This window comes from Schistocerca nitens, chromosome 4 (genome assembly GCF_023898315.1).
Source record: "Schistocerca nitens isolate TAMUIC-IGC-003100 chromosome 4, iqSchNite1.1, whole genome shotgun sequence".
Classification (NCBI taxonomy): Eukaryota; Metazoa; Arthropoda; class Insecta; order Orthoptera; family Acrididae; genus Schistocerca; species Schistocerca nitens.
The window spans coordinates 384,575,131-384,826,341 of record NC_064617.1 but is presented as its reverse complement, the minus strand read 5'-3'; the positions used below and the strand labels follow the sequence as shown (position 1 = coordinate 384,826,341).

At 42.0% G+C, this 251,211-nt stretch overlaps 2 protein-coding genes and 1 long non-coding RNA gene across 4 annotated transcripts in view; 2 read left to right on the top strand and 1 right to left on the bottom strand.

Moving 5' to 3' along the window:
• LOC126251582 (cleavage and polyadenylation specificity factor subunit 4) overlaps window positions 1-13,023 on the top strand; it is a 22,681-nt gene extending 9,658 nt beyond the window's left edge. The window contains exon 5 of the mRNA XM_049952113.1: window positions 12,054-13,023. Within this exon, the coding sequence (XP_049808070.1) occupies window positions 12,054-12,251 (198 nt within the window). The 3' untranslated portion in view covers window positions 12,252-13,023. The remainder of the gene's footprint in view (window positions 1-12,053) is intronic.
• Window positions 13,024-22,231: 9,208 nt separating this feature from the next.
• LOC126251944 (UBA-like domain-containing protein 1) lies at window positions 22,232-181,038 on the bottom strand. Of its 2 annotated transcripts, none has more exons than XM_049952704.1 (4): window positions 180,845-181,038; window positions 97,264-97,338; window positions 23,430-23,538; window positions 22,232-23,273 (listed from the first exon to the last, which is right to left on the bottom strand). In XM_049952704.1, the coding sequence occupies exons 1-4, from the start codon at window positions 180,950-180,952 to the stop codon at window positions 23,098-23,100; spliced, it is 468 nt and encodes a 155-aa protein (XP_049808661.1). In that variant the 5' UTR covers window positions 180,953-181,038; the 3' UTR covers window positions 22,232-23,097. The 2 variants fall into 2 exon arrangements, with proteins under 2 accessions (XP_049808661.1, XP_049808663.1); XM_049952706.1 differs by having other exon boundaries at window positions 22,233-23,273; window positions 23,430-23,535.
• Window positions 181,039-181,063: 25 nt separating this feature from the next.
• On the top strand, window positions 181,064-221,188 carry LOC126251945 (uncharacterized). The gene is made up of 3 exons (XR_007545808.1): window positions 181,064-181,380; window positions 220,277-220,488; window positions 220,941-221,188. It is a non-coding gene; the product is annotated as an uncharacterized LOC126251945 (long non-coding RNA).
• Window positions 221,189-251,211: the final 30,023 nt, after the last annotated feature.

The following is a 251,211-nucleotide window of genomic DNA, read 5'->3' as shown; positions in this document are numbered from 1 at the left end:
GCTATTGTATCCTGTGCAAGCTTTTTCATCTCCAAGTAACTACTGCAACCTGCATCCTTCGGAATCTGCTTAGTGTATTCATCTCTTGGTCTTCCTCTATAATTTTTACCGAGCAAGGTGGCGCAGTGGTTAGACATTGGACGGTTCAATCCAGCGTCCGGCCATCCTGATTTAGGTTTTCCGTGATTTCCCTAAGTTGCTCTAGGCAAATGCCAGGATGGTTCCTTTCGAAGGGCACGGCTGACTTCCTTCCCCGTGCTTCCCTAATCCGATGACCTCGCTGTCTGGTCTCCTTCCCCAAACAACCCAACCCCTCTATGATTTTTACCCTCCACCTTGCCCTCCAATACTAAACTGGTGATCCCTTGATGCCTCAGAACATGTCCTGCCAACCGATCCCTTCTTCTAGTCAAGTTGTACCACAAATTCCTCCTCTCCCAAATTCTATTCAGTACCTCCCCATTAGTTACATGATTTACCCATCTAATCTTCAGCATTCTGTAGCACCACATTTCAAAAGCTTCTATTCTCTTCTTGTCTAAACTATTTATCATCCACATTTCACTTCCATACATGGCTACACTCCATACAAATACTTTCAGAATAAATTTCCTTACACTTAAATCTATACTTGATGTTCACAAATTTCTCTTCTTCAGAAACGCTTTCCTTGCCATAGCTAGTCTGCTTTTTATGTCCTCTCTGCTTCGACCATCATCAGTTTATTTTGCTCCCCAAATGGCAAAACTGAACTACTACTGATCTCCTAATCTAGTTCCCTCAGCATCACCTGATTTAAATCAACTACATTCCATTATCCTTGTTTTGCATTTGTTGATGTTCATCTTATATCCTCCTTTAAAGACATTGTCCATTCCGTTCAGCTGTTCTTCCAGGTCCTTTGCTGTCTCTGACAGAATTACAGTGTCGTCAGCAAACCTCAAAGTTTTTATTTCTTCTCCTACTCCAAATTTTTCTTTTGTTTCCTTTACTGCTTGCCCAATATACAGATTGAATAACATTGGGGATAGGCTACAATCCTGTCTCACTCCCTCCCCAACCACTGCTTCCCTTTCATGCCCCTCGACTCTTATAACTGCCATCTGGTTTCTGTACAAATTGTAAATAGCCTTTCGCTCCCTGTATTTTACCCCTGCCACCTTCAGAATTTGAAAGAGAGTATTCCAGTCAACATTGTCAAAAGCTTTCTCTAAGTCTACAAATGCTAGGAACGTAGGTTTGCCTTTCCTTAATCTATCTTCTAAGATAAGTCATAGGGTCAGTATTGCCTCACGTGTCCCAACATTTCTACGGAATCCAAACTGATCTTCCTCTAGGTCGGCTTCTACCAGTTTTTCCATTTCTCTGAAAAGAATTCCGTTAGTATTTTTTCCATTCGTCTGTAAACAATTCGTGTTAGTATTTTGCAACTGTGACTTATTAAACTGATAGTTCAGTAATTTTCACACCTGTCATCACCTGCTTTCTTTGGTATTGGAATTACTGTATTTTTCTTGAAGTCTGAGGGTATTTCGCCTGTCTCATACATCTTGCTCACCAGATGGTAGAGTTTTGCCAGGGCTGGCTCTCCCAAGGCTATCAGTAGTTCTAATAGAATGTTGTCTACTCCCAGTGTTTTGAGTTAGGTCTTTGAGTGCTCTGCCAAATTCTTCATGCAGTATCATATCTCCCTTTTCAACTTCATCTGCTGCGTGTGGGTCCAGGGGTTAGAATAGGCTCAAGGTATTCCTGCCTGTTGTAAGAGGCGACTAAAAGGAGTTTCACACGTTTCAGCCTTTATGTGATGGTCCCCTGTAGTGTTTGACCTCCATTCTTCAAAATTTTCCTGAAGGTCGAGCCAGTTGGGGAAGGGTGCCTTACATGGTGCATTGTGTCCATCGTGCATTGAGATCTTTAGCCCACTTTCTCGTCAACGCATTGCAGTCCCACCCATTCTCCATCTCTTGGGTGGGGACACCTTTCTGGGTGTGTTTTCCACCATGCACTATGCAGTGTCGCTTCCTGCATCGACAATGACCATGGACCAATTTTGCACCTGATGTCCAGCATGGTAGCCAGTCCGTTTTGGTGGGGCCGCCATGTACCCTGCTGATGCCTGCACCGTTAACTCCTCACATGTGCCAAGGGGTAGATACCCATCCCCCTGGGGCATCGGGACTCCTGGCAATGGCCGTCCTGCCAGGTGGCCTTTGTTGCGTCTGGGTGGCACCTGTGGGGAGGGCACCTGGTCAGAGTGGGTGGCATCTTGCCGGATGACAAGTGATGAAGTGTAGTCCATCATCTCTTGCTAGTGGTGGAACACCAGCAGTCTCTAAGCTTTCACAAGCTCAATTCAACGCACAGAAGTACCACCCCAAATCGTTTTCCTCCTTGGCCACACCATGGGAGGAACGTCAGGTTAAGGATGACAGGGGATCTTATTCGCCCTGGTCTCTTGTATGTTTGAGGGCTGATGGGGAATCTTCCATGACAATGAAACCTCAGTTTTTTGTTGAGCATTTAGAGGACAAGTTTGGGGAGGTGGAGGGCTTGTCCACAATGTATCATGTTTCACAGGGACCTTCTTTTGCAGTCTGGTGATGAGCTGTGCACCTATTTAGAGCAACGAGGTGTACATTTTGTCCGGTGTATCCACCAGGGTCTGAGGGATTATCAAGTTGCCACCGGTGCCTTCATCTTGGCCTTTGAGGGTGATACATTGCCCGAGGTCAAGGTGATGGTCTACCGCTGTGATGTAAAGCCCTATATCCCTCCCCCAATGCAGTGCTTTAAGTGCTGGAAGTTCGGCCATATGTCTCTCCACTGTACTTCCAGCATCACATGTCGAGATTGCAGACGCCCATCACATCCCAATACTCCACGTGCCCTGCCTCCCATCTGTGTCAACTTTGGAGGGCACCATTCGCCTTGCTCGCCAGACTGCAGGATTCTCCAGAAAGAAAGGAAAATCATGGAGTACAAGATCCTGAGCTGACTGACCTACACTGAGCCTAAGAGGAAATAAGAACAACTCCATCCTGTGCGAATGACTTCCTCTTATGCCGCTGCTACAACAGTTCTGGCACCATCAGCTCTGCCAACCCAAGAGCCGGAAGACTACACCTGCCCCCTTTATGGTGGGGGGCATTTCCCTCCCTGTTGCTCCTGCACCACGTACTTAGGGGGCAACGTCCCCTAACCATCGGGGACGTAAGTCTTCTTCGGCTTCTCTCGCTAGGAAGGGGTCCCTTGGGTCACTCCCTTCCCAGGTTTATGCTACTGGGAAAGATGACACCTTCCAGCAGGTGAAGAGCCCAAAAGCAGCTGGTCGTAGGCCATCACGATCATCTTCAGTCCTGGAGACTGAGCCAGCAAAGTCCTCCCAGCCAGGGAAACCCAAGGAGCAGTGAGAGAAATCCAAAAAGAAAACCCCTAAAACCATGGAAATTGCGGTGGCATCCACACCACGGCAACCTACCAGCTGTGTGTCTGAGGATGGGGTGGAGATTTTGGCGTCCACTGAGGACCTAGATCTCACCAGACCCTCAGACACAATGGTTATAGACTGCTCAGGCAATAAGTCGGTGGCAGCAGGAGGTGTAAACTACCTCATTGAATGTTCCATGCCTTCCCAGTCTCAAGATGACGTCATCCTCCAGTGGAATTGAGGCAGGTTTTCCACCGCCTGGCTGAGCTACGGCAACTGTTAAGCTTTATATCTGCTGTCTGCTTTGCTCTCCAGGAAACCTAGTTCGCAGCAATGCGGACCCCTGCCCTCCGCGGCTATAAGGGGCATTACAGGAACCTTTAGTGACTATAATTGAGTGTCAGGTGGAGTTTGTGTTTATGTCCTAAGTTCAGTCTGTAGTGAACCTGTGCCCCTTCAAATCTCTCTTGAAGCTGTGGCTGTCAGAATAAGGACGACACAGGAAATAACTGTCTGCAGTGTATATTTTCCTCCAGATGGTGCAGTACCCCTGAATGTATTAGCTGCACTGATTGATCAATTCCCTAAACCTTTCCTACTTTTGGGAGATTTTAACGCCCATTACCCCTTGTGGGGTGGCACTGCTCGCCAGTTACGTAGCACACATTCGTAGTTCTCCTCAGCATCCGAATTACTGTCTCCTTTTCCCGCCTGTGGCATTCCATCTCCCCCATCGGCAGCCCCGGTTGGGGCTAACGATTGCAGTTCACGTGCGATCGCTTCTGTCTGAACTGGAGTCCTTGCCTGTACCACCTCTCCTCGAGGTCCATTCATGTACACCTCCATGGTGTACACCTGAGCCGCAGCTTCGTCTGGACCTTTTGCGTGGCCCTAAGGACTGTGTTAACTCTGCGGCTCTCTGCTGTCACTTCCTCTCGATTCTTGACGTGTTCCGGGGCTCTGAAGTGGTTTACACTGATGGCTCGATGGCTGATGGTCTTGTTGGCTTTGCCTACATTCACGGTGGCCACATTGAACAGCATTCCTTACCTGATGGCTGCAGTGTATTCACTACAGAGCTGGTGGCCATTTTTTGTGCACTTCAGTATCTCCGTTCATGCCCAGGAGAGTCTTTTCTTTTATGTACTGACTCCTTGAGCAGCCTGAAAACTTATCAACCAGTCCTCCTCATCCTTTGGCAGCATCCATCCAGGAGTCCATCTATGCCCTGGAACGGTCCAGTCGTTCAATGAAGTTCGTCTGGACCCCTGGTCATGTCGGAATCCCAGGAAATGAACTTGCTGACAGGCTGGCCAAACATCCTACATGGAAACCACTTCTGGAGATGGGCATCCCCGCAACTGACCTGTGTTTGTTATTACGCCCCAAAGTTTTTCAGCTTTGGGAGATGGAATGGCAAAATTTCAGTACGCACAACAAACTGCCAGTCATTAAGGGGTCCACGAATGTGTGGAAGTACTCGAAGAGGGCCTCTCGTAGGGACTCCATGGTTCTCTGCCAGCTCCGCATTGGCCATGGCTGGGCAACCCACGGATACCTCTGGCACCCTGAAGACCCACCTCAGTATCGGTGTGGTGTGCGGTTTGACAGTGGTCCATATTCTTTAGCTCTGTCCTCTTTTGGCTGCCCTGCAACTTCGTCTTCGGTTGCTGGACTCTCGCTATCACTGATTTTAGCAGACAGCGCCTCATTGGATGGTTTGGTTGTACATTTCATCTGTGAGGGTGGGTTTTATCATTCGATCTGAATTTTAGCGCATGTCCTTTGTCTCTCTGTGTCCTCCACCCTAGTGCTTTTAGGGTGGAGGTTTTAATGTATTGCAGAGTGGCTGGCTTTTCCTTTTTATTTCCGTGGTCGGCCAACCACTGTAATCTGCTTCCTTGTTTTACTCTCTTCTCACTGTTTCTTGCACCTCTCTGTTGTTTGCTTGTCATCTTTTGTTCATTTTAGTGTTCATTGCCTTTCCTTCGTTCTTGTGGTCATCCTTTCTTTGTGTTTTGTGTTATATGTCTCGTCTGTTTTATTCTCACACTTGTGGCATTGTTTTATTAGGAACCAGGGACCGATGACCTCGTAGTTTGGTCCATTCCCCCTTTTTAAACCAACCAACCATCTTCATCTACATCCTCTTCCATTTCCATAATGTTGCCCTCAAGTACATAGCCATTGTATAGACCCTCTATATACTCCTGCAACCTTTCTGCTTTCCCTTCTTTACTTAGAACTGGTTTTCGGCCTGAGCTCTTGATATTCATACAATTCGATCTCTTTCTCCAAAGCTCTCTTTAATTTTCCAGTAGGCAGTATCTATCTTACTCCTCATGATACATGCCTCTACATCCTTACATTTGTCCTCATGGCATCCCTGCTTAGCCATTTTGCACTTCCTGTCAATCTCATTTTTGAGACGTTTGTATTCCTTTTTGCCTGCTTCATTTACTGCATTTTTATATTTCCTCCTTTGATCAATTAAATTCAATATCTCTTCTGTTACCCAAGGATTTATACTAGCCCTCGTCTTTTTACCTACTTGATCCTCTGCTGCCTTCACTATTTCATCTCTCAAAGCTACCCATTCTTTTTCTATTGTATTTCTTTCCTCCGTTCTTGTCAATTGTTCCCTAATGCTCTCTCTGAAACTCTCCACAGTCTCTGGTTCTTTCAGTTTATCCAGGCCCCATCTCTTTAAACTGATCAACACATTTATTAAAGGCTGCATATAAATTTCCACTCTATAAGCTAACCTTGGGGAAGATCAGTTTGGATTCCGAAAAAATGTAGAAACATGAGAGGCAAGATTGACACTCTGACTTATCTGAGAAGATACGTTAAGGAAAAGGAAACATACGTTTACAGCATTTATAGACTTTTGACAATGTTGACAGAACACTCTCTTTGAAATTCTGAAGGTAGCAGGGGTAAAATATAGGTAGCAAAATCTCGTTTACAATGTGTACAGAAACCAGGTGGCAGTTACGAGTCGAGTAGCATAAAGGGAAGCAATGGTTGAGAATGGAGTCAATCTGTACATTGGACAAGCAGTAAAGGAAACTAAAGAAAAATTTTGATAGGAATAGTTCAGGGAGAATAAATAAAAACGTAGAGGTTTGCCAGTTTTGCTGTAATTCTGTCAGAGACAGCAAAAGACAAAAGAGCAGTTGAAAGGAATGGGCAGTGTCTTAAAGAGGAGGATATAAAATGAATGTCAACAAAAGCAAAACAAGAATAATGGAATGTAGTCAGATTAAATCAGGTGATGATAAGGGAATCGGATTAGGAAATGAGACACTTGAAGTAATAGATGAGATTTACCAGTTGGACAACAAAAGAACTGTTGATGGCTGAAATAGAGGGGATATAAAATGCAGACTGGGAATGGCAAGAAAAGTGTTTCTGAACAAGAAAAATTTGTTAATGTGTTAGGAAGTCATTTCTGAAAGTATTTGTCTGTAATGTAGCCATGTATGGAAGTAAAACATTGATGATAAACAGTTTAGACAAAAAGAGAATAGAAGCTTGTGAAATGTGGTGCTACAGAAGAATGTTGAAGATTAGATCAGTAGATCACATAACTAATGAGGTGGTACTTAGTAGAACTGGGGAGACAAGAAATTTGTGGCACAACTTGACAAAAAGAAGGGATCAGTTGATAAGACATATTCTCGTAGTAGAACTGGGGAGACAAGAAATTTGTGGCACAACTTGACAAAAAGAAGGGATCAGTTGATAAGACATATTCTCGGATAGCAAGAGATCACCACTTTAGCATTGCAGGGAAGTGTGGGAAGAGGGGGTTGGGTGAAGTAAAAAAGTAAAAATGTAGGAGGAGATCAAGCAGAGTCTGGAAGATGTAGGTTGCAGTAGTTATTTGGAGAGGATAGAGTAGCATGGAGGGCTGCATCAACCCATCTTCAGACTGCAGATGGCAACAACAATAATTCTTTCAGCACTGTTGTGGATACTGCATGTAATAGCCTTTCTAAAGTAATGTTGCAAGTGTATGAAATGAAATGTCTGATTTCGATACTGTCACGATGTAAAAGCAGTATCGTCTTCAACAATATTGTGAAAATGAAAGCTTGCTACTTATTGTAAAGATAACATGTTGAGTTGCAGACAGGTGCCGGCCGCTGGTGGCCGAGCGGTTCTGGCGCTACAGTCTGGAACCGCGCGACCGCTACGGTCACAGGTTCGAATCCTGCCTCGGGCATGGATGTTTGTGTTGTCCTTAGGTTAGTTAGGTTTAAGTAGTTCTAAGTTCTAGGGGACTTATGACCTCAGCAGTTGAGTCCCATAGTGCTCAGAACCATTTGAACCATTTTTTTTGCAGACAGGTGGGCAGCTCGGACTGCAATGCCGCTGTTGAGTATGAGTTGTATTTGCTTGTGTAAATGAATGTGTATGTATTTTCTTTTTTGAAGAAGGCTTTGGCCGAAAGCTAAATGTGTAACAGTTTTTTCCATATGTCTGTTTGCAACTTAACATGTCTTCTTTATGTTGAGTAGCAGACTGTTTTTTTCCTGGTATTGTTGATATTCCAACCTGGGGTTTCCATTGTCTGATATCCTCTGCAGTGTTAATAAAGACCTCCATCAGAGGCAACTAGCCCTGTAATATATGTACCTTCTCAGCCCTCACATATTATTTCTCAACAGTGTTTTAATAGGTTAATATCTTTTAAACAAACATAGCATTTTACATAAATGGTGATCAACTACCACCTGTGAAGAAGAACTACTCACATAGAAATGAAATAAGATGTAGCCTCTAAATATATATATTTAAATTCTATGGTTATGTGCAGTGAAATGTTTATGTGTAGCATATTTATTGGAAAAAATATGCATTTAGTATATAGATCACATGGGTATATGAACAGGACATTAAAAATGTGTAACACTGATGATACATAGCATGAATAGATGGAATGTGTTTGGTACACAGAAATAAAAATTCATTTACAAAATACAGAATTTTTGTTAACTATATAATAAAGTGTGATTGAAGTAGCATCTGATGAGAAATGGTGGCAAATATTAACAATACCAATGAGTCCAGACTTGAGATTGTTTCCTGTTCAGTTGTTAAGGATGGTAGTTAATTTTGTTTGGTGATTTCAGTATTACCTTCTAAGTTAATTGTCCATGTAAAAGTGTGTTAATTGGTGTACTTATATTCCACAGCCTGAAGTAGAAATTGTACTTTCTATAGTATTCTCATATATTGTTCTCTAGTTTAAAGGCACAGTGTGTGAAACACTTACTGAGTCATGTCATAAAACACAGTCATTGATATATAGGCCATGTCAGTTTACAAGGTAGCAAAAACATATTCAAAGATATGAGTCCATTTATAATGTAAATATTTAAAGTGAATCCTGGTGGAAGTTGTTGGCAAGAAGTCTACAACAGAGATATCTGTAATGGCAAACATAATACACTCCCGGAAATTGAAATAAGAACACCGTGAATTCATTGTCCCAGGAAGGGGAAACTTTATTGACACATTCCTGGGGTCAGATACATCACATGATCACACTGACAGAACCACAGGCACGTAGACACAGGCAACAGAGCATGCACAATGTCGGCACTAGTACAGTGTATATCCACCTTTCGCAGCAATGCAGGTTGCTATTCTCCCATGGAGACGATCGTAGAGATGCTGGATGTAGTCCTGTGGAACGGCTTGCCATGCCATTTCCACCTGGCGCCTCAGTTGGACCAGCGTTCGTGCTGGACGTGCAGACCGCGTGAGACGACGCTTCATCCAGTCCAAAACATGCTCAATGGGGGACAGATCCGGAGATCTTGCTGGCCAGGGTAGTTGACTTACACCTTCTAGAGCACGTTGGGTGGCACGGGATACATGCGGACGTGCATTGTCCTGTTGGAACAGCAAGTTCCCTTGCCGGTCTAGGAATGGTAGAACGATGGGTTCGATGACGGTTTGGATGTACCGTGCACTGTTCAGTGTCCCCTCGACGATCACCAGTGGTGTACGGCCAGTGTAGGAGATCGCTCCCCACACCATGATGCCGGGTGTTGGCCCTAATGCCTCGGTCGTATGCAGTCCTGATTGTGGCGCTCACCTGCACGGTGCCAAACACGCATACGACCATCATTGGCACCAAGGCAGAAGCGACTCTCATTGCTGAAGACGACACGTCTCCATTCGTCCCTCCATTCACGCCTGTCGCGACACCACTGGAGGCGGGCTGCACTATGTTGGGGCATGAGCGGAAGACTACCTAACGGTGTGCGGGACCGTAGCCCAGCTTCATGGAGACGGTTGCGAATGGTCCTCGCCGATACCCCAGGAGCAACAGTGTCCCTAATTTGCTGGGAAGTGGCGGTGCGGTCCCCTACGGTACTGCGTAGGATCCTACGGTCTTGGCGTGCATCCGTGCGTCGCTGCGGTCCGGTCCCAGGTCGACGGGCACGTGCACCTTCCGCCGACCACTGGCGACAACATCGATGTACTGTGGAGACCTCACGCCCCACGTGTTGAGCAATTCGGCGGTACGTCCACCCGGCCTCCCGCATGCCCACTATACGCCCTCGCTCAAAGTCCGTCAACTGCACATACGGTTCACGTCCACGCTGTCGCGGCATGCTACCAGTGTTAAAGACTGCGATGGAGCTCCGTATGCCACGGCAAACTGGCTGACACTGACGGCGGCGGTGCACAAATGCTGCGCAGCTAGCGCCATTCGACGGCCAACACCGCGGTTCCTGGTGTGTCCGCTGTGCCGTGCGTGTGATCATTGCTTGTACAGCCCTCTCGCAGTGTCCGGAGCAAGTATGGTGGGTCTGACACACCGGTGTCAATGTGTTCTTTTTTCCAATTCCAGGAGTGTACATTTCTAAGAAGCTTCATCACATTCTTTGATAACTGTTTCCCATTAATAAATTACAAGTGTAAATAAAATACTAATAAGCAACCAGTTTGGTAAATTAATAGCATTACAATATCATTTAGGAGAAAATGGGAGCTCTATCATAATACAAAGTGTACTTACAGCCCAGCAAAGGAATTATACCACAGACAAAACTAAAAAAAATATTGGAGAAAGTCATCAGGCATTTTAAAACAGCAGATAACATCTTCTGAATAGGTCATTTCCTAAACAAAGTTAAAACAATATTGTGATTTGTGAAAGCAATGCCAGGATAGAAAGTAGATAATCAGCATATTACACCTCTTCCATGGGAGTGTGATACTCGTACTGATCTACCAGAGAGGTACATAAGTAATATGCCATTAACCACTTTCTTTCAATAATTGGCAAGTTAATACAGCACTTTTAAAAGTGTGTGTTTCAAAACAATTATGCCAAATGCAGCTACAAGAAACAACTAAGTAAGAAATTGAATCAGTTATTAACTAAGTGAGTATTAAGAGCTATGTGAGTATGATGATACAGAAGAACACTAAAGATTAGATGGTTAGGTCACGTAACTAATGAGGAAATAGTGAATAGAATTGGGGAGAAAATTTGTGGTGTAACTTGAATAGAAGAAGAGATTGCGTGATAGGACCCATTCGGAGACATCAAGGGACCACCAGTTTAGTATTGGAAGGAAGTGTGAGACTAAAAACCATAGAGGGAGACCAAGAGATGAATACAGTAAGCAGATACAGAAGGATGTAAGTTGCAGTAGTTATTTTAGATGTGAGACTTGCATAGGATAGGGTAGCACAGGGAGCTGCATCAAACCAGACTTTGGACTGAAGACCATAACAACAAGTATGATCAAATATCAAGCAGCCTCGTGAAGGTCGATGCATGACATGTTACACAGAGTCAGTTGTGAAGTATGTTGTTTAGTTTCCACATAATACCCATTTGGATTTCCACTTTATAAAATGGAAGAAAGAAATTATGTATTTGCTGACAGGCCAGTATCCTTGCTATTAGTGAATTTCAATTCTACACCTAAGACATACTGTAAAGGTTTGTCAGCTGTCATGACTTTCACCACAACCTGCTAGAGTTAAACATTGTATTTTTGAGGAGATGATCATGTATGTTTTGGATTCCTTAGTCTGCTTTCAGTTTCATCATCAAAATAAGGAAACTGCTTTTTCATCTTCAGCTAACCATGTTCTGTTGCCTGCCTTATCCCTGCCTGCTCTGTCCAAAGCCACTACCTGCATTTTTCTGCCTATTGTGTCTTTGTGCTAGTTTGTATTCCTTCTCTCGGCAGTTCTTCCCCCCCCCCCTCCCCTATATGTATTAACAGCAGTACCAATTATCTAGCAGTTAATCAAAGTAAGAAATGCCATTTGTTGGCACACACAACTTTTGTAGTAAGTCTCAAACATTAAAGCAATTGTACTATGTTTGCTGCTGTTGTTGTGTCCTTGCTGAAGTTTTAAAAATCTCCTAGCTGAAATTGTACAATTTGTGTGTAATTTGAAAATAGTAACACACTTGATATGAAAACTGAAAATTCTGTGTGTCGGTGTGCACATGCATGTGCACTCTCTTCACTTCCGCCTTTTCTTCTTCATTTTCATACTCGCTTAATTCTTTAATAATATCTCTAGATCATGACTATCTGCAGATGCTAGTTTGTCATGTTTAACTTTTTTTTTACAGACAAAAAATCTCATGTATGTTGGAAAAGAAGGAAATGAAGATGCCAATTCTCCAAAGCCGCCTCAGAAGCCTCTAGAGGAAGTGACATGTTTCAAGTGTGGGTGTAAAGGACATTACGCAAACAAGTGCCCAAAGGGGCACTTGGCATTTTTAAGCCAAAGCCAGAATCCTCCTCCTCCTGGAGGATACCGACGGTAGCAGAAATGGGAATTTTTTGTGAATGAATAATTTTTCTTGTGTGTGTCACATTTCAGAACTATTCAGTTTTATCACATTCATAATTGACTGTAATTTGCATTTATCATCATGTGATTACTGGCAGTATTAATTTAAGGAAATAGATATGTAACATGCGTGTGTCTAAAGGAGTGATTAATGTTTGTGAATGCCAAACTACTGTGATATTTGGAAGGTATTTCAATTAATTAATCCTTTGTACACTGACCTCTTCTCACTTGGTACTTGGTTGTGAAGGGGCATCATTCTTAGTTGTTTTTAAATGACTTTGCAAAGTACAGAAATATGATAGAAACATGGTTACTGCATCATGTAAAAGTGAAATGTAAGTGCATTACATAAATGTGAGTTTATTTTAGTATATACAATTCAAATAGACAATATAATTATTCGTGAAGAGAAAAGTTTTACATGCTCTCTCTCTGTCTCTCTCTCCAGCAGTACAATAATTATTTTGTCTGTATTCTTAAAAACAGTACAGGAATCTTTAAAACTATGTATCTGAAAGTGAGAATATTTTTGTTGTTGTTTAAGTGCGAGTATGTTTGGTTTTGTAATCACGGAAGTTCTCTGAGACGTGAAACCCATGTTGTCTTTACACCACCATCTACTCTCCTTTCTGACAGAGCAGCAAATTGTGGCCTTTTTAGTAGGAAGTGTAACTTTTATCAGAAAAATAGTGTACAAATATTTTGTCAATTTGTGTGAATGAAATATATTTTTGTTGTAAATATTTACCCCTTTTTCAGCCAGTTTCTTCCCTACTGTCTTGCACTACCAGTGTACTGATTAATTTAATTGTTTATGTTTTAGATCATGCACTCATCAAAGAAATGAGCAGAATAGTCAAACTCTTCTCTGCCATTTGAAAAATCTGAGGCTCCACTGATTTCTTTCTGGAACACCAGCAGTATTGACTGATTGTCTAGATCTGACTAGTTTGGCTTTTTTTCCCTAGATGACCAATGGTGACTGAAGGTCTGGACCATCATGTGAATAGAGAAAGAATACTTAAATCTGTATACAGAAGACAAATGGAAATGAAATTGTGAACAATGCTCGCAATACAAGGGGTGTCAAAAAATTTCAAGATTAGCCATTTTCTCTTTTTGCAAGATAGTATTTTATTATTATTAATAGGGGCAATTCTCCCTTAAAGAGAGCACTAAAACAATCATTTTTCATTCTCTGTCTCTTTCTTCTGAAAAAGTCTCATATTTTCACTTTTTTTCTTACTCTCTTCTGTCCACTTCTTTCCTACCCCCCGCCCTCCTCTCTCTCTCTCTCTCTCTCTCTCTCTCTCTCTCTCTCTGGGCGTTTGCTCAAATTTGTACTTTCTGGTTTTTTTCCCCTCTTTTCTTTTTCCTTATCGTTCACGTCTTCTGTGGTGATGTTTAGTTGATTGAGGTCTTCTGTGGTTTCTTTTAGTCAGTTGGTTTTCACTGTATTAATTGTCACTATATTAAAAATGATTTTGGTGCGTCTGTCTCCATGCATCCTATTTGTGTGTGCATAGAACATTTGCCCTTTCTTTGCTGATGTTTGTAATTGTCTCTGTTTGTCCATACAGTTCTTTTGTCAATCTCTTTATCCAAATCTCCTCTTTTTGAACCAGCCCGTGGATCGTTCTCAGCATTTTTTCTTTCTTGTTTTTGTGTCTCCTGTTTTGTTGTCCCCTTGATTTCTGTTGTTTCTGAGGTGTACAAGGCCTCTACTAAGACTACTGTATTTTAGTTCGTAATTTGCCATTGATGGAGATACTTCTTTTGTTGTAGTAGTTCCATGTATGTCTATGTGCTTTCTGTAGTTTTGTGATCTGTGCTTCACTGGATGAGTTCAGTCCTATTTTCTGTATAATCTTTCCCAGGTATGTGAAACTTTCTACTTGCCTTAGCTTGTTCATACTTAGTTTCCAATGGGTGTCTGTGGATTTTGTGTCATGGTACTGTTTTTTCGTACGAGATTCGTATTTTGATTTTGGCTGAGGTTTTATGTAGTGTATCTAGAGCTTCTTTGACTTATTTTTTTATTATTGGTTTTGATCATCAGCAAAGGCCACACATTTTATGTTGATAGTTCTATCATCATCTTTCCCAATCTTTTCTCCGTTAACTCCTTTGTCTCATGTCCTGATTATTTTCTCTAAATATGAGTTAAATAAAATTGGTGACAAGCCATCTAATGGGTGGCATGCAATCTCCAAGTATCACTCTCATCTTGATTTTGAATGGTTCTGAGATCTCTTCTGTGGACTTCACTTTGGATGTTTTATTTTAATGCTTTCTGGATTAGTTTTCTCGTTGTATTGTCGATTCATTTCTTACAGGTTGTTGGAGAGGTTTTCTCTATCTATGGATTCATAGAACTTATTGAAGTCAACAAATGTTATTGGGGTGTTTCTGAACTTTCTGTTGGTTAATATTGTCTTCAGTCACCAGTGCATGATCTCTTCTTAAACTCTCCTTGATATTCTCCTACCTGTGGATCTATGAGATTCTAGCTGATTTACTAGGCTTTGGCTAGAATTTTGTATTTCCTGGGAAGTAGGGAAGTTCATATGTAGTTATTAGGATCTGTTTCGTTTCTCTTTTTTTTCTTTTTCTTTCATTTTTGTTTAGTTGTGAGAACACCGTATCTGTTCTAAAAGGTGCGTTGGTTCTCTCATTTTGTCTTTTTGGTATAAATTCCGCTTTGATTTGGTATAGATGATGATCAGATTTGAAACATATTTTCCCTGTGCTTACATTCATAATTTCTTAGGACATTGTTGGAGTATTCCCATATCTACAGTTTCTTGTTTGGTTTCTTGAATTGATTTTGAGGTTGAAATTCAAGCAGACATTATCAGGTTCTCTCCATTCTTGTTTGTTCTCTTGTGGACTGTTTGTTTTCCTGTTGTGTGTCTTAATTTCCTTTCCCATCCTAATTGTGCATTAAAATCTCATAGTAACATTTTTATGTTCTTCCAGGGGATTTTGTTGTTAATGGTTTCTTCCAGATCTTCCCATCATAGTAATTTGTAGGGGCAGGTGCCCTGACGTGTATAGGCTTTGTTTCCAGGTTGTATCATGCGTGTTGAACCTCCCCCCCCCCCCCCCCCCTCTTTCAACTGTGATTTGAAATTTATTACAGAATCCAATATTGATATGTGTGCTACAAATCCTGTTGCAAAGAATTTGAGATTTCTTCCTGGAAGAGTTCTCACTGCAGTTTTCTGAGTCAAAGTTGTTCTCATCCGAGAATCATGTCTCCTGTATCACAAGTATTTTCATATTGAATTTAACCATGGTGTTTAACAGTTGTTCCAGTTTACCTAGTTCCAAAAGTGTGTTAGTGTTGAGTGTTCCCATGTAAAATATTCCCTTAGTCTTGATGGTTTTTTGAGAAGCTCTGATTCTTCTCATCACATGTCTGAGCCCCTGGAATCTGATGATAAGGTCTCAGTCTTAGTGATTGGGGCCCAGACTAGTGGATTCTTTCCCATTGTTATGTCATGACTATTGGTTCATGTTGAGGTTGTCATGGTGAATTCCTAGAGGATCTCATAAAACTGACTGGAGTTTTTGAGTTCCGGATGATTCAATCACAGCTGAGTTCACAAAGTCAATAGAGTACCAATCATTACCACATAGCTGTGTCTGGGTTTTGGGATTTGACCTATGACTCTAAGCAGGGACCTTCACAGGATGCTACCATCTGGAGCCAGATGGACTCTGGTCTTTTTAACGAGGTATCTCCTTCCCCCCCCCCCCCTCTGTCCTCATCACTTGCAAAATGAGGCCCCAAGCTTGGGACCAGCAAAATACAAGAAAATATTTTATTTACAAATCTCTGTTCACAACCTATCATCTTAAAAATAGTGTCCCAGCGTTTCTGCCATTGCTGAAAGGTGTCATAGGAGCCTCTTTTCAGAATGTGTTATGCAGCCTCTGTGATTCGCACTGGATTCCTGCAGTGGTTGGCACACTGGGCTCTTATTTGGGAGGAAAATGGTTAAAACCTGCATCCAGCCGTACAGATTTAGGTTTTCCAGGATTTCTCTAAATCACTCCAAGCAAATGCCAGGATGGTTCCTTTGAAAGGGCACTGCCGATTTCCATCCCTATACTGAACACACTCTGAGCTTGTGCTCCGTCTCTAATGACCTCAATATTGACAGGACGTTACCCCATCTTCTTTCGATCCTTCTTCCACATTGGTGGCAAAACGACAGCCTTTGAGCTGGATCTTTAGCTTTGTAGGAACCCAAATTGGGTGAGTAGAGTGGATTGTAAATGTGATAACCTTGTTTCCAGTGGGAAATCCACATGTGAAGAGACTTAAGGTGATAACATGCATTGTCATCATGGAGCAGCCCATTTTTCGTGAACCACAGAACCAGTTGATGTTACTGAATGTACTCTCACAGATACCTTAGAACCTCGCCATATAACAGTTATTGATGGTCTGACCCATGGGGATGAAGTTGTGATGCACAGTGCCACAAATGTTGAAAAGACGATGAACTTGTACTTGGTTGCGCCGTGGACACGCCTCATCTTTATCAGTCATGGAGATGGTGAACTCTTCCATTGTAAAGACTGTTGCTTTCTCTCAGGATCGTAATAATAGATCTGCGTATTGTCACCCATAATGATCCTCGACATGTCGAAGCATGGGTCATTGGCAGCCTCGGACAAACGTGGTAGCATTACACCACGTGTTGACATCTTACGTGAGGATTGCATGCGTTATTCCATATGACACACTAACACTGGCAGCAATTTTACGGAGTGTTCTCCGACGATCTTTATGCAAAAGTTGCCAAATAGTTTTGATGTTTTCGGGTATTTTGGTCATGGAAGTCAACCTGATCTCTCGTTATTTTCCAATGTTATTTCACTCTTGAAGCTCATGTGTGACTCAAAACATGTCGCAGGACTCATTGCAGCAGCGCTGTGTGCTTGTCAAATCATGACAGGTGTTTCTGCGAAAAATTTCCTAAGTTGCTGTCCATGTTGAAATTACAGTAGTGGTAACAGATGTGATCAGAACCCTACAGTTACACAGCTCCCATTGTAAACATGACACTGTCTCTCAGCATGACTTGTGAAAATCGGAGCTACCTGTACCTGTGTGTGCAGCCTTGCACTGTCATCTGTTGGTGTATTACAGAGCTACTCCGAAAATTTTTGATACCCTGTTGTACATAACTGGAGAATAAACTACACATTTTACAGACATCTGAAACACAGACTTACCTCTATCATCACTCTTGCTTTCATTTATAAAACATACGAATATTCTTAGTCTGTGTATTCAGTTTGTGATTTTGGATCCCTATGAAAAAATTCCAGGAACTTGCACTCTTTCTTACACTTCTCATGTTTACTGTGTACCACTTCAACTATTATTCACATCCACAAGTAAACAACAAAGACTCTCTTTGTTATTCTCTAAATTGACATTATAGTGAGATCACTGATAACGGAACAAGGAGCTGCTTCCATATTAGGAGTAACACCAGATATGAGCACTATCCCAAATGCCAAAGCATGTGCGCATATATGGCACACAGGCATTGTACTCAAAGTGCTAACCACAAGATGAACTGTAGAAAAGTAGGGCTCTACATTCGCTGTCTAAAACTGGAAATCTTGTTTTGTCTATAAAATAATAATAATTTACACAAAAAGAAGAGAAGCAAGCCTATTTGACAGAATGAGCTTCTGTTCTGCCAGTGTCATGATGTTGCCGAAGTGAAATGTGTTGGAAAGAAAACCGGTTGTTGGTGTAGTATTGACAAAATTTGTAATTTATTTGTATTGAGTTGCTCACTGTTTTCTAAGTCTGCCATGAAGTGAGGCTAACAATAGTTAACAGAAATTTGAAATTCCATTGTTATTACAGCTGAAGTTGGTAAAGGACACACGAACAGCATACAATGATATTTGACTTCTTGGAAATAGCTAAATGTCAATCAGTGAGGTGCCCTGCTAATGACTCCAAGAATTTGAATTTTTTTTTACAACTTCATTGTAGGATATGGTCAATACTGCCTGAAAATATAAGGAGGACATAACTGGCTAGAGTATGTGCTGATTCTGATTAAGTAACTTCTCTGCATTCAACACAAGTCTGTAATAGATTCTGTGCTTCATGCAACACGACTTGGATCAGTTGGTAGAATGGTTACATGTTAAAAGTGCATCAATCTTATCGTATAGATGAAAGGAAGTTAGAGATTAAAATGAATGAAATAAAAGAAATGTGGTCATCACTGTATCAATAGTTCATAATTGAAATATTGGGAAAACTGAACATTTATTAATAGACTGTCACATAATTGTTAAATTTATATATGAACTCAAAACATTTGAATCACAATTAATTTTGTTTTTATGCGATATATTTTAGCTTATTTTCTCTGTAGAACAGATGGAGCAAAATTAACCTCAAAGTGTTTAATTTTTTGTTTCAGCAGAATCAGTGGTCCTCCTTTTCTTTTTCTTTCTTTCTTTTTTTTAACTTTCATCTTTATCATGTTTAAAATAGTTTTTCATAGCCACCAAAGTTAATTCTGGTACCTTCAGAATATTATTACACCTGCTTCTCATAATAGAAGAAATGATATATTTGCAGTACAGTAAAGGTAACTCTTCCAAGAAACAAACAATTGGACATTGTGTACCTTCCAAACTAAGGTTCCCTTTGTTAAAAAGTACAATTGCAGAAATGTACAGAAGAGTGTGTATTGGGAAAAGTTTATCACTCCAGATTGCAGTCATACTTGTCTAGAATCCTTTCATTGAGGAAACGTTTGTTTGTGTCTGTCTACATGGCCACAGTTACTTCCATATTAAAAATTCGTTTATAAATGTTCTTTGTGAAATTACACACATTATAGCATAGTTTTCTTTCTTAAAGCAACAAGTGTCAGTAGCAACTACAGACTTATATGATTTGTTTCTTCCAGAAGATATTACAAAGCAATGTCGATACCTTTATGCAGCCTTTTTTTTTTTATTGTCTTGTGCATGACTGAAATGTGATATGGGTGAAGAAAGAAAACATTTTTACTGTTTGTCATGGCTTAGTTTTGTTTTAATAAGTACAGGGAGTTTGAACAGTTGAGAGACTAAAGGTAAGAAATCCTCACATAAACTGTAAATATGGGCACTGAAAAGGCAGATATAGAATCTTCCATCTCATTGCCTCTAGGTAAAGCAACACCCTCCAATAGTTGGAGACATTAGTAGAAAGATATTGTAGAACATATGAAGGCTTACTTTTAAAATTTCGATAATGGTCCTTTCGAGATCACCTGTACATAGCAGTAAAACTTTTTAACAAGATATAGTTTAAGAGGCATTAGCACAAATTGTAGAGAGAATCTGCTATGATTCTGGTTTTGAAGTTGGGGAAAGGAATGTCCTTTCCACAAACTCAACAAAATGCTGCCATCAGTATCAACAGTAGTAGTGAGTAGCTGTCTAACATAGTCTTCAATTAGGAAAACCGTACAACAATATCTGGATGCAAAATATTCCTCAGTAGTTACACTAATGGGGATTCCAAACTCATGTCCCAATTTCATTTTAGTTCCCCATAACAAGCAAAATTTTTGAGATAAATTCATACATTGGACATTTTACTAAAGACAGTTAGCTCCTTAAGAGATGTCGGAAGCGTTACTATTTCTGAGTAGCATTAAAGAGCTTATTGTTCATAGTATGGGGTATGGTTCATTATTTGGAAATGATGTCTTCTGCTTGTCCTCCAGCAATGTCACAATGTTTTAAAAGTTACCTCTCACTCTTAAATGGTTGAAGTTGTGCACAGACAAAATTTGTTTGAAATTCTTACATAACAAAGCTGTATAAGTCACGCTTACCTTAGAAATAGCTGATATGAATTACCATGGCATTTAAAGAATCATGGGTCTCCCAGAGAGAAGAGGATATCCTGGATATTATGTCTTCTAGATCCATTCTCTAAATTCTTTGGAAGGGCTCTGCAAATCACAGCACACAAGGAAAGTCTGCTCGTCACTGCTGTCAATCACATACAGCTGTGCACCAGGCTTCAAAGATGGTGAATTCTGTCGGCTGGGAAATCTTCAGACAATGTATGGAGAAACAAGGGAGCAGCCAACTGCCTCTCTTTTCTTGATGTCATCTTAGTGTTGCTGCAGTGCTAATTTAAAATCCAGTTAAATGCACAATGGTGGGTAACATTTACTGTGCAGGTGTTCTGTATGAAAGCATAGAGGGTGTCTTGACCTTCAAAAGTGGTTATTGACTCGCAACTAAATGGCAAAACACACCTGTGAAATTTGTCCACCATAAGTTGTTTTGTTTGGATCTCCAACAGCTGTGTGGCTCACTGGCAGTTGAAAAAAAGTCACTCTCCTAGCAAGTGGCCTGTGATGTCAATAAAAATGACATGGTTGTCAAGGGATGTTGCCATTGGAGATCAGCTTCTACACAATGTCTAGGAATAGGGTTTGTTCCATTAGCTCCCATTGTAAGTCTAATGACCTTGTGTATTGCATGTTGTTCACTATGGGAGGATTCAGTTGACAACAGGAACATATAGAACCAGCCCAATTCCTAGTGTTCTGGTAACTACCCTATGTGTTGATTGTTTACTTGGAGGGCACACAGTTAAGTGCCTCCTCTAACTTCATAACAGTAACTCAACTGCCACTGACATTTTAAAAATTAGAGTTATCTTTGAATACTGAATGGTACGTTTACATTTTCTGCCAAAAACATAGCCTGTCTGAATTTCAGCTACAATCAACAAAATTTTATTATCCTCAGTTACATCTTTAGGGCTTCTTTCTTACTTTTGACCACACAGAGCATGGGAATATTTTTGGACTTATTCAGGTGGACCAGCATGCAGTGATAGTGCCATATCATTAGTCACAGAGGGTTTCAGGTGGACGAGAGACTGTCATATGCTACATGTTTCTACAACAAGGCTGATGCTGACCTCGCAAATGTGACACAAAGTAGTCAGTGAGTTTTGCTATTTAGTCAACAAAATTACGATGGACGACTTAGAGGGATACAAATGCAGACTAGCAGTAGAAATAAAAGCTCTTTGGTTTTCAAGCAATCACATTTGTATATTGACTGTGTTTTCCCTGAAGTCTGCCACCTGCTTACGCAAATCCCTACAAATTAGTACCACCAGGTGTTTGTATGAATTGACTGAATGATGGCTTACAGTCAAGTGACCACACACTCATTTATATCAGCCATACAGATAGAGCAGGAAGTTGTCGAGATGAATGCATAATACAAGAAACAGGGTCCAGGGTTGAGTGTGCTTTAAATACTTAGGAGTGTTAAAGTGTACAGTTCACAAAAACATAGTATTCTATAATTACAGTATCAATCAGTAACAACTCGAATCAGTGAAGCAGGCAGTAGACTTCACTTGAATGATAGGATATTGGGAAAATGCTTACAATACATTTGTGGGACACACAACAAATAAGACCAATGAGAAATATTGAATGTATAAGAAGAAGAGCAGATTGTCATGGAAATGGTGTAAAACCTGAACTGGTAAGTGACTGAATATTATTCTGTAAAAGCCTACTTTCAAAGTTTCAAGAGTTAATGTTTAGTTTCAGGTCAAATACACAACAGCCTCCCTAAGTATCATTCCCATTGGTACCATGAAGATTAAGCCATTACAGCATATATGCCGAGGCATTTTTTCATTCATTCTTCCCACGCTCCATATGCAAATGGAACAGGGTGAAAGAGGGAGGGTGAGTGATTTAATTTGCTGATACTGTTTGCAGTAATGTGTGAAGATCATAGAAACGTGAAAGTATAAAATATTCAAGCTTTTTAGGAGCCCAACAACATATCTGAGGGGATGCTGTTGCAAGGTGAAATTCATAAATGAGAAAACAAGTCAGAGCAAGAAAATCTTTCTTTGCGATTTCTATAGTGATCAAAACACCACTGTTTGCACTTTCTTTTTTTGTACAGGTGATCACAATTACACACAGATATTGATCTGCTAAAAACTACATCAGTTATATGCTTTTTGATATCAGTGATATTATGTGCCTTTTGGCCAGTCATTCAATAATTTATACACTATTTACATCGAGCTTTATGTTTTACATACATCACTGACAAAGCAAATTAAACCTATTAGGAGCACCTTTGTTACACAATGTAATCAGTAAGTATGTCTTGCAAATATAGAAAAAAGATTTAACAATTAATATATATATAATTATATACAAACAATTTTTACCACAATTTACTGATGTCATTAGTTTCATTCTTGTGCCTTATAAATATTTATAAAATATTATACAATATTTATAAGAAGCAACAGAAAACTATCAACAACAGGAGGAGAATTACAGCCATATTGTTCCAAGTCAACATAAGGTAAATTGATAAATAATTAAAATATTTTAAGTATATATTTTTTGCACATGCTTAACATGATATCCACCATAGTTGACTGTTTTTGGTAAAGTCCCCCATTTCCCGCTACCTTATGTGCAGCAGATATGTATTAACGTGTCCGATTAATTCTACAGTCTGCTCCAAACACACACAGACTATTACTGACTATTGTAAAGAACTTCAACATTTGCTAGTCACAGAAATAGTTGTGATGATGGACACCACAGAAGAATATCTTCTGGTCCCAAAGTCAAATTTTTTCCTCTTCTTGTACTTCAGTACTGTTCCTCCCCACTTTTTGCCATTACATCACAGTCTGAGGGGGTTTATTTCACACGCACACACAGAAAACATCTAAAGTTGTCTTTACTGCTCATCTATCTCTGCAAATTAATGCCAACACCAGTATTACTGGGATGATGCACTTGATTTTGTGATTGGAACTGTGACCCAAAGACGTGCTGTTGTGATTGTGGCGGTTGTTGTTGCTGCTGCTGGTGGTGTTGCTGCTGATGCTGAAGCGAAGTATGATTTGGAGATGTTGAGCAGATTCCTAATAAAACAAGATAATATATTACTACCTTATATATCTTTATATTTAATACAACTAGGAAGATTCTAAGAGAAACATTTTTGTTAGAATATATTACAAAATTACACTGACTGTGTTACCAAAACGGGAAAAACTAGTACAAATATAATTAAGTACCTGATGGTGAGGAGCTAAGTTTATCCCCCGTGGACATCCTAGAGAATGCCAGTAGTGCATCAGGAAAATTTGGTGGTGTTGCTGGGGTGTTGCATGGTGTGCATACCTGATAACAAATTAATACTGTATGAATACACATGTAACTCACTGTAAACTGAATCAATGGAAATTAGGGCTAAATAGGTAACATACTAGCAACATTATTATGAAAAGTGTTACTTGAGGCAAGAAAGTAAGAATAAATTTAATATAATATTAACCATAAATTGAATAACTAATAATTTCATTTCATATTTTAGATTGAATACTGACTACATTTATTTCAGCAAACTTCATATTAAAATCTACTGACTTCATTCTAAACATACATGTTGATTACAGAACCAAATTTAAGCAATCTACAAGGAAAAATTCTGTAGCAAATAACAGAACTGAAATGGTACATGAAACAAGAAATGGCTATATTTATTTGTGTCCATTCGTGACTGATTTTTAATGGTAATATTCATAAAGTTTCCAGCAGGAACAGTGTCACTAGCTATTGACACTAAAACATCCTTTATTCATACAAGATAACCACTGAGAAGATTACAAACATATGCTGTACCTCACTCCAGCAGGTCTACAGCAGTTGAATAATCAAACTGGAACTGCAGTAACTTACTATAATAAGGCACTTTTCATTTTATATTTTAATTCATCACACAAATGGAAATTAGCAGCACTTGTTTGCACACCCTGTTGGGCAAGTATATTTCAAATGTACATTTCAGCAACAACCCTAATGATGTCACATCTGAAATCTGTTTTTCATGTACCCTGCCAATGCTGCACACACCAGTCCCACCACTCGCAGAAACTGTGTTTGCAACAGAAGGTTTATCTTTGATACTATATATCTGCTGGCCTGTAAATCCATCCAGCATCTTATATTTATGGAAAAGCAATGGTCCACAAGAATAAGATCTTACTAATGTATTAGAATGTGAATGTTATATGCCCATACGTATGGGGTGATACAACTTTGGCTACAATCATAGAGGTTTTTGGTGTAATTTTCAGTGACAGTTTTCGATTTTGCATCAGCATGTTGCCAAAGTTACAGATTGTTCCTAGCACATTAGATCTGGCTATAGATGAACAGTGTGTGGATGCTGCAATAGGAAAAGCAGCATCTCTCTTCAGCATTTATTTGTAGGCTCTTAAAGCATGCATAACATTAAGAACATTCTCATTCATGAGAATTAATTGTTAACACTAAATTCAAAAGTACTTACAAAGAGAGAGGACCAAAATAAATATAAAAAAATTTGGACTGGATGTCTTATAAATGTTATAGGAACACAATGCATGAGGAGAGATTGCCGAGGAGTCGATACAGGAGATATATATTGTACAGCACTCTCACATCCATCTTCAGGTAACCAAGTTAGTATACTGTAGGAAAGCATAATGTGATCATAGAGAGGCAAACTGGTTGTACACTTTTAACAGAAATTTGTGGTCATGTCAGGGTGCCAAAAGTTCTAATAGTTTGGGCTTTTTGTTATTGCAATGTCGCAAAGGGGAATAAAATTCTTCTTAGTATTCCTATTACAAAAGCTTAGCCCACCAACATGCTGAGCCTGCAACAAAGGCAGGTGTCACCTGAATATCAGACATTCTTCCCATAATGACCTCAAGTTGACATACACCAAATTAAGCTTATACAGAACCACTGCATTAAAAATCTGTCCAATGCCTCTCCACATTTGGCACCAGTACCTGCAGGCTAACTTAATGTTGCAGAGAAACCAAACTCTGAAGCTGCTGGGTAATTGTAAATTAGAATCGTGCAGGAGATTCTGTGGACAAGTTACCATTTATCTATCGAAACAAAAAGAGTGCTGTAAGCTCTGTGGCAGTGGGTTCATAGTGTACCAGTATCATTTTTCTCCCTATCCATTTCATTCACAGATTATGTGAAGAGAGAACGTCTGTCAGTAGCCCCCTGTATGAGTCCCAATTTGTCTATATTTAGCATTGTCCTTATTACATTATATATATTTTGGAGAAAACTGGAGGTTCCCCAATTCATTTTGGAAAGTGGGCTCTGAAAACTTTGTATGGGTCTCTGCAATGCACAATGTCTACCTTGTCTATCACACTGTAAGTTTGTTGGGCATTTCTGCAACACACTCATAACCAAGAACAAACTAAAAGTGGCAAAACTTGTACATAGCTCACATGCAATTTCAAATTTTGATAGCATGGAACAGTAACAGTGCAACACAGTCAACTTCAAACAGTGTTTGCAGATGATCAGCAAGGCAATACTATTAACTGTACCCATAAAAGATATAAAATCATGGGATGGATGAGTGTGGTGACCACTGTACCATGTGTGTAGCTGATTGGTGTAAATTACTTACAATTTGTGTGTGTCTTGTTCAGTCCTTTACCAAAAAAAGACAGCTTCTGGTTCTGTTGCGTATTTCTTAACATTTAATTTATAGTTGAATGAATAAATAGTGTGTTCAAGTACATAGTGATTAGATATCATAAGGTATTGACAGTGATTGTCCGGAGCCTACTGATTCACAATAATTCATATTTTGTTTTCCAATGGGTTTGACAAGAGGCTAAACTGAATTAAAAGAATCATTTTACATTCTCAAGTAAATATAAAACTGTTACTAATTTACATGAAAATTCAATTGATAAATTCATAAATTTGTCACTACTGTTCCTGATCTGAGACCCAAGCACCTTCCATACAACCTTTTTCTGATGTGACTTACCAAACGAAGCGCTGGCAGGTCGATAGACACACAAACTAACACAAACACACAAAATTCAACAAACTGTTGCCTCATCAGGAAAGAGGGGAAGGAGAGGGAAAGACGAAAGGATGTGGGTTTTAAGGGAGAGGGTAAGGAGTCATTCCAATCCCGGGAGCGGAAAGACTTACCTTAGGGGGAAAAAAGGTCTTTAAATATGTCTGCTTGTGTCTGTATATGTGTGGATGGATATGTGTGTGTGTGCAAGTGTATACCTGTCCTTTTTTCCCCCCTAAGGTAAGTCTTTCCGCTCCTGGGATTGGAATGACTCCTTACCCTCTCCCTTAAAACCCACATCCTTTCGTCTTTCCCTCTCCTTCCCCTCTTTTCTGATGAGGCAACAGTTTGTTGCAAAAGCTTGAATTTTTTGTGTTTGTTTGTGGTAGTTTGTGTGTCTATCGACCTTGGTCTTTAAATATGTCTGTATTGATGCCGTATTCCTGGACTTCAGGAAGGCATTTGATACGGTTCCGCACTTACGTTTAGTGAAAAAAATACGAGCTTACGGAATATCGGACCAGGTTTGTGATTGGATTCAGGATTTCCTAGAAGAAAGAACACAACATGTCATTCTTAACGGTTCAAAATCTGCAGATGTAGAGGTAATTTCGGGAGTACCGCAAGGAAGCGTGATAGGACCTTTATTGTTTACAATATACATAAATGACTTAGTTGACAACATCGGTAGCTCCGTGAGGCTATTTGCAGATGACACGGTTGTCTACAAGAAAGTAGCAACATCAGAAGACTCGTACGTACTCCAGGAAGACCTGCAGAGGATTAATGAATGGTGTGACAGCTGGCAGCTTTCCCTAAACGTAGATAAATGTAATATAATGCGCATACATAGGGGCAGAAATCCATTCCAGTACGATTATGCCATAGGTGGTAAATCATTGGAAGCGGTAACGACCGTAAAATACTTAGGAGTTACTATCCGGAGCGATCTGAAGTGGAATGATCACATAAAACAAATAGTGGGAAAAGCAGGCGCCAGGTTGAGATTCATAGGAAGAATTCTAAGAAAATGTGACTCATCGACGAAAGAAGTAGCTTACAAAACGCTTGTTCGTCCGATTCTTGAGTATTGCTCATCAGTATGGGACCCTTACCAGGTTGGATTAATAGAAGAGATAGACATGATCCAGCGAAAAGCAGCGCGATTCGTCATGGGGACATTTAGTCAGCGCGAGAGCGTTACGGAGATGCTGAACAAGCTCCAGTGGCGGACACTTCAAGAAAGGCGTTACGCAATACGGAGAGGTTTATTATCGAAATCACGAGAGAGCACATTCCGGGAAGAGATGGGCAACATATTACTACCGCCCACATATATCTCGCGTAATGATCACAACGAAAAGATCCGAGAAATTAGAGCAAACACGGAGACTTACAAGCAGTCGTTCTTCCCACGCACAATTCATGAATGGAACAGGGAAGGGGGGATCAGATAGTGGTACAATAAGTACCCTCCGCCACACACCGTAAGGTGGCTCGCGGAGTATAGATGTAGATGTAGATGTATATGTGTGGATAGATATGTGTGTGTGTGCGAGTGTATACCTGTCCTTTTTTCCCCCTAAGGTAAGTCTTTCTGCTCCCGGGATTGGAATGACTCCTTACCCTCTCCCTTAAAACCCACATCCTTTCGTCTTTCCCTCTCCTTCCCCTCTTTCCTGATGAGGCAACAGTTTGTTGCGAAAGCTTGAATTTTGTGTGTTTGTTTGTGTTAGTTTGTGTGTCTATTGACCTGCCATTATATGAATATAATAGAGGGAAACATTCCACATGGGAAAAATATATCTAAAAACAAAGATGATGTGACTTACCAAACGAAAGTGCTGGCAGGTCGATAGACACACAAACATACACACGAAATTCAAGCTTTCGCAACAAACAGTTGCTTCATCAGGAAAGAGGGAAGGAGAGGGAAAGACGAAAGGATGTGGGTTTTAGGGAGAGGGTAAGGAGTCATTCCAATCCCGGGAGCGGAAAGACTTACCTTGGGGGGAAAAAGGACAGGTATACACTCGCACACACACACATATCCATCCGCACATCTCTCTCTCTCTCTCTCTCTCTCTCTCTCTCTCTCTCTCTGTGTGTGTGTGTGTGTGTGTGTGTGTGTGTGTGTGAGAGAGAGAGAGAGAGAGAGCGCGCGCGCGAGTGTATACCTGTCCTTTTCCCCCAAGGAAAGTCTTTCCGCTCCCGGGATTGGAATGACTCCTTACCCTCTCCCTAAAACCCACATCCTTTCGTCTTTCCCTCTCCTTCCCTCTTTCGTGATGAAGCAACCGTTTGTTGCAAAAGCTTGAATTTTGTGTGTATGTTTGTGTTTGTGTGTCTATCGACCTGCCAGCACTTTCGTTCGGTAAGTCACATCATCTTTGTTTGACCACCAGCCAGAACTGTGATTATCTTGAGATCTCCATACATACCCCATATTTGTATTTTTCATACTGAATGTGAGTAGCAGTTCAAAGATGTCATATGTGCGACAGTGACAAGAAGCTAATGGATTAATTATGGGTCGATTTACCTTATATTTTTTATACAAGAGATCCATTCTTCTTGGTAGTAAAATTATCAATCAAATTATCTTTAAATTTCTGGTCTTTTGTCAGTTATTTAAGAAGGTTTTTTTTCTATGGCAGTTGTGCAGAGACAGCTTAACCTATCATTTGTCACTGAAGGCGATTTTTAATTCTTTTAAGGGTGCTCGTATGTCTTTTAGAAGGAGCTGTATTGACAGATAACATAAGAATCAATTTGATAAGCTTAGGTACTTCATTATAAATATTTTACCTATTATCAATTTAAGAAGGTCAGCAGGTAGTAAACATTTATGTTTGTCAACATAAATGTTGCCTAACTCATTTTCCAGTCATTCATTGTTGAAGAATGGGTACGTTGTCAGAAGGCAATTCAGTTTCATTGTTGGGAAATTTGATTTATAATTTCCACACTGATTCTTATCAAGCAACTCTATCTACTGAATATTTTGAAAATCTCCAGAACACATTTACATTTGTATTACACTGAGGTGATAAAAACACTACTAGCCATTAAAATTGCTACACCACGAAGATGACATACTACAGACGCGAAATTTAACCAACAGGAAGAAGATGCTGTGATATGTAAATGATTAGCTTTTCATAGCATTCACACAAGGTTGGCGACACCTACAATGTGCTGACATGAGGAGTTTCCAACCGATTTCCCATACACTAACAGTAGTTGACCGGCGTTGCCTGGTGAAATGTTTTGTGATGCCTCGTGTAAGGAGGAGAAATGCGTACCATCATGTTTCCGACTTTGGTACAGGTTGGACTGTAGCCTATCGCGATTGCGATTTATCGTATCGCGACATTGCTGCTCGCGTTGGTCAAGATCCAATGACTGCTAGCAGAATATGGAATCGGTGGGTTCAGGAGGATAATATGGAACGTCGTGCTGGACCCCAATGGCCTCGTATCAGTAGCAGTCGAAATGACAGGGATCTTATCCGCATTGCTGTAACGGAGCGTGCAGCCACGTCTCGATCCCTGAGTCAACAGATGGGGACGTTTGCAAGACGACAACCATCTGCAGGAAAAGTTCAACAATGTTTGCAGCAGCATGGACTATTAGCTCGGAGACCATGGCTGCGGTTACCTTTGACATTGCACAGGAACGCCTGCGATGGTGTACTCAACAACAAACCTGGGTGCACGAATGGCAAAACGTCATATTTTCGGGTGAATCCAAGCTCTGTTTACAGCATCATGATGGTCGCATCCGTGTTTGGCGACATTGCGGTGAACGCACATTGGAAGCGTGTATTCGTCATTGCCATACTGGCGTATCACCTGGTGTGATGGTATGGGGTGCCATTGGTTACACATCTCGGTCACCTCTTGTTCGCACTGACGGCACTTTGAACAGTGGACGTTACATTTCAGATGTGGTACGACCCGTGGCTCTACCCTTCATTCAATCCCTGCAAAACCATACATTTCAGCGGGATAATGCACGACCGCATGTTGCAGGTCCTATACAGGCCTTTCTGGATACAGAAAATGTTCGACTGCTGCCCTGGCCAGCACAGTCTCCAGATCTCTCACCAATTAAAAACGTCTGTTCAATGGTGGCCGCGCAACTGGTTTGTCACAATACACCAGTCACTACTCTTGATGAACTGTGGTATCGTGTTGAAGCTGCGTGGGCACCTGTACCTGTACACGCCATCCAAGCTCTGTTTGACTTAATGCCCAGGTGTATCAAGGCCGTTATTACGGCCAGAGGTAGTTGTTCTGGGTACTGATTTCACAGGATCTATGCTCCCAACTTGCATGACAATGTAATCACATGTCAGTTCTAGTATAATATACTTGTCCAATGAATACCCGTTTATCATCTGCATTTCTTCTTGGTGTAGCAATTTTAATCGCCAGTAGTGTACATATGGTGTTAATATTGCGTACACAAGGCATAAAAGGACAGTGCTTTGGTGGAGCTGTCACTTGTACTTACGTGATTCATGTAAAAATGTTTCTGACGTGATTATGGCAGTTGGAATGTTTAATGGTGCTTGGAGCTAGATGCATGGTCATTCCATTAGGGAATCTATGTTCTGAAATTCTCACTGTCAAGAGTGCACTGCGCATACCAAATTTTAAGCATTATCTCTCACCACGGACAAGCAACAATGCATGAAACAACCATAGAAATGAATGTGGGACGTTTGACAAACGTATCCGTTAGGACAGTGCGATGAAATTTGGCGTTCATGGGCTACGGCAGCAGACAACTGACGTGAGTGCCTTTGCTAACAGCACGATATTACTTGCAGCACCTCTTCTGAGCTTGTTAGCATATCAGTTGGACCCTAGATGACTGGAAGACAATGAGCTGGTCAGATGATTCCCGATTTCAGTGGGTAAGAGGTGGTGGTAGGGTTTGAGTGTGGAACAGACCCCTCAAGGCCATGGACCCAGGCTGTCAACAAGGCACTGTGGTGAGCTGTGCCTACATGGAATGGACCATCGACTAGAAATGGTAATGTTTGTGGCTGGTTGGAAAAACATTCTGGACAATTCAAGTGGATGATATGGCCACCCAGATTGTTGACGTGAGTTCCATCAAACATTTATGAGACACAACCAAGAGATAAACTCGTGCACAAAATCCTGCACTGGCAACATTCCTTCAGTTATGGACAGCTACAGGGGCATCATGGCTCAATATTTCTGCAGTACACTAAGGCCACTTGTTGATGCACTATGCTGGACAAAAGGAGGTCTGACAGAATATTACAAAATATCTAAGACTTCTGTTGCCTCAGTGTATCATGTTATCTAAGTTCTCATAAGATAACATCTTAAGGGACTGGAAGTCGCACTCACTAACACTTATTTCAGTGTGAAATTTCTTGTTACAATTTTCATTACATGAGGTCACAGGCCATTTTGTGTTGAATAAGTGCATAGAGATGGTCACATAAGCAAGTATTTTTTGTAAAGGCAATGGAAGAAAAGGAACTGAGTTTTATTAACAATGCTAAGCAAGCAAAAAGCACTGCTTAATGACTCTGTATCCCTATCTTCTTCATCTGTGGTGATATTTTGGAAAATATTTTTCAATTGATCGTATTGAAGATATATTGTAAGAACAGCTTGTGAACTGAAATTGCAGTGTGTTGTGCATGTTTGAGGCAATCTGAATCCTTTATTTTCAATGAGTCGTCTTGTACTAGAGGACTTGCTAAAAATAAATGGAATGTTACAATGTTGTAAATGATGTGACTGACTGTTTCGGTTTTTTTAGGTCGATGTAATAGTGGTAGATTAAGTTTATCAGCATAACAGTGCAAAAACATAGCTTGTGGACATTTTTGTTTAGCAAAATCTTGGATACTTCCATGTTTACCTGCCATTACTGAAGCTCCATTGTATGTTCAACTAACAATTTTATCAGTAGCTCCCCAAGCATAAAGTACTATTTGTAGTAAACTCTAAGCAGTTTTGTCTCTAGAAACACTGTGGAAAGCAATAAATCTTTCTATGGGGCCGACTAGAGTAAAACCTGAGAATAATACTGATTTGTGACTTACATGAAACATCCAGGGTGCACTCTAAAATACTCACAAGACTAATTTAATTGGAAAGATAAAAAGATCTACTCACCAAGCTGCAGCAGAACACCCACATAAAAAAATGTTGTAATTTGCAAGCTTTCGGAGCCAGTGGCTCCTTCTTCAGGCAGAAGGGTTGAAGGAGAGGGAAGAAGGGTGAAGGAAAAAGACTGGAGAGGTCTAGGAAAAGGGTTAGATTTCAGGAAAGTCACCCAGAACCACTGGCCAGGGGAGACTTACCATATGGGATGAGAAGTTAAGACTGATTGTTGGGGACTGCATCGAATGAGATTTGAAAACCTGAGAGCTTAAAGGTGGAAGACAGGGTAATATGCAAGACAGAGATTACTATTAAAACATCGTGCACAGGTTAATAAGAGAGAAAAGCAAAGTGCATTGTACGTAACGGAGGTGGGAGGAGGCAGTGAAAAATAGATGGGAAAGGCAATGAAAGATGTTGAAAACTAAAACGGAGTTCCATCAAACATTTATGAGACACAACCAAGAGATAAGCTCGTGCACAGAATCCTGCACTGGCAACATTCCTTCAGTTATGGACAGCTACAGGGAGATGAGACGGAAGAAATTAACGTAAATTAAGGCCAGGTGGGTGGCGAGAACCAAGGACGTGTTGTAGTGCTAGTTCTCACGTGTGGAGTACAGAAACTGATGTCTGGGGGAAGAATCTAGATGGTGCGTGTGGTGAAACAGGCACCAAAGTCATGAATGTCACCTTGTAAAGCACGCTCTGCAACAGGATATTGCGAGTTGCCAGTATACACCCTCTGCCTATGCCCATTCATTCCAATTTGGTGGTAGTCATGCTGATGTAGAAGGCCAAACAGTATTTACACTATAGCTGTCATATACCAGCTATTATGTAAACACTGTTCGGCCTTAAATCGGCATGACTACCACCAAACTATCAATTAGGATGAAATGGGCATAGGCAGAGGGTGTATACTGACAACTCGCAATATACTGTTGCAGAGTGTGCTCTACAACATGACAGTCGTGACCTTGGTGCCTGTTTCACCACATGCACCATCTGGATTCTTCCCCCAGACATCAGTTTCTGTACTCCACAGGTGAGAACTAGCACTACAACATGTCCTTGGTTCTCGCCACCCACCTGGCCTTAATTTACGTTAATTTCTTCCGTCTCATCATTTATTCACTGTAACTACTCTTTGCTTCACTCCGTTTTAGTTTTCTACATCTTTCATTGTCTTTCCCGTCTATTTTTCACTGCCCCCCTCCCACGTCTTACGTACAATGCACTTCGTTTTTTCACTCTTATTAATTCGTGCACAATGTTTTAATAGTACTCTCTGTCTTGCATATTACCCTGTTTTCCACCTTTGAGCTCTCTAGTTTTCAAATCTCGTCCTATGCAGTCCCCAACAATCAGTCTTTACTTCTCATCTCGTACGGTAAGTCTCTCCTGACTAGCGGTTCTGGGTGACTTTCCCGAAATCTACCCCTTTTCTTAGACCTCTCCAGTACTTTTCGTTCATCCTTCTTCCTTCCCCCTCACCCCTTCTGACTGAAGGAGGAGCCGCTGGCCCCGAAAGCTTGCAAATTACAACAGGCTTTTATGTGTGCGTTCTGCCGCTGCTTGGTAAGTATACTTTTTAACTATCCAATTAAATTATTTTGTCGATAATTGATTGTTATCGTTGTTATACTCACAAGACTGTAACGCTCCGTTATGCGATCATTAATGACATCAATTACCGATTCAATTAATTCTTTCTGAATTGTGCTCATGTTCCTCTGAACCCAGAAGTGCTCTGCAAGTGATCACGAATAAAGTGCTCCTGTGTAGACAAAAGTTTCAATAATTCAATTTGTTGTCGGATGTTTAATCTTAAAGTGTCCTATGAATGCAAGCTCTTGCCCGCATCTCGTGGTCGTGCGGTAGCGTTCTCGCTTCCCACGCCCGGGTTCGATTCCCGGCGGGGTCAGGGATTTTCTCTGCCTCGTGATGGCTGGGTGTTGTGTGATGTCCTTAGGTTAGTTAGGTTTAAGTAGTTCTAAGTTCTAGGGGGCTGATGACCATAGATGTTAAGTCCCATAGTCCTCAGAGCCATTTGAACCATTTTTTGCAAGCTCTTGTTTGCCCAAGAAACAAACACCACCAATATGTCTCTCGATTACGAATCTATTTTGTTTCATAATTGCCTTGTTTTATGGCTAGAAGTTTGCCTCCTTCAGAAATTGAATGTTCAATTCGACCATGACCCTCTCTTGATTCGGAAGGCGCCTTCTTGTATTCCGGTGTTTCTCAACTTTTCTGTCAAAATTTTTTGTTACACACGCTCCGAAAAAAGCTGACGTCCATTTTTTTTTCAATCCCAGACCCCCCCAAATAAAACAAACGTGCAACACAATTTATTTTTTACATAAAAACCTGTAAGCCAGGAATAGTTTTTATACCAAGAAGAAAGTGCGAATAACTTATCTTTATAAGCGCACTTCTTTTCGTTAAGTCCAGCTCGAAAATTGCTTGTCATCCAATTCGCGAAATAAAGACCCAAGTGTTCCCTCTGCACAAGCCATAATATAATAAGATAAACTCATGAAATCGCGAATTATACCACTAAAACAAATTTTCTTAAAACAGAACAAACAATTTCACAGCTGTGGCATGCCTCAATACCATACTCCCCCTACAACACACGTGTCTGGCTGCCGGTAGCCGCGTGGAAACGTGAGGCCATTGCTGGGAGCCTCCACTGAATTATTAAATTGGGTAGCATGCATAACGCAGTGAACTCTCAACTCAAGGATAGATCGAATGAAATTGTAGTAAAGTACAAAACAAGTGCCCCCTCCCTCCCCCCCGGTTGGCCGTGCGATCTAAGGCACTGCTTTCCAGGCGGGAAGGCGTGCCGGTCCCCGGCACGAATCCGCCCGGCGGGTTATTATCGACGTCCGGTGTGCCGGCCAGTCTGTGGATAGTTTTTAAGGCGTTTTTCCATCTGCCTCGGCGAGTGCGGGCTGAACACTGTCTCCATGTACGCGTACACCATAATTACTCTACCATGGAAACGTTTGGGGTTACACTAGTCTGGTGTGAGACGTTCCCGTGGGGGTCCACTGAGGGCCGAACCGCACAATAACGCTGGGTTCGGTGGGGTGAGTGGACTGCTGTAGCCTGTTGTGGGATTGGGAACCACTGAAGGCTACGGCGGGGACGAAGCCTCTCCGTCGTTTCTAGGTATTCAGTTCAATACAATACAATGTACAAAACAAACTTACACTGGTTTCAACGCATTGTTATATTCTAACTGTAAGTTTCCTTCAAAGTTCTTGATAGGCTCAGCCTAAAGAGAGCTGATCCACCGACATAGAAATATTTCCAAATTTTTAATTGCCTGACCAGTCTGATCACAAGGAGACTTGTTCCCACAGTGAAGAGATGCTGTATTTATACTCACTTTGCTAGTATCTACGAATAGGTGCCAGTTATTTACACTAAAATAATGGTCAGGATTCTCCATCACGGATCGATATCATTGCAAAAATACCATTTTACCTTGGAGAAATATTGTGGGGAAAAACGCAGCACAGTGGCCACGAAAAACACTCACTTTTATCGAAAAAACTTTATTCTTGTAACCTCGAAGATATAATCGCAGATGTTGAATGGACATTTGTAAATTACAAAAAATATCGATGAGACTTACCTGTGACAAACATGTTGCTCATCTGATTCACTGGAGCCTTGAAATGATGAGTATAGGTGTGCATATAAGAAGTAACGAGCGCACCAACTCGAAGAACGGGGGAACTGCGTAAGTCTACCGTAACTGACGCCATTTGGTACGAATCGATGCGGACTACAGATGCAGCCTTTCTTCAGCTGATAGTACTCGTCAGTAGTTAACTGTCTTCCTTCGCCATTTTACCCTCAATTGCAGTGAGTAGCTAGCGAAAAGTCATCTACCGCCTTACATGTAATGCTTCGGTAGCATATATGCCACGTCCAACTTTTTTTTCTGACCTAATTAAATAAACCTGCTGTGCCTGATAGTAGCGTGTACTTCGCAGTAGGGATGGGCAGAAAGTATCGATACATCAACACATCGGGATCTTTCACAACAATATCGATATATATCGCATGTATATCGACTAATGTATATTAGGTATTGAGTAACGAAATCGATGTTTTTTCGGTATGTCTTTTTTTGACTCACAGGCACCACAGTTCTCATCGTCTCATCGCAGATTTGTTGCCCATTCCAGCTACCACAAATCTTTGCAAACTAACAGTAAATGTCTAACAGTGGGCTTAATTTAATTTCATATTCAGTACTGCAAATGAGCAGGGTTTAGGTTAGCATCTCACTTTTGTAGATCAGAAATGGATAAAGGAGGAGTTGCCACATTCATCAGGAACTGTCATAAATTTAAGAACATAGACATTCATAAATTTTGCCTAGAACAGCATATGGAAGCATGTGCAACAGAATTAGAATTTCACAAAAAATCCTTCATAATATTAAGTGTATATCGAGCACCTGCAGGTAACTTTAATCTGTTTGTCAACCACCTTGAAGCTGTACTGGCCCATTTAACAACCAAAAACAAAGAAATAGTGGTTGCTGGTGATTTCAATGTAGATTTCCTTAAAGACTCTCCCAATAAGAACTTGTTTGAGTTAGTAACACTATCATTCAACTTAATTCCCACAGTAAAGTTCCCCACTAGGATAGCCACTTGCTCACAAACAGCCATTGATAATATCTTTATAGAAAAGTCCAATGAACAAAATTATATTACAAAACCAATAGTCAATGGCCTCTCAGACCATGACATGCAGTTCCTTCTGTTAAATGTTAATACTGAACAGGACATAAAATCTGTTAAATCTGAGCTCAAAAGGGTAATCAGTAAGCCAAAAATTGATTATTTTAGGACACTCCTCAGAGACATTCACTGGACTGATGTTTACAGCGTTCATGGCATGAATGAAAAATATAACATTTTTGCTAATAAAGTGCTTACCTTATTCGAACACTGCTTTCCCCCAAAACTTACCAAGGTTAGAGCAAAGTCTACAAAGAAGCCATGGATTACTCGAGGAATAGGGGTATCTTGTAAAACAAAAAGAAAACTGTATCTGTCACTCCGAAACATTTCCAATGTTGATGCTATAGCACATTATAAGAAATACTGCAAAATATTAAAGACTGTAATGCGGATGTCAAAGCAAATATATTACAAGGAAAAGATAGTCATATCAGATAACAAAATAAAGACAATATGGGATATAGTGAAGGAGGAGACCGGTAGAACCAGGCATGAAGAGGAACAAATAGCATTAAGAGTAAATGATATATTGGTGACAGATGTGTATAGTGTTGCAGAACTTTTTAACAAACATTTTATAACTGTTACTGACAAGATGGGGTTGTCAGGTTCGGTAGATGCTGCTATGGATTACCTTAGACCAGACATTTCAAGTAACTTCCTTAATATGAATTTGACCCTCACTACCCCAACAGAAATAATGTCCATCATAAAATCTTTAAAATCAAAAACATCTAGTGGGTATGATGAAATATCAACAAAGTTAATTAAAGAATGTGATTCTGAGCTAAGTAACATATTAAGCTATCTGTGTAACCAGTCGTTTATTAGTGGAATATTTCCTGAATGGCTGAAATATGCTGAAGTTAAGCCACTGTTTAAGAAGGGAGATAAAGAAATAGCATCAAATTTCCGTCCAATTTCACTGTTGCCAGCATTCTCATAAATTTTCGAAAAAGTAATGTACAGTCGTCTTTATAACCATCTTATCTCAAATAACATACTGTCAAAGTCACAGTTTGGATTTCTAAAAGGTTCTGATATTGAGAAGGCTATCTACACTTACAGTGAAAATGTGCTTAATTCATTAGACAAAAAATTGCAGGCAACTGGTATATTTTGTGATCTGTCAAAGGCATTTGACTGTGTAAATCACAATATCCTTTTAAGTAAACTAGAATATTATAGTATAACAGGAAATGCTGCAAAATGGTTCAAATCTTATATCTCTGGCAGGAAACAAAGGGTGTTATTAGGAAAGAGACATGTATCAAGCTATCAGGCCTCATCCAACTGGGAACTAATTACATGTGGGGTCCCACAAGGTTCCATTTTGGGGCCCTTACTTTTTCTTGTGTATATCAATGACCTTTCATCAGTAACATTACCAGATGCCAAGTTCGTTTTGTTTGCCGATGATACAAACATTGCAATAAATAGCAAGTCAAATGTAGTCTTAGAAAAATCAGCCAATAAAATATTTGTGGACATTAATCACTGGTTCCTAGCCAATTCTTTGTCACTAAACTTTGAAAAAACACACTACATGCAGTTCAGAACTTGTAAGGGGTGTCCCAAGAGTATATGTCTAACATACGATGACAAGAAGATAGAAGAAGTGGACAGTGTTAAATTCTTGGGATTACAGCTTGATAATAAATTCAACTGGGAGGAGCACACCACAGAACTGCTGAAGCGTCTTAACAAATCTCTGTTTGCAATGCGAATTTTGTCAGACATAGGGGATATAAAAATGAAAAAGCTGGCATACTATGCTTACTTTCATTCCATAATGTCATATGGGATTATTTTTTGCCACGTGGCAGAACACGCACTGAATGAGACCGACCACGTAATAAAATTCGCCGACACGGAAGTTCTGGCTGTAGAGAACCACTATCACACGCGCTTGTTCAGAGAAGCTGTAGAAATACAAAAACACGCGAACAGTTTGAACAAGAAAGAGGAAAGCCTTAAGGTCAACGGATCCTGGCTTCCCGTACTGCAGCGAACGACCGTCGCAGGTAGCAAGAGGAGAACCGCACCGGAAATGACCGCGGAGAAGCCCTCGGACGTTGGCGCGCCAGGTACATATAGTCTGCGCCCGCGAGCTCGGCTCCAGTTCACCACCGGCAATGGAGGGTGAAGCTTTGACAATGCCAGCCACTCGTGCTGGCGAAACGTCAGAAAAATCATTAGATGAACGTCGGCCGAAGAACCCGAGACAGAAGCCAATAGGCAGTTTGTCAACAAGTGGCCACGAAAGCCTCAACAATTTTGTAATAAGAATAATCTTCACAAGGATTTAAAGTCACTTAGTCTTGTACAAAAAGGTGTGCATTATTCAGGAACACACATTTTCAATAACTTGCCAGCAGCCATAAAAATCTTAACAACCAATGAAATTCAGTTTAAGAGAAGCCTAAAGGATTTATTGGTGGCCAACTCCTTCTACTCCATTGATGAATTTCTTAGTAAAACCAACTGATTTGTATATAAGTACAACATAACTTCTGCACAATTTCAGTGCAGTAATGTGTTCATTGAAAATTTGTGTGTGTGTGTGTGTTAGTATAATCTAACTTCTGCACCATTTCAGTGCAGTAATGTGTTCATTGTAAATAAGTATTACAGTAGTTGTATTACCTTATAAATAAATAAAAAACTTTTTTATTTTAAATTCAGTGCATTAGTATTTGTAAAATTACTCTTAGTGTTCATTAAAAAATGACGATCATTCCACTTGGGACCTGTGGAATGGTACATTAGCTTATTTGTTTTAATTGTAAATATTTGTCATGTATTGTTGTTTTTCTGACATGTTCCACATCCTGGAGGACCTCCTCACTACGGATCAATTGGAATGAAAAGTAAATCTAATCTAATCTAAAGCACCAGCTTTGAACATGAATGTATCTGTACTGCACGTTCATTAAAGTTTGTTACTTCTGCGTGATATTGCCACAATTGCAAATGATTGGTACGAGGTGCAAAACGAACACGATTGTTTTCGTTTATGCAAGCTTCCAGCAAGTTTCAGGATCTGACTGAAGAAAACTGTTCATTCCAGTGTCAGCAAGCATGACTTCAGGAAATGAGTGTAATTTCTGCTTGTTTTTAGTAATTTTTAACTAGAATTTTTCAGTATACGCCGCAACTAGTACAACCTATGCTATCGAATAAGTGATGTTTTATTTCCTCACAACAATACAGCGACGCTTAAAAAAATTAAAATCAGCATTAATCTACATTGGGCAACATCCCCCCACAATCAGAAGATACAAGATGAAGAAGAGGGTGAATGAAGAAGAAGCGGAGAAATATGACGACAAAGATTACACACGCCAACGATTAAAAAAAAAAAAAAAAAAAAACGTCTTTACTTTGATAGCCGATCTTTATAGAATTTTATGAGCTGAATCCAAATCTAGCCTTAGTTTTTTTGTATTACCCATAGTTTTCTAGCAATATGCTTTTTATTATATAGTACAAAATTCCTATGCTATACGGTAAATGGGGAAATTAATGAAACGCTATGTTACATTTTTTTCCCTCCAGATCAGGAGTGTATAAGATCCAATGTAGAGACTGTGAGAAAATATATATCGGCCAAACAGGTCGAAATTTTGCAGTAAGTTACAAAGAACATACGTCCGGTACCTCACGAACAAAATCTGTATTCGGCCATCACATAACATTTAATAACCATGCTGAGGGGACAGTAGAGCAAAATCTATAAGTTCTTCATTATGCAAATAAAGGCTTACTTATGAATATCTTAGAAGAAAACGAGATATATGCTCATTTGAAAATTAAATCATCAATGCTGCTCACTGAACAATTAGATTTTCGCCAAAAAATATTTTTACGATCTTTTTGACGAAATTTTTATAATGAAGATGCACCTACTCTTTTGTTGTAAAATATAAGATTAGTTATACCCATGGCAAAAGCTATGTATGAAATATATGCTATACAACATATAAAATTTTTATTAAATTGAGATTGATTATTATAAAAACTATTAGATCGATGAGTTCTAAATATTTAATCATCGGTCTCATTAGTTATTCAGACATACATAATGCGGAACGTACTCTTGGCTGCTACCCTACTGTTATAAAGAATGTCACTATGAAAACTACAGTTAAAGTAAGACGATTCTGCAACATCCATCAAAGATGCAATTGTGATGTAGGCGACTCGGTATAATCGATATATATCACAACTCCAAGGACTTTTACATCTTTGATTTAACTGACACTGTAATAGTATTAAGGTTGCCCATAGAGGGCACAGCTATTACACATCGTAGTTTACCGTTTTTTTCTGAAATATAAATAAGTTTTACACATACTAATTATATGTTAATCAGACATTATAAACGAATCAATTTAATGTTATTAGTGTAGTTCGTATTTTTATACTTTGACGACAGCGTCATTTTATGAACGCTGATTGGCAGTTGTGAAGTAGTGTGAGAGGAAGTAGGCGGAGCCTCTCCATATTTAAGCTCATGCTCAGCACTCATAACCATCATATGACGATCTTCGACGACTAAGTCGAAGAGAAAATCCCAACACCCAATCCCTAACCCTGTTCCTTCCCATATAACACCAATCTTCTCGCCTACCTCAGGCAAGTACCAGACACACTCACAACAATCATCACATATCACAGACACCAAAAAAACTATAGAAAAATCACACACACACGTTCACAGGGGGGTAAAAGCCGAAAGGCTACAAACGCCCCCTCACACTTCCCCAAAGAGGGGAAAGTAATAGATGAGAGCAGCAACTCATAACCATCAGTTGGCCACAGGGGTGAAAGCTATATGGGAGAAGAGGCAACAAGCCAGGTAGTTCCTTCCAGACCACTAGAGGCGCTATGGGTCAAATGAAGCTGCAATTGACCAATGAGAACTGTCCAATGGCAGTTATTGACATTATATCGTCTTTCTCTGCTACTGAAGTCCACGGTCACAGTCGTCTTTGTATATGTTTCATATATACATACTACTCATCTTCATTATAAACAGGTTTATTACTTTAAATTTCATAAAGTTGACTGTGGAACTGAAGAGATTTCCTGCAGAAAAAATGTCCGCAATTAATCCTAAGGTAAGACATTTAATTTTGAATAAATAATCTCGTAGCCTATAAATGAAATGTATTCTCTTCTGTCGTGAATGAAGCTGTGTGATTTCTGTTTGCTTACTTAAATAACTTTGATATGTCAGTAGTAGTTTTATTTGATGAAGAATTTTATGTTTTTCAGAATATTCAACACAACAAATTGACGTAGAAATACTCCTGTAAATTCCCTGGCTGTTCATCTGGATATTACGTCGGTTCAACGGAGAAAGTTAGGAACAAGCATTTCAATAGGTTTCCAAAACTACTTCAAGGATTGCTTCTAAAGCGGAAAAGTGTCTGTAAACTGTGACCGGATGTGAGTTGTGCTACTTATTTTATTTGTGAAGATTTTTTTTCCAGAGGTAAATTTTATGAATAAAACTAGGCATAGGCTAAACAGGGGTGAGTTTCCAAAACATGTGGCAGGTGCTCCATGTGAAATTGTTAATATCAGTAGTGAATCGGTGAAACTGTTGCTCATAGTGAAATTTTTATTGTGTGCTTAACAAATAAAAAGTAAGTTTTGTTTTCATTTCACTGTTTTTAACCACCTTTCCTATTTTTGGTACTTAATATTGATGTCTTCTTTTTTGTGTTGAAGCGTTTACAGTTATAAGATGTAGGAACTTTTTTAAGAAATTAATGGTCAGTAGTGCACGTTTGCTGGGCAATTGCTCAGAAATTACAGCCCTGAAACATAGTTGTAACAAATTTTAGAGTTCTTCATTCATTAACACTTTGACAAAGATTTCTTAATTGAACCTCTTTAACTGCCGATTATTCTCTTAAGAATAGTTTTTTTTTTCTTCCATTGACCCCACAGCTTATAAGATGTCAAAGTATGACATTATTCAGGAATATTTGTGGTCCAATTTATATACAACAATTTTTATCTTGTGACAGTTATTTAGACTACAAGCTTGTTTCGACTTACTGTCAGTTTCAAGTGTTGCATCTAGTTTTTTGTAACGCACAAAACATCCTGGAGCTCTTATATGTTGATAGAAATCAATATAAGTGTGTCAGTTTACAAGTCTATTCTTGATGTTTGCGCCTGACAGTTGATGCTCAAGAAAAGATCATAGAAGCAGCGACTGTCAGACACAAACGTCAAGAATAGACTTGTAAACTGGCACACTTATATTGATTTCTATCAACATATAAGAGCTCCAGGATGTTTTGTGCGTCATAAAAACTAGATACAACACTTGAAACTGACAGTAAGTCGAAACAAGCTTTAGCTTAAATAGATGAAGCTAAATCAAATTGTTGCAGCTAAATTTGACTACAAATATTCCTGAATAATAGATTGTCACTATTGTATTGCAGTGTGCTATAGCTGTGTTTAAATTATTTTACTATAGTATACTAGCCAAAATAATTACATAGCGCGCCCAGAAAACTGAGATAAGAAAAAAAAAGGCGTACATAAGCTAGGAGGGATGCAACCCGCAATGTTTATCCTTTTTTAGTTCATCTCCATACCACTAGAGGCGCTGCTATCGGTCAGTGTTTCCCTCTTTTAACACTGGAGTTGCGCTTGTCTTTTCTTCTTGTTCTGTGCAATTGGCTTCGTAGCAGCTGAGGCGAGCTCCGCCTACCATCCTCCAAGGAAGCCATGGGTATAATAAGTTTTATTTTATCTTGTTAAAATTTTGTCGTCATTACATTTTTCATTTTATTTTAAGACTGGTCTCTAGTATTTTCTAAAATTAATTCACAGGTCTGAAGATGGTTATATAAATATAACCGAAACCGCTCACCTATGTTATTGAGACATAAGTGTTGCGATCAAGACTGAACTTTATTTAAAATATGGACTCTTTTGTTTTTACCCCTCAGAAAATTACATTGTACCGCTCAGGGGGTAATTACCTCCAGGCTGGTAACCACTGATTTAGATGATAAATTAGGTCGCTGTCAGTACGGCATGATCGGAGAATTTACGAGCGATGTTCCCTAAACTTACAGTACTAGAAGTCAGCTTGCGTGAAAACAAGCTCATGCTGTCGGAGATCTTAACGAAGAATAAGAGCAACTCTGGCAAACGAAAATTTGTATGGTGGAATGCAATAAAAGGACACAAGTTGGAGATTTCAATGGAAAACGAGCGAACTTTTGTCTAAATGACATTATTTTATGACTGCTTCTTTACTCGTTCAAATGTGTTTGGTTTTATTTTAAACATGGACAGACAAATCATACGTGACTCTCGAAACACGTAGTCGTGTGGTAACATCGCTTTAATTAGTGTTGCATGCTGCATAAATACAAAACTGACTTAACAACCGCCATCTCGACGCAGTACAGAACGATAGTATTAAAATAGTACCAGTATACTCAAGATAGCGATGGCAGTTTTGTTACGTGGGAAGGTGACTGCTATAGCTTTTCGGGATTCCCAGGATGGCCCTGATACGATGTTACGACAAATGTAAAACTATAATGGCTTCTATTGAGAAACCGCAATCGACACGAAGACGAAAAGGACTGACGCTCAAGGGAAGCGCCTACAGCCAATAAAGCAGAAGTTACAATGCCGCTAATGCATCGGGCTGGAACTTAACTTGTTTGGATGTGAATTGGTTCCACCTTTTTCTGAAGCTTGTAAATTACTCTTGCAATTAGTGGGAAGAAATAGTTACGGAATACCGAAATACGTCACAAATTGCTATTCAAGATACGTATCAACAGACAATGCCAAATTGTAGACTTTGGCGGCCGATGGATGAATGTGGGACGCTGCAGCGCAACTTCACCGAGCAGCTGGCAAAGGATAGTAAACAGGGGATACGTCGATAACAGGGCATAAGGTATTACCGTGTTTTATTCCGTGTACTCAATTGGAGAAGAACTACTCTTCACAGCACGTACGTGAACAATATATACATCTAAATCTACATTTATACTCCGCAAGCCAACCAACGCTGTGTGCCGTAGGGCACTTTACGTGCCACTGTCATTACCTCCCTTTCCTGTTTCAGTCGCGTATGGTTCGCAGGAAGAACGATTGCCGGAAAGCCTCCGTGCGCGCTCGAATCTCTCTAATTTTACATTCGTGATCTCCACGGGAGGTATAAGTAGGGGGAAGCAATATATTCGATACCTCATCCAGAAACGCACCGTCTCGAAACCTGGACAGCAAGCTATACTGCGATGCAGAGCGCCTCTCTTGCAAAGTCTGCCACTTGAGTTTGCTAAACATCTCCGTAACGCTATCACGCTTACCAAATAACCCTGTGACGAAACGCACCGCTCTTCTTTGGATCTTCTCTATCTCCTCTGTCAACCCGACCTGGTACTGATCCCACACTGATGAGCAATACTCAAGTATAGGTCAAACGAGTGTTCTGTAAGCCACCTCCTTTGTTGATGGACTACATTTTCTAAGGACTCTCCCAATGAATCTCAACCTGGCACCCGCCTTACCAACAATTAATTTTATACGGTCATTCCACTTCAAATCGTTCCGTACGCATACTCACAGATATTTTACAGAAGCAACTGCTACCAGTGTTTGTTCCGCTATCATATAATCATACAATAATGGATCCTTCTTTCTATGTATTCGCAATACATTACATTTGTCTGTCAGCATTTGAGGGAGGACGTGTAACTTGATTCAAAGAAACGGTTGGACTAATCGGCGAATCGCTCGACGATGTTAACAGGAATGGGCGAACCATGGCCGAACACATCGTCAAGAAGGAAGTGGTCAACCTTGAGTGATGACAGAACCTTAAGTGGCGACAGAACTTGAGGAGAGAGATGCACTCGAAAGTCCCGGATTCATCATTATCATCGATATGAAGTGCAACTGGTGCTTCATTGAACACAAGAACCATTAATAGGCGGCTCACAGAAAGTGGGCTGAGCTCACGGCGCCCCTTGCGCCAACAACGATTAACCTCTGTACACCAAGAAGTCTGTTTGCAGTAGTGTCGGGCACATTCGGTTTGAAATCACATTGACTTGAGTAGAATTGTCTTCAGTGATGAGTCTCACTTGAACTGACAAGTGAGCCCCCAGTAACCAGCGAAAACGTGTCTGCAGACGCTGCGGACAGCGTGGGATACTAACCGAACTGTCGCCTGCCACATCGCCTGAGATCAAGGGTGATATTTCATTTATAGCAGGACTCCTCTGGTTGTCATGCGTGGCACACTTATGGCACAGCGGTTCGCCGACGATGTTCTACGCCCCATTTTGTTGCGCTTCCTGGGCTTACATTTAAGCAAGTTCATGGTCGCCTGGACACGGCGAGAGCTTCTACTGCTTGTTTTCGTGCTAGCCAAACCCTACCTTGACCAACACAGCTCGGGATTTTGATGATATAAGGCGCCAATTGGACAGAATTTGGCACGATATCCCTCAGGAGGCCATCCAACAACTCTATCAATCAATGCCAAGCTGAGTAACTACTTGCACTTCGGCCTCAGTTGGACCAATGCGTTACTGACTCTCTGAATTTGTGAAACCCTTTCTCTTGAATAGATCATCCAATTTTTCTGAAACTGTAATAACCTGTTTGTCTGTATGATGTACATCACATCTATTTCCGTCCCATTCGCATAATTCCTTAGTGCTGCGTCTCTCACCCTCTTTTCTTTTCTTTTTCTTTTTTTTTTTTTTTTTTTTAATTATCTCAGAGTGTATTTTGCAGAGTTTGCAAAACCTATTTGTACATGGGATTAAGGAACTGATTCTGCTTGGGTAAATTATATTGCCACCTACCAAATTAACAACCTTACGTCTTCCACGTTTGAAACTTACAATTGAAACTCTGCATCACTTCAGTGCGACCGCTTCAGTAAATCATGTTCATTTCGTCACCCTCGGTAAATCCCATCAAGCAGGACAACCTACTCGAATACTGAACAAGCCAAGATATAAACGTGCTTGGCCAAAAGTCTCGGGAAAGTCGCCCATTTCAAGACGTGCCTGAATGGTGCGATTGTAGGGGCGGTAAGTGGGCAGTCTGTTTCAGACAGCTGCGAGGTGAACAAGGCAGTACACCGCGAATTAGCAGACTTTGAACGGGGGGGGGGGGGGGGGGTTGTCATCGGTGTGAGAAGCATTGATCATAGAATATCGGAGATTACGCAAGAATTCAGATTACCCAGTTAACCCGTGCCAAGCATGGGTCTTCAATGTCGCACAACCGACGTATCGACACGCTTAAAGAGCCGCACTATACGACTGAAAGAGCTCGACGAGCGGAAGTCACGTCGCCTTCGCAGAACCATACGGGGTTTTCGAAGATCTGCTTTGAATCCGACCGCCTCCGATTTGAATATGGGGCGTCAGGAACACATTTCTAGCAGGAGCGTATGGTAACAAGTGCACCGAATAGGCTTCAGTAGCCGACGAAAGATCTCACACCGCTTGCCTTCCCATCACTTCCGGCCGCTCAGAGTATGTTAACAAAAGATAAATGAGTTTTTGAAACTTAATCTGTACACCATACCAAAACTTAACTTTCAGCGACGCGCAAGTCGCCGAAGTGGCGTCAAATCGAAAGACTTGCACCAGGCGACCGGTCTACCCGACGGGAGGCCCTCGTCACACGCCATTTCATTTCAGTATGCTGCTTAAAAATGCTTGGGACTACACTAACAGTCAAACAGCTTTTGTCCATCTTTCATTGGTAGCTTAATATTTATTGGATATACTGGTATTTTTCAAAAACAGAAGAACAGTTTCCTGTTGGCAATACACTTCTACTTGTGATGTTTCTTTTGAACGAAACTGCTGCTTGCCATGCAGATAACAGGATTTCACAAGAAGTGAACGTAGATAATTCGATGGTATTCAGGAGAGGCTGGTAATATACGTTTCCACTTTCTTTTAAATTTAGAGGGATTACCGATGTCTTGCTTTACAACAGACGGAAGCTCGCTGAAGACTTTTGCATCACAGTCCGTAACTGCAATCTGAACGCAGACAGTAAGAGAAAGCTTACTCGAAATTATTTTTGTGTCCTGTATTGTCAATGGGCAAACCTCAGATCAACCGTTACAGACTTTCGTTAAGAGCAACAAATGCTTTTACTGAGTAGATACGCTAGGGAGTGAGTGTAACACGGTTAGATCTGCAATTGCAGCTAGTTTCAATTTAACACGAAGGTGTAACATGTGCTCATAAAATGTCAGTTCCGTTCTTGTCTGAATTCTAAAAGTAGTTGAAATGGCTAAAATTGAATAAATCTCCAGGGTTTCATGGAATTCCTACTGAATTCTATAAACAGGGTGAAAATTAATAAAATCGACAAACTGCAGGGTCGGATTCCTGCCTGGAAATGGAGGAAAAAAGGTCCTGTGAACGCGTGTCCGGAAATGCATCGTTGCCACGGTAGATGACGCTGACGAATGTTAGTTCCTCTGACCACGTGCCGTGTGTGCAGCTCACAGATGACGATTACGCAGACTGATGATGCCAGTTCTAGTATAGGATGCTTCGTCAGCAAAGAGGGTAGATGACAGAAACCCCATGATTGAGATGGTCTGTTACAAAAACCATCGACAAAATCTTTGCCGTACAGGAAAATCTGCTGCTGATAATACTTGCGCTCATTGCGGGTCATAGGGATAGTAGCGGTTGTCATGCAGGATGTACATAATCGTACTTCGGTTTACACCATGATGGAGGGGCACTTGCCTGGAGCTTGTACTAGGGTACGTCTCAATATGGTGTAAAATCTGGCTCTCCAAATCTGGTGTACACACAGTCCGCCGCTCCCCTGCACGTTCGTCTGTCTGAAGGTACACACGATCATGCAAACGCCCAAAAAGCGCTTGAAATGTGTGAAGTGGATGGTATCTGTGAGGGTACTTGTTTTGGTGTATCCGTGTTGCCTCTCGACTGTTTCCATCTGCTTTGCAGTACAAAACACTATCTCGGCTTGTTGCCAACACGAATACCCGATCATTCATCTGCTTGCAGTACGCTGCGCCAATCACACATTCTGCAACAAACAAGGAACGCACGGCATGTGGTCATAGCAACGTTCATTCGTCAGCGCCATACACGGTGGCAACAGTGCTTTTCCGGACACATGTTCTTACAACCTTTTTTTCTCCGTTTCCAGTCAGGCATCCGTCCCTGCAGTTTGTTGGTTTCATTAATGTTCAGCCTACATAATTTATCCACTTCCGTAGATGAGAGGTCAGCGCAGTTCACTGCCATGCGAAGCCGGCACTGCCGTTCTCACATTTCCACTGCAATGCAAAAAAGACATTCAAGAAGAAGTAGGTAGCAACTGTCGTGTGCCACACTAACCCCCCCCTTGTCCTGAACAAAACAACAGATACCTGGGACCTCTCCAGCCCTTTCGAAAGTGCTGGACTGCGGAGGATGTCTTGGAAATATTTCCTCACTCTATCAGACTGACTGACTAATTAATTTAATCGATACCTCTGTGTGGGATTGTTTTTCCTTGTTTCCTATTGAGGGGTACTAGGACTGACATATTTGGGGGGATTCGATCCTGCAACCACTCGGTTGTCAAATCCTTTTGACCTTTTCTTTCCTTGCCTCCTATTGCTGAATATCGGCACAGTTACATCATTTGGTAGGAAGTCCATTACGTTGGACGTAGCGGACAGTTTCCAATTTCAGCTCAACTGCAGGCTACCTCCTTAAACAATTTGCAGGAGACAGGGCAGAGGTTTGACTGGAGTGTGCTCACAATATCACAACAATAAATTGACCAATCAGGAATCTGGCATCATGATTGAAAGTGGTGCTATATAAACAGAATGAGATTTTCACTCTGCAGCGGAGTGTGCGCTGATATGAAACTTCCTGGCAGATTAAAACTGTGTGCCCGACCGAGACTCGAACTCGGGACCTTTGCCTTTCGCGGGCAAGTGCTCTACCATCTGAGCTACCGAAGCACGACTCACGCCCGGTCTCACAGCTTTACTTCTGCCAGTATCTCGTCTCCTACCTTCCAAACGTTACAGAAGCTCTCCTGGCGCAGGAGAGCTTCTGTAAAGTTTGGAAGGTAGGAGACTTGTGGTCAAGAACCAACTTGCTGGCCAGCTGGAACTTTTCTTTATACCTGTCGCTCGTGACAGCCTTAAACTGGAAATGTCCATTCATTTCGGTCACTAGCTATCTCTGTCACGCACCTGGACGGCCGGTAGCGTCTCGTACAAAACCAGCCTCATTTATCAGAGTAATTACAATTAAATATTACGATTGCATACCCAATCTGATGACATTAGACAATGAGCGAAGTATTGGAAATACCTGCTCCTGATGGCTCTGGAGGTGTCAACTGTCCACATACATCTATATCCTTCTTAGGAATGGAAATAATTTTCCACATAAAATCGTTCACCCCCCTTAGGCTAGCGATGTGCTGAAATCGTAATTTTCCAAGTCAAATCCACAGCTCCCTTATAAACATAGTCATTTTCTTTGCACATGTCGGAACAATGACCATAGTAACTCTATACCACAACACACACTTTGTACACCTGCTGATCACGACGAATTTATCAAACATCCCATACTAAGTACAACAGTTCGCCAATAACTGAATGCTAGTGGCACGAAACAACATTGAGCGAAAATTCGCAATGACTACGTTACTACCACCCTATATAAATAGGGGTCTTCGTTCTACAGGTACACACAAGTATTGCTAAAGATATCCGTGTTAAAAACTATACACGCTTTATAAATCGAGGTATGGTATTACTCCTGTATGAAGTATTCTTCCACATAAATACCGCGACACTGGGTATAGACGGTGATCACTGGGGTGTGTAATAACAGACTGGAAGTGTGGTGCACGTCACCAGCGGTGGATCCCGCCTTGGTCTCAAGCCCTGGCGCGACAAGTGGTGGATCCACCTACGAGCCCTATCCCAAATTTACCCCGTGACATGAGCCCCCCCCCCCCCCCACCCCACATGAAACCGATACGCGCATGCGCACACACGCACGCACGCATACACACACACACACACACACACACACACACACAGATATCAGAAGTTGTGCAGGCTTTCTGAAAGCGTAGGCGAAGGGGCGAGGTCCTATGTCCTTCCACATCAATAGCTCAATGACTTTTTCCTCCAATCTTTTTTTTTTTGGGGGGGGGGGGGGGGGAGAGTGGGGATGGAGGGGGCAATGGGTGGGGATATCCAGTGGTGGTGGCATTGGGCACTAGCTCAGTCAATCCCTGCACATCAATGTGCACACACGTGTGAAAACTTTTTCAACAAGACAACACCTCCAATCTGCAGCAGTGTAATTACGTAATTAGAGCATGTAGTTGATGGACAGGGTAATATTTTCACCTTCCACACCAACAGTTCTGCACGGACTGAGTGATTATCCTGTCAATTTTTTTCTGGGTGGGGGAGAGGTTGGGAGATTTCCCACAAGGGGAGGGAATAATTAATTGATCAGTTTACTTAGTCAATTAATTTGATATCAAAAGTGTTATTGTATCGGCGAGAGGGAGGGTTGCGGATTTCCCTGAGTTGGGGTAGGAGGAGGGGATGGGGAAGGCATGGGGGTTTCTCAGAAAGGTGAATTATCCCCAGGGGGTCAGAAATAAATTAGCATAACAATAGGTTAAGGGGAGGGTTAGAGGGTCACAAATCAATCAAGTCTGCTCCTGAACGTATGCAACCCCCACTAACAGAAAGCCCAAGAACCCACTTTAGCTTGCTCCTGACACTATCTTCTCCACCTGTGGCATCACACAGGATGCCAGAAAGTTCGTCACGGTGATCAGCCAGCATGAGACGACATTTGCAACGAAATTCTTCGACGCCATCTCATCAGCCCCAGCCAGGAATCACTACGAGACACTCTGGCACCACCTCGTGACACAACTCACCCCTTCCCCTCCTTTCCTCCGATTCACATGGCACATGGGACTGACAACTCTCTCAATTCCTCCGCCACCTCCGAAGTCTGACAGTGCCACACATGGTCTGCGACAGTTTTGTTTATAACATCTGGATTGCTCCCTCCCCCCCCCCCCCCCTCTGGCCCCAATACAGACAGCAGTGGCGTCACACACCGACCTCTCCTTCACCAATGCCTCCAGCCTCACCAACAGGATACATGAGATGTTGGCATCCCTGCCCGCGACCGTTGCTACCACGTGCCAATCTCACTCCCACTCCGAGCAGCCAGTTGGTCGTCACCTTGCCAGCCACCCCACCACATGCTCACCCGCATTACTCGATGTGCCACTAATGAAGTAGTCGAGCAGCCGACCCGAGCGGAACGCTGCTCTCTGCACCTGGCGTAGCTGCCCGCTGATAGCTCCTCGGAGTGGTCTCTAATAAGCTGCAACTGGCGTAGCTGCCGGTGACGCTCTACTGAGCGCCACGAACTAACCCAAGCCGCTTAACGCTTCCGGGCGCTAAGTGGCAAGAGTTTCGGCTCAACTCCCTGCAACTTCGGTTGCAAACCTCCCCAGCGGGACTCTCCCGTTCTTTGGTAGGGTAATCTCAGTGTCAGGGGCCCGTTCACTTCGGATAACCCCGCGCACTGTAGGCCGCTCTCTTCAACCCGCGCTCTCTTGCGCCGCGCATTGCACTCCGCGCAGATAGGTCGTAGGGACACCCCTCTTCTGTAGGAACACGATACACAGCGCTTTCGCAATAAAAAAAAAATAAAAAAAAATATTGTCGTCTCGTGAAAAGAGCGAAATTGTCGTGCATCCATACTTCCCTATCCAAATAAAAACTCCCGAAACAGCAAAGATGTCCGATCTTTCCTGTGCTTCCCCACCACTTACCCGCAGCAAAGCTGCAGCACAAGAGGCGGAAATGCCGGCTACTCCCGCCATCATTTCCGTCCCACTGTCCACCTTCCAAGAGCAGGTTGTCTTGAAGGACAAACAGATCGCGTAACAGCAGGAGCTGATCGCAGAGCTGATGGGCAGTGAAAACACACAGACAGAAACACTCACGCCACACACACAGGCACCTGCTGATAAACCGAAGGACATGCCCCCTATTTCACCTCTGGCGGCCCATGCACCGACGGAACCGGAGTCAGAGCCGACGGAGGACACAATCAACACAGACGAAGACGGGCCGTGGCAGCAGGTCGGCCCACGACGCAAACAACCGACAAATACGCAAACAAGTGAGCCCACAAACTCACGAGGCAACGGCCGAGGGCTGTTGCCAACACCATCTACATCGCGAACCAACAACAAAGGCAACACAGGGACCAACACAAACAACCCTGCGACTGCAGCAACCACAAATATACAAGCAGCTACGCAGAACACAAACAACACCGCGACTGGCTTCCCACCAGTCATCATACACAACTACGGAGACCTAAGTCTCCTAAACAAGGAATTTAACAATCAGCACAGCCCCACAACATACTACTCTAAGCTCACCGGGGAACACGCCGCACTGTACGTGGCGAACAAGTCAGATTACACAAATCTACTGGACTTTCTCAAAGAAATGAAGGTAGAGCACTTCACGTACAGGACAGTCCTGGAAAAAACACAGCAGTACGTGATAAAGGGGATAGACTCACGAACCCCGACCGACACAGTACACAATGAACTCTCTGCTCTCGGGTGGGAGTGCATTCGGGTAAACCGAATGTCAGAGTTCGGCACAGCAAGACCGTCTCATAACTACATGGCGGAATTGGCCGACACGGCCAAGTCCCGCGACCTGCTGAAGTTAAAGCTATTTCTTCACATGGTCGTCAATGTAGAGGTGTACAACACGCCGCGCACCCCCCCAACAATGGCACAACTGCCAGCGCTTTGCGCACGCGGGTATCAGATGCGGTCTCGCACCCCGCTGCCGCATTTGCGCTGGCGGTCACACGACCCAACGCTGCAAACTCCCCCATACAGCACCTCGCAAGTGCGCCAACTGTGGTGCTGCCCATCCGGCAAATTACAGAGGGTGCATTGCTTACAAAGCAGCTCTGAGGCGCAAAATCGCGAAACATGCGAAACCTACCGCCATCACAGTTCCAAAACCGCCCCCGCGCCCAGTAAGAAGTGGAATATCCTTCGCTGGAGTGGTCGCTGGCAGCCCCAGCAGCGCGGGACGGTCAGAGGATCCCCAGAGCTCAGAACACGCTCAGCGAACACCCCCAGCAACAGACACACAACAGACAAACACAACACCTGACACCACACCCGCACCGGGCACACCACACGAAAGCAGCAACAACACCACCCTACGCCCTGAGATCGCGAACTGCAGCCCACCACAGGCTACAGAAAACGCACCTACACAGGGACGACCACAGCGCCAGAGGAGGAGGAGAAGGAGAAACAGCCGCAGCACGAGGAACACGACCACACCACAACAAGTACACAGACAACAGGACACCAACACCCACGAATACAACCCGGACACCAACTCAACAACCCACATAACACACCCACTCACCACAGAGAATACACAGGCGCCCACAACTGCCACACGAACAGCCGACTCGCAGGCCAGCCCTCACCAAACGCCAACACTGGAACAAGCGGCCGCTAACACGACCAATAACTCGCAGGCCGACATGACCAACATTACGACAACATTCCAGAGAATAATGGAAACATTATTCCCCGGACGCACGGCCACCGAAATAGTCACGAAGATTATGGGGTGTGTCTCACAACTCTTCATGCAGTTCATGTCGGGTACGCTCAACTGGACTAGCTTCCAAGCCACAATCACACCGCTTTTTACACTACTACATGGATAATACACCACACCAGCCCCGAAACGCAGACTTAAACACAATCTCACAGATCCTGTTTTGGAATGCCAACGGGATCGCAAGCAAAAAAGCCGAGATGGCCGCGTTCATGGAGCGAAAGGGTATCCGAATCGCTCTTGTGAACGAAACACTGCTTACGCCTCGCAAACAACTAAACTTCCCAGGGTATTGCGTCTATCGTACCGACCGAGCGGATGGCAGGAGGGGAGGCGGCACGGCAATCATCATACACAGAGACATAGAACACACGAACATCGAGCTCCCAGCACTTGAAAGACTAGAGGCTACGGCCGTCAGGGTCAAGTTCAACGGATCCAACACCACACTGGTATCGCTATACAATCCTCCTAAAAACATAGTAACACGCGATATCAGCACAGTACTCAACATAGCACCGCGGGTAATAGCCGCTGAAGACCTCAACGCAAAACACCCTGATTGGAACTCACGAATACGAACCTCCAACGGCAAGAAACTGTACGAACACGCACTAGGCCGAAACTACATTATACTTGGGCCGGACGTTCCCACGTTCGTGCCTACACAGGCTCGACATAGGCCAGACGTGTTAGACATAGCCCTCATAAAGGGCATCACATGCACACTCAACCTAACGGTTGAAAACGATCTGGACTCAGACCACATGCCTGTAATACTGCACATGGAAGAGACACTGCAGGACATCGAACCACGCAGGATGCTTAACTACAAGCGTGCGAACTGGACACTGTTCAAGGAAACGCTTGATAGTCGCATTCCTGACACTCACGAAATTAACAACACACAGCAAATCGAGGAGGCTGTGGAGGCTCTCACAACTGCCGTCCAAGACGCAATGACTGCCGCCATTCCATTTACAACACCAAGACAACACTCGACGGCCCTGCCCCAGGAAATCCTGGGCCTTATCTCTATGAGGAACCGCCTCAGGAGATACTGGCAGCGTACCAGGCGCCCGTTCTATAAACTGCACGTCAACAGACTCCAGCGCATAATACGGAATAAAATACAAACATTCAGAAACGAGCAATGGGGACAGAAACTCGCTGGGCTGGATGCCACACGTCCTGGCGTGTGGCAGCTGGCCAGACACTTCACCAGGGAGAAACATTACATTCCCACGTTACAAGGACCAGACGGTCCGGCCTACTCCGCGACGGAAAAGGCAGAGCTTATGGCCACAACACTTGCAGCGTCCTTCATGCCGAATCTGGTTCCTTCAGACCCAGCATTCACACTTGAAACGGACCAGGAGGTTACACGACTTGTAGCCCAGCCCTCGCGCAACGAAATAAGACGTACTAGCACAAATGAAATCACATGGGCTATCAAGCACACCAACGCTAGAAAAGCCCCTGGGCCTGATGGCATTCAAAACCGTGTCCTCCAGGAGTTCACGGATAAAGCCGTAGAATACCTCACACACTTAACGAATGCCATCCTGACACACCAACACTTCCCTGACTTTTGGAAGGCGGCCAAGGTCCTGATGTACAGGAAGCCAGGGAAAGACCACTCCCTCCCACAAAATTACCGACCCATCAGTCTGCTGTGTTCGCTCAGCAAGATTGTTGAGAAGGTAATACTAAAACGTATCACTAGGCATTGCATCGCCAACGACACCCTAAGACCGGAGCAATTCGGCTTTAGGAATCACCACTCGACAACACAACTACTCCTCCGCGTAGTCGAACATATAACACACGGCTACAACATTAACAAAGCCACAAGGGCCGTGTTCCTAGACATCGAAAAGGCTTTCGATCGTCTCTGGCACAACGGACTCATACGCAAACTAAGCGAAGCTGGTTTCCCGGACGGACTCGTACGTCTCATACACTCATATCTCACGAACAGATGTTTCAACACTAACGTGCAGGATAAACTATCAACACAACACGGTATCCAAGATGGAGTACCCCAAGGGAGCATCCTAGGGCCCATCTTGTTTAACCTGTACATAATGACTTCCCAGAGACACAAAACACGACGTTAGCCGTCTACGCGGATGACACAGCCATCCTCGCGCAAGACTGGAAACCGTCGAACATCAATTCGCGAATACAGACAGCACTCGGAACAGCTGAGCCTTGGCTGGAGCGATGGCGTATTAAAGTAAACGTCGACAAGTGCGAAGCAGTTCTGTTCACACGCAGACCGAAACTACTGCGCAAACACCAACACTGTAGACCAATAACACTACATACACGCCCAATACGTTTCCGAGAGAAAGTCAGGTACCTTGGTGTCTGGCTGGACCGGAAACTTACATGGGGGGACCACATCGAATACGTTGCCAACCGAGCGCACGCGAGGCTCAAACAGCTCTACCCAATGCTCAACAGGGAAAGCACACTGAATAGGAGGGTGTCGAGGTCCTGATTAGACCTCTGATGACGTACGCAGCTCCCGTCTGGGGATATGCAGCTCCTACACGACTGCGCCGCCTGCAGATCATACAGAACAAGGTGCTACGAATCATTAGCAACGCTCCACGCTACACACGCACCGTGGATCTTCACCATGAATACCGCCTTGATACCCTCAAGGAAGTATTCAAAAAACACGCCACACGACTATACAGGAACTCGACACACTCGAACAATCCTTTCATCCTCACTCTGGGAAACTACGATCACAACCACAGGTGGAAGCACAAGCGGCCAAAGACACTGCTAGCTAGGGCATAGCCACCTATGGTTAACTAACATACGCAAACAGCGACAAACGTCGGCAAACCCCTGCATATCAGCAACACTGACTGGCAACTACCAGCTGCTATTAGTGCCGACCAACAGGCCACAGCAGGGACGCCGACGAGCTCGCCCACAGACGCACAAACAATCTGCCAACATTCCCTCACACTGTGCCTCCGGTATATGACCTATCGGACACAAGATCGATAACAAACCTAACTGTTGCAGGTTGCTGACGCTGAACGAGGACTCTGTACCAGCACCCAGCGCCAGCCGCCGAGCAGCACAAACGCACAACGTCAAGGTATCGACATGCATGATACCCACTACTAACAAAGCCTATCCTTGCACAACCTATCGCAGGCAGCAAGACAACCGCTACTGCTCTTGTCGCCCGACCTAACTTTCGCAGAGGTTTTTTTCCCTTGGCTCTTGCCTTGGCACTTTTTTTCCTCTGCCCTTCAAACCGCTACCCTTCGTCAGATTTCGACCAATCTATCTCCAGATGAGCGCGTATTAATGGTTAATCCTAACCAGACGTACGCAAACATCGCAGTACCCACATCCTGCGACACCTCACTTTAGTGAATACTAACCCTTATGCAGAGATGGCAGTAGACCTTTTGTGTTGGCCATCAAGCCGGTGTGGGCGTGGAGGGGCTCCACCTCTATTTAAAAAAAAAAAAAAAACACTAATGAAGTCACCAACCTTGCACCTACCCATCGACCTGCAGCACAGCACTCAGCACCCAGGAGTATACGACATGCTCGCCCACCTTTGCGTTGACATGGCAACACTGCAAGTCACCGTGGCTCAACTCGATTCTGACTACTTCAGCCTGTGCAGCCCCAGCCGTCAGCGCAACAACCACTACCGATGCTGCAGCTCTGGCTGCCCTGCCGATGCCGCTCGCGACAGGGCCGGCCTCTGCTGGTATCATGTGTGCTTCAGCCCAGATGTCACGCACTGCAGAGAACCCTGCTCACTGCACATGAATGCCAACAGCTGCGAGGATTAGGTGTGCCTGAATGCCACTTCATCTTCCAGCTCCTGTTCGTCAATGGTACCAGTTCCGCCACGCCATTCCTCACAGACACTGGCTCTGATGCGCTCCATCATTGCTTTCCCAGACATCGAGCACCAATTTGCCCATGTTCATGTGGACATCGTCAGCCCCCTACCTTCATTTGATGGCTGCTGCTACCTTCTTACCACGGTGGACAGGTACACCTGCTGGACTGAGGCAATACCAATACCGAATGTTACCGCCACCACTATGGCAGCTGCGTTCATCTCCATGTGGATTGACAGTTTTGACTGCCCACCTCATATCACTACGGACTGCAGGCGCCAGTTCACATCGGCCCTCTGTCGTGCACTGACAGGTCTGCGCAGGGCTGACCTGCACCTGATATAGAGCTATCACCTAGCCACCAATGGTATGACGCAATGGCTCGATTGTACCTTGAAGGCCTCCTCTTGCCTGCCACAACAGGTGGACCACTGCCCTGCGGCTGGTGCTTCTGTCTCTGCATACCTCACAATGCAAAACTTGAGACGTCAGCCATCGACCTTGTTTATGTCCAGCCACTCGCTGCCCTGGGCGACTTCTGGAGCCCGCTGACCTGCCCCTAACGAACGGCATAACACTGCGAATTTGTAAAACTGAACTGACAACAGCGTCTAAGATTACATCAAACACAAAAAAATGGTTCAAATGGCTCTGAGCACTATGGGACTCAACATCTGTGGCCATAAGTCCCCTAGAACTTAGAACTACTTAAACCTAACTAACCTAAGGACATCACACACATCCATGCCCGAGACATCAAACACAACAAGGAAGTGCGACATTGTATAAACCGTGACATTCTGTCACGCCATAAAATACCTAACAAGACGCAATATTTTTCAATCCAAATCTCAAGGGATGCACTACAAGTAATAAAGAGTGACAATCTCAACGTGGCACAGAGGTGCTGCAGCAGCCCAGTATTTTTAAGAAAGGGAAACAGATCGTTTACTATTTCGCATAGATGATGTAACAAAATCATATTTACTTCGTAAATGTGACAAAAAATGATAAGCGCTCCAAAATTCCACATTCTGAGCTCAACTATGTGCTTAACAGGGGAAGTGTATACGTTTAACTGTAAACCGTGTCATTTATAATTGCACGTGACTCACGGCCGTGTACAATTCTTTTAGATGGTCGCCACTTCGGCGACTGACGTGTTCCTACCCCACCTCATGGGAAAGGGGACTTACAGTTTCACGTGGCCTCTGAACCACGTGTAGTTCCCACATCGCTGAGATATGAAGGTCGGGATTCGATCCGGCGACCTCTCACTTTCTACATCTGTATCCACGTGATTACTCTACAATTCACATTATGTGCATGGCAGAGGGTTCATCGAATCACCTTTACGCTACTTCTCTGTCGTTCCATTCTCGAAAGCGGGCGGGAAAATCGAACACTTAATTCTTGCCGTGTGAGCTTTGATTTCTCTTATTTTGTTACGATGATCATTTCTCCCTACGAAGGTGGGCGTCAACAAAATATTTTCACGCTCTGGCGAGAAAGCCTGTGGCTGAATTTTCATGAGAAGCTCCTTCCGCATCGAAAAACGCTTTTGTTTCATTTACTGCCACCCCAATTTGTGTGTCATGTCCGTGGTACACTCTCCCTATTTTCGTCATAATACAAAACGTGCTGCCCTTCTTTGAACTTTTTCGATGTCGTCTTCCAATCTTGTCTGATGCGCATCCCACACCGCACAGCAATACTCCAGAAGAGGTCGGACAAGCGTAGTGTAAGCTGTCTCTTAGTAGACTTGTCACATTTTCTAAGTGTACTGCGAATAAATCGCAGTCATTTGGCGTATTTCTTTTAGTACTCATGTGGATGACTTCACGCTTTTCATTATTTAGAGCCAATTGCTACTTTTTACACCATAGATATATCTTGTCCAGAACATTTTGCAATTCAGTTTGATCGTCTTATGACTTTAAAAGACGTTAAATGGCAGCATCATCTGCATACAATTTAAGAGAGCTGCACAAGATTGCCACCCAAATAGTTTTGTAAATTAGGAATAGCAGAAGGCCTATAACACTTGCCACTACACTGAGTGCCAATTGAGTCAAAAACACACATTTAGCACTAAACTACCATGTCCGACTACCGCTTTTTTAGGGTGCAGGTATATAAGGCGTCCAATGATTTCATCCTGTTGCGTAGATAAAACAGCAGCTCTTCCTCTACCAAAAGCAGAGAGAAATCAGAGCTCGCACGGGAAGATTTAAGTGTTCGTTTTTCCCGCGCACTGTTAGAGAGTGGGGCGGTGGAGAAATAGTGTGAAAGTAGTTCGATGAACTTTCTGCCAGGCACTTAAGTGAGAACTGCAGAGCAGTCATGTAGATGTAGATGTATGTGAACTGCCCGAAAACACTCGTAGCGTGCATAGGACTGTCATAGAATATACATGGAAGACACCAACACACCAGACATGCGGTGAAAAGCCGATACTTTTCTCTATGAAGTGGTATATCTAAAATCATAGCTCCTTCAGATGAGTGAAGGATACAAACAACTTGTATATTTTGGCCATTCCATCCTAGTTTACAAATCGTCCGCCATTATTATTTCCCGTAGCCTGAGGCAGCTAAAGCAGCCCTTCCCGGGGTAGAGACGTCGGTCTCGCACGAACCCATTAACGACCATCACTCGTCCACTTACGCAATGTTTTGCATTCCAGGCTCGCGCCGACTAACGTCGCACATGTGTCGTGTCATGTCATGCCAGACATCTTCCTCGTGGCGAAGTAGTCGATAAACAAATCAAGAAACACGCTGCGGCGAAGTCACAACAGCTTTTAACACTTGGGAAGTCACGGGTACCGATGTCAGCGAAACGAGCAGTTTTACTGACTGGAAATTGTCAACCAGACGGCAGTGCATTATTTAAAAACTAATTTCAGTTCTTCACGCATGCGTGTGAGCAGTGCCATACCGTGGGGACCCTGCACCCCTGGCAGATGTATCTAAGCTGTCCTCTCCCTTACAACTACCCCTATAAAATATCTTTCATTTTTTTAAACTCAGATTTGGCAAATTTTATGATTATGTAAGTAGGCTTAACAGAGATAGGCACAGCGAAACCGGATTTTGGCCAACATTTCATACAAGAACTACGTGGTTTACGCTTAGCACAGTGAGTAGCAAAGAAACCTAATACTTTCGAGGCTTTAACGAGTTTCATTCGCGCTACGTTAACAACAAAAGACCAACACAGACTGGTGTCCAAAATTAAAGCAAAAAACCACTATTTCTCCGTCCTGTGTCTAATTCACGTTATAATCATACATAAACATATGACCGTACGATCGTGTCCTGCACGGGAGATGGCAATCTGCTCAACGGACAACCACGCCAACGATGACGTCAGGGCACCTATTAAAGCGAATGATTTTCGCCGGGTTGTCTCACATCCATAGTCGCAGTCGGACAGACGGTGGAGTGTGGCACAGAGAAGACGTCTACCAGGCTTTCTGCGGTGGGGGGCCATGGGAAGAAGGGAAGCAGGACAGTCGCAGACTGATGTGGCCCCAGGGCTTAATGTGAATCGTTCTGTTATTTCCCGGATGTGGTAACAGTTTATAGAGATCAAAACTGTATTCCTAAGACCAGGGTGGGACTGACCACGTGCAACATCAGAAAGAGAGAACCGTTACTTGGCTGTAAGGGCACGGCGGTACCGCCTTAGTACTGCACGGCAACTGGCATCCGACCTCGCCGCATCTACTGGACGTGCTGTAGCGAGGTAAACGGTGTACAGAATTCTTCGGCACAGTGGCCTTTACTGCCGGAGATCAGCTTTATGTGTGCCTCTGACCCGTCTTCGCAGAAGGGAACATCTAGAGTGGAGCCGTCAACATTCCATTTGGACGGTCGAACGGTGGGCCAGTGTTCATTTCACGCATGAGTGCCGATTTGGTCTGGACAGAGATCCTCGACGGATTCACATCTGGTGGGAACGTGGAAGACGATTTCAGTACCCAACCACTGCGGAGAGAGACTGATGTCGAGGATGATCCCTAATGGTGTGTGCACGGATTATGTTGACCACTTGAACACCTCTTCATGAAATTTTCCGAGAAGTCGAAGACTTGGAAGCTCGGAACCGTACAATCTCTCTCTTTTTTTTGTGGTGGAGGGGGGAGGGGGGGGGGGGCAAGGTAATGAAAGCTGGGAGTCGTCAAACGTGTTCTTTGTTTGGTTTCCTAAAACCGAACAAGAGAGCGATACAAAAATTGGACGTGGGACGGTTGTGAGGATCGAACTCGAGCCAACGGCTGAGCAGTCTCGTGCGCTATCATCTTCGCTCTGACAAAAACTGGCACTAATTGTAACTGGTGGGCTGCTTGAATTTGAGCTCGCAACCGCCTGATCGGCTCACTTCAGTGATAATTAACTCGGGAATGGCGCAACTATGAAATTGTTTTCTTAATGGCTATTTCTCAGCGCAACCTACCCTGAAACACCCTTTCAAGCTTTTCAGACTGTTTCTGACCATTCTTCATATTACTTAGCCAGGAGGCAAATACCTACAGTCCATCAGCCTTCGTTGCATTACTAATTATGACGGCAAACACAATCCGAAGAAACTTTGTCGCTACCGTTCTAATACTTCTACGGCCCGCAGTGCCCAAGCAACAGACATGACAGACATTTCCCGTTAAAAATGGTCACATTCTTGATCTTCGCAACATACGAAATTTTATCACCTGAGAGCTGGGGAACTTGTAAATATTCTTCCTTCGGTGGACACGTAACTGTTGACAGACGTAGCCACCTTAGGAACAAAATGTCGCAGAATGAAAGTGCTGAAAAGAGATGTTAATATTAAATATCTGAGCATTTGACGTAAAATTACTCCACTACTTACACATACTTCCATTTATCATAATTAATATGTGCGTCCACAACAGTTGTTGCATGTATGCCTTATATGTGTATCAACAGCAAAAATGAATCAGCCATACATTCGTACATCCTAATCCAATGCCAGCCAATCATTTTATGGTTTATAAGAAGTACGTGTCTGATTCATATTTTATTCTTGTTAACATGTAGCATACATGTATAAGTGTATTTGACGCACATGCCATTAATGATAGGCTTAAGTATTTGAAAGTATTGGAGTAATTTTATATGAAATATCAGTGATTCAATACTGGTGGTTATGTTCTTGAAACAATTTATATTTTCAGCGGACACGTTCTACGATGTGGCACATCTCTCTAACACACAAATAATGTTTTTCGTTCACATAAGATAAAATACAATATTTATTTTTATATCAAACTACCTTTAAACCATTCTTCATTTTTATTTTATTTTGGACAGGATGACCGTTGAAAGTGGAACAGATCCGAAATGTATTCTGTGCACTAACAATAAAGCACGAATTGTAGCACCGAGGCAATAAACATCTTTTAAAAAATTTGGTCAGAGGCATGGTGCATACCGCGCCAACATCGCTACGCTTCAGCAAATTCAATCTGGATTTATAAGGGAATAGTACGAACTTCCTCCCATCGATTTGATTCATATTAACAGCATTTGTAGGGCACGACTACGACTTCAACATATGTAAACAGCAAGCCGCAACTCTCAACTGTTTTCCAGATAATCGAGTCAGTCCGGAATCGCGCTGTTGCTACGGTCGCAGGTTCGAATGCTGCCTCGGGCATGGATGTGTGTGATGTCCTTAGGTTAGTTAGGTTTAAGTAGTTCTACGTCTAGGTGACTGATGACATCAGATATTAAGTCTCATAGTGCTTAGAGGCATCTGAATTTGAGTGTGCTAAGCGGATAGGGACAGAAGCACGAGGTCCATGGCTCGAATATCCCTAATTGCACTTCTTTTTTTCTTCCTATGTAATTATTATGACTGTGCCAACTGTCACGACTGAATGATCCATTTATTATTTTCATAATCTTTATTCTGAAAAAAGGAAAAACAATTCGTAATGAGATTGGAAAAAATGGGTACAAAAGAACTTTCAATCAAATCAATATAGTCATTTTATTTACTATAGTCATTTTATTTACTACTACTACTACTATTTACTACACGTGTGGCAAGTATAATGTGTAACCTATGGAGTATTGAACGAATCAGGATGATACTGATCATAGAAACTCGTAATAAACGTCGAATTTTTGCATGGGCATGGCCTTTTCAGTGAGTCTACTGCAAAACAAACTTGGGTTTCCGTAAACTGTGTTCGGTCATCACGCAATTTCGCGGCGTACCACGTATATCTTTTGTTATAATTTCGTGGGAATGAAATAGAAGAAGAGTACCGGAAGCGAGATTCGATTCACAGATCTCGCGCTTTTGAAACTAACCGCTTATTCGATTGGCTGCGGATTCCTTGATACCAGCGATCATACGAAGTGTATAATTACTGTACGCGTTGACTGTTCAAACTCGATTTTCTCGAAAACAACTGAGTCTTGCTATCTACATATGTTGGAGTCCTAGTCCGTACCTTACACGGCCTGGCAATAAACATAAAATTTGTTTGACGGAATATCCACAACTTAGCATCGTGAAAGCATATAATAAACTGCTTCAGTTGTAAAAGGTTAACTGGTTCAATCACGACCGGTGTCGGGCTATTATAAGCCCATCTTCAGGCGAACAAGACTGAAATGCGAAAACGGAGAAACTATAGTAAGAGATGGTAAACCACGTAACACTTGTTTAGTTAGAATAATGGGAATCCACAGCCCATCTGTAAACATGAAGTTGATACGGTGGGGTTAGTCAGAATGAACCACGGGTTATGCGCCAGATAATCAACAAAATTACCTAAAAAATGGGCGCTCATAACTGTATCAATAAATGTTTTGTAACTCGAGTGGTTTATTATCCGATTCCTGTGAAAATCACATAGGTGAGGGGGAGTTTGTACACTCCCACTTCAGCCTGAGTGCTCCCTGGTGACATTGTGGACACCTGACGCGGAGAAGAGAGGAATTGGAGCCATTCTAGCGAGACGGGCCGCAAATGGGGAAATCCACTGACATAAGCGACTCTGACAAAGAGCGGCGTCTGCCAACGAGCACCATAGAAATGGCGGCGAAGCAGGTCGGCTGTTCGCTTTCTATTGTCGTGAACACCTACAGTTAAGTGGCTAAAGGGCGGTGAAACGACGAGTACGCGGCAAGCTGTTGGATATTCGCACTTCATCACAGAACGTAGCGGCTCGAGGACTTACGTGCACTTCAACGCGGGGTACACGGTGATCTGTGACAGATCTGATGACATACTACAACACTGGTGGAGGCACAGACGTGCTCCAGGGTTCACCAAACAACATCGTCAATTCCGATTGCATTGAACACAGGATCATCAAGATTGGACCCTGGATCAATGGAAACGTGTTTCCTGGTTGCATGAACCACATTTCTTCTTACTCCATATCAATGGTCGTCACCGGGTACGGCTTCATCCAGATGAACGGCTGTTCGAAACATGCCCCGCGCCACGGATGCACACTGGTGTGGGAGGCAGTAATGTGAAGAAAGAATGGAAGATTAGTTTTACTCCCCGTCAACAACGAGGTAATTAGGCACGGAACATAAGCTCGGATTGTTTGTTTAAGGAAAGGGGACGGAACAAAGCCGTGCCATTTCAAAGAAATCACACAAGCACTTGCCTGGACAGATACAGGAAAATCACGGAAAACCTAAATCTGGATGGACGGACGCGGACGCGTATATGACCCTTCGTAATCCCGAATGAGAGTCCAGTGTGTTAACCACTGTGTCACGTCGCTTGGTGGCAGTAAAATGCTATGGGGGACATTCACCTGGGCTTCAATGAAACCTGTGGTAGTAATCGAAGGCACCATGACGACTGTGGCCAACGCGATCACTATTGCGGACTACCTGCACCCTTTCATGCTTGACATTTTCCCTGACTGAGATGACATTCTCCACCAGAATAACTCTGTGTCATAAGATCAGAACCGTGCAACAGCGGTTTCAGGAACATGATCGTGAACTCACGCTGATGTGTTGGCCAACAAGATCTGAACCGATGGAACATATCTGAGGCGCTATCGGGCTGCAGATCCGCGCCCATGAACCACCGTAATTTACAGAAATTGCGTGACCAGTATGTAGACATTTGGCGACTCATGCTTTCTGAAACTTAAGCAGGACTTAAGGAGTCCATGTCACGCACAATCCCTGCTGTATTGCGTTACGTTGACCTACACACTATTAAGAATGTGGCCATAGACTTCTGGTTTTAGTGCAAGAATGCTTTAAACTCGATAATAGCAAGTTACGGTCTTTCTAATTTCTTCGCAATGGGTCAGAACTCGATAGTGAATTAAGCTGACAAGAGTTTTATGTTTCTTATGTTATGGTACACATGTTTGTATCCTGACGAATGTTGGCGTTTCAGACGAACCGAAAAACGATCGTTATAGTTCTAAGAACCCTCTCCAGGATGATATGGATCTTCTACAGTCCGGTTACAATAACTTGATAGTTGACACTTCACACGTTGTAGCTAATTTTCTCCAAACAGCGATCAACGTCACGCCCGAAACGTTCACCGTTACCAAACTGCCACAACAATTAGTTCACTTCCAATTCGTCGGCTGGCTTTCTTTCTTGATGTGTTTGGATCTCAAATCTCCAGGGTCTTGTCCTTTAATTTCGTATTTCGTCACACATAATGGCCACACCAAAAACAACTCGAACGCGCGCTGGTCCAACGCTTCTGAGACGCGTACACACACTTTGCACGCGCCGGTTAGCGACGCTCTGCGCTGACAGAATCGAAGCGCGCGCACCCTGTAATCTTCCTCAAACGATTTTACAGAAACTATTCACCAAAAGTATTTGACCTCTGCCTTGCTAGTAACGTTGTGATATACACATTTTAGTAAGACATTACACAAAATTCGAAACGTTTGCAAAAAATGGTTCAAATGGCTCTGAGCACTATGGGACTTAACATCTGTGGTCATCAGTCCCCTAGAACTTAGAACTACTTAAATCTAACTAACCTAAGGACAGCACACAACACCCAGCCATCACGAGGCAGAGAAAATCCCTGACCCCGCCGGGAATCGAACCCGGGAACCCGGGCGTGGGAAGCGAGAACGCTACCGCACGACCACAAGGAAACGTTTGCAATGAAAAATAGGGGTCGCTATGATTTTCTGTTTGGTGCACATTACACCATAGGCTGATGCTTATGAAATTTAGTTAACATATTGAATTTTTCTTTACACTTGGAAGGAGGTCTCTATCTGTCTCCGATCTCGAGAAAATGGACCTATGTAGCGCTCTCACACCCGATCTCAGGCCCGCGAGAATGAAATGTTCAGAACATCCTCCATATCTCCTAAAGCGCTCGAGATATCGGGACGAGAGTTAGGCGAATGATAGCACACAGGGAGGAGATTATTTTGCCAATTCGTAAACACACGGAACTTTGTCTATGGCGACATGTCGGTAGTTATACTTCCTTTTTTATTTTTTTTCATTCCAATGACTAATTTTTTAAGAGTTATCGACAGATAGTGAAACAAGAGTTTCCTAGTATGAAAATGAATACGAAATTTACAGCATACCGACACAATGAGGTTTTTAGTAAGCTATTGAGCTCTCTGGTTGCCAATTACTCGTTTAATGAGGCAATCGGTTACACAATTCTGCGCGCAATAGCTACTGTAAGATGAGTTTGTGCAAATTATACTGTGTTTTATCAAGAAGCACAATTAAACCTGCCAAAAAGAGAAATGTGGCCGTTACTGATAAATGGTGATGCTTCTTCGAATGATAAAAGGTTAACAATTCACACAAAAATAAATTGTCAATTCTGTTGGAATTTGGGCTGAATCCTCGTAACCCACCGTATTTTTAACACTGAACGACTGGAATTGAAACTTATCAAAGGATTTTTATTCCTTCTCTTGGTCTGAGCAGTATCAAAATAATTACAAGCGTTCCCTTCAGGCGAAATGGCAGGCACATGCCAGATGCTGGTTATTCCCCACGGCTTGCCAAACTGACGATTTGTCATTCGCTGTTATTGAGAAAAACACTTATCTGTCGCACAACACGAACCAGGACTGCTTATTTGTTGGTTACGCTGTAACGCTGCATCCTGTGTAGTCACTGTGATGACAGTTTCAGGAAACCAATGACAGCGAGAAGTTACACTTTACTTTTACCACTAAAACTTCAAATGGTTCAAATGGTTCTGAGCACTATGGGTCTTAACTTCTGAGGTCATTAGTCCCCTAGAACTTAGAACTACTTAAACCTAACCAACCTAAGGACATCACACACATCCATGCCATCCATGCCCGAGGCAGGATTCGAACCTGCGACCGTAGCGGTCGCGCGGTTCCAGACTGAAGCGCCTAAAACCGTTTGGCCACTGCGGCCGGCCGCTAAAACTAAAATTTTGCTGCGGAAGATGGCTATGCAAACGAACATATTATGAAATTTTTCTAAGTTGAGATGCTCACGATGGTTATAGAGTTTAAGCCGTGAACAATGCAATCGTGATTTTAGTTCTTCCGCAATTGTTGTTCGCCGTTTACTCGGATACATTTCAGATCACGAGGTTGCGATTATGTTAGGACATGATTTTTAAATTCAGGTCTACAAACCCGTCGTCTGTCGTAGTTCAGCCATTGGGATCTTAAAATCAGCTGTCGAAAAAGCATCTCCCATTTCCGTCATACCTTGCGGCGGTCTCTTTCAACACTGCTGCTCGTTACACATCAACAGCATTTGTGAAGTGACCCGCCTTGTTAGTGTATCGCCTGTAACCTCAGCGGATATGGAAACAATGTAGCTCCAAGTGACAAACGTTAGCTATCAAGTAATTCTAATCAGACTATGCCAGTATCTGCAGTTAAGGCATGGTGCCTACAAAAGGCAATAAGAGTTGTGGACTTGGCTTTGACACCTCCTAAAGGAACGTGACAGCTGTGACTGGACTGGCTGGCGCGTGGCGAGACGTGACAGGTAGCGGAAGTTGGCGGCGCACGGCATCGTCAGCGCAATGCGACCGCGAGCTGACGGCACCAGGAATGTGACCGGGCCGCAAGTGTGGCAAACGTGAGCCGCGAAACTAGCTGCGTTATCTTCCAGATTTCTACACCGTTTTTAAGCAATCGCGAAAGTTCACTGGCGATTTGAGTCATGCTCAAATCTGTGGCGCGAAACTAGTTCGCTCGCATTCCACGACATTAGACCGATCACTGAGGGTATAAATTTCTTACTGTACGAAAAATTCCAATTATTCACTTATACTGGGGGGTGGCACCACTAACAGCTACTCTGACAGGGGTGAAACTACACTATAAAGTACGCATAGAGGGGCAGCAGCCTTTTCAGTAGTTGCAAGGGCAACAGTCTGGATGATTGACTGATCTGGCCTTGTAACAATAACCAAAACGGCCTTGCTGTGCTGGTACTGCGAACGGCTGAAAGCTGAAAGCAAGGGGAAACTACAGCCGTAATTTTTCCCGAGGGCATGCAGCTTTACTGTATGATTAAATGATGATGGCGTCCTCTTGGGTAAAATATTCCGGAGGTAAAATAGTCCCCCATTCGGATCTCCGGGCGGGGACTACTCAAGAGGATGTCGTTATCAGGAGAAAGAAAACTGGCGTTCTACGGATCGGAGCGTGGAATGTCAGGTCCCTTAATCGGGCAGTTAGGTTAGAAAATTTGAAAAAGGAAATGGATAGGTTAAAGTTAGATATAGTGGGAATTAGTGAAGTTCGGTGGCAGGAGGAACAAGACTTCTGGTCAGGTGACTACAGGGTTATAAACACCAAGTCAAATAGGGGTAATGCAGGAGTACGTTTAATAATGAATAGGAAAATAGGAACGCGGGTAAGCTACTACAAACAACTTAGTGAACGCATTATTGTGGCCAAGATAGATACTAAGCCCACACCTACTACAGCAGTACAAGTTTATATGCCAACTAGCTCTGCAGATGACGAAGAAATTGAAGAAATGTATGATGAAATAAAAGAAATTATTCAGATAGTGAAGGGAGACGAAAATTTGATAGTCATGGGTGACTGGAATTCGAGTGTAGGAAAAGAGAGAGACGGAAACGCAGTAGGTGAATATGGATTGGGGCTAAGAAATGAAAGAGGAAGCCGCCTGGTAGAATTTTGCACAGAGCACAACTTAATCATAGCTAACACTTGGTTTAAGAATCATGATAGAAGGCTGTATACATGGAAGAACCCTGGAGATACTAAAAGGTATCAGATAGATTATATAATGGTAAGACAGAGATTTAGGAACCAGGTTTTAAATTGTAAGACATTTCCAGGGGCAGATGTGAACTCTGACCACAATCTATTGGTTATGACCTGTAGATTAAAACTGAAGAAACTGCAAAAAGGTGGGAATTTAAGGAGATGAGACCTGGTTAAACTGAAAGAACCAGAGGTTGTACAGAGTTTCAGGGAGAGTATAAGGGAACAATTGACAGGAATGGGGGAAAGAAATACAGTAGAAGAAGAATGGGTAGCTTTGACGGATGAAGTAGTGAAGGCAGCAGAGGATCAAGTAGGTAAAAAGACGAGGGCTAATAGAAATCCTTGGGTAACAGAAGAAATATTGAATTTAATTGATGAAAGGAGAAAATATAAAAATGCAGTAAATGAAGCAGGCAAAAAGGAATACAAACGTTTCAAAAATGAGATCGACAGGAAGTGCAAAATGGCTAAACAGGGATGGCTAGAGGACAAATGTAAGGATGTAGAGGCTTGTCTCACTAGGGGTAAGATAGATACTGCCTACAGGAAAATTAAAGAGACCTTTGGAGATAAAAGAACCACTTGTATGAATATCAAGAGCACAGATGGCAACCCAGTTCTAAGCAAAGAAGGGAAGGCAGAAAGGTGGAAGGAGTATATAGAGGGTCTATACAAGGGCGATGCACTTGAGGACAATATTAAGGAAATGGAAGAGGATGTAGATGAAGATGAAATGGGAGATACGATACTGCGTGAAGAGTTTGACAGAGCACTGAAAGACCTGAGTCGAAACAAGGCCCCCGGAATAGATACCATTCCATTGGAACTACTGATGGCCTTGAGAGAGCCAGTCCTGACAAAACTCTACCATTTGGTGAGCAAGATGTATGAAACAAGTGAAATACCCTCAGACTTCAAGAAGAATATAATAATTCCAATCCCAAAGAAAGCAGTTGTTGACAGATGTGAGAATTACCGAACAATCAGTTTAATAAGCCACAGCTGCAAAATACTAACATGAATTCTTTACAGACGAATGGAAAAACTAGTAGAAGCCGACCTCGGGGAAGATCAGTTTCGATTCCGTAGAAATACTGGAACACGTGAGGCAATACTGACCTTACGACTTATCTTAGGAGAAAGATTAAGGAAAGGCAAACCTACTTTTCTAGCATTTGTAGATTTAGAGAAAGCTTTTGACAATGTTGACTGGAATACTCTCTTTCAAATTCTAAAGGTGGCAGGGGTAAAATACAGGGAGCGAAAGGCTATTTACAATTTGTACAGAAACCAGATGGCAGTTATAAGAGTCGAGGGACATGAAAGGGAAGCAGTGGTTGGGAAGGGAGTAAGACAGGGTTGTAGCCTCTCCCCGATGTTATTCAATCTGTATATTGAGCAAGCAGTAAAGGAAACAAAAGAAAAATTCGGAATAGGTATTAAAATCCAGGGAGAAGAAATAAAAACCTTGAGGTTCGCCGATGACATTGTAATTCTGTCAGAGACAGCAAAGGACTTGGAAGAGCAGTTGAACGGAATGGATGGTGTCTTGAAGGGAGGATATAAGATGAACATCAACAAAAGCAAAACGAGGATAATGGAATGTAGTCGAATTAAGTCGGGTGATGTTGAGGGTATTAGATTAGGAAATGAGACACTTAAAGTAGTAAAGGAGTTTTGCTATTTGGGGAGCAAAATAACTGATGATGGTAGAAGTAGAGAGGATATAAAATGTAGACTGGCAATGGCAAGGAAAGCGTTTCTGAAGAAGAGAAATTTGTTAACATCGAATATAGATTTAAGTGTCAGGAAGTCATTTCTGAAAGTATTTGTATGGAGTGTAGCCATGTATGGAAGTGAAACATGGACGGTAAATAGTTTGGACAAGAAGAGAATAGAAGCTTTCGAAATGTGGTGCTACAGAAGAATGCTGAAGATTAGATGGGTAGATCACATAACTAATGAGGAGGTACTGAATAGGATTGGGGAGAAGAGGAGTTTGTGGCACAACTTGACCAGAAGAAGGGATCGGTTGGTAGGACATGTTCTGAGGCATCAAGGGATCACCAATTTAGTATTGGAGGGCAGCGTGGAGGGTAAAAATCGTAGGGGGAGACCAAGAGATGAATACACTAAGCAGATTCAGAAGGATGTAGGTTGCAGTAGGTACTGGGAGATGAAGAAGCTTGCACAGGATAGAGTAGCATGGAGAGCTGCATCAAACCAGTCTCAGGACTGAAGACTACAACAACAACAGCGGTCCGCAAACGAGTCGTTTGCGAGGTAAGAGCGAATATGCGCTTAAGAGTTGCCACAGTCCAATAAGAAATTTTGTCCTAGTTAGTATAAGCGTATTAGAAGACTTTTCGATTCAGTCTCCATCTAATTTGACGTGAGCCTACATTCTGTTCGCGAGACGAGACATTGGCAACGTTCCGCACTGAATGTATGGTTAAGGTGTAAATTTGTGGCTTTAAAGTCATCATACTCAGCTACAAGAAGCTCTTCTCAGAGCAGCTGAGAAGGCAGCAGTGGGAAGACGACGTAATGTGGTGTAAGGTGCCGGTGACAGATGTTTACTTAGCATGGGTATAATGAGAAAGACCGCCTAAATTGTGACCCGTCTTCGCGATTGGCTGCTGTGTTCGGAAACAGCGCGCCAAATGATAAACTTCTGTTATTAGTATTAGAAAACTAGACTGTGAATTTACTTGCTTTTCATATAAAAGAATGCCTCGATAGCAGGCTATCATCACATTAAAGAATTAACTACCAGCACTCTAATAAAAAAAAAAAAATGCATAAACGAAAAGGCAGACGAAGAAGCACTTCGGAGATTTTCGGATTGCGCCTAACTTGGATGGTGGGCGAGATGGTTCGGCCGTAATATCAGAGCTCTATCCACAGTTTCGGAGGACAGACATGTTTTCTGCCGCGATCGATATTACTTAAGAAATTAATTAGCAACCTCTGTTTGTTTTGGACATGGAACTTCGAACTAATTTGATAATAATTACGCAAACACGAAATCGGCGAACGTGTGAAGAATGGACATTACCTGTGATTCATAAAGTGGACTATAGCTACGCAGTTTCTCGAATTCTGCTAATAAAAGAAGTGAGTACCATCCCGTTTAAACAAATCAATTCAAAATTTAATTATTTACACGATACCAGTTCCCCGCTTTTTTGCGCGCAGAGAACAATTACAGAAGACTGCAGCTTGGTGAACATTATTTAGAACTTACGCATTCCTCTCAGGGCTGTGGAAGCAGCGAGGCATCTCGCGTGAACTGCCATCTCAGTACAAATGAGATGAGTGACACATCATCTGCGTTAACACAGGGGAGGTGTGAAGGGAGTTAATTTTCGAGGAAAGGGATTTATCATACACACGAAAATCCCTCTCCCTATCTGTCTCTTTCATATGCCGTAGGGGGTACTAGGTGATCGTCTCACTGAGCCACGTATTCTTCCAAGAAAACTTTATATATGAGAGTATCTTCGGTTACTGTGATGGGATCTGCTTGGGGATATAGCCCGTGTGCAACGCTGGGCAATGTGGTACATACTGCAGTTGGACGAAAATATGGAAACACCAAAAACACATTAGTTGGCCTTATACGGCGTAGGAAACTCATTGCCATTCAAGACAGCTTCCCGTCGTCTCGGAATGGATAATGAGAGGTCCGCGTGGTTTTCAAGAGAATCTTACACCATTCTTCCAGCAAAACAGTGGCAAATTCAGGTAACGATGATGGAGGTGGATAGCGATGGTGCACCCTTCTCCCGTAAGTAGATCAAAAAGGCTCAAAAGTTTTGCGATCTGGTGACTGTGACGGCCAGGAGAGGTGTCACAATCCATCCTCATGCTCACGAAACCAGTCCTGGGCGATGCGAGCTACGTGAACAGGGACCCTGTCGTTCTGGAACGTAGCATCACTATTGGGGCACAGACACTGTATCACAGGATGGACGTGATCAGCCAAAATGGTCACATAATCATTGGCAGTAATACGCCCTTGTAGAGCAACAAAGAGCCCATGGAATACCACGATATGGCTGTTCAAATTATTACCGACCCCCTGCGATGTTCCACTCTCGGGGCGCGAGCTCGGCCAGAAGTTACACTACTGGCCATTAAAATTGCTACACCACGAAGATGACGTGCTACAGACGCGAAATTTAACCGACAGGAAGAAGATACTGTGATATGCAAATGATTAGCTTTTCAGAGCATTCACACAAGGTTGGCACCGGTGGCGACACCTACAACGTACTGACATGAGGAAAGTTTCCAACCCATTTCTCATACACAAACAGCAGTTGACCGGCGGCTGTAACGGAGCGTGCAGCCACGTCTCGATCCCTGAGTCGACAGATGGGGACGTTTGCAAGACAACAACCATCTGCACGAACAGTTCGACGACGTTTGCAGCAGCATGGACAATCAGCTCGGAGACCATGGCTGCGGTTACCCTTGACGCTGCATCACAGACAGGAGCGCCTGCGATGGTGTACTCAACGACGAACCTGGGTGCACGAATGGCAAAACGTCATTTTTTCGGATGAATCCAGGTTCTGTTTACAGCATCATGATGGTCGCATCCGTGTTTGGCGACATTGCGGTGAACGCACATTGGAAGCGTGTATCACCCGGCGTGATGGTATGGGGTGCTATTGGTTACACGTCTCGGTCACCTCTTGTTCGCATTGACGGCACTTTGAACAGTGGACGCTATATTTTAGATGTGTTACGACCCGTGGCTCTACCCTTCATTCGATCCCTGCAAAACCCTACATTTCAGCAGGATAATGCACGACCGCATGTTGCAGGTCCTGTACGGGCCTTTCTGGATACAGAAAATGTCCGACTGCTGCCCTGGCCAGCACATTCTCCAGATCTCTCACCAATTGCAAACGTCTGGTCAATGGTGGCCGAGCAACTGGCTCGTCACAATACGCCAGTCACTACTCTTGATGGGCTGTGGTATTGTGTTGAAGCTGCATTGGCAGTTGTACCTGTACACGCCATCCAAGCTCTGTTTGACTCAATGCACAGGCCGTTATTACGGCCAGAGATGGTTGTTCTGGGTACTGATTTGTCAGGGACCCAAATTGCGAAAAATGTAATCACATGTCAGTTGTCGTATAAAATAATTGTTCAATGAATACCCGTTTATCATCTGCATTTCTTCAAGGCGTAGCAATTTTAACGGCCAGTAGTGTAGAAACAGTGTGAGACAAGACTTATTCGACAACATTACTTTCTTTCATTGCTCCACAGTCTAGGTTTTATGGCTTCGGTACCACGTTTTCTTGTTACGGGCCATTTGTATCACCGTTGACCGCTTTAGGAATTCCAGCTGCCCTGCAATTCCCTGCTTTGGAGCTCCCTTCCTGCCGTTTTGATGCTGACAGGGTCAGGGATCTGCACCACTGATGTGCGGTTATGGAATTCCAGTTCGTCTTGCAATTCTCTAATTATGAAGCTCCCTTCGCGTTGTTTTGGTGCTCAAGGGCTTCACGAGTGCGACGTTAAGTTCTTCAGTGACTTCTGCAGCTGTCGTCCTCTTATTTTTCGTCACAATCCTCTTCAATGACTATCTGTCACGATTACTCAACACAAACTTTAGCCCGTGTGGTGACTTAGCGGATGATGTTTTTACGCTTTCCCCATACGCTGTATAAATCTTGGATACGATGGCTCTTTAAACACTAAACACTTCGGCTACCCTTGTTATGGACGCATACACCATAAAATGATGATGAAGTCCCATACTGCTTGACAGACCGTGGAGGACGATGCGGGAGACCCGCACCTCCGTACTAGGCAAGGTCCTAGCAGACGTGGTTTGCCATTGCCTTCCTCCGACCGTAACTGGGATGAATGATGATAATGAAGACGACACAACACCTGGTCATCTCGAGGCAGGTGAAAATCCCTGACCCCGCCGGGAATCGAACCCAGGACCCCGTGCTCGGGAAACGAGAACGCTACCGCGAGACTACGAGCTGCAGACATACACCATAAGAGTACCAACAATTTTCCCACGTTCCAATTCAGTTAGCTCCGACATAATGCATTCACAAGCGCACACAATACTGTTCCATCCACGATTGACACCTGCAACATGTTGAGGACAACGCACAGGTACCGTTTGTTGTCAAATACCAAGGCGCAGCTGGTCCCGGCGGAGGTTCGAGTCCTCCCTCGGGCATAATGGATGTGTGTGTTTGTCCATAGGATAATTTAGCTTAAATAGTGTGTAAGCTCAAGGACTGATGACCTTAGCAGTTAAGTCCCATAAGATTTCACACACATTTGAACTACCAAGACGCAGCCTGCAGGCTTAGCTAGCATCTGCATTCATGTTCAAGCATACATTTCTTGTGGTGTTCCCATATTTTTGTCCAACCCCTGTACATGACGATGTACGCCACATTTTGTTGCTGATGTAAGACGACACTAACGCGCCAATATGGTCTAGGACGGCTGGGTGTAGATGGAGCAGGGCCTGTACCTTATCCTCAAGATCACCATACCTCTATCCTCTGGATTTTTCTGTCTGATATCATACCGTAAGCGGAATGTACAGCATTACCGAACATACAGTTGAAGAACTGCAGCAGAGCAGAGAATTGTATAGTCCTGTCGAGAGTTAGGGGATGACACAGGGATGTTTGAAAGAATTCGTAACTTACTGAACAGACGAATGTAAATAGGCCCCATGCCCAGTAGACTGGTCGTAAACAACTATGTTCTTGTGCTTCAGAAACCTTGAAGCCCCGCGTGTCAGGAATAACTGAAGGCAGACCTGTCTGTGCTATGAGACTTACGCAATTACTGGCCTCAGCTGGGTATTCTACCAAAAGCGGCGGCATCTCTACCGGTCTACAAATAACTAAACAAAATATTTGCTTAGTTAAAAATGTTTTGTTCTGACATAACACGGAACGTACTTTGCTCGAGAGCCCTGTGTTTGAACTTAACATATTCATAGTATATATGTTCACAGCATTTGAGTTTTTTGCCGGAGAGATGGCTCGACGGCAAACCATATACTAAGATTCTTGCAAACGGGACTCCAGTAAAACAACTATCTTTCACAAATCGGCGTAATCGCGTAGAATCTTCTACGGAGCAACAACGGCAGAAGACATGTTTTCCTTATCAATCCCTTTTTTTATACGTGATTTTATATTTTATATATCTGTAACAAATCACAGCTGTCAGTCTGCAACAACTTGTTGCATTGCTCAGCGGGTTGCCTTATCATTAGTACTTAGCATTCACAAACACACCATTTAAACAGTGAAATGCATAGTCAAACTGTTTAAACCTTGTTTCATTACACCACAAAAGACTTCAACGTCACTAGACGACGCATTTCGTCGTTGTCGTTGTCTCTAGGAGGCTCGAAAGCATGCTCCACTGAGCAACAGATTAACCACAAATAATAGCCAGTAAACATTTTTGTAGTTCAAGGTATTATCTTGTATTTGTGGAACCTGTTTTCACAAGTATTTTAAAGCGAAACGGTCAACTCGCCCAGCAGTCGCCTTGAAATTTGTGTGGAGCCGCCTGCAACGTGCAGAACCAGTGAAACATCCGTGTCAACGAAAGATATTGTCAACTATCTGAGATTCAGAACGTACGTGTGTTTGTGTGTTAACTTCCAATAACTTCCTGCACAAGTTATAATAATACCAACCAATCCGAGTGCACCCATTCAGTACGCTCACTCAAGCTATTTATAGTACCATTGTTTGTTTTTGTTTTTCATTTTCTAGTTAACTACTCCTCTCCTGCAAATGAATTTTGGTTGTTTCATTTTAACCAAAATCATTTCAGCTAATTAGGTATCTTTAATGGTTTACAAATAACTACACAAAAATATGCGTCACTAGAAATACTTTGTTCTGACATATGTAATGTACTTTGCTCGAGAACTCTGTATTCGAGCTTAACACATTCACAATATGTGTGGTTGTTCACAGGGCGGAGTTACGCTCAAACGCAGACTTCTTGAGGAAACTATAAAACAACGAGGCGTAACACTGCAGATATTTCGACATTGTTCGTTTCTTGGAGCAATCAACATGGGAACTGCCACCTGACGATGGCGCAAAACCTCCGAAATGCGTCATAAATAAAAACTTAATATTCAGTAACAACTCACATTGTGTTTTTGTTTTTATTTTAAACTGAGAGCCAGGGGAATAGTCTACCAAATACGGCTATTTAAAAAAAAACCTAAACGGAAAAACAAATAAAGGTGAAAGATTTCAGCAAGCGTATTATTTCATACACTGAAGTGAAAAATCTCTCTCTCTCTTTCCAAGCATTAATCCCGACTTGCGGGGTCTGCTGTTTTGCTACATCTCCTCCATTTCTCCCTGTCGTTGACATCTTCTGGTCTTAAGCCAAAAACGTGCATGTCTCCCCTGACGCTGTCAGTCCATCTGTTTGCCGGTCTTCCTGGTGGTCTTGTTCCTCCTGGGTTGATGTGGAGAGCTGTTTTTGCAACTAAGTTGTCTTGCTTTCCATGACATGGCCGTACCAGCGGAGACGGACTTCCCTCACTTTGTCGGTGATCGGCGCGACACCAAACCTTTGCCGGACGTCTGTATTTTTTACGTGGTCACATCGTGTCAGTCCCATGGACCATCGAAGCATCTTCACCTCCATGGTGTGTAACATTTGCTCCAGTTGTTTCGTCATAGAGCGACACTCAGTCCCATACATTGCTGCTGGGCGTACCATGGTCTTATATATACTTTTGCCTTTAGATACTGAGGCATCTATTTATCTGAGGTGACAAATGTCATGGAATATCTCTTAATATCGTGTCACACCTTCGTTTGCCTAGAGTAGTGCAGCAACTCGACACTGAACGGATTCAACAAGTCGTTGGAAGTCCCCTGCAGAAATACTGAACCACGCTGCCCCTACGGCCGCCATAATTACGAAAGTGTTGCCAATGCAGGATTTTGTGGAGGAACTGACCTCTCGATTTTGCCCCATAAATGTTCGATGGGCTTCATGTCGGGTGAGCTGCGAGGCTAATCATTCGCTCTAATTGTCCAGAATGTTATTCAAACTGGTGAGATGGTGCAGCCATTCATAAAAATTCCATCGTTGTTTCGGAACATAAAGTCCATGAATGGTCTCCAAGTAGCCGAACCCCAACCATTTCCAGTCAATGATCGGTTCAGTTGGGTCACAGAACCCAGTCCAGTCCACGTAAACACAGTCCGCACCATTATGGAACCACCACCAACTTGCACAGTGTCTTGTTGACAATTGGAATCCGTGGTTTCGTGGGGTCTGCGCAACAACCGAAACCTACCATCAGCTCTTACCAACTGAAATCAGGAATCACCGGCCACGGTTTTCCAGTCGTCTAGGGTCCAACAGATACGGTCACGAGACCAGGACAGGCGCTGTCGCGCCGTTAGCAAAGACAACTCGCGTCAGTCGCCTGCTGTCATAGTCCATTAACGCCACATTTCGCCGCACTGTCCAAACGGATACGTTTGTCGCACGTTCCACATAGATTTCTGCGATTTTTTTCACGTAGTGTTGCTTGTCTATTAGCACTGACACATGTACGCAAACGTATCTGCTCTCCGCTGTGAAGCGAAGACCGTCGGCCATTTAATGCCTGAAAATTGGTATTCTCGATAAACTCTTGACACTGTGCATCTTAGAATACTAAATTTCTTAACGATTTCCGAAAGGTAATGTCCCATGCGTCTAGCTCCAACTACCATTTCGTGTACAGAGTCTGTTAACTTCCGCCGTGCGGTCATAATCATGTCGAAAACCTTTTCACATCCCTCAACTGAGTACAAATAACAGCTTCGCCAGTGCACTGCCTTTTTAAATCTTGTGTACGCGATACTACCGCCATCTGTATATGTGCATATCGCTATCCCATGACTTTTGTCACCTTAGTGTACGATATTTGTTCTAGTTAATTACATTACATGTTAGAATGTACATCGTTTATCTCCCATTAATCGGACCTTTTTTTTAGTAACCGTACAGTATTTGTGTAATCTGAGGTTTTCCCGGCGTAGAGAAATCTTGAAAATTTCTCGGGTATTCAGCCGAGTAACGTCGTCCAAAAGGCGCGATATTTCGACAAGCCGACTTCTTGCCATCTTCAGGCGTTCTTGGAGTCATCTGATATTCCAGACGTAATAGGGCCATCAATTTACGACAAGAATAATTATATTTAAATTCATTCAATTCCGTAGTAGATGTTGGTAAGAATTCAATTATCATTTATTGACACTGAACAGTACAGTACTGAGTTGCTGCAACCCCTCCCCCCCCCCCCCGAGTGTAAAATGACATGATTTTGAACTCACACACATCAAATAGATAGAAGATGGTGGTGTCTGTGGACAAAAAGCACTGCAAAAGATGGATGACAGACAATTGTCGAGAAACATTCCTGCCTACTTTGGTATTGGAACTTCGAGTTTCAGAGTGGAAGAACATCATTCCAGGATTCTCAGACGCCGGTCGGAGTGGCCGAGCGGTTCTAGGCGCTTCAGTCTGGAACCGCGCGACCGCTAGTGTCGCAGGTTCGAATCCTGCCTCGGGCATGGATGTGTGTGATATCCTTACGTTAGTTAGGTTTAAGTAGTTCTAAGTTCCAGGGGACTGATGACCTCAGAAGTTAAGTCCCATAGTGGTCAGAGCCATTTTTTGATTCTCAGACATAGATGTCAATAGCGTAAATGGTTTACTGCGAAATGACAATGGCTACGGTATAATTTATAATGATGAAATGAACGTCTTTCATTCGTCTGCAGACAATGACGATTGTGATGATGGAATATCTAATGAAGCTGGCGCTCCGTCTGAATACATTAAGACACATACAGCGGCAACAATGCAGCTGAACAAAATATTGTTTTATTTGGAGCGCTATGCGAAACAACTTAGACCGAACTATATTGCTGTTGGGATGCCCACATGATCATGCTGCACATAAGCGACAAACGAATCTGGCTCAAAAGAAACGCGCTGATTATTTCAGATTAAAAATATCACTTTTTCCAAAATCTGGTCAATATTTATCTGAAAATAAATATAACAAATGTGTTTATAGCATTTAATCTATGTCATCCTATTGTTTTCTGCATCTGTGGGCTTCCGATTATGTAGTGGACCTAGGTCCCGCAGAGTCCGGACAAATGATGTACCACTGCATACTTTAACTCCGCGCGCACTGTTACAGCTCTTTTAGATAATCCTGACGGAGACTTCTCTGCTGTACACGGGTTAAGAGAAAAACTCTCTCAGTGAGACAGGTAACATGTGAACGGAAGCAAAACAGTCTATAAACGAAAATTCCCAAATGAGTGAACATACACTGACAGGAAAAAAAATCGCCATATCAAGAAGGAGTTGTGCGACATAAACGGAAGTTGGTAGGCGTGTTTCTACATCTGGAAGACGTTGTCTATTCAGATTTCGCACAGGTCGCGTGAGAGTGGCGCTAATAGCCTCACTATGATGCAAATCATGTTTGTATTAAATACAAATTGTAACGGTTGTGAGCATAAGTTACTTTGAGATTGGACGTGGTGCGATGACGTTAGTCAAGAATATCTTCAAGTCGACAAAGACGCCATTAGCAACAACACCCTGAGTTTGAACGAGGTCATGTAGGGCTACGAGAAGCTGGATGTTCCAACTTCGATACCGCAGAAAGACTTGGCAGGAATGTAGGCCACTGTTCATGATCGCTGGTTGCGGTGGTCACGAGAATGTACAGTCGCAAGAACACCAGGCCCCGGACGGTCACGTGGCACTACTGTGAGGGGAGACCATCGTGTTCGGCAAATGGCTCTGGCGCATCGTACTGCATCTGCGGCAGCAACCTGAGCAGCAGATGGCACCGCAATGACACAACGAACAGTTTGTTACAAATCGGTTACTTAAAGGGCAGCTCCGAGCCAGAAGCCCTGTAGCGTGCATTCCACTGATCGCAAACCACCGCCATTTGCGATTTCAGTCGTGTCAAGCGAGAGCTCATTAGAGGGCAGGGTGGATATTTGCTGTGTTTTCTAATGAAAGCTTGTTCTGCTTCGCTGCCAGTGATAGCTGTGTGTTGGTTAGGAGCAGGCCAGTTGAGGGCCTGCAGCCAATCTGTCTGCATGCTACACACACTGGACCTAGGCCTGGAGTGCGATTTCGTATGACAGCAGGAGCTCTTTTTTGGTTACCCAACGCACCCTGTCTGCAAAACAGTACATAAATCTGGCGATTCGATCTATCGTGCTGGCATTCATGAACAGCGTTGTTGGTGGTGTTTTCCAACACGATAACGCTCGCCCACATGGCGCTGTTGTAATCGAACGTGCTCTACAGAGTGTCGACTTGTTGTCATGAACTGCTCGATCACTAGATGTCTCTCCAATCCAGATCATATGAGACATCCAGAATGAGATTTTCACTCTGCAGCGGAGTGTGGACTGATATGAAACTTCTTGGCAGATTAAAACTGTGTGCCGGACCGAGACTCAAACTCGGGACCTTTGCCTTTCGCGGCTAAGTGCTCTACCATCTGAGCTACCCAAGCACTATTCACGACTCGTCCTCACAGGTCCCGAGTTCAAGTCTCAGTCCGGCACACAGTTTTAATCTGCCAGGAAGTTTCATATGAGACATCATCGGAAGGCAACCCCAGCGTCATCCACAAAGCGCATTAATCGTCTCTTTATTGATCGAGCAAGTGCAACGGGCATCCATCCCACAGACCGACATCCGGCAACTGTACAACACAATGCATGAAATGGCAAATTCCAGATAGCATCTCAGAGATTAATGTCCTTTGGTGACGAAGGTATTTTCCACCGCAACAATAGTCATTGTCAGTCAGAACACAACCAGCATGTCACCTGTGAACGTGGCTTTCAGGCACGATTTGGCATAAACCTTAACGGCAGTGGGAACTTGCACTTCGAGAAAAATCCAGACAGAAGCCTTTGAAGTGTGATGTTACAAGAGACTATTAAAGATCAGAGGGATGGATCACGTAAGTAATAAGGGCATACGAAGACATGGAGCGAACGAGAAAACATGCCTAGTAAGCAAAACTTCGATTCGAAGAGATAGAACGGTTGGGTACATATTATGACATGCGTCTTCGCTGAAAGCTAAAGCTGAATGGACGGTGGGAGGAAAAAATTGCAGGAACGTATTGCTGATAGTGGACACAACAGCTATGCTGCAATGGAGAGGGTAGCGGTGGCAGGTATTGAGAACTGCATCAAACCTGCCTCACTGTTAATGACCAAAACACGAACAACAATTTTTAGCTGTGTACTTTGTCGGCTCGCAGGTGTTCTGCGAAGGAATTTTGCAAGCGCTGGTGGCGGGAGATTCCGTCTGACGGCATGAAAGCCAAGCCTTTGCGTTCCGAGGTTATTCTCAGTCAGCCCTGGCCACTTTTTCATGGGTCCCATTGCCTGACAACTGGACTCTCCGCTGCGCACAGTAGGCGATTCAGCTGCACGAGTTGCCCTTCCATTCGGGACACATGGCTCAAATGCAGCAAGCGGCTGCCCTAAGATTTCTCGGGGACCGACGCAGGCGTCCTTTGGAAATCCGAGTCGGCGTTTGGGTCGCGCAGTAATCGCGCATTTGAGCGTATGGCCTGCCTATATGTTGCCTGCTTTTCGCCACTCGCGAACGAAGCGACGGACGGCGATAAACAAAAATTACGGAGATAAAATCGGAACGTTTTTCACGTACGTGAAGAGAAAGACAATCGCCCAACTACTCGTGCGGCACAATATCAAGGACAACTTAAATCTTGTTTCTTCTTCCAAACTAGGCAGGATGAAATTCCAATTGCGTTCCGATGCAACCACTCTCTGTGAGTAACTAAACAATTTTCAGTGCCTCTATCGTATTTTGCACAGTGATTAGGCGTGAGAAGGCGCAAAATGCTTGAAGGGGTCAAAATTGCTGCCTTTATTTCCACAATTATTTTACCAGTGATTAACTGACGCAAGACCTAAAGTAAATGTCTTTACACAATCGTAGTTATTGTTGCTCTGGTTTTCAATCTGAAGACTGGTTTGATGCAGCTCTCCACACAATTCTACCCTACACAAGAGTGCCCTGCAGTTCACACTGTCAGAAGCACTGTGTAAATTTACGAATGCTATAAATGTAGATTTGCTTTTCTTCAATCTGTCTTCGGAGGTAAGTAGTAGGGTCAGTATTGCTCGCGTGCTGCTATGTTTTAACAGAAGCCAAACTGACCCTCCCAGCGATCCGCCATTCCTCTGTAAATGATTCGTGTCAAGTATTTTGCAGCTATGACAATTAAACTGATAGTTCTGTTATATTTACACTTGCCACCATTTATCTTTCTTACAACTGGAATTATTACATTCTTCTTGAAGTCTGAGGGTATTTCGTCCGTCTCAAATATTTTGCTGACACCAGGTGAATGGTTTTGTCATGGCTTGCTGTCCCAGCGATCGCAATACTTACGAGTGAACGTCATCCATCTAATCCAGGGGCCTTGCTCCGACTTAGGTCTTTTAGTGCTCTGTCAAATTCTTCTCAGTACAGTTCCTCTATAGAGGGTGAAGAAAAAAAATGCCGCACTTGGTGGCCGGCATGCGATTCAACATCCCAATTCATGATGAAAGTGTATGTAGCAGAACCTAGTCTCGCCAACAGATTTAACAGAAATGCGATTTATAAAACCTGAAAAAACGAGGCTCTGGCAACACTGTAACTGCATGCAGCGCGGCCAAGAACAGGGAGCATGAACTCTGCGCTGTGCCGGGAGTGTCCCATTTGCTCAGTGAGATGAGTCAATGCCGTGGGGAACGTGTATGCAGACTCGCCGATGTTCGAGTAGCGTTCGCGTCAGACATTCTTTTGTCAGTTAAAGCATTTAACTGTATCCAATTTACACCTTCACGATGTGGTATCTAGTGTATTTCTTTCTGTTATTGTCAGCTTTATTTAAACATTAAGACATAACATGAACTTCTTACAGCGTAAACGACCACTTTGTTGGCACAAATAAAGCCATCAGAAAATAATAGCCGGCCGCGGTGGCCGAGCGGTTCTAGGCGCTTCAGCACGGAACCGCGCGACTGCTACGGTCGCAGGTTCGAATCCTGTCTCGGGCATGGATGTGTGTGATGTCCTAAGGTTAGTTAGGTTTAAGTAGTTCTAAGTTCTAGGGGACTGATGACCTCAGATGTAAGTCCCATAGTGCTCAGAGCCATTTGAGCCAGAAAATAATAGTGGATACAGTAACATCGTCTGCATCCAATAAGGTACAAGAAACACATTAGGTACGCTACACTAGAGTGGACATTATGTTACGCACAATAATTCCATTCTATACGTTTGACGTCCAGACTTATCTTGACAGAGAGCCAATACGGACGTAAGAGCAAGGTTCACTTTAGAGAAGATGTTCAAAGCGATCACTCTGCATCTGCAAAAACTTTGCCAATCGCTGGATCACACTTTGCTGGACCCCAGCAACACATCTGCAACCGCAATTGCCGAAGCGGCATTCACGCGTCCTATTAAGTCGTGAACGTCCGTGAGTGGTGTGCTATAAACCTGTTCTTTTAAGTACCCCCCCCCTCCCCCCCAAAAAATCTAGTAGATTAAGGTCCAGGGAACGAGGAGGCCAGGCCAGTGGACTAACACGACCGAAGAATTTCCCTCGAAACGCTTCATGTAAATAGTTACGCACATTCATTCCAGAGTGTGACGGTGCATCATTCTAAAACCATAGCTGTCGTCGAACACCAAGCGGAAAGTTCTCTAATGCGTCAGGCAAAGTATTGCACAGAGACCTACGATACAGGGGCGCATTCAACTTGTCCAGCAATAGGTAAGGGCCCAAAAGCACTCCTCCCACGATTGCAGCCCAAAGGTTTATACCAAAGCATGCCTGAAAGCCACGTTCACAGGTGACATGTGGGTTGTGTTCTGACCGATAGTGGCTGTTGCGGAGGTTGAAAATACCTTCTTCACGAGTGAAGCTAGATTCATCAGTCCATATCACCTTATTTGTTCGTTATCTTCCATTTGGTGCAAAAGAGCCCATTCACGAAACAGTACTCGGTCTTCGAGCCGCAGGTGTTGCGTTAACGTGTAGTGATATGGATGTATTTCTTCACCGTGCAACACTTCAACAACGAGTCTTTGATCACGAGTACTTCGGTGAGTCCTTAGACGGCTTCTATACTTTACTTGTGGACGAAGATTACCGGTTTCCCGAAGGCGTTGCCCCAGGCGACGAAAAATATTCTTAGCAGGACGGAGGCTTTGACGGTATCATGTTCCATACACACGTGTAGCAGCAATACCTAGGACCAAAAGCATACCGACGAATTCATCGTTTGTTTACTTCATCTGGAAGCCACTCTACATGATCTTCACAGGACCAGTTGTGGTTTTGCACTGTGTGGTTAGTAGACACATGCACGCAGTTTAATGGATCCCACTGTCACGTGACAGGCCACTGTCATGTATCAAAATGATGTCCTGCTTACTAGAACCTGACGAGAATTCGAACCATAGTTCTATCATGTTGGATGTGGGTTTGATGTTCCAGCAGTCTGCTCAGTGAGCTACGACGGCCGGACAGTAACGGTGTGATACACGTTCCTCTGGTATATTCTGATGCGCCGCACGATGTGCCAGCTCCAAGTTTTCATACATGCGTTTTCAAATGCACCCGATCCGATTTTGCTAGATAAACTTTTGTCTCGAATCCGTACGAAGAATCGCATACCAACCTCCAAGAGCGGCATTTCTTCTTCAGCCTTTATATATCGTACATCTTTAAGCTTTCCCTTCTTCGCTAAATACTGGCATCCATGAGCTATGGAGGTTTAGACAATGTCCTTCAGTTAGTTTCATGTTCACTGCATCTTTTGCAAGGTAAATCGTAAAATGTGGACCAAATAATTTTACAGTCACATAGAAAATTAATTTGTAAATACATGTTGAATATTTGTAAGTTTTGTTGTTAATAATGCTGTTATATCCAGCACCTTTTATACATTACAATAATGAAATTACTTCTACGGAACAAATGGAGTTGTCAAAGAGAAATTTTCTTTCAGTTTGTTTCCAAATTTTACTTTGCTGACTGTCAAACATTTTATATCATTGGGTAAGTTATCACCTATTAAAAATTTTAGTTGTGGCATTGTGCACCCATTTTTGTGCTAAAGACAACCTTAATGTGAAGTAATGAATGTAACTTTTCCTTCTGGTATTGTAATTATGTACATCAAGGTTCCTTTTAAAATGCAGTGGATTATTTACAACAAATTTCGTGAGAGAATAAATATACTGCAAAGCAGGAGTCAAAATGCCTAAAGATTATCGTGGGTGAGCACCATATATTATTTTTAAGGCACGTTTTTGAGCAAAGACTTTCTTTCTTAAAGATGCATTACCCCAGAATGTTACTCCACAAGACATTATTGAATGAAAATATGCAAAACATGTCAGCTTAATGATTTGGTTCTCCCAAGATCTGCAATGATTCTAAATGCGCATGTCGCTCAAGTAAGTTGTTTTGGGAGTTTCAAAATGTGCTTTTTCAAGTTTAAATTTCACCATTAAGGACACCTCAGTTATCATTGGTGTAGAGCCCCTGCAAGTGCAGAACTGAATACATAGTGCCTTTCTAAAATTGAGGGTGCGGCTATTTGCAGAAAACCAGTCAAAAGTATATTTACGAACCTTGTTTGCCATTTCTTCTGCTGCTGTATGTTTGCTTGGATTACAACTACAATTCTAGTGTCACCTGCAAAAAGAATTCTGCTTAATGGATATTAGAAGGAAGATCGTTTATACATATGAGGAACAATAGTTTATTATATCCATTGTGGACCACAAACTGCAAATTATGATTTAAATTGGCGGTTGATAATCCACCAATATATGTCAAATATGTCGTATAACCTCCTGATATTTCTACAACTACTTGTATTTCCTCCCAAACACATTTCTTTAATTTTCCTACATGTGGCAAATATCTTTCACCTACTCATTTAGGCTGTTATAACCTTGCATTTGTCCTCTAACAATTCCCGCTTTTCCATTTTGTACTTTCTGTCAATCTCATTTTTCACAAGTTTGTATTCTCTTTTGCCTGCAAGTTGCTACATTTTTGTATTTCCTAATTTCGATAATGAAGTCCAATGTCACCCAGGTTATACTTGGATTTCTAGTAGGTCTTGTCTTGTTGCCTATTTCATCCTCTTCTGCCTTCACTATTCCGTTCCTCAACGCTTTATTCATCTTCTGTTGTATTCCTTTCCCCTGTTGCAGTCAATGTTAACTAATGCTCCCTTTGAAAAAGGCCAACTTCTGATTGTTTCAATGTATCCAGTTCGCATTTCCTTAATTGCCTATCTTTCTCCAATTTCTTTAGTTTTAATCAGTACTGTACGTAAAAAGATACAGCTTTCAAAACGCATTTGTTTAACTTTTAGTATGGCAGTCAGTACCAAAAAATAAGAGGCAGGAATATATTGCAATAAATCTGTTAACACGCTAAGATTTAAAGGTTTGAAAGCAAAATAAAAATAAATTAGGCATCATAATTGAATAAGTGTTACTTTACTGTCTGTTTCTCAACTCTGAGAAGTATTAATCGGCGACTTTTCTGTTATAAAATAAGAATTCCTAAACGAACGGCAGGGTCTTTTATTTCAGATTTCTAATTTTCAGTGTTAACCTAGTATAACTGGTGCACGAATAAAATTATATTTTGTACACTTTTTCTTGCTCTACTTTTTAGAGCGTTGGATATGCTAGATTTAATTGCACGAGGTTTTAATTTGAGATTGTTAACTCAGAATGGTTCATCCGTATTCATATTAACTATATCACGAGATGGAGGCACTAAGACAATACGCTTATTATCTAGGCATTAAAGTAATGCACTTTTAGCTGGCTCAATGAAAAAGTACCACATTAACGAGCCAACAGTCTTGGGATCGATCCTTCATCAGTCCTCGGTTTTTTTTATCAGTCTTCTAATTTCCTTTACCTCTAGCAATTTTCGTCAATTTGTAAAATGCCTTGATGCAGCTACGTTCGGATTCTTCGTTAAACTGTAGGCCCACTTGTAACTATCTGGGTAACTACATTTACAGGTCGGAAGAATGCAACGGCGTGCCGTCTCCCAACAGGACGACGACTAGTAAAGCACTGTGGTGATCAAACCAACGTTCAAACTTACGGAGCCTTCACTTTTTACCATTAAGAAAATACCGGATGAATAACTATAAAATGTTCAGTACACAACAAGTTTTCTTTGCCTCCTGAAAACTTTAATTCTTGGAGCTCACCGAATCAGTTACATAAAAAAATACCTGTTTTAGAATATTGTCCCTCACGGCTGAATTTCTGCGGAAGCTCATGTTTGTAGTCGTAAAATATAAAGGAGTGGACGTCAGCAGTCTCAAACAAGGTTTTAATTAAAGCGCGATGTATATCGTTCTGGTAAGGCTCATCTTGAGTTGCTTAATATAATATTTGTCATTATTTTTTTACGACAGTTTCTACTGACCCTGTTAAAGATATATGTTAGTCTAGTCAGATGAAACATATGTGCCGTACAGAACAATTATGTAGAGCTATTTACTTCTGTTATCAACTGTGCACGCTAGAAGTACGAACAGAAACAACATTTGCGACAGAAGGCTGATGTTACTTGCTTTGTATTTTACGAATGTAAGGAGTCACTGACCCGACGGTAATCACTCCAGATAAAAATAAGATTATAGAAAACTTGCAGCAGCGGAACTTCTGCTAACTATTTATGTTTACATTAGCCAAAAAAAAGTAAACTACTACGATGAGTTGCAATCAAAATGTCAAAAATGGCTCTGAGCACTATGGGACTTAACATCTATGGTCATCAGTCCCCTAGAACTTAGAACTACTTAAACCTAACTAACCTAAGGACATCACACAACACCCAGCCATCACGAGGCAGAGAAAATCCCTGACCCCGCCGGGAATCGAACCCGGGCGTGGGAAGCGAGAACGCTATCGCACGACCACGAGATGCGGGCAATCAAAAATGTCCTGGGGAGTACGATGAGACTACGAAACTCAGTTAAACAACAGCCTAACATATATAGTGTGGTGTCACAGCCAGACACCACACGTGCTAGGTGGTAGCTTAAATCGGCCGCGGTCCTGTAGTACATGTCGGACCCGCGTGTCGCCACTGTGTGATCGCAAACCTAGCGCCACCACAAGGCAGGTCTCGAGAGACTGACTCGAACTCAGCCCAGTTGTACGGACGACAGAGATAGCGACTAGACGTACGAAGCCTTTCTCTCTCATTAGCCGAGAGACAGAATAGCCTTCAGCTAAGTTAATGGCTACGAACTAGCAAGGCGCCATTAGCCTTACAGTGATTGTAATTAAAGTCTCCTTTGTGCGATGTACCACAATGATTGATTAAAGACAAGTATTATACCAGCTACGTACTTTTCTTCATAGCATTAATTACGTATCATGTTCCAGTACTTCACGCCCGTCTGCGTTAGTCTAGCGTGCCTTTTAAGCCACCTCTTATCTACAAGGTGTTGGCCCAGCTGCCGACACATCATATAGTCGCGACACTCACTTCTGAGAACAAAATAATTACCGCCTGACAGTTGGAACAACTAGCAACCCTGGCGGGAGGAAAATCAGCAATAAGACAGATATTTATTTGTAATTATTTTTCCATCTCTTTAATGAAACAGTTATTACATGTTTTGTTTCCATGCTTTCGGAAATTATCAAGAACATGAATGATCGAGAAATGAACGTTCAGGGACATAAGCTACAACTCATTCTTCTTCTTTCGTTTCACTCTCTTTGGGGGTACGCTTGATCAATCATTTCTTTATGCGTTGTTCTTTTCTTAGGGCCCAGTATTTCTTCATTCATTCTGATCTTCTTTTCCTCTCTTCTTTCGAGATGAAGGGTTTGGTCTTTTGTGTAGATTTGTCTTGGAACTTTATGTTTTCATCTTTAATAATTAATTTAGCTGTTCGATCAATACGTGAATTTTCTGAAATCTTTAATTCTACTACGTCTTTCTCAGTTTCTTTAAACCAGTTGGGTTTCAGTTTTCGGTTACGGAAAAAGTCAAAGATTTGTTTAGTTCATCGACTGGAATTAATTCTGAGAAGATGACCATAAAAATGTATCCTCCTTTTTCGCATAGTATCTGAAAGTTTTTCAATTTTCTTGTAGTGTGTTTCATTTTTGATGTATACTGTATAATTTTATTGTCTTGAAATTTTGGTCCTATGATTTTTCTTAAAATTGTTCTTTCCTTTAGCTCAAGTTTCTCCATTTGGCTTTTGAAATTCATGTTTAGTGTTTCGGCTGCATACAGTGCTTCTGGCTTAATCACTGTCTTGTAATGTGTAATTTTGGACCCCCATGAAAGGGATTTTTTTATTGTATGTATTTTTTGTTAGTTGGAAGGCCAATTCAAGTTTATTTTTTTCTGGATTCTATTGATTTTCTTTCCCCAGCATTCCAACTAATCCATTCTCCGAGATGTTTGAATTCTTTTACTCTTTCAGTCTTTTGTTCTTGATCTTTGAGGTATTTACATGAGTGCTTGATGTTCGTCAAAATCTTCATTTTATCAAAGGAGATGTGAAGACCTATTTTACCTGCTTGTTTCTTTAGTTCAAGGATTTGCTCCTGTGCTTCTTCCATTGTTTCAGCAAATAGGGCCATATCATCTGCAAAAGCAATGCAATTTACTTTTAAGGTTCTTCTTTTTGCAACCCAGTCTTATACCACTCTTAATATTTGTATTCCATTCTCTGACTACTTCCTCAAACGCACAATTGAACAGCAACGATGAGAACCCATCCCCCTGTCGCACTCCCGTTTTTATTTCAAAGGGTTCCGATAATTCGCCCATAAATTTAACCTTCAAAAAGGTATTTGTAAGGGTAGCTTTTATAATATTAGTTGTTTTCTTATCCAAATCCATTTCTTCCAGGACTGATAATACAGAATCTCTATCAAACGAATCATATGCTTTTTTGAAATCAATGAATAAGATTAGTCTTTGCCATTGATTTTTTGTATGCCAAGATGTTTTTGAGGTTTAGTATTTGTTCTGAACACGATCTACCCTTTCTAAAACCTCCCTGGTGTTCCCCAATTTGCGGGTCCAATTGCGGCTCTGCCCTGTTCAAAAGGACTTTAGAAAGAATCTTGTATGTTATATCCAGCAGTGATATTCCTCTGTAATTCTTGGGGTCTGTCTTCAAACCTTTCTTGTGGATAGGGTGGATGAGATATTCTCCATTCTGTGGGGATCTCTTCTTCTTTCTAGATTTTATCGAAAACACACTGAAGGGATGTAATTGCATTTGTGTCAGCCATTTTCCATAGTTCGGTCACTATTTGGTTTTCTCCGGACGCTTCGTTGTTTTTAAGTTCTGAAATGACCTTCTGTAGTTCTTCAGTCGTCCGTAGTTCTGAATCCGGCTTCTCACTGTTATTTTGGATGGATTCAAATTTTTCAAGGATGGGTGCACAATTCAAGATTTTCTCAAGGTAGCCTGCAGTTTTCCGTGTTATTGTGAGCGACGGTCCCATTTACATCTCGAAATTGGAGAGTGGGTGCTTTGTATCTAGTTAACCTTTGTTTGAAAGTTCTGTAAAAGCTTCTCTTGTGTTGTTTTTAGCAAGTTCTTCATCAATTTGGAGGAGAGTTTTGTTTTCATGTGTCTTCTTAATCCTTTTTACATTTTTACCTACCAGTTTTCTAACTGTAATGAAATTCAATCTGCTTTCTATGATTGCCAGTTTTGCCAAGCCTGTTTTCTTGTTTCAATGAGGGCATCACATTCCAGCGACCACGAGTCATGTTTTTTACTTTTTATGTTAGGTGCTATCCGTTCGGCTGTAGTAATGATGTTTTCCTCGACATTCTCGTAGCTTTGTGTCTGAATGGTTTCTGTTGCTTTTGTGAATTGATCTGATTTTAATATCTTTTCCGTGTTGTACTTCCAATCCTCAATTTGTTTCATGCTACGTTCCCTGTTTGGGATGACTTTGAACTTAATTTTAGAAAGATAGTGGTCTGAATCGAAATTTGCACCCCTGAGTACCCCAACATTCATGATTTCTTTGCGAGAAATCTTCTTGATTGCCACATGATCAAGTTGAAATTCCCAAAGGCTAGGATTTGGGGATATCGATGTCTTTTGTCTTAGTGGTCGTTTCTTGAAAGCTGTGGATTTAAGAATTAAACTGTGTGCTTGGCAAAGTTCTATTAGCCTCACCCAATTTCTGTTTCTTCTCTTGTGTGCAGGATATTCTCCAACTATTTTCTTAAATCATTTTTCTTTATAAATCTGTACATTAAAGTCGCCAAGAAGAATGATGACGTTTTTACCTGGAATTTTCTGAATAATGTCATCTAGATGATTCCAAAAGGCCTCCACTTTTTCTTTGTTTTTCCAGTTATCCTAATTTATAGGGACATGTACATTGATAATTGTGTAGATTTTGTTTGTGCTTGTGAATGTAAGAGTTGAGATTCTTTCTGATTGGGAATCAAAGTCAACTATTGAGTTCAAGATTTGTTTGTTGATTATAAAGGCTGTTCCAAAATGTGGTACATTTTTCATTACTCTAGGTCCCACTTTCCCTTTGTATATCCTAAAACCTTTGGAATCGAAGATATCTGTATCCATGTATCGTGTTTCTTAAATGGCTGTTATGAGAATGTTGTGGTTGTTTAGCGTATCTGTTAGATGTTTTAGATTTTCCGGTTTTCAACTATGAGTTTGCATTGAAAGTTGCTAGGTATGTTGATTGTCTCTGTGTTGAAATTTGGATGATATTCCAAGACACTCCGACTTGTCTTTGTGCAATGTTGCAGACTCCCCAGAATCCGAATGTCTCCTGACGTATTGGCGTAGGTGGATCGTCCACCTCCGGTAAAATAATTTACATCACACACTTCCATGATTGACGAAAAAAACCAAGATTGTGAGTCCTGGAAGTAGTTCTTCCGCTCTCTCCGCCGTTGGGAATCTGAACTTCCTCTTCCGCCTTTGAGACCGTTGACCGCTGAACAGGTTTCACCTAGTAATCCTAAGCAGGAGCCAGATGGACACAGGTTTTTTAGCGAGGTGTTACTCCTCCTTCCTCAACACTTGCGAAATGAGGCCCCGGACTTGGGACCGGCAACTTATTCATGAACAAATACTTTAGAATAAATGTATAATTTCAGTTTACTTCACCTAAAGCAATAAAACATAAACATGTATTTCACGCTTGAGAAGCATACATATATTTCTGTTGTAACAATTTTATACGGCTCTAATGATTCGCCCTATCTTAAACATCACTTGACTTTCTAAAACACATATATTTTATAAGTGTAATTACTCTTGCTTCAAAAGCGAATAAGCTGAAGATTCCTGCCGTCTGTGGCGCAGACGCAGCTACAATTGTGGAATTGGTTTCTTCTGTGTTACGAAAAATTGTGATGGCTTATTTGGTACGTTAAAAATGTAGGTACTGCAGAACGGAATTTTCAGATTGCAGCGGAGTGTGCGCTGTTATGAAAATTCTTGGAAGATTAAAACCGTGCGCTGTATCGAGACCCGAATTCCGGACCTTTGCCTTTCGCGGGCAAATGTTCCATCGATTGAGAATCCCGCAGATTTATCAGGAAAACTTCTGTGAAGTTTGGAAGGTAGGAGACGAAATAGTGGCGGAAATAAAGCTGTGAGTCGTGCTTGAGTAGCTCAGTCAGTGCACGCGGCAGGCGTAGGTCCCGAAATCGAGTTTATATATATACATCCTTCTGCAAGGAAGTTTCAGTGTAGGTATTGCATTGCATAAAAGTTTCCTTCATTCACTGATCTGACTTGAAGTGTAGTGAAGAAAACTTCACATTGTTTGCAATTTTTTTGCTTTTAAAAGAAAACGACATTCTTCAGTAAATATCTGTAGGTGAGAAAAGAAACGTAAAAAAGTTCTGTACTGTTTCATACCTCCCAGGGTCCTTAGGAAGGTAATGAAAGACAAATATGGTGTCATTTTCTAGTTAGTGTCGATTTTTATGGCACTACATACACTCCCTAGTGTTAAACTATGTTACAGAGCAATGTATACTAAATCCTGCGTGGATATAAGACCTACGTCAAAATTGCAAATTTTCTTTATTGATTACCGGTTTCGGCTCGTTAAAGTCCCACCCTCAGACATAAAATGCAGAAAATTGTATATAGAAAGTGAACAGTAAAAAATACATTCAATACTTGAATTTCCATTGTGCAGTACATACCAATCTAAAATGTTGTTCAGCGTGTGACAGTCATTACACATCGTCGTATTCTTTGAGCTAAGTCGCCCTAAAATGAAAAATCGTAATTGGTTATGTAAATGGCAGAAGTTAATGATTAATCAAATATTGTTATACTGCCCGTATTGCCATACGGTGTGTAATGACTGAACAACATTTTAGATTGGTATCAATAGCATAATGGAAATTCAAATATTGAACGAATTTTTTACTGTTCACTTTTTGTATACCATTTTCTGTATTTTAGATCTGAGGATGGCTCGTCATGCGCCGAAACCGGTAATCAATTGAGAAAATCTGCAATCTTGACGTAGGATTTTTACCCACACATATTTTAAATCAACAGATCATGTATCTCCCCACTGAAAATATCAAAGAATAACACGAAAAATACTGTTCGCACTCACTCGACATCGTTTTCAGAAGTGTAGCTTACTGTCCGCTTGGAGCGCTGCTGTCACAGTGTGTAACAAAAATGAGTGTCGTGACTATGATTAAACTTTGCACCACGCCTGTTGTACAGATTGTCCACCCAATGATGCTTTTACGGCCTTACACTAAGCTCCACAATACACTAAAGACAAGGGAAACAGTAAATTTAGTTTCTTTTCCATGACTACGTGACAGCCAGCCCTCCCCCCCCCCCCCCCCCTCCCACCACAAAAAAAAAACGGTTTTACCCATTAAGATACCTGCGGAGCTTTTTTTTACCACCGGTTATTGCTCTTGGTAAGAAATGAGCGACATCGGAGACGATAGGTCACATCTCGTCCGCTCACCTGTCCAAAATTGGAGCCTGGCGGCTGCGGACAGCTAGGAACGGCCGCCTCCTGGAAGAAGATGCTCAGCGCCGTCTGCAACAGAAACGGGAGTTACAGTTTAGTACAGCGGCAATGAATCCCCTCTCTGGCGTTTCGTTTTCGATTCATTAGAAGCGAATAAAAATGCTGTAGCGGTATCCTATTTATCTCGACCACCTCAAATAACTTTTTGACCAGAAGAAAAAAAAAAGAGTATCAAGCAAATGTTGCTTAGCACCAGCAGAACCACAACGTACATGACTGCGTGTTTTGTGACTTCGCTCGTTTACGAAGATCTAAACAGCAGTACGCCTTTTTGAAGTAGTGGCCTACATTTTTATTCAGCAGTCCACCTCCTCTCTTCAAAACATGTTCAAAAACGTATTACAGTCTACCATTCACGTAAGTAGGCCGTTATCAAAAATGTAACATAAATTTCACTTCGACCCTCCTGTTCCAACACCCAGTGAAAGCACCCGGGGTAACGTAACTCGTCCACTTACTAGAGCTGACGTAAAAATATAGAAACAAGCATACACACCGGTCATTCAGTTAACCGTCTTCATTTGAAGATTTTTGTGAGTACAATGTACACCTACCCAAGTGAAAATAGAAATAGTACTCTTCAATGGAGACTGCAATAATATTTTACTATTTTGATAAGAATGCAAGTAAAACTGTGGGGCATGCAGCCGCATAAATTCAGCTTCATCTTCTAATATTTCGGCGGAATACCGTCCAGCCATCTTCAGAGTGAGCCGAGGTGACTAACGCTTCAGCACTTGCTCCGTCCACTTAAACTCGACGACCGAACCTCTGCGTATGTGGTCAAAGATAAACACGACACCAGAGACGTTGATAGGCAGCAAATGCATGGAAATTAAATCTAAGGCTGCGCAGTCGATCCACACGGTGATATTGAGGTGTCACGGAGAGCTCCATTGTCGCGACGTCTTTGTGATTTAATTACAGAAATTGCCGGATTCCATGATTTGTACAAGCTGAAGCCGCTATCTTTATTAATTAAATTCGTCGCCAACCGAATTTCAATTGTTTCTTTCACTACTGACCGATGACTTTAATTAACAGATATAGCGGCTTCAGCTTGGACAAATCATGGAATTCGGCAATTTCCGTAATTAAATCACAAAGACGTCGCGACGGTGCAGCTCTCCGTGACACATCGATATCACCGTGTGGATCGACTACGCAGCCAAAGATTTAATTTCCATGCATATGTTACACCTCTTTGCCGCCGATTAACGTCTCGGCGCCTTGTGCATCTTTGGCCGCATACGCAGTGGTTCGGTCCTCGAGTTTAAAAGGACGTAGCAAGTGCTAGAGCATTAGTCACCTCGGTTCATTCTGAAGATGGCTGGACGGTATTCAGCCGAAATATTAGAAGAAGAAGCTGAATTTATGCGGCTGCACGCCCGAAATTTTATGGAACAGTCTTTACGCCGCGAAACCATGAAGATGCACAGAATGCAAGTAATACAATGCTGTAGCAGAGCGATGCGAGAGGAACAGGAAGAGTGTCAATGTGGTTCTGGAAGGTACCGACAGAGATATGGAGCCATGCCGACTCCTTTACATCGATCGAGGATCCATGGCGCGAACAGCCCGATCGAGGTGGTCCCACAGATTCACTACTGAGTTTAGGTTGGTTGGTTTGTTGGATTGAAGGGACCAGACTGCTAGAGCCATCGGTCCCTTTTTCCAAAAACTTCAAACACCCACACAGAATAAAAACGAACAATGCAGATGACAAGAGACGACACAGGACAAGAAAGACTCAGACAGAGACCAGACAAAAGGAATTAAAATCACACAGAGTGTGACAATGGTTGGCCGACCATAGAGACAAAAAAGGAAAAGCCAACCACCTAGAAACACATGAAAAAAACCCAGTCTAAAATCGTAGCCCATAGGCCAGACACATCACAAAAAAAAACCACAAACACTTACATCAAGTGATAAAAGCCCCCTGCCCGAATAAAACGCAAAACTAGGCCTGCCATGGCAGCGTCATCTGCGGCCAGGGGAGTAGGGTAAACTCATCCTGGTGGTCTTCTAAGCACACACGTTACACTGTCCTTCGTGGCATGTTGCGCTTTCTCCTGCTGGTAGATGCCATCGTGCCGAGGAAAAAAAAAAAAACAAACTGCATGTAGGGGATGGCATGTCCCCAAGGATGGACGCTTACTTGTTTTGATCCGATGTGCCTTCCAGAATGACGAGCTCACCAAGGAAATGCCACGGAAAACATTCCCGGGATCATAACGCCCCCCTCTGGTTGCAGGGTGTTCGCTTTCATACGTTTCTCGCCGTACACTCCAACGACATCCGTCCGATGGAGCGTAAAACGTGATTCATCCGAAAACGCCACATGTGCTACTCGGTGGGTGTCAAGTTGTGGTACTGGCGGCAAATACTAGGCTTGCCATGAACAGTAGTCAGCATCGATGCATGAACCAGGCGACTGCTGCGGAGACAACACGCAGCAAACTCGCTGAACAGTCTTTAGGACACGCTGTTGGCAGCCCCTTGGTTTATCTGAGCGGTCAGTTGCTCAACAGTTGCACGTCTATTCGACTGTACACATCTCCGCAGCTGTCGTTCTTCCCTGTCATGCACAGTCCACTACAGTTGGATCGGAGCCGATTCTGAGCGACGCCATTTTCCCTTGAACTGTACATTTTAACGACGGCGGCACGCGAACAGTTTACAGACTCAACCGTTTCGGAAATGCATCTACCCTTGGCCCAAAAGCCAATGATTACGCCCTTTTGGACGTCAGATAAACCGCTCCACTTTCGCATTCCAACAACTGCACTGTTTTCCACGTCCCCAGACACGGTTTATACAGGGTGTTACAAAAAGGTACGACCAAACTTTCAGGAAACATTCCTCGCACACAAAGAAAGAAAATATGTTATGTGGACATGTGTCCGGAAACGCTTACTTTCCATGTTAGAGCTCATTTTATTACTTCTCTTCAAATCACATTAATCATGGAATGGATACACACAGCAACAGAACTTACCAGCGTGACTTCGAACACTTTGTTACAGGAAATGTTCAAAATGTCCTCCGTTAGCGAGGATACATGCATCCACCCTACGTCGCATGGAATCCCTGATGCGCTGATGCAGCCCTGGAGAATGGCGTATTGTATCACAGCCGTCCACAATACGAGCACGAAGAGTCTCTACATTTGGTACCGGGGTTGCGTAGACAAGAGCTTTCAAATGGCCCCATAAATGAAAGTCAAGAGGGTTGAGGTCAGGAGAGCGTGGGGGCCATGGAATCGAGGAAGTACAGTACATACTGACGAAACTAAAATGAGCTCTAACATGGAAATTAAGCGTTTCCGGACACATGTCCACATAACATCTTTTCTTTATGTATGTGTGAGGAATGTTTCCTGAAAGTTTGGCTGTACCTTTTTGTAACACCCTGAATACACTCCACTGCTGCCACCTGCCGTCTGTGAGTGATTACTGCGCGTTGACGTCGAGCACAGGCGGTGGTCACATTAATGTGACTGGAGTGTGTATTTTAGGGTCCTATTTCTCGTGATCTCACCTGGACCGGAAATAATATTCCCTTCCATGTCGACTACCGGGAGTGTGTGAGCGTAAACAGACAGTCTAAGAACGTTCAGTATTCACTTCCCGATAGGTAGATTGCCGCACTGGTCAGTCTACACTTTAGGATCCTTTACCATATGTACAGTCGAAACAAGGCCCCGGGAGTAGAAAACATTCCATTACAACTACTGATACCCTTGGGAGAGCCAGCCCCGATAAAGCTCTACCATCTGGTGAGCAAGTTGTATGGGACAGGCGAAATACCCTCAGACTTCAAGAAGAGTCTAGTAATTGCAATCCCAAAGAAAGCAAGGGTTGACAGGTATGAAAATTACCGAACTATCAGTTTAATAAGTCACGGGTGCAAAATGCTAACACGAATTCTTTACAGACGAATGAAAAAACTAGTAGAAGCCGACCTCGGGGAAGAACAGTTTGGATTCCGTAGAAATGTAACACGTGAGGCAATACTGACCCTACGACTTATCTTAGAAGATAAAGTAAGGAGAGGCAAACCTACGTTTCTAGCATTTGTAGACTTAGAGAAAGCTTTTGACAATGTTGACTGGAATACTCTTTCAAATTCTGTCGGTGGCAGGGATCAAATACAGAGAGCGAAATGCTATTTACAATTTGTAAAGAAACCAGATGGCAGTTATATGAGTCGAGGAGCACGAAAGGAAGCAGTGGTTGACAAGGGAGTGAGACTGACTTGTAGCCTATCTCCGATGTCATTCAATCTGTATATTGAGCAAGCAGTAAAGGAAACAAAAGAAAAATTTGGAGTAGGAATTAAAATCCATCGAGAAGAAATAAAAACTTTGAGGTTTGCCGACGACATTGTAATTCTGTCAGAGACAGCAAAGGACCTGGAAGAGCAGCTGAACGGAATGGACAGTGTCTTGAAAGGAGGATATAAGATGAACATCAACAAAAGCAAAATGAGGACAGTGGAATGCAGTCAATTAGATTAGAAAATGAGACAGTTAAAGTAGTAGATGAGTATTGCTATTTGGGGAGAAAGCCGGCCGGAGTGGCCGAACGGTTCTAGGCGCTACAATCTGGAACCGCGCGACCGCTACGGTCGCAGGTTCGAATCCTGCCTCGGGCATGGATGTGTGTGATGTCCCTAGGTTACTTAGGTTTAAGTAGTTCTAAGTTCTAGGGCACTGATGACCTCAGTAGTTAAGTCCCATAGTGCTCAGAGCCATTTGAACCATTTTTTTGGGGAGAAAAATAAACGATGATAGTGGAACTAGAGAGGACATAAAATGTAGACTGACAATGGCAAGGAAAGCGTTTCTGAAGAAGACAAATTTGTTAACATTGAGTATAGATTTAAGCATCAGGAAGCCTTTTCTGAACGTATTTGTATGGAGTGTAGCCATGTATGGAAGTGAAACATGGACCTGTGCGGCTGGTCCCGGCGGAGGTTCGAGTCCTCCCTCGGGCATGGGTGTGTGTGTTTGTCCTTAGGATAATTTAGGTTAAGTAGTGTGTAAGCTTAGGGACTGAGACCTTAGCAGTTAAGTCCCATAAGATTTCACACACATTTGAACATTTTTTTTTTAAACATGGACGATAAATAGTTTAGGCAAGAAGAGAATAGAAGCATCCGTAATGTGGTGCTAGAGAAGAATGCTGAAGATTAGATGTGTAGATCACGTGACTAATGAGGAGGTACTGAATAGAATTGGGGAGAAGAGGAATTTGTGGCACAACGTGACTAGAAGAAGGGATCGGTTTGTAGGACACGTACTGAGGCGTCAAGGGATCATCAATTTAGTATTGGAGGGAAGCGCGGAGGGTAAAAATCGTAGAGGGAGACCAAGACATGAATACACTAAACAGATTCAGAAGCATGTAGGTTGCAGTAGTTGCTCGGAGATGAAGACTCTTGCACAGGATAAAAAAGCATGGAGAGCTGCATCAATCAGTCTTCATCACAAGAACAACGACAACTACAACCACCATATGTATATTGTAGTGGTTGGGTAGAAGACTCAAATGCAACTGAATAGGGTCGACCTTCTGCTCGCCTCCTACGCGCCTTGCCCGCGCGGCGGGACGACGGCCCGCGCTGCGCGGTAACGGTTCAGCTGCAGCCGACCCAGGAAGGCCGCGCTCGGCGAGTGACTCAGAGCACCAGGCGGCCGCAGCGAAGTCAATACGAGGCCAGCCCGCGTGCCGAGCCGTGACGCCACGCTGCTCGCGTTACGCCGCCCTGCCCTCTCCCAGGCGGACCGGTTCTCCGCCCGCGACATATCGCACTGTCTCCAGCCGGCGCACCAGATTCGCGCAACCCAGCGCCGCTAAGCTAACTTATCGTGACAACATGACGACGGCAGTGTCTCGACAGATGATGTTACGTATCTTCCGGTTCCATTACAGGGGCGGCTCCTCAAATGTCGGTTCACACTTTACGTCACAGAAAGGAGGGCCAACACATCCCACAATGCATTTCCAATGGCGGCATTCCATCGCACTGTGAATGGAACGAGTAGCCTACAGTTCACAGCACTTCGTGCAAATGTGACGTCATTTTGACGTCACACACTGTATGCATGACGAAAAGAGCTATCTAACGACTTCTGTGATCGTTCGGTCCACAACACGTGACACGAACGTTTCACCTCGAGTAAAGAGAAGTAGAGGTTATGCTTTTTCTTTAATGTCGGGTACTTTAACCTCGAAGTTACGTCCTTTATAAATATGTAAAGTTCTGTATTTATGTGGACTGACTGTGGATAAGGGAGAAATTAAAGTGTTCGCAAGAATTAACTTCGAAACTTAGTAAGTTGTACAATTTTTCCTAATATGCCTTCATCAACCCCGAAAGTGAAACGACTTACTGATTTACAAGCAAAAAAAAGTTGAAGTCAGCCCGCACTGAATCCAATCACGCATACAAATGGTGGTCCATTGATCGTGGCTGGGCCAAATATCTCACGAAATAAGCGTCAATCGAAAAAACTACAAAGAACGAAACTTGTCTAGCTTGAAGGGGGAAACCAGATGGCGCTATTGTTGGCCCGCTAGATGGCGCTGCCATAGGTCAAACGGATATCAACTGCGTTTTTTTAAATAGAAACCCCCATTTTTTATCACATATTCGTGTAGTACGTTAAGAAATATGAATGTTTTAGTTGGACCACTTTTTCGCTTTGTGATAGATGGCGCTGTAATAGTCACAAACATATGGCTCACAATTTTACACAACAGTTGGTAACAGGTAGGTTTTTTTAAATTAAAATACAGAACGTCTGTCAACCTCAATGCATTTGGCAATACGTGTAACGACATTCCTCTCAACAGCGAGTAGTTCGCCTTCCGTAATGTTCGCATATGCATTGACAATGCGCTAACGCAAGTTGTCAGGCGTTGTCGGTGGATCATGATAGCAAATATCCTTCAACTATCCCCACAGAAAGAAATCCGGGGACGTCAGATCCGGTGAACGTGCGGGCCAAGGTATAGTACTTCGACGACCAGTCCACCTGTCATGAAATATGCTATTCAATACCGTTTCAACCGCACGCGAGCTATGTGCCGGACATCCATCGTGTTGGAAGTACAGCGCCATCTGTCATGCAGTAAACATCTTGTAGTAACATCGGTAGAGCATTACGTAGGAAATCAGCATACATTGCACCATTTAGATTGCCATCGATAAAATGGGGGCCAATTATCCTTCCTCCCATAATGCTGCACCATACATTAACCCGCCAAGGTCGCTGATGTTCCACTTGTCACAGCCATCGTGGATTTTCCGTTGCCCAATAGTGCATATTATGTCGGTTTACGTTACCGCTGTTAGTGAATGACGCTTCGTCGCTAAATAGAACGCCTGCAAAAAATCTGTCATCGTCCAGTAATTTCTCTTGTGCCCAGTGGCAGAATTGTAAACGACGTTCAAAGTTGTCGCCATGCAATTCCTGGTGCATAGAAATATGATACGGGTGCAATCGACGTTGATGTAGCATTCTCAACACCGACGTTTTTGAGATTCCCGATTCTCGCGCAATTCGTCTGCTACTGATGTGCGGATTAGCCGCGACAGCAGCTAAAACACCTACTTGGGCATCATCATTTGTTGCAGGTCGTGGTTGACGTTTCACATGTGGCTGAACACTTCCCGTTCCCTTAAATAACGTAACTATCCGGCGAACGGTCCGGACACTTGGTTGATGTCAACCAGGACACTGAGCAGCATACATAGCACACGCCCGTTGGGCATTTTGATCACAATAGCCATACATCAACACGATATCTACCTTTTCCGCAATTGGTGAACGGTCCATTTTAACACTCGTGATCACGAAGCTAATACCGTCCGCACTGGTGGAATGTTGCGTGATACCACGTACTTATACGTTTGTGACTATTACAGCGCCATCTATCACAAAGCGAAAAAAGTGGTCCAACTAAAACATTCCTATTTCTTTACGTACTACACGAATACGTAATAAAATGGGGGTTCCTATTAAAAAAAAAAACTAAGTTGATATCCGTCTGACCCAAGGTTATTTAAAAGGGAGGTTGGGCCCGAAGCTAAATCGGCTGTGATTGGCTGGCGCAGTGACGTCACTGTAGGAGCAAAGCGAGGCAGCAGCTAGCGCAACAAGCGACTCTTACTAAGGACAAGCAACTACTTATAACACCAATAAGTTCTCAGGAAATTATTTAAAACAGTTGATTTACCTGTTTAGATGTTTGCAGTAGAAGAAGAGTGCCAGTGTCTTGATTTCCGCTTCTGTGCTGCTGCTCCTTTCTGTGTTTTATGCTTCGTATTGAGGAACCGCATACGAATGAAAAGTCGTGTTCTGACATACAGTTTTATAACGTGTGACGAAAATTCCGGATATTTAGTTTGGACAGCAGTGCAAATTGTTTTCACTATATTTTTTTCCTTGGAAATACTATCCAATCCATTAAATTCATTAAAAATTAGTTCAAACTGAGACACCTTATGTAGCCACATCTGTTGGAACTGTAAGCCCACCGCGAGATAGAAATTCAATCCAACCATAATTTTCAGTTCTTGGAGGACTTAAAATATCAGCAGACGGCGTTCCCAGTGTCTTGTCACAGTTATTTGCACGATATGCAATGTAACCAGCCAGGTAACGGAATCCTTCTGCAGAGCAGTCACATCCCTCTTTGACAGCAGATTCTTGTGTTGCAGGTTGAACAGGAAAGTTAATATCTCGTAGTTCTTTTTCACCATATATCATTTGCAGTGCTTCGCTCATGTCAGGCAAAATTCCTGTGAACAGATGTGACGTCAAAAATCCGTCACATTCATCTGCCTCTACTGATGTGTCACTTGACTGAGGAATGTCATGAGCATTGTGTCCCAGCAGTAACAACCGTAATCGATATTTTACTTCTGTTGGAGAAGGGTTCAAATGGAAATGACCAATTCCTCAGATCTGTGAGAAAAAATTTTCTAGTGCATTCTAGTTCAATCTTGCAGTTAAAATATATGTTATTTGTAGTGGCTGCAGATCTGAAAACAGTCGCCGGCCGCGGTGGTCTAGCGGTTCTAGGCGCACAGTCCGGAACCGCGCGACTGCTACGGTCGCAGGTTCGAATCCTGCCTCGGGCATGGAAGTGTGTGATGTCCTTAGGTTAGTTAGGTTTAACTAGTTCTAAGTTCTAGGGGACTAATGACCTCAGAAGTTGAGTCCCATAGTGCTCAGAGCCATTTTTTTGAAAACAGTCCAAATAATGATCGAACAGTTGTCATAATGCCTTTCTGGAATGGGAGCAAGTGATTTGCATTGCCTACGCGCATTTTTTCGGCACACGTATACAGTTCTCTCAATATTCTTTCTTGAACATCCCTATGTATCCCATAACCACATGATAATACATTCTTATTGTACCTCCGAGCATTCAGAATGTCAAATGCATCGTTTGCTAACTGAAAAAAAAAATTGCTGCGTCCTCTTCTTCAGGCATTAGGTACTTTATGGCTTTAGCTGTGGTACTCGAAAAAAGTTGCATTGCCAAATAAACCCTTTGACGCTCTCTCCCTTTGACACTGAGATGAAGCTGTGACAGTTTAGGACACAACTTCATTTCACTCCTATCTAATGCGAGCAGTCTTTCTACAATAGATTTATTAACAATTTTACCACTTGGAAGCTTTAGTCCGTCATCCAGAAAGTGGTTCCTCATTAATTTAAACAAATGCGGAACATCTGAAAACACCCAGATTCGTTTATTTTCATACTGCGGATTGGAAAAGCAGGAATTTGTTTCTGTCACATTAAAATCTTTCCACACAGATCAATTTTTTCTTCCAAGGTCGCACACTACCGCAACAACATCGTAACCAACAGAGCAGATAATACTGTTTAACCGATCAGCTGTTATTTGTGTGTCAAAATCATAGTAAATGGGTTGCTTCCACCCAGAAAACAAACCACGTACCATAACAAATAGCACGTTACTGTGTGGCCATACAACACGATCTTCAACAGGATCATAAATAATATTCCTGTCTACATTCATTTCGTCGAATGATAGCACGATGAGTGGGCTTTCATTAGTTGCAAAACGTCTGTCAGCACACCAGGAAAGCATCTGAAAGAGCGTGACGTCCATCTCTTAAGTGTTGACAGTCCTGGAAGAGGGAAACCGACCTGATTTCTTAAAAACAAATAACACTTCCTAGACACAGCACGAAGTGTAACCGCTTTACAAATATCTTCCCTTTGCCATTTTGCTCGTTTCTTTCCACTCAACAAGCAGTTTGTCTGTGTTTTTGAAAACAATTTGCCTAATATTTGAGTCACTTTCTCCTGCACTTGCTTCTTTTGACACTTTTGTTGATATTTTATTTTCTCACCACAAGCTTTCACTTTGAGTTTCAAACGCTTCTCACTACACCTGAGATTTACACACATAGCTGTCAGTCTGCGGTTCCTGTATTCTAATTCTTCTATACGTTTACAGAGTTCGCTGATCTGTTTACTATCAGTGTCACATTCATCTGTCACTGTTGACTGGTCTATTTTTCTTTTTTTCCGAGACACACTAACCAGGTGCTCAATCGCATTTTTCATTGTCTTTCTTGCCTGCAACCTATCTGCACTATTCGGAGAAACTGTGTCATCAGGGCCTGAATTTCCACTAACACTGGGAACACTTCCTGGTATATTCACACTCGGCACTGCGTCTGCTTTAAGTGTTTTCTTCGGCGGTAGACTGAGAAGTTCTGCTCGCAAGTCACGTAGATAATCATCGGATGTGAAATGCAACGAACAAACAGTTGACGTCGCAACATTGAAGCGATCTTTTAGGTGGCACTTCATAATCCAGGCCTTCTGCACTTTAACGTCTTTTGGGAACGAATGATAAATTATATCCGTGCCTTTTGTCTTTCGGCTGTACGACAGACACCCTATTACAGCACACCCAGGCATTTTAACGCAACACTTATACAAAGCACCGCAACAACGCCACAAACTAAAGCAAAACAACAACAACGGTAAAACAGCTCTTTTGGCGCCTCGACACAACGTGCTCCTATGCTGACTTCATACGCAGAACGACGAAACATTCGCCGATCTGCGCAGCCCATTTGCCCCCCCCCCCCCCTCCCCCAGCCCCGGTCAGACCTCTGGCAGCGCCATCTAGTGGGCCAACCACAGCGCCATCTGGTTTCCCCCTTCAAGCTAGACGAGTTTCGTTCTTTGTAGTTTTTTCGTTTGATACTTATTTCGTGAGATATTTGGCCCGGTCACTATCAATGGACCACCCTGTATTCAACGATGTTCAATAAGGTGTCTCCACAACAGAAGCTTATTATTAGAAATTCTGAAAACTAGTTTCAGGAGTTGGTCTTTAATTAGAAAGGATACGCAGCCATTATAGCAGACGAACTAAAGTTTCACCTTGTTTATCTTATGTTCTGTGAATAAACGATTTTTTCAAAACAACAAAATATTGAGTATCTCTCGGAAACGCGTCAGCATTGGTAAAATTTGTTGAAACAAAATTTACGGAGTAACGTCATATTGTTGGTTAAAGATGTACTTTAATTGAAGACAGGTTTGTTTGGCAAAGTAGTGTCATAGAAGAACTAGCTCGTAAATTTTCTTTCGTACTTTATACATGTCTCGACACTAAGTTACCTTTTAATTCTCTTGCATACGTGTCAGTCTTTTCTATGCTTTTAATTCTGATTGATAATACGTGTTACCACATGATCAATGTATTTTGAATATTTATTCGCATTCGCATGTTTCATGCTTAATTTGGAAAATTATTGACAATGACAATTCACTGCTTAGAGAAAAAAATGGTTCAAATGGCTCTGAGCACTATGAGACTCAACTGCTGTGGTCATAAGTCCCCTAGAACTTAGAACTACTTAAACCTAACTAACCTAAGGACAGCGCACAACACCCAGCCATCACGAGGCAGAGAAAATCCCTGACCCCGCCGGGAATCGAACCCGGAAACCCGGGCGTGGGAAGCGAGAACGCTACCGCACGACCACGAGATGCGGGCTCACTGCTTAGAGAGCGAGTTCTTATATTTACATAACATCGAATATTACAGAACATCCTTTTATTAACTTAATAAGGCAGAACCTTTTAGATAGGTGAAGGTGAAAAAAGAAAAGAAAAAAGTTCGAATACGACAAGACGCGAACTTGCTATAAAGCTATAACCCCTACACCATTATGAACGAGCGAGAGCTTGCCTTTTGTACTTAACTTAGATCTCACGATGGCTTTAACCGCCAATATGCCATCATATGAGGTTTAATTACAATAAACTGAACCGAGAATTGGAAGGAGAATCAGCATTGGACGTTTTTTTTTTTTTTTTTTTTTGTTTTACTACCCGCAAAATCGATTTTCGGTCACTTAGTGACCATTGCCTACTAATTTTAATTGTATATTACAGCACTGAGGATTGTCGATTTTGTGGATAATAAAAACAAAAAAAATACGACCAATGCTGATTCTCCTTCCAATTGTATCCACTATTTGGTCGTTGTTCACAGAACAGTCCATGGAGTCGCCAAATCAATGAACCGAGAATAATGTGTTTTTATAAATCTTCAATGTGCCATTGCCTTAAAGCGGCACACAGCAATTTCATAACACCCAAGCTGTGACACGAAATTAGGGAATCCAATATGGTGATTCCCAACCACCCAGGATCGAATGTTAACGGAAGTCGATATCTGTTCCTGTGGTCTTCGAAGTGTGTGTGATGTCAAAATGACATCATGTTGTGAACTGTTGGTTACCCGATTGGAACGGGTCATCAAGTTCAAAGGTTTCGGGAAGAAAGTTTTGACGTTGATGTTCGTGGGGATGGAAGGAGGGGAGGTAGTGGGGAGGGGGGGGGGTCGGCGAAGAGAAAAGGCGAAGGAGGGGGGGGGGGGCGACCGGCGTCGGCTGATAAACATCGAATGTTAGCCTTTTGTCCGCGCTCTCACTCATGCAATCGCAGTGAAACTTGTACTTTTGTGTCTTTTTAATTTTTATTTTATTGTTTGCTTGCTTTTCATGACCGTTTGTGAAGGCTCAATGTGAACTTCAATGTTTTTGCTATAAATGTTACTCCACAAAGAGGCTAAATATCTGAAATGGAGAAATGATTTAATCTTCACTGTCCCTGGACAAAGAATCGCCTACTCTGTGCGTGACTAAGAACGTATACCGATGAAACAATTTTCATATTTTTTTACCATGAAACTCAGTTGTGTTCAAAGAGAAAAATACAGTTTTTTAGACTTTATTTAGTACTTCCAAAGCACAATGGGTAAGGTAGAGAGGCTCTATTTTTTGGCTTCATAATAATGTGTATGTACGCGTAAAAAGAAGTAGATGTACCGAAATGTTTGCGCGTCACATTTCCTATTCTTTTCATTCTCAGCAATGTCGAAAATTTACGATGTAAATATTGTCCGTAACAGCTGTCTGTAACACTTTCACCGTTCGATACCAGGAAAGCAAACTGACGTGCTGATGCTTCGCCTGGTGTAAACACACCTCCATGTGACGATGTTGCCTTCCGTTCCGGTAATATCCAGTGTGAATGGGCCTTGACGTTGCAAACGTTCTAGAACTACCGCCGTATAGGAAGTCCCATCGATTATAACGCTGTCACTAGAAGTGTATTTAAAATTTTACAAATGGCCGCTCTTACTGAATGTACTATGTACGAGTATGTTTCATATCTCCCCATTTATAAGTTTTGTAGTTATCTGTGCTTTGCGATAGATAATTCACGACTGTTTCTGACATCTTCGACCAGTAACTGTTACGTTCAGTGTTTAAAAATGGTAGTTTTAGGACATGTTCCGTTTGAGGAACAAGTGTATACTAAAGCATTATTGGGAAGTTCAAAATTATACATGAAAAAATTACAACTAGACCCGAATTTGAAATCGAGTATTACAGCGCAAAATGCTATCTACTGCACTAACTGTGCACCACAACTTCGTAAGATCGAATGAACATACTTGCTGTACAAGTGGTTACTGTGCTGCTAAGCTGCCGTTCTTCGACGTCTACTTTCTATCGAAAATATGCATGGGGTGAAATTCTGCTACAGACACTTTTGTACTGTTAGTATGCAAGGAATCGTGCTGTGGTGTAAGGGTGTGAGGATTTTGATTCACACTGTATAGGGTGTAAAAAACTTAAGTATACAAAATCGCAGAGTGCTTAGATCGAATAAATAAAGTAACACTTTTTATGAGAGAAAAATGTCTCGTGTCCACCGTTTCTCGGATTGGGGTGGGGGGTGGGGGTGGGGGGTAATCCTAAACACATACTGCATTAAAAAGGGTTTTTATTCATTTGTGTTTCACTATATTATAGAAGGATGATGATGATTGGTTTGTGGGGCGCTCAACTGCGCGGTCATCAGCGCCGATACAAAGTCCCAATTTTTACAGAATCCAATATAACCACTGCCACGAATGATGGTGATGACGATGAAATGATGAGGACAACACAAAAGCCAGTCCCGGGTACAGAAAATGCCAAACCCGGCAGGAAATCGAACCCGGGAGCCCGTGATTCAGAGGCAGCAACGCTAGCCACCAGACTACGCGCTACGAACTTATAAAAAGAAATGAAGATCAGAGTTTAAGGCCCCGTGGACCATGAGGTCACTGGAAATATAGTACACTATCAAGCTGGGAAAGAAACTGGCGTGTCCTACGATGAACTGTGTTGGTTCAAATGGCTCTGAGCACTATGGGACTTAACTTCTGAGGTCATCAGTCTCCTAGAACTTAGAACTACTTAAACCTAACTAACCTAAGGACATCACACACATCCATGCCCGAGGCAGGATTCGAACCTGCGACCGTAACGGTCGCGCGGTTCCAGGCTGTAGCGCCTAGAACCGCTCGGCCACCCGGCCGGCGAACTGTGTTGGCAATCCCCTTTAGCGATTTAAGGAAAGCACAGAAAACATAAATTTTGATGGTTGGCTGGGGACTTGAACTGCTGTCCTTCCGAATGAGAATCCAGAAAGGAAGCTTTAGTCTATTTAGCACTTATTTACCATCACAGTATTTATTAAACTGAAATTAATACAAGTATTACGTCACATACTGAAAAATAATAAAAATGTGTTCATCCTATTAAGACAAAGACACAACGGAATTGAAGACATTAACTACCAGTGGACATAGATTTATATCAATGGCACAAGCTGAAAATTTGTGCCAAACCGTGATTTTAAGGCGGGACTCCTGCTTACTACACAGCTGTGCTGACCACTATGCCATCCGGACACAGTGGTCCCCACAACCGCACGGACTACCCTAGCACGTGTTCGGTCTCACCTAAATTCTCAACTTATACCACACACTATTGACGTACTGCACCTGCTCATTGGCCTCATTACTCGTGGCATCTCGCCGATTCCCATACAAACAGCTGTGCATCTGCATTGAAGGAATCATTGGCCGTCTGCCCGGAAGAACAGACGTCACATATACATTAAGAGGAAGACGGCAAATGTTTCAGTACACATGAACACCAAGCTCGAACCCTTACAGGAATCGACGCGACACCGCGAATAGTGATGCTACTGAGCAGATGCAAATCAGTAATGAGTGAAGTTGAGAAGTTAGGTCTGGCGGGAGGTGTGCTAGGGTAGCCCGTGCGGATGTGGTGACCACAGTATCTGCAAGGCGTGGTGATCAGCGCGTCTGCCTAATAGGCAGGAGTCCAGCACAAATGTTCAGCTTACCCTATTGATATAAATCAACGCCCACTGGCAGCCAATGTCTTTAACTCCTTCGTGTTATGATTCATAGTGGCCGCAAGATCGTGTCCTTTCACTATATTCAAAATTACCCTACTAAAACAAAGGAAATGACAAAAAAATAAAATGAATCCAGTAGCGTTTGGAGGGAGTAGCTTCTTGTGAGTCGATCTGCAATGATAGAAAAGCGAACTGTCGATCAGCAAGGCGAATGCAAACTTACTGAACTTTAAACTTCCTGTAATTATGACTCGTACAACCATCTGAATTTTCAGTTAAGTAAGTCTTTTTGGTAAACATACAATTAATGTTAAAAAAGAAAAATGAGGAGGAGGAGGGGGACGCTGAACATTATAGTTTAAGGTCTTGTTGACAAGGATGTAGGCTATTTAGAGACGGAACACAGGCTTGGAATGAAATCAGGGTGTGGGCAGACCGCGTACTTGTCAAGGAATCATCCTGCCATTTGCCTTAGGTGATTCAAGAAAACCGGAGAGAAGGAAGGAAAATGTGCACAAGCAGTCCCAACACGATTTCCGGCTGTCATCAAGTGGATGAGGTTTCGTGCTGTCTTCTGTTCTGCGAAGACAACAGTTTGGTTGCAATTTCCTTCCATCCTTTTATTCACAATTTTGTAACATCTAAATAAAACAGCAGTGCATTGATATAATCGCCATCGTTATACGAGTGCTTCCTTCGAAGGTTTGACAACAACCATAACAACCAAGTCTTCGAAGGAAGCACTCGAATAATGAATTCACGGTATCCAGATAGTGAAGGCTCCATTAGACCAATATCGACACATCTGAATGTCCATACATGAAGTGCATATGGGGCCGAAACTGGTTGTCAGTCCGCAGCTCGTGGTCGTGCGGTAGCGTTCTCGCTTCCCACGCCCGGGTTCCCGGGTTCGATTCCCGGCGGGGTCAGGGATTTTCTCTGCCTCGTGATGACTGGGTGTTGTGTGATGTCCTTAGGTTAGTTAGGTTTAAGTAGTTCTAAGGGACTGATGACCATAGGTGTTAAGTCCCCAGCGGGGTCAGGGATTTTCTCTGCCTCGTGATGACTGGGTGTTGTGTGATGTTCTTAGGTTAGTTAGGTTTAAGTAGTTCTAAGCTCTAGGGGACTGATGACCATAGGTGTTAAGTCCCATAGTGCTCAGAGCCATCTGAACCATTTGAACTGGTTGTCAAAATAAAATAATTAACTTCTCAAAAGATACGCCTCTTTGGCGACGTTCCTTGGTAAATCTCGGCAATTTTTGGAGTGATTTACAGAAATCACGGAAAACCTAAATCTGGATGCCGGGTGATGATTTGAATGGTATTGCAGTTTAGGCCAACACTGCCTCTTCTAGGCATATGTAACACTTTTTTTAAACTGCCTCGATTTCCGCCTTTCTTTTTATATTTTCTGGGTTTCACACATTACAAGTCATTTCAATCCAACATGCCACAACAGATCGCTCACTGGAGTCAGATCGCATGGAGGTGGTTGCATTTCAATAGCGGTATAACGTTCTATCACTCTGAAAACACCGTCATGGGTCAGTCTGCACAGTGTCTTCTGGTGTAGCTTCCTTAAAACAGTAAACTACTACCCAACTTTACGACGCGTTGCTAGTCCTGCCTGAGAGGTAGCTGCAAAACAACGCGTTTACCTTATCAGCCACAAGTGAAAGTCAGCCAGGAAAGTGCCCTCATACGACAGCGCATTGTTTCCAGGCCGTATCCGGCTACCGGCGTGGCGGGCCGGAGTTACTGCTTCGAAAAGTTGATGTCGCGCCTCGATATTGAGTCTGGGTTCTCAGTGCTCCGACAGTTACATCGTAAATGCTGCACAACAGGTTCTGAAAGTAGCAGGCGTACAATACTGGGAGAGGAAGATAAACTACAACTTGTACCGAAACCAGGATACAGTTACTAGAATCAAAAGACTTGAAACAAGTAATTAAGAAATGTTGATAGCCTGTCCCCGATATTATTTAATCCGTACATTTTGGTTTGCCAAGAAAACTGTAAGTATGTCAGAGACTGCAAATGACTTGGAACAGCAGCTGAAGAAAACAGCTTATAAGATTAACATAAAAAAAGGACGAAAAAGGAATGCAATCGAGTTAAACCATGCAAGCCGAGGGAATTAGATTAAGAAATGAGATACTAAAAACAGTAGAGGGGTTTTGTAGTTTAGGTAGCAAAACAGCTAGTATTCTAACGATGGCTGACAAAGAGAGGATATAAACTGCACGCTGGTAAAACCAAGAAATGCATTTCCGGAAAAGAGGAATTTGTTAACATCATACATAAATTTATAAATTTACGATACAGAAGATGTTTCTATAGAGTTTAGCTTTGGGTGGCAGTCAAACGTGAACGATAAATAGTTCAGACAAGAAGAGCACAAAAGCTTTCGAAATGTGGTGCTACAAACGAAAAATGTAAATTACATACATAAAGCACGTACTGAATGGAATTGGAGAAAAAAGAAATTTATGATACAGTTTGAGTGAAAGAATGGGTTGGCAGGACTCATCCAGAGGCATCAAGGAATCGTCAATTTGGTAACGGACGGAAGCAGTGGAGGGGGAAAGGGGGTCAGGCGGCAAAAATTACAGAGGGAGACAACGGCTCGACTACAGTAAGTACCGGGTGATCAAAAAGCCAGTATAAATTTGAAAACTGAATAAATCACGGAATAATGTAGATATAGAGGTACAAATTGACACAAATGCTTGGAATGACATGGGGTTTTATTAGAACAAAAATAAAAAAAATACAAAAGTTCAAAAAATGTCCGACAGATGGCGCTTCATCTGATCAGAATAGCAATAATTAGCATAACAAAGTAAGACAAAGCAAAGATTATGTTCTTTACAGGAAATGCTCAATATGTCCACCATTATTCCTCAACAATAGCTGTAATCGAGGAATAATATTGTGAACAGCACTTTAAAGCATGTCCGGAGTTATGGTGCGGTATTGGCGTCGGATGTTGTCTTTCAACATCCCTAGAGATGTCGGTCGATCACGATACACTTGCGACTTTAGGTAACTCCAAAGCCAATAATCGCACGGTCTGAGGTCAGGGGACCTGGGAAGCCAAGCATGACGAAAGTGGCGGCTGAGTACACGATCATCACCAAACGACGCGCAAAAGAGATCTTTCATGCGTCTAGCAATATGGGGTGGAGCGCCATATTGCATTTTGGTTCTACTAAAACCCCATGTCATTCCAAGCATGTGTGTCAATTTTTACCTCTCTATCTACATTATTCCGTGGTTTATTAAATTTTCAAGTTTATACTGACTTTTTGATCACCCGGTACATTCAAATGATATAGGTTGCAGGATTATACAGAAATGAAGGGGCTCGTACAGAATAGACTACTATGGTGAGTTTATCAAACCAGTCTTCGAACTGAGGCTCACAACATCAACCCATTCAGAGTTAGTTTACTGCTTACTGTCCAATTATAAACACCCCTGAGGGTTTGATTTGCTTTCTCTGACAGGAGTTATGACGATTTGTATATCTTTTAACTGAAACAGTTCTCATTTATTCTTCAGTTTCAGCTGCACATTTTTAATTACATGAAATGTTTCGATTTCTCTGGATCATCTTCAGATCTTAGTAGTTGCGTCATAAACCCGCCTTTTCTGTGTCAGAAACTCATACAGTACTGTATGAAGATGATCCAAAGAGATCGAAACGTGTCGTGTCTCTAAAAATGTGCAACTGAGACTGAAGAATAAATGAAAATTGTTTGAAATATCAACACAGTTGCTGATTCTCTCGGAGCAAATATGTTGGCTATAGTTACCTCTTTACGCTGTAAGCCGCAAAGAGATTTTTTCCTGCTGCATAACACCGTCTGGAAATTCACTGTTTAACAAGAACGAAGGACATTTCTTCTTCTTCATGTGCCGTCTCCTCTAAGAAGATTGGCTGTCATCATGGCAATTTCTGATCTTGATTTGGCCGATCTAAGGAGTTCTGACGTTGAACAGTTGTACCAATTTTTTAAATTGTCAATCCAGGATGTCCGTCTTCTACCCCTCGTTCTCTTCCCACAAATTTTCCCTTCTAGTATTATTCGCAATATTTTGTAATTTACTCCCCTAATAACATGGCCTAAATATTGTAGCTTCCTTACTTTAATAGTTTTAATTAATTCTTTTTCCTTTCCCATTCTTCTTAGGACATCTTGATTAGTAATCCTCGACACCCAACTAATTCTAAGTATTCTTCTATATGCCCACAGTTCAAAAGCTTCTAAACTGTTCATGTCCTTCTTTTTCAATGTCCACGCTTCCATTCCGTATAATAATTTTGAGAATACATAGCATCTTAGCAACCTCATTTTTGTGTTTAAACAAATGTCTCTCGAACAGAATGCATTTTTCATCTTATTAAAGATACTTCTGGCCTGTCCTATTCTCGATTTAATTTCTTCTGAGCTTTCAATCTCCTCATTTACAATTGTTCCGAGATATTTAAATTTACGTACTTGATCGACTCTTTCCCTATTGCTTGTAAGATTTTCTTGTTGGTGTGTTTTAGATATCACCATGAACTTAGTCTTGCTTACGTTAAGAGTCAAGCCAAATTCTTCACTTTTTTCTGCGACTTTGTCAAGAAGTAATTGTAGATCTTTGAGGTTTCCAGCTAGTAGTACAGTGTCATCAGCAAACCTAACATTGTTAATGTTTAGCCCATTCACTTTAATGCCAGCTATTTCATCTGATAGAGCTGCCTGGATTATGTCTTCTGAATACATATTAAACAATAAGGGTGAGAGAACGCAACCTTGTCTCACACCCCTCTTTATTTCTATATCATTCGATAATTCATTTTCTACCTTCACGGTTGCGGTTTGATTGTAGTAGAGGTTGTATATAATGCGGATGTCTTTCTTATCAAGTGTTTTCTTTTCTAACAATTCTATGAGATGATCATGACGAACTTTGTCAAATGCTTTATTATAATCCAGAAAGCACACATATAGTGGCTGGTTAACCTCCATACATCGTTGCGCTAATATGTTAAAAGCAAACAATGCTTCTCTTGTACCGAGGGAACTTCTAAAACCGAATTGTGTTTCACTTATACCTTCTTCTACTTTTTTGTATATTCGTTGGTGTATAACTTTTAGAAATATCTTTAAGGTGTGACTCATTAAGCTTATTGTACGGTGATCATTACAAGTTTTGGCATTAGCCTTTTTGGGTAATGTAACAAAGGTAGATGTCAACCAATCCCTAGAAATAATTCCCGAATTATAAATATCATTAAACAATTGTACAAATATATCTATATGGTCTATTCCTATGAGTTTCAGGATGTCATTTGGTATCTTATCCCGTCCAGGGGCTTTTCCTGTCTTCGATTTGTTGATAACATGTAATATTTCTTCTTTCGATATGCTTGGTCCTCGTTCTCCAATCATGTTATCTTAAAATTTTTGATCTTTTCTTGTGTCTTCAAATAGTTCTTTGACATATTCTGTCCACCTGTCCAGTTTACCTTTAACATCAGGAATTATTTTGTCATTTTTATCTAACAATAAACTTGTACTTTTCTTTTTATTAAGTCCAGCTAAATCTTTAACTTTTTTGTGTAAGTTGAAACTATCATGTCTTGTTTCATAACTCTCAATTTCAGAGCATTGTTCCTTGTACCATTCTTCTTTTGCTCGCCGTGTTTCTTTTCGTATTTCTGCATGTAATCTTTTATACTCACTTTCATCTCTATTTTTAAGTATTCTTCTTTGTTCCATCAATTGTAATATCTTCTCTGTCATCCACTTCTTTTTCATGTTGTCGTGTTTGGTCACCATTGTGTTTTTACATGCATTATTTAATGTGTCTTTTATAAGTTCCCATTTGCTATCAATATCTTCTGTTTGATTATTCTTTATCCTAACTAATTCCTTATTAATCTCTTCAGAAGTCTTTTGTTTAGTCAAGGGGTGTCTTAGAATAGTTGTATTTATATAGTCCTTCTTTTGTTTCTTTTGTATGGCTTTCAGTTTCACATGGAACTTTGCTACTAAAAGGTTATGATCAGAAAATATATCAGCTCCCGGATATGTTTTCACACCATGAATAGAATTTTTGTACCTCTTGTTTATAAGTATGAAATCAATTTGATTTCTGCAAACTTCTTCATTACAGTCTCTTGGTGATTTCCAAGTATAAAGTCTTCGTTTAGGGAGTTTAAAAAATGTGTTTGTAATAGACAGATTGTTTTCCTGGCAAAATTGTGACAGCAAATCTCCTCTTTCATTTCTTGTTCCTAAACCAAAAGGTCCAATAAGATCACCTTCACTTCCTTCACCTATTTTGGCATTAAAATCTCCCATGATGATAATAATGTCTCTGCTTTTTGAGGTTCCTATTGCTTGTGTTAATTCTTCATAAAATTTTCCTATTTCTTCTTGGTCTTTGTCGGCTGTTGGAGCATAGATTTGGATTAAATTAATATTTGTTTGTTTCGTTTGTAAATGTAGACTGATTACTCTGAGATTGGTAAAATGCTTTTGACAGATTTACTAGCATACTCATCTAAAATTATTCCTACCCCATTCCTGTGCTGGCTATCAGAATTTCCCGAGTAATATACTTTCATGTTGTCAATGGTCATTTCTCCTGAGTCAGGCCATCTTGTTTCACTTACACCCAAAATATTAATTTTTAGACGTTTCATTTCTTGTATAACATTATTTACTTTGCCTGGTTGGTATAATGATCTTACATTCCAAGTTGCTATTGTTGCATTATTTTTGTATTTACTTGTGGCATTGTTCAAGGCTCTCCCCCCCGGAGATCCGAGTGGGGGAGTTGAAACTCCGGATAATTTGACATTGAACTCTGCCATGATGAGTTTTCCTGGGGATATCCATTGGATCTTTAATGCTGTGGTTTCCCGTTGCCTTCAGCATCCTATGCCGTTGACCACCCTTGGTGATTCTTCCGTCTTTAGGAGTGATTTCTCGCTCCAAGGACAAGAGGGTGCCCTTGCTCTACCAGCTCATCCGCCCTCTAGAAGGTCGTTGACTTAGTAGAGGGTTCTCCTTATCCCGGGAGAAACTCGGTCGCCAGAGCCTCGTTAGCGTAGCAGGGGATACCACGTGCCGGAGAGGTTGACATTTGTGTGGGAGAGGCTATTGGTGACGCATCCCACACCTTACATTTGATAACTCTAAAAATATGCCTGTTTGGCAACTGTTATTGTCTACGGAGCTGCAAATGATTATGGTTCAGATTTACTAGCGATGCTGTTTTACATCAATATTGTGCCTGGGAGACTGTCGTGAGCTCCTGGAATTGATAGCGTGTGGTACGACTTCCATACAAGAGACAACAATGTCAAACCTTTCCAAACAGTTTTTGAGTGAATAATATGAATCAATGACACAGATTTATGCAGAGTTGCTTGCAAGAGCCCTTGCTCTTTCCCAAGTACAGTGTGTTGATAAATATCAACAGGATGGCTGGATATGTTCCGTTTTGCCAGCCGAATTAATTTTCTGCTCGTACAATAACGACCTGTGGCGTTGCGTTAATAATACACCTCAGAAAGCCTTTTGGGAAGACTGCATGCGAGCTGAAGGAGCTTTGTGACATCCTCTGGATGTTTTAAGCACAGAGAAATGGGTGCCCGCATCTCGCGGTCGTGCGGTAGCGTTCTCGCTTCCCACGCCCGGGTTCCCGGGTTCGATTCCCGGCGGGGTCAGGGATTTTCTCTGCCTCGTGATGGCTGGGTGTTGTGTGATGTCCTTGGGTTAGTTAGGTTTAAGTAGTTCTAAGTTCTAGGGGACTGATGACCATAGATGTTAAGTCCCATAGTGCTCAGAGCCATTTGAACCATTTTTAGAGAAATGGGTCCTGCAGTAACATTACATGTACTTGGAATCGAAAACGATTAGAACGCCTTGAAAGACACCGAAGTTTGTCAGTTTCCTCATTATAACAAAGGTCAAAAATGCTTCACTCTTCCGAGATTAAAATTTCCGCATCCAACAGTCTACAACAGTGAGTAAGTAACAAACACAACGAACGTTCAGGCGCAATCATACCTCGGAAGTGGACAGCAAAATCCACCTGGAAAAACGCATCAACCATGATGATACCCATATAATCCGTGCGATCTGTATGAGTTCGAAGAACTGATTACTTCTGCATTCACAACCTTGTGCATTGAATCGCAACTGTTGGCAAGATGTTAGACTTTATTAGATTGGACATAGCTAAAATTACTGTCTAATCAGCTTATCACACAATGGATTGGAAGGAGGCAATGACAAAAAACACATCGGGGACAGCCATTTGAAGACTCTCAAGTGTCGAATAACTGAAAGCACACACGCGCTTGCAACGAAATTAGCGCCTCTTATTTACGTGACTACCTCACTGTTACTGATTGTATGCAAATTACAGCAATGGATCTACTCAGTGAATATTCAAGCTCGGGTCTTGCAAGGCGGAGTAGTTCTATTCGACACCAGTATCTTCTTCCAACGAGATAAAGCAGATCCACTCATTTGGCAGACTTAACAAACTGACGTTCGGCCTCTGTAGGCTATTTTCTTCCTCGTATAAATATCCGCACAGAGGCTACGTGAAGTAAATCTGGCCAAGGGTTTGTCAGCATTCCCACGTGTCAGAAAACTTAAGTAACACGGAACTGATCCACATTTCATTACAACAAGAACTGCAGTACAATATCGTAAAAAATATTCGTAAAAGCTTTATTCGCATCATGCAATCACATAGACGAACTGTTTTTTTTTTTAGGCTTTCCTAATAAAAGCGTCATTTAGAATGGGAGGATTTTTCTTGTTATGCTGATACCACCTATTTGGAACAAATAAATACTTTCTACGGCTTAAATCACATCTAATTTAACGTGTGTATATCGGAAGGCGTAAATAAATCCAAAAATCTTAAGTGCTGATCAGCGGTTGAGAGTGCGAAGAGATTATCTATCAGCTTACCAGCCGACGCTGCTTATTGTCAATAACAGTCTGCAGGTAACGACGCTTCTGTTAGGTACGTTAAATAAATGAAGCGCACAAGCCCATCGTCGGAGTAAGGTTCTGCGATCAATAATGTAGCTAACTAAGGCTCAAGAGTTACATAATTATGATCTAGAGGAAACGTACAATGCCAGGAATAACGTTTGTTGTTGAGTACGACAAACAGCAGGAAGCAATACCTCTACAACCAACAAGCCGTGAAAAAATGATTGATTCGGAAATCGAAGTAACAAGCATGTGTGACAAGTGACACACATCGCTGAACATGAAAGAAAACAGAAAACGCACACACGTATAAACACGCCGGCTGGTGCGATGAAAACTTACTACACAGTCCCGAAGTTGCTGTATTGTCGACGATATAAGCATAAGTTTCAGATTTTCAGGTCAAAAACAGAATAATAAAAGAGACGAAGAAAACAACCAATATGTAGAGCGCAATACAACAGCAGTGAGAAAGATAAGGCTAATTTACGGTTATAAAGTCGTGATGGATAACCGGAGACTCAGCACGGTCTCCGGAATGCGGCTATTTAGGCAAGATCTTCAACGACAAGAAATTAAGCAAAACGACTTGACTGTAAACATCAGTCCTTAATGCTTATCAGAGCTACCAGCAGTAGGAGTGTTCCTAAGAACTGGAGTGAAATGGAATCACCAACACAAACAACCCATAGTACCAGGATAAGAGAATACTGCATTAACGGGAAGATTGTCACATGGTTCAAATGGCTCTGAGCACTATGGGACTTAACATCTGTGATCATCAGTCCCCTAGAACTTAGAACTACTTAAACCTAACTAACCTAAGGACATCACACACATCCATTCCCGAGGCAGGATTCGAACCTGCGACCGTAGCGGTCGCGCGGTTCCAGACTGTAGCGCCTAGAACCGCCCGGTCAAACGGCCGGCAAGCTTGTCACAAATTAGAATTGTGTGGCCGAGTGTACGAGACCAAACAGAGCACAACACTGAGAAATGCGAGTATATCCTGCAAATTGCGCGGAAATGAGGAAAAATAACAATCGATACACAAGCCGCGCGCAACTTCCTGATTTCTATAAATTTCGACACGTATGTCGTTTAAAAACGAGTAATGGCTGTAGGACTTTTGACTAGTGGAGAAAAAAAAAATCTGAAATGGCGGGTTTTCAAAACAAATGCGTTGGCTTTGGCGACGATTAGCTAAAAACCGGGAGAAATAGTGGAACCATCGGGAGGCGGGAGAAGTAGTGGAAAATCGAGGGTCTGCCGCTTAAATCGAGAGAGGTGACAGGTATACAATAGCCGTAATTTCATACAGTTCACACGCCATGTGGCTCTTCTCTTCAAACTTAAATACCTTCTACTGCAGTGATTTTAACGAATGTAAATTACCATCCCTTTGACATTAACAGTCTCTGGGTGAAATGGCTATGCGATAAAATAATTGCACATTTCAAAGCCATTCCTTGCCTTGAACATTTAAAATACTGTGAGAACTCCCTTTATCGCAAGCGAAAACAAGTTCCATGGCAACATTCAAACGTTTCCTGCGTATTCCTCTGATCATATGTAGGAAAAACATTAGATGGGTATTTAAAGACACCTCCAGACGGAGACTATAGATATGAAGGTAACAGTTGTGTACATGAGTGCAAAAGGTAACAGGGAAGTTTCGAATTATGCGTATATAAGTGAACATGTCACTATCTGATTTTTTTCGTGCCCAGAACAACCAACACAGTTTCTTATATCAGCTATGCAGAGCTTGTCAAGTTAGCATCATAGAATCTCAAAGTGAATGAAAGAAGAGGGACTCGTAGTTCTGGAGTACAAGCAATACCTCATGGTTTTGTGAATATGTTCGCGGCACTGGTATAAGACTATTACATCTTCCTGTGACATTTAGATGGTACAGCCTCCAGATAACCCCCCACTCCGATGGATATCCTTAATTCGGCACGAAAATTAATATTTGTGGGCGAAGTCCGAAAAAAGTGCAGGGAAACCAAACTTACACGATTTGCCTTCTGTACAATGCCATTTGAATTATCGTGAGAATTTATTATTCGGGAAAGAAATTTTGTGTTGCTTTCCTCACTGCAAACCGTGTGAAACTTCCATAATCTTTTCATAATCTTCCTCGTGAGACAAGTGTGTAGAATAAGTATGTTAATGTACCACTTCGTATTTCGTAAGGCACTGAGGGTTTAGAAAACCTGGTATCTGGACTAATGTACTGCACCACTACGAACGACATTTTGCCTTCAGTCATTTCTTAACTTAATTATTCAGTACAGGCCCGCAGCAGTGTCTACCCTTCATTAGTTGGTCATTAATTACCAAGTGAAACGAGTGCCTCCTTTGGCTTGTGTTGGGTAACAGTGTCATTATTATGTATATACGCCTTCCGTCCCGTTACTGCTATGGCCCTTCAAAGAGTATTCACGATGATGCTTGTCTCCGGCGCTAACAAGAACACAGGCTATAAAATGCTCGTTTCTGATACAAACCGTCACAAGCAAAATCGGAAATGGGTTCTCTTTCTGATGCTCAGGTATATTAGGTCATCAAAGATTTTTCTTAATGCGAATGTTCTCTAAGTACAAACTATTATGCTGACATTAGCACACTAACTTCCGAACATTTACATAATAGGGTGATGCACAGACATTTTGAGTGTGAAGGTTATCTACTATTACCCAAAACTGTACCTCCAGATTCTGTAATGATTGTTTCTCACTGAGAAAGTTACTAATGGTGGTTACATGGAGGTGGTCTACCATTCCTCTCATCTGGCCAGTGGATGACGTGTCACATGCTTAACTGAATCATGTTAATGACTGTGATGACTGCGTATGCGAACCTTGTATCATCTGTGAATGGAATAGGGAGAGAGAAAAATTATTCTGGTCCACACAGGGGTGGACAAAAATACGTAACACCAAAAGCACAACACATTACCTTGCCTAACACGGTGGAGCAAACCCGTTGACATTCAAACATTTTCCAGTCGTCTCGGAACGGATAAATAAAAGCCTTATGTGATTTTCAAGGGAACCTTATACGTACCATTCTTTCAGGAAAATAGTGGCAAGTTCGGGTAACGATAACGGGAATGGATAACGATGGCGCGCCCTCCTCTCCGATATAGATCACAAAGGGTCAATAATATTGCAACCTGATGACAGTGGTGGCCAGGCAGATGTGACACGAAACAAGTCCTAGGCGATGCGAGCTGTGTTAACAGGGTCCCTATCGCCTTGGAACACAGCGTCACCACTGGGAAACAAACACTGTACCATAGGATGGACGTGATCATCCGAAATAGTCACATAAATCTTGGTGCGGCCTTGCAGTGCATCCATGGGGCCTATGGAATACAGCAGCCCAAATCATAGCCGAATCCTCGCCATGTTTCACTCTTGTGACGTACGCTATGCTAGAGTTCGAAACAGTGTGAAACAAGACTCATCTGACCAAATAACTTTCTTTCATCGCTCCGTAGTCCAGGATTGGCTTCGACACCACGTTTACCTATAAGAGGTATTTACATCACCGATGAGTGGTTTTGGAATTCCAACTCACCCTCCAACTCCCTGTTATGACGCTTCCTTCGTGTTGTTTTTGAGTCGACAGGGTTCACGAGTAAGACACTTTGCTCTGCAGTGACTTTTGCAGCTGTCATCTTCTTATCCTTAGTATCTTAGTATCCTGGAGATACTAAAAGGTATCAGATAGATTATATAATGGTAAGACAGAGATTTAGGAACCAGGTTTTAAATTGTAAGACATTTCCAGGGGCAGATGTGGATTCTGACCACAATCTATTGGTTATGAACTGCAGATTGAAACTGAAGAAACTGCAAAAAGGTGGGAATTTAAGGAGATGGGACCTGGATAAATTGAAAGAACCAGAGGTTGTAGAGAGTTTCAGGGAGAGCATAAGGGAACAATTGACAGGAATGGGGGAAAGAAATACAGTAGAAGAAGAATGGGTAGCTCTGAGGGATGAAGTAGTGAAGGCAGCAGAGGATCAAGTAGGTAAAAAGACGAGGGCTAATAGAAATCCTTGAGTAACAGAAGAAATATTGAATTTTATTGATGAAAGGAGAAAATATAAAAATGCAGTAAATGAAGCAGGCAAAAAGGAATACAAACGTCTCAAAAATGAGATCGACAGGAAGTGCAAAATGGCTAAGCAGGGATGGCTAGAGGACAAATGTAAGGATGTAGAGGCTTGTCTCACTAGGGGTAAGATAGATACTGCCTACAGGAAAATTAAAGAGATCTTTGGAGAGAAGAGAACCACTTGTATGAATATCAAGAGCACAGATGGCAACCCAGTTCTAAGCAAAGAAGGGAAGGCAGAAAGCTGGAAGGAGTATATAGAGGGTTTATACAAGGGCGATGTACTTGAGGACAATATTATGGAAATGGAAGAGGATGTAGATGAAGATGAAATGGGAGATAAGATACTGCGTGAAGAGTTTGACATAGCACTGAAAGACCTGAGTCGAAACAAGATCCCCGGGAGTAGACAACATTCCATTAGAACAACTGATGGCCTTGGGAGAGCCAGTCCTGACAAAACTCTACCATCTGGTGAGCAAGATGTATGAGACAGGCGAAATACCCACAGACTTCAAGAAGAATATAATAATTCCAATCCCAAAGAAAGCAGGTGTTGACAGATGTGAAAATTACTGAACTATCAGTTTAATAAGTCACAGCTGCAAAATACTAACGCGAATTCTTTACAGACGAATGGAAAAACTGGTAGAAGCGGACTTCGGGGAAGATCAATTTGGATTCCGTAGAAATGTTGGAACACGTGAGGCAATACTAACCTTACGACTTATCTTAGAAGAAAGATTAAGAAAAGGCAAACCTACTTTTCTAGCATTTGTAGACTTAGAGAAAGCTTTTGACAACGTTAACTGGAATACTCTCTTTCAAATTCTGAAGGTGGCAGGGGAAAAATACAGGGAGCGAAAGGCTATTTACAATTTGTACAGAAACCAGATGGCAGTTATAAGAGTCGAGGGGCATGAAAGGGAAGCAGTGGTTGGGAAAGGAGTGAGACAGGGTTGTAGCCTCTCCCCGATGTTATTCAATCTGTATATTGAGCAAGCAGTAAAGGAAACAAAAGAAAAATTCGGAGTAGGCATTAAAATTCATGGAGAAGTAGTAAAAACTTTGAGGCTTGCCGATGACGTAATTCTGTCAGAGACGGCGAAGGACTTGGAAGAGTAGTTGAACGGAATGGACAGTGTCTTGAAAGGAGGATACAAGATGAACATTAACAAAAGCAAAACAAGTATAATGGAATGTAGTCTAATTAAGTCGGGTGATTCTGAGGGAATTAGATTAGGAAATGAGACACTTAAAGTAAGTAGTAAATGAGTTTTGCTATTTGGGGAGTAAAATAACTGATGATGGTCGAAGTAGAGAGGATATAAAATGAAGACTGGCAATGGCAAGGAAATCGTTTCTGAAGAAGAGAAAGTTGTTAACATCGAGTATAGATTTAAGTGTCAGGAAGTCGTTTCTGAAAGTATTTATATGGAGTGTAGCCATGTATGGAAGTGAAACATGGACGATAACCAGTTTGGACACGAAGAGAATAGAAGCTTTCGAAATGTGGTGCTACAGAAGAATGCTGAAGATAAGGTGGGTAGATCACGTAACTAATGAGGAGGTATTGAATAGGATTGGGGAGAAGAGAAGTTTGTGGCACAACTTGACTAGAAGAAGGGATCGGTTTGTAGGACATGTTTTAAGGCATCAAGGGATCACAAATTTAGCATTGGAGGGCAGCGTGGAGGGTAAAAATCGTAGAGGGAGACCAAGAGATGAATACACTAAGCAGATTCAGAAGGATGTAGGTTGCAGTAGGTACTGGGAGATGAAGAAGCTTGCACAGGATAGAGTAACATGGAGAGCTGCATCAAACCAGTCTCAGGACTGAAGACCACAACAACAACAATCTTCATATTTTTCGCCACAATCCTCTTCAATGACCGTCTGCCACGATCACCTATCACACAATTTCGTCCTCGTTGTACACTACTGGCCATTAAAATTGCTACACCACGTAGATGACGTGCTACAGACGCGAAATTTAACCGACAGCAAGAAGACGCTGTGGTATGCAAATGATTAGCTTTTCAGAGCATTCACACAAGGTTGGCGCCGGTGGCGACACCTACAACGAGCTGACACGAGGAAAGTTTCCAACCGATTTCTCATACACATATAGCAGTTGACCGGCGTTGCCTGGTGAAACGTTGTTGTGATGCCTCGTGCAAGGAGGAGAAACGCGTACCATCACGTTGCCGACTTTGATAAAGGTCGTATTGTAGCCTATCGCGATTGCGGTTTATCGTATCGCGACATTGCTGCTCGCGTTGGTCGAGATCCAATGACTGTTAGCAGAATATGGAATCGGTGGGTTCAGAAGGGTAATACGGAACGCCGTACTGGATCCCAACGGCCTCGTATCACTATATCAGTCGAGTTGACAGGCATCTTATCCGCATGGCTGTAACGGAGCGTGCAGCCAAGTCTCGATCCCTGAGTCAACAGATAGGGACGTTTGCAAGACAACAACCATCTGCACAAACAGTTCGGCAACGTTTGCAGCAGCATGGACTATCAGCCTGGGGACCATGGCTGCGGTTACCCTTAACGCTGCATCACAGACAGGAGCGCCTGCGATGGTGTACTCAACGACGAACCTGGGTTCACGAATGGCAAAATGTCATTTTTTCGGATGAATCCAGGTTCTGTTGACAGCATCATGATGGTCGCATTTGTATTGGGCGACATCACGATGGACGCACATTGGAAGCGTGTATTCGTCATCGCCATACTGGCATATCACCCGGCTTGATGGTATGGGGTGCCATTGGTTACACGTCTCGGTCAGCTCTTGTTCGCATTGACGGCACTTTGAACAGTGGACGTTACATTTCAGATGTGTTACGACCCGTGGCTCTACCCCTCATTCGATCCCTGCGAAACCCCACATTTCAGCGGGATAATGCACGACCGCATGTTGCAGGTCCTGTACGGGCCTTTCTGAATACAGAAAATGTTCGACTGCTGCCCTGGCCAGCACACTCTCCAGATCTCTCACCAATTGAAAACGTCTGGTCAATGGTGGCCGAGCAACTGGCTCGTCACAATACGCCAGTCACTACTCTTGATGAACTGTGGTATCGTGTTGAGGCTGCATGGGCAGCTGTACCTGTACACGTCATCCAAGCTCTGTTTGACTCAATGCCCAGGTGTATCAAGGCCTTTATTATGGCCAGAGATGGTTGGTCTGGGTACTGATTTCTCAGGATCTATGCATCCAAATGTAATCACATGTCAGTTCTGGCATAATATATTTGTGCAATGAATACCCGTTTATCATCTGCATTTCTTCTTGGTGAAGCAATTCTAATGGGCAGTAGTGTATTTTAGTAGGATGTTTTTCCGTCTTCTCTGTGTGCAGTATAAATCTTCTACGAGTATATGGTGCCTCTTGAAACTCCGATCACTTGGGCTACCTTGGGTACAGAAGCACCCCTCATAGGAGCACGAAGAATTTGACCGAGTTCGAATGCTCTCAGCTGACATAATGCGCTCACAACTACACAAAACACTGTTCTCACCACGACTGAGGCTTGCAACCTATTAAGGGGATGGTACGGGTGCCGTTCGTGGTCCAATAATACTGTGCAACCTATACACTTTGTTAGCATCTACGTTTATGTTCAAGCATGCATTTATCACGGGGTTACCAATTTTTTTCCACCCCCTGTATGTACAATCTGTGCCACAACATAACGGTTGTCTGTGGCATACAGACATACATGTTCTAGTTGTAATTAATTGGCTTCAGTACGAATAATGCATTCTGTAACCAATATTAGGCTATATTTCCAAATTAATAAACATCTCTATTTGGTACACTGCACATATCCCTCGCTACACTAATTACCACACCTATTCCTGGCTTCTAGAATTAAATGAATATTTTGGGCGCATAAGCATAGGGTCACTGTTTGAAAGTCAGAGAAAATGCTGGAGCAGGCCGTTACACATGAAGACTGACCATTTCATGACAGTTTTTAAATTTATTTTCTGTTTCCAAAACATTCATCACCACGTAGGCGAAGTCTTCTGACAATCTGTACTATAACTAAAAATGTGGCGCAATGATTAAGGTATTAAGAAGTGTATTTGCGAGAAGCGGACTTCAAATATCCGGCCAGCCATCCAGATTTAGGACTTCCTGGTTTCTTTAAATCGTTCTCCTCCTACGTTAAGCAACTTATAGGTGAAACGTTGAACTCTAACCTTCCTTCCTTTTCTTGATTAAAATAGTTCAGCCTTTATCATGAATCATAAAAATCCCTATACGACCTGAATTCACACAAATTATTTGGCAGTTATATGTGAGTTTATCTGCACCAACACGGGGCTACGCCACAGGAAGAAGGCAGCGTATCCACCAACATTGTATCTAGTAGGGGAGAGAGTAGACGAGAAACAAATCTCACCGCCGCATTTGTCGGGTTGCACAGAGTTTCGTGCGCACCACGAACACGGAATTGGGTAAGTTCCATCAACATCAAAGTCATTAGAGACGGAGCGTACATCAGTATAAATTTGAAGGAAACCTCTCAATATTCACAAAACGTGATACAGGAAAACAATTAAAAATAACATGCGGTTGACCAGGAGCGGATGTGAAACTTTTTTCTCCAGACTGGTCAGTTTTGCGTATTTCTTCCAGCAAAAGTTTGATATTTCAAGTGATAAAATAGGCTTTGCCAGAACCCTTACAGTTCCATAGATGGTCAATTACATGATATTCATATTAGAATAACAACTTGCCTTTAGGGAGATCTTACGTGTTGCAGTATTTGTTCCGGTGTATCATCTGTCACCTATAAGGAGCTGTTTGATGTTCCTTTGTTTGACTCAATGTATGTTTCGTTCTTATTTCACGTCCGACAGAAACCACTGTAATTTACGTTGCACGTTCTGGTTACCATAATAATCACTCAGCAGACAAGGCCGGATAAAAGAAGAGTTCGAGTACTCAAGCGCTGACCGTAAACATTCCCACGCCTCTCAGTGTCATCTCTTAGATTAGGGTTTCTGTTTCAGTTTGATAACACGACGGCGCAGCCGTCACTTACTGCATGGCGACGCCGGGCGCAAAACTTTGCCTGATAAGTTGTCTCGTCGTGTCGTGTAAGCCTGTGACGTAGCAACTCTCATGAATTGTTGCAAAACTGATAATAAGCATAATCCGCGTAACGTTTTGACAGCACACGCGTTGATTTACGGAAGACTCATATATTCTGACAGGACAAATGTCGCTAGCTGCGGCGGTTAAGTGGTGCAACCAAATGTTTGCGAGAAAGCGGTACCAACTCCGAGGCACTGGCCGAGAAAGACCGCTGCTCAGCAATAATGCACTTATTTTTTGGCCGTGCTCTTGTTTGAAGTCGTGTACTTTGCCCCCCCCCCCCCCCCCCCCCCCGCCACCGTCTTTTTCATCCACCCCAGTAGTTAGGATATGGAAGGTCTCCAAAATACCCTAGTACGGTCGACATTAATTCCTCACTGGATTCATTGTGTTTTAAAGTCACAAATATCTTTAAGAATAGAAATAAGTGGAAGTCAGAAGGTGAATAGGATGATTGTTCCAACAATTCGTAATGAAAATCCCGATATTTCCTACTGAAAAACAACTTTGTCGACTGCCATGACGTAGGACTTCTTTTTTTATTTTTATACATCTAGTTACTCCAGAAGACTTGCGAAATGTTGACCAGTTAGTGTGTTTGCCATTGTGTTATCAACAACGAGAATTAGTTTTACGATCAGAAAACAACTTTACGGCATAAATTTACGGCAGACGAAATCGACTTCGCGTTTTTTGTACAGAGCCATACCCGGACGCATGTTTTCTCATTAGCTTTTCATAATTAGGAACCAAATATTTCACTCAATTTACACGAGAATTTCTCGCAAATAATTATCAACGTAAAATGCACAGCATTGTTTCTTCTGAAATGCCTACGGCGTCATCTGATTTCACGTTCATTAGTATATCGTGCACAGTTCTGGTTTCACCTAAGTAAATCTGCCTGCAATTCAAAGGTAGATTTCATTATCTTCCTTTCACTGAAGCTTATTTACAAATTTTATAATATATACTGGATATTACTTTTAACCCGTTTGTCACAGTTTCAATACTTCTGCTCAGATAAGCTGATTCTGTTGTTTTAACTGTCGAATTAAAAATGCTTCTTACTAGACTCATTTTCCAACGGCTCCACTGAGAACTTAATTTTAACTAGGTGTCTCAGAACGTGAAAATCGAAGAACGACATCGCTTCAACCAGGCTCCTGTTTTAAAATACTACTTTAGTAATTACTTGTTGTTGTTGTGGTCTTCAGTCCTGAGACTGGTTTGATGCAGCTCTCCATGCTACTCTATCCTGTGCAAGCTTCTTCATCTCCCAGTACCTACTGCAACCTACATCCTTCTGAATCTGCTTAGTGTATTCATCTCTTGGTCTCCCTCTACGATTTTTACCCTCCACGCTGCCCTCCAATGCTAAATTTGTGATCCCTTGATGCCTCAAAACATGTCCTACCAACCGATCCCTTCTTCTAGTCAAGTTGTGCCACAAACTTCTCTTCTCCCCAATCCTATTCAATACCTCCTCATTAGTTACGTGATCTACCCACCTTATCTTCAGCATTCTTCTGTAGCACCACATTTCGAAAGCTTCTATTCTCTTCTTGTCCAAACTAGTTATCGTCCATGTTTCACTTCCATACATGGCTACACTCCATACAAATACTTTCAGAAACGACTTCCTGACACTTAAATCTATACTCGATGTTAACAAATTTCTCTTCTTGAGAAACGCTTTCCTTGCCATTGCCAGTCTACATTTTATATCCTCTCTACTTCGACCATCATCGGTTATTTTACTCCCTAAATAGCAAAACTCCTTTACTACTTTAAGTGTCTCATTTCCTAATCTAATTCCCTCAGCATCACCCGACTTAATTCGACTACATTCCATTATCCTCGTTTTGCTTTTGTTGATGTTCATCTTATATCCTCCTTTCAAGACACTGTCCATTCCGTTCAACTGCTCTTCCAAGTCCTTTGCTGTCTCTGACAGAATTACAATGTCATCGGCGAACCTCAAAGTTTTTACTTCTTCTCCATGAATTTTAATACCTACTCCGAATTTTTCTTTTGTTTCCTTTACTGCTTGCTCAATATACAGATTGAATAACATCGGGGAGAGGCTACAACCCTGTCTCACTCCTTTCCCAACCACTGCTTCCCTTTCATGCCCCTCGACTCTTATAACTGCCATCTGGTTTCTGTACAAATTGTAAATAGCCTTTCGCTCCCTGTATTTTACCCCTGCCACCTTCAGAATTTGAAAGAGAGTATTCCAGTTAACATTGTCAAAAGCTTTCTCTAAGTCTACAAATGCTAGAAACGTGGGTTTGCCTTTTCTTAATCTTTCTTCTAAGATAAGTCGTAAGGTCAGTATTGCCTCACGTGTTCCAACATTTCTACGGAATCCAAACTGATCTTCCCCGAGGTAATTACTTAGTATCGATATTTGCTCATTGGGCAGTGCGTAATACATGTGGATACGCCATCCTTGTGAATTGTATAAAACAAAAGTCACATGCCATAGTTCATGCACAGCATGGTCGTCAATGTACTACTGACGAGGGTAATGTTTCCACATCTATTTTGTACTTCACAATGAGCACAGCTCTTATAGTGGTGCTTAATAAAGTACTACAATAAAACATCAGCCTGATGGCTACGACACGATTCTTCAGATTTATGGACGCTGGGTTACGCACCCAGAAGTCAAAGAGAAATGCCACTAAAGCTGCCTATAGCGGACATACGCGAGGTGATTTGTAAACAGCGGCCTCCGTCTGTGGTGGACCGAAGCAGCTCGGAAGACAATAAAGACCACAGACCTCCCGGGGTATACGGCTGGCAACGTTGTAGCTGCAATTTGACGTATTAATTTTTGAAGTTCAAACTTGCAATTTCAATCGGAAGTTCCGACCTTTCGATGTTGCAGGCGAAGCCCCATTACATGCCTACTGTTATCATATTGTGCGATCCAGTATTTGGTCCTCGCTGTATACGATACTCTTCTATACATTAGTTGTACACACGGACCACTGTCACAGCAGCATTCCCTGTAAAAACCGAAAAGTCACGTATTACATATCCGTTTTCTGCAGACTCACTCAGCCCTTTCAAAACTCAATGGTAAGCTGATATTCCACCCTTTGACGTCGAGGAGTAGTACTATACTACTTTTCCAGCTGGTTCGATGACTCTCTCTCGGAGTAACACTGACCTTTCCTTTCACTCAAGATACACTTTGTTGGGCCTACGTGTGCTCCCACTCTAGACCCTTACTCATTTACTTCTGGTCGACTGCTCAGCACATCCTTCGTGTTTGGAATCATCTGGGTAGTTCTTTCTGGTTGCAGCAGTTTTTACAAATGTTAGTGCAGAAGTGAGGACATGATGTGCGACATTCCCTGTGAACTGGGGAGGAGGCAGTTTTCGGTGCAGCATTTGACAATGAGGGCCAAGATGCTGCTGTAAGGCAGCCGTATGTAAATGAAGGTGCGCGAGTCTGATCATGAAAAATACAGCTGATTCACATAAACAACAAAACAAACTCATGACATCTACATTTACATGATTACTCTGATATTCACAATTATGTGCTTTGCAGCGTTCATCGAACCACCCTCAAGCTATTTCTCTTCCATAGCGCATGGGAAAAATGAACACTTAAATCTTTGCAGCCGAGCTCTGATTTTTCTTATTTTATAACGATGATCATTCCTCCCGATGTAGGTGGGTTTTCGCAACCGGAGAAAAAAGTTGGTGACTGAAATTTCATGAGAAGTTCCCGCCGCAACGAAAGGCGCTTGTTTTAATGATTGCCACCCCAATTCGGGTATCATATCTGTGGCAACCTCTCCCTTATTTCGCGATACACAAAACGAGCTGTCCTTGTTTGAACTTTTTCGATGTGTTCCGTCGATTCTAACTGATGCGGATCCCACACCGCACAGCAATACTCCAGAAGAGGGCGGACAAGCGTGGTGTAAGCAGACTTTTTAGTAGTTGCCTTTTCTAAGTGTTCTGCCAATAAGTCGGAGTTTTTTGTTTCCACCACAACATTTTCAACGCGATCGTTACAATTCAAGTTATTAATCACTGTAATCCTAAATATTTAGTTGAAATGACAGCCTATATTTGTAATTTATCGTGTAAGCGAAATTTAGCGGTTCCTTTTAGTACTGATGTGGATGACTTCAGACTTTTCGTTATGTAGGGTCAATTGGGGCTTTTGGCACCATACAGATATCTTGTCTAAATCGTTTTGCAATTTATTTTGGTGACCTGATGACTTTCATTCAAGACGGTAAATGACAAATCTGCAAACAATCTACGAAAGGTGCTCAGGTTGCCTTCTAAATCGTATATGTTGATTAGGAACAACAAAGGGCTATAACACTTCTTCCTTGGGTGACACCAGATATTACTTCTTTTTTACTCGATGACTTTCCGTCAATTACTACGAACTTTGGCCCTTCTGACAGATAATAACGACTCCAGTTGCACAACTTCGATGCTCCATAACCACGCAATTTGATTAGAAGTCGCTTGCGAGGAACGGTGACAAAAGCCGCCTGGAAATCTAAAAACATGGAAACAGTTTGACATCCCCTGTCAATAGTACTCATTACTTCGTGAGAATAAAGAGCTAGTTGTGTTTCACAAGAACGATATTTTCTGAATCCATGTTAGCTGTTTGTCAATAAATTGTTTTCTTCGAGATAACTCATAATGTCCGACGCAGTACAAATTCTAAATCAAGCCGGTCGCTGTGGCAGAGCGGTTCTAGACGCTGCTGCTACGGTCATAGGTTCGAATCCTGCCTCGGGCATGGATGTGTGTGATGTCCTTAGGTTAGTTAGGTTTAATTAGTCCTAAGTCTAGGGGACTGATGACCTCAGATGTTAAGTCCCACAGCGAGCGAGCGGTTGTACACAACTGCGCTCTCTCTCTCTCTCTCTCTCTCTCTCTCTCACACACACACACACACACACACACACACACACACACGTGTTCACCCGAGTGCGCTTAGGTATGCGCGGGAAATCACATCTTAAAGCCAAAGCTATAATAAAGCCATACGCCATATAAAATAACTTCATATTTACATGTTTCCTCTGCAACAATCAGTCTAAGACTGCCCATGATTGGAGCAAGCGAGGTGGCGCAGTAATTAGACACCATGATGGCGGTTTATATTCCCGTCAGGCAATCCATATTTATGTTTTCCTTGTTTTCCATAAATCACTTACGATACCAAACAGAAATGATTCCATTGAAGACACACAGTCGGATTCCTCCTCCCGTCCCAGTCACTGATGTTATGTTACATTCTCAACTTCCTTCCTTCCACGACCGCGTATGGTAAAATTAACTCACGCTGTGATACATATTACAAGTTGCCCTGGAATATCGCGTTCTGTACATTCTTGTCGAACACACACAAAAAACGGGATTGAGAGCATGTCGATAGTGGTTTCCTTTGCGCTCTGAATTGCAGGGTTTAACACGACAAACACAGCTGGGTGGAATGCACAGCGGTTAAGCATGAGACTCGCTTGCTGGAGAATCACGTTTCAAAATCCCACCCAATAATCGTTATTTGTTTTTTGCGGTTTCACCCAATCACGAATGGCGAATTTCGCAATGGTTTCTTTGAAAAGTTCACGGACGACTTCCTGTCGCATCGCTGTCCAATGCGCTCGATCGGACGTTAAGCCCTATTTTCCTTTCTTTCCTCTAAGACGCCAAGATCAGAGGTACGTACAGCTGCCACTACCAACTGTTCTCGTCCAGTAACACGTCTCGAAAAGAGGAACAATGTTCTTTGAGCGGAGGCGCCACTCGCCTGTTACGTCACAGCGTTATCACACTGCATCGATCGCCCTTGAGGGACTGACCCCGGTGAACCACGTGTCGCTTCCGCTACGCCCTCGCTCGGGATATTCCGTAAGGGCAGGAAACCGCCACGCGGCGAGAGGCAGAGATATTACTCCACTGCATCAGCTGCAATCACAGCCAGTTGCTGATCTCTATTATGCAAAGAATCATCTTCACACAAGATTTAAGTACAAAAAATTAAAAACCTCTGTTTCTGAAAACCTCAACAATCGTAATTGTGCCGAAAGGACAATTCACATATTCGTCTAAGGTTAATTATGGAAAGCACAGAAAACCTAAGCAAACTTTCACGGCGTGTTGATATGGTAATTTTTTCGTTATTTTAGACTTTAGTCGATGATAGTTGTCGACACAGGCCGTATGCTGCGAGAAGTTGTTCACTACTGACTGGCTAACAACTGAATTCTCGGAACGTGTTCTCTGTCACTGGTGTAATTCGACCGTCCAACCAAAAGATTTTATTGGACGCAGAGAAAGTAAATCTCGAAGTCTTTAAACGCGTGCTTGGGCTCTCTATCGGTGACGGTCACTTGCTTCATCGTTGTACCGAGCGGTTATAATTAAAGTGCAGTTACTCACAGAGGTCCAATTTGGACAGTAATTACCATATGACAGCGAAACTTGGTACGTATTCTAAAGCGTTAATACGGAACCGATTTACGTTGGAAAACAATTGTTCCAATTTTGGCAACCAGGTCCAAATCTAGCGCTGTGAACGCAAGAATGATGTACAGAAATGTTTCCGTATGTAATGGATTACGAGCGGGACGACGACAGAAAAGGTCAGACACGTAAGGAAGACATGATGGCGATTTTATTATTAACTGTCACTTACACTTTTTTTTTTCAATATGAGCACCGGAGGCGACGCCGAGGGGCTGTGCTAAGCGGAATTAAATTTTTTTCTAGCGTAAATCGGTTAGTATTAATGTATTAGCATATCTACGAAGTTCCGTTGCCATACGATAATTACAGCGCACACTCGACCTCCGTTGTAGCTCCACTTTCATTATAACCACATGGTACATGTTAGGAGCGCCGCATACTGCAGCTGAATTGAGTCAAGAAACGACACGAAGTCTTCCCACCAGAGGTCTTGAAGCCGCCGTCAGTCTATCTTTTGTAAACTATCTAAGTTACTGGCTAACATCGAGAAACTGAGGATGTATCCAAAAATATAAGCTGACAGAAATGGGAAGTGTTACACAGTGAACGTTCCCAAACTGATACTTGAATATTGACTTCCTAGCTTGTGTGATGCGTTGATAAAAATTTCATCCTTTTCACAGCTTATTTTCAATAGAGAAAAAAGTAATTCTTGTATATGAAGAATGTGAGAACATGATGGCTACTGGGAATGTCTAACGTTACTGGAAACTTTTCAGGCGGAGATTGGAACAGAAAATGTTCAGAAGACATGCATGTGCAGCGTTTCGGATTTGGAGAAATGTCGAATCCCCGGCATGAGGGACATGGAAGCATCATTACAGACAGACTGCAAAAACAGTTAGCTGTATTGCAATGATTGGAGAATAGCTGGTGATGTGATGAACTGATTACAACAGTGTCGCAGGGTCCCTCCAGAAAGATTACACCACGAGAAGATTATAGGATTGTTCTATTAGCTCTGGCGAATAAACATACGAGTATGACAGCTAAAATACGGGCAGACGTTTACAAGCAAAGTGTCACCATGAATCGTCGCGAACATATTACTGGAAGCTAGGTTGAGCTCTCGAGACGCCCTGAGTTGTCTACTGACGCCCAACCACTGACAACACTGACTTGCATAATACAGAAACAGAGTCAACTGGGACATTACGCCGTGTTCCTAGGCGACCTAGTGAAAGGTCACTGCAAGCAGCGATGAGATCCATACCTCTCCAGTACCTGGAATGTGAACAGGTGAGGTAGGCTACTGGATACGGCGACAGGAATTATTTGGTAACTAGCACAGCGTCCGTTGCTTTGCTCGCATAGACTGCGTAGTCTGCATAAACTATTTCATTTCTTTTTTTTTTGCTTTTCTTTAATCGAATTTTTATCTTATTCACAAACTGGAACCTCTTCTAGACTTTGTACGTCAATTAAGGCTATAGAAGAACTGTCTTTTCCGAATGTACTTCTGATCAAAAAGCGATTCGGTCAGCTACAATCAGAGGTCTTTCTTGATTCTGTGTTTTTGAGTTCTTGCAGCATTTCCACAAAACTTTCATTCCATAAAACATATTTGTTCAGAAAGCAAATACAACTTTTCGTAGATGTAGCTTTAAAAATGTTTAAATATAACGAAATATTTAATCCCCTATTTCTCCCCCTATGGGCTGAATTTCCCAAAATATTCAAACATGTATTTTTCTTATTTCTAATCGAAAGTCAATTGTAAGTAGCTTTTAAAATACTTTAGTAGTTCTTTATTAATGATCTGTTAAAAAAATTTACAACCTTTAACCTATTCGAGCCCATAGAGGTTGCACTTCCAAAAATACTGAAACATATATTTATTTATTTCTGACCGAGGAATCAAATACCAATTTTGGAGTCCTAACTCCAAAACTGTCTTAAAAGCGATATATTTAAAAAAATCTTTAATCTCCTACTTCACCGCCTCATGGGTGGAATTTCGAAGAACCCCTTACTAAACAATGACTATAGTATAAGACCAACACTCTCCCAAGTTTCAAGTTTCTGTCCTTAGCGCTTTGGGCTGCGCGATTATGAGTCAGTCAGTCAGGACAATGCCTTCTACACAGAGAGATTATTGAAGCTCACCATTATGTCGCTAAACAATAAATCCTGTTGCAAACACCCCGACTGCAGCTTACACCGCAAACGCCTTGGAGGAATGTCGGATTTTTGTCTGGCATGCACGATCCCCTGGTTTATTACCCATAGGGCCTGTCTGCCACGTGATGGTAAGGCGATTACTTTCACACCATCCTCAAGTCAGCAATCTTCATGAACTCACAGCAAATATTTCAAGCAAGGCATCAAATTCCTAAAAATGACATTCCTAGACTCTTTCTTTCCATACAAAAACGAATACAGGGGTGCATTCGTGAGCGCGACGGTCACACCTCATATTGAAGTTTATGATAGACTTCATATCCAAATCGAATGAAAGTAACCCGATTAACCCTAGCAATACCAAGATATTTTCATAACGAGCGTTACCATGGGGTCGGGGGTACTTTACGACCACATCAAAAATTTGAAACAATCATTAATTGTTGTTGAATTTGTCAACAACATACGAGGGCTATCCACAAAGTACATTACGTTTTGGAATTAAAAATAAATAAACTATTGGAATTTTTTTTTATTATATACAGATGAAAGCCACACTTAAATACTACTTTTCTACATAGTTGCCATTTAAATTAAGGCACTTATCGTAGCGATGGACGAGCTTGGAAATTCCTTCGTCGTAAAATTCGGCCACCTGCGCCTTCAACCACGTGGTTACCTCTTCTTGAAGCTGTGCGTCGTCATCAAAACGCTGCATACCCAACCATTTCTTCATTGCTGGGAAAAAGTGGAAGTCGCTCGGTGCCAGGTCGGGACTGTACGGCGGATGAGGAAACAATTCCCACTTAAGGGGCTCCGGAAAGGCTCAAAATCATGAAAAGTTCAATTTTTACTTTTTTGCGTTTTCTGAATCTGCAGACTATTACCTTTTAATAGATATATAATTTATTCAATTCCGAAGACTACAACTATTTTTAAATTTTTTTTGAAATGTATTCTACATGGGCGTGACCCACTGTGGCGCTGTTAAACTGCTGTGAAATGGTGTTATTATTAACGTCCGTGTTCATCAGGTACATTTTAGTGATGTGAGATAAAGTATGTGTTGTGGCTAACCTGTGATGGTTCAATATATATCGCTGGTGTGATTGTCGATTGTTTCATGTTTATTTACTCTGTCGTTATCTCGAAAATATTCGTAATTAATTCTGTTTCTTGAGTCTCTGTTTTGTTGAAGTATAATAATGAGTAAAAGTAAAGTTATTAGAAATCCTCTGAAGGCTTTTAAGAAAAGGAGAAATGTTGGAAAGCCAAAGGTATGTGTTATTACTGTAAACAATAAAGACGATAACCAAGTGTGTGAACCTAACCTCTCAAGTACACCTGCCCATAGCAGTCAAAGTGGGAAAGAAAATACTTGCTAACTGGTGAAGTGTACACTCATATGCATAGTCTGCCTCATGCAATAATGGAAGTGATAAAACCTATTTTCAGAGACTTAGCAGCACCTGAACTGTTGAAAAAGTAAAGAGTCTAGAAATACAAGCAAGAGTAAACAGGAGGAGGAACAAGAGGAAGCTGGAGGAGGAGTTTGCAGAGGATGAAGATAATCCATCCTATGGACCTGGAATGCACTAAAAAGTTAATCCAATCTTTGTTGCTCGATTCCCAAAACTTTTATTTTCTCATACTAATTACATGTTTTCTAAGGATCTTCCAAACATATTTGTTTCAAACTTTCAGTAAATTAACACACAGTACCTTCTGCATAATTTAACACAGCCTTTTTCCAAAAAACTGTATATTTTTGAATATATAAATAAAAAATTGCAAAAAAATGTTGTGAATTTTCATTACAATTGAAAAAAAAATCATCTTTAATAACTGAACTAAAATTTTGTAAAATCCCTGTGTTAAGTTGTAGCCCATATTCCAATAAATAATCTGTAAAAAGTTCAACTTCCTACCTCAAATACTTTGTGAGGACGGCGTTATTTTATAAGCGTTATTTTAACATTGCAAGTATAGGGCGTTCCGGAGCCCCTTAAAAGATTCGAGAACTTCACGAGTGGCATTTGCCGTGTGGGCCCGGGCGTTGTCGTGAATCAGCAAGATCTTTGAGCCCAACTTTCCCCTGCGCTTGTTTTGTATTGCTCTTCTAAGTTTGGCAATACCTTTGAGAGTTTATTGTAGTGCCTCTTTCCAGGAAATCCACAAAAATCACACCTTTTCTGTCCCAAAAGAGGTAACCACGTGCTTGAATGCACAGGCGGCCGAATTCTACGACGAAGGAATTTCCAGGCTCGTCCATCGCTACGATAAGTGCCTTAATTTAAATGGCAACTATGTAGAAAAGTAGTATTACCTGTATATAATAAAAAAATTTTGTCGCGAGCGGTATGGGGATTAGCAAGTCACTTGTGCATGATTACTACGCAAGTTGAAACATAAATTTCCTAGGAGCACCACCAATATTATTGCATTGGAAAATTCATGTAACAAAATCATTGTGAGCATTTTCAGAGACTGTAACCATCACACATAATGTAATTTGGGAGCTTCTGTACCATGTCATGGACTGTCAGGTAATAGCGCCACGTCTATGTATTACGTACTTTATTTTCATCTCATGGAAGCTGCTGATAGGGACCAGAAGGTAGCAAGATCACTTCAGAACACATTAATGTAATTGTACAATTCTTTATTTTTTTCCTTAATAAATTAAAATATGTGTATTTCATGGCTGCCACAGTAGATATTCGTGGTAAAATCGAGACAGCGACTTTAATCGAAAACTTTATAATTTAAGTCATTTCGCTGCTTTTTGAATATACTGACGAATGAAATTGTGCGACTGAAAAGACCCTAGACAGAGTTTATTATTAAATTTCCAGAACTATATTTGTTTTCAATTCCCATTACGTGTTGATACGATCAGTTGTCATGCATTAAGTATTCTCCGTATGTCCTTACATTCTTCTTTTTTGTTTTTTAGTCGTCTGGTGCGCTACCAGTATTCTAACTCGTTGCGGTATGTGACATTACGAGCCAATAAAAATTATATAAAATAAATAAATTATATACACAAACATAACATGTGCAATTTAATGCAAGTAAACAACATTTATTAAATGGCTCTGAGCACTATGCGACTTAACTTCTGAGGTCATCAGTCGCCTAGAACTCAGAACTAGTTAAACCTAACTAACCTAAGGACATCACACACATCCATGCCCGAGGCAGGATTCGAACCTGCGACCGTAGCGGTCGCTCGGTTCCAGACTGTAGCGCCTAGAACCGCACGACCACCCCGGCCGGCAACAACATTTATTAGATACAAGGCAATATTACATGCGAATAAATACCTTACACGAATATCAACAAATAAAACTGCCACCAAAGCCCGTGTTTGGTTCACTGAGAGGCAGATTACTGTACATGGTTCAAAAATGGTTCAAATGGCTCTGAGCACTATGGGACTTAACTTCTGTGGTCATCAGTCCCCTAGAACTTAGAACTACTTAAACCTAACTAACCTAAGGACATCACACACATCCATGCCCGAGGCAGGATTCGAACCTGCGACCGTTGCGGTCGCGCGGTTCCAGACTGTAGCGCCTAGAACCGCTTGGCCACCCTGGCCGGCTACCGTACATGAAACAACTAATCATGAGTTGCAGAAAAATGCTCCTATCGAAGCGTGAGAAATGTGAATATGTTCCTGTTTATTTTTATTATATTTATTATATATTATATATATTATATTTATCAGACTGACAGAAAAGTGGGGTACCTCCTGCCTCATTCTACCTTCCTTAGAACCTTTAAAAAATTTTCCAAAAATTTTGGCGTGCGAACACATCCAAACTTTTTTACGAAATTCACCTCAAACTCCCACAAGCTCCCCTAACTGTAACTCACTCACATTCAATAGTCCATCGCTGTAACCTACTCATATCCATCCACTCCAAGTTGCCCTTTTTCACTAAAATTCACTCGGCCCAACTCATTGTCATTATCTATTTGTGTCTCTATGTCATTGTCTCCCGTGTCACAGCCACAGTCACCTACACCTTCATTCTGTCCTACTACTACAGTCTCCTCTCACTGTAAGAGTCTCCCTCGTGTTGTCTCTTACTGCTAATGTCTCACTCCTTCCTTCCTACTGCTGCTGTCTCTTCTCAATGTCACTCTCTCCTTCTTCCTCGTCGTCACTGTCATATACTCATATCACTGGCTCTCGCCCTCTTCTACTTTCTCTTTTTCTTTATTCCACAGCACACCACACCGAGTGTTGTCCCGTTCACTCTCTTCTTTGCTCTCTCTATAACACGACCACTGTGTACAGCCTTCCAAGTATTTACTACTTTTCCTACTCTTTGCCACGGACATTGTCTTCTTCTATATCAGCATAAAAAAGGCGCCAATATGTTTGCGTGCCGAAATTTATGGGGAACATTTTAAAAGTACTGAGGAAGGTAGAATGAGGCAGCTGGTACACCATTTTTCAACCACACTCTTGTAAATAAACAGGAACATATTCACAATTTTTGTGCTCCGATAGGAGCATCTTTCCGCTGGTTCCCTTTTTTCCCCTGCTGCAGCAGGGCTCATCTAGATAAATGCATAGGTTCTACCGGACTTAACGTGTAGAAGTAGGGGTAACTTTAAACCTCTGAATCTTTGGAAACGGATGAAGATAGCACGAAGATTTTCACGGTTGTTTGAGATCGGGATCTTAGGAGTATATCGTAAAAATTTCAGCCATTTGCTGTGCACAGACGTACTCGAATCCTCGGCTGGATTTTAGTCCACTGGTGACGGCGAAAATATGGTAAAATAGCATTCTTTAGGGTTTTTCGAGGAAACGACTTTATGGTGCCTCCGTAAGTCCCACAAGCCCACCGTAGATCACACCAAATGCATGCAAAAAGAACCATCCAATTTGCTACATTTACCTAAGCGCAGGAGGAAATGTGTAGTATTCATACTCTGGCCGTATACTGTAGGATAGTTACAGTAAGACGATCTTTCTGTATTGTATAAAAATGGTCCCTAGCCCAAGGTCCATCCAAAAAACTTGACACTATCTTCCTATCGCCAATGGAACCCGAGGTACGAGCACCAGAAATCCCGTTTTCATGCGCGGCGTTTTCGCATGCATGCCGATAAGTTAAAATTTGCCGTTGGTCTATAGAAAATCTTCGGTAAAGGACTATTACAATAACAAAATGTTCATTAAATACCACAAGAAAAGAAGGCAATATTAATACATATAAAATCAATGTTCTGTCTCTGACAAATCACATGAAATGCGTAACATCCGTTGCCACTGATTGGAACCTAGTTATCCCACAAAATAGTATCAACTGTTCTACCATCAAATTTCTCTGCAAATATTTTGTAGTTGTTCACTCTTATCCTCTGAAATACGCTGTGAACATGGAGTAAAGATAAAAAAATACACAATATACACTGCAAAGCCAAAGAAACTAGTGCACCCGCCTAATATCGTGTAGGGTCCCCGTGAGCACGCAGAAATGCCGCAACACGACGTGGCATGGACTCGACTAATGTTTGAAGTAGTGCTGAAGGGAATTGACACCATGCATCCTGCAGTGCTGTCCCATAAATCCGTAAGAGTACGAGGGGGGTGGAGAGCTCTTCTGAACAGCACGTTGCAAGACATTCCAGATATGTTCAATAACCTTCATGTCTGAGGAATTTGGTGGCCAGCGGAAGTATCTAAACTCACAAGAGTGTTCCTGGTGCTACTCTGTAGCAATTCTCGACGTGTGGGGTGTCTCATTGTCCTGCTGGAATTGCCCAAGTTCGTCAGACTGCACAATGGACATAAATGGATGTAGGTGATCAGACAGGTTGCTTACGTACGTGTCATCTGCCAGCGTCGTATCTAGACGTATCGGTGTCATATCACACCTACTGCACACATCCCACACCATTTCAAAGCCTCCACCAGCTTGACAAACAGGGTCCACGGATTCATGAGATTGTCTCCATACCTATACACGTCCATCCGCTCGTCCGACCAAGCAGTCATCGACAGTCCAATGTTGGTGTTGACCGGCCCAGGCGAGGCGTACAGTTATCCAGGGTACATGAGTGGGCTTTCGGCTCCGAAAGCCCATATCGATGATGTTTCGTTGAATTATTCGCACGCTGACACTTGTTGATGGCCCAGCATTAAAATCTGCAGGAATTGGCGTAAGGGTTGCACTTCTGTCATGTTGAACGATTCTCTTCAGTCGTCGTTGGTCCCGTTGTTGCAGGTTCTTTTTCCGCCCGCAGCGATGTCATAGATTCGATGTCTTACCGGATTCCTGATATTCACGATACACTCGTGAAATGATCGTACCGGAAAATCCCCACTTCATCGCTACCTCGGAAGTGCTGTGTCCCATCGCTCGTGCGCTGACTATAACAGCACGTTCAAACGCACTTAAATCTTGATAACCTGGCATTGTAGCAGCAGTACTGGATCTAACAATTGCACCACACGCTTGCTGTCTTATATAGGCGTTGCCGATTGCAACGCCGTTTTCTGCATGTTTACATATCTCTGTATTTGAATACGCATGTCTATACCAGTTTCTTTGGCGCTAGAGTGTAATACAAAAACGTGAACTAAAATCGGACCACGTTAAGGAACATCCAGTTCAGCAGTATCTTGTGTGCAGCCGTCTGTCATGTAAGAGTGCAGACATTTAAAACCGAATTCAACTACTTTTATCTATTCCATACACAATGGCCACTTACGAATGCAGCAAGGAACTGCGACCTGCCAACCTACGTTAATGTTCGTAATTGCAAATGGTGCAAGTATACAAAGCACACGAAACTCAAAATATCTAGTTCCTTTGCCGAACTGTATTTCACATACAAAAGCACGTGAACATCGCGAAAACAGTTCATGAACCAGTGTACTGGGATCCTTGAAGCTTATTTTGTTTATTAATAGCGTAACTTTTGAAGATGATGCAATTATCTATAATGAATTACTACATGAAAAAAGCTGTAAAATATCGCCAGATCGCAGTACGTGGAAAGCCTGGCGATTTGCTTTAAACGTACATAAATGTAAACTTGTACAGTTCAGTTGACGTAGAAAAATTATATCTTATGACTACAGTATCAATGCATCACAATTGGGATCAATCAACTCATACAAATAACTGGGTGTAACAATTTTTTTGATTCAGAAAGGGAGTAGTCACATAAGCTCAATCGTTGGCAAAGACGACCGCCGTTAGACTACGAAGGAGATCGATTACAAAACACTTTTACTTCCCATCACAGAACATTGCCCAAGCGTGTGGGTTCCGTACAAAATAGGATCAACGGAAGATACTGTACATCTACGAAGAAGACATCACACACGATGACAGGTTTGTTTGACCAAGGGGGACCGCTACTGAAACGCTGAAACCTTGACTGGCAAAACCAAGATACACACCAACTGACCCGCGAAAACTTAAAAATTTCTAGAACTTGTATTATGTGAAGAATCTAGAAATCAGTCCCCTACGTACCGAACAGTAGACGTCGCAAAGGCAACACCAGATGAACCGCGTTCCATACTGGTATAATGCTAACAAGGGAACCTCCCCATCGCACCCCCCTCAGATTTAGTTATAAGTTGGCACAGTGGATAGGCCTTAAAAAACTGAACACGGATCAATCGAGAAAACAGGAAGAAGTTGTGTGGATCTATGAAAAAAAAAAAAATCAAAATATACAAACTGAATAGTCCATGCGGAAGATAGGTAACATCAAGGATAGTGTGAGCTCACGAGCGCCGTGGTCCCGTGGTCAGTGTGATTTCCCTAAATCACTCCAGGCAAATGCCGGGATGGTTCCTCTGAAAGGGCACGGCCGACTTCCTTCCCCATCCTTCCCTAATCCGATGAGACCGATGACCACGCTGTCTGGTCTCCTTCCCCAAAACCAACCAACCAACCAACCCGTGGCCAGCGTGAGCAGCTGCGGAACGAGAGGTCCTTGGTTCAAGTCTTCCCTCGAGTGAAAAGTATACTTTCTTTATTTTCGCAAAATTATGATCTGTCCGTTCGTTCATTGACGTCTCTGTTCACTGTAATAAGTTTAGTGTCTGTGTTTTGCGACCGCACCGCAAAACTGTGCGATTAGTAGGCGAAAGGACGTGCCTCTCCAATGGGAACCGAAAACATTTGATCGCAAGGTCATAGGTCAACCGATTCCTCCACAGGAAAACATGTCTGATATATTCTATACGACACTGGTGACGGCATGTGCGTCACATGACAGGAATATGTTGTCGACCCACCTAACTTGTACACTTGGTGAATGGGTAAAAAGATTCTTCTACCTTGCCCGATTTAGGTTTTCTTGTGGATGTGATAATCACTCCCAAAAATGTGATGAAAACATAAGAGTTTGTCACATAAACTGCAACAAATGAATGCAACAGTTTCACAGTCGCACAGTTTTCCCTGTGCTCTGTCAAAACACATGTTTTTAACGTTTTCAAATTTTTCCGTGTGTAGACCGTCAAATCCTGCAATGTCCAAGCAAATCTGAACATGCCCTGGAATTTTGGAGAGCGAAGTTGATTATGTGTGAGTGCCTGAACTTTGATAATTGACACACGATCACGTAAACAATACTACTCTGTGTACCTGTGCAGCTTCGCAAAATCATAGAATCTTTTCACAAAGTACTTCACTTGCCGAAAACCAAACATATCTAACGGTTGCACAAGAGGTGAAAATAAAAAATTAAACTTTTCAGTCGAGGGAAGACTTGAACCAAGGCCCTCACGGTCCGCAGCTGCTCACGCTAACCACGGGACCATGGCGCTCCTGAGCTCACACTATCCTTGATGTTACCTATCTTCCGCATGGACAACTCAGTTTTTATATTTTGCTTATTTTTTTGATAGATCCACACAACTTCTTCCTGTTTCCTCGATTGATCTGTGTTCAGTTTTTCAAGGTCTATCGACTGTGCCAACTTATAACTAAATCTGAGGGGGGTGAGATGGGGAGGTTCCCTTGTAAGTACCTTCTGACAAGCAAGTCACGAAATTTTTCGTATTATTCGCCGACAGTGGGCAAGTGACTTTCAAATGTGTGGGTGAATTCTTAAAGGATCGAAAGTGACTTTCAATTAAAATAGTTGTACAGGCTGTAGACACATGGTTGACGACATATGGAAGTTTGGACCAGGCCGTGAGTTGTGCTCGGACAGCCTAGTCGTAAAGCGACCGCCCGGATTAAGCGGGAAATCCGGGTTCGACTCCCGGTCCGGCACATATTTTCGTTGTAGTCATTCCATTATGCAGCTGTTTATTGTCGATATTCGCAACTGCGAATACATTTCACGTACTTCATAACGGATGTAGTCGCCGCAACGCCTGCAACACGAGTAACAAACGTAAGCGCGACTGGAATGAATATTTATTGGTAGGGGGGACAGAGAAAGCTATCCTGGAAGGAGAGTCATTGACAGAAATAGAATCTCATGCGTGACATGCATGCATGTCCGAAGAAACTTTGCGTCGTCCTTCGGATCAACACAGGCACTGCAATAACGCAGTTGTAAATAGCCCTTCTCTCAAGGTGAGTAATTACCAAAATTTGAACGAAGCGATCAAGGAATTTGTCTAGTCAAGCTTTCGAGAGAAAAAGAAAAACAATCACCGGAAATCATACAACGAAAACCTTAACGTGAAATTTCCATTTTTTTCTTTAACGTTGTTCTTTAAAACCATAGATGCAAAAGACCGAGGCTCACCACTGATGTGATGGCGGCCCGCTCCTCACCGTTCGCTCTTGTCATTCTTACGTTGTTTTACTCATATATCATTCCGTCCCGGAATGGAGAGAACTGGTCTTCTAGAACTTAGCTATTTTGAGCCCAGTCTGCACTGGGGCAGGGGAATCCCAATTCAGAAAGATAACTTGTCTCACGGCACGATATTTTTGAACTTGCGGCCCTTACCTTCTAATAATAAGGGGTTGGCGGCTCGCGGTAGTAGCACGTCTCTATTTCCCTGCTTTAACAAACTACTTGGCCAATTTCTGAAGTACAATTGTTTTAACAACAATAACAACAAATTTTAAAATAACAGTTACGACCTATCTCAATGGCGTAATCCACGAGTCTTTCAATGACCTCATTTTTTTAATGAGCCAAGTTTAACCCAATCCAGAAATTCGACGGATATAGTGAATGCAGAAATTCGAGGGATAGAGTGATTCCGATGCTTATATCCCTCTCTGGATATGAACAGCCCAAACAATATGGCATGTAACCGAATTTCCCTGTTACGGTAAACAGTAAAGTGGCCATCACAAGAATCGGTTAAATATACAATACTTTACCAGACTTGGCGTTTCCGGTACCCCTTGCCTTCCACAGATGTAACAATCGCCTCCTCCAGGAAGATACAGAGGGACCTACAGTTCCTAGAACGGAGATCCAGCCGGCCGGGGTGGCCGAGCGGTTCTAGGGTACACATGGAAGGGTGAATTGTGAGCGAAGCACGTCTAATCGCTCAAATGTTGCCAAATAATACCAAAATATCTGAAAGGGGTGATTACATATCCAAGCGTGTAAACAAGGTTACCCAAGAGCGTTGATAAACGGCATGGATGTACGTTCAAAGTGTCTACATATTCTTCAAAACTGTGAACGAAAAACACACACTTGCGTGTGAACGAGAAACACATACTTGTGTAATATTCTTCGGTCTTTATCTATATCTAGCCGAGCGGTCTAAGGCGCTGCAGTCATGGACTGTGCAGCTGGTCCCAGCGGAGGTTCGAGTCCTCCTTTGGGCGTGTGTGTGTGTGTGTGTGTGTGTGTGTGTGTGTGTGTGTGTCCTTAGAATAATTCAGGTTAAGTAGTGTGTAAGCTTGGGGACTGATGACAGCAGTTACGTCCCGTAAGATTTCACACATATTTGAACTTTTTTTTTATCTACATCATTAACCGGCTAACTCGGTTCATGGTGCACGTTCCCATCTAAGCGACCTTAAAGCAACAAAAATTTGATTTTCAACATTTTATATAATTATTGACCGAATTTTAAAATTTAAAACGCTGTTACAATCTGCTTACTAACAGGTACAATATTATGTTTAGAACAGCAAGACAAGTGTCACTGCAAAAAAATTCATGTGTCTTGAGGCAGTGTTAACTCAGGGCGCGCAGGTATCCGGACTACATTCATCAGGTTTGCCAGTATTTGAGTAGGAGAGCACTCAATGACTTCAAACCAACTTCACACATAATTTCAAACCTCTACACAACTTTTTCTCCCTGACAACCCCCACAAAATAATGAAAGGGAAAAAAGGTTCTGGCATACTATATTTTCGCCGTTCATTCAGTAAAAACTGCCGCACCAGGCATGACGGTTTAATTCATTACTTCTTTACTACTCACTCTGTTAGCAATACTCTTGCAGACAGTACCCACAATACCACTGAATATACCTGAAAAATCATATCATTACACGACACATGGTTCAGGAGATATGACGTCATAAACACTGAGATGCGTCAAAAACAAACTTGTGCTTGAAACAGAGCTCAAATTACCCAGACTATACCCGTCCAATGTTTGTCAAACACTTGACATATTAACTCACATGTAATTTTGATAAATAAACAGCACTGGCGGCCGAAGAGTTCCGGCATAAGAAGTCAGCCTCATTCTGCCAACGGCCTTGTCAAAGAGGGCGGAGGAGCGGATAGATGTTCAGGGCACTCTCTTGTCCTAGGGGTGGGAAATTGCCCCTAAAGGCGGAAGAATCAGCTATGATCAACGACATGAGGATGCAGAAGGCAATGGAAACCACTGCATTAAAGACACATAACGTGTATCCACAGGACATGTGGCCTGTAATTGAAGAAGTGTCATGATGATCTCTCCATTGGCAAAAGATTCCGGAAATTCCGGAATAGTCCCCCATTCGGATCTCCGGGAGGGGACTGCCAAGGGGGAGGTTACCATGAGAAAAAGATTGAATAATCAACGAAAGGATAACGTTCTACGAGTCGGAGCGTGGAATGTCAGAAGCTTGAACGTGGTAGGGAAACTAGAAAATCTGAAAATGGAAATGCAAAGGCTATATCTAGATATAGTAGGGGTCAGTGAAGTGAAGTGGAAGGAAGACAAGGATTTCTGGTCAGATGAGTATCGGGTAATATCAACAGCAGCAGAAAATGGTATAACAGGTGTAGGATTCGTTATGAATAGGAAGGTAGGGCAGAGGGTGTGTTACTGTGAACAGTTCAGTGACCGGGTTGTTCTAATCAGAATCGACAGCAGACCAACACCGACAACGATAGTTCAGGTATACATGCCGACGTCGCAAGCTGAAGATGAACAGATAGAGAAAGTGTATGAGGATATTGAAAGGGTAATGCAGTATGTAAAGGGGGACGAAAATCTAATACTGATGGGCGACTGGAATGCAGTTGTAGGGGAAGGAGTAGAAGAAAAGGTTACAGGAAAATATGGGCTTGGGACAAGGAATGAAAGAGGAGAAAGACTAATTGAGTTCTGTAACAAGTTTCAGCTAGTAATAGCGAATACCCTGTTCAAGAATCACGAGAGGAGGAGGTATACTTGGAAAAGGCCGGGAGATACGGGACGATTTCAATTAGATTACATCATGGTCAGACAGAGATTCCGAAATCAGATACTGGATTGTAAGGCGTACCCAGGAGCAGATATAGACTCAGATCACAATATAGTAGTGATGAAGAGTAAGTTGAAGTTCAAGACATTAGTCAGGAAGAATCAATAGGCAAAGAAGTGGGATACGGAAGTACTAAGGAATGACGAGATACGTATGAAGTTCTCTAACGCTATAGATACAGCAATAAGGAATAGCGCAGTAGGCAGTACAGTTGAAGAGGAATGGACATCTCTAAAAAGGGCCATCACAGAAGTTGGGAAGGAAAACATAGGTACAAAGAAGGTAGCTGCGAAGAAACCATGGGTAACAGAAGAAATACTTCAGTTGATTGATGAAAGGAGGAAGCACAAACATGTTCCGGGAAAATCAGGAATACAGAAATACAAGTCGCTGAGGAATGAAATAAATAGGATGTGCAGGGAAGCTAAGACGAAATGGCTGCAGGAAAATTGTGAAGACATCGAAAAAGATATGATTGTCGGAAGGACAGACTCAGCATACAGGAAAGTCAAAACAACCTTTGGTGACATTAAAAGCAACGGTGGTAACATTAAGAGTGCAACGGGAATTCCACTGTTAAATGCAGAGGAGAGAGCAGATAGGTGGAAAGAATACATTGAAAGCCTCTATGAGGCTGAAGATTTGTCTGATGTGATAGAAAAAGAAACAGTAGTCGATTAAGAAGAGATAGGGGATCCAGTATTAGAATCGGAATTTAAAAGAGCTTTGGAGGACTTACAGTCAAATAAGGCAGAAGGGATAGATAACATTCCATCAGAATTTCTACAATCATTGGGGGAAGTGGCAACAAAACGACTATTCACGTTGGTGTGTAGAATATATGAGTCTGGCGACATACCATCTGACTTTCGGAAAAGCATCATCCACACAATTCCGAAGACGGCAAGAGCTGACAAGTGCGAGAATTATCGCACAATCAGCTTAACAAATGGTTCAAATGGCTCTGAGCACTATGGGACTCAACTGCTGAGGTCATTAGTCCCCTAGAACTTAGAACTAGTTAAACCTAACTAACCTAAGGACATCACAAACATCCATGCCCGAGGCAGGATTCGAACCTGCGACCGCAGCGGTCTTGCGGTTCCAGACTGCAGCGCCTTTAACCGCACGGCCACTTCGGCCGGCATCAGCTTAACAGCTCATGCATCGAAGCTGCTTACAAGAATAATATACAGAAGAATGGAAAAGAAAATTGAGAATGCGCTAGGTGACGATCAGTTTGGCTTTAGGAAAAGTAAAGGGACGAGAGAGGCAATTCTGACGTTACGGCTAATAATGGAAGCAAGGCTAAAGAAAAATCAAGACACTTTCATAGGATTTGTCGACCTGGAAAAAGCGTTCAACAATATAAAATGGTGCAAGCTGTTCGAGATTCTGAAAAAAGTAGGGGTAAGCTATAGGGAGAGATGGGTCATATACAATATGTACAACAACCAAGAGGGAATAATAAGAGTGGACGATCAAGAACGAAGTGCTCGTATTAAGAAGGGTGTAAGACAAGGCTGTAGCCTTTCGCCCCTACTCTTCAATCTGTACATCGAGGAAGCAATGGTGGAAATAAAAGAAAGGTTCAGGAGTGGAATTAAAATACAAGGTGAAAGGATATCAATGATACGATTCGCTGATGACATTGCTATGCTGAGTGAAAGTGAAGAAGAATTAAATGATCTGCTGAACGGAATGAACAGTCTAATGAGTACACAGTATGGTTTGAGAGTGAATCGGAGAAAGACGAAGGTAATGAGAAGTAGTAGAAATGAGAACAGCGAGAAACTTAACATCAGGACTGATGGTCACGAAGTCAATGAAGTTAAGGAATTCTGCTACCTAGGCAGTAAAATAACCAATGACGGACGGAGCAAGGAGGACATCAAAATCAGACTCGCTATGGCAAAAAAGGCGTTTCGGGCCAAGAGAAGTCTACTAATATCAAATACCGGCCTTAATTTGAGGAAGAAATTTCTGAGGATGTACGTCTGGAGTACAGCATTGTATGGTAGTGAAACATGGACTGTGGGAAAACCGGAACAGAAGAGAATCGAAGCATTTGAGATGTGGTGCTATAGACGAATGTTGAAAATTAGGTGGACTGATAAGGTAAGGAATGAGGAGGTTCTACGCAGAATCGGAGAGGAAAGGAATATGTGGAAAACACTGATAAGGAGAAGGGACAGGATGATAGGACATCTGCTAAGACATGAGGGAATGACTTCCATGGTACTAGAGGGAGCTGTAGAGGGCAAAAACTGTAGAGGAAGACAGAGATTGGAATACGTCAAGCAAATAATTGAGGACGTAGGTTGCAAGTGCTACTCTGAGATGAAGAGGTTAGCACAGGAAAGGAATTCGTGGCGGGCCGCATCAAACCAGTCAGTAGACTGATGACAAAAAATAAATAAATAAATAAATAAATAAAAAAAATCAGAAGTTTGAATCTGTTTTACACACACATAAAAAAGTTTAGCATCACCCCAGTTCCCAGAACTCCTGAAGACAGACGTTGACTGAGGATATGTATCACAGACACAGTCCCTTTGACTGTTCAGAGATGTCACTAAACCCGCCCAAAGATGTAAACGACCAAGTATGTGCAGTGCCTATTAGACGGAGGAGGTCCGACAGCCACTCAGTTCCAGTCATTCCACCAGGAAGGAAGTACACGGCTTGTGTTGTCTGTAGTTAATACTGCGGTTCGATCGCGTTGTTACTTTGTGCCAGGAAGGGCTCTCAATACGGAAAGTGTCCAGGCGTCTCGGAGTTGAACCAAAGTGATGTTGTTTGGACATGCAGGAACTGTCGATGACATGCCTCGCTCAGGCCGCCCAAGGGCTACTACTGCAGTGGATGACCGCTACCTACGGATTATAGCTCGGAGGAACCCTGAAAGCAACTCCGGACGTCGTGTTACGACTCAAATTGTGCGCAATACGCTGCATGATGCGCAACTTCACTCCCGACGTCCATAGCGAGGTCCATCTTTGCAACCGCGATACCATGCAGCGCGGTACAGATGGCCCCAACAACAAGCCGAATTGGTCACTCAGGATTGGCATCACGTTCTCTTCACCGATGAGTGTCACATATGCCTTCAACCAGACAATCGTAGGAGACGTGTTTGGAGGCAACTCGGTCAGGCTGAACGCCTTTGACAAACTGTCCAGCGAGTGCAGCAAGTTGAAGATTCCCTGCTATTTTGGGGTGACATTACGTGGGGCCGACGTACGCCGCTGGTGGTCATGGAAGGCGCCATAACGGCTGAACGATACGTGAAAACCATCCTTCGACCGATAGTGCAACCATATCGGCAGCATATTGGCGAGGCATTCGTCTTCATGGACGACAATTCGCATCCCCATCGTGTACATCTTCTTAATGACTTCCTTCAGGATAACGACATCGCTCGACTAGAGTGGTCAGCATGTTCTCCAGACATGAACCCTATCGAACATGCCTGGGGCAGACTGAAAATGGCTGTTTATGGACTCTGAGGTATCCACGCCGAATCGCCGTTGAGGAGTGGGACAATCTGGACCAACAGTGCCTTGATGAACTTGTGGATAGTATGGCACGACGAATACAGGCATGCATCCATGAAAGAGGACGTATTACTGGGTACTACAGGTACCGGCGCGTACAGCAATCTGGACCACCACCTCTGAAGGTCTCGCTGTATGGTTGTACAACATGCAATGTGTGGTTTTCATAGGCAACAAAAAGGGCGGAAATAGTGTTTATGTTGATCTCTATTCCAATTTTCTGTACAGTTTCCGAAACTCTCGGAACTGAGGTGATGCAAAACTTTTTTTGATGTGTGTACATGGGACTTGGGCTAGGTAAGGTTATTCAACTAGCCGATTTTCCGTTGATGGGTCATCATCAGGTACAAACATAAATAATTCAAATTTGATTTCGTAGGACTAAAGATGCTAGGGTCAGACAGTAAATAACTGAAACGTAGAATGATTAAGATCTGACCATCTGAACTCATACCAGATTGGTTTTCGTCTGTTGGACCATCGCCATTAATTCGATTTGACGGTGTGTCTTGAGGACCGAGAATGGTCCACTGTCTCGAGAAGCCGTTCCATGTGCTATTCCGGAGTTCAGATTCTGTATACGACTTGGACTTCGGATCGGCAAACACGCATTTCCACAACGAGCTTGTGTGATAGCTACTCAGACCAACCTGTATATTACACTTAGTTTTTGGATGAGATAAGGCAGTATTATGTTTTAACAAATCCAAACAGTTCATCATTAATTTTTTTGATACATGGAATTCAAATACTTTGCCTGTCACTGACCTATTAAAAGAAGGTGCCGATGTTTGTCAAACGGACACGAGCGAGCTCCGCAGTAATGTTCAAATGGTTCAAATGGCTCTGAGCACTATGGGACTCAACATCCTAGGTCATAAGTCCCCTAGAACTTAGAACTACTTAAACCTAACTAACCTAAGGACATCACACACACCCATGCCCGAGGCAGGATTCGAACCTGCGACCGTAGCAGTCCCGCGGTTCCGGACTGCAGCGCCAGAACCGCTAGACCACCGCGGCCGGCTCCGCAGTAATGTAATATTGATGAAAATCAACGCACCAGATTTATACACAGATATAAAATACGTAAAATAACACCGAAACAATTGTAATTCTTCCTTGAAAAGACATGAAACGGGTTGCACATATTACCTTCAAATATACGAAGACTTATCGATACAAATGACTTTCGATCATAGTAGAGTGACAGCCGCTTTGCACTAGTGACTGATACAGCACCCTCAGCTTTATTATTTGTCTCATACTCATCAGAGGATGGGTCGATGTTGTTACTGATCAGTAATTTGCCGACAGTTATTGAGATCTGCAAATATTTTCAAAAATGAAAGCGTTCTTCGTGGCAAAGAAGACAAAACTAAAACATAACACCGGTAATGCTGTTCTTAGGCAATGGAAAACTCAGAAATGTACACATACTTCAATGAAAATTTACACTCCTGGAAATGGAAAAAAGAACACATTGATACCGGTGTGTCAGACCCACCATACTTGCTCCGGACACTGCGAGAGGGCTGTACAAGCAATGATCACACGCACGGCACAGCGGATACACCAGGAACCGCGGTGTTGGCCGTCGAATGGCGCTAGCTGCGCAGCATTTGTGCACCGCCGCCGTCAGTGTCAGCCAGTTTGCCGTGGCATACGGCGCTCCATCGCAGTCTTTAACACTGGTAGCATGCCGCGACAGCGTGGACGTGAACCGTATGTGCAGTTGACGGACTTTGAGCGAGGGCGTATAGTGGGCATGCGGGAGGCCGGGTGGACGTACCGCCGAATTGCTCAACACGTGGGGCGTGAGGTCTCCACAGTACATCGATGTTGTCGCCAGTGGTCGGCGGAAGGTGCACGTGCCCGTCGACCTGGGACCGGACCGCAGCGACGCACGGATGCACGCCAAGACCGTAGGATCCTACGCAGTGCCGTAGGGGACCGCACCGCCACTTCCCAGCAAATTAGGGACACTGTTGCTCCTGGGGTATCGGCGAGGACCATTCGCAACCGTCTCCATGAAGCTGGGCTACGGTCCCGCACACCGTTAGGCCGTCTTCCGCTCACGCCCCAACATCGTGCGGCCCGCCTCCAGTGGTGTCGCGACAGGCGTGAATGGAGGGACGAATGGAGACGTGTCGTCTTCAGCGATGAGAGTCGCTTCTGCCTTGGTGCTAATGATGGTCGTATGCGTGTTTGGCGCCGTGCAGGTGAGCGCCACAATCAGGACTGCATACGACCGAGGCACACAGGGCCAACACCCGGCATCATGGTGTGGGGAGCGATCTCCTACACTGGCCGTACACCACTGGTAATCGTCGAGGGGACACTGAATAGTGCACGGTACATCCAAACCGTTATCGAACCCATCGTTCTACCATTCCTAGACCGGCAAGGGAACTTGCTGTTCCAACAGGACAATGCACGTCCGCATGTATCCCGTGCCACCCAACGTGCTCTAGAAGGTGTAAGTCAACTACCCTGGCCAGCAAGATCTCCGGATCTGCCCCCCATTGAGCATGTTTGGGACTGGATGAAGCGTCGTCTCACGCGGTCTGCACGTCCAGAACGAACGCTGGTCCAACTGAGGCGCCAGGTGGAAATGGCATGGCAAGCCGTTCCACAGGACTACATCCAGCATCTCTACGATCGTCTCCATGGGAGAATAGCAGCCTGCATTGCTGCGAAAGGTGGATATACACTGTACTAGTGCCGACATTGTGCATGCTCTGTTGCCTGTGTCTATGTGCCTGTGGTTCTGTCAGTGTGATCATGTGATGTATCTGACCCCAGGAATGTGTCAATAAAGTTTCCCCTTCCTGGGACAATGAATTCACGGTGTTCTTATTTCAATTTCCAGGAGTGTATTTCTTCATTATTCCGAAAGGCGTTACTCTTACAAAAGTGATCTACGAATAAAGATACCGAAGCGATCTACGAATAAAGGCAGGCTTAGCAGAAGCGAGAACGTACTCTCGTCGTCGCTTCATGTACGAGCAATGTAACACGCTCTGTTGAGAACCACTGTCGAACTCTGTACGTGAATCAGTTCAGAATACACTACACACTTTTGTCAGCAGGAGACGCTGAGCAACAAGGAATGAACGCCACTGTCAAGTGTCGGCCACCACTTGACAATGGCGGAGGACTACTCGGTCGAAAGCTCGTGGATTTTAATCCAATTCGCACGGCTGGAAGCCCGAGAGAATTTTATTACAAACGAGTGAGTTAGCGGTCGAAAAAAGATTAGTTCACACTGTATGTGATGTCACATCAAACGCCACGGAACGTCAATGATTATATGTAAAAATATATAGACGTTGGTACGGTGTGGACGCCTACTAACTTCAGAATTTGTGTGCATGGTTATTCCTGAGTACTAGGAGTTTCAGATAATGACTGCGCGAAAACCACAATAAATACAGAAAAATTGCTTATATCATCGGACAGACCATCTCTCCAAGTTTGTATCTGTGATATGCACCATGGTGTGGTTGCAGTAGGGAGCAGGTGTGTCAGAGCATGTCGACAAATCATCCGCTCCGTTCTGTCGCGCTGAAATAGTCCTCAACTGTAAATAGGCAATCCAATGCACAGATTTCCAAAGCAGACTGGTGCCGCGCCATTCCCCGCAGACTGTGTGACCGACACGAAACTTTTTGACTACACTTGATTATTTGATAGAAAACAAAGACACAAAGATAAAGAATATGAGCTGCAAGTGCTGCCATATAAATAATCATGTTCTGTTTGTCTGTACCAGTATCATAATTAATAGCGAACACTGACATGAATGAAAATAGACGATAATAGGAGCAAAAATTTTCCAGTAAACCTGGGTTCGCAAACGACTTGGGAATATGTTGTTGGTAACGATAACTGATTATAGTATGAAACGTATTTCTAGTTCACACAAATGGATTTGAAACGTAAACTTTTCGATTAAGTCCGCATCTAACTAGACGTAATTTTCAGCTGGGGACCGAGGTAGATCCATGATGGAGCATCAGCACCTTTTCCTGTTCATTTAAGACGACATCTAACAAGCCAGTACGGTCCAAGAAAGGTCAGGTAGGCCCTGCATTTTGGCCAAGATCCAAGAGGCCTCAGTCCCCTGGACGTTTTTGTCTACGGTTCTCTAACTCTAAAATAATAAGTACGCAGCACACCGTTGATACAGTTGAAGAAACAGATTAGCGAACTTTACACTCTTGTCAAGATTTACGAGATGATCTGGGAGTGTTTGGAACAATGCTACCTTAACACACTGCGGAGCCGAGTGCAGCATTGCAATCAAATGTGAGGATGGCACAAGGAAAACTTCCTGTAATAAATACAGAAGGCAGTAAATTGTAATATGTAACGTACTGAAACGATAATATTAAATTACTTGTTAGTACGAGGTGCATTCGAGTTCTAAGGCCTCCGATTTTTTTTCTAATTAACAACTCACCCGAAATCAATGAAACTGGCGTTACTTCTCGACGTAATCGCCCTGCAGACGTACACATTTTTCACAACGCTGACGCCATGATTCCATGGCAACAGCGAAAGCTTCTTTAGGAGTCTGTTTTGACCACTGGAAAATCGCTGAGGCAATAGCAGCATGGCTGGTGAACGTGCGGCCAGGGAGAGTGTCTTTCATTGTTGGAAAAAGCCAAAAGTCACTAGGAGCCAGGTCAGGTGAGTAGGGAGCATGAGGAATCACTTCAAAGTTCTTATCACGAAGAAACTGTTGCGTAATGTTAGCTCGATGTGTGGGTGCGTTGTCTTGGTGAAACAGCACACGCGCAGCCATTTCCCGGACGTTTTTGTTGCAGTGCAGGAAGGAATTTGTTCTTCAAAACATTTTCGTAGGATGCACCTGTTACCATAGTGCCCTTTGGAACGCAATGGGTAAGGATTACGCCCTCGCTGTCCCAGAACATGGACACCATCATTTTTTCAGCACTGGCGGTTACCCGAAATTTTTTTGGTGGCGGTGAAACTGTGTGCTCCCATTGAGCTGACTGGCGCTTTGTTTCTGGATTGAAAAATGGCATCCACGTCTCATCCATTGTCACAACCGACGAAAAGAAAGTCCCATTCATGCTGTCGTTGCGCGTCAACATTGCTTGGCAACATGCCACACAGGTAGCCATGTGGTCGTCCGTCAGCATTCGTGGCACCCACCTGGATGACACTTTTCGTATTTTCAGGTCGTCATGCACGATTGTATGCACAGAACCCACAGAAATGCCAACTCTGGAGGCGACTGTTCAACAGTCATTTGGCGATCCCCCAAAACAATTCTCTGCACTTTCTCGATCATGTCGTCAGACCGGCTTGTGCTAGCCCGAGGTTGTTGTCACATGATGTTCTGCCTTCATTAAACTGTCGCACCCACGAACGCACTTTCGACACATCCATAACTCCATCACCACATGTCTCCTTCAGCTGTCGATGAATTTCAATTGGTTTCACACCACGCAAATTCAGGAAACAAATGATCGCACGCTGTTCAAGTAAGGAAAACGTCGCCATTTTAAGTATCTAAAACAGTTCTCATTCTCGCTGCTGGCGGTAAAATTCCATCTGCCGTACGGTGCTGCCATCTCTGGGATGTATTGACAATGAACGCGGCCTCATTTTAAAACAATGCGCATGTTTCTATCTCTTTCCAGTCCGGAGAAAAAAAATCAGAGGCCTTAGAACTTGAATGCACCTCCTATACGCCGCGGGTACAATTTAAGCAAAGTTGGATGGAGTCTTAATTGAAAAGTTTCTATTTATAACACATAATAGAGGTGTGTGAAAATAGTAACGCGATGAATTTTTTTATCTACCACAGCTTCTTTTTTTTTCAAACAAAAATACTGTCCCCTTCAAAGTAATTTCCTCCGCCAGCTATACTCAGGCAGGTCGTTGTTCCCAATCTTGGTAGCAGCGCTGAAAGGCTTCTTAACTGGTAGGGCCTTTAACATGTCGGTCACAATTTTTTCGTCATAAAATGACGTCCTTTCAAGACATTTTTCAGTTTTGGAAAAACAAGAAAGTCACAAGAACTCAGATCAAGAGCAGAGGGGATGGGGGCTGTGGAACAACAGGAACTTTTCAAGTAAAAAATTCCGCGATGGGAATTGCTATGTGATATGGGGCGTTGTCGTGATGCAGCATTCACTTCCTGCAATGTCCAGTCTCACTCGATTCACGCTTTTCTTGGGCCTTTCAAGGACATCTTTGTAAAACACTCGGTTGATAATTGATCCTGGAGGGACAAATTCTTTATGCATAATACCCCTACCATCAGCACTGTTCTGATCTTTGATTTGCCCAGTCGAGCTTTTTCCGGTTGAGATGTCTCAGGGTCGTACTCCAAAATCCACGATTCCTCACTTGCGGTTATACGACTAAACCATTCGTGGTCACTGGCAATCCTCTCAAGACGATCAACACACATGTTCTTCAATTGTTCTTCTGCTCAGTTATGAGGTTTTCCGACACCGTCTAGGCACAAATTTTTCGCGTGTGCAAAACTTCGGTCAATATTTGATGTATGGTGAAGTCTTTAAGTTTAACAGCTCACCAATTATACCTATTGTTCAACATCGGTCTGATCTCACAAGACCACGCACACGTTCGTTTCCGTTACATTTTAAAGTTGAAGGTCTCCCTGGAGAAGGTTTATCTTCAACGTGTTCTCGGCTTTCCAAAAATGATTTATGCCAGCGAAAAACTTGTGCTCTGGACGAGGAATGTTTCCCATGGGCCTGTTTCAACTTTTCGAAGGTCACACTCGCGAATTCCCCAACGTTAACGCAAAACGTGATGGTATACTGTTGCTCTAAATTCCGCTGTTCCATTTTGGAAACACAACAAAAAACACAACTCCACTGAAAGCGCTCTCAAAAATCACGTGACAGCTGTAAGGAGCTGAAACTCTGACTGAGCATCTGGAAGGGATGAACACACCGGTCTACACAAGTAGAACACAGCGTTGCCAGATCGTTCGCAGTGTTGTCAGTCTCATCAATTTTCTCAGATACCTCGTATTCGGTAATGAAGTCAGTGGCATCACCTAACAATACATTCACAATTACCTCTCCGGACTGCCTCGTTTGTGACCTCATGTTGACAGAAACGTTTATTCATCTATTATGATAATTTTCGTACACCTCCGTAGCTCAGTGGTGAGCGTGTCTAGCTGCTATTCTCAGGTACTACAACAGATTTTTCCTTGATGGGAGGAGTGGACTGGGGTTCACTCCTCAGCTTCGAGATGCCAACTGGCTCCTTACTTGCGTGAGAAGTAACGGCTCCTGGGTCAAGAAGCCGACGTCAGCCGGGAGTCCGGTGTGCTGACCCCATGCCCCTCCAACCGCATCCACAATGTGCCATTGGCATGGGACGACGCGGCGGTCGGTCAAAAAATGTTCAACTGTGTGTGAAATCTTATGGGACTTAACTGATAAGGTCATCAGTCCCTAAGCTTACACACTACTTAACCTTAACTATCCTAAGGACAAACACACACACCCATGCCGGAGGGAGGACTCGAACCTCCGCCGGGATCAGCCGCACAGTCCACGACTGCAGCGTCTAGTCCGCTCGGCTAATCCCGCGCGGCGGCGGTCGGTCGGTCTAGATTGGTCCATCAGGGCCAGAAAATGTAACTTTGCTTTGCTGGTATATTTCCAGCTTTCGCTGTTAATAATGATATATCCTACATATCTTCTATTGTACTTTTCCTTTTTTCCAGTTCTCAGCAGTGTGTAAAATTTATCAACAGGACCTTTGCAACGAAAACATATTATGAATTTTTATTCGTCCATTAATAAATTCTACAACGTTGCTGGTCTCATAATGCTGAAACTATATTCAGACTTTCTGTAAGGTCGAAGAGCGCTCCTAAGCTCACTTTCACTGCCCAGTTCTGGGCAGTGAGACGTGACATGTTGTCGCTGTGTTTACGGTGAAGACACCACCATTTACCGTTTCGTGGCGTAGTTTGTTGTTGGCGTCCAGCGTAAATCGAACTTCGGTTTGTTCATCTGTAAACTAAATTTGAAAATCTTTAAAGAAACATTGCAATTCTGAAAAATATTGTGTGTGTACTTTTCTTCCATGGCTTTTCCTTGTATTATGTACTCCTTTGGTGAGTTTTATCGCGGGCTTTAACGCACGATGCGGACAGGCAGCCTATAAAATCTCTTGACTTACACCTTGAACACAATCTCCAAGACATCCTGTGCTGTCTGTGATTAAGGGTCCAGTTGAGGAAATCCCCATGGCTTGGCCTGCACGCTTTTTCCTCACGAGAGAGCAGTACATGGGAGGAGTAATATGACTGATTCTTCTTCCGACATATGATATGGGAATTATAGCGGTAAAAATCATCGTGATGCGTAATACCTCTCCTGTGAGATCTGTCACCGGAGTTTAATGAGTTTCTCCTTGATGCTGACGCTCTTGGTCTTACTAGACAAACCCGTGATGAAAAGTGCTGCTCCTTTGGATATTCTCAATTAACGCGGTTTGTCGAGTTCCTTAATTGATAAGCAGTATTCGATAGAGGCCAATGACGATTTTATAAGTTACATAAAAAAAATGGTTCAAATGGCTCTGAGCACTATGGGACTTAACATCTGTGGTCATCAGTCCCCTAGAACGTAGAACAACTTAAACCCAAGGACATCACACACATCCATGCCCGAGGCAGGATTCGAACCTGCGACCGTAGCAGTCGCGCGGTTCCGGACTGAGCGCCTAGAACCGCTAGACCACCGCGGCCGGCTATAAGTTACATCTTTCGAGGATAAATTACATATTATCGGGATTGTTTTAACAATACTCAGTTGGGTATCTACTTCTCCTAGGACATTAATTTATGATGAGCTTCAGCTGCCAGTCCCCACACCAAATGTCTGTCTTCTGTAGACTTTTCCTCTATTTCATTACGATTTTCTGTATGAAAAATTAAAGTAAATGTACCACATTGCTCATAAATGGGCGGAAAACACCACGCTTTTCTTGTTACATGATTGGTAATCGTCACTGGAAACAGTAAGGTGACAGTTGTAAAAATATCTGGGAGTATAAACCCGAAGTTATTTGAAGCAGAATGACCGTATATGTTACCAATTGTTTCTTTCACAATTTACGACCCACATTAGATATCCCGCTGGGATCTCTACAGCAGTACCAGCAGAGCTTGGGAGAAAAAAAAAAAAAAAAAAGAGTTACGAAATGACGTGTAATGCACGATACTGCCGCTAGGAGACTAGTAAGCAGCAATGGCTGACAATGGATGACTGGCGACACAGCAACGATCGGCAATTGTGTTACTTTTTCATGAAACGAAAAGCCTTGTTGTGACTCAGATGCGTTTTCGACAACAGTTTAACACACGATGGGTCCCTTGCAAGAAGACCATCCACAGGTTGTACGATAAATTTGCACGGGAAGGAACAGTATTGGAAGCGAAGCGACCTCGGCCTAAGCCTGTTCGTTCGCTGGAGAATATTGAAGCGGTACGAGTTGCTGTACAGAGAAGTCCCGGGAAATCGTGTAGAAAGGCAGCAGTGCAACTGGGAATATCCAGACGCTCCGTTCAACGCATTCTTAAAAGTGACCTCCATATGTACCCATACAAGATGACCTGTGCACAGAAGCTCACTGAAGAACACAAGCAGCAGAGACTACTGTTTGCTCAGTGGGCGGAGAATAGAGAAGAAACATTCAACAACGTTTGGTTACAGACGAGGCGCATTTTCATTTAGACGGTGTGGTTAACAAACAAAATGTACGCTTTTGGGCCACTGAAAAGCCACAAATGCTCCATGAACGACAACATTATGCTCTGAGGATTACAGTATGGGCAGCAATTTCCAGTCACGGACTTATTGGACCCTTTTTCTTTGAAGAAACTGTGAACAGCGAGCGTTATTTGAGCCTGCTTCGCAATAGCTTCATTCCACAGCTTCTTGCTACTGCCTTGCCCTTCAACACGCAGTGGTTCATGCAAGATGGAGCAAGGCCACACACTGCGAACACCGTGTTGGAGTTTTTACACGAGCATTTCTACAAGCGGATCATTTCACTCAGGTTTCCAGGTCGCTTCAATGACGGACAAAATTGCCCCCCCCCCCCAATAGTCTAGACCTCAATCCACGTGACTTTTTTCTTTGGGGGTACCTAAAAGAAAAATTTTTCCCGAAACGTCCACGTGATTTAACGGAGCTCAGAAAACTTATTCTTCAAGCTTACAGTGAAATTACGGAAGACATGTGCCGTAGGGTATGTAGTATATCTTCCTTTCAGACTGTATTGACAATGAAGTTTATATTCAAAAACAAAATGGTAACACAGTTCGTGCGCCACCCCCATGCATACATTAGGTCAGAAAATGCCTTCAACTGTCACAGTTAACCGATTCAAAATCATAAGTTTTCAATGCATGATCACTGCGAGGTGTACGTGGATAAGATGGCCTAGGTCCGAAATTACGACATCCAAATACTAGGCAAAGAAATGGAACCGTGACATCAGACTTGTATACGGCCGCATGTTTACAGGTTATGTTGTTTGAGTGATTACTAACATACCGGGTGGGTGTGTTCTCCGTAAAGAACTGACTGAGAATAAAGGTGCTTGTGAATCCACATCATGGAGTCACATACAGCGAGTGTAATGGCTCCTTGAGCACAACACGCGGTTTAACAGTACCCCAAATTTGGCAGTTCTGTGTATACACTGCATCCTGTAGTGTACAATGTGTCTCATCACTATAAAGAATATTGCCCGCCACATGTCATCAACTTCCATCGGCGCCAGAAACCGAAGAGAAATTTCAAAACGTTTCTGCGGAAGAGGTTTCAGTTGGTGCACTGTCTGGATCGTGTTCGGGTACCATGTACTACAGACCTCAAAGCTTTCCGTACTGTTGACCATGGGATGGACAACTCCCGCGACACTGCACAAGCACTAGCACTGGCTGGGACACATGCTGCAGGGTCACTCACAGCAATGGCAACCTTGTCAATAGCTTTCACTGCCTTCCTCTTCCAGGTGCCACACCAAGCTCATCCATGTTTTAGAATTTCAGTATCATCTTCTTAAAACCATTTAATAGCATGGAGCCTCTCCTCAGACTTTTCAGTTGGGGATACTCTCTCAATACAGCACTGTAATTACTGCCATTTACATAAAACAGTTTCAGTAAATGCGCACAGTCTTCTTCTCTATAGCCATACTGTTCACTGACATGTGCATCTAGTCTGGAGAACAATCAACACAGTAGTGGTTAAAAAAAAGCCATAGATAGGGATCCATCAGAAGCAAAATCGTACTGACCAATTTGCTTATTAAATATATTGGCTAAGGTCCAACAAGAGGCTTCTGCGTAACCATCTCCACGCGACAGGGAAATCCGTGGCCTTAGTCAGCACCAATTTGGCTTTAGATGGGAAATTCTATTGATGACACAATTAATTGGGCTTTCTAAATTGGAGAAAATCATTACAGAAGTGCTGACATTGCTGGTGCCTCTGATAATCTTTCGTGGCCAGAATTGTTTGCACGATTTCGAGATCTACAGGTAACCAGGATCCCTGTACAATAGTCTTCCTTATTGTTGTAGGAACAGAGTGGCTGAGTGGCAAGAGGGCCACCACAAGGTTGTAAAAAGGATTACCAAAGGATGTCCACGGGCTCTAACTGCAGACCCATCGTCCAGGATATTACAATTGAACCACTCTTGAATTTAACTGAGGGAGATGAACGTTCAGACGAGATTGTTGCATACCCTGATGACCTGTCAGTTGTGGTGTCAGCCAACACAAAAGCAATGTTGGAAAATTCGCCAGTAGTATGCTACATACAATACAAAAATGGTACAACCAAAGCAAATTATCTATAGCAGCACAGAAAAACAGCTTCCATAATGCTTAAAGGATCACTACAAAGACACCCAGCAATTAAAGTAAGCAACACGAACATAAAGCGCGAAGTAGTAACTAGATATCTTGGGACACACATAGAGAAACGACACAGCTTCAACGAACACACACGACTAACCACAAACAATGCCGAAAGTATACATCACAAACTAGAGACATTAAATTCGACACGACACAGACTACTCACACACCAAATGTACCGCTGGCAATTTTCAAATCATTATTGAGTTTTGCAGCAAGTACATGGGCACACAGACTCACCCTCATCATGAACAGGATCAGTGTTAGGTGGGGCAGAGGAGTGTGCTACTTGGACTATCTGGAGCACTCGGCACCACATCATTGATTCGCTATTTGTAGTGCATGGAATGCACATAACTGATATAATCATACTGGTTGATGATGGACAGACCTGAGAGTGAGTGTTGCAGATCACTGGGCACCACATAGAAGACAGGCGCCAACTAAAATTTGGTGTATGGACACTTGGCAAACAAGAGTGACATGAGAGTGGTGAGGGCTATCAAGTCCATTCATTTTCCCCAATATTAGGGAGCAGTTACAGTTGCGCCATGTCAACCCCCGCCGGGGCACAGTTCCATTTGTGACTGGACATGACCCTTATCCCGTGCACTCGCAGTGCATGTCGCTTTCAGAATGCAATCACTGCACATGCGAGGAAATTGCTTCCCCAGAACACTTCCTTTCGAAATGCATTATGTAATAACTTAAACACATGACGGAAATAATACTATACGATGCACTGAGGAATCCAGGTACATGGAGACAGTTGAGTACAATCACCAACATCTCAAAGCAGAACATGACGTATGCAGACACACATCAATACAGAAGGAGCAGAAGACGAAGACAGACCGACTTAGATAGCTCATGTATCTCCAGTACTCACGATGAAACGAGTCACAATTACAACACTTACATAACAGATAAACAGGAAACATACATAACATAAAACATGCACAACTACTCACGTGAACATTAGTCAAAGATTGCAATTTATATCTTACTAGCTATACCCGGCGAACTTCGTTCCGCCTCTGAAAATCTTTATATGTTATAGCTGACCCGGCAAACGTTGTTTTGCCATAAAAATTATCTCTAGTCTATAAGAATAATGTGTACGTGTAACACAATGTATACCCGGCGAACTTCGTTCCGCCTCTGAAAATCTTTATATGTTCGTTGTTTTGCCATGTTAATTATCTCTAGTCTATAAGAATAATGTATACATGTAACACAATGTATACGTTTAACACAAAAGCCGTGGTTGGCGGGTGCTCGTGAAAAGCTTAGGGGGAAGTCCGGCAGTATCGGCCATTATTAGTTCTAGCGTTTCACGGTAGATCGCGCGGATTTAACAATCGCAGCCGATACACGGCTCGTCCATGAGCATACAAACATAGCAGCAATTTCGTGTGGAAACGTGTTCGCCAGCATTATGGATAAGGTCAAGCGCACACGCATAGATTTTTATTGTACGTAAAAATATTGTACAACTAAATTCTTTTAAACGAACAAAGGAGAGCATAGCAACTTCTTTGTTCGACTAAAAGAATTTGATCGTACGCTATATTTCCGTACGATAAAAATCGATGCGTGTGCGCTAGGCCTAAATGTCGGTTTGGCGAATGACGCGTGCTACCTAGTTAAACTTCTCGGTCTTGTTACGTCGATTCAAAGAGGGATATTCGATAATTTTTTCATAATGTGGGGCCAGCCATAAAATATTTCTTTAAAGTCAGTACCGCCATTAGACTGTTTTTTATTTGCAGTGTTACATTTACACGAACATGATTTCGGCTTCAAAGTGCCATTATCAAGTGTTTTAAGTGTTACACACATCTTAGACACTGTATAATGGCACTTTGAAGCCGAAATCATGATCGTGTAAATGTAAAGAGGGATATTCGAGTCATTGCTTATGGTACGTTTTCTTCAATTACCTATCTATCGCATAGTGAAAGACTATCATCGGTAGACACCTGGCGGGGACAACTGATCAAGTGACAATTGATCAGTTATCGACCGGGATTGAAAATTATTAAATTACTAAAATCGCTATTAGAAAATAGGGGTTGGTGGTAGAAGGGTGAAAATTTAATGTTGTGTGTATTTTATAATGCCACATCATAAAAAATAAAAAATTGTCCAAAAAATAAGAAGAAAATTTTTGGGGTGGAACATCCTCATCACTTAGGGGTATGAAAAATAGATTACGACCGATTCTCAGACGTACCGAATATACGTGTAAAATTTCATCAGAATCAATCGAGTCGTTTCGGAGGAGTATGGCAACTTTTTTTTTATTAATTTTATATATAAGGAAAGGATTATGAGTGAATCTAATTAAAAGTTGAAGTAATTAGAATAGTCTGTGGATAGCTGTTCTAGAATCTACATTAAACCTGTACCCAACATTGTTAAGTAGTTCATGAATGAACAAAACACTGTAAACGTAATAAAAATGTAATATAAATTTAATATAAGGTAAGCAAGCAAAATCAAACACAACAGAAACAGGTCATGCATATTACACAAAATTAATGGGTCCACTAAACAAAAAGTCTAGTTTTATTCTACAAAAATGTTTTTACAAGATTAATGATAATTAGTGGTGGCTTGTAATTTCTCCTACAGCTATGAAGGATCACTGTATAACTTAATCAGACGACACAGAGGCAGGAGATTTTTCCAAAGCCAGGCAGGGTTTGTTCACTAGCTAACCTAGCACTAGTAATAGTTGTTTGTAACCTAACAAACATTAACTCACACAGCACACAAACAAACATCGACATAGATTAGATAAACATGAACTGAACAAATCGAGTTTGCCCGAAGACGGATGTTCATGTAGACAATACGAAAATGGCTAAACGACATGCGGACACTGGACTTGCAAGTTCAATACCGTGTCCCGTTCCCCAGGTAATGTTGGGGTAGCGATACCTACATATATTTTTTCCAGTCTTCTGTTCTTCTCTTCTTAAATTTTACCGTAAATTTATAATTTTCTACTTCAAACTCCTGTATTTTTATTTAAAAAATAAGTATAACTGCTGTCAGTAAATAAAAGGGTAACATCGAAGTGCAGACAAAAGAATTCCACGCAGCCCTACCTCCACTTTATACTCCATGGGCAACAGGGCCCTTGGCCTCAACAGCATAGCACAATTTTTCTGCATTTTGCTACTCGATAGTGGCCATAGGTACTGGCTAAGACGTGTGTGTGGAGCACTACGGCCTGCATAAAGTAATACGATGGCAACTGTCCACTTACATTATGGCTTGTCAAATGACTGGAACTAATTTGTTTCCTGCGTAAATCGGTTCTGCATTAACGCATCTACCAAGTTTCACTGCCATATGATAACTACACCCCACACTAGACCTCCGTAAGTAGCTCCACTTTAATTATAACCACCCAGTATTTTACAGCTCCGAGAAACCGTACTTCCACGGGCTCCGAAATGTCCACGATAAAACGAACAGACGCTCTGTCAATGAGCTACATCATACGCAACGCATATCTTCACGAGGATTTCTGTAATGTGTGTGGCTTTTGTAAGACTATAGGACATCTAACAGACCGCACATTCTCTATATCTCTGACAGACAACACAAAACTAGTGATAGAGAAACATATGGTCACACAAAGATTGTGAGTAACTGACGTTTAGACGCACAATAACACAGGAAAACTACATCAGATCGGCGAGTACTGAGTCGAATCGAAACTGGCCGCATTGCGTTCTCAATTTTGTATTAGATCTGTTCACAGATGCAAAAACTGTTGCTGTTTTTTGTTTCACCGCGCGACACACGACTAAAACACTGCTAGTTCTGCTATTTTACGGAACCCGCTGAATATCCAGCAGTATGATCCTTCTTAACGTTTAAAAACCCTCGTAGCGACGTACATGACGCTGAGATAAGTAATTTAATGTAAGACACATGATGTCGCAAATGCCAAGAAATAAACACCCTAAAAAAGTGTGTTGAAAATGTGGCGTCACCAGACGAAGTAGCTCACATCACATTCGGCGAGCGGTTGCGCGTGAAGGAGTGATTGAGCGATGCAGTATTTGCATTCGAGCAAACGGTGCAAATTTTGAACACATTCTGTAAATGTGATTGGGTATAAATTTGCAAATGTGATCTGTTGTAAATGTTGAAGTTTCAAAACTATTGCCCTCACTGTATCCAAGTAAAAGCTGCTCTAGTTTTGTGTGTCTTCCGCTCTGTCCCTTCGTTAAAAAAAAATAAATAAATAAATAAAATAAATACAGACATTACTTAGTAAAGAAAACGTAGGTCATTTACCGGTAACGACGCAGTTCGGCTATTTGTGACGCAATATGGTAGGTTTTTGTTGTGCTGTACTTTGCAGTAAAACAGGAAAGACCACGTGACTGGCAAATAAAATAGTAATCTTACCTCGTCTAACGCAATGAAAAAAAAAAAAAAAATACGGCCTGCCAGACACACGACTCGAGCCCTGTGCTTCACACACTAAAGTCGCGCACCTGGGCCCAGGGTCTTAGCGCGCTGAATTCTTAACTTGGCTTGGGATGATGGAGTACGACAGACCGACAGGCTCAACAGCTGCAAATGCGGCGAGATAGGTCAGCTGGTGACGTCACATGTTCCACATTTACGATCTTGTCCCATTCGAAAGAGGCCACACAAACAAACCTTTGCTTAAATTACACTTATAGGCTTTGCATAAAAATGAGAAAATGAAGTAAGTATGTCATGCTTTGTTCATAGGGAAATGAAGATGAATAACAAAAGGTGCTGGAAGTGACTGCCCTCGACTTGTAAACAGTTGAACTCGACGCTGCTGATTCTAAAATGTTGCTGTCAGAACCTCTGGTATCACTGCCTGGATTTCACAGATGATCTCTCGTAAATCTTCCAAGTTGTGTGGTTTGTTCCTGTGGACCTAGCCTTTTAGGCCACCCCAGAGGAAACAGTCAGGTGGTGTTAAAAATCAGGTGACCGTGGGGGCCACAGTTCTTTCGAAATCACTCTGCCGGCGAAAAATGTTTCGACCGACCTCGGCCTCGGTCACTCGAGACGTGTGGCATGTGGCGCCGTCCTGTTGGTACCAGCCGAAGGTAAGTTCTTCGTCGTCCAATTGGTTCACAAATTCCCGTAACTTTTCGATGTAAACTGCACTTGTCATAGTAGACTCGAAAAAAATTGGTTCGATGATGCGACGCTGTGATATTGCGCGCAAATCTTTTGTGAATGCAGGGGTTGCTTGACCAGTGCATGTGGATTTTCATCACATCACAAACGTGTATTCTGAGAGATTACATAGCCAGAGACGTGGAACCACGCATCACTGAACCATATGTAATGCAATATTCCTGGCCTCTGAGCAATAAATTGCTGAAACCAACGACAAAATGTAATGCGTTTGTCTTTGACACTGACATTCAGTTCCTGAACAACTGTAAACCGGTATGGATACATGCTGGCGTTCTTCGCAGCTCGCGACTTGTACTCCGTGACATACCACATTCCTGAAATAAACGTTGAACAGACTATGCAGAAGAGGCCAACAACGTTGTTTCACGTCAGTCACGTTTCCTCGCGATAATGGCGGCCTACCCCGCCGTGAAGATCCAACACCGTTCCACTGCTCTCCATCTTGTTCACTAACTTTTGTACTCGGCATTTACGCGGTACATGCTGGTCACCAAACCTTTCAACAAACATACGCTGAGATATGTTAATGAAAACCAACACTGTTTCACAAGAAACATGGGCTCTCCGACAGAACAGCGATAGTCACTAACACACTGTTGCGTCAAATGATGCACAGTCACGTTTTCTAGCGATAATGGCGGCCTCCCCAGCCGTGAAGACCCAACCGTTCCACTGCTCTCAGTCTTGTTTGCCGCGTCAAACGTCACAGATTACATGGTGCAATTTCAGCGGAATTACTACACATGTTTGTGAGGTCTCTTTCGAGTGGGACACCGTGTATAAAATCACTTGTCTCACTGTCATCTACGTCGCTTCGGAAGTATTTAAACATTAACAAGAATCACCCTGTATATGCTACCTCCTCGTAGAGCACTTTAGACTGTCACAAAATAAGCAAAGACTTGGTCTGCACGGGAAATGCTTTAGATTATCCGCAAATATTTAGGATAGAGAGTGCTATCGTTTATCAGAGAAGCCGCCCAAACTATCTCAGTAAGTGGTTCGATTTCGAAACCTCGCCTTCCAGAAAGTTCGGTGTCCTTAGCATTAAAGATGAGATGGCCTTTGATAGTCTTATAGATATTGTAAATGACCACTGTATGAAAGCAAACGGTGACGAGTTGTACAATGAATTCGCAGGGTTGAGAAGTGTCACCCAACTTTTAAAACTTCAGATTTGCCAACTGATCAAAAATGGGTTCATTTCTTCGCAAAACTATTTCCTTACTTATTAAAAACAGTGAAATTTATGTCTTCCATTCCTGTGTACACAACATACACAGAGAACGTGCGTTTTCCTCGAGGAAAAATTTGTGTACTGATGAGTGAAATATACTTCAGGTGATATCTGTGGAAAGCGAACTCCTTGTAAAAGTAATCTATAATATGTGCAGCTCAGAGGCCTGTCAGCATATACTACAGAAGAAGAAATTTATGCAGACCCGCTACATCAGAAAGAAAGTACGTCTGTGCATTTCAGATTTTGTGTGAGGACAAAAACTGACGAAAGTTAGTAAGAATTGCACATTTAATATCTTAAGAGCTACCATTTGATTGGAGCGTCCTCACTTTTGACTTGTCAAAGGCAGCAGTGTCCCTCCGTTGACTCGCCAAAGATGGCAAACCGATACAAGGTTAAAATTCATGATATAAAGCTCTCTCTCTCTCTCTCTCTCTCTCTCTCTCTCTCTCTCTCTGTGTGTGTGTGTGTGTGTGTGTGTGTGTGTGTGTGTGTGTGTAAATTTGTAAAAGAGGGGAATTTTGAGTACATTAATAGCCATTTTTGAATGATTAATTGCCAGGAAAATTCTAAATAAAGAGATATCTTTATGAAAAAATTGGAATGTCTGATGTGCTATCAGACGAATTTTCGCGTTCGAATTGCGTGGGAGTTTTGTAGGTATTTTGCTTGTGAAAGGGTACGCAGTCTTTTTACTAAAAAATACACCGCACGCCATGTCATATAACGAAGCTGCCTCCGAGGGAACCTCTAAGTGCCAATAAAGCACTCCAAAGAAAATTAAATTCCCAGATCTACTGTCCAAATTGTTACTAGTGATGTAGAGGTGAAAACTAAATATACAGGGAAGTAACATTTGTTACTGCAAATTGCACGCGTGGTGAAACAGTCTTCCGGTTTTGACAGCGGGTCATGTGTAGCGAACTGCAATTATTTGGTTTCATAATCCTCTCATATTTGAGCAGAATCCATTCTGAAACAGTGATTCTGATAGATCTGCAAAGCAAGCACCAACAGATGTCATTCTCATCGGACTCGAAACAATACCCAGTCACAAATCACTTTATAGACTGTCGAACAGATGATGTCAGAGATAACACATCTGATGAACAGGGTGGATACTCCAACAGTTCGTACATCAAAACTATCAATTTTTCCACAACCAAATCACTTTACGGGCAAATTCGTTGCTCTGCTGACGTGGTCAGCTACTACCTTTCATCATCGATCGTTCATGACCACATCTCTCAAAATCTTGGTTGCAGATTCACATCACTCATTTTCTATAGAAATACGGCTAAACCTGAGTTCAGCTTCCTATTTCATAATTAGTGAAAGCGAGGGAGCAGGTTTCGAATAAACCACATCACAAGCTTTCGATGAACTTCCCTTGGTGAAAGAAACAAGAAATTTTATGAGGGCACTGTACTTCAGTCTATCCATTTGAACGAAACTTTTAAAAACTCACATAAAACAAAACTATTTCCACTGAACAAGGTGGCGCTTTGGTGTGAGACAATGGACTCAACTTCGGGTGGAATTTGATTTTCTGTTGTCCTTGAACAGGACACAGCCGATTCCAATTCCTATCCTACCTCGATCAGGGACTGTTCCGTTTCCATTGGTTCTGCAGTGAACGGGACGTTAAACCCGTAATTTATACCACAGTTTACGGGAAAGCTTGGCATAAAATTATTGCGAGATACAAACTAACACACTAAAAACAAAATTTCACTAACCCTAACATCATATCCCTGCTATGCCGAATAAGCCCTAATATTAATGTTGTTGATTACTGAGAAAACGAACCATGCATGTATTCAAAGGAAAGAAAACCTTGCGATTAGGTCCTGAAGACCACGCGATAGTCGACCGACCGTGTGTCGCCCTCAGCTATTCATCTCGAATGCTTTTATGAGCGATCTGGGATCGGCCAGAGAGTTTTAATCTCCTTGGTGTCAGCCGTGATGACTGGGTGTTGTGTGATGTCCTTAGGTTAGTTAGGTTTAAGTAGTTCTAAGTTCTAGACGACTGATGACCATAGATGTTAAGTCCCATAGTGCTCAGAGCCATTTGAGCCTTGGTGTCAGCACAAAGTACTCTCTGCAGTCGTCGACATTTCGGCTTTGGAGCCTCTACCTCTCATTCAGCTAGCTCCGTAACTGGCACCACGAAGCTGGGTGCAACCCGGTCCAGTCCTCCCACCAAAAAATGGGTCCCTGGCATTACTGGTAATCGAACCCGGATTCACAACATGAGGGATTGTGATGTTCGCCATTAGGCTACGAGAGCCGGCCGCCAATTTTCTAGGATATTATTATGTTGGTGATTTCTTGTTACTTCCTTCTCCAGCTTATTTTGCAGTAAGGGAATTTGCATACGCGCTTATACTGGTAGTTTAAGCTGAGTCATAAACATACCATGAAAATAGGAGATGAGGAGGAATGTCAACACACTGCCTCTTATCACACGTTGATTTTGTATTCTCCATGGTGCGACAATTTCATTGTTGTTGTTGCTAAACAGTTCGGGCTTGTCGGCTGCTCTTCGGTACTATATTGTTGACTAGCGCGCTTCATTGTCGAGTGGGGTTGGTGCTTGTCTGGTCGCATGAATGATGTTTCAAACTACATTTTAGTTGGATGTATAATCCGTAAGAGGAAGTCAACTACCATATAAAGGGATAACACCTGTTTCAAAAGACGTCAGTCCTGCACTGTAAACATCAAGTGACATCATCATATTCAAATTGGCTCTAAGGTTGGGACTTAACATCAGAGGCCATCAGTCTCCTAGGCTTAGAACTACTTAAACCTAACTAACCTAAGGACGTTACACACATCCATGCCCGAGGTACCATTCGAACCTCGACCGCAGCTGTAGCGCGGTTCCGGATTGAAGCGTCTAGAACCGCTCGGCCACAGCGGCCGGCGCATAATATTCCTTCTTAGACAAAAAGAAAGTGCTAGTCAAAAGACACTTTTTTTTAATAGGGCTAGATGGCTGGATCTATTACATCGTGACCGGTTTCGACAGCTAAATGTGGTGCTTTCAGGCTACAGATGCGTCCAAAGCGGTTGAAACCGGTCCCCTTGTCACAATTGTAGCGATCTTGATATGCTAAAAAATTTCAAGGCTTACATTGACATCACGTGTTCCCTAATTTAACAACGTTAAATTTCATTGACTTTAACGTTCGAAAGTGATTGCAATAGCATTTGTTACATTCGTCTACTAAATATTGAGAAGCTTTAATGAATATTTTTTTAAGTTTATTTCCTCTAGATTTATTATTAGTGGCTGAAGGAGGCCACCCAAAAGCCATATAAAATTATCATATTACCTTGTTCTGGAGGCAAAACTACTGAGATTGTAAACGCATAGAAAATCCAGTTTGTTGAAATATTCTGAACTTGTACCAACATTACTGCATCGCCCAAAATTGCAACGCCGTAACAGTCTGCCTATTATAATTCGCCTGTGCAGCTGAACCGCCTCTCGGTACTGAATCATTCTTAGATGCTTGTTAACAGCACTTAATATAGGAGAGAACCAAATAAGCATTAGTAACTGGGAAAATACCAGGATAACTAAAAGATTTCTTCAAATGAACATACATTCTGGATTTTGCCCCACACACTGGCGCTTTTAAATTCGGTCTCACTATAGTATGAACTACTGTTTCACTTCCAAGTCTGCTGGACTCCCACCCGTCACCAACAATGGTGAGAAGTACTATATCATTTGCTGAATTTAACTCAGTGGAGCCAACTAGAGTGGGTGGGGCCGAAGGCGAACTTCGTCTTAGCTGGCTTACCCCTTTTCCCATATTTTGTTGATTCCCATAGCTGCTTAGATTGTTTCCAACTATAAGGCGATTCTTTTTCAATGTTTCATGGGCGATCAATACAAAAATCGTCGCATACAGAAGCACCAATCACAAAATACAATTTTTAAAATTTTCGTTGCATTGGCTCACTTGGAATAAAGAGGAGTGGCCCCCATCTAGTAGGCGAAAATGATAAACTATCCTCTCCTTACAAAGGAAAGGTAGGTTTTATGAAACTTTAACTTGCCACAGTCCCTTTCATCTCTGTCCCCTTCCCAGTATTGTGTCCTTCGACCCATTCCTTTCTTTTCCCCCTACTACTTAGCCTACCCTCTCCCCCCTTTCTTTGTCCTTCCTAAATTGGTTTTCGGATACCACGAAACTGCGCCCCCGAGGAAAACAACTCCAAGGGCACGCGTCCCTGGTGCCACCGACTTGACTAAATCTAAGTGCAAGACGTACGACACGTAGTAGCATGATTATCTAGCAACATTCTATTAAGTTAGCTCCAGAGGAAGCAAAAATGTATGTATTACACAAATAAAGCAACAGCAGCTCACACAAAAAATCAAGAAACGTAGTATTTATCAGTCACATTAAACAGTACTTACATCAACGCTCAACAATCATTTCAACAACTCGCCACAAAACAGATACCGTATAGTTTCCAGACTGTGAGTCAATAATTTGGCTGAGAAACGAGGGAACAAGGGGAACAAGTCGAGCCGCGAACTTTTTACTATTCTACATCATCTTTTTAATAATGGATTGCGTGGGGATGGGGGAGGAAATCACGATGGAACCGATCAGCGCTCTTCTTAATTAATGACGTCTTTTATGGATCTCTCTGTACTGCAGGGCAACGGAATGAGCAAACGCTCTTAAAATCCCCCTCCCGCCGGTTTTATATGACATACCGGAAAAGACTGGAAGTGACGCTGAAATCCGACGATCAAAATGGGAAAGTGGGTGTTTTGTCTCGAGGGAAGGATCACGTCAGTAGAAACGCAGAAGCCGCAACAAACAATATAGAGGGAAGGATCACGTCAGTAGAAAGGCAGAAGCCGCAACAAACAATATAAACCCAAACTGAAGAAGCCTGGACGGCTAATTCAATTCTGTTGCCTCCTGCGTACAAATCCAATGTTCTGGATTACCATGGTGGCGCTGTATGCCCTTAAAGAGTCAATACGTAATAAGAATATATAAGTGTCGTCGAGGTTACAACCCTTAAAAAAAATACAAAATTCCATGTCCTGCATCATTATCTACCAATCAAACAAACTATCGTGGATATTAAGTTAAGTAGCCAAATGAATTTCCGGAATATAATAATTTTCGTTTGTAAATACGATAACATTATAAACAACACGATGAGCAATATATTTATACGAAGATAGTAAGTTACGTAAAAGTTTGCTGCATGAAATTCCATCTGATGTAGGCTATTGTTTCGTATATCAGAACTTAAACAGCACGTACTTAAAACACACATTTAGTAGTCAATGATCACGTCCCTTTCAGCCATTGGTGACTCAACCCCTTGTGCTAATACGATGGTTTCCTCCATATTAATTGTATGTCAGTTACAATGTTAGTAAATAAAATGAATATGAGAGTTCAAAGTTAGGAAATCTGTGCATAGAATGTACTGTTACCGGATTCTTTTACTATATATCTATGTATACTAAGCAGTGTCTAATTTTTGCGTAATTCACTAGCACGCTCTCGTATCACGTGTTCAAAACTTCATAATAAACATGACGCAAAAATTTGCACAATAGAGTAACTCTATGCCCAGCTTACGTATATGGCAAACACTGTTCATAAATTAAATTACTTGGCTTTCTAACACCAACAAATGCTGACAGTGCCAGTTTTCGATCACGACTTCCTGCTCCTCAATCTGTCACTTCAGTACTCTGAACAACAAACAACAGCTAAAAACAATTAAAAACACTTCGCAACATTTCATCATTAACAACTGCATTACAACAAAAAGAATTTTGATGACTGGGCTGCAAAACGAACAGTTTTGTTTAAATACATCCATCTAAAGAAACCAAACAATAACAAAACACAAGGAACTGCAACGTGCATACTCAAATTTTAATTGCCCGTGTATTTGTTGTTGTTATTATTCACACGTGGCACAATAACTTAAACGAAACGACGTATATGTCACGAACAAATACCTCCAACATTAATGGATATTTCCGCGACCAAAATGAATTTGCATTTTGGTTCTTTCAGCGTATACAGACAGTAGCCATTTTCATTCGTCGACATTTGTTTACAAATATCTCACCTCAAACTGCCAATGTGCCGCTTGCAGCAATTGTTTTGCTTGTTCTCTGGCACAGCCTGCTGCCAAAACAAACTGATTGATCATCACCTGCTCGCGCAAGGAGTCCATTTTACGTGAAAACGAGCCAAAATAATACACAACAGGTCACGACACCACACTTGTTTTCAAAACTACTCATCCCCCAGACATGAATGACGTCAGTTTCGGTGCCTCGATTGGCTGAATGCGTTTCGCTGTTCCACTAATAGCACATCGCCCCTACAAGTTACGTTTTGTTGCAGCACAACAAATTTAGCGGTATCGGGGCGGAGTATGGAAAAGTTAAAACAGTGTTGCCGAAAGGGACACATGCATAGTATCACATAAAATAATACACACCTACAGCTTCTAAGTGGTGGATTCAAACTTACGACATGTGTAGAATTAGCAATGATTTTGAGTTATGCATGTTTCCTTGTGTACGTAATTTTGAGTGATGGAAGTGCATTGTTTGTACGCTTTGAAATGAATACCGGGCGCTCAAGAAGCAGCATAAAGTAAGTAGAGACGTGAGTTTGACGTCGGGGTCTAAGAACACCGCACACACTTGACCTTCTCAAATACAATAACGTTTCAGCTAATTTGTCCATGTGTAGGCAGCTTTGAATAAATAAAAAATCTGTTTGTGACTTTAATACGTTATCACTATAACGATAAGCTAGCTTACCGGTGGTTACACAATAGGAGGTTAAGGATAATAATTGTTTCTTTAACTAAGTCCTTTAATGCCAACATTTTTGTATCAGTGTCGTCCTATATAGCATTACTACCAGTACTGGTGTAGTAAGCTCCAATATTTGTTAGATAGTCCGATATTAGTCATTTTTTTTCGTGTTTTCAAAGGGTTCTTTCCAAACATTTTTCAGAATTCTAACATTTGCGTTCAAGAGTTGCATTTAAAGCAAATGAAAACTCATGACCCTATGTAGCAAAGGAGAGAGAAAAAAATAATCATACTGTAGGCAAGAAGTTATTTGATTGAAAGTGACCAATACAAATATAATTATGAGGCATATTTTTAAATTTGTTGAGAGAGAGGAGTGTTTCTGCATTCACCCCTTACCTTACATGGGTGCAATACAAAGGTACTCTTGTGTCTACACAATTAGTACATGTACTAATCGTGTTACAAAGTTGACAGGGTGCAGTAGTCTCATCTAGGAGATGAGTGTTTGAAAGAAGTTTAAGCACAGAGAGAGAGAGAGAGAACAGCTGTCACAGCGTCCATTGTTTGGAAATACACTTTCATAATAGTTTGATCAGGTAATAGGATAACCATAATTATAACTTTGTCCTGTAAGGAATGCAGGAGGCCAAGATGTGTCAGTGTTGCATATCAAAGGGCTGTGGCTTCATCTGTTGTATATTTTGAGGATACTGAGATAGCATAAACATATTGCTTGTCGGATCCTTGTTAGATATGTTGGTTTAATAATTCTTCTGTCGAGTGTACTTTGCTCATCAAGCACACAGTAGAACTGTCAGTCAGGCATTCATTCTGGGGTTCTGTTGATGACATATGTAGAATAAGCACTCCCTTGCTCCCATTCTTTCCAGTGAATCATCATAGATAATTTTTAATCAACAATTGGTTCCATGTGCTATGCATCAACATTGTTAATGTTCAGGTTAAACAGAAGGGGCCAGTGAAATATGAGTGAGGTATACAGTTATCTCTTAACACCCAGCATCATTTGGCTGAAGAATATGATAGCAGTGGCAATACAATCAAAGCTTTAGTAATGTCTAGATAGGATCAATACCTGTGCATTTGTATTTTTTGTTGCATCCCAATGCGGGAAACGGGTGTGTTATGTGAAGTGCTGAGGCATAAAAGCCAAAGTTACATATTGGACAACCTCCCTGTCCCTAAAATCTCGATTGTGATGACAGACTGATCTATAGTGCAGCCTGAGGAGCTCCATATTCTGTGCCTTATGAGGCATTTCCAAGTTACAATTTCAGCTATGTTATTGAAAGGATTTGGTGTAGTAATGAGTTAGTAATTCCAAGGGGACAACAGTGTTTCCCTAGTTTTGTGAAATACTGGACTGTGGGTGTCTTTCAATTGCCAGAGAAATGTTGTGTTGATGAGTGGCATAAGTGATGTATGAAGTGTTGCTAAGTTGTTGGTGAGAATACCGATAACCAAACATCCAGGCCCATTTATGATTCAGTGATCTAGTTTTTGTTAAAATGTGCAGGTAACCTTGAAATATGGCAAAGATACATGGCAGGAACATAATTTATTAGCAGTATGTTTTTGCATGATGGTGTTCTTTGCTGAGGAGTATAATGTCCACATTTGATATATAATGCAGCTATAACTGTGACTTTTCATGTGTTTCATGATTATATTGTTGCATATGTTGGAATATAAAGATATTTCAATATTTATTACAGATTTTAAATACTGTAATTCTTTAGACATTTACCTGAATAAATAAGAAAGTTGCCATCTTCACAGTGAAATTACTATCAAACAAAATAAGAAAAATTGTTTCTTAGCTTAATTAAACATGAACAAAATAATGGCACTAACACCATGTCCTATTCTCTTTTCCTCCAATATTTACAAGTTTCAGAGGGTCGACAGAAGCGTCCGATCCCACGCGTCGGCTTTGACCCGTGACGTAAGGGTGTTGTCGTGTGTGACGTCATGATGGTGCGGAGTTTGGTTTAAGTGTGGCTGTCTCCAGTTCTGTTTTATCTTATTTTATTTACTTTTCTGATCAGTTCGTTCTATCTCGTGAGATTTTTTTTAAATTTAAAAACACTTATTACTTATTTTAATTATCTGTTTCCTCCAATTTCTGTTTTAGTTTATTATATTTATCTTTCTGATCTGTTCGTTCTATCCCGTGAGATTTTTTTTTTAAAGACAAAAAACACTAATCAGCTACTGAAGCATCTTTATCTTCTATGGGTTGCAGGGGTTACGACCCCTGGGGAGGTGGGTGGGTATTCATGCATTGCTGTCTTCACTTATACGTTGTAGCTACGCAAGGCGTCTAAATTTGTTTATATTTAGTTTGCCCCCCACCCAAAACATCCCATTTCCCGCGCTTGTCCCGTTAGTGTCATTAGGCTTCTGGTGGAAAGTGTGTGTTTTTGTTTCCGCCATATTTGTGACGTCATGGGTCAAAGCAGACGGGCGGGATCAGACGCTTCCGTATTTCCGTTTGACACTGATATTGCATTGTAAACCTGAATAAAAATGTGCCGTGAAAGCATTGGGGCCATTATGGCTGTAAACTTCCGTATAATCAAAATACTGATACATTAAGGGCACCGGGAAGTGAAAATCCATCGAAACAGCAATTTTTTCAGTTTCTTTTAACTTTTTGGTTGTGTGAAGTTATACCTTTCCTGACCAGGATATGTATTGCTTTTGTATGATTGATGTATGTTTTTAACTAGGAGGGAGCATTCTTGAAACAACGACAGTCTCCTCTGTCTTTTGTCAGTTGCAACAGACTTTTACTATCTTTACTTGGTATATTCTCTGACTTGTGCTTTTCTAATTTTCCTGGTATTAACAGTGTATAGGTAGCACCTGAGCATCAATTCAGCACTCTTTTTACATTTTACTTGTTTTTGAAGGATACGTGTTATTTCAAGAAGTAATCTTCAAGTGTTTAAATAATTAAATTTAACAATATAGATCGTAATGGGCAGAATAATATGAAGAAATACTAATAATTTAGAAGAAATGAGAAAAGTTGTTTGGACCTCCTTCTTCTACAGGATTTCTACAGACAAGGATCCGAAATCATGGTGTGGGTATTGGAGAGCTAGTGTAAGTGGTGATTTATACAGATACAATCATCCCCAACCAACATCAATAGCACACATTATAAAACCTACCTATAGGTACCTAGTTAGCAAAAACTAGCTTGCTAAATGCAACTTTGGAAGAACTCAAAATCCCAACTAAAGTTTCAGTAAGACTTGCCTAAAACGGTATTTCTGGGTCTCAAAACCCTAAAAATTGGTGGCATGGGTGCAGTGTTGGGTTTTGAAGATGGGTCAGTTAGCAGACTGGAAATTTTCAGTGATGTTGGCATGGAACATGTAGAATGAGCTACTGTCAGTGGCCCAGTTGAGGGCGTGGGAGGCTGAGAAAAGTACATTACAAATGACAAAAGAGGCTAGAATTTTCTTAAAAGAAAGAAAGAAAAGGGCCTTCAAACATAAGCTGGAGGATTCAGTAACTCCAACAATGACAGCTATGTACCCGGTGAGTTTTAACGTTGTATATAGGTTGAACAGATCGTATCAAAAACTTTAAATGCATTTTCCCAGAAGTATGAAATTTTCAGCTTTAGGTACAATTTTCTGTGAAACATTTAGCCTATGGTAATGAAGCATGATACAGAAATTAATTACATCACTTGTATTAAAATGCAGAAGAAATATGGCACTCAAATAAAGGGTGTGCCAAATATTTAGATAGACCTACCTTTTTTTTCTGTTTTGGTCACATACTTAGCTGTGAATTTCTCCTGTGACAACAATACTGCTGTTATCTAAATAATGCACTTTAAAGAAGATATGAAAACTTTTGCACATTTCATATTTGATTTGGACAAATAGTTTTTGAGAAATGTGTACCAACATTAGTATGGTCAACCATAGGGAATACACTCACAATCAGGATCCCTTTAGTTAGTGAATTCAATTCACTTTTTGTAGGAGTTGTTGTACCTCATACCCCTTCGTACTTGGTGACAATAATCTAGTTTAGTAGAATTTATTTAATTGTTGTTAAGAACTCAGGATAGCAATGACAACAACAAAAACAAGAGTTAGGTTAAATCATGTAGTCATCTGCATGGTTTTTATGTAGAGAAATTGTTGTAGGTGGCTTTCTCAGATGAAACAAATGATAAAAAATCTGAATAGAGCACTTCTTTCTTGTGTCTTTGAGTGAAGTGTATAGCTACGTAGTTACAGAGTGTATGAGACTGATGAAGCAAATGACTGGTGAAATCAGTAAAGGCATCTCTGCAATATTATTCACTGTTAATACCTATCTTTCTTGTTATGTTTACAAAACAGTGTCTCCATCTGCCTAGTATCAATGATAAAATATTTTTAGGAAGAAGTCATGTTGCAGTAGAAATACAGCATCAAGTAGCCAACACAGGTAATTCATGATGCTGCTTTACAAGATATAATTCTGAGATATTATACTGAAGAGCGAAAGAAACAAGTACACCTGCCTAATATCGGGTAGGGCCCCTGTAAGCACACAGAAGTGCCGCTACACAATGTGGCATGGACTGTAGAATGTCTGTAGTAGTGCTGGAGGGAATTGACACCATGAATCCTGCAGGGCTGTCCATAAATCGGTAAGAATACTAGGGTGTGAAGATCTCTTTTGAACAGCATGTTGCAAGGCAGCCCAGATATGCTCAATAATGTTCATGTCTGGGGGTTTGGTGGCCAGCAGAAGTGTTTAAACTCAGAAGAGTGCCACTCTGTAGCAATTCTGGACGGGTGGGGTGGCACATCGTCCTGCTGAAATTGCCAAGTCCATCGGAAATCATATTGGATATGAATGGATTCAGGTGATCAGACAGGATGCTTCCATACATGTCACTTGTCAGAGTAGTATCTAGACGTATCAGGGATCCAACATCACTCCAACTGCACATGCCATACATCATTACAGAGGCTCCACCAGCTGGTCCATGAATTCATGAGGTTGTCTCCATACCCGTACAATCCATCCACATGATACAATTTGAAACGAGACTCGGTCCAACCAGGCAACATGTTTCCAGTCATCAACAGTCCAATGTTGGTGTTGACGGGCCCAGGCAAGGTGTAAAGCTTTGTTAGTGCAGTCATAAAGGATACACAAGTGGGCCTTCGGCTCCAAAAGCCCATATTGATGATGTTTTTCACACGCTGACTCTTGTTGATGGCCCAGCATTGAAATCTGCAGCAATTTGTGGAGGGGTTGCACTTCTGTGGCATTGAACAATTCCCTTCAGTCGTTGTTGGTCCTGTTCTTTCAGGATCTTTTTCTGGCCGCAGCAATGTCAGAGATTTGATATTTTTACCAGATTCCTGATATTCACGGTACACTCATGAAATGGTCGTACAGGAAAAATCCCTATTTCATCGCTACCTCGGAGATGCCGTGTCCCGTTGTTCGTGTGCCAACTGTAACACTATGTTCAAACTCACTTAAATCTTAATAACCTGCCATTGTAACACTAATAACCGATCTAACAACTGTGCCAGACACTTTTCTTATATAGGCATTGCTGACCGCAGTACCGCATTCTGCCTGTTTACATATCTCTGTCTTTGAGTGTGAATGCCTATACCAGTGTCTTTGGCACTTGAGTGTACAACTAAGGTTCAGTAACTTAGTATATTTGTAAAGATAATCAGGACTCACCCATATAACACGTTTACACATTACAGTAGGCCAAATGAATCTATCCAGCGGATTATATACAAACAGTTTTAAATAACACTGAACAATGAAAACTCTGGGATGGACAACAGCAATATGAAATAGGATAGATTTTGCTTTGCTACTTGAGTGACAGGCACATTCCCCATTACTCTCTCTCTGGGTTTCATGTTCAGTCATCCTCAAACAAAACAAGTTTTCTTCAGTTGGAGCTTTGTTAGTGTCCAGCCAACTCTCTGGATCAAGAGTATTTCTTTCATGTCTATATTTTTTGAGACAATGAAACACTTAAGTATGCTTGGAGAATCCCCAGATACCAAATACTTTTGAGCCTTATTCCAAACCATCTTGCAACTATCATATTGCTGAAGTGTGTAAAGTATGATTAGATTTGATGTTAATATCACATCTTTCTTAGAAATTAGGGCATTAGATAGGAGCTATTCCCAAAATTTTCAGGATGACATACGTGGCCAAGATTTTTTAAAAAATGTACCACTTTGCAGTAACAGTAATGCATGAAGCCACCAGGAATTGTTGTATCAGTGTTTTTTACAAGGAAGTATTTTCATTGATAATGCTGAATATCAGCTTATTTTAGTTGGAACATTTTGTGTAATCTTAAGCTTTCTGGCAAATCAATTTTTATTCCTCTTAGGGCGTCCAACCGGGTGCAGTTGTTTGTGAAATATATTTCAACAGTGTACCTTGCCATCATCTTCAAGTTATATCTGTAAAGTGAACATCTCTGCTACATCATGCCTACACTATAGTCACACCTCTGTCATTAACTGGCCACGTGTCATATTGTGCTGAATGATTTTTATTTTTTTACATGGCAGGGGGGGGGGGGGGGAATGAGGGAGGAGGGAAAGTGATCACTGAATGCTGGACACAAATACTGTTCACTCAGTACTTCTGCTGACCTCATCTGGTATAGAAATTGCTCCTGGACAATGATGTGACTTGAATAATGTGTGAGGCCCAATGCTCAGCCAACGAATGTCACACTGGATGAGAGACTTACCAGACATTGTTTGTTTTATAATGGCATACCTTATAAAGTAGAACACAAGTGTTCCCAAGCGTGCATTGCAACAACTTTTTTTGAGTCAGTTGCTGCATTGTCATGTTGTCTTTAATATCCAAAAGCAACACCTAGAATAGAGGTGTCTTAAATGTAGCTTTGCATTGTATTTTGATCACTGCTGTAAGTGTTACCAACAGAAGAAAAATATTACTGAATTTAATTAGAAATAAAGGAGGGAAGGCTATAATTAGAAATATCTATTCTGCCGATTTCAAAACTTTTCATTTTCCTCAGTTACACTTTAAAGAATGTTATCACTAATGAATTAAGAGTAATTAAAACTGGAATATAGAAATGAATAGACAGAAAACTTGCAATAAATTGTGGAGCTAATTTTTATATCATCCTCTCCTCCTTACCTTAATCCAGGTTGATAAAGAACCAGACTAACAAATAGTACACAGTAACTTACTGAACTAGGTTTTTGTTAGCAACTACATCTTTTGCGAATTGCATCAGAAAGACACATTTGTTGTCTGCAAGAACATTTATACATACTGTAATTAGTAAAGGTTCAGCTGCACTACATTGAAGTACACCAGATACTGGAGTTGGAGATAAAGATTTATATGAAACATGAATTAGGGAAGACAGTGTCGTGTTGCAACACTCTAAGCTGCTTATTTCTCTAGTTCACCATATCATCATGTAAAACTTCTTAGTTTAGAAATCAAATTGAAATCCTAACTAAGGTGTTGCTAGTAACTTCCAGATAACGTGCCAATTAAGGAAGGAATATTTGACCTTTGATCATCTTTTTGCAGAAAACCATTACTATGATATAGAATGTTAAGTTTTACAGAGTGTCAGAAAGCATAAAGATCCCCACTGGAAATAATATAAATATGTAACACAGAATGATCAGACTCAACTTTCATTTTCCCTCATGTTAAATTAAGTTTTCATTACAAATAACTGTAAATTCATTTTACTTCTCGTCATTTGTTATATGTATCTCCACAAAAAACATTGTTTATCCTTTTTTTAGTTAATGTAATTATTGCGATATTTTCCTATGTGAACACTTTGTCATTTTTGTTTCTTCTGTACAAATAATATCTGTGTAAACTGCAAATCATGTTTACCTGTGTTTGCAGCAGTCTGTTGTCACCTGAAGAGGGCCTGAGGAAGCGAAAGCCAGTTCATGACCAAATAAAAATAATTCTGCATAACATTAGGGAGTGTTTTCCTTTTTAATATTATCATCATGGTCTGCCAAGCACTGACGGAAAATTCAGTTCACTCCCAGATTCTTCAAAGAATCAAATTACCATGTATATAACAGTTTTCCATACATCAATGCTTATGACACCATACCCAAACTGTGTGTCATACAATGATATAATTTTGCAGATAAAGTCAGTAGTACATGTTGTTGCTAGATTGGTCTCAAGAAGTCTGTCACAACCAACTGAGGGGTTGCAGGCCAGCCACATATGCCATTCAGCAACTGGTCACTAAAATAACATTGCCACAGCATTCTATAATGATGAGATCTGGCATAGCTGGTTGGCTGAATTGCTGCATGCTGTAGCACAATGCTGCATTTCAGCAGCCTTTAATATCATGGGAAGCAAACTCCTGCAACAACAGACCTGGCCAAAGTAAGTACAGCTGCTGGCTGCTCAGCTAAGAGCAGCACTTCTGTCATCTGTACCGTGACTCTCTCCATGCGTCATCAATCATGTGCGGCCGAGATGCTACAGCCACATCCAGCAGCAGCATCATCAACTAGGCGAAGACACTGGCCTTATGAGTGATCAGCTAGTCCTGATGGTTCCAGGTTTCCGAGAGAAGCATGCAATGTTCACCATTCAGGAGTCTCCTCAGTCATGCTGAAAAATGGACAGCTGTGTCACGTCCTGCCCCCAACCTGTGTTAGTATCACATTATTCCACTGCATCAGTGTACTCACTCACTTCCCACTAGCCACAGCTGGCTCCAGGCTGTAGTTGTCAACCTTCTGCATGTAAGCAACAATTAATAAAATATGTTGTTGTTGAGTAAGCATTCTTGACTCCACACTCACTGCAGTACTGGAAGATCGCATCCCACAGTTTCTGCGCATGCCATTCTGGGGCAGAAGTGGACGTCCTGCAGTGTGGTGTCAGCAAGTGGTCAACCCCGACTCGTCTCCCATCACATATGTGTCTGACCATTACAATATGGATACTGTGTGCAATGTATGATGTGAAAGAAGTACTAAATTAAAACTTATGCTTGTTGTTGAAGTTTTACTCCATGAGCAGCGAAAATATTGTAAGCAATAAACTTGGTTTTCCCTGTCATTGTTTTGTGGTTGTGTCAGTGAGAAAAAATTCATTGGCAATCACCAAGTGCTCCCATTCTCAAATAATGGAGGAATATAAGTATGGGTAATTTGTGCCCCCTGAGTTATGCTGCCTCAAGACATAAACACAGTTTCTAACTTTATTATCTGACTCAGTATGTTAAACTGTTAACATAGCATTCTCTCTCTTTATGAATAGATTATAACAGCATTTTTAAGTACGGCCAATACTTATATGAAATAGCTACTTAAAATCAAATTTTTGTCACCCGTGAAAGTCATTTGGTGGGCAACCTGATAAGGGTACTGGGTAACCATTTAGTAACAGAGCAGTAGTTGACTATAACCTGACTATATCTGTGGTGTGCTTGTTGCATTCAAGAAGCACACTGGTTTCTCCACTCAAAGTTTAATTTGGTTTTGCTCTTACTATGGCGAGGGAATATGTTGTGTAATATAATAACAAAGGCGCACACAGAACAAATGATGGCTTTTAAGTGCTGAAGTATATCTTGGGACGAGATAAAGAGGAAAAAGGAAGATCAGGATTTAACTTCGGGTTGACTCCAATGTCATTTGAGATGGAGCTTAATTTTGGATCAGATAAAGATGGCACGAGAAATTAGCTGTTGTCTTTCACAGGTACCATGGTATCATATGTTTGAAGTGATTTAGGGAAACAACAGAACAAAAATCCCAACTGATATAGATTCCTCTATAGTGTAGGTCCAGCATTACAACAACTGTACCACCACACTCAGTAAAGGTATGTTTACTGATGATGAATGGCTAGCCTGAACTACAGATAAAATATGAGTTACACCATGTAAAGGAAGCTTCTTAAATTACTATTTTACTGAGTAGCAATCCTTAATAAGTCGTGTTGGACCAGAACTTGAATCTGAAGCTTTCATTTTTGTGGACATGTTCATAGCAACCAAGCTATCTACAGAAATTTTATGGCGTAACTCAAAGCTTTAATTTTTGAGTGCCACTCCCCTACTTTTGAATCTCCATAGACACTTACTGGGGTATTTGTACTACAGCCCTGGATAAAAGGATATGACAAAGAAGGCCTAGCCATAGCCTAATGGTTGTTTGTAGAATGAATCTTTGTCTGGGGCACATTGTACATTGAATTGAAACTCCACAGTAGATTACAGGTACATGCCAGACCCAAGCCTCCATGGGTTTGAAAGTAGGCAAACTGAAGGTTTGAATATTTGTTCAGTGGAGGGCATATTGCTCAAAAGGCAGGTGTGTGGATAAGAGTTTCCAGTCTTGCAGTTTCAGTGCTCATTATACTGGCCGACCCGGAGGCTTTTATATAGACACAATCTATGGAAATTAAACTCTGCTTTTACAATTCATTTGCCTCATTTGTGTAGCTCAATACTATTTTTCTCTTCTTATTTCTCCCCCCATGCAGGTCCGGAGTTTAGAATAGGCCTGAGGTATTCCTGCCTTGTCGTAAGAGGCGACTAAAAGGGGCCTCATACATTTCAGCCTTTGTGATGGTCCCCTGTAGGGTTTGACCTCCATTTTCCAAAATTTTCCCGAAGAACGAACCAATTGGGGAAGGGGGGCCTTACATGGTGTATCGTGTCCATCATGCGCTGAGACCTATTGCATCTGTCTTCAATGTGGATCTGCACTTCTGCTCATTCTCCAACTGTTCGGCGAGGTCACCCTCGTGGGTGCGTATTTTTCCACCAACTGTTCGGTATTGTTTTCTACACTGATGATGATGATGGGCTTATTTGCTCAGTTGCACCTGATATCCAGCACGGTAGCCAGTCTGTTGTGGTGCAGCGGCCATGTACCTTGTTGGTTGTAGCCCCCTGTCCACACAGGGATCACTCTGCTGATGCCTGCGCCATTAACTTCCCACGTATGCCAAGGGGGAGATGCCCATCCCCCTGGGGCATCGGGAGTCATGGCAATGGCCATCCTGCCAGGTGGCCTTTGCTGCGGCTGGGTGGCGCCCATGGCGAGGTCCCCTGGTTAGAGTGGTTGGCATCATGGTGGAATGACAAGTGATGAAGTGTAGTACATCATCTCTCACTGGTGGTCAAACACCATCAGTCTGTATGTTTGAGAGCTGATGGGGATTCTTTGATGACGATGAAGCCTCAGTTTTTGTTGAGCATTTGGAGGACAAGTTTGGAGAGGTGGAGGGCTGGTCCAAAATGAGATCTGGGTCAGTCTTGATCAAAACAGCATTCTCTGCCCAGTCACGGGCATTACTCGCTTGTGACAAGCTGGGGGATGTTTCTGTAACAATCACGTACTGTAAGAGCTTAAATGTGGTCCATGGTAGCATATTCCACAGGGACCTTCTTTTCCAGTCCGATGATGAGCTGCACGCCAATTTAGAACGGCGAGGTGTACATTTCGTTTGATGTGCCCACCGGGGCCAAGGGATAATCAGGTTCCCACCAATGCCTGCATCTTGGCCTTTGAGGGTGATACATTACCCGAGAAGGTCAAAGTGATGGTCTACTGCTATGGTGTAAAACCCTATACATCTTCCCGCTGTACTTCCAGCATCACATGATGAGATTGCAGACGCCCATCAAATCCCAATACTCCACGTGCCCTGCCTCCCATCTGTGTCAGCTGTGGAGAGCACCATTCGCCTTGCTCACCTGACTGCAGGATTCTCCAGAAAGAAAGGAAAATCATGGAGTACAAGACCCTGGACCGACTGACCTACACTGAGGCTAAGATCCTGTATGGATGACATCGTCCTAAGCCACTGCTACAACAGGTCTAGTCCCATCAGCTCCGCCAACCCCAGTCACCTCTCAGAGCCAGAAGACTACACCTGCCCCCTTGAAGGTGGGGGACACTTCCCTCCTTGTTGCTCCCGCACCACCTACTTCAGGAGCAACATCCCCCCAATCATTGGGGATGTCCGTCCCCACTTCTAAGCCAGAGAAGCATACAACTTCTTCGGCTGCTCTTGCTAGGGAGGGGTCCCTTGGGTCACCCCTTTCCCAGGTTTCTGCTAGTAGGAAAGATGACACCCGCCAGCAGCTGAAGAGCACAAAGCAGCTGGTTGCAGGGCTTCACGCTCGTCCTCAGTCCTGGGGACTGAATCAGTGAGTCCTCCCATCCAGGGAAACCCAAGGAACGGCAAGAGAAATCCATAAAGTAGGTCCCCAAGACCAAGGGAATTGCGGTGGCACCCACACCACCGCTACCTCCAAGCTCTGCGTCTGCAGATGAGGTGGAGATTCTGGTGTCCAGTGAGGACCTAGATCTCGCTGGACCCTCAGACAAAATGGATATAGAATGCTCAGGCAAAAAGTTGGTGGCAGCAGGTGACCCTGAGTCGTAAACTGTCTCATTGAATGTTCCATGCCTTCCCAGTCCCACAATGACTTCATCCTTCAGGGGAATTGCGGCGTATTTTTCCACCGCCTGGCTGAGCTACGGCAACTGTTAAGCTTTACACCTCCTTTCTGCATTTCCCTCCAGGAAACCTGGTTCCCAGCAAAGCGGACCGCTGCCCTCCACATGTATAATGGATACTACAGGAACAACAGCATCTGTAATCGAGTGTCAAGTGGAGTTTGCATTTATGTCTTCACTAAGTCTGTAGTGAACCTGTGCCCCTTCAAACTCCTCTTGAAGGTGTGGCTGTCAGAATAAGGACGACGCAGGAAATAACTATCTGCAATGTATATCTTCCTCCAGATGGTGTGGTATCCCTGAATGTATTAACTGCACTGATTGATCAACTACCTAAACCTTTCCTACTTTTGGGAGATTTTAATGCCCATAACCCCTTGTGGGGTGGCACTGTGCTTATTGGCCAAGGCAGAGATGTCGCAACTTTACTGTCTTAGTTCGACCACTGCCTCTTAAATACTGGGGCCGCCACACATTTCAGTGTGACTCATGGCAATTACTCGGCTATTGATTTATCACTTTGCAGCCCAGGACTTCTCCCATCTATCCACAGGAGAGCACATGACGACCTGTGTGGTAGTGACCACTTCCCCATCTTCCTGTCACTGCCCCAGCGTCAGGCCCACAGACGCCTGCCCATATGGGCTTTAAACAAGGCGGACTGGGAAACTTTCACCTTTGCTGTCACCGTTGAATCTCCCCCACACGGTAGCAACGATGTGATTGTTGAGCAAGTGACTACAACAATTGTTTCTGTGACAGAAAACGCGATCCCTTGCTCTTTAGGGTGCCTGAGGCATAAGGCAGTGTCTTGGTGGTCGCTGGAAGTTGCTGAAGCAATCACGGAGCATTGGCGAGCTCTACAGTGGGATCCTTCGATGGAGCATCTCGTGCCTTTAAACGGCTCCGTGCTCGCGTTCACCAACTTATCACACAGCGGAAACAGGAGTGTTGGGAGAGATATGTCTCGACCATTGGGTGCCATACGTCACCTTCCCAAGTCTGGGCAAAGATCAAACCTCTTTTCGGGTACCAGACCCCCAACAGGTGTTCCCCGTGTTACCACAAATGGCGTGTTATTTACCAATGGAAATGGAATTGCCGTGCACTTTGCTGAGTACTATGCTCGAGCTTCTGTGTCGGAGAATCACCCCCCAGCCTTTCACACTCCCAAACGGTGCCTGGAAGAGAAAGTCCTGTCGTTTACTACACACCACAGTGAATCCTATAACCCCCCATTTACAGAGTGGGAGCTCCTCAGTGCCCTTGCACAATAACACGACACAGCTCCTGGACCAGATTGGATCCACAGTCAGATGATTAAACATCTCTCATCTGACAACAAGCGACATCTCCTCGTCATCTTCAACCGGATCTAGTGCGTCTTTCCATCGCAATGGTAGGAGAGCACCTTCACTCCGGTGCTCAAACCCGGTAAAAACTCAATTGATGTGGGTAGCTATCGGCCCATCAGCCTCTCAAACATTATTTGTAAGCTGCTGGAATGTATGGTGTGTTGGTGATTGGGTTAGGTCCTGAAGTCACATGGCCTACTGGCTCCATGTCAGGGCAGCTTCCACCAGGGTCACTCTACCACTGATAATCTTGTGTCCCTAGAGTCTGTCATCCGAACAGCCTTTTCCAGACGCCAACACCTTTTTACCGTCTGTTTTGATTTACGAAAAACCCGATTTTTATCCAGAATTTCCTGTCGCTTCATACTTTTCGTGTCCAAGTTGGTGCCTCCCATCGTTCCCCCCCATAGGAGAATGTGGTCCGGCAGGGCTCTGCATTGAATGTCTCTCTATTTTTAGTGGCCATTAAAGATCTAGCAGCAGCTGTAGGGATGTCCGTCTCACCTTTTCTGTATGCAACTTCTGCATTTCATACTGCTTCACTAGTACTGGTGTTGCTGAGTGGCGCCTACATGGAGCTGTCGAAAAGGTGCAGCCATGGGCTCTAGCCCACGATTTCCAAAAATGGCTCTGAGCACTATGGGACTCAACTGCTGTGGTTATCAGTCCCCTAGAACTTAGAACTACTTAAACCTAACTAACCTAAGGACATCACACACATCCATGCCCGAGGCAGGATTCGAACCTGCGACCGTAGCAGTCCCACGGTTCCGGACTGCGCGCCTAGAACCGCGAGACCACCGCGGCCGGCCACGATTTCCAATTTTCGGCCGCAAAGTCATGTGTTGTGCACTTCTGTTAGCGTCATACCGTTCATCCAGAACCAGAACTTTACCGTAATGATGATCCACTCACTGTAGTAGAGACATATCGATTCTTAGGACTGGTTTTCGATGCCCGATTGACTTGGCTTCCTTGCCTTCGTAAGCTTAAGCGGGAGTGCTGGCAGCACCTTAATACCCTATGCTGCCTGAGCAACACCAGCTGGGGTGCAGATCGCTCTACGCTGCTGCAGCTCTGCAGAGCCCTTGAGCTATTCCCCATTGACTATCAGAGTGTGGTTTATGGTTCGGCGGCGCCCTGATCGTTGCATTTACTCGACTCAGTGCACCACTGTGGTGTTCGCCTAGTGACAGGAGCTTACGAGTCCAGTGATCAGCGTCCTTATGGAAGCCAGAATGCCTCCGTTGCAGTTTAGGCGTGCACAACTGCTGGCCAGTTGCGTAGCACATGTTTGTACTTCTCCTGCGCATCCGAATCCTTTTCCCACCCACAGCAGATCATCCCCCGCATCAGCGGGCCAGGTCAGGGCTTCCAATTCCAGTTTGTGTCTGATCCCTTTTTTCTGAACTGGAGTCCTTGCTTTTACCACCTATACTTGAAGTCCATTCACATACACCTCCATGGTGTACACCTAGGCCGCAGCTTCGCCTGGGCCATTCACATGCTCCTAAGGACTCAGTTAACACCGCGGCTTGCTGCTGCCACTTCCTCTCGATTCTTGACAAGTACCGAGGCCCCGAAGTGGTTTGCACCAATGGCTCGATAGCTGATGCTCACATCGGCTTCGCGTATGTCTATGTAGGACATATTGAACAGCATTCCTTGCCCAATGGCTGCAGTGTATTTACTGCAGAGCTGGTGGCCGTGTCTCGTGCACTTCAGTATATCCGTTCATGCCCAGGGAATCGTTTCTTCTGTGTACTGGCTCGAGCAGCCTACAAGCTATCGATCAGTTCTACCATCACCATCCTTTGGTACATCTACATCTACATTTATACTCCGCAAGCGACCCAACGGTGTGTGGCGGAGGGCACTTTCTGTGCCACTGTCATTACCTCCCTTTCCTGTTCCAGTCGCATATGGTTCGCGGGAAGAACGACTGCCAGAAAGTCTCTGTGAGCCCTCGAATCTCTCTAACTTTACATTCATGATCTCCTCGGGAGGTATAAGTAGGGGGAAGCAATATATTCGATACCTCATCCAGAAACGCACCCTCTCAAAACCTGGACAGCAAGCTACACCGCGATGCAGAGCACCTCTCTTGCAGAGACTGCTACTTGAGTTTGCTAAACATCTCCATAACGCTATCACGCTTACCAAATAACCCTGTGACGAAACGCGCCGCTCTTCTTTGGACCTTCTCTATCTCCTCTGTCAACCCGACCTGGTACGGATCGCACACTGATGAGCAATACTCAAATATAGGTCGAACGAGTGTTTTGTAAGCCACTTCCTTTGTTGATGGGCTACATTTTCTAAGGACTCTTCCAATGAAGCTCAACCTGGCACCCGCCTTACCAACAATTAATTTTATATGATCATTCCACTTCAAATCGTTCCATACACATACTCCCAGATATTTTACAAAAGTAACTGCTACCAGTGTCTGTTCCGCTATCATATAATCATACAATAAATGATCCTTCTTTCTACGTATTCGCAATACATTACATTTGTCTATATTAAGGGTCAGTTGCCACTCCCTGCACCAAGTGCCTATCCGCTGCAGATATTCCTGCATTTTACTGCAATTTTCTAATGCTGCAACTTCTTTGTATACTACAGCATCATCCGTGAAAAGCTGCATGGAACTTCCGACACCATCTACTAGGTCATTTATATATATTGTGAAAAGCAATGGTCCCATAACACTCCCCTGTGGCACTCCAGAGGTTACTTTAATGTCTGTAGACGTCTCTCCATTGAGAACAACATGCTGTGTTCTGTTTGCTAAAAACTCTTGAATCCAGCCACACAGCCAGTCTGATATTTCGTAGGCTCTTACTTCGTTTATCAGGCGACAGTGCGGAACTGTATCGAATGCCTTCCGGAAGGCAAGGAAAATGGCATCTACCTGGGAGCCTGTATCTAATTTTTTCTGGGTCTCATGAACAAATAAAGCGAGTTGGGTCTCTCACGATCGCTGTTTCCGGAGTCCATGTTCATTCCTACAGAGTGGATTCTGGGTTTCCAGAAAGGACATGATACACGAGCAAAAAACATGTTCGAAAATTCTAAAACAGATCGATGTCAGAGATATAGGCCTATAGTTTTGCGTATCTGCTCGACGACCCTTTTTGAAACTGGAACAACCTGTGCTCTTTTCCAATCATTTGGAACCTTCCGTTCCTCTAGAGACTTGCGGTACACGGCTGTTAAAAGGGGGCAAGTTTTTTCGCGTGCTCTGTGTAGAATCGAATTGGTATTCCGTCAGGTCCAGTGGACTTGCCTCTCTTGAGTGATTCCAGTTGCTTTTCTATTCCTTGGACACTTATTTCGATATCAACCATTTTTTCGTTTGTGTGGGGATTTAGAGAAGGAACTGCAGTGCGGTCTTCCTCTGTGAAATAGTTTTGGAAAAAGGTGTTTAGTATTTCAACTTTATGCGTGTCATCCTCTGTTTCAATGCCATTATCATCCCAGAGTGTCTGGATATGCTGTTTCGATCCACTTACTGATTTAACGTAAGACCAGAACTTCCTAGGATTTTCTGTCAAGTCGGTACATAGAATTTTACTTTCGAATTCACTGAACGCCTCACACGTAGCCCTCCTTAAGCTAACTTTGACATTGTTTAGCTTCTGCTTGTCTGAGAGGTTTTGGCTGCGTTTGAATTTGCAGTGAAGCTCTCTTTGCTTTTGCAGTAGTTTCCTAACTTCTATGTTGAACCACAGTGGGTTTTTCCCGTCCCTCACAGTTTTACTCGGCATACCTGTCTAAAACGCGTCCATCCAGGAGTCCATCTATGCTCTGGACCAGTCCCGTCGTTCAGTGGTGTTTGTGTGGACCACAGGTCACGTTGGTATCCCAGGCAACAAACTTGCTTACCGGCTGGCCAAAAAGGCTATGAGGAAACCGCTTCTGGAGATGGGCATCTGTGAAACTGATCTGCATTCTGACCTGCACTATAGGGTTTTTCGGCTTCGGGAGATGGAATGGCATAACAGCACACACAACAAACTGCGTGTCATTAAGGAGACTACGAATGTGTGGAAGTCTTCCATGCGGGCCTCTTGCAGGGACTCAATTGTCCTCTGCCGTCTCCACATTGGCCACGCTTGGACAACCCATGGATACCCCCTGCACTGTGAAAACCTGCCTGAGTGTCGGTGAGGCACCCAGTTGACAGTGGCCCATGTTCTGGTGCACTGTCCCACTTTGGCTGCCCAGCGACGAAATCTTGGGTTACCAGACTTGTTGTTGCTAAGTTTATCTGACAACACCTCGTCGTGGTGATTTACTTTTATGTTTTATTTGTGGGGGTGGTTTTTATCATTTTCTCTAAGTTTTAGCGCATGTCCTTTGTCCCTGTGTGTCCTCCACGCTAATGCTTCTAGGGTGAAGGTTTTAATGTGCTGCAAAGTGGCTGGCTTCTCCTTTTTTATTCTCATGGTCAGCCAGCCATGGCAGTCTGCTTTGTTGTTTTAATCTCTTCATCCTGTTTCTTCCGTTTCTGTGGTTTTCTTGTCCCCTTTTGTCCATTTACATGTTTGTTGACCTTCATCGTTCTTGTGGTTTTTCCTTTCATTTCGTTTTGAGTTGTCAGTCTCGTTCAATTTATTCTCACACTTGTGGCATTTTTTTATTCGGAACAAGGGACTGATGACCTTGTAGTTTGGTCTCTCTCCCCCTCTTCTAATCCAATCAGTCAGTCATTTCTTATTCCTCTGCGATGAGATTTTTAGCCTTTTATGTAAAGGTATTTTCCTCTCTCTTACCTCAGTTTTCCTAGAATATACTGAAATTTTCGTCTTTTCTCTTAAACTTACACAGAATAATGGAGATAATTATATGCAATTTCATTGCATGTGTGACATGTAAAAACAAAATATGCAGAATTTCTCAGGTGGAGAAAATACAACCATTGTAAGAATAGATACAAAACTTGTCCCGTGTGATTACAGATGCATGGAGTTCCTAAATATGTCATTTGTCTTACTAGTCCTCCATTGATTATTCATGGCAGAATTTTTGCTTCATTATGTTGCTCTTTTGTAGCATCTTAACTCTTGTAATTGTCCACTGTTTAGCGTACAAGGAAACAGTAGGTTTTATTTCTCCATATATACTTCACATATATACCACCCAACTGAAATGTGGACCTCAGTGTGGGTGGCTTACGTGCTTCATTATACATATGACTATAGAATATGCGCAACTACATAGTAGCGGTGTCTATGGTGAGGCCACAGTAACATATGGATCCTGAAGAGAATCAACGGCCATTTCAGCAGTTAATGAGGATTAGCCAACATGTCCTTGATGGCATGGCATGATGGCATCTTCATCAGTGAAATTTTTCAGAAGTAAAATGGTCCCTAACTGGATCTTTATGTAGAGTATATTGCCTGTTTAAAATAATAATAATAATAATAATAATAATCTGGTATTTACAGGTCAGAGAGAAATGGATAGGTTGATGTTAGAAAGGACAAGTTTTCTGGCCAGGTGAGTGCAGGGCTATTAACAAATAAGCAAATAGGAGCATTGCAGGTCGTGGTCTAATAATGCACAAGAAAATAGACATGCAGGTGAATTATTACGAACAATAAAGCGAATGCCGTATTGTAGTCATGATGGAGGCAAAGCCACAGCCCACTACAGTAGTGCAACTTTTTTTGCAGATAACAAAGAGGTAAAAAAAATGTATGAGGGCGTAAAATATATCATGTTAAGGGAGATGAAAATTTAATTATAATCGGTGAGTACAATTTGACAGTAAGAAAAGGCAGAGAAGGAAAAATTGAACATGAAACAGCAAGACACCAAGTAGACTTTTGTACAGGACACAATTTAAAGATAGCAATAACTTGGTGCAAGAATCCTGAAAGAAAATTTTGCGCATGGAAGAGATGTGGAGACACCAGGTTTCAGATAGATTATGTAATTATTAGATGTTTAGATACCAGATTTTAAAATGCAAGATACTTCCACAAACAGAAGTGCATCTCAATTTTTAAGTCGTGCTTCTCCCTTATTAAAGGATGATTCCTTGTCTGATAATACCTAACTCATTAGTCCTGTCGATTTGGTGATGACATAATTTCCAATTTGTGTTAAGCTATGATGTGAATAAAGTTCAAACACCGTCAGCTTATTCCTGAAATATGTATGTTAGACAATGTAAGGATCTATGGGTTGCACGCAGCCGACCGGCAGGACCTCCGCTCGCCAGCCGGCCTATCTGGAATGCTGACAATTTGCTTGGTCAGTAGACGCGCGTCAGGCCGCACTGCGGCGGGGAGTATCCGACTGGCCGCCATCCGCGCGCGCAGTATTATTAACTAGCGCGGCCTCGGGCGCAGATATGTCTCTTTTTCTTAGCTCATCATGGAGCCTTTCGATACGACTGTAATTACCCGGTGTTAGGATGTCAGACACAGTGATTATGGGCGCGCGTAGTGTGCGTTTTTTATAATCCGCCTTTGTTAATAAAACTGTTTAAACTTGCTTCTCATGTTCGCGTATTGCTGTACCTCAAGGACCCACCGCTTACAAATCCTGACAAAATGTTCGTGTAATCATCATCCGGGCAACAACACAAACCACCCCCTTATAGAAGTGGTGTCAGAAGTGGGATAATTATGGAAAATCTACAGTCCTGGAGAGGAGCAGCAAAACGTGAACTTCGAGCAGCAGCAGCAGCGTGAACATCTTCCGACTATGCGGGGACATCCAATGCTGGAATTCAGGTTGGTCTAGTCCAGTATGGCTACAATACGAAAGGCAGTGATGGATTTTTATTTTACATTTGAGTGACTCATTGGCGTTAAATTAGACGAAATGTCGCAATCCAGTCAGAGTAACGTTGCCACTCTACAAACCGTTGTTAATGAACTGCAAGTAGAGATTCGGCAGTTAATAGCTAAGAAGCGAACGCAACATTCCGAAAGACTTGGCAAATTATAGTTCATGCAGTGCAGGTACAACAACAATAAAGAATTTTTCATTGTTGCCATCAGTACCAGTGTTAAGCGTGAAACCTGAAGATGATGTGAAAGTGTTTTTTTCGTAAACTTGAAGGTGCCATCGTGTTAGGATCGTGGACAGATTCCAAGAAGCTAAAGTGCGCGTCATATATCTTGGCGGCCGAGTTTAGGTTCGTTCTGCGCATCTGACGTCAAAACATACAGTCAGCCAATGAACAGAGAACGACGTTGCCAGATCTCGACTGTAGTACAGAGCACGGACGAGTGTCTTCAGTTTTAGAAACGTTCAGTCATAAATAAAGTAATAGAACAAAAGCAATGTCTTGATAGCAGACTTTGTTTTTTGAAAGTTTGGAAAAACCATTCTTTATGCCAATTGCTTCATTTTCTATTAATTAATTAAACCAAACAAGCAATAAGACTCTTAATTCAGGCGATAGCAAGAAAAGGTGTTTGTATCAATTTCACGAACCGCTTTTTCGCAATAAAGAACAGCGGTAATTGTTTATTTCCTATTGTACTTCGACGAAGTGCGAGTAATTCATAGGCATACCAACAGTGTTTGTCAGAATTTTGCATGATGGATTAGAGTCCTTATGGAGAGATAAATTAGCACGGGCTGCGTTAGCGTAATGGTTAAGGCGTTGGATTAGCAGGCGATAGGTAACGAGTTCAAACCTTGTGCAACGCTAAATATTTTTTTTTATTTTAAAACAATATCGAAGTGTCTTACTTCACGAATTTTATTCGTTTGAATGCAGTTTTTTGAAGTTTCTAGTGCTTTGTCTCTTCATTAACCCTTTCGCTGCTGCAGTCACGTGCTCCCCGCATTCTGCACTGCGCGATTTTGTCATCACTGCACTGCTCGCCTGTGCAGACACATGGTGTTTCCACTGCTTTGACACACTTATCATTCGATTTCACAAAAACTATTTGGCCCAAAAATTAGATTTTTACACATCTTCTTGACTGATACCTTCCCCCCATAAATGACTTAATTTTGTTTCGATGTTCAACCCAGTTATTGTGCAGCATTAAATGTAGTAAACCATTGCACGAAATTTTGAAGAGTTTGCAGAGGTAAAAGTCCATAGCTTATACTTTCCGTATGGTCGATTTTAGTTGCCACAATGTTGAGAATGAAATGTGGACAAGGTACCTAAATTTCATATAAAATTTACTGTATAACAATATCTCATTTAATTTAAGTACCACATAGGTGTCGTATGTAATATTGAGAAATATTCCGTCTTTCGCGACTGTAATAAAAGTTTTATTTACACCGGGCGCGTTTGGCTTTATTTTAAAGCACTTCAGTCAGTCAAAGGAAGTGGGGGGGAAGGTATCAGTCAAGAAGATGTGTAAAAATCTAATTTTTGGGCCAAATAGTTGTTGTGGAATCGAATGATAAGTGTGTCAAAGCAGTCGGAAACACCATGTGTCAGCACAGGCGATCAGTGCAGTGACAAAATCGCGCACAGCGCGGAATGCGGGGAGCACGTCTCTGTAGCAGCGAAAGGGTTAATGCGGCCGTGGTGGCTTTACTTCATAAACTGCGCGCTCCCCCCTAAACGGAAGCTTGCGAACTATACTGTACTATGGCGCTGTTTCTCTTGGCGCGTGCGTCGTGTGCAACTGGCAACGCAGCAATCTCCCGCGTCTGGGCGGGCATGCGCGAGCCGCCAAGATAAAAGAATTCAACTATAGTGGTTGCCAAATTAAGAATTCATGGAGCAGTACAAGATTTCATTAGCACGGAGCCTACTTGCATGAAAACAGAAGATTACAATGAGTTAAGAACGATTTCTGTCCAGAGATTTAAACGTAAAAACGCGATCAGATTTTACAGAGAGCAGCTTCACAGCTTGTGAATGCGATGAGACGAATCTACCGAGCAGTTTGCCGACAGAATTCGAAACATCAACGCTCAAACGTACGAGTTAGTAGAAAATGAAAATCGCATTCAGTTGTTCGAAGTCGACCAGAGAGGCTTGGACACATTCATTCATGGGTTGCACGGATAGAAAGTAGGCAAAGCTGTTAGATTGGCGCGATGTAAAACGTTTCAGGAAGCAGTAGAATCAGTTGTTGGTTTCGTTGAAGCACTAACAAAGACGACCGAATGAGATGCAGAAACAAGAACACACAGTTTTCAACACAACGGTACAATGCTACAGCTGCAATAAGCTGGGTCACAAGCGTAATGATTGTAAAGAGAATCGAATCTGCTATCATTGCGGGATGCAGGGTCATGTTTCGAGAGATTGTCGCAAGCAGAAGAAAGGTAATGCGAACAGACAGACAATCTGCCAGACCTTTAAATGAGTACGGGGACATACGGGCCAACACTCAGTCCTCACCTTGCCAGAGACAGTGATTCCTATTAGTTCCAGCGAAAATCAGACCGAAAATGACTTCGTAATAGGTGCTGTATATCGTGGGAGAAACATCAAACTACTTATTGATGCAGGAGCACAGTCCTAATTATTGTGGTGTTGCATAGATAAATGGGATAAATTGAAACCGCCATTATTAAAAGTGCGAGGGTTAAACGGAGGGAAGTTACGTAACCATGGAGAAGTTAACGTAGAATTAATTCTAGGCCAATGCCAAGATGAAGGTGAAAATAAAGATAAAGATAAATACACAACAAGCGTGCAAGTAGTTTCAAATAACGAAACGCGTTACGACGGTGTACTTGGATTAGATTTCTTGTCCGCTAACGAGGCAGAGATATTTGTCGCAGAAAGGAATGTCAGACTAGGCCGTAGTAACTGCAACCTAGGAAATCGTTCTTCAGATCGTACTCAAAGGAGCAGCAATACTGACTTCATGGGAATGGAGCGCCCAAACGATGCATCAGTCCAAACCGTCCGAGTTGATGTTCAAATTAATCAGCCTCAACATTTTCACAAGGGAGCAGGAAAGGCAATCTACGTTGAAGTCAAGTCACCCCGATGCAACGAAGGAACTTTGTTATTAATTGAGCGATCCGAGAAAAGTGAGTTACTGGATACAATGCATTGTTATGTTGCTAGAAGTGTAGGTGTCGCTACAATGATGAGACAATATCGCAAAAGTCCCAGTTACAATAACGAATATGAGCAATGAGGTTGTTGTTTTGCTGCGAGGAACAAAAGTTGCTGAAGTAACGAACATAAGTCAAAGTGACGTAATACACATTCCAGATGAGGTAACAAATGTTGCAGTTATAAACACAGATTTTTGTAACAGTACCGCAAAATTACAACGAGGAGACGAAGTTAACAATGCACTTAAGCGCAAGATTTGGAAGAAGATAGAACATTTGACAGCTGATGATCAGAATATTTTAGCGCCTGTTTTGTTGGAGTATGCAGATTTATTCCGAGAACGTGCAAATTTACCTGTCACTCATTTAATTCAGAATCGTATTCATACAGGGAATGCAGCCCCAATCACACAGAAACCTTACTGAATACCATTCAGTTGAAGAGAGTTGGTAGAAGACATGGTTAAAGAACAATTAGAAGCCGGAATTATAAAACCAAGACATCCGTCAGACCCATCGTGGTGTTTGCTTGTTGTAATTGTAAAGAAGAAATCAATTTCTAGATAACCACAGTTACGTTTTTGTGTTGATTACCGATCTTTGAATGCTGTGATCACACCCGACATTTACCCCTTACCAAATTTAGTGGAAACCGTGGATTACCTGGGCAGATGTCGAATTTTTTTAGTATGTGATTTAACAAGTGGTTATCACCAGTTAACAGTGCATCCAGATGATCAAGCAAAAACTTCATTTGTTACAGCAACAGGAGTATACAAGTATCTTCATATGCTGTTTGGACTTCGTAATGCTCCAGCTACATTTCAACGCCTGATGGATTCTTTTTTATGAGGGCTCACCCCAACACAAGCACTTGTTTACCTTGATGATGTAATAACTTTTGCTGAAAACATGAAGCAGCATACTGAGAGACTACAAGCTGTTTTTGAGCATATAAGAAGCGCAAACCTGTCTTTATCAATGGATAAATGTCATTTTTCACAAAGTAAAGTTAACTATCTCGGTCATGTTATAACCAGTGAAGGTGTTCGATCTGATCCAAAATTAACTGAAGATGTAAAGAATTTTCCTGAACCACAGAATTTGAAAGAACTACAATCATTCTTGGGATTGTCAAATTTCTACAGATGATTTATTGCCAGTTATGCGAATATAGCACGTCCTGTGACACAACTACTGAAGAAAGGAGCCACATTTAATCAACAGAATGCAAAAAGGCAATGGAAGAACTTAAACCTGCTCTAACCACAGCCTCAATATTAGCCTATCCAGATTTCAGTAAACCTTTTATTCTTTCAACGGATGCATCCAATTTTGCCATAGGTGCAATCTTATCTCAAGAAGTTTATGGTCATGAACATCCAATCTCATTTGCTTTCAGACACTTAAACATAGCAGAATGTAATTATACTACTACTGAGAAGGAGCTTTGTGCTTTGCTTTTCGGTATAACACATAACATGTTTTTTAGCAGGAAGAGAGTTTACAGTTATTACAGATCATGCCGCACTTAAATGGTTATTGAGCTTAAAGGATCCAAGTTCCAGATTAACAAGATGGGCATTAAGACGGAGTGAGTACCAATTTAAGGTTACTCACCAACCTGGTAAACAACATGTGAATGCTGATGCAGTGAGTCGAAAAGTCAATGTTTGTGTTACAGTAAGTCGAGAAGAAGAGGTAAAGGCAGCTAAGGAAGAAGATGCACAATGCAAATTATGGAAAAATGATCAGAGTTTTGTCAAAGTAGATGGATTATTGTACAAATTCACTAGTAAGGGAAAACGCCTAGTTATTCCAGAAAGAATGAAATCGCAAATCATGAGAGAGCAACATGATTCTTTATTACCAGGACATTGCGGTAGAAAGGCAAAAAACATTAAAGTAGCTCAAATGTTTTGGTGGCCGAGCCGCAAAGCTGACGTTTTCGAGTTTGTTTCACAATGTGATTCCTGTAACAGACAGAATAATGTAGGAAAAAATATAGCACCATTGCAAGAACTGCCAGAAACAAGTGAACCATTTGAACGAGTAGGACTAGATGTTGTAGGACCGTTGCCTAAGACTAAAAATGGAAACAAATACATATTGACAATGTTAAATCATTTCTATAGACATCTTCTTATGGTATCAATACCTGATCAGAGCGCTGAGACCATAGCTAAAGTTTTTGTAAAAGAATGGTTTCTTAAGTTTGGATCACCATTAAGTATAATTACTGATCAAGGAACCAATTTTATGAGTGAATTACTTAAACAGACTTGTAAGCTCATGCAAATAACTCAGTTAAGGACTACACCAGCACACCCTGAAGGAAATGGAAGAGTCGAGCGAGTTCAGAGAACAATTATTAAAATGGTTAGCCATTATGTGAGCAGCAAACATGACAATTGGGATATCTGTTTACCGTACTTGATAAGTTGTTACAATGCCAAAATGCACAGCTCAACTGGCCTAAGTCCATATGAAATCGTCTACGGAAGAAGAATGCATTCACCATTGGACTTTGCATGATTGACTTTCGGAATCAGCAATGAACACGTAATGGATCTAGCACGCAAGCTAAAGGAAGCATCATCATCAGTTATCTGCTATATTAGCGAGTCCTTTGCCTCTCCTTTTTCTGCGATCCATTGCTTCCTTCTTAAGGCTGCCGTATGTTGTACCATGCATCATGTCATCCAGTATCTGGAATCTCTTCCTTCCTCGCTTCCTTTTCCCTTCTACATAACCTTCTAAAACTGTTTTTATCAGTCCGTCACTCTTTCTTAATATGTATAAGCATAGAGCGGAGTGAAACAGTGGAATCATCAATCCTTTCTTCAGCAAGCAAGACAACACGACCGCCAAGCAGCAGTGCCACAGTATGGAGTTGGAGATCTTGTGTATCTGAGCAATGTAGTGTTAAAGAAGAGTCAAGTCAAAAAGTTTAAGAAGTTTTGGGTAGGGTCACATCCAATCTTGGAAGTGTTGTCGCTCCAACTGCCCTTTCGTTCGACTGTCGTTCATGTCAATCGTGTAAAGCCATTTGTGGGTAGATTTCCTGTAGTATCGCAAGACAACGGGGACCGATGGAGAGGCAGACCTTCTGTTCTCAAACCCAGGAAGCGACAATTGCGAGGTCGCAGTCCACACTTCGAGGCTGAGGCATCGCCACGTTCCTGTTCCAACCACCCCTACAATCTGCGTAAACGTGTGTAGTGTGTGAGGGTGCAATGCGTGTTTATTTCAGCCATGTGATTATGTGAATGTGTTGTGAAAATTTAGTATTGAAGCTATTGCATGAGTGCAAAAGTGAAACTAAACCTTTTATTCCACAGGTTACCAAAAGAAACTCATTTATTTTATGTTCATTGTTAACTGTAGTTCAAATGGCTCTGAGCACTATGGGACTCAACTTCTGAGGTCATTAGTCCCCTAGAACTTAGAACTAGTTAAACCTAACTAACCTAAGGACATGACACACATCCATGCCCGAAGCAGGATTCGAACCTGCGACCGTAGCGGTCTCGTGGTTCCAGACTGCAGCACCTAGAACCGCACAGCCACTTCGGCCGGTCGTTAACTCTAGTAGTTAGAACTAATTAACCATGTTCATTTTTATTCTAATGCTTGCTATGATAGCGTATTCTACTAATGCTGTAGTAATAGTACCACAGAGTACAGGTGTTTTGTTTGAACTACAAAACTTGTCCTCAAGTACAATCTGAGTGAAATCCAGCAACAGTTCAATTCTGTAAAGAAGCAAATTGATCTAATTCTTTCTGTTAAGGGCAATGATACAATTTTGGAAATGGGTACATCTTGGTATATTAACTGGATCACAGCCAAAATGCAGGTAGAGTCTATATTTGCTGACTATGAACAAGATATTTACTGTTTTTTAAAGATTTTGCGACACAAAACTTTAATTAGGCATAAACGTGGCTGGTTTGATTATGAAGGGAATATCCTTCGTACTGTATTTTGTACTTTAACTAGTCGAGATCTAATGGAAGTTAAAGACAAAATATTAGCTCTTGAACAACAGTCCAGTACAGATTCAACTAACCTCTCTAATAAAATTATCGTATTAAATAACATGCAAAGAACCATTACTAACCACACAGTTTTCATTGAACTCATTGTAAAGCAATTTATCTCACATTTCCATGTACTTCATAATGAAACAAACGCAAATATACAAGAACTGTTCCAAGGATTAAGTGCTGTGAGTGCACACTTAGATTTGAACACTCTTTTGTTAAGGATTACTGATAGTTTATCAAATGCTAGAATTGATGCCCTTAACTTGAGAACAGCCTTAGAAAGTAGTTCAAATGATTGTTTGAGCAGTGAACTACTAAATTCAGAACAATTTTTACAGATCCTACTATCAATTGAATGAAAGCTAGATGCAAACACATACTATGATTTACCCTGTTAACTGTTACAATTTATATGCTTACTATAAGTTAATCACCACACACTCCTTAATGACTGAAGATGAATTAACTGTTATTGTTTCTATTCCCATCGCTAGATCAAAGCATAATTTCGAAATGTACAAGATTATACTTACCCCTGTGAAATGGAGACAGGCAGGTATTCATGTAAAGTATGTACTGAATGGTTATCTATTGATCAGCAAGGATCGAAGATATTTTGTGTCCCTAAATGAAAAATGATTTGTATGTGTATAAACGTAGTCATAAGTTAATTTGCCCTGAATCAGCAGTATTCTTAGACAGTAGACCGTACAGCTGAGAGAAAGAATTATTTATGAATCATCCCCCAAGAGATGATTGCACTAGAATTTTAACGCATCTTTATCATCAATTTCTTAAACGATGTTCTGAAGGTATAATTTTCTCATTTCACTCCACCCTTGATGTCACATTTACATGTAAAAAAATATTATACACCCGAGCTACCCTTTACGCTAAAATTGAACAATAGTGGATTAATCTTGAATGCCACACATTGTGATTTATCATGTGAACTATTTGATGTACCTAGTGTGTTACCAACTACAATTCATGCAATTGGATATTTGTCATTAACTAGAATGTTATCTGTTTATTACAATGATTCATACATATTAACATATGGAAAGCATTCCTTATCAAGTTTTTCTGAAGACAATAATTTAATTAAGGACATCCATAAAAATGTAATCTCTTCAAATAATGAGTTAAATTTCACTGAAGCAGCAAATAGAATTAAGTCCTTCGATTCATCCGGTAATGTTAATGCATACTCGAGAGTCAGTATTGTGTTTTTATTGATTTTGCTAATGTATCTTTTGTCAACAGCATTTGTCATGTATGAAATTTTCATCTTGAAGGCACGCTTCTCTGTACCGAACGTTACTGTGTCTGCAAATGAAATACATGGTGCAATGCCTTCTGATGCCACAAACGGCGAAATAGATTCATAACGCCCAGGAGGTCGTTTTGAGCCACCTGTGGTTGCTCTTTTTCTCTTGGGAGAGTGATGTAAGGGTCTACGGGTTGCACACAGCCCTATTTCTGATGAGAGTATAAACATAAATTGCTATATGCAGAATATTAAATTTGTTTCACTTACCATGTTATCTTGGGTTTCTTTCGGTATGTAGGAACGAAACAAATTTCATGGAATCAAAGAATTTCCATTTACTTTTATATAAGTCGTCTGAACTTTGTCCACTTTTTCTTCGATTTATTTAGTTCTTGATTATACTGCGTACGCAAATTATGATTTTTTCCTTATTTCTGGCTCTGTAGTGTCGAATTCTGACGCAATAATTTCCAATGCGTATTTTTTTTTTCAACCGAACAGAAATCAATTGAAATTTAAAGGAGTCTGTATTTCCAGGCTACTTCCCCTTCAGACACATTTCTTGCTCGAGAGAGCCGATAGTTAAACGTACAATTTTGCACTGGTTGGCCTCTAAAAGGGTGGGGCTCCATAATATAATTTTTTAGAGCAAATGCATCATCAGCAACAATGACATAAGGTATCTGCACAGTTCTACCGGGTAAATTTCGAGGAACTGGTTCAGTCGAAGAATTAGACTCAAGACAATCTGACAATCTACAATTATTAAAAGCTCCACCATCAGGTATTCTACAAAAAAAATGGCTCTGAGCACTATGGGACTCAATATCTTAGGTCATAAGTCCCCTAGAACTACTTAAACCTAACTAACCTAAGGACATCACATACACCCATGCCCGAGGCAGGATTCGAACCTGCGACCGTAGCAGTCCCGCGGTTCCGGACTGCAGCGCCAGAACCGCACGGTCACCGCGGCCGGCGATATTCTACAATTACTGCCCACATCGAAGTATATAACTCTGTAGTCAGGTCCAATCAGTGCCAATAGCACAATACTATGGTTCCCTTTATAATTAAAGTACCGTACACACTGCCTTCTTTCTTGGGAGCCTGTATGACTGTATGTTTTTGATCCATAGCGCCAATACAAGCTGGGAGAATCTCATCTATTCTGAAAACCAGTAGCGATTCGTATTCATTCTTCTTCTGTTGAAGGTACGTAAAATTATAGAAAACAAAATTATATCTAAAATTTCTCCCTTTCAAGATAAATATTACATTACAATGTTTATTTTAGGGATCAGAAAACGCCAGGGAAGATAATGAGTGTGAGACAGATACAGTCTAGGAGAAAGCACAGGAAAGAAGAATTTTGAAAAGAAAAGAAGGAAAAAAAAAATACCGAGGAAATTTCAGACACTATTCTAAATAAGGCATTAGGAGCGATGCACAAAACTGTTGATGAACGTCAGGTGTTTGGAGACTACGTGGCATCATCAAAACACTAATCTTGAAATATTCTCTTTTCAAACATTCATATAGAGCCACACAGCAGTCCGTAACAACTTGAGAGATTGTGCAAACGGGTACTCGGAAAAGGTACATCAAAGAGTGAAAACTATGGCCTAAAAATAAAAACAAAGTAATTCAATGAAATAAATATAAATGTACGACTATCGACAATAAATATTTATTTGACATTTACGTGTTTTAGTCTCTTACCTGTGGCTAAAAATCGAAGAGTACCGGTAATTAAAAGACGATATCTTGGTGATTTAGCTCGCCGCATATTTGTATCCTGTTTCCGAATATTTACTTCTACAATTGACAAGAGGTGTTCAAAACTTGCAAAAGACTTTCTCAGAAAGTTTGTAATCTGAGCAAAGTCCTCTGATTTCAGTTCATTCAGTAGTGTTTCTTGGAAACTTGAGCATGAACGTCTCTGTATCCATTTCGCTACCCAAACACTTCTCTTTTTCATAACTTTTTCTTTAACAATAACAATACAACAACACTGGCGGCTGCTCTGGTTTGTGCACACGACATTGAAATCTACAACTTGCCTGTCTCACAACGCGAACTGTAGTGGATACACTTCCGCAAGTAATTGCAGCAAGTTCGTGAAATTAACTTGCCGAGGCGACTTGCAGAAGTCAACTTGCGCAAGTACTAATGTAAACACCTCAGCAAGGACTTGCAGAAGTTACTTGCTAGTGGACACGCACCTTTACAAGAGAAAACAACATCCAACTGTTACAAAACTCTTGAATTACTCTTCGCGAGGCAGAGTTATTCAGTGGCAGCAAAACGTCTTTGTTGAACGGGTGTCATAGCTCTCGGTTTTCGCCGTAAAAAAAATTAATGGATGGAAATTTATAGTGGAAGAGCGGCATTGTAGCATGGCGTTGTTGATTTTTAAGAACTATAGTTAAAGTGCCGTTTGCAGACATTGTGTGGCTTCACGAAACCTGGATAAACGCCAATCATTCTGTCAGAAAAGACTGGACAGATGATAGCATATGTGAAAGTATTGCTGTCCCGCTGGAAAAGGTTCAATAATTATAGCTGGAACTGCATCTGGTTTTCTACCTAACTGTCTACTCATTTACAAATCGAGGGACACAAATGACTACCGTGAGGAGATGAACCACGACAGTTTTCTGAAGTGACTCAAAGGGCAAATACTGGGAAACTTAAATAGGCCCTTTGTCATTTTAATGGATAATGCCACATACCATACAGTTATTAAAGATACAGCTCTAATGATGGCAAAAAAAGGTGACAGTGTTGAATGGTTGAAATGCCATTTTGTGAAAATTAAGGATGATTTATGTAAGGCAGAGCTCATGGAAATAGTAAAGAAAAATAAACCACAGTTTCATAAGTTGTGGACGAGGTAGCTAAAGAACATGGCCACAGGGTGGTTAGGCTTCCACCATACCACTGCCACTTTAACAACATTGAAATTATTTGAGTACAAATTAAAAATTATGTGGCAACAAATAACAAAAGCCTCACTGTCACAGAAATTCAAAGAATGTTAAAGGAAGGAGTGACACAAATAACGAAGTGGAGAAATGTTGTACGCCACACAGAAACGGTTGTTAGAGAAGTGTGGAAAAGTGAAGTGTGTGTTGAGAGTAATATATAGAAAATTTAATTACATCCTTGAGCAATTCTGGTGGCTCGTCCATGAACGAGATCTCCAACAACAACAGTGTCAAGGAAGAGTGAGATTCTGAACCCTTTGCCTTAATTAGTTTTTATTTTTTTGTATTATTGACTGAATGGTGTGTACTGCAGTTGCACAATAGATCTCATCTCGTTCTGAAGGAATTCTCCTTCGCACAAGTGTGACACACTGCATACACACAACAGTCACTGGTAAGTATTCAAGCAGTTTATATTATTTTAATGTTGTAAGTTGATGCATTTAAATGAATGTTTCAGATGCATTTTAACACCCTTTACATGCAAATACGACAACTGAACGTGATTCATTCTGATAATTGTAAAAACAGTGTTCCTCCTGTTGCTTTTGGTGGGGTATACAAGTAATAGGAACATGACATCGTTTTATATATAGGAGTCGTTTGTTAAGCCACAAGGATATAATGATCCTGTAAAGTGAACTCAATGCCGCCCGTTAAAAGGCAGCGTGAGAAGTTAGTCTATTAAGAAACCGCATAGCTGATGCTCCTACAATCATAATGCATGCGCATGCACTGGCAAACTGACAACATCGTCCCCTTCTACACTCAGCTGTGCTTTACTGCCAATCACTTTGTTATTCTGTTTCGGGTATAGTGTCGGCTATCGCACCTAAGAACGCAACATGGGGATGAGAGGTGTTGAGGTGACACAGTTCCATAGGTTTTGGACAGGCTGCACTCGTCTACGCCTGCAGGCAACCCACATGGCACCATGACAGCTGCCGCCTGCATCTCATGACAATGGATATCACTGGCATGATCAGGGTGTCAACACATTCTGCAACCAGCTGCATTTACATGCACATAGTGCAGCCCTGAGAGAGGTCAGAGAGCTGTGTAAGGATGCTTGAATAAACTGTTTAAGTGCAGGCTGTGGCATGAACTTGCCCTCTCCCTCACTATTTCTGTCACCTATCCTGATGTGTAGTGGTCAACATAGCCTGGGCCATTGCAGTTGGTGTCTGTAAGCAGTTTTTACACATCCCGACAAAACATGTATTATTGAAAAGTGTCCAACGGTCAAAACCCATGATTTGGTGAGAGAAGTGATTGTTAGGTATCCAAACACTGGGATTTGGTGTAGAATAGTCTGATAGGGTACTTTGCTTGTATGTAAATACAAGCAGCGCCACTTCACATACCTCCAGTTCAGCACTATTGGCTCAACAGAGTGATGTATGGTGAGTCTCACTTTATGTTTGATTCAATATCTGTTCTCAGTTATTGCTATTACAGAGTCTGTTGCTGCTCAAACAGATAAAGTTCACATGTAACAAATAAAAATTCTTGCCAGAAGCAGGAGTATGAGGAACTCCTTCATAGATTTGAGGCTTTGAAAGCTACTCAGGTTCAATCACAGTCTGAGTTGTGGGGAAAATAAGGCAGAGTTGAGGATGGGTTCTTCTTCTTATTCTTTCGATCCAGCTGCAGCTGCACTCATCAATCTCCTTTCAATAAAACAAGCAGTATTCATTAGTGATGTTACCACTACAGCTGCAATAAGTGGTTGGTCAGACGAAGTAACCCTTTGTGTGGCGAACTTGCGATTTGTAGGGGAAGCCAGCTCAAATGTGTTGTAAACGCTCAGTAAAGCACAGTCATTTCAACAGTTAGTCGTTAGATTACACCGGCGTTGCCAAAAACAAAGTTGCACACAGTTTTTTTTCTTTTTTTTTTTTTTTTTTTGCAATGAGCTCAGCACTTTGTCATTGGAACGTAATGAGTCACTGGAAGTATTTTCGGGCAGTATCCGCAAAGTCAATGTGCAGATGTATGTTCCTACCTAGAATGTGGAGGGCAATAAGGTGTTACTGCAGGAAGCAGAAAACAGATGATTAGACATTTTCTTGCATGGCATACTCGCAGAAATGTCATGAAGATTTACAATGAGAATCCTAGTGATTTAACAGCATCTTTTAGAATTGCAGGAGAATATTTTGCATGCAGCAACAGGTACATCACCATTTATTCACTTTGGAAGTCAACTGTTACAGGTATGAATGTAAGGGCCATATGCAGAAACAGTGTAGGCACCCAGAGTGTTACTCATACGGGGAAAACGGCTACCAAGCTTCAGATTGTCAGAATAGGAAGCACTGTCGGGAGAAGTGGCTGTTAAGCTTCGATTGTTGAAAAACAGTCCCAGTAGATGTTAAAAAAGCGCAAATTCGTGCACAGACAGTATTCTGCTTAGTGAGTGCTGTGGAACAGTTGTTTGTCGTAGATACAGGGGCGCATATGTCCATTACCAGTCTGGGCCTGGTGAGCAGGAGGAGACTCGGGCCACTGTGATTTAAGATACGTGGGGTTCGCGATAGAAGACCATTGTGCAGGACGGTACTTGAGTTTACTATTGGGAAAACTAAGTTTACCGAACACTTGGATGTTTTGCCACATGTGGGTGAACATATCCAGTGCTTCTCAGGCTAGATTTTCTCGACAAATATCATGCTAGGATTTATCTTCAGCAACACACGATTGAGCTCAGTGGGAGACTCTTTCACATGGGTGATACAGTTGCAAATAAAGGCATGTTGCAGGGCTCATCTGTCATGAAGGTGATGCCAACTAAACTATAGATAACTTTACTGAAGATTGATCAGCAGGATAAAATACCAGCAGGTACAGAAATAGTAGTGTGAATTCCAGTGGGGTACCAATTTACCACGTGGGGCTGTGTACGTGGTTGAGCCACTCTCAAGCAAAGAAGAGTTGGACAGTTCACACTGTTTTGTGCACAGGAGCATAATGCACACAAGTACGGTTAATTAGGAACATATGGTTCCAGTTAGCATAGATAACTCAGGCAGCGGCGAGGTCAGTCTGTTGAAAGTTATAGCCACATTCTAGGAGTGCTAGAGGAATAAGACTTTAATAGGTCGAGTCTGAATGTAATCCACAGCAAACATCTGATACAGCAGCAAGAAGGGGATCGTCTGAAGGGCAATGATTGCACAGCTGTGAAAGAGGTATTGTTGAAGCAAACGACTTGTTTTGTACAGATGGATGGTTACCAGAAACGCAGGTAACTCAGCACTGTATGCCAAAAGGAATAGTACACTGAATCATAAGAAACTGTATCACATACCGGGACATTTACAGCTGCTACGGGTGCTTGTCCATGACAAGAATTTTCGCTTGGTCAGTGTTTCTGCCAGCCAGTAAAAAAAATAGGCAGCCTCGTCCACGGAGATGGCAGGCACACCGGAAATGCTGCAGTCAAGCTCTTTGCAGTGGAGTGGTAGGATTGATAATATGGATGCTAGCACTCTCATTGTTCTATTATTTTTATAAAAAGAAAAAGTGTCAATGTAGAAAGTGTTGGATGCATCCTGTGTTATAAGATCTATTTAAATTTGAACTATATGAAAAACTATGAGAGGGCGATACAAATCATGTTAAATTCTTCAATGTATCAAAAACCATGTTTGACAAATTATTGTCAATTTTGCAAACTCATGCAACATGAAGACACTAGCATGTGAAACAACTCCTCCTGAAATGCTTGCAGTGACACTGATGTGAATACACAACAAACTGAATTTTACTTATTAGAAAATATTTATTTTCTGTGCAAAAAGGAACACCGCAATTTACATACAACTGTCTTTAGACCAAGTTGAAGATCAGTGAATAACGTTATCTGTTTTATATTAAGATGAAATATCACTGTTCAAATTTTTCCAAAAATCGAAAGTTTCTTAAACATTAGACATGTGGAAGTAGGACTCAAATAGAATTTATGCTGAGTAGGCTGTGATGATTGGTATGACGACGTACCGTCAAAAGATTGGTTTTCATGTACTCCATGACTCTAGGAAATGTTGAGAGATTGCTGATGCGTACTTCTGATTTGTTATTTTGACATAACTCTTTTAATAAGACTTTATGACTTCATATTGGAAATCTACGATATTTTCATCAAAAAATTTGTCCACAATTAATGTAATCCCTTTAAATAAAGACATACAGTAGAGTCCCGTTAATCCGAACTAATAGGGACTGGACCTTGTTCTGATTAGCTGGAATTACAGTGATGAGTTTATAGAATGAAGTAGGTACACCACGGTAACAAGTGTGGGAAAAATGGCTCACTCTCACTTCCTGCACTTGTTGTTGTGCATTGTTGAGACCTTTATAGCATCTGTGGTCATTGCCCTGCGAGTTGGCTGGCAAAGCGTTTGGTTATGTTAGTTATCGATCGCTGGCACGCGTAACAGTTGTGTTGTATTCGTTCAGGTGTAGCGGTGTACGTATTTTCGTCATGAGTAAACGAAAACATACATCATTAACTTTCAAAGATAAACTGAATGCTTTGAAGCGGATAGACAATGGTGAGAATGTATCTAAGCTGGCAACGGAGCTGGGTGTTGGTAAAGCAACCTTTTGTGATTGGAAGGAGAACTGAGTGAAGCTTGAACAGTCCTGTGCAACATCTTCGGGAAAAACACTCGAAATTCGGCAGACTTTGAAACAGTCCCTGTACGATAAAGTGGATGAAGCTCTTTTCCTTTAGTTTACGCAGGAAAGAGAAAGGGGAACTCCTTTGGGTGGAGCACTGGTTCAGGAGAAAGCTGTTTACCTGAACAGATTCAATAAATGTCACGGAATCCGTCATCTAACAATTGCTGGAGAGATGCTGCTTTCTTCTGACCGTGAAGCAGCGAAGGAATACTTGGGTGAGTTTGAAAAAAATAAAAAGAGAGGGAAAGTATTCTCCACAACAAATTTATAACGCTGACGAAACTGGCCTTAATTTTAGGGCGTTGCCAACAAAAAGCCTGGCATAAAAAGCAGAAGACCAAGCTCCTGGTTTTAAAATGTGCAAAGATCCTGTGACTTTATTTACGTGCAGCAAAGCTGCTGGTAATCACAAGCCGCCTTTAATGCTGATCGGCAAATCTGCTAGGCCCAGAGCTTTATGAAGTCCCTGCCGGTATATTATTGCAACCAGAAAAAAGCATGGATGGATGGTAAGCTGTTGAAAGAATGGTTTCATGGCCAGTTTGTTCCTCTGTTCGATGGTTTTCTAAGGTTAAATCATTTGTCTCTCCGTGCAATCCTTTTGATTGATAATGCGCCATTTATGTGATGGAGATATTGTGGCGCAGTTTTTGGCGCTGAATGTTACACCACTTCTACAGTCGGTGGCCCAGAGCGTACTGCAAACATTAAAACTGATATACAGAAAACAATTTTTAAGAATGCAGATGATAGCATTCATTTAGTGTACAAAATGAAAAATACCAATGTGAAGGATGTTGTTTATTGGGCTGCTGAGGTATGGCAGAATATTTCAGAAAATACTCTCAGAAAACTCTGGACATCTCTTGAATTACAGGTCAACCTAGTGGAAAATCTACTACAAATGATACAATCCCTGGATGTGAAGAAGCTAGTGAAGGAGATGTCGACGAGTGGATGGGGTACGTGTGGAGAACCTTACTGATGCTGCTGTGACTAAAAACCAGGAAGAAGTGGACTGCTATGACAGAAGTGGCAATGAGCCTGAAAGTGCCAAAGGACAGTGTTACACCTGCTGATTTGATGTTTAGGAGACGATGGTGCAACTATGCATCATATAACAGACTGTCTTCATTACGCCAAAAAACAATGGCTGAGTTTTTGTCATATAAAAAGTAGGGATAAAATGTCTGCTGTATTTTATTAAGTTTGACAGCTTTTCTTTCATTGTTATGCATTGTTTAAACCTAACGTTTTCATGCCAATTTTTCTAATACATGTTTAATGTACTGTGTAAATTAAAAAAGTGTGTATTTACAGCGGTTTACTGCACAGTTTTCCATACTTACACTAACATTTTTCATGTTTGGATTACCGGAGTTTGGATTAGCAGGGCTCTGCTATGCTGCTTCTTTGACCCCACTCAATATATGAATCAATGATGGCATTTTCCTGTACAATTCATTTGTAGCTTTCTTGTTTTTCTGTGGGTTATCTTTGCATTAGTGACAATGTTTTTCGCTCTGCGAATCAGCAGGGTTTACATTGTCACTATTATACAGCATATTTGCAGAACTTTCTTGTCTATGTATTATTTTTAACAGAAATTTTAGTTAGTCATAAAACACACATTCGTGTTTTCTCCAGAACCGCTCCTATTCTGTTTAATTTTCTGTGACATTTCATTCAATTAGCTCTGACATTAACCCATTTTTATTAGCCTCTTTCCTTGAAAAAAGAAAAAAAAAACGAATAGAAACAAAACATTGTAATTTTTATTATTTCAGGTAACTTGCAACAGAAAACACTCACTGATCTCCATTACCATTCAGACTGGGAATAAAAGCCATTAGTAGGATTGTACGTGAGGTTTGCATGACGATGTGGTTGTTATTTTGTGGCACTATATGGGCCATTCCAGAGGAACATGACTGGATCACTATGGCATGTCAGTTTGAAATTACTGCAAATTTTCCAAACTGGATAGGAGCCATTGATGGTAAGCCCATCAGTATTACCGAACAATAAGAAAGTGATTCAATGTTTTTCAGTTATAAAAGTTACCATTCATCAGTCCTGATGGTAGCAGTGGATGCAAATTATAATTCTTTTTTTTTGTGAACGTTGCTGCTCACGATAAAGACTGTGACGCAAGTGTATTTAAAGAAGCATCTTTATGGAAAAGACTGCAGAGGAACACACTGAACTATCTCCTCCCAGGCCACTCCTGAATATTCTGAGGGAAATTCCTTATGTATTATCGGAGATGAAGCATTTGCATTGCATAACAGTTTACTTCGTCCCTATGGTGGCCAAGAACTTGACCTCAATAAGTGTATTTTTTACTATTGCTTAAGTAAAGCAAGAAGATTTTTAGTGTGTGTGTTGGCATTACGGCCAGTAAATGGAGGATTTATCAATGACCTTTGAATGTCTCCACTTTTTTTGCAGCTGACACAGTGAAGGCAATTTCATCCATAAAGGAGGAGGATTTACTACTACAAGTGCTGAATGACTATAGACATAGACTCTGAACTACGAGAACTCAGAAATCAGTTACTTTGTTTCTGAATCTGGAAAAATTCCATGGCAGAGTAACTTCGCCTAACATAGACTGATTCAAACATTACGTGAAAAACACAATAAGTACACAGAGAACATGTTTGTATATTACTGAACATTAAACAAAATAAATATGAGATGACATTAAACTACATACCTATATCATTTCTTTCTTTATCTCCCAGCATCTGAAAAACTTTGAGGTGTACAGGTACATCCTTCCAAAGTCAGTCATCTGTCCTTATATAGTCTTCTGTTGTCTTGTTCTACAAGATTGGTTGTTCTTCCACACCTATGCAATCAAAACTTCACAGTCTATACTGAATTCAGCACTCTTGACGAGACCCCAACAGCTAGCTCATACAGGAGTTCAGACACAACTAATGAGACTCAAGGCACTCGTCGATGTGTTAGCTCGTGGACATGCAGACATATTACATGTTCGCCTGAGAACCAGGCACACATCAGGCTGCTGGCTCCACAGTGGGAGACCAGAGCTGCATCCGACAGCTGGACTAGTTGTTTTCTCTGATGTCTCATGGACATCCTCTCATAAGATACAATGTATCACTATAAACCTAGCAAATGTGCCGGCCTGGCACACAGCAAAAATTCTTGTCACGGACAAGAGCACTAATGGAGTAGTTCATTGAACACCAACTACGAGGTGGAATCACAGAACCTAATGACAGTCCTGGAGTGCAAATACAGTTATTATCCCCAAGAAATTATTGGATAGAATGAAGAAATATTTGTTTTGCTGTGGTTACAGGTTTCTGAATGCACAGACCATTATAGGTGCTTCTCCAATCCCTAATATTACGGAAAGCTTGGATAATTTTGGCCAGTGTCATTACTTTACTACACTGGATCTCAGAAGTGATTATCATCAGTTAGAAGAACACTTGAGGATGGGCTAGAGACAGCATTTACGGCACCACGTGGTCATTATCAGTACAAGCAGATGCTGTTTGGTTATAAAAATGCACCTGCTACTTTTTCAGTGGTTACTGAATGGAGTTTTATGAGGATTAAAGCCTAAAGCCTGTATGGTGTTTTTTTAGATTACATGATAATTTATTCAAAGGAAATATGGGAGCATATGAAATGGTTGTAGGATGTGTGTAGTAGATTTTGGTCAGCACATTTGACACTGAGCATGGATCAGAGCCATAACTTGACTTATTTTCCCAAAGCCATGACCAACTGAACAGATACAGTTGTTTGGTGGTTTGTGTAACTACCACTATAGATTCATAATGGATTTCGCAAAAATAGCTGAACCATTGAACAGATTACTTACAAAGAGTATAAATTTTCATTGGGCACAAGGGAGTCTGCTAATGTTTGAGAAACTGAAGGAGGCATAGAGTTTGCACCCGGTATTGGGTTTTCCCATATTTTGAAAATCAGTTCATCATGTGACACTTTGAATGAAGCAATCAACTGTATTTTGGTCAGATGTTTAATGGACAGGAGCATCCAGTAGAGTACACTTCAAGGCAGTTAAATAAGATGGAACATAACTATTAGACAACCGAGAAGGAAGTGTCAGCAGTCATATATGGTATTGCATATTTCCTGTTTCACTTGTATCATTGAAGGTTTAAGGTTGTGACCGATCATGTATTACTGAAATGGTTGCTTGTTCTGAAAGACCCATCTAGTCGTCTAACACGTTAGGCTCTCAAGGTTAGCTAGTTTGATTATGAGGTCACCCATAAGCCGTGTAGAAAAAACATGAACGCAGGCACTTTAACTCACAAATTGGGAATGTTGAGTACATTGGGAAAAAGTTGGAGTGGCAGAAAGCACAGGCAGAGTATAAAGATTGTCAGACTTTTGTTTCACAGCCGCACTTTAACATACATGATTATTTGTTGTGTAGAGAACCTGATCATTTTTCATGGCTTATAGTAATGGTTATGCCAGCCAGTACCATGGCACAGGCATTAGTTAACAGTTGGATACTGAAGTTTGGAGTGTGCGATATCTTAGTCATGGATTAGGGTACGAACTTTGATTCAGAATTTATGAAACAGCTATGCCATGCATCACGTATCTGGAAGTAATGAACAAGCCCATTCCACCCTCAAACCAACAATAGGATGGAGTGTGTTCACAAGACCACTTCAAAGATGTTAAGCTTCTACATAAATGCCAGACAAGATGACTAGGATGACCTATATTCTGTATGTGGTTTGAGCACACAACTCTTAAGATTTGAATGGGAACGGGCATGTCACCACCTGGGTTGGTGTATGCGATGAAGATGCCATCCCTGTTTCATATTTTTTGTCCTAAATTGGGTTGGGATTGTGAATCAGTAAAGAAGTTTGCAACAAGAATACAGGAAGTATGGAGAAGGCCCTGAAATGGCAGGAACAATCAAATAGGCTCATGGGCAAACTATCGCAATATTGTGTAGGGCAGCTGAATATTGGTCACTAAGGAAAGTTCTAAGCATTGACAATTTTATTAATAAAAAAGAATAAATATAGAGGGGAAAAGTAATGATGACAAAATAATGTTAATGGTGATCCTAATGTTAAACTACTACAACCCTTCCAATATTTTATTGTAAAACAGGATACTTACCTGCACTAGAGCACTGTTGTTTGTGTTACAATCATCAATTGCACCTTACTGTACATTTTAAAAACATGAGGGGACATATTAGATGGCCAGTACTTATCCTCGGAAGGTAAAATACCTGTTGTGACGCAAAAGGGAGAAAGAAAAGGATTGTAGCTTTCAGAAATGTTAGCCCTTTGCCCGTGAGAAAAAAAGATTAGATTGGGAAGGAGGGACAGTTCATTCAGGCCACAGGTTGAGTGGAACTAAAGAGTTTAAGCCCTTGAGACACAATCTCATTACCTCTGAGCTCTTGCCCTTCACATTTGTCACCTCGCGCCCTCACAGCAGCTGGATTTCCTCAACACAGGGTCTGACTGACCCACCTTCCTCCCTCCAGGAGGTAAGTATTGGGCAGCCATTCTATATCCCTGTAATATTACAGTTTTTGCAACTGGTATTTCCATTCTGTACTGCGAACTGGTACTGCGAACGGCTGAAAGCAAGGGGAAACTACAGCCGTAATTTTTCCCGAGGGCATGCAGCTTTACTGTATGGCATGGAGAGCTGCATCAAACCAGTCTCAGGACTGAAGACCACAACAACAACAACAACAACAAGGAAAGGAAAAGTAGCTCTTGGCCAAATATCACACACCATATCTGGTCATGGAGATGCTCTCACTGGTTAATGTAAAGATATATTTTCCTACAAAAACATCTATCGTTAACGTGTATTTGGTAAAACCATTTAAAGATTGATGGCTACTACAGTTACCTGCGACCGACCCAGTATGCAAAGGTGAAGCAGGCAGAAAGAAGGATTCTCTAGTGGTCACACAACATAGGGCACATGGACCTTACGCTTTGAGGTCACATAATTCTTTGCAATGTTATGTTGGTGTTAGGTTTATTATTAGTATTTGAGTTTGTGAAAGTGTTGTCCATTGTGTTGTGTTTGGAGATGGATTTAGTGTTTTCATGTAATTGCCACACATATTTTTCTTTTACTGTTGTAGGGTTATTGCCAGGTTTCTTTGTTTTTGTTTCTTGTTTTCTACTTATTGTTAACAGATTTGGAGAAGTGCACTCAAGGGAGTGGTGTTGTGTCCAGACAGACTGATATGAGGGAAGTATGTTTTTGGAGCAAAACAAATGAGACAAATTGTGAAAAGGTAATCTTGACCACATGTCTTCGGATTCGAAGGCTGTACTTGGTCTTCTTGCCAGAGATCGTGTTGGCAAATTGCTATGAAAAAGGGAGCTAGTGTTATTAATGGTACAATCTGCAAGATAGTCGGGAACGATTTTCACCTTCCAGCTATGCTCACTGGTACAACTGTCATGGCACTGATGCAGGATACATTATGTTGGCTGGAAGGGTCATTACAGGCATCACCCATCCGAATTTTAACTTACCTTAATGCTACCTTCAAACCTGAACTTACGCATTCATTACACAAATTTACTGAGTTACAGCAAGAGGAAATTTCAGTGGACTAGATGTTACAACAGGTTCAAAATTTTCATGAAAAATGTCAGGACAAGATTAATATTGATAAGCACTTCAGCTACCAGTTTTTACGTATTTGGATATTTTATTTCTGTAATAAATACAGATGCGAACAGTCTATAGATCCAACAATGGAACAGTTGATATAAATAAAACAACTGTATTTAAATTGTGAAAGATTAAGGATTATATTGTAATAAGGTTCTGGAAACTGCACTTTAAGAGTGGTGGAGAAATCCACGAAGGAGAGATAATGGTTAAAGTTTGCTGTTGCTGTCAGTAAAGAGGTGAGGTGTACCGCACTGTGCCCCGAGAAAGTTGGGCATGCGAATCGTAAATGTTTGCGGCCATGGCCACGCAGTGGAGGCCAGCTTGGGCAATGTGCTAATCAACTAAGCCTTTGGACACTATTGTTGACTGTACCTCACAATGTCCTGGCCAGATGGGATTGCTACACTGGTCATGGCCATGGTGCGTACAATCACGAATACTTAGGGGCTCAAGGCATTCAGTCGAGCCACCATTCTGCCCGAGTTTGAAACAGGGAGAATGACTGGCATTTGTGCTTCAGAGAAACCATAGCTACCACTGGGTGATGAAGATTGGCTCATAACCTGCCCACTGATTAACTCATCAAGTTCTGGCTAGATGCACCATAACTGTGGTGTGGTGGCTGTGAGACTTGGGGAAATCTCAACAGATACAGGGAGCTTGCTTCTGGCCAGCCTCCGCCCTTGGAGGGACTTGGGCCAATGGACTGAAAGCTGTTTCCATTACAGCTAGGTTAGGTGCAGCCTCCTAACCACTTAAAGATGTCATTGGCCGCTATCCTGGTCTAACCCTGGGAGGTGACCACGGCATTGCTGCTTGGCATTAGGACATCTAGGGTTGGCCATCACACCCAAGCACATGAGATGGGGATGAGTACACTTGGGAGTGGCTTGCTGACAACTCCATAGGACCTTGTGGAGTACGCTCATCTACGACTGTGGGCCACCCACACAGCATCGTGGCAGCTGCCACCCGCAACCGAGGACAATGGATGTCACCAGCATGGTTGACATGTCAGCACATTCTGCAATTGACTGCATTTGCGCACACACAGTCCAGCCCTGAGGCGAGCTGTAGAAGGATGCTTGAATGAACATCTGTCAATATTACCACTGTTTAACTGCAAGCTGTAGCAGGAATCTGCCTTCTCCTTCACCATTTCTCTTGCCCATCCTGACATGTAGCAGCCCGGAAGTAGGCCATATCATTGCAACACATTCACAAAAAAGTGTCACAGTTTGAAGCACTATGAAAAAGCTCTGGAACACACACAATACTCAGTGCAGAGAGATAGCTAAAACCAGAAAATGAGCACAGCAAGTGCAAACATAAATGTTTATGAAAAAGATAGACTCTTTAGGACATGAGGTAGTATCTATGGGGCTGTTGGCAAGAATCTTAAGCCAACCGAGTTAAAAATTGAGTCTGTGTGTGAAATGCTTTGAGCATGAATAACAAACGTAAAAGAGATAAAAGTAAAAATCACAAATGACACAAAATATGAATTGTATCCTTTTTACCAGCTACTAGGCTAAGTCACAGAAGCGGCTAATAACTTTTGAGAAAACATCCATGTTCTGGTACATCTGTTTCCAAGTTTTGCTGTAGTGGTTGGAAGAGAGAATCATTTCCACTGATTGAGAAAATACAGGTTTATAGTTGGATGGTGGATGACAAATGGAAAAATTCCTGTGAAACAGAAATACAGTAGATTTGTTGACAGGAAACAGACCTAACCTCGTAGAAAATGGGATCAGTGATCACAATGGAGTTGTAACAATGAGTGCCAAAATGTAAAAGGTTAGAAATTTTATCACACAAGTCAACATGTTCAGTAACGCATACAAAAGGTCATTTTACGTCCAAATAAAAAAAGTAGTATTTGGAAATAAGTAAGTGACAGCTGTGGACGATGTGAACATTAATGTGGACCACCTGCATCCCTTCATGCTTGAGGTCTTCCCCAGTGACCATTACATCTTCTAGCGGGATAATTGTCCATATCAGTGAACTTACGTTGGTATCTTGGCCACCAAACGGGCATTACCTGAGGCTGATGAAACACATCTCGGACATTCAAGTGCCAGCTCTGTGCCCACAAACCACAGGTCTGTGATTTATGGGAATTGTATGACATGCATAGGCATCTGATGCTACATACCTCCAGGAACCTACCAGTGCCTTGTCATATCAATGCCCCTTAGAACTGCTGCTGTACTGCATTCCAAAGGTGAACCTACACACTATTAAACAGGTAGTCATAATATTTTGGATCATCAATGTACTTTGAATATTGAATTAAGAGTGGCAATAATTACCACTACGCAATACGATTTTTGATGTTCCTGAAGTACTTTTTGCATTGGTTTCATTCTGCTGTTAGTTTTCTCTATAATATACAGTTTTCACAAATTAAGTACACTAATTTTTCATTTAACCCTCAAGCAGGTGCACCAGTGTATAAACTGTGCCATTCACAAATAACATTGTTTTGTACAGTTACAATGTTGTTTTACAATTGTGAGCCCATACCTATTCCTTCATTATGGCTTCGGCTACTGCAGTAATAAGTTGCATTGTCATACGCCCAAGAGCAGCACTAATATAAATTAAACAGCAAACTAGGTGAGAAAAAATGTACGATCCATGCAAGGAAATGACCCAGATTTCTAGCTAGCAGCACAATCCCATAATGAGGCATGTATCTATGAGATACTTAGTAATCAAATAAGTAATCTGATGCAGCTGCGCTGTTTGATGCTTTGAGTGGGTCATTATCATGGAGTAACACCTGCGCGTGGCAACAGAGTAACTAAGTGGTACAATGAAAGGTTTATTTTTTATTGTTTAAACAAACAGTGATTTAGCTCATACAATGTAGTTTATTTTATCTTTTAATCAGACTAAGATTAAACCGTAATTTTGTTCACTATGGTAACATGAATACAGCTATTCTTAACACGTGTACAAAGTGCACTGGGTTCCCTCATGTTATGAAAAATGGTACGTCTGTAAATTCCACACAGAGAAATTTTATTGCAAAGAAGGAAATTTTATTTTAGTGAGATGGAGTAGTTTGCCAAATGTGTCACAACCATCTGGCTGTTAGGCAGGAAACTTCAGTTCCCTGCTGACATGCTATAGTGTTGTGAGGTTATATTTGTGCTGTTAAACGAAGTTTTGCTAATTTCTTAGAAATCAGTTCCTACAAGTGTTTCAAAAACCCAAACATACTCTGTTATGTTTTTGGTAGCTATGTAATTGTTCAATGACAGGACATTATAGTGTCATGTAAAATGTCTACTACGCATACTTTTATATAAGGCTTAGTGATCAAGACAAAATCTGGGCACCGTGGAAGGTATGCTGTACATGTTTTGAGGCACTAAGACTGTGGAAAAATGGAAAGAGGAAATCAATGGTTTGGAGAGGGCCACAATATCAGATGACTGTTACTTTTGTATAGGATGTAATGCAAATAGTAAGAAGGATATAAAACATCCTAAGTTTTCTCTGAAAATAATCAGTTTTATGAAAATGTAGTTAGATAGACAAAAAATCTACTTACCAACTGGCAGCAGGAAAAAACCACACTTAAAAGGCAAGGGAATGGGCAAGCTTTCAGAGCCAGTTGCTCTTCCTCTTGTTGAAAGGAGATGAAGAAAAATGACTGGCAAGGTTTAGGAAATGTGGAGAGTTACAGCAGTCACCCAGAACCCCATGTCTTGGGAGAACTACCAGATGGGATTGTTGGGGACTGCACTGGAAGAGATTTGAAAATCTCAAGATAGGGTAATAAGCAAAACAGAGATTACTGTAAAAAAAATTATAAGAGTGTCAACAAGCATGGAAAGCTAAGTGTATTATACGTGGTAGACATGTGGAGATGGGGGGGTTGAGGAAAAATAGACATATCACAACATAAAACATTCTGAAGTGGCACCACCGTTTAGGATAGGGAAAGTTAGTTTTGTGCGATATTCGGAGCACGAGTTACAGCCAGGTGCGGGCCGGATTACAGTAAGTCACGCATACCAGCAGTTGCGAAGGCAAATAGAGGCCACAGGGGCGTAGAACTGCCGGATAGGGCGCACACAGCAGTTTCCATGGCGCAAGTCACAGGCAACCTAAGTGTTACGCGAACCGGCGCGCTTGGCAAAACAGAGGCACACACCCAAGTATAAATAGGTGCTGTTTTCTAATGAGATTCATTCAAGAGTGGCAGCTCTCCTGGACGGGGAGGTATGTCACGCCGCCGGCTACACGCAGCAACAGATGGAGCGCCAGCGTCCCAGTCCATGGCGGGCCGTTCGTTCGACCCTCTGAGGCCGATGTGGGGTCTGCAGCCAGCAGCGGGCCACTCTTCGGCTCGCTACCGCGGGCAGTCGTCTCGACTCCTGATACACACTGGAGACTTCTGAGGCGAGGGCCGCAGATACGGACTCTGGATAATGGGTGCTTGTTCATCACCACAATCTCAGCCACACCGGCGAGGTGGAGGACACATCTGGTCGCCTGCAGCTCACACGGAGTCGGCAGGGACACAGACCGCCGAGTCAACTGCGACATCCTGACGACGACGCACTCTGCTGGCATACAAGGCTGGCTCGACACAGCATTGTGTTACACAGGCCACTGAGGTGCTTCCTCAGCATTGAGGGGCCTGTGACGCGGACCGAGCGGAACACAGCGCTGTAGTGGAAACAAATAAATCATTTGGAAAGTTCTTGCCGAGTTATAATATGGCACCAGACTACATTAGGTGTCAGAATAGTGGACGTCGTCTGTCCAGTACGATGCTCGAGCCCACCACCTGCAGTACAGTCACAATATGTGGTGAGTGCTGACAAAATTGTTCTTTTTGAGTGTTGTTTTTCGAGTATGGCTCCTGGCAAGCCACACTGTAGATGTTTTGCGTGGGCATAGTATTTTTTGTTGTCAGAGTAAGTGTTAGTATGTTTAGGGAGTAACATAGTTCTGTGGCGTTTAATTACTTTTGGTGTTAAATTGAGTATGATGTTACTGAGTATGATGATATGGACCTGTAGGAAGTCGGGTTATTCTTGTACTTAGTCCTGAAACAAAATGACTAACGTGGAACAAAAGCAACACAATGGCAGAGTCAAGGACGCAAGGTGTGTCAGAACCAGAAGCTGTGCAGATTTTGTTGGAAAAAGTAGCACGATTGACAGCAGACAATATGCAGTCGAGAAATGAATTAACATCTATAAGTGAGGAGGCAACGGCATCTGATCAGTCGTTGTTACCTAGAGTGCAGGAGATTGATCCAGCTGCCGCGAGTCTGATTATTCCGTTTTCTGGTAAGGCATCTGAGGACGTGCGTTCATTTGTGAAGGACTTGGAGACTTCAGCGGTGATGATTGGTTAGTCAGATGAGCAGTTGTTACATATATAGTCAAGATTAGATTACTGGGTGAGGCGAAAACATATGTAAGTTGTTCTGAGGCCTTAAGGAAGGCAGGACAGTTTAAGCAGTTAAAGGAAGGGCTTTTACAAAGGTACAAGAAACACAATAGCACTCGGTACTTTAGGGAGAGGTTAAGTACAATGACAAAGAGACAGGGGAAGACGGTAGAGAAATTTGCGAACAGGATAAGGAAAATTAATGAGTATACTTATGAGTTGGGACAGAGTGATGAAACGAATAGTGTTCTATTGCAGGAGGCCGAGCAAAGGGCACTTGATGTATTTTTGAGAGGGTTACCGGTGCATATGTCACGGAAAGTGCATGAAGGAACTCTGAAAGATTTGTATTTGGCCATTCAGCTGGCAATTCAATGTGAGGAAATAGATTCGGCAACAGGGGTACGTGAGAGGCAAACAATGTTTACGGCGGGTGTGAAATGTTAGAAGTGTGGTCGTACGGGACATGTGCAGAGGCAATGTACCCAGTCACCAAGGAGTAGAGGAAGGGGTGGAAATCACCAGCTTGGAGGATGGAGAAGTGGAGATAGGAGAGGCAGACAATCGTTAAATGGCAGAGGGGCCCCAAAACCCACCTAAGGGAGCTCCCGTTTAATTTCAATGCTACGAATACATATGCAGAGGGGGAATGTTCAGTGGTAGGATCCGTAGAAACTAAAAGGTTTAAGGTTTTGTTGTACACAGGGGTGCAAGTGTCAGTGGCTACTAAGAATATAATGGGACGAAGGAAGTTAAGACCCACCATATTATAGGTTGCGTGGTGTGGGGGATAAGGGGGTCACGCCTTTGGGGTCAGTGACAATAGACTTTCACATAGGGAAAGTCCGATTTAATGCATGCATGGAGGTGGTACCATGGGTAAGCGAGGGCTACAACATGATGCTAGGAGTAGATTTCTTGCATCAACATCATTCCAAAACTGACCTTGGAGAACGAACTGTGAACTTGGTAGAATGTTATTTCAGCTAGGGGAAACTGCTGTCAATGCAGAGCTGTCATGAGGGGCATTCAACGTAATGAACAGACCAATTGAACCGTGTACATTAGCATTAAGGCTTAATTCGCATGAGTGTGTGTCTAGCAGCACCGGGAAGTCACTTTGGGTAAGTGTGGAGTCGAATCTACCTGTGGGTACAGTATGTGTTATTGAACCATTGGAGGATAATGAAGATTTGGGTTCACTGGGTTGTTCTGTGAAACATAGTGTTGTATGCATACAGGAGGGGAACAACGGGCGAGTAGTTCCCATGAATGTGGATAATTTTAATGCTGTAGACGTGAATTTGAGGAAAGGAGTTTTAGTAGCAAATTTGGATGTGCCAGATGATGAAGATTAGTGTTTGAGAGGTAGGCGAAGCGATCAACCACTAACTGCCGATAGAACTGCATTTCGTGACAAAATTAACCATCTGAAAGGAGAAGAAAGAGAGTATATGGAAGAATTATTGTGGGAATTTAAGGATTTGTGTTTTCCACAAGGGCCGTTGCCAGCAACTCCATTAGCTCAACATAGGATACCAACCGGGAATGAAGCACCTGTTTACTGTAAACCATACAGAATACCGAGGTATTTGCAGCAGATTGTGGAGGATTTCATTGATCAGCAGCTTGTGGACGGTATTATAGAGCATAGTAATAGTTGCTGGGGAGCAGACATTGTCGTCATGCCTAAAAAATCTGCGGATGGAACTAAGAAATACAGGTTCTGTTGTGACTACCGATACCTTAATAAGACAGTAGCAGATGCATACCCTGTTCCAAACTTATCAGAGACTTTGGATCACTTAGGACAGTGCCAGTACTTTTCTACGATGGATTTGACAAGTGGTTATCATCAGTTAGAGGTGGCTCCAGAGGATCGTCCAAAAACTGCTTTCTCTACACCTGGAGGCCATTACCAGTACATTAGAATGCCATTCGGTTTGAAAAATGCTCCGGCAACATTTCAGAGGTTGCTAGATAGTGTCTTGAGGGGTTTGAAACCACGACAGTGTCTTGTCTATTTGGATGACATTATAGTGTTTTCAAGTAATATGAAGTAACATAGACAGGGGTTAAGGGAAGTCTTTATGAGGTTAAGAGCAGCTCGTTTGACGTTGAGCCTGGAGAAGTGTCATTTCGAATTAGAAGAAGTAAAATATTTGGGTCACAATATCAGTAAGGACGGAGTGCGTACAGATCCGAGGTTGATACAGGCTGTAAGGGATTTTCGGGAGCCGAAAACAGTTAAGGAAGAGCAGTCATTCATTGGAATTTGCAATTTCTATCAAAAGTTCGTGAAGGGTTTTGCAGATTTCGCACAACTGTTGACACAATTGTTATGGAAGGGTGTGAAATTTGAGTGGGCAGAAGAGTGTCAGAAAGCGTGTGACAAACTGAAAGAAGGGTTAACATCAAGTCCGGTTCTTGTGTTTCCAGATTTTGAAAAGGAGTTTATACTAGCATCGAATCAAGCATTAGGGTGTGTTCTTAGTCAGGAAATTGATGGGAAAGAACATCCTGTAGCCTATGCGTCTAGGAAGTTGAATGCAGTAGAGAAGAATTACTCAACTACAGAAAGGGAGATGCTTAGCATAATCTATGGAATCACATATTTTAAATGTTATTTATATGGGAGAAGATTTCTGGTAGTGACAGATCATGCTGCGTTGAAGTGGTTGAAGGATCAGTCCACTAGACTCGCTAGATGGGCTGTGAGGCTTAGTGAATTCAACTACGAGGTGGTGCACAAGCCTGGAAAGAAGCATGGTAATGTGGATGCACTGAGTAGAAAGGAGGCTAAAGTAGAAGTCATACGTTATGACCTAGCAGTATGGCAAAAATTACAGGATGCGGACAATGATTATAAATTGCATCAGACAAAGCCACAGATTAATGGGTACAACAGTCTTCTGTGCAGGGAAACGAAGTCAGGGCCAAGGATAGTAGTGCCAGCGAAGTTGAGGGAGATTTTAAAGGAAGCACATGATCATGTGTTATCTGGTCATGGAGGGTGTAGAGCGACGAATAGGAGAGTGGCGGAGAGGTATTGGTGGAGAGTTAGGAAAGGAGATGTGGATCAGTATGTCAAGAATTGTATACCATGTGCGCAGAGAGCAGATTTGAGTCGGAAACAGATACAGCTACAACGATTACCAGAAGCAACATGTCCATTCTCTTTGCTGGGGATTGATGTCTTAGGACCTTTTAGGCGAACACCATCGGTAAACAGATTCATTTTGACAATAATAGACCATTTTTCAAGGTATGTGGAGATGGTGGCTATGCCAAATCAACAGGCAGCAATGGTCGCGCAAGTGTTAGTAAACAACTAGATTTTGAAGTTTGGTGTACCAGAGACAATAATTACTGACCAAGGGACCAACTTCATGTCGGATTTAATGAAGGAACTGTGTAAATTGTTGAATGTAAAGAAGTTGAGGACGATCGCGTTGCATCCACAGGGCAACGGAAGGACGGAACGGGTACACAGAGCAATTGGGAAGATGCTGAGTTTTTATGCGGATTCTCATCACCATCAGTGGGATGAATATTTGAAGCGTATTGTATGCACGTACCATGCAAAAGTCCATACAAATACCAGTTTGTCTTGATATGAGGTAGTGTATGTACAAAAGGCTTTGGAAAGGCAGAAAGATGCAGTAAAGCGGAAAGGAAGTTTACCGCAGTATAAAGTGGGGCAATGGGTAATGCTGTCCAGCCCCTATACGCAAAAAGGGAAAACGAAGAAGTTCCTCACGAGGTATCAAGGGCCGTACCAAGTTGTTGAAACCACATCTCCCATTAATGTTAAGCTTCAGCTGCCAACTAGAACAACAATAGTACACATTGGGCAGTTACGGCCATTCAAGGGTTGCCCGGATGTGATTCCAGGTGTGTCACAGGAAGGGAAGAGGAAGAAAGTGAGAGTGAAGAGAGGTGCTAAGCACAGAGAAAACCAGGAAGATAGAGTACAGCATGAAGTTCCGTATGCTTTGCGATCGAGGAAGCAGTAGAGTATTTGTAGTTTTTGTTTTGTTTTCTTGTCATTTATAATTGGGTTTGCATAGATTAATTAGGCAGTCTATTTTCGTATATGTGTTTTCGGGTATTGTGAGCCTGCTAGGGACAGCAATCATTTTGAAGAGGGAGGAAGAGTGATCGTATCCCTGTCCTCAGGTCACTGAAAACGGAAGTGTAGCGTCTGACGTATGTGGAGTGTTGTTGGAGGAGAAATCGAACGCAATTCTGGGGAAATAAATCCGTTGGAGTAAATTTTGCGGCAAAGCTGTAATAAATGTGTGTTGAACGATGTCAGAGTCGTAAGATTTCTTGTTTAAATTTTTAGTTATCGACAGTGCTGGGTCAGGAAAATCGTGTTTATTGCACCAGTTCATATAACTTAAATTTAAGGATGAAAGTAATCACACAGTCAGTGCTGAGTTTGGATCAAGAATAGGGAAGGTTGGAGGAAAATCTATGAAGCTACAAATTTGGGACACATGCACAGTGCAGTTATTTTTAGCCAGGGAAAAAGGAATAGACTGTCCAAGGGCCATCGTGTAGCCAAAATTGAGCTTGCAACGGATCTTCTCCACCTATGAGAATTTGGTAGTAGTAGCAAGTTGTTTTGAGCAAGGAGTGTTTACGGAAGTAAAACGTGTAGAGCTCAAAGGAAATGGAATTTTAATCAATGGAACTAAGTGTAACATAATAGGACCAACCTGTGTCAATTCAGGAGTCACGCAATTGAATGTTACGCAGCCACAGCTGTACTGGCCAGAAACCACTTCAGAGTTTTTGCCAAGGCAAAATCTGATCTTGTTAAATCAAACTCTGGAGCCAGGTCTGTTGAGATATGTAAACCAGTTCATTTTAGAGCAAGAGGGGCGCATATCAGCCGAACAGCTTGTTCAACATGTCACTCAGTATAGGGAAAGGCAACAGCAAATAACAATCATTTTTAGCACCTCTGTGCCAAGTTTCATCGCAGCCTTAACTTTGTTGTGTGTTGTTTTCTTTCTGATCAGGCAGAGAGCCAATTTCCAGAGGGATCTGAGGGTAGTCCCAGTAGATTGGATACCGAGGGCGTAGGACAGGGGTTGAACGAGCATTCAGCGGAGTGGTCATCCATTAAGGATTTTATGTTTTTCCCCTCATGTCATGTAGTTTGGAGCACTAGACCACATTTAAATTTACTAATAGTAAGTAAGTATGTCATAAGTGCCAATCCAAACAAGTTTAAGAGTTAGTTAAAGGACGACCCAGGGACCGGATCTTTCCAAAGGGGAATAATGTAGCGGCACCTAGGATAGGGAAAGTTACTTTTGTGCAATATTTGGAGCCTGAGTTACAGCCAGGTGCGGGCCAGATTGCAATAAGTTGCGCATACCAGCAGTTGCAAAGGCAAATAGAGGCCATGGGCATAGAACTGCTGGAGAGGGCGCACACAGCAGTTTCCATGGCGCAAGTCACAGGCAGAAGCGGGCCACTGGCCAACTTAAGTGTTATGCGTATGTTACGTGAACTGGCATGCTTGGCAAAACAGAGGCGCACAGCTAAGTATAAATAGGTGCTGTTTTCTAACAAGATTCATTCAAGTGTGGCAGCTCTCCTGGACGGTGAGGCGTGTCACATTAACGGCTACACGAAGCAACAGATGGGGCACCAGTGTCCCAGTCCATTGTGGGTCATTGGTTTGACCCTCTGAGGCTACCATGAGATCCACAGCTAGCCAGCAGCGGGCCACTCTTTGGCTCGCTACTGCGGGCAGTCGTCTCGGCTCCTGACATACCGGAGACTTCCGAGGCGAGGGCCACAGATGCAGACGCTGGATAGCGGGCGCTTGTTCGTCGCCGCAATCTCAGCCACGCCGGCGAGGAGGAGGAGGACGCAGCTGGCCACCTGCGGCTCACACTGAGCGGCGCTGAGTCGGCAGGGATGCAGACCGCCAAGTCAACCACGGCATCCTGATGACGATGAACTCCGCTGGCGTACAAGGCTGGCTCGACACAGCTTTGCGTTACACGGGCTGCTGGAGTGCTTCCTCAGCATTGCGGGGCCGTGTGACGCAGACTGAGGTGAAAGGAGCGCTGTAGTGGAAACAAATCAATCATTTGGAAAGTTCTCACCGAGTTTTAATACTGCACCCTTCCACTACATTTGGTGTCTTCCCGCTACATTTGGTCATCCTGATACATTCGGTGACTGAAACCGCCACAATACATAGAAAACTAAAAGAGAGCAAAGAAAGGAATAGATACTGAAAACAAATGCTGAGACTGAAGAAATTAATGTAAATTATGGCCACTTGATTGTCAAGGACTAAGGACATGGTCTAATGCCAGTTCCCACCTGTGGAGCTCTCAGACATGGGTGTCAGGAGTGAGAATCCAGATGGTATATATACTGAAAGAGGACTCAAAGTTCTGACTGTCATGCTGCAGAGCGGAGGTCACCAAACTTGTTTCACCATGGGCCAGAGAAATGACAAAAAGAGTGCGAGCCACTTCATCGTTCTGCACAATACTTCCAATCCAGAACAAAAGCTCTGGGAACAAGACAAGACAAAAACTATGTTCAGCATTCAGTGTAATCTTGATGTAATGCACCAAAAACACAGATAACAAATGTATTTATTTACTAAAAAGTTGTCAAAGAAGGCGACATCAGACCTAATGTGCACATATCCGAATATCAGGAACTAAGCAGCAAAAAACATCAGTGAGATTTATCAAACTGTTGTTTCGTTTCCAAGATATAATCAATGTTTAGTATTGTTTCATCTAATCAAGTGAATTGCTTTCAAATGTTCATCAGTCATTCTTGTCAACATGGTGTCTTCAGATATTTAATTTTTGAAAATATTTGCTCATTCCAAACACTGGTGCTATACACCAGCAGCAAATTTCTCTGGTTTTGGAAACTCAGCATCAGGTAAGCAGCAGTAAAACTGAACATGTTTTTCTCCTCTGTGCTTCTCTTTCAACAAATCCTCACCAAGCAAGTCACTGAGCACCAACCTGCTCAACTGGCACATCATCAAGGTTACATTCAAATGAGTTCTATAACACGTCAAAATCTTAAAATCTCTCCAGACTTGACATCCTCAGAGGTTTTAGTGCAAAAGTTTGAAACACTGTAAACAAGAAAAATTTTCTCCTTTCAGCTGTGTTTTGGACTGATAGCTTTCTCTAAAATCCTTTGATGATTGTGTAGAGATCACAGGCGAGGTTATCGTTTGCCTTCAAGTTTCAAGTGATGTGATGACAACCAAAGATGACAAATTTGACAGCCAGGTAGGATCCCAGCTGTGGAGCATCTCTTCTTTTCTGGTGAGAAAAAACATTATTTCATTTTGGAGCTTGTAGAAATGGAACACAATTTGACCAGAGCTGAGCCACCTCCATGCTGTGTGATAAGGCAAGTCATAATTCAGAAGCAGTTTCTTCACAAAAAGACTGGATCTGATGATGATGATGCATGAACTTCACTCCAGTAATTACTATTTTCATTACACGTGAAATATCTAGGTGTTTCTACAGAGTGCTTGCTTATGTATGAGGCAGAGTATGAACACAGCACTTGGAATTTGTGAAGCTTCCAACTGAGTCCAGATCTGCCCCACCAGGTCTTTCCTCACTCCAGCCATGTTTTTTACTCCATCAACTGTAAGATCTCAAAGCTGCTTACACTGAAGGTCTTGCAATTTGTTTTCCTTCCATGAAAATGTTCTTCCAGTTGTTTGATACATGCTGCAAACAGATACCAACTCTTCCGTTATCTGCAAGTCGGAATTGATATGATGAATTGGACAGTAGAAGTCATGAAGTAGTCAAGAGATTGGTAGGCTCATCCAGCAGCAGATAAAAGCATGTGAAGCTCCTAGATTTCTCACATATCTGCATTATTTTGTAGCTTTTACGAGTGACATTCATTTCCAGCAAACTTTCTCATCACGAGATTTCTTTGGATTTCTTAATTACATTTCATGTATTCATATTTCTCAGAGCATGATTTTCCAGAAAAGTTTGAATATTGTGATAGATGTGTTGTTTCATAGCGATGCCTAGGACAGTACTATTTCAAACTGACAACACTTTTGCTGTATATTATAAAAATAGTTTCTGGTCATTTGTATCAACAGAGAAATATTTTAGTTCTCATTCTTCACTGAAAACACAACACACTGTCTTCTTTACTTTACTTAGTAGCATAATGAAGGGTGAAATAAACGGAATCTGAACATGGAAGAACACACTGGATTATAAACATAACAAAAATCTTGGAATAGCACAAAATAAGCAAACATTACAATAAGCTACAAAATCTAGATACAATAATTTAAAATTGAACATAGTAAATTTAATGCACATAGCAGCCAGGAGGCCTCACGTATGATCTCATATTCTGTTTAAAGTATTCAAATTTAAAGGTATCACAATGTCTCACGTTTCAAACGTTTTTATCAAGCAAATTCAAGTATCAGTGGCTGGGAGGATGTGCCTGATCTGGCCTGTGGGCTGTAGTTTGGTGACCCATCTTATAGAGCATGCCCTGAAACAGGATAATGTGTGTGGCAAAACATCTACTACCCAGAGCATCATTCTACTGGTGCAGGAACAGAGAAACAGAATGAACAAAATTCTTTAAAGGAGAAGACCATATTGTTTTTTGTTGTGGAATTGAGGGTTTAATGAATTTCTGTAACATGAGTTATGATCCAAGTCAGTGGAGGTTTTTTGGAGACTCTTCAAATTCTAGCCTGAAAGGTGTACTTTTGTGTAATGGAAATTTGTTTGGCTCAATACCTGTTACCTGTTCAGAACACCAGAAGCAGACATATGAAAACCAGAAAGTTGTGCTGAAATACATAAACTATGAAAAACAATATGTGGGGATTTGAAAGTTACTAGCAGGTTACTTGGTCAACCTGCCAACTACACAAAATTGCTGTTTCATTTGTGAGTTGGACAGACAAGCCAAAGACAAGCATTGGTAGGTACACCCTCCAACCACATTCGTACAATACAGGGTGTCCACAATGAGACTCCAACATATTAATATCCTACATCTTTCTCATTTCAGATGGCGGACCTGTGAATCCTGAAGGGGTAGACAGAGCAACTCAACAAGTTTGTGGTGTGCAAATTTGATACGCCAAGTGGCCATAGTGGAGCTGCAATCAATTGTTTTAGCAAAATGGAGGATATGAAGGAGCGTGCACAAGTGGTCTGGTGGTATGCAGAGACAAAAATCGACGACTCAAGTGTAAAGAAACTTTCGTCGAGTTTACAAAAAAGCGCCCCCGTCGTTCAAGACCATAAAGAAGTGGTGTGATCAGTTTGTGGCTACTGGGAGTGTTGCGAAAGGGCAATGGTGGTGGTACGCCTAGGATCAGCAAACATAATGTGGAACAAGTACGGCAGTCATTCGAACAAAGTCCACAGAAGTCAGTGCGACAGGCAGCACGAGATTATCATATGAAATGTTCAACAGTGCACAAAGTGCATCATCAGAGATTACATTTGTACGCATATAAAGTGCAGGTTGTGCAAGAAATCAAGCCTGATGATCGACCAAAGCAAGAAGAATTTGCATGTGTCATCTTAGATCGCATTGCCGCAGATGAGACATTTTTATCGTGCATGATGTTTACTGACGAGGCAACCTTTCACGTGTCAGCGGCTGTCAATCGTCACAATGTACGCATCTGGGGGTCCGAAAATTGACATGCACCTAAGGAACACATGGACGAGAGTCCGAAAATTAATGTGTGGTGTGGTTTGGTGTTAAATCGCATTGTTGGGCTGTTTTTCTTTCAGGAGCCGACTGTGGATGGAGCCATTTACCTGGACATGTTGGAACAATTTGCCATGCCACAGATAACAGACCTGCAGGCATAGGTGATGTTTCAACAGGACGGTGCACCACCCCATTGGAGCCTTGATGTCTGAAAATTTTTAAATGACACATCCTCACAACAATGGATTGGCCGTGGAGGTCCAATTCCATGGCCGCCATGTTCGCCCGACATAACCCACCTCGATTTTTTCTTGTGGGGTTATGTGAAAGATGGGGTATACGCTACACCAGTAAAGAACCTGCAAGACTTGAAACAGCACATAAGAATTGTCATCAACTCTGTCACAGAACAGATGCTCCGCAACACACGGCACGAAATCGATTATAGACTTGATATTCTTCGCGCTACCCGTGGCACCCATGTTCAAGTGTACTGAACCGTCCACCTGCGTATGAAAACTTGATGAGCTGCTGTATGATTTCCCTGTACTTGTTCGTCAATAAATTGTGTTTCCTCTCAGATTTTACGAGTTCAAAAGTTGGAGTCTCATTGTGGACACCCTGTATAATAAATGAATCAACCAACTGTTCAACCAAGCAAAATACTATTACTTCCCCCTCCTCAAATCCAGTTTTGATTAATGAAACAGTTCACCACAGCACTACCAAAAGATGGTGACTAATCTTGTATTTGGTAACAAGATTTCCACAAGTATCTTATGAGAAACTTAAAGGAGGACTCTCATTGGACTGCAGATCTAAAACTTAAAGAAAATTAGTGTAAAAGCAGAATGATTCTAGTGGAAAAAAGGCTCGGGTTTCGCTGAAACTAGTGGGCAACTTTTTGGGCATCAACAAACATTCAAATTATAAAAGCATGGTTTTAAAAATGTTGCGGAGTTTCAAGGAATTATAATGCAATAAGTGAGACGCTTCATTTTCACATTTTTTTTTTAATCTGTGAAACTTGGTGATGACAGTGAGGAACATGGAGAATGGCTTCACCAGGACACCAAGGAGATTGAAAAGACATACCAGGGATGCGGAATGCAAACATGCATACCTGTGTTGTGTGTTGTAATAATTATTAGCACTTTTAAGTAAACATATACCAATGTGTTTTCTAATGCAATGTATAAGATTTCTAGAGAGGGTTACAAAATAAGCAATTTACTTTTAATACAATTAAAAAAGTTCCCTATCGAAAAAGATTTTCAGGCATGATTTGTACAAGAATCTGAAATATAGAAAAACAAAGATCAGAACAAAAAATACTTTGGGGTTGCAGGATACAAAACGAATGAAATGAAGTGAGAATTATTTAATGCTCACTTTGATACAAACAAGGACAGTTCAAGAGGTCCTGGATGTAACGAAGATGGACAGGTGGAAAACATTGGGGTAACATAATAAAAGATAGAGGATTCTGAAGAGGAAATGGCAGATACACGGCAAGAAAACAACAGGATATTATGAACAAAACTGCCCCACAATGTAAAATAAGAGACGATGATATGAAAGGAGCAGACAGTCACCTAATATAACCAGAGTTTGACAGAGCAATGATACGTTCAAATGTAAAATTATAACACAGTGTGGGAACTAAACACTGTTTATGTTGATCCCAAAGTCTCTGCAATTTGAAAGATCTACAACATTTCATCATACTTACCTAAGAAACTATATGTGAACAGATTTAATTACTGCATAATGTCAAGTACCACCATCTGTAAATAGCAGATTACAGTAATATACAAACAACATAACAAAAACTCTGTGGAGGGCTGAACAAACATTGTTTTGCTTGAGGGGACAGGTAAAATAAAGTGTTCATAATCCTAAAAAAGAGAGGATGCAGTAAAAAAAATTATAGTGAGAATAATAAAGGTGGGAAAATAAAACAAGTTAGAAATGAGATAAGGCAAAGTCTTAATTTATTCCCTTTACTGTTAAACTAGTATTGGAAACATCGTATCAACTGAGACAGTTTGTAGGAGAACTGAAAATGAATGTATTTGTATATATTTGAATTGTGGTACTACAGGGAGTTGTTAATAATCAATTCAACAAAATAATTGTTAAATGATAAACTTACAGAAATAATTTTTGAGTAGCCTGTAAAAAACATATATCAGATGATGGGATAGGTTACTGAGACATCTAAGAACAGTCAACACTGGAAGGAATACTAAAAGGAAGCATGGATTTAAAGTTCAATGTCCTGTCAACAGTGACGTCACTAGAGATGGAGCACAAAGTTGTATTGGGGAAAGAAATTGGCCATGTCCTTTCATCGAAGGAAATTGGCCATGTCCTTTCAACAGAACCACCCAAACCTTTTCCTTAAGCTATTTTCTGAAATCACAGAAAATGCACGACTTCCCTTAACCATTATTACAAAAGAAGTCTGCTTTATACTGACAGTGTACTTTGTCTCCGCTTTCTGAAGTGTGGTAAATATTTGCTGCAAAGTTTTAGACAGATAGGTACACTACAAATGCTTTAGTTTATCCTAAAGTAGATCACTAAAGTATAGGCTGGGGTATAAGCTAGCGAGTCCTGCATGGATTTCCTTTAAAGCACTGTAATAATATTCCGTGTCAACTCACCTAGGCCATTCTCCTCAACCATCACAGATTTCAATGAAATTTTATATGAATATTCGCACATGTCCCTGATGAACACTGGTAAAGTTTAATGTTCATCGAAGCAATACTGGCAGATAAATAGTCGCTAGTTTGATTCGATGGGCAACTTTGCACAGAGTGAACATGAATTTCTGGCGAATGAACTGTTATACCTCAGACAATATTTTGTTGAAAGGAATGAAATTTGGCCACCTTATACAACTGTATGCATTTTCTTAAGAAAAATAATGAAAAGAATTTTTTCCCCATATTCAGTATCTAAATGTTATACAAAATTGCCCAAAAAAAAAAAAAAATTCAAAGTCGGCTTCTTACTCCCTTTCTCAAAAAAGATCAAGGACAGTTTTTTTAAATTTTTAAGAAACAAGTAATTTCCCTTGCCAATTAATAGGTTGGGTTGTTTTGGGGGAGGAGACCAGACAGCGAGATCATTTGTCTGACCGGATTAGAGGAGGGCGGGGAAGGAAGTCAGCCATGCCCCTTCAGAGGAACCATCCCGGCATTTGCCTGGAGTTATCAGTCCTGAGACTGGTTTGATGCAGCTCTCCATCCTGTGCAAGCTTCTTCATCTCCCAGTACTTACTGCAACCTACATCCTTCTGAATCTGCTTGGTGTATTCATCTCTTGGTCTCCCACTATGATTTTTACCCTCCACGCTGCCCTCCAATACTAAATTGGTGATCCCTTGATGCCTCAGAACATGTCCTACCAACCGATCCCTTCTTCTACTCAAGTTGTGCCACAAGCTCCTCTTCTCCCCAATTCTATTCAATACACCCTCATTAGTTATGTGATCTACCCATCTAATCTTCAGCATTCTTCTGTAGCACCACATTTCGAAAGCTTCTATTCTCTTCTTGTCCAAACTATTTATCGTCCATGTTTCACTTCCATACATGGCTACACTCCATACAAATACTTTAAGAAACGACTTCCTGACATTTAAATCTATACTCGATGTTAACAAATTTCTCTTCTTCAGAAACGCTTTCCTTGACATTGCCAGTCTACAGTTTATATCCTCTCTACTTCGACCATCATCACTTATTTTGCTCCCCAAATAGCAAAACTCCTTTACTACTTTAAGTGTCTCATTTCCTAATCTAATTCCCTCAGCATCACCCGACTTAATTCGACTACATTCCATTATACTTGTTTTGCTTTTGTCGATGTTCATCTTACATCCTCCTTTCAAGACACTGTCCACTCCGTTCAACTGCTCTTCCACGCCCTTTGCTGTCTCTGACAGAACTACAATGTCATCAGCGAACCTCAAAGTTTTTATTTCTTCTCCATGGATTTTAATACCTACTCCGAATCTTTCTTATGTTTCCCTTACTGCTAGCTCAATATACAGATTGAATAACATCGCAGAGAGGCTACAACCCTGTCTCACTCCCTTCCCAACCACTGCTTCCCTTTCATGCCCCTCGACTGTTATAACTGCCATCTGGTTTCTGTACAAATTGTAAATAGCCTTTTGCTCCCTGTATTTTACCTCTGCCAGCTTTAGAATTTGAAAGAGACTATTCCAGTCAACATCGTCAAAAGCCTTCTCTAAGTCTACAAATGCTAGAAACGTAGGTTTGCCTTTCCTTAATCTATTTTCCCTTTTCTTACAAATGTAAGGATGTAGAGGCTTATCTCACTAGGGGTAAGATAGATACTGCCTACAGGAAAATTAAAGAGACCTTTGGAGAAAAAAAAACCACTTGCATGAATATCAAGGGCTCAGATGGAAATCCAGTTTTAAGCAAAGAAGGGAAAGCAGAAAGGTGGAAGGAGTATATAGAGGGTCTATACAAGGGCGATGTACTTAAGAACAATATTATGGAAATGGAAGAGGATGTAGGTGAAGATGAAATGGGAGATATGATACTGCGTGAAGAGTTTGACAGAGCACTGAAAGACCTGAGTCGAAACAAGGCCCCCGGAGTAGACAACATTCCATTAGAACTACTGACAGCCTTGGGACAGCCAGTCCTGACAAAACTCTACCGTCTGGTGAGCAAGATATATGAGACAGGCGAAATACCCTCAGACTTCAAGAAGAATATAATAATTCTAATCCCAAAGAAAGCAGGTGTTGACAGATGTGAAAATTACCGAACTATCAGTTTAATAAGTCACAGCTGCAAAATACTAACGCGAATTCTTTACAGACGAATGGAAAAACTTGTAGAAGCCGACCTCGGGGAAGATCAGTTTGGATTCCATAGAACTGTTGGAACACGTGAGGCAATACTGACTCTACGACTTATCTTAGAAGAAAGATTAAGGAAAGGCAAACCTACATTTCTAGCATTTGTTGACATAGAGAAAGTTTTTGACAATGTTGATTCGAATACTATAATTCTGAAGGTAGCAGGGGTAAAATACAGGGAGCGAAAGGCTATTTACAATTTGTACAGAAAGCAGATGGCAGTTATAAGGGTCGAGGGCCATGAAAGGGAAGCAGTGGTTGGGAAGGGAGTGAGACAGGGTTGTAGCCTCTCCGCGACGTTATTCAATCTGTATATTGAGCTAGCAGTAAAGGAAACAAAAGAAAGATTCGGAGTAGGTATTAAAATCCATGGAGAAGAAATAAAAACTTTGAGTTTCGCTAACGACATTGTAATTCTGTCAGAGACAGCAAAGGACTTGGAAGAGCAGTTGAATGGAATGGATAGTGTCTTGAAAGGAGGATATAAGATGAACATCAACAAAAGCAAAACAAGTATAATGGAATGTAGTCGAATTAAGTCGGGTGATGCTGAGGGAATTAGATTAGGAAATGAGACACTTAAAGTAGTAAAGGAGTTTTGCTATTTGGGGAGCAAAATAACTGATGATGGTCGAAGTAGAGAGGATATAAAATGTAGACTGGCAATGTCAAGGAAAGCGTTTCTGAAGAAGAGAAATTTGTTAACATCGAGTATAGATTTAAGTGTCAGGAAGTCATTTCTGAAAGTATTTGTATGGAGTGTAGCCATGTATGGACGATATATAGTTTGGACAAGAAGAGAATAGAAGCTTTCGAAATGTGGTGTTACAGAAGAATGCTGAAGATTAGATGGGTAGATCACATAACTAATGAGGATGTATTGAATAGAATTGGGGAGAAGAGGAGCTTGTGGCACAACTTGAGTAGAAGAAGGGATCGGTTGGTAGGACATGTTCTGAGGCATCAAGGGATCACCAATTTAGTATTGGAGGGCAGCGTGGAGGGTAAAAATCATAGAGGGAGACCAAGAGATGAATACACTAAGCAGATTCAGAAGGATGTAGGCTGCAGTAGGTACTGGGAGATGAAGAAGCTTGCACAGGATAGAGTAGCATGGAGAGCTGCATCAAACCAGTCTCAGGACTGAAAACCACAACAACAACAACATGCTGTTTGTAGTAGATTACCTGCACTCCTGTTTTTTTATTCATTATTAAACTTACTCCTGCATTACCCCTATTTGATTTTGTATTTATAACTCTGTATTCGCCTGACCTAAAGTCTTGTTACTCCTGCCACCGAACTTCAGTAATTCCCACTATATCTAACTTTAACCTATCCATTTCCCTTTTTAAATTTTCTAACCTGCCCAATTAAGGGATCTGACATTCCACGCTCCGAAGGTCCATGGTTCACGCACATACAAGAAAAAATTTCAAAGCAAGAGGTTGGGAAAATTTGGCGATGTGAGATGGCAATAACAGAATGGCTGGTCTGATACTTGGTAACAGATAAAGCATTATTGGCTCTTGCATTGTCATGCAATAAAAACCAGTCCTGAGAATGCCATAAATCAGGGCAGTGACATCAAATTGCTCATCAGAAACATTTCAAGATTTCAATGTAATGTTGACCTGGAGTAACAGACTTGTGGTGAACTAATCCTTCACTATCACAGAATGCAATTAATATTGCTTTTTTTCTCTAAGGTTGTCATTTGACTTTTTTCGAGGCTGCTGATCCAGGACTCCGCCATTCAGGACCTTTGACACTTCATGTGGGGGTCATACCGGTAGCACCAACTTTCATCCCCATGAATAATCTTTGACAGGAATGTGCTATCACTTCTGGCTCTATTCAGTAGTTCAGCAGAAATTCTTTGCCTTTCCTCTTTCTGTTTGTCTGTGAGAGAGGAATTTTGCATTAAGTTTCCATTTCCTAAATCTTCACATAAAATCTTATGACATGCGTCACAATTCAAATAAAGTTCATCCGATATTGCTTGCACAGTTACATGACAGTCTTTTTACAACTACCTTATACACTCCACACTTGCATCAGTATGTGCTATAGATGGGTGACCAGCTCTGGTATTGTCTTGTACTGAATCCCTGTCTTCGCAAAACCTTTTGTGGTACTTGAAAACATGACTTCTTGAAAGTGACTCATCTGCATATGCTTGCTTAATCATTGTCCATGTTTCACTTGGGTTTTCCCGAGCTTAATTTTTGCTCTTTGCCAACAATCATCCATTATGTCACCGTAATTAATATGCCAAGAACTCAGTGTGTTGCTAAGCACAGCCCTGCCACCTAGCGAGTTTGCATGCAAACATGGCCAGTCATTTCAAGGATGCACACATACCAGGTAACATAAAAACATAATTTGTTCCCTTTTAGTATTGCAAAGTCATAAATAAAAAGAACCTGTCCTGATAAAGGGTACGAGGTACCTGAAACTTATAATGTTCAGGGTGTATATGGGGATTTGGGGAGGTGGATAGAAGAAAAAGCCGTCAGCTTTCCCAGTTAAAGGTACACTTTCTCCCGGGTTAAAATACACATTTTCCCGGTTTAAGTGACTGTAAACTTTCCCTCGGAACTATTTTTATCAATCTTTGAATGGTTTAGGTTTTAGAGACCGGCGTAGAACTTCTGGGCACTTTAGAAAACGAACACACACTGGGGGGGAAAAAAAAACAAACACACCACACACACGTTTTGGGGCAAGCATCTATGTGCAGCAACATGTACGCTGCCTGTTTTCGTATTACGAAAATATATATTTGAGTTCACTAATCACAGCACTTTAGTGAAATTGAGATAGTGATGCTTTTGTAATCCAGTCATAGATCACATCACGTGATCTTGCCAGCCGATGACAACAGATCTTCAGAGGACAGGGCACGTGATGTAGTCAGCCAATAGAAACATCATTGTTATGAAGTGTTAACACACAAATAGGAAAAATTAATGGTTTAAATTAATGTACATAGTGTAGCTACAAGAAAAGCTAAGCTTTCATGTATAGTATTTGTTTTCTTTGCGTGTGTTACACTTTAAGATACATCGCGCAAATGTGCCAGTAAAATTTTAAATAATGACGTAAATGTCTGGCCTTCAAAGTTTTAAGCTTTAAACGAGAGTCAAACGCTCTGTCATTTAAGAAATTCAATGGACATTCTCGTACGTAGCATAATTCACCTTGTATAAAATTAAATTTACTTTGAAAGTAATGCTTATCAAACCACCGTTCGCAATATTTTCTCGCGACCTGTTAGAATTCGTTTCACCAATTATCAGATAACACCAGGAAACAGGTGTTACTGCCCATGCGCAACTACGATGACATAGGAAGCCCGTATGTTCGTAAGTATATAGCATCTACAGATCTTCCATAGCATTAATAGGTCTTATATTATGTCATAAACGAAACAGGACATCACATGATAGTCCGAAAACATCGGAATTTCGTAAATAATACTAATAGTTGAAACGAGCCACTGGTGTGGAATGAAACACATTTCAAATAAATTTACTGCCTCTGTGAAAAAGACTAATAAAAGGCAAATTTCTTTAGCAGATTGACAAAAATAACTTAATTGTTCTACAAGGCGATTAATGCTTGACTGACAAAAACATGGAAATAAAATAAAATCAGAATACTGAAACTAATAACATATTTTAGCCTTCTGTAATTATGTGAATTATTTTAATTCACTTCATAGCTCCCGGCCACAGAATTATTTTGCTTTCATTTAACATGAGAGCTGTAAATAAACCCTCGCAATTAATACTGGATGGCATTATTTGTACCTCAGAGAACAAGAACTCTTCATAAAATTTGCACTCTTTATTGCCTATTAGTTAATAACTTGCTTTTTTTGTGTAACATAAAGTTAAATATAAGGTACATGAAACCAACAGAGACAAGTGACAAGCAAGATAGTACACCAAACAAACAAGACCGTTTTGGCACCAACAGTCACTTTTTTTTTTTTAAAACATGACAGAATATAATTCAGTCACTTTTTTTTTTTTAAACATGACAGAATACAATTCATGAAGTACCAATATCAAATGCCGATTAGGCCTACTACAAGCAAAAGGCTTTATGTTTGGAAATAGTTGCACATTTCATTCATAAACTCCAGCTTCTCAAGTATGAGATAGAAAAGTAGTAGTTTTATATAAATTTGGAATAGTCATATTCTTCCATAATTTGTGCGATGTCTCCGTTTCGTCTCCTTCCTTGTTCTAACTTATGATTCATTCAGAAATAAACTTAGAATATGTTCAAAAACCAACAGGTATGCGTTTCAAAATCGTATGAATAATCGATAGACCAACATGCGCTGGGATACTAGGCGCTCTATGAAACAAGGTTTTTTCCCCCTCAACTGCTTGAACGAACCTAATGTAAACAGTTGCGACGTCACGCTCATTGGAGGCAATTTGTTGTTATGAAGCATTGCACAGTCTTCCTAAAGCCTTTGACATTTTGCTGTTGGCAGACGCTTTTATCAGCACTGTGTTTTGTTGTTGTATATGGCGCATTTCCTTTGCAACTTAAGTTTTATTTTCATTTTTTCTCTCTCTCATTCATGTTTTATTGCTGCAGTAGAGGGATACAGTAATATCCTTTGTTAGAGTATTGTTTCTTACCAGTGAAAATTACAAAAATTTAACTGAAAACTAAAACAAAAAAATTCCCCGAATTCCAAAAAGTTCGAGTTTTTCCCGGGTTTTCTCCTGGATGGAAAAATTCCTGGGTTTTCCCGAATCTCCCGGGTTGTATACACCCTGCTGCTATTACACAGCTATTGGGGGTGACCCCTATGGCGTGGTGTTGCCAGTTCCTATTCTTCAACAGACAGTAACAATGTCACTATGGATTAACGCAATATAGTGAAACATGACTTGTCAATTTAAAAATAAAAACATTCAACAAACATGAACAACAGGTTGCTACAGTATAGCTGCTGTCGTGGTACATTCTCTCAAAGATGTCCGTCATTTTCAGGTAATATTAGTGCACACTGGATAATCAAACATGTTTTTCTGAATTCTTTAAAACATGCTATTTTCAACTCTGATTAGTCTGAAATCAACTACGGAAAACATTTTCTAAAAGCAAATTGAATGTATTTACTTTTGCAAATTTTATGAAAATCACATTTGAAGTGATTCCATAAAAATTTAGAAAGCAGTATGTGAATGATATTTTGTGTTGGAAAACCTTATGTAACTAAGTTGTTGTGCCTAAAGTTTTACGTTTATCATACCTTTAATCAGAGAGATATAAGAAGCCAAAGTTAAAAGTTTATTCACAGAGCTATTTTTCCAAAAAGTTTGCCTCAATTTATGCAGCACTGTTAGCCCATGCCGGAAACTTTCACTGTTTTTGCAGGGCTTAAAACATGTTTCAAATGAGACTGGTTTTGAAGCTCTAACTGAAAACTGTATTTATAAAAGAAGTGTTGAATATACAATATTTTCACCTTCTCACAAAAACTGTCAGCTGTTTAATGTATTTGCAGATTATCGGAAAAGAGTAGGTGTATGAAATTTTTTAATCCACATTCTGTAACTATTTAACTATACATATTAAGTTTCATAGTTAGTGTGCGTTTGCTCTACGAGGCTACATTTTTTCACGCCACAATTTTCACACCCAAATCTAATTCAAATTATCGAACACGGTTTGGTTACATTGGATAATCAAATACACCATTTTAGGTGGTTAAAGCCTTGGTCTTTCCAAAATATTGCCCGAGATATAACAGCTCAAAGTTGTCAGAAATTTACACTTGCTCTGTGCAAAGTCACACATGGAGTCAAATAAGGGACTGTATCTTGGCCAGTATTGCTTTGATGAATGTTAAATTTTACCAATGTGCATCAGGAACATATGCGAATATTCACATAAAAGTTTGTCGAAATC

Bases quoted from the DNA above. Each gene is read 5' to 3' on its own strand.
- LOC126251944 (XM_049952704.1), bottom strand. From the start codon at position 180,952: ATGGACTCCTTGCGCGAGCAGGTGATGATCAATCAGTTTGTTTTGGCA. The intron at 97,339-180,844 runs GTGAGATATTTG...TTTCTGTTGCAG, and splicing joins CGGCACATTGGCAGTTTGAG to ACGGCGCTGAGCATCTTCTT. The intron at 23,274-23,429 runs GTACTTAATTAT...TTGTTTTATTAG, and splicing joins ACTTAGCTCCTCACCATCAG to GAATCTGCTCAACATCTCCA.